Source organism: Thamnophis sirtalis, unplaced genomic scaffold (assembly GCF_051295495.1).
Source record: "Thamnophis sirtalis isolate CommonGarterSnake01/CBP01778 unplaced genomic scaffold, rThaSir2_p1.2 scaffold_12, whole genome shotgun sequence".
NCBI classification, from domain to species: Eukaryota; Metazoa; Chordata; class Lepidosauria; order Squamata; family Natricidae; genus Thamnophis; species Thamnophis sirtalis.
The window spans coordinates 48,892,141-49,180,498 of NW_028261392.1; the positions used below are offsets into that span (position 1 = coordinate 48,892,141).

The following is a 288,358-nucleotide window of genomic DNA, read 5'->3' on the forward strand; positions in this document are numbered from 1 at the left end:
GATGTAATTTGCCATCAATCTAGCAGCTACCTCCAGTGTGAAACTCCCCCATTTGATATGAGTATTGCTTTCCAATTTTGTCTGGCATAAACTAGTTCATATGACTTGGGTCTTGTCATTTTGTGAAATTCTCTACTGAACTTAACAGAATCATTCTACTGTTTCCCAATCAGGGAATTGCAAAGTGTATCCAGCATAATCTAATGCTTCACATGTATTCTAGGTTCCTCCTTAAAGGTGAATTAAGGGGAGGAAGTGTGATTAGATTGACCTCAATCCCTAGTGCCTATGAATTCCCATTAATCCAGCTGTAATTACATCATAGCTACTCTTTCTTATTCATTTCATTTGGAAATGGGATGCTATTTTATTTGGAAATTGTTTATACACTAGGATAGGCTCAAGTTCATATACTCTAATTGCTCGGTTATTCCCAATTGGTGGAAACAGAAACCAGTACAAGCTTTTATCAACAGGCAGTGATTTCTTATTTTTACATAACAACTGTTGTCTCTAAAATATTTATTTTAATCTAAGTTTACACATATCTATCTGGTAACCATCAGAAAGCACACAATTATTGAAAGCAAAAATATCAGCGAATACATGCTGAAACAAAAGTCTAGAATTTCCTAAAAGTGAATGTGAAGGTAACATTTTGAATCCTTGATTCTTTAAAAAAAAAAAAAAAAAAGATATGCTCTTTGAAAGGCTACTTCAAAGAAAAAAAAATATTGTAGAAGAAAATGTGATTTGTTCCCTGGTTCTAGTGCCATCAATGGAGATGTTGGACAAGGATTTGGGTGAGTGACTTGTCTGGAAAGCTTGCACCTTAATTTAGTGTAAAATGTTAATAGTTATATTCTCTTAGTGCAGTACATTGCCTTATGGATATTCAGAATGTATTTGCCTTACTTTGATCATAAATTATTAGCAATTTAAAACAATACTGGGATGAACCACAATTACCAAGTGACATTTAATTGACAGGAGCAAAGAAGGCCATGCAGTTTGGCATGTGTGTGTCTATCAAAAAGTATATTTCATTTTTCAATAATGTATTCCCCAAAATGGATGGACTTTGGGGAAATGAAGACAAAAATTCATTTAATTTTTAAAGTATAAACAACATATTTCGTTAAATTATTCATTATTTAATAATATACTCAACCCATTCAACATTCCAGACTTTTTACAGTGTCTGGAAGATGCAGCTATAATGTTCCGTGAATGTTTGTTCTTTGGATTAAATGGACCTTGGATGTTTTATATTATTCTGCATAGCCCATCTTCTGTTCTTTTTTGTTTTTAGAAAAATAATGATTACCATTGTTCAATATTGATTGAATATCCCAGTTCTCACATGCACTGGCTGCACCGTCTTTTTCATATGCATTTTTATTTAAAATTTATTTTGATTTTATTTATATATCAAATTTGTATACTGTCCACTTTATTCACAGAGTGACTCCGGATGGTATTACTGAATAATTACATTTTTTTATTGTACTTTAGTTAATTGACCATAAATTTATTGCCAGACAGATGTAATTTTCCAGATTATAATAAATAATACATATGCTTGTTTTAAAATTCATTATCCAGAGAAAATCTTTGAGATAGTTCTACCTGGATAGAATTTATGATGCCAGATGGCGATAGGCATCAGATTCTGAAATACTCTCATTTCCAGTTGAACAGCCAAGATGTTCAATCATGGTGCATAAGTATCAATGTATAGATACGCATCCAGATGCAGTTCCACACTGACATTTTCTTTTGAAAGTGAGCAGTAGCTTCCCCCCATCAGCCATTCCATTTTTTCATACATTTATTCATGGAGCTTCTTCAGAACCTGGCCGGTTTGGGGATTATAAAGCCCAGAATCTACAACAGCACCTTTAGGGAAGTCATTCCATCACAGATGAGCAGATCAAGGTTCCCAACAAAAGTTACATACAGTCAGTAGCTATGGCAGATTAATTTCATTTATCTATAAGCCACCTTTTCATAGGATAGGTATGTAATAAACTGTTCATTAAATCCTTGCAAAGTGCAAAACATATAACAAAAAATATAAACAAAAATAATATAAAGCAGCTCACCTTTTAAAAGGCCACTTTTCCAGCTACAAGAATTTAATATTCTAGATGATTTTGAATCTTAAAAAAAAATACTCAAGCAAAGCAAAATACCAAGAGAACAAAGTAATAAGATAAGTGATAGTAGTTCATTTTAAAAGTAAATATTCTTCATGTGGTTGCATCCATTTTTTGAGTTTTTAATTATAAAATTGGCAAAAATTTCAACAGACTATGGTAGGTGATAATACTGCTAGTCCACATCTCTGTTTTAAAAGATCAAGTTGTCATTGGGATGTTTTAATATAGGCTGTTGCACTGCATTTATTGCTACATCTTTCTTTAGACTTGAAGTTTTGAGGGTTATATTTTATCCATAAGTGCTTCTTTAATACTACATTTTTTTAAAAAAAAGATTTGCATTAGAATTTTAAATCTCTTGCCCCCTCCAGATTTTATTAACTTAAGAAATTTCATTTGCACCTCTCCAAAGCTAGAAATCAAGTTTCATTCCCCCTATTGTCTTTTCTTACCTTTTCATTGTTTTAAACAAAGAAATTGGATTGTGAAATACTGTATACATTGGGATTCTTTAACAAGTTTATTATGCTGAGGAACACCCCTACTCATTGCTAATTGTTTTGCAACCTTCAATAACATTTATTTTTATTTATTGATATTATGTTTATTTCAATTATTTTTGCCTTACCAATGAAAAACATTATGGTGAATTGTTTATCAGAAATGAAAACAAAACCAAATTGCTAGAAGTCTTCAGGATTATTACAGCTGTAGGGTTTTTTGTTAAATTTCAACATATTTTATTTCAAACTTCTTATAATGCTTTCATTTATACTTATGAATCAGACTTAGTAAAATAGGATAAATATATTTTCTAGAAAACTAATTTCTTTTGGGAGTAGATGAAATATATAATTCAGAGTACTTTTTTAGCAGCAATTCTTGATATTCTCTGCACACAGTGTTCTGTTCCTAGATTTCCTCTCACATATGCTGGTCTGCACTTTACAGCCTGCAGCTATTTTAGTCTCTTTTCTCAGTAAAGCATCCCGTCCCATACTCTTGAATCTAGGAAGAAAATATTTTCTGGCAATGCTCAGAAAATGAGAATCTGTTGTTTGATATTGGCAAAGCAACCCTTGCATCTTTTTTTTAAAACATATTTTTTATTTCCATTTTCATAACATACAATCACATGTATACTATACATAGCCAGTATACACACAGTAATAAATAATGATTACATCAGTTCCTCTTGTCATCAACGCCCCAAAAAATAAAAACCCATTATTAGCTCTTCTGCTCTCCATACACCTCTTTCTTCTACCTCTCTCCTACTTCCTATCTTCCCTCCATCATTCTTTCCTACTCTACTTCCCCTTCCCTTCTCCTCTCTCTACATTCCATTCCTCCTTATCCTCATCCTCCTCATCTTCCCCCCTTACCCTCTCTCCTATCCCTCTCTTCCCATCTTTCTCTCTACATTCCACTCCTCCTTATCCTCCTCATCTTCCCCCCTTACCCTCTCCTCTCCCTCTCTTCCCATCTCCCTTCTGTTTCCCACTCTTCCTCTCATTGGTGTATTTCCGCTTCTGAGCAAACTCCAATCTATGTTGATAGTATTTATACTTCCATAACAATATACTTAACATATCGTAGTTTTAAGGAAAAAATAAGAGAAAACAGTATATATGTGCAATCATATTACATTCAAATCTAACACCCCTCGTCAAACCTCCCTCCCTCCTACCCTTCCCCCCAACCCCCCCCAGCTTTCCCTCCCCCGACTTCCCAGAACCCATACACGGTATAAATCTTTAACAAAAACAGTCTAAAATATATTGGAAATAAGAGTAAAAAAATTGATAACTTATTTACATTGAGCTTAGCTCCTCCTTGCTAAACTAACTTTAAACAATTTATATCAGTCCTGGTGTTAATCATAAGCTATCTGGAATTTCTTAGTCCCGTATTTATTTTGAATATAATCAATCCATTTTTCCCCATCTCGTTTATCCATATTTATTTTGTATATAATCAATCCATTTTGCCCAGTCTCATTTATATCTCTCGTTTAATTGGTGCTTAAGATATGCAGGTATTTTAGCCATCTCGGCTAAATTTGTGACTTTCAGTGTCCTTTCTTGAATTATAGGCAAGTCTTCCTTCTTCCATTATTGCGCCACCGACAATCTAACTAAAGTTATTAAGTGCAAAGTCAAATTAATCTCTACAGCTGTACATTCAGTCCATAGATGTACCCTTATTCATATTAAAAACAAAGTGTTCTGCTAACAATTTTTACATTCATTAGTATATTTCTCATGTCTAAATAAATTTTCATTCAATCTCCCAACCCCTTCTTGATTGCGTCACCCCTCCCAACTCCACCCAAACTGGGTTATGAACTGTTGAAACTCTGGCACATATCTTTATCTTCTTCACCCTAGAAAACAAATCATTGGTAATTAGTTGATTGTTGTTTTTTTTAATTGTTGATCCATTCGTCTGGTAATCACACGGTTTTGACTTTGTTCCTTGGCACCTTGTACTTCTGAGGAAGAGAGATGATCCATCCTTGTTGATAGTTGTGTAGTTTGCTGTCTATCTTGTCCTTCTTGTTCTCTTTCTCTAGGTCCAGGTGGGGCAAGATGTCCGGCCTTCAAGATATTATGGTAAAAGTCTCAAGCTTCCCCTACTTTGCCCCTCAAAGATGAATGATAGTCCAACTGGTGCCTCCCATCTGAACTGTAGCTGACAATTTTTAAGCTCTTCAACTAAAAAAGCATAGTCTTTCCTGGATCTTAGCATTTGAGGTGGTATCCCTTTCAGAACAATCACTTCCTGACCCCCAATTTGAAGCTTAGTTTTATAGGACTCTTGCAATATCATATTCCTCATGTCTCTTGTAGTAAAGTAAATCACAATGTCCCTTGGGAGCTGCTTCTGTTTCGCCAGCCAGAAGTTAGCATGATAAACCTTATCAATTTGCCAATCATAATTTCCCCCTGGCCTTCCCAACAGATTATCAAAGGCTTCTGAGAGAATCTGTTTCAAATTCTCCTGACTGTTTTCACGCAAACCTCTTATTCTTAAAGCAAACTCCATTTGTCTATACTGTAGCATAATAATTTCTTTTTCAGCATTTCCAACTTTTTGTTGCACCATGTCTATTTTCGATACCATATTAGTCTTGGCATCATTAAGATCTTCTAATCTGTCTTCAATTTCCACGACATATTCTGTTAACAACCCCCAGCATATCATCCCTGATCTTCTGAACCCAAGTCTCAAGTTTATCAGACAGATCTCTCCTCCTCAAGTTTTATTTCCATCGTAGCTGCAAAAATTTTAAATGCCTCAGCCAGCTCCTTCTGAAAAAATTCTTTAGTCAGTAGCTCGCCTGTGACTACCTACTGAGGCTAGACTTCCGGAGGCCAAACCCCCACCGTAGGGAGGAGGAACCGACCAGCTGGTTCCGCCCCAAGCGACTGATGGATCCTGTTAGGTTCCAGACGGAGCTTGGGGTTATTCCTGATACCCTCGCCCACAGTTCGGCGGAGACCCTCATCGCTGCCTGGCACTCGGCAGCTTCGGAGTCTCTAGACCGGATTGCGCCGCTACGGCCCCTCCGGGTCAGCGGCCCCCAGAGGCCTCCTTGGTTCACTGAGGAGCTCCGGGAGGTAAAGCGCCGGAGGAGACGCCTAGAGCACTCGTGGAGGTCCGATAGGTCCAAGTCGAAACGGGCACTTTTAACAGCATGCACCAAGGAGTATATTCGGACCTTAAGAACAGCAAAAAGAACATATATTGCCTCCTTGGTAGCGTCCGCCGAGTCCCGCCCAGCCGCCCTGTTTAGGATAACCCGCTCCCTCCTAAATAGGAGGGAGAAGGGGGACTCCCTACAGGGTAAGGCTGAGGAGTATGTCCAGTTCTTGGCGGACAAAGTTGCCCGGTTTCGAGCAGACCTGGACTCCACCCCAGTAGATCCAGCCGAGACACAAGGAGAAGACTTGGCAAACCATCTCTGGGTTGAGTTTCAGGAAGTTGCCTCTGGGGATGTGGACAAGGCTATGCGAGCTGTGAGTGCCTCCACCTGCATACTGGACCCGTGTCCCTCCTGGCTGGTTGCCAACAGCAGTGAGGTGACACGAGGCTGGATCCAGGCGGTTGTTACCGCCTTTCTTCGGGAGGGGTACTTTCCCACCGCGCTCAAGACAGCGGTGGTAAGACCCCTCCTGAAGAAACCGTCCTTGGATCCAGCTGTTCTTAATAACTATCGTCCAGTCTCCAACCTCCCCTTTGTAGGGAAGGTTGTTGAGAAGGTGGTGGCTCTCCAGCTTCAGCGTACCTTGGAGGAAGCTAACTATCTTGACCCCTTCCAGTCTGGCTTCAGACCCGGTTACAGCACAGAAACCGCTTTGGTCGCATTGACCGATGATCTCTGGAGAGCTAGGGATGGAGGCCATGCTTCCATCCTAGTTCTCCTGGACCTCTCAGCGGCTTTCGATACCATTGACCATGGTATCCTTCTGCGACGACTGCGGGAGATAGGGGTGGGCGGCACTGTTTTGCAGTGGTTCTCCTCCTATCTCTCGGACAGGTCGCAGTCGGTGTTGGTGGGGGGGCAGAGATCGTCCCTGAGGCCCCTAACTTATGGGGTGCCGCAGGGGTCGGTCCTATCCCCCCTACTATTTAACATTTACATGAAACCGCTGGGCGAGATCATCCGAAGGCACGGGATAAAATACCACCAATATGCGGACGATACACAGTTGTATCTGTCTGCCCCGTGCCAACTCAATGAAGCGGTGGACGTGATGAACCGGGGTCTAGAAGCCGTTAAAGACTGGATGAGAGCAAACAAGCTGATACTCAACCCAGACAAGACCGAGTGGCTGTTGTGTTTCCCTCCCAAAAATTTGACCAACATACCATCACTCAGGCTGGGGGGACAAAACTTACACCCCTCAGAAAGGGCCCGCAACTTGGGAGTCCTCCTGGACCCACAGCTGACTTTTGACCACCATCTCTCAGCTGTGACCAGGGGGGCATTTGCCCAGGTTCGCCTGGTGCGCCAGTTGCGGCCCTACCTGAATCGGGAGGCCCTCACAATAGTCACTCGAGCCCTTGTGATCTCCAGGCTGGAATACTGTAATGTGCTCTACATGGGGCTGCCCTTGAAGAGCATCTGGAGACTTCAGCTAGTCCAGAATGCGGCCGCGCGAGTGATCGTGGGTGCACCACGGTTCGCCCACATAACACCGATCCTCCGTGAGCTGCACTGGCTACCTGTCGATCTCCGGGTGCACTTCAAGGTCCTACTCACCACCTATAAAGCGCTCCATGGTAGTGGATCTGGCTATTTGAGAGACCGCCTTCTGCCAATTACCTCCCTGCGTCCCATCAGATCGCACAGAGTTGGCCTCCTCCGTATTCCATCCGCCAGTCAGTGCCGACTGGCGACTACTCGGAGGAGAGCCTTCTCTGTTGCGGCTCCGACACTATGGAACAATCTCTCCGTGGAGATTCGTACCCTCACCACCGTCCAGGCCTTCCGCACAGCCCTCAAGAACTGGCTAGCCCGTCAGGCCTGGGGATAAGTTTACTTTTGCCCCTCCCGAATGCTGAGTGAATGTTGAGTTTTACTGTTTAATTTACTTTTGTGCACATTTCTTTTTGTATTGTCCTACACTCCCTTTCCTTTTTGATTGTAAGCCGCCCTGAGTCCCCTCAGGGAAAAGGGCGGCCTATAAATGTCTAATAAATACCTAAAAAATACCTGTGGGGGGAGGAAGTGAAGACTGTTGTTTCGTACCAGGGACAAACAAACTTTTGAAGCCAGGGGGGGGGGGGTTGCTTAAAAGCCATTCCAAGTCTTAATCTTCTTCAACCAATTAATAAGTCTGTGCTAGTCAGTTGTGCAGCTGTTACTGATTAATTTAGTATTAAATCCTTCCCTTTGAGGTTTTAAACTCTGTAGAAATTCAAAACTCGAGCAGTGTTATGAAGCTGCTCGGCGCCATTTTGAGTATCTCTTTAGAAAGCAAGATATCAGAAGGAATTCTTGTAAAAACAAAAACTGAAGCTAAGAATTGATACAAACAATTAAAAATTCACATGTACGGGGTCCGCTCGTCTTGGAATCAATAAATCAAGTTTTGTTCTGAGGATTTGAGTGTTGCTTTGTGCTGCTAATGCAGCAGGAATTCCTGGCATGGAGGCAATTCTGCTGTTGGCTGGCCTTCTCCCCCCCCCCCCAAAACAATCTGCGAGAATTAGTTGGCACGATGCCCGGCAGAAAGCTCACCTTATCTTCTGGCCCGAAGAAAAAGGTAAACAAGCTGTCAGATGGCTGATGGATGGCTCATCTGACAGTTAAATGTGTCCAAGATTCTGGAGCCGAAACGATCAGCTCCCGTCAGCAAGCAATCTCAAACCGGAAGCCCGCAACCCTTGCATCTTGAAGAAACAACCAGGAGTATTTCTCCCATGCCTTGCATTGTGTATCCTATTAGAAATGGTCATTTTGCTTCAAACATAGGTGGAGCCTGGGTCTCAAGGAATTTACAATTTGTAACAGTTATGGTATTTACATAGGATTAAGAAGCCATAGTTGTGCAGTGATTAGAAGGCAGTATTGCAGGCTACTTCTGCCTACTGCCAGCAGTTCATTCTTGACTCAGCCTTCCATCCTTCCAAGGTTGGTAAAATGAGGACCTGGATTGTTGGAACTGCTTAGAGAGTGCTGTAAAGCACTATGAAGCAGTATATGTCTAAGTGCTATTGCTATTTTTCTATAACAAAATCAGATGGGTTCGTTTATTCTGTTCAGCTTTTTTAATGGTTTGGAAGCTTTTTTTATTTTAATGGAAGCACTACAAATGATAGCATAATAGTTGCAAAAAATCACACTATTGTATAAAATATGTTAGAAAAATAAATAATGGGAAAATTTTGAATCGGTGATTAAGGATTCATTGTTCCAGTCACAAAACATGGGGTGGGGAGCTTGGCAGCCAAATTAAATACAAATAGTCCTTTACTTATGACCACAATTGAGCCCATGTTTTCTGTTGCTAAACAAGACAGGTGAGTTTTGCTCCATTTTACAACTTTTCTTGCTACAGTTGTTAAATAATCTCTACAGTTATTAAGTGAATTTGGTTTCCCTGTTAACTTTGTTTGTCTGAAGGTCACAAAAGGTGATCACATGATCTGAGGTCTTTGCAACCGTCATAAATACATGCCAGTTGCCAAGCGTCCTAATTTTGATCAAATGACCATGGGGATGCTGCAACAGTTCTTAATGTGAAACAGTCATTACTCACTCATTTTTTCAGTGCCATTGTAACTTTAAATAGTCATTAAACAAATGATTGTAAATTGAGGATTATCTGTATCTGTAAATTTATTCAATAACTATCGGAATAAAACTATTTGGTTGCAAAAAATCTGTTTTGTATAAAATACTAAGTTTAGGAAAGTAAATAATGGAACATTTTTGAATTGGTGATTAAGGTTACATTGTTGCAATCACAAAACTTGGGGGGGAGGGGGTGGTCTTGGCAGCCAAATTAAGTATCTGAAAATTTAATCAATAACTACCAGAAACATTAATTAAAACTTTTTCTGATTACATTTATAGCTAAAAATAGATTTTTCAAAAATTATTTCCTGAGCTGGCGAAATCTCTTTGGCTGGAAATTGCAGTCTATTTAAATACCTGTGAAGTGTCATAAAAGTTGGATTTGAATATGATTAAATGATCACATGTTCATTTAAACTTGGCCCCTTTTGATGAGGTTGTCTTGCGATATGGCAGAATCATACAAATGGTAGCAACAGTTTTTTATGTGAGGTTGTGGATATTCTGTAACATGAACCATTCATTTGTAATATAGAATTCTTGTTCTAACATACCAAGCTGACACATAGTTCCATGGAATTTCAGTTGCTGGGATTGGTGGGGAGTACCTCAGAAAACACTGCATTCCAAACAAACTTAATGAGAGACCCATTAATTTCCAAATACTTATTGAATTTCAGGTTTCCACTGATGTTCACTATGCAAGATATCCAGGCTGCTGGAAATCTGTGAAGGATGTCAATGCTGAACGTTGTCATCTCTGGGTACAGCAAAAGATTTAACACTTAAGTATCAAGCATTGCAAGAATAAACCAAAAGCCAGATTTGGATTTCCTGATAGATCTTTGGATGATTCACATAACATCAGAACAAATTTCCAAAACTACAATAAACTGTACAATAAAAGTAGCACTGGTATAATTTATCTGCCACCTTAAAACTATGGTTCTGAATTATTTTCTTAAAACTGTTACCACGGTGACTATGGGATCCAATAAATGTTGGCATGGGTGGTGCTCCAAATCCTACCCCTTGCCTTCTTATTCACTGCCTAATTGCTCCAACTAAATTCCTACCCTTCTTTATTTTTTAATCTACAAATCTCAATCTGGGAAAGGTATTTTGGTTGGAAAGAGAGGGTGAGAAAAGTACTACTGAGGCAGGTGAGCAAAAATTAATGGGAAAACCAGATAAATATGGAGAGGATGGCCACAGTTTTGATCTCAATCTCTGTCCTATGCTCCTTCCCCAAAATCATGTCAATTTCCTAATGACAGGCTTAACCTAAATAATAATATTTTATTTTAAAAAATAATTCAAGTAATTTCAGTGGGATTTTTTTCTTGTGGTTATAAGAGAAATGCTTCCACTGTGCTGCTGCTGCTATGACTGGCAGCTATGACATTACTGTCACACAAGGAACTACATAATAATAAGTACCCTTAATTATGGGTAGTCCTCAACTTACAACTATTCGTTTAGCAATGTTTGAAGCTGTAATGCACTGATGTTTATGAATGGAATTCCCTTCCTGACTCGCACTTCTTGCACACTCTTGCTTTATAACTGTATCACTTAGCAACAGAAATTCTGGTCTCAATTGCCATTGTAAATGTAGGATTGCCTATATTTTAGAAAGTTGGTTGGAAGAGCCGAGGTGGCACAGTGGTTAAATGCAGCACTGCAGGCTAATTCAGCTGACTACAGTTCTGCAGTTTGGCTGTTCAAATCTCACCGGCTCAGGGTTGACTCAGCCTTCCATCCTTCCGAGGTGGGTAAAATGAGGACCCGGATTGTTGTTGGGGGCAATATGCTGACTCTGTAAACCGCTTAGAGAGGGCTGAAAGCCCTATGAAGCGGTATATAAGCCTAACTGCTATTGCTAGTGAAACCCTACTGAACCATAAACCATCTGCAGTAAGAAATCTCTTCTGTTAAGATAATTAAAAACTGCTAAGATTTGCATTCGGTCACAGTGAATGGCCAGGGTGGTCCTCATTGTAACTTTCTATGTTATCAATATGGATATGGAACTCAGCTGACCAACAAAGGCACAAACACCTCTAGGTTCAAAATGAGAATAAATTCAGTGAACTGGTCTATTAAAAAAATCCTAACCTAATTATGGTGTTAATAATGGAGACATGTTTGTTGATTTAAAGCATAGCTATTTGAAAAGGTAATAAAAACTGTAGAGAAAAGAATTAGAATTACTTTTATTTAAATCTAAATTGCTTTCATAGTGAATTAAAAAAAATTCACTGTAAATTCATGATTAATTCAACATGAAAAAGAAGATCTGGTCAGTAAAATTAACTTTGTCTTTATTAAATTGAATGATCTTACATCTAAAAGTTCAATAATTATGACTAATAATTATTAATAATCATTTAAATACCTCTGTGCATCTATGTAACATTTATTTCACCAAACTCCTGTAGGATAATTATTCTATATGCTTACAATGTCACTCACTGAATTTGCTACATAAACACAAATCTAGATGCATAACTTTAGATTTGTAAATTGGAATGTCTAAAAAATAAAATTAAAAGAAAACCATAATATTATTGACATTAGCTAAATAACATGGTGTTTCATATGATACTCACATAATATCTAATTCATTAGCAGCCAGAATATTCATTTACTACTAGAATAATACCATACTTCTATCAATATTTTATGAAATCTAGGACGTTCTAGTCATACTTAAAGTAATAGAAATCTGAAAGGAAGTATAACAGTATAAAGATTAAAATACCACTAATAAATTATAAGTAATGTTTTCCTATAATCTTATTGAACTTAAATGAATATGCAATACAGAATTGCATAAAGCCTAGGTCCATATTCTATAGCATTCCTTTCACGGTGGGAAGATACACAGAAGGGAATTCCCTTTGTGTGTATGTGTGTGTGGGTGCGTACATGTATGTATATTTATAGGCTTTTCTCTTAAAATTAAAATTGGTTACAACAGATTGTTTTGATAAGAAAAATGTTCAGAGAAGGAAAATGCAACCTTTAGGGAAGGGTTAACACATGTGAAGGTCTTCACTTGGTTGGTTTATCCAATCATAGAAATAAGACTCTCCAAACAGTATGATTTTTTACTGTGGGGACTTCTGGGAAGCATTGCTCCTTGGGCAACAAGTTGCCATATAAAGTGAAAATATTGGAAGCTGAAAAATATACACATTCCCAGGTTAAGAAAAACCACAGGTAGTCCTCATATAGTGACTACCTCATTTACCACCCATTCACAGTTGGAAAAATGATTAAAAAGTAAATTCATGACCAATCCTCATATTTACAACCTTTGCAGGTCTGTAAAGTAAAGGAAAGCTGAAGCAAAATCATAAGAGCAGTTTTGGTTTCACTTAATTACTGTTTTGAATAATGATTGAGTTGCCAGTCCCAGTTGTGATTGCTAAATCAGGACTACTGGCAGTGTAGCATGGCAATGAAATGCTAACACAGTTCCTCATGTAAGAATGGAATGATCTACATTGGTCAGTCTTGTTTTGTTCCTCTATTTTTGGGAAATGGTAACGTAATGGGGAATATCTTCAGAGAATGCACACTAAAGCTCTGAAGAACATATGTTGTATAATGTCTGCCAGAACCTACAAAAGCATTGCAGTCATCTTTGGTTAATGTCTAAGAAATCTATATTTCTTTTGTATGCACTATCTCTTATGGCTTTCCTTTTACTGAGGTGTAAGGTTCCAATTTATTCCATCTTGATTTATTTTATTACTATACAGAATTTTATTAACTTCCTGAAGCTGCAGAGAATATAAGTCACAGGAGGTATTGGATAAGGTGTATAATTTTAATAGACACCGAACTCATAGTCAGTGAATTTATTTGTTGTATTAATTATACTGTTATATCTTTCTTTTTAAAAACCTGTTTCTTCCCAGATGACTGAAGTTTAAACACATTTATTCATGCACTCCAGCAGCTCCATCCTGATAGCAATTCTCACATGCCAGCCAAGGGGTATCAACCTTAGGTAACGAGAAACAATGGGTGGGCGCAAAAGGTTCTGCACAGATGATGATCTGTCTGAATTTCCATAGAAAATCTAGAGAAAATAAAGTAGGAGAGCAAGGGGAAAAAGAGAGCTTAAGACTTAACATTCTTCTAATTTTGCACCCAAAAATTTGAAAACAATTATACTGCCTTAAATGACTGTGTGGTTGACTTGCCCAGTAAGGTTGCTGATAGTTTGTGCCTAGAACAGTGGTGGGATTCAAATAATTCCAACAACCAGTTCATCAAACTGCTCAGAAAGTTAACCACCGGTTCTACCAAAGTGGTGCAAACTGGTTGAATCCCACCACTGCCCTAGAAGCAATTAACTTAGAACTAATTACTAAATTCTGCTTGGGGAGAAGAACCCTACTCTCCTTGACTAAAATATGTTTATACACTGTATTAGTAATATACTTAGCATCTTCCCTCATCCCTTATATGGCTTGTTAAAGATTTTTAAAAATTATAATATAAAGGTCATAAGTGACTGACATTGTGCTTGGCTTAAAATATTTCACAAATGAAGGCAAATATACATGTCCCAAATGTACGTGTCCCAGGATAATGTTGCAGGATCCAATCTGAGTCAGTCACTGCGACCAGAGAAACCTCTTCTGAGGTTTCAGACTTGTGCTGGAGCCAATCTTCAGGGAACTTCTCTCTAGCAGTGTGTGCGCTTTGGGCTATTCTCTGTGTGGTATTTATATGGTGCCCGATTGTTGTGACTTGTGTTGATGGCTGGCGATTAAGTGGTTGGTTGTTGTTTTCTTGTGCTGACAAGCTTTCGCTTCCTAAGTACTTGATAAGCTGGTGGTAAATCAGCACTCCTGTTGATTGATGAGGGGCCTGTTTCCCCTCTGCCTGTTTTGTATTTGCTCGTCCAACAATCTCAGTAGCTGCAAAATTGAATGTATGTCCTTGTTCATTGCAGTATGAGGCTACCAATGAGTTCAGGTCTCCTAGTCTGACCACTCGCTTGTGTTCTTGCAATCTGGTCATTAGCTTTCCCCCTCCCCCATGTCTTTGTAAACCATATAAATACCACACACAGAACAGCCCAAAGTACACACTACTAGAGAGAAATTCCCCGAAGAGTCCAAAAGCCAGGAAGACAAAACCTCTGGTCCTGGTGACTGACACAGATTGGATCATTAAATATTTCATTTGATTCCATATGGTCTCATCCCTAGCACCTGTCAATCTTTATTGAGCTATTTTCAAATACAGGTTAAGTGCTCTTCTAGAAGTGCACTAAACCTGTCTTCAGGCTCCTTTTGAATACCTGCTAGCTTTTGTTAGATTATTTTAAACACAATTTAATAATCTTCTGAAAGAGTACTAAATTTGTATTCAAAAGGAGCCCATGTTGCATAGTATAGTGGGAATTTCCTCGTTCTCCAATATGCACCCACCCACCCCACTCTGTGCCTGCCACCTTTTAGTCAAGCTGATCCCTTTTTCCAAACCAGTTCTCAATAGGTACAAGATGGGCATTTTCTTGGAGGCCTGGCAAGTGTGGGGCAGGAGGAAGTCAAATTTGAATGGCCTGAAAGGTCAATGACCAAGATTGGAGAGGATAATGCATATCTGCATCAACTTATAGTGGCCAACAGTTGTTGGTTGAATATTGATTAAATGGTTGATGAAGTATGCCAGATTGTACCCATAATAAAACTTACATAGTTTCTTGCCTGTTTAAGTGGCAAACTATCTTTAAATACTTAACTACTTTAAGGCTGACTCAAGGCTGACAAGTATTGGTTGGGGGTGAGATGAAGACAACAACATAAAGACACAGCAGAAAAAAGAGACTGCAAGACCATGTTCTTACCACAGTTAAATATACACTGGGAAAAGGCCCTAAGTGATTTGGTTAATGGAAATGCATGAGACATTGATAAACTTAAGAGATAGAAAGGAGTGAATATAGGCCTAATATTCGGCTGATAATCTAGGGTGTTCAGAAGAGATCTGCTTTTATACATGTATATCCCAGATTTGGCCAGTTGCCAAAAATGGTATAGTAATTGTAGTCTCAAATTTAAGTCAATGGAATTGATTTAATGGCATTCTTTATTCATCTTGAAGCTGAAATATATGCTATTGGAATAGATACAAATAATGGGACTTCTCAGAAATGGGGAAGGGATCTTATACTGACCCGATTGTTTCCTGTTTGGTCCTTGTAATAAACCCAGTTCAGATTCTCATCAGTCCTGTATTGCACACTATATTTTGTCATCCATTCATCAGCATCACATCTTCCCTGTGTAATTATTCCTGAAATGACTTTAATTTCCTTCAAGTCAATCTGCAGCCACTGGTTTGTATCTTGGTATTTGGAGAGCCAGGCACACCTAGAAGAGTTATGGAAGGAAGGCATTGATTGGCAAACACATGTCTTTATAAGGCATACATTTTGGCTCAGCATCCATAAACAACTCATCTTTAGAGGATGAGTCAAGAGATGAATCTGAAGCCAGCAAATGGCCAGAACCTGGATCAAAATAAGCAGGAAAAAATTCAGGTGCAATGATTCAGATAATGATCCTGATGAAGACACCTCCAAACCACTCACTGTAGGGCGGAGCTCTTGGAGTCAGCCATTGCATTTTGTTTGATCTCTGGATGCTTGGAAGCCTCATGCTAGCTCTTCTGAATCTTGGAAACAATTATTTCATGTAAACAATTACTTTCCTTCATTCTCTGACCACTTGTTGTCCTGTTGAAGCTAGAAGTTTCAACTGCCTTCCATACTCAGATGCCTTTTTGTGAAATAGGACATATTTAACAGTAAATGATGAAAACTGAGCTACTTCTGGAACATATATCCTTTGAGGATAGTTTTGAGAGAGCAATATGATGTATTTTGCTCCCTATCTTTGTGTTATGCAGTTTTTTTGAATGATTAATTTATTTCTAGCAAAATTTGGGAACATCCTTGCCCTGTATGATTAGACTTGTTTTCCTGTTCTGTAAACTACATAACTTGGTCATGATTTTTAAAATTAACTTATTTGATAGGTTCACAAATCAGCAAAGCCAAGCTTATGACTTATAAATCTCAGTGACTAGGTTCAAATAAAATGCCATATAAGAAAATCACATTAAGCTTTATCACATTTTATGAAATAGTCTCAATTTAAGAGTACTGTATTTATTGGGTGCAAATGTCAGTGACCCTGTTAATCTTTTATGAAGAGTTCTTGAGAACTCTTGCATGTTGCTTCATAAACCTTCATCTAGCCTAATAAAGTTATCATTTCAATATAGATTTTGATTTTAGTTCCCTCTCTTCCTGCTTCATAAACAGCAAAGCTGCTGTTATTTTTTCATTATTCATGTAATAGAATAATGTCAGGAAAAGGAGGAATATCTCAAGGATAAAGAAAGAGCTTGAAAAACAGCCATCACAACATGATTCAGCACAACACAAAATCTTATTTAATGCACCATTTTGTTCTGACAGTAGCTGTCTAAATACTTCTCAGAAGCTCACAATGACAGAAACAGTAACCTCCCCACATTTTTCCCAGCAACTGTTAATGGAAGTAAATATTTATTGTTCTGGGATTATAAATATATATTTTAAAAGTCATTGTTAGGCTCCATATATTATGTAACAGGTTTAGAGGTTAAAACGTCTTTTGTATAGTTTATTGCTAGAAAACATGTCTTGTAACGCAGTTTACCCAAATCCTTGTCCGTTAAGTCGGGCCTTGTTTGCCATCCATGAAGCATACCACCCAGTGTATTGCTCTGGATTGGAACAGCTTATCTGATCTGGAGTGACAGCTGCTGATTCAAAACCAAGAGGCTTATGATAGGGGCACTCTGTAAAAGAAGACATGAAGAGGAATCAGTGCAGATTGGAGTGAAAAAGTTTAATTTTTGCTACATCCATCTTCAGAAAGTGCTACACTTAATTTTATTAACAGGATGAGACAATGAAGAATGATTGAAGTTTTATTTTTTATTTTCTTTTGGATTTGGAGAAGTTTGGGGGTTTAATTTTGCACACTTTCAAGCAGGGAAGTAGAAGTTGTATCATTAGAAAATCACCAATACTATACTATACTATAAACCAGTATTTCAAGTAGGACACTTACAGCTGCACATCAGTACAATTTGCTATTTTGTCTTGAAAAAATATAGACTGGCAAAGTCTATAAAACCTAGAACTTTCTATAAGAAGATATTTTAGTTAAATCATTTGACAACTCGGAAAAATAGCCTGGAGTTGTACATTCTAAATCCAAAGTCTTTACAAATGAACCATCATCAATTTACTCTTCTTGTTTAATTCACAGAATTAATATCAATAGAATTTAAATGAATGTTTCCTCTCATTTCACAAGAGCTCCTATATGGGATGTAACATGCTGGTTTTCTGTTTTTTTTTTTTTTAAAATGCAGCCCCTGTTTGAATATTGTACCTACAATTGTGGTGGTTTCTGTAGTGAAGGCATTTTGTGAATGCTATCTGGATAATAGAGGTTACACAGAATTTGTATAGAAGTATTAAAACAACAAAAACTAAAATGAGTTAAAACATCTCCAGTGGGGGCAGGCTACAGTATTTGCAAACAAAGGAAATTTAATTTTAGTAACTAATTTTTAGATAACTCAGCTGTAATATACTTAAGAGGTATACTTCCGGTGTAGAAAATTGCAGTAGACTATAAGAATTATCAAACAGATGTCTGGGGACTTTCAAATCAAGTACATTAATTATTTAATGCTGCTATTTACATTAAAGTCAATTCACCTTGAGAAGGATTTTCTCCTCTTATTAAGCTTCCCCCCCCCAATACTACAGCTTCTTTTTGTTTTGAGTTATTCTTATATATAATGGACACTTTAAGAAGCCCTACTGCATTTAATGGAGAAAATATTTTGCAAATAGTGAACTAAAAGAACTGTAATTAGTTTAAGGATATATTTTCGTTTGCTACATGTCTTTGAGAATGTGCAGCTTAACCCAATCTAACCAATAATACAAGTCACATAAAATTTTCAAGAAGTTCCTGATTGATAATTGTGGGTATGTAGCCCAATATGAACAACATTAAACTGAATAGGCTGATTTTGAGTTGTAATAATAAAAAGATGGTACTTACCTGGCATGCAATCTAGACTGTTTGTTTCAGTGGGCCACACTGAGTTTGGATTTTTTTGACAATCACATTTACAGGCTTTGCTATGCCAGTGCTCTAGATTGTCATCCTAAAATAGTGCAGAATAACGTATCAACTTTCCATATACAGAGAATAAGCAGATTATTTGTTATCTCCCAAATTCCCATTGGACTATATCAACTCTGCTCAAATGGCGCTTTTCAGATGTATAATCAAAAACATTTGGGGAGTACAAGTTTGCATAGGGTAGCGTTGCACTCTTCATATTGATCAATGCCATTTATTGCTATATGCACACACAGAAAGAATTGTGCTTGAGCACAACAGAAAGAATATGAGGCATTCTAAGTCCTGGTCAAGCCAAAAGTAGGGCCAATTCAACTTAGAGTATATTTTGTTCTTGTTTCACATCTCATTTGAGCCAAGAACTCATTAAACTGCTTTTGGGGTTTTTTTTGGTCTTTTTATAAAATAAAAAAATATTTTTGAATAAACACAAACAAACAAGACACAACAAACACCCTAAAAACATATTCCATTACAAATTATAAAAAGTGTGTCAATTGGTTATAAAGAACTTCCGTGCATCCCTTCCACAGTCATCACCTAAAATCCATATCAAATTATATATTTTACATCAAATATATTTATATATATTACTATCATCATACCTCATCCTTCATATGACTATAGTTGTTTTAATATCCCTTTATAACACATATTCCAAAATTCAAAGCAAAACCACATAATGGCATTCCATTGTCTATTTTCAATATCATCCAATAACATTCTATCTTTGTGAAATGTTCTAAATAAAAATTAATTATGTTTGATAATGAAGTTTCTAAACCTCCTTTCTTTATTTTTTTAAATAATTTTTTATTTTAAATTTTCAAAACAAACATAACACATAAAATCTTCTTTCTTTACATACTGTAGAAAGTGTTTCAGTTGGTTACAAAAAGCTTTTGTGCATCTCTTCCACCATCATCAAGTATAGTTCATATAAACTCAAGTATTTTAACGCCAAAGTTTATATATGTTACCATCATCATACTTCCACTTTCATTTGACTATCATTGTTTAGACATCCTTCACCTTAAAATATACCAAAATTTAATACATAACCACATACTGGCACTTCATTTACTATTTCTAAAATCCTCCAATAGTACTGAGTCCTTATATCCTATCCTAGCTAAACATCCATAATATTTAGTAACAAAATTTTCCAATCCTCCTTTTCAAAATTTTGCAAAATTGCAAAATTGTTTGCAATTTACATCCAGTTTCCTTATGATGTACCCATACCTATATATAAATTATTTATCATTATCCCTTCTTTATTTAACTATATCCTATATCATAATATTTTCCCCTAATAGTCAAAACTTGACTCTATCTAATTTAATTCTTTTTTTCATTTACCTTTATATATAATCCAAAAGGTTTTCTGATCTTCCCTTCATGGGTATCATTCAATATTCATATCCAATTATTGCTTATCATAACACTACACATTGTATACATTATTATCATTATCAATTTTTTATTTAACTATACCTATTATCACTAAATTTCATTAAGTTTAACTAGTTTTAAATTATACTCTTCCATCTATCAACCTGTATCTTTCCATTGACAAAACAGTCTCATGTCTTCTGCCATTTGTGGTATTAATCTTCTAAACATCTTCTTAATCAGCTTTGTATGGACTTCTCTTAGCAACTCCTTGCTTGTAAGATCTCTCATATAATTTTGATGCCCTCTTTCTGTTTCTTTATTCCGCTTATATTTGATTGTCAGCAGTGTTATCAATATTTTTGCTGATAAGGTTTTATAGTCCATAAATTCTTTAATTTTTTTCTTTTTCTTCTATATATTGCCCTTTGAGATAAATTTCCTTTCCATTTATTTCCTTTTTCAATATTCCATTCTTTGCATTTTCAAAAACAAACCAGTTGCCATAAATATCAGCAGGTTTAATCTCTTTATATTCATTTTCCACTTCAGTTTTTTGGATTTCAATTCCCTCATTTTGCATTTGATAAACATTTTCATTTTTTTCATATTTTGCTGTTTGCTGTTCCAAGTATTCCAATTTTTGTTCTATTCTCTCATATGTATTTGATAATTTTAGTAATTCTGAAAATATTGTCTGTACATTTACAATCTGTATATTTTCTTGACATTGTGCCATCTTAAGAAGCGCATCTGCCCTTGCTTGGAAGGTTGTTAATGTTAAAACATGGATTCTCAAAAGCCATCTTTTCCCCTCTTCTCTGGTTGAAAACACACTTCAAAGGGACATCTGGCTTACCCCTATCACTCTGTAACGAGCCATCAAAACAAACCGTGGAGAGAGGAGAAAGTTCCGCTTGAATACACAAAGCTCCAATCAACAAAACCTCCCCGCATTCAGGCAGCATACCACTGTTAAAATGTTCTTTTTATGTCTATTTTATATTTCAAATTAGAAAAAGAGGTCCAATCTTTAAATGAATTTTTAAAAAAATACCCGCAGCAATGAAAGAGGAGAACTTTGATCTTTAAATCACAAAGAGTCACAGAGAAAAAGAAAACTTAGTCCATCCATTTTAAAAGGCTTGTAAAGATTCCATCCATAAAGATAGTATTTTAAAAAGTGAGATAACCACTGTCCAAAACTATTAAGGGTTTAATTTTGCCGCTTGATTCTTCTATTATTCAATTTAAATCAATTTTTAAATTTTTATAGGCAGTCTCTCTTTTAAAACAATAAATATTTCTCACCAGCTGGAAACACTTTCACTTTCCATTCCTTTCATTTTGGGGCCGCCCCGACCTCATCAGCCATGGCTGGAATTTTTGTCACCAGCTTGAAGAAATTATCTTGCTTCTTTCGAGAATTTTGCAATGTCCCCAAGAGCAGCAAGATGTATTCTTCCTGTTCACTGTCTCTTCGGGACAGTTTAGATCCATTTGGACCCCCCCAGTGGCAAAACTGTTGACTGCGATCTCAGAGCATTGAGATCATACGTCATCTCATCACGACTTCGGCCCCACCCCTCTAAACCTCCTTTCTTAAATACTGTTTACAATTTACGTATATCCAATTTCAATATTATAGGCTTTCATACATAACTAAGTTTCAAGATTTCCTTTCATGGTCACCATTTAAAATTTATACCAAATTTCCTCTTGTCGAACCAATATATATCTATACATTATATCATTATCAATTATTTATCTAACTATATCCATGATCAATTTCAATTTCTAAACTTCCTTTCATGGTCACCATTTAAAAATTTATACCAATTTTTTTCTTGTCAAACCAATACATATGTATACATCATCATCATCATCATCATCATCATCATCATCATCATCAATTATCTATCTAGCTATATCCATTAACACTTCATTTTTAACATAATGCTCTAATTTTAACTATTTAGCTAGTATTTTGTTAATAGTTTTCATATCTCAACCTGTGTCTTTCCAGTAGTAGTACTGTCTTATTTCTTTTGCCTTATGTGGGATTAATATTCTGGTTATTTCCTTAATCAACTTTGTGTGGACTTCTCTTCGCACCTTGTTGCTTGTTGCATGTCTTATAAATTCTCGAAACCCTCCATCAGCTTCTTTAATCAGCTTATCTTTGGTTATCAGTAGTGCTTTTGTTAAAGTTCCTCTCCTTAAATCCATAAATTCTTCTCTTTTTTCTCCTTCAATATCTTGAAATTTGGGGTAGAAATCCTTTTTACCTCTCTTCCCTTTCCATGTTCCATTCTTTCCATTTCCAACCACGCTTAGATCACTGTCAATATCCACAGTTATGTTGCCTCTTTGTTCATTTTTCCCTTGGGTTTTTGAGACTCTAACCTCCACTTTTTCCATTAGCTGGCTATCTTCAATTTCATCAAATTTTGCTATATTATCATCTATATTTTCCTATTTCTTCTCAATTATCTCTGATGTTTCTAATAATTTTTGAATTTCAAACATAATCTGTTGTAATGTTATGATTTCTTCTTGGTATTGTGTCATTGTCCAATTTATAAACACTGCCACTCTAGTTGGAAAACAAAGCTTTGTTTTTCACTTCTCTCTCGCTGCCAAAGAGACATCCAAAGGGCACCTGCATAAACAACCCATTTTATCTCTTTGCAAGCTAAAACCTTTGAAGTGCAAGGTCAAAATGATCAAAGAAAAGAGAGAGAAAAATAGTTCTAGAACTCAGCCTCCAACCTCCAAGTGGCAGTGTAACTTCTTTTCCCTCTGATGTTACTGCTCTCTTTATATTCCTTTTATATCCTCTTTATATTCCAAGCTTAAAAGAAACAAAATGGAACAAAAGAAAAGAAAATAACCCATCCAAGCCAGTATTGTGAAAATAAAAAAAAGATTTAATCCATAGGTTAAAAAAAATAGTAGAAGAAAAGCCAATACTTTCATTTTAAAAAGTAGTAAGTGTTTGCAAAACCTCCATCCATAGAAGACAATTAAAAAAAAGGATAACACACTGTCCAAAATAGCTAAAATTCACCGCTTATTTTCTTTTCTTTTCTTTACAAGTTTAATTTGATTTTAATCTTTTTTGAGCAGTCACTTTTGTAAAAATAAAATTTCCTCACCAGATAGACACACTTTCTCTTTCTGCTTTCCTCCGGTTGCAGAGCTGTCCTGACTTCAGCAGCTTGGGGCTGTGCTTCTATCGCTGGCTAGAAGAGATTCTCTTGGATCAATCAGGGACTTTGCGATGTCCCTGAGATCAGCAAGACGTACTCTTCCCTGTCAACATCTCTTTGGGAAAGTTTAGGTCCAGATGGACCACCCAGTGGTAAAAATATCAGCTGTGATCTCGGAGCTCTTTGCTTGTTTCCAGGGGGAAGGGAAATTGTCAGTCAACACTAGTGGGGACAGTCCCTCTGAAAAGAAATGCATTTTAAGCCAATAAATGACCATCATCTTCCAGGCTCTTACTTGAATTTGAGGCATGCCTGTCTCAATTCTTAACTGGGCATTTGGCGTTCCATTGGGAGCAGCTAAGATGGCTCGCAGGAATTTTGTTTGTATGGTTTCTAACAAGTCTCTCTTTGCAAGGATTCCTGTTTGTGCCCCGTAAAGAATTTGTGCCAATGTTTTGGCCACCATATCAGGCTGCTGTCAGCTCAGTGACCACAATAAATCAAATAATCTCCATGTCAGGATTTCAGCTTCACAGGCTTAGTTAGGAAGGTTACCAGCACCCTGCTCATTACTGAACCATCTAGTTGGGGAAATGCTTCTTTAGCTTCCTTAGCTTCTCTACTAATTGGGAGCTGACAAGTCATCTGGTGCATCCTAAGTCCAACAGGGCCATAAGGACCTCCTTTACACCCAAGAGGGATTCCAAGATCTCCACCCTAGCAGTTATGGGGTGAATGGGACTACTTACCATTGGGTCGTCTTCTCCTTCACTGTTGCTCTTGTAGAAGACTGGCCCCATCTCAGCAGGGGTCAGGGTTCCCTCTCCCTTGTTGGATGGAAGGGAGACCTCTATGACTTGTTGCCCTGCACAAGTTTTCTCCCTTGATTTCAGTTGAGTTTTTTTCTTCTTCAGTTGGCTCAGAGGCAAGGGAGCAATCATCGGTTGCAGTGCGAGGTACTCAACAGCTCAGTGCCCCTCCATCCCACAACAAAAGCACCCACCAAGATTTTGGTGGGGTCCCCCTCCTCTGGCTTTAGATGCACCTTCTCTTCCCCTTCTAGGGGCTGGTCACTTTTCTGTGGGGTGATGAGACTTCCAGTGTGCTCAAGGAACTCCTACAGGTCAATCTCTACCTTTGTGGCCATACGGTACTACCCTCACAGGTTGCACAGCACTCTCCTGGAGTAGGTAATTCTGGTACAGTTCCTTATTCAGTCCTTCTCAGAAATAGTAGATCAGCAAACATTCAAGCCAGTCTCCCAAGTGGTTGGCCAGGTGGTGGAAATCATTACTATTATTATATACTTTATTCATTAAACATGAAACTCAGTCAACTGAACATTCAAAAATGCATCACAAATACCATTGATTGGTACTAATGGTTGATACAGTTTGCCACCAGCATTCTAGAAATACCTTCTTAAAATATATGATGTTCCAAGAAGCGCAGCTTTTTGCAGTTCTGCTAGTGTTATTGCAGGAGACTGCAATTTGTTGATGTATCTTATAAAATTCTTGGATATGGTACCAAGTGCCCCGATGACAATGGGTATCACTTTTACATGTTTCATTCATAATCAGGTAGTTTCGATGGCCAGGTTGTGGTATTTTGTGATTTTTTCCAGTTCTTTTTCTTCGACTCTGGCATCTCCAGGTACCGCAATGTCAATAAATTGTATAGACCTCTACAACCCTGATATCTGGTGTGTTGTGTTCCAAATGACAGTCTGTCTGTATTCCAAAGTTCCACAAGATCTTCACCTTCTCATTTTCTATAACTTTTTCAACTTTCTGCTCCCATGACTTTTTGGATACAGGTAAGTCGTATTTTTTACATAATGACCAGTGGATTAATTTAACAACCCCCGTAATGTCTAGCTTTGTAGTCAGCTGTGCAATTTTTCTGTATTCACATATTAAATGTGAAACAGTTTCAACTTTGTTGTTGCAAAGTTGGCAGTTTGGATTGTCAGTGGATTTTTGTATCTTCACTTTATGACATTAGTTTGTAGTGCTTGTTCTTGAGCAGCCAGTATTAAACCTTCCATTTCTTTCTTGATGGTTCCCATCTTAAGCTCTGTCAAGTTGTCATCACATTTTCCTTCAATGTTTTTCAAGTGCTGTCCATGCAAAGCTTTGTTTTTCCTTATATTCTGCATTTGTTTCTGTTGTTTTTATACTGTTCTCTGTTTTCATAGCCTATAGCAATTTTTCTGTATTTTGGTTCACATAATCATTCAAACTTCATTTTTCTTCTTCTACAGTTTGATGGATTTGCAATAGTGCCCTGCCCCCTATTTTTCATGGCAGGTACAACTGTTGACATCACTTCCTGGATGTAAAGCATGATACATATTCAAAAGTTTGCATGTTTTCTGATCCAAGTTTTCCAGTTCAGCCAAAGTCCAGTTGATGGTTCCAGCTGAGAAGCGTATCACTGGAACTGCCCATGTATTAATGGCTTTAATTATGTTTCAGGCATTCAGCTTTGATTTTAATATTTTGCAGACCCTCCTGATGTATTCCTTTTGCGTTGACTCTTTGACTTTTCCAAGATGTTATCTGCTCCCAATATGCCTAGGTATTTGTAACCATCATACTTTGCTAATGCTTTCACTATACCTCCATTTCCCAGTTTTATACCTTCTATTTTTTCCATTTTTCCTCACTGCATAGATAATATAGCACATTTTTCAAGTCCAAAGTTCACTTTGATGTCATTGCTGAACAGTTGAACTGTGTTGCGTATTGATTTAAGTTCAGTAGGGCTTTTTGCATACATTTTTAAGTCATCCATGTATAGAAGATGGTTTATCTTGCCATGTTGACTTGAGATCTGGTATCCCAGATTTGTGTTTCATAGGATTATTGTCAGTGGAATTAATGTGATGTTGAACAGTAGTGGTGGAAGATTCCTCGTCTGATGTTGACTTCACCAATGTTCTCCCCATTTGCTATTAGAACTGTTTTCCATTTTTGCATATTTGCTTTAAAAAATGTACAGATATTTTTGCTGATTCCAAATTCAGCTGTGGGGTAATGAGTCAAATGCCTTCTTGTAATCAATCCACACCATATTTAAATTTGTTTTTCTTTGTTTTGCATTTTTTAGTACCATTTTGTCTATGAGCAGCTGTTCCTCTTGATTTTTTATAATTTCCTTTTTGTTCTACTGGATACAAACTGTTTTCCATCAGATGATTAAATACTGAATTTGCCAGTATTATTGTAAAAAGTTTGAACGTTATTGGCAGACAAGTAATTGGGTGATAGTTGCTTGGTTCTGTGCCCTTTTTGGATCTTTCATTATCAAGTATATTCAAGCAGCTGTTAACCGTTCTTCACTTGTTGCATTTTAAAGCATTTGATCAAATTGAGTGGCCAAGTGATGATGGCGGCTGGTTAGGTGTTTTAGCCAGTATCCATGCAGTTCATCCAGGCCAGGAGCACTCCAGCTCTTGACCTTCTTTGCTTGTTTTGCCACCATGTCAGTTGTTATTGCTGTTGTTGTTGTTGTTGTTATACTTTATTCATTAAACATGAAACACAGTCAACTGAACATTCAAATTATTGTTGTTGTTGTTGTTGTTGTTGTTCTTGTTATATTTTTAAATATTCATCAACATCAATACATGAACAGTGTGGCATCATTAATAGTGCGGCAAAATTAATAATATTTATTGCATTAGCCAAACTTTTGTAATCTTAGTGTTAATACATATATTTGTATTAAAATATAATTCTTCTGTCAGGCCTGCAGCGGTTCCTTTAAGAATCTTTGGCCTGCCACACTCTTATTAAGGGGGGGATTTAACAAAGGGTAGAATGTGTTGTTTTCAAAATAAGAAATTCTTTCCTAGAAGCTCAAGGTCATCTTTTGTCTCCCAAACCTTTGCACCTGATCAGAAGCAGTTGGGCGTAGACTCCAGCATGGAAGAAGAAGATTGGACCATGTGATGGACTGTGGGTGTGGGGGCAAGATCATGAACTTTTAACTGGGTGGGATTCTGATGTAACTTCCAGAGTCGGAATCCCATAGCACTATGCCAACATGCCTGCTTTATTAAATTGGAACTTTAAGCATAGTTTTGGCATCGACTCTGATTTAATTTTACATGGTATTTGGAAAGCTAACATCATTCCGACTCTCTAATAAGATAGGTTATCAGCATCCCAAGCTGGGAAGCTGTCAGGGGGTCCTGAATCCCAGTTCTGACCAAACCCTGGGTAGTATGAAAATTCAGTGAAGATGGAGGAAGAAAAACATGCTGCAGAGGAAGCTAATTTTGATGACTCAATTAATTTGGTCGAGACTCAAGAGATGCCTGTTAAGGAATTATTAGAAGCTGCAGAGATTAGGGAATTGGGGGCCCGGCGAAAGGAATTCCGTGAGGAGGCATCAAGATTTATGACTTCTAAGGAATGCCTGCTAGAAGAAGAGGGGGTTGCCAGGGAACCTTCGACAAATGACTGGATGATTACTAGAAGATCTGATGAATTGAGAACTCAGCTGCCCTCACGCAGCCCTTCTCTAATGGGCCTCCCAGACCATTTCCTATGGCTAAACGTGAGTGAAATAAAAAACCTCCCCTCTTCAGAGACCCCTCAGTGGAACCTGGCACCCACCACATTCTCCTTTTCTTGTAGGGAAATTTCTGCCAAGTGGAGTTGAGACGTGGGCTCCTTCCATACAGTAGCTAATGAATCAACCCACACCCTTGTGGCTGTATTGATGCCTAGAGCAGTCAAATCAGCACCCCTCCCTCCTACTGGAGTGCAACCAGACCCCCCTCCAATTAGGGGAGGTCAATCCAGCCGGCAGAAAGAGGACTGGAACACATGTACCTCCCCACAACTGCAAAGGGGTGATTCCGAACCCATGAATCAAGCAAACCAAGGGTGGACATTCATCCTGGGTCATGGATGGGCTCAATGTCAATGGATGCCTACCCTCTTCCAGAAGATGGCACCTTCCCAAATAACTGCTCCTGGGCAAACCCAGAGAATGGGACCACCACCATGTCCAGCCCTCCCAGCAATGCCTCCCCATGCTTTTGCCCAACCAATGGGTGTGGATCAACAGAGGGGCTTACCACCCCCAGCAGCAAACCAACAAGCTGCCCCTGTTCAACCACCAGCGGCCCCTCCTCCCACACCCCCACGGTTCCGTGCAACATTCGATGGGTCCCCAGATAAGCTGGCTTATTTCCTGAATCGAGTATGGGTGTACGTTGATCAAGTGGGGCCTCAATACCCATCTGATCTAGAGTTGATCCAAGAGATAGCAGAGGGGATGAATGGAAAGGAGACTGAGCAGTGGATAGCAGAGCTCCACGAGGAAGCGGCTCCTGAGCTAGATGATATAAATGGGTTCATCCAACTGATACGCGCCAGGTTTAGCGATGTGGCCCAAAATGTGGATGCTGAAGACCAGATCCACAAATTGCAACAGGCTGGTCATCCCGTGAAGGAATTAGTTTGGGAGTTCCGGAGAATAGCTGGGAGATTACGCTATTGGCCAGAAAGACTCTTGGTCTACACATTCAAAAAAGCCTTAGATCCAAAACTGAAAGAAGCTTGTGCCATAAGGGGGATCCCAAAACGTCTCCAAGATTGGTATACCACTGCAATCATACTAGACCACGAGATTAACACCTATCGAAAGCCTGGTACCGGAACCCCTGCCAAAAAGCCTTTGGGCCAACATACGCAGAGGCAGCGAGCTGAGATGCCTCTACCAACCCCCTGTGGGGCCTTCATAAAGTGCTACAGATGCGGTCAGATGGGGCACAGAGCAACAGAATGCCTGGCTCCAGCTCCTCTTCCACAACAGCGCCAACCACCTGCCAGCGCAATGAAGAAAAAAACAAAAAAGCCACCCGAAAACAGCCGTTTACTACAGCAGCCAACGGAGGCGGAGAACCCTGCTATTGAAGAAGCCCCTGGGGCCTCGGAGGAGGAGGATGAAAATGCCAAAGATGACCCAATGGTGAGTGCACCTATTCCCTCCTTTACCATAAAATCCCAACTCCAAGTGCCCAGAACAGGGGTAGAATGGGAAGTTGGGGCGATCATAGACACTGGCTGCACCAGATGCTTAATCAGCATGTCAATAGTGGAGCAACAAGACCCCTAACCCACCCTATTTGGTTTGAGCAAGTAGATGGAACCCTAATTGGGGGCGCCCTGGCCACAAAAATCACTGAATTAGTAAAGTTGAAGATAGGTTGACACTATGAGTTCATCAGATTCATTGTAGCCCCCAAAATGCAGCAGTCAATTATCTTGGGACTTGCATGGTTGGACAAGTGGGCACCTACTGTTAGAAAATTGATCATTGATTTTGGCCCGTTAAAGGCCACCCAGGAACAATTAGAACCAACAGCCCAAACCATCCAGATTACTACTTCCATTCTCTGTCCTTCGGCTCGTCACAAGAGACCATCCAGACAGAAACCCAATATTTTTACTGTTGCCTTTGTTACATTTGTGTATTTGTGCTGATAAATAAATAAAGGGAGACTAGTATAGATCTATTTCAAGCTATTTAGCTCTCATCAGCTAGCCATACCCTTACTGGGAATCGAACCTGTGCTGTCTTGCATCTTAGGCAGATGTGTTAGGATTTAGGATTTTATTGGGAATTTATATGCCGCCCTTTTCCCTGAGGGGACTCAGGGCGGCTCACAGCAGTGAAGGGAAGGGAGTGCAAGACGAGACTTAAAAAGAAAAGAATCGTGATTAAAAGAAAATTAACCATAAAATCACAACATTCACTCAACATTCGGGCGGGGTGAGAGTAATCCTTAATGGTGTTAACCATTAAGCCACAGAGTTCGAATCCTTATCAGCTGTGCCGGGGTGAAAGGTATCTATTTAGAGTTACAACCCCCGGTATGCTCAAATATGGGAGGGAGATTACTACTTCCAAAATATTGGGTTTCTGTCTGGATGGTCTCTTGTGACGAGCCGAAGGACAGAGAATGGAAGTAGTAATCTTCCTCCCATATTTGGGCATACCGGGGGTTGTAACTATATATATATATATATATATATATATATATATATATATATATATATATATATATATATATATATATATATATATATATATATATATATATATATATATATATATATATATGTGTATGTATGTATGTATGTATGTATGTATGTATGTATGTATGTATGTATGTATGTATGTATATAGTTACAACCCCCGGTATGCCCAAATATGGGAGGAAGATTACTACTTCCATTCTCTGTCCTTCGGCAGAGACAGAGAATGGAAGTAGTGATCTTCCTCCCATATTTGGGCATACCGGGGGTTGTAAAAATCTTATATATATATATATATATATATATATATATATATATATATATATATATATATATATATATATATATATATATATATATATATATATATATATATATATATATATATATATATATATATATATATATATATATATATATATATATAAAGTCACAACCCCTGGTATGCCCAAATATGGGAGGAAGGTCACACTTCCACTCTCTGTCTTCGGCTCGTCACAAGAGACCATCCAGACAGAAACCCAATATTTTTTACTGTTGCCTTTTTGTTATATTTGTTATATTTATGCTGATAAATAAATAAAGGGAGACTAGTATAGATCTATTTCAAGCTATTTAGCTCTCATCAGCTAGCCACACCCTTACTGAGGCAATAGAGCACAGGTTCGATTCCCAGTAAGGGTGTGGCTAGCTGATGAGAGCTAAATAGCTTGAAATAGATCTATACTAGTCTCCCTTTATTTATTTATCAGCATAAATATAACATACATATATATATATATATATATATATATATATATATATATATATATATATATATATATATATATATATATATATATATATATATATATATATATATATATATATATATATATATATATATACACTTAAAGTCGATTCCCAAACTTGGGTATGGCTAGCTGATGAGAGCTAAATAGCTTGAAATAGATCTATACTAGTCTCCCTTTATTTATTTATCAGCATAAATATAACATATATATATATATATATATATATATATATATATATATATATATATATATATATATATATATATATATATATATATATATATATATATACACACACATACACATCATAATACCATCTTTCAAACTCTAATCTTTCCGTCTAACTATTGCTTTTATTCTATTATATAAAACGTGGATTCTTATTTCTACCTCTTTTCTAGCTTTTAGTCAAGCCACCCTTATATTAAAAGTCATTTCTTTTCTATCCATCATCTCTTGCCCATTTTAATACTTCAATTCTTATTCATTTTTAGCTTGCCTCCCATATTCTTCTCTTGAATCTTTGTCTCTATCTACATCTACCTCTTTACTATTTAGCCTAAATATTTCTCCCATCTCTACCATCTTATGCTGTCAAGCCTCCAGAGTGTCTGCCCAAGCCCCTATCTTCCTTTCAAAAGTATGTTCCTGCTTTTCCAATTCCATTTTTAAATTTTAAATGGAAATTTTTTTAAATACTTTTTCCTTGATTTGTTTCATCAGTCATTATTATCTTTATTGTTTTGTTTGTTTGTTTGTTTATTGGATTTATATGGTGCCCTTCTCCGAAGGACTCAGGGCGGCGTACAACATTTAAAAAACACGCATATTATACAAGTTAAAAAAATTAGATAGAGTATCCAAAAAACAAACCCAATTAAGATTAACAATAACATTTAAAATTTGATTAAAATTAACAATAATCAATCATTTATTTTATTTTGTTCAGGCCAGGCCGGCTTGCTCAAAAAGCCAACTTTTTAGGGTGCGTCGGAAGGACCGGAGGTCGGGGATTATACGAAGCTCCGGGGGCAGCTCATTCCAGAGGGAAGACGCTCCCACAGAGAAGGCTCTCCCCCTGGGGGTTGCTAGCCGACACTGTCTGGCTGCTGGCACCCTCAGGAGGCCAACTCTGTGGGATCGCACTGGACGGTGGGAGGCTACCGGTGACAGTAGGTGGTCTTGCAGGTATCCTGGGCCTAAGCCATGGAGCGCTTTAAAGGTCATAATTAGTACCTTGAATCACACCCGGAAGACAACCGGCAACCAGTGCAGGCCGCCTAAAAGGGGCGCAACATGGGAGCACCTAGGTACCTCCATGATAACCTGTGCAGCTGCATTCTAGACCAGTTGAAGCCTCTGGGTGCTCTTCAAGGGCAGCCCAATGTAGAGAGCATTACAGTAGTCAAGGCGAGAAAGCACGAGGGCATGAGTGACTGTGCACAGAGCATCCCGATCCAGGAAGGGGCGCAACTGACGTACCAGGCGAACCTGGTAAAAGGCCCCCGTGGTCACGGCCATCAGGTGTTCTTCTAAACTAAGCCGCGTATCCAGGAGGACTCCCAGATTGCGGGCCCTCTCTGAGGGGGCTAAAATTTCTCCCCCTATCATCAAAGATGGAATAAGATGCACAAATCAGGATGACGGAAACCACAGCCACTCAGTCTTGGAGGGATTGAGCTTGAGCTATTGTCTTCTCCTTCTTGTCTTCTTGCTCTATTTGCTAATTTGTCTGTTCTATCTTTTCCTTCATTTTTTCTGTTGTCTCCTCCCTTTCCTGGGACATTTTGATCTTTATTTATTGTCCCTTGTAGAATATTTTCCCATCTATGCTATGCATTAGGTTCTTTATCTTCATGTAGTTTTTTGTCATAGTGTCACTGATACTTTAGAACATCAATGCCATTTTTTTTAAAACTCCATTCATTTTACTCTGGTATAGCATTTAATCTTATTTTAGTAAGTCTCACTCTTGCTCAATAGTCCAAAAACCATATATTCAGGTTTAACATTGCTCCTCATACAATAACCATAGTTCTTTATATCCCAGGATTATTCAATTATTTCCATTTAGGTAGTCCAGGAAACTGTCCAAATATCTCCTTATATCTACTCTATAGGTTTAGTCATATCTTAACTTTCAAAAGTCACTTTACTTAGGTATCTTCCTTGTTCTCACAGTTGAACCTCCAGTAGAAATGAAGTAGATAAATATAGAACAATAGGTATCACTACAGTCCTCCAGATAAATGTTGTTTATTTCTCTTATCAGGAATTTCCCCAGACTTGTAGGCGTAAGGTATATTTTTCATTCATCAGTAGGTGGCATCCTCAGTTTAGGTTTCAGTGTAGTCTCAGATCTCACAAGTATTTAATCCAATTTTAATTCAATTTATGGAAGCAAAATCAGTTATTAAGTAAATAGTTCCAGCACTTTAAAATGCCTTTCCAAAAACAATGCCCACCCAATTTTCTATGTTTTAAAAGTTTTCTTACTTTTCTCCCCCTAATTCCTTTCTTTCAGGTCTGGGATTTTTCTCTAAGTAGTTATTCACCCCTTTAACAAATATTTCTAAGAGTCTCTTTTCCTGAATTTCTTTTCCTTTTAAGGTTAGGTTCTAGGTAAAAAGGGAATCATCTCACCCAGTTCCCATCACTGTTCATCTACACTGCTCCTGCACTTTCTTTGTTGCCTCAGCTGTCCCAGATTCACAGAAGCCATGATGGCTGTCTCTTCTCATTGTGGATGAGAGGGAAAAGAGCCCTGGGTCAAGCAGGAGAGATGCGACTCTCCACGACCTACAGGGCACCCTCTTTTTTCACCACCCCTCCAGGGGGCTTTAGCTCCTTTTGGAGCCCTCCAATGGGGAGAACTTGGCGTGAGAACACAGAGACCCATTCATTGTGTTCAATCTCACCGCTACATCAGCTAGAAGTCCAGGTGGCAGAAATCTTGAATGTACTCCATTACCAGTCTTCCCCTGCTTCAGAGCACGGATGTCAGCCTGTTTTGCTGCTGCTTTTCGGCTGCCATTGAAACGGGGAGGGGGGGCATGGTATTTGGGAGGGGAATCATTATGTACTGGAGGATTGTTATTAGGAGCTGTCCTGACCATCTATCTGTGCATGTGGAAGAAGGGAGTTTCCCGCCAAGGCTAACTGTCCAGCATTCCAGCCTAATGATGCTTTTTGAAGACATCTCCCACCTGATGGTTGGGTGAATTATTATTGGACTATGAAATGGGGTGCCAAGGGGAGGGGATTGAATTATACATGATATCTATCGCTTTCGCGCCTTTTTACTCAGACTCAGCTTTGCTTTGCTACTCATCGTTTATAATTAGTAAAAGTACACTTAATTCTAAAGCATGGAGTTGAGTGGTTTCTTTCTTGATTATTAAACAAAGGAGCACCTGACATTAAGCTGAGTCTCACCTCGCACCCAACCCGGAGTGAACACCTTCCGAAGGGGGTGCTTTCAAAGAAAAGAAAAAATGTCTTTACACAGCAGTGACCAGGAGGAAGATGTGGGAGCAACGGCAGCCCCATCATTAACAGAAATGCTGGCAGAGCTGAAAGTGGAGGAACCTACTGTTTGATCCAGGTGGACTTGGGGAGTGGGACGGAAAGAGGAACCTGAGGAGCAACTAACTGTGGTCACGAGGAGGAGGCCCAGGAAACCAGCTGCTGACTGGCGTGGATCTAAGGAGGAAGACTACAAGATGTCCCAAGCCATAAAACTCCTCGAAGAGGCGTGGGGCGAATGCCGGGCTCAAGAGAGTGGTGTGGAAAGAGGACCAGCGGAGGAACTAGAGAGAAGGTACCCGTTGCATAGCTTAAGGGAGCCTGGGGGGGGGGGCGAAGGGGAATGTCACAAGAAGACCCAGCACCAACCTCTCCCCCTGCAGCTAGAGACATTCTGAGAGCAGGGGGGGGGCAGGTGGCATTGGATGGCTAAGGTCCCACCCTTAAGCGTAAAATATGATGGAGAACCCAGTGGTTTGGGGTTGTTTATAATTCAGGTCTGGAATTACATGCAAATAAATGGGCCTGACCTGGATTCGAATGAAGCTAAAGTAAGAATAGTGTTAATGGCTCTAGAGAAGAAAGCAGCTGAATGGATGGTCGGATTACATAATAGTGATTCCCCTCTCCTAAGAGACTTTGATGATTTTATGGCCGCAATGAGAAGACACTTTGACGATCTTCTCACCGAGCGCTGGGCTAGAATTAAATTTACGACCCTCAGACAGGGGGAAAAGACTGTGCCTGAATATGTACAGGAATTTCAAGAATTGTCAGCTTATATGAGAGGATGGTCTGAAGAGGCCTTATTAGATTGTTTCGCAGATGACTTGAACAAAGACGTTTACCAGCAATGTGTAAACAGAAGACTCCCCCGCCGCTTAGAACCTTGGTACGAGCATGCTGCAGACGTTGAGTGTGACTTGGCTAGGCTCCATTACAAGGAGGAGAAAGAAGCTGAGGATTCCCCTCCCACCACCAAATCCCTCCCAAAGGTGATAAAGGGAGGGAGAGGAGGAGCTGCAGGCAAGCCCAGGCCTTCCGTCTGTTTCCGCTGTGGGAAGGAGGGCCACCATGCTGCAAATTGCCGAGTCAAGATGGCCCACACCGCCACACCGCCCCCGGAGAGAGAAAAAACCAGAGAAGCCTCCCAACAAGAAAAGGGAACCTGCTCTGACGTGGGAGGAATTGTCTCGTCGCTTCAAAGCTGAGGAAGGAGGGAGCGGAAGCCCCAGTTCGTCTGATGACAGTGACTCTACCGCTGGGTAAGTTCCCGTTCAGGGCCCATGCTTGTCCCAGTTGAACTTAAGAGTGCCTTCTGGTGGCACACAAGAAAAACTTTTGGCTCTTTTAGATTCTGGTTGCTCACGTTGCATCATAAGCCCAGATATAGTTGAAAACATGGGGTTAAGACTGCAAGCTTTAAAAATCCCAATTGCATTTTGCCAGTTAGATGGCTCTATTGCAGAGGGCAGCCCTGCACATTTTGCAACAGAGCCCATAGAAATGTGGTTGGGAACCCATTAAGAGATGATAACATTTATTGTAGCACCAGGAATGGACCGCCACCTTATTTTAGGCCTCCACTGGCTCCGAAAATGGAACCCACGCATTAACTGGAGAGAGGGGTGGTTAAGAATTCGGTCGGCCACACCCCCTGAGGGGGGGATGGAGCATCCGGAATCTGATAACACTGGGCCCAAACTGGCAGCCAGAGGGCAAGAAAGGATTGAGGGGGAGGAAAAAATCCTGAAGGAATATTGGGACCTGAGAGATGTTTTCAGTGAAAAATCTTCTGATAGATTGGCCCCCTCACAGGGCCACTGATTGCACCATTGATATTCTACCTGGGGTGAAGCTCCCAAGACGCTGGGCTATTTGGGAAAAAGAAGCTTTTGCTGTTCGTTGGACTTTGTTGACCTCATTTTCTAGAAGGCGCTAAACACCCTTTTGAGGTGTGGACTGACCACAAAAACTTGGAAGCGTTGAAAACCCCCAGGAAACTGTCTCCCAAACAGATACGCTGGGCACAACATTTCAATAGGTTCAATTTTATTTTGAAATACATTCCGGGAGGGAAGAATTTTATGGCTGATGCTTTGCCCAGGCTTCCGCAGTACAACAGTTCAAAGCTCAGTGTTGTCCAACCTGTCATTCCCAGAGGGAGTCTGGCTGCCCCCGTAGTCACCAGGGGTCAGACAATCTCTAAATTAGAGGTCACACCAGACTTTATCTCTGAACTAAAGGGAGCTCTTTCAAAGCATGACTGGTTCCAGCAACATGTGAATGAATGCACCATGAAAGATGGATTTGCTTGGATTGGTGCAAAATTATACGTCCCTGCAACCATTAGAACCAGCATCCTCTAGTGGGCTCATGACTCTCGCGTGGCCAGACACTTTGGGTTCGTCAAAACCTTGCATTCTCGTTAAGAGACAATTTTGGTGGCCTTCAATGAAAAAAGACATTGAGTCTTACGTGGCTAGTTGCCCCACTTGTGCCGCTGCAAAACGACCTCTGGGAAAACCCCAAGGGTTGCTCCAGGCAGTAGCTCACCCGGAAGCCCCGTGGAAGGAGATCTCTATGGATTTCATTGTTGAACTTCCAGAGAGTCAAGGAAATACAGTAATCTGGGTTGTTACTGACTTATTCTCCAAGCAAGTTCATTTCATTCCTTGCTCCAAGATCCCATCCGCCAAATCTCTGGCTAAGATGTTCATCTCACATATATATCGCTTACATGGGGTGCCGGACCGCATCATTCCAGATAGGGGTGTTCAGTTCACCTCCCAATTTTGGAAAGAATTCCTGAAACTGATTGGCTCTGCCCAGGGCTTAAGCTCCTCCCACCATCCTCAGACTAATGGGGCCTGCGAGAGGACTAATTCTGTGCTGGAGCAATATCTTCATTGTTTCATCAACTATCAGCAGGATGATTGGGTGGAATTGTTGCCTCATGCTGAAGTGGCATAGAACAATTCCGTGCACAGTACCACGGGCTTTATCCCTTTCCGTGTTGTTTACGGGCAAGATTTTGTGCCCATCCCGGAGATTCCTCGCGAGAAACCACAAGTGTCCTCACTCTCTGAGTGGAGTAATTGCCTTCGGGAGATGTGGCCTTTGACGCACCGGGCGCTGGATGCTGCACACCGCGCACATAAGAAACAGGCAGATAAGAAGAGGTCTAAACCTCAGGACTATAAAGTTGGTGATCAGGTTTATTTGTCCACTAAATTTCTTCAAACAACTCAAAAGTCGAAGAAATTGGGCCCAAAATATGTTGGCCCATTTCCCATTGTCAAGCTCATCAACCCTGTTTCTGTCCGTCTCCAATTGCCTAAACATCTCAACCGGGTTTATCCTGTTTTTCATGTTAACCTCCTAAAACCGGAACATACTTCTCCGTTGAGGACTCCTCTTCCTTCCCTGCCTGCCCTGCTTTTGGTTGAGGGGGAGCAGCATTTTGAAGTCCAAGAAATTTTGGACTCTTATAAACGGAGGAACCATATTCAGTACCTTGTAGCTTGGAAAAATTTTCCCCCATCGCACACTGAATGGGTTGACAAGTCCCATGTTCGATCTCCTCGTCTGCTCAGCAAGTTCTATTCTACTTACCCTGACAAGCCTTGATTTCTATCTGCTAACTTCTCCCCTTCCCCTTTCTCTCTTCTGTGTCATGTTGTTTGTTTGTCTGTCTGTGTTTTTTCATTTCTGCAGGTGTGACATCTCCCACCTGATGGTTGGGTGAATTATTATTGGACTATGAAACGGGGTGCCAAGGGGAGGGGATTGAATTATACATGATATCTATCGCTTTCGCGCCTTTTTACTCAGACTCAGCTTTGTTTTGCTACTCATCGTTTGTAATTAGTAAAAGTATACTTAATTCTAAAGCATGGAGTTGAGTGGTTTCTTTCTTGATTATTAAACGAAGGAGCGCCATTGGGTCTTCTAATCACTCTTGCAACACTTGCATGAAGGTGTCAAGGTCGTTCAGCTCTGGAGCATTTTTATCATGCAGCGACACCAATCACTCCAAAGTGCTCTCTTCCAGGCATACCGTAATGGACATGGGACACATCATCAAGGTACATTGCTCCATAATGCTCCATGTAGTTGTGCCAGGTGTGGGACAGGAAATTGGCTAGGCAGTTTGGATGTCCATTGAAACAGACCACTATGGGGGCTGTTCATCCTCTTCCACACTAGGATGAACCCCTGGAGCAGAATAGTGGTCGCTGTTACCACCAGTGCCATTGCTGATATTCCAGCCATAGCTGTTTGTGCTGGGATTCTGACTGTGGCTGGGGTCCCTGGCACTGCTGGATGAAACAGAGGAGGGAGAGTGGTGAAGCCTGCTGCTGCCGTTGCCTATGCTCAGGGCCTAGGTACAGCTGTGGCTGCTGGAGCCACTGGCTGAAGAATAGGAGAAGGAGCAGCCAGGGCTGCCGGGATTCTCATAACTCCCAGTCAGCTAGTGGTGGTTGTGGCTTCCGGCACTGTTGCAACACAAATCTCCATCCCTCTGAATTTCTTCCTTAACTGTTTCATGGATGGACTGCAGCTGGTGATCAAGAGCTTCCATTCATTATCCCATTAAGCTAGCCATTTCAATTGCCACTTGCTGCCTTGGACCACATTGACCTAAGAAGAGAGAAGAGGGTCTTTGGCCTCTGCTGCCTTTCTCACACTTATTGCCCAACAGGTTTTTGGCCCCTGATATGGGGTGTCCCTCGCTCGCTCCTTTGTGGCTGCAGCCAGTTGCTCAGATTTCTCACTTTGGTATCAGATACGTGCCAGCTGGCTGTGCGCCTGCTCCAGCCTAGGGTGGGGCTGGCTCTTTCTGAGCCGGGCCTCTCCCAGCTTCTTCTTCTCTTCTGACTCTTTGCTCATAGCTGACATCTCAGGGTTGACCTCTTGGTGGGATCCAGGTAGGCTATTTCTATGAGAACTGGCTTAATGTCAACTGTGGTTAGACAATAAAAGGAACTGCTGGGACATTTTTTAAAATCAAGAATATACTAAGGATTCCACGTGGTTACAAAAATAAAAAGGCTAGAAGATATTAGGCACATCCATAAAAAAACAGGCTGGGGCTTATTTTCGCGGTAGGTGATATTTTTGGGAAAATATGGTAAAAATGCCATGAGGTTACAGAAGTGGAAAAGCCAATTCTAATGATTTTGCACAAAAACAGTATAGGAAAACTTTCCCCATGGATCTTCCATTGTCTGTTGTCTACCAATCATTTGCACTCTGTTCATTTTGGGAATGATTTGTCTGCCTCAGACTTCCCCAACTGGTATTGGGTCTGTCTCAGGCTTCCAGTCAGCACACTTGCATTGCAAATTTACCTCCCAAACCTCCCTTACATTCCAATGCTTTCCCTTCCCACTTCTGTTACAGTTGTCTTGTTGCAAATGGGTAAAGTCAACCATGACATGCTGTCTACTTAACTTCTAACTTTGTGCTGCTTTCATTTTGTTCAGACAGGGTTAAGCACAAAGAAACTTGAGATAGTAAAGTTCAAAGTAGTGCAAAAATAGTAGACCTTGCTTAATTTTTTCACTTATTTGTTACCCTACTATTCATCTAATGTGGCCAGTCAGAGTACTGAGAAGCTTATACAAGTAGCCCCTGTTTAGCAACAGTTTAGTGACTGTTGGCAGTTATGATGGCAATAAAGAACTTTATTGTTACTTTACTTTACTAACTTTACTACCAATTCCTGCATTTACAACCTCCACAGATCTGTAAAGCAAAGGATAAGCACGCAGGGTCACTTAGCAACTGTTATTTTTAAAAACAGAATTGCTGGTCCCAACTGTGGTTGCTAAATGAGAAATACCCAAATTTGAAACAAAAAGATTATGAATTAGTAAAGCAGTCAGAGGTTGCTAAAATTAGAGATCTCCAAACACTTTTCCTTTACTCTTGATGTACCTACAGCAGTCTATTTTGCCTATTTAATTTTGGAACTAAATTAAGATGTCTTTCCTACAAAATCCAAAGTAAAAAGGGAGCTGACAGGAAGTTTCCAGCTGGACAGACATGGGGGATGTGAGCTCTGAAGAGTCTCACATGAACCCTGTCTGATGAACCAACTCCAGCAATCCTTTTTTGGATCAGACCGCCCCCCCCCCCTGAGGGTGGATGAAGAAGGGGCAATCAGACCCAGAGGGAGGCAACAGTTCCCCCACAGGTCGAAAATTTGCCCTCTGAATCGGAGTGGGGGCAGCAGCAATATGACTGCACAAGAAGCTGGTTTCCCGCCAAAGCACTGAACAGGAGGGTGAGGTCGAGATGAAAGACCGGTAAGAAAATTCATTTAACCCACAGTCATAAATCAAAACTTTGAAAAGGCAAAGAATCATGAGAGTACAAATAATATTAATAGACAGATCTGGATTTTGGCAAAAGGAAAGAAAGAAAGGAAAATGGAGGATTGAAAAACACTAGCCCCCAAAAAGACATTTGTTTGGAACTATTCAGACAGAAAGAATGAAAACAGAGAAGTGACAAACCCATTCAAATACAAACTCTAAGCTTGGTTTTGGATTTGAAATAGAAACCAAACATTCTGAAGGAATTACTTCATCTGAATGTCTGCCAACTAATATATCTTAAGCAACTCCAATTAATAAGAAGTGGAATGTAACAACAGAGAAAGATCAAGGAAAAAGCACTGTTTTCTCACTGACAACTGATAACCTAATCTTGTCTCTGCAGCAAGTTTTAATTAACCAACTGCCATAAATTAGAACTTGGAAAAGCTGGAGGCGAAAGAAACATACCCGGGTTTGGCTGTATGCAATTGCGTTCCAATTTATATATTTTGAGCAACTGTGGCCAATGAGACGTGGAGAGTGGCAAGAGGGAAAATAATAACAATGTCAAGAGCTGGGAAAATACGAAGTTTTTTCTTTTCTTTTTTTCTGCAAAAGATCAAGATAGTTCCAGCTTCTCTTCCGGTTTCATATTAGTTGAATTAGCTAAATTTAAGATGGATCAGAACTTTGAAATAAGATCTGTATAACTAACTGTAATTTTGAAACTGGATATTAAGGAAGAACAAAAGACCAAGATGGCTCCCATCGTTCATCTCCACAGCAGCTGAATTAGATAAATTTAAGATGGACCAGAACTCTGAAATAAGAACTTTATAATTAACTGTAACTTTGGAACTAGACATTATGGAAAGGTGGGAATTTGAAGAACAATGTGAAATTATAAAAAATATGCATAAATCATTAAAATCAAGCCTAAATAGAATTCTGAATCTAGAAGGGAAGGAAGAAGGGGGGGAGAGAGATAATTAAGGGGTAGAAATGGTTGGAAATAAAAAGCAGACAAAAAACTCCATTGGGTTTGGCAGTGATATAGGGAAAATTAGTATAGGGAAAATTGAAAAGGAGGGATGTGTCCCAACAAAAGGAAATAAAAAGCAGACAAAAGAGATTTCAGAGGTTGACAGTGGCATAAGGAAAATTGAAGGAGGAGGTTATGCCCCAACAAAGGGAAATATAAAATATTTCTTTGATGGTGGTTTGGGGAGAATTGAAGAAGGTGGACATGTCAAAACAAAGAAAAGGGAGAAGGCAGGAATAGAGAAGTGGGACAAAAGACTTACTAGGAAAAAATCAGAGAATTAGAAATTGTTATATGAGAAAATACAAAGCTGAGATAAGGGGTTTATTCCTAAATATGACAATAAAATTAAATTGCTAACTGATTGATTATGATAATGGAAAGATAATTAAATAAAGATTAAATATATGGAATATATGGGGAGATTGTAAAGCAGTTTGTGATTCACTTTTATACATGATAATTAAACTGAGTTGCTAATTGATTGAATATGACGATAGAAGGACAATTAAACATGGACCAAAATATACAAAACATGGACATATATAGAATTTCTAAGATGATGAACAAAGTGAGATGTGTATCGCTTGCTATATAGTAGATTAAGGGAATTGTAATGAACATTGAACAGTAAGGATTGCCATTTATAGAGAATTAAGGGTAACCTAAACCAAGATATGGAAAAATGGAGAGGGAACATGAGATATACTTATATTGAGAAACTATTGAGATTTAAAGACAGAATCACAAGGTGGAGGCGTGTAAGGATGCATAATTATATGAATATAATGATTTCATTTCATTTATTTCATTTATTTGGTTTGTATGCCGCCCTATTCCCAAGAGACTCAGGGCGGCTAACAATAAAAAGGGGAGGGGATACAAAAAATAAAAATAAAAAAACAGCAATTTAAAATTGAACAACAGTCGTAACCTCGTGTGGGGCTGGATAATTCAACAGCCCCAGGCCTGCAGGAACAGCCAGGTCTTAGTTGCTTTGCAAAAGGCCGGAAGGGTAGTAAGGATCCGGATCTCCACGGGGAGATTGTTCCATAGGGCCGGAGCAGCCACAGAGAAGGCCCTCCCCCGGGGGGTCGCCAGCCGACATTGGCCAGCAGATGGAATTCAGAGGAGGCCGAGTCTGTGGGATCTAATAGGACTTTGGGAGGTGACTGGCAGGAAGCGGTCTCTCAAGTAACCAGGTCTGATACCATGTAGGGCTTTAAAAGTAAATGATGAAAATAGCTGGGAATTGTAACCAGGTCTACATCTCGGCCAAAATGAGGCTGGGGGTGGGTGGGTTTAAAAGAATGTGACTATATACTTTGTTTTCCCTCTTAAAAAAAAAGAAGGAAGAAGATATATGTTAAAATTAAATATATATATTGAAAAGGAATTATAAATACCATCAACATAAAATGGAGCTTGCTCAGAAGCTGAAATACACCAAGTAAATGAGATGAAGAGTGTGAAATAGAGGGGAGAGGTAAGGGAAGAAGAGAGGGGTAGGAGAGAGAGCAGGGGGAGAAGAGGAGGAGAGAAAGAAGGAGTGGAAAGAGGAGTAGGAGACAGGAAGGGGAAGTAGAGAAGAAAAGGGCGACAGAGGAAAGAAAGGAGATAGGGAGGAGGAGAGAGGGAAAAGAAAGTGATGGATAGGGTATAAATATGTTGTATGGAGAGAAGAGCCAGTGATAGTTTTGGGGGGTTGATGGTAAGATGAATTGACATAATATTGAATAATACAAAATAGTGTTGGTTATTTAATGGTATACACATGGTTGTATGTTATGAAAATGGAAAAATAAAAAACTTTATTAAAAAAATCCAAAGTAAAAAGGAATCAAAATGTATTGAATGTTGCCCTATTTCAATTCAGTTTCATATTGCCAACAACTCAATTAAGGTAGAAAGAATACAGACTATCAGGCAAAAAAAATGAAATCCTAAGAAAGGACCCCAGAATGACTCAGCCTGATAAAACTAATCTGGAACCTAAGTTCACCATTTTGTTCAGACTGTTTAGATCAGTGTTTTTCAAACTTGGCAACTTTAAGATGGGTAGAATTCCTAGCATAGCTGGAGAATTCTGGAAATTGAAGTTCATCCATCTTAAAGTTGTCAAGTTTAAAAAGCACTGATTTAGGTATAAAGATTTCCTATAGAGAAGGGCCAACCAAATCACTACTTCCTGGAAAAATATACATTAGAAAATTAAGATAATGTTAGTTGTCCAGACCAATCAATAATGAAAAGAAAATACTGACAAAATTGTGGAGCTAATTTCATGACTCAGGGTAATTCCTTACATTAGTTTCTTAACCTGGGTTGACCTCTGCATTTGTTTCAGTGGTGGGTTGCAGATGGTACGCCCCAATACAGGCGTATTGGTGCCTGCTGGGAGCACCAGATACCCTTTCGGTACGGTCCTCCGGAGGCCTACCCATCCATCCGTTCTCCTTACCGGTATTTGAGCTGTTTGGGGTTTCCGAGCATGTGCACAGAATGTACAGCGCCTGCGCGATGCTTCACCAAGCAGCTGGAGCATCGCAGAGTGTGCTGGTGGTAAGTATGCATGTGCATGCTGTGCGCATGCGCGCGCATGCTGCGTGCATTCATGTGGTGGATGCCCGGCCCCATTGCACTGTGCAACGGGATCCGGAACCCAACACTGATTTGTTTGTAATTATCTTTCTGAAACATTCTTGGATATGCTATTCAAATGGATTGATGATTGTTGTTTAACATTTTTTATTAGCTGTGTGGATAGGAAGTGGTGAAGTTCCCTCAAAGCCTCTCATTTCTGCTTGTTAAGTAGAAAACCACTGGAAAGCAACAGAGTACACAGCAGTTAGTGTGAGTAGGCGAGCAGATTCTAAACACAAGGAAAAGCACAAAACATGAAAGCCAAGCATGCCATTTTATAAAAATTAGTCTTGTGGAGTTAAGTGCCTGCACCCTGATGGAATCATAACAAAGAACAGGAAAAGGCAGAAAGTCACATGACTCACCTCTGTAGCAAAGAACCAGTCCCTAAATTGTGGCAGGAATGGAAGGGAATGTGAAGAAATGGCAGCTTGTTATGCTTTTTTGGGGGGGAGGAGAGCCCCCTGCAAATCACTTTTGTAAATATAGCCTTTCCAAAAAATAAACTCTTTTTTTTAAAGATATGCTGCTGAAGGCTGAATTAAGCTGAATCAAAATTATAAATCAGAATACAGGGGAATTTTGGTGTAAGACTGATTGAGCGAAGGATGTGTTATATCATGTTTGCAATTTGCATGATGACATCATTAGATTGATCACTCGGACTATGATGTCACTGCATAAATCATATCATCACCCAAAGGATATTGTTTCATTTCCATCATTTCCTTAGAAATAAAATTATGCAAATAACCTCAATCACACTGCAATTTGATCCATCCCATATGAAATTCATTGTATTAAAATCCAGACTACAACATATTTTTCAGTGGGGTGGAAAAATCCACACAGAATAAAATTTTAAAGGTGCTTATATAGCAGGCAAAAAATGCAAAAGACTTACCTCTGCAAGTGACAATGACAGCATGACTAATAGGTGTGATTTTGCCGCAGAAGTGAAAAAATAGCAAAACAAAAAACACAGTCAAAACACAGTCAAAGCACTGGATAGGGAGGGATGGAAATTGGGAGCAAGTACAAGGATAAATCATATGGTCACTCATTTGGCACTAAGTATTATACCAAATATTTTCTCAAAAGGCTGTTTCCAAAAGGGAACATGAAGCAGGCCAACATTGTTTGTTGACAATGCAACCCACAAGGCACTTAAAAGATACTTGCCATAACAATAAAATATAATTAACCCAAACAGCAGCATAAGCCATTTAAAATAATGGCTAGAGCAGGGTCTCTGTTATATAACATTAAAAGGCTGAGCTGCAATCTAAACTTTGAAATGTTCTATAAAGAGTACATTTTTCCTGCCCTGCCTTGCGTTCTGGCTTGCTCCCCTTCCCTTTCTCCACACTAAGGACAGCAATTCTTAAGAACAATTATAGCTCTAATAAAACACATATAACTTTCCTGGTAACAAAGAAAGACCTCTGTATTTAGGTCAATACCTACAAACAAGGCATTTGCAAGAGGGGAAGGTGTCAAAAAGTCAAGATGATTATCATCAATGCTCTATTGAAAGCCCCACCTTTGTATTGAAAGCTCTTTTTATTGAAAGTCCCACCTTTTTATAAGAAGTATTACTGGTAATATCACTTTATAAAGGCTTAGTAAGACCACATCTAGAATACTGCATCCAGTTATGGTCACCACACTATAAAAAAGATTTTGAGACTTTGGAACAAGTGCAAAGAAGAGCAATAGGATGATTAAGGGCTTCAAGACAAAATACTACCTTGATGGTTGCAGGAATTGGGTATGCCCAGTCTAGAAAAAAGGAGGACTAGAGGAGACATGATATCATCATTCCAGTATTTGAGGGGCTGCCACAAAGAAGAGGAGGCCAATTTTCACCAGAAGGTAAGACAAGAAACAATAGATGGAAACTAATCAAGAAATTAAGCAACCTCCTAACAGTGAGGACAATTAACCAGTAGAATAGCTTGCCTTCAAACATTGTAGGTACTTCATTACTGGAGGTTTTTAAGAGACTGGACAGCCACTTGTCTGAAATGGCATAGGATATCCTGCTTGTGCAAGGGGCTGGACTAAAAGACCTCCAAAGTCCCTTCCATCTCTATTCTCTTCCATGTACGTTGTATGTGCAGCACATATAAAACTAGAACATTGTGTGGTCATAGTCACCATCATAAAATTTTGACACTGCCCGCCTGCAAATGCCCTTACTTGTTGAAGTTCCATCTATTCCAGACAAAGAACATGTGTTTTTGTTCTGTGAAGTAAGCAGAAAATGCTGCTACACAGGAACAAGCATGGCAAATACACAGAATTTTAGATCGTGCATTCTTAGAATGTGTAAGATCAAGAAATACATTTTTGATAGCACTTTATATGCATATTTCAGCCAGATGCATTAATGCTGCTGGAATGTACATAAACAAACACACCACATTAAATAAAGCAAGATGGAGATTTAACTCATATAGGCCCAACTTTGTATCTGAAATTAGACCATGGGTTAAACTGTGGTTAAAGCAAATCACCACAACCTTTCTAAGGGTTGCATGGGAATTTATCTTTCCATGACAATTTTCTCTTCCAACCTGGTATTTTACATGCACAGTATTTCCCTTCTATTTCCATGCTCCCTTCCAGATACATTATTGTTCTCTGATTTATGAAGAATCTTTATAATTAGTTGCTTAAGTCCACGTAATATTGGTTAATAAATTAACATTATACATTTTCTATTCAGATACTATCATTTCTGAATTTTAACAGCCAAGAAGTGGTATACCTAGTTAAACAGCCAAAGAAAACATTTGTCGTGGCATTTACCCCCAACCAGAATTGCAAGAATGTCCAAGAATAAATCAGAAAAGTGTTGGAAATGTCATCAGATACCGGGCTCATATTACCACATGTGGTGGACTTGCATTGAAGCTAAAAGATACTGGACTAAAATCCACATGTGGTTGGAGAAAATGACACACAAGTAGACTTTAAACCAGAGGTCTTTTTATTGGGGGTCATACAAGAAATTTATAACAAATACTTAAAATATCTGATTGTAAATGTGTTAACAGCAGCCAGAATCGTATTTGCAAAAAACTGGAAAAATGAAACAATATCAAAACAGGAAGAAGTTTTTCGAAAAATAATGGACTGTGTTGAAATGAGTAAATTGACACTTGAAATTAGAGAACAAGAGGATGAGCAATTTTATAAGATATGGGACTTGTTTTATCAGTGGCTGGGGAAAAAAACTTGGAAATGAAAAATGTTTTACTCATGCTTTAACTGAAGGAGTTAAATGATAACACAATCATGCTGTGAAATAAATTAACAATGATCATTTATCATTTTTTTAAATCATTTTATTAAGATTTATAGGCCGCCCTTCTCCCTGAGGGGACTCAGGGCGGCTTACAATCACAGGGAAGGGGGTACAATGAAAAACTGATATATCTATGAATTGAATACTTTAGAATGTTTTGCTTTAAAAAGGATAAGGATAATAATGATTTTATGTATACTTGATAGAGGATTGGTGATATAATGTATAACGTTAAGAATATATTAGAATGATATTTTGTTGTTGATAAATAATTTTAATAAGGGAATAATTGAAAATTGGTATATATATGTAGCGACTATCTAGAATATTTTGTTAAAAAATGAAGGAATAAGATTTCTGTTTGAATGTATGATGTACAAGGATAATAATGAATATAAGCATACCTGATAGTTGATTGGTGGAATTATGCATAATTGAAAATAGTGATATACAAATATAAATGGTTGGTAAAAAAAAAATTTTTTCTATCACATGGGGATTATATAAAGGTATACTGTTATCAAATAGACAATCAAGAATGTAAGGGAATCATGATTTACTGGAAAAAAAATAATACTAATTGTAACTGAACATATACTGTACAATGAAAGTGAGGTATTTAGTTATACTAGATGAAAAATTTGAGATGGTAAATGTTATTCGAGAATATGGATGTTAAAACACCTGTAACCAAACGACATGCTTTATGTGATGATGTTTTTTTTGTTTTCTTTGTTTTTTTTATTGCTGTGTGTATGTGTTGTCTATGTAATATATATATATATATATATATATATATATATATATATATATATATATATATATATATATATATATATATATATATATATATATATATATATATATATATATATATATATATATATAAAAGAAAACATTTGTCTTTCTCCTAAACAGTAGTGCCAAATAACAGATGGAAAGAGGAAACCCAATAGGAAAAAAACAGTCTTGAAATAAATCACATTGTATTGATGATGCAGTCTCCAATGAGCAGATGTGGCAGTTGCAGAGAAAATAAAAGAATTTGTGACCCACAGTTACAGTGTAAATATTAATTGAAAGGGAGAACTTCTGCTCCAAATTTAACCTCTGTAAACTATCAAACCTGGATACATAGGGGCAAGAATCATACTATGTACTATATTAGAAATTACTGATCTATTTGTAAACCATGGGTAAACTACACTAACTAGAGAATTGTGCAACCAGAATATTAATATCAATATATCATAGTTATTATATGTTGGCTTGTGGGCCTTTGTCTTGGTCTTTCTTTTATGACAGACTAGATAAGTTATGACTCTTGCGTCATTATTTCAGATATGTTTCCTTATTAGATTCCTGAATGCCTTCACCAATAGCAGCATTTCCAATGTACTTGAAAAGTTCTTAAAGATTCAAGGAGATATTCAGATTAAGATTGAAAGTAATTCATGTTGAACTGTATAGTACAGACAAACATCAGAAGATAACCAAAATGTATTATAACATTTTGTATTATGTCATAAAATGTTTTATAAAACTTAAATTCCATGGGAGTTATGGGTCTTGGATTTTGGTTGTATTCTGTAAGTGAGCCCAATAGCCAATGCCACCTGGCTATTACCCAGGGGAGGGCCTTCTCTGTGGCAGCTCCGGCCCTCTGGAATGAACTCCCCGCAGGGATTCGGACCCTCACCTCTCTCCAGGCCTTCCGAAAAGCCGTCAAAACCTGGCTTTGTCGGCAGGCCTGGGGGTGATGAGTTCCCTCCCCTCTCGACATGTATGGTTGTGCGACTGTTGCCTACTTTTATTATTTGTATTTTGTCTTTTATGTTCCCCCTTTTTTCCCCCTTTGAATTGTTCACCGCCCTGAGTCCTCCCGGAGAAGGGCGGCATACAAATAATAAAATACCAATACCAATACCAATTTGAGGTATCTTACTTCAAAAGATTTTGCCCTATGATGCAGTTTCATCCAGTTAAAGGTTACAAACACAAGCATTTTACTATTATATACATAAACTTCCCTGGAAACATTCCATCAGACTAAGGAATGGCCATAATTATCCAAGTAGCTCCTGAACAGATCAAGTTTTAGTTCTACATCACCTGATAGAGATATTGATAGGTGTACATCTTTCCTGTATGAGATATTTGTGGATTTTAGAAGTTTGACTTAATTTTGAGGCCTTTTTAATGAGAAAATATTGAGCAGTGCATGTTTTCCTTATTTAAAACTATACAAAGATTCCAGAATCAGATCAAATCACTATATATAGGAGAGTCTGTATTTTAGCTTCATTCCCGTGCTACTTAAATATGAACCCCTTGGCAAAAAGATCCTCAAATTTAAATCTCCAGCCTCTCAAAACAGCAAATGCCAAAATTTGCTATATGCAAATGATAGTTATTGTTTTAAAACTCCAGTTGACTTTAGATAAGCCTTCAGAATCATAGTGCAATATTGCAGAGAAAACTAGCTGCTAATTATTTTTAAAAGTTGAAAGTGAATATTTTTGCCATCCCCAGATATACAAAGCTGACTTAGATAAAATAGGGGCAAGTGATAGAGAAAGTGAGAAATTTTAAATACTTGGAGTGCTTCAAGATTTGGGCTTGTGGAAAGCACACGTGAACTTTAGCAAGTCTAAAATTACTGATAGAAGACAATATCGGTAGCTCATGTTTGACCTCACAATTCCAAAGTTCTTTAACATTGATAGGATATATATTTCTGCAACTATTCAGTGCTAGACCAAATAGTGGTAGACTGGTGAAAATTTTCAACATCTGGTCTCTGTAGATTTTCAACATCTTTTTTGATTCATCAAGGCCAAGAAAATAAACGACTTTTAGCAGAATTCTACGAGACATGTTAGAGACAAAGTGAATCATCCTAGATGGCCACTAGTTAGTTATATTATATCACTTACTTTGCTATTTCAACCTATTTTTAGGGCCATGTTTAATAACTTTCCTTTTATTTGAGAGAATAGCAATAGCAATAGCAGTTAGACTTATATACCGTTTCATAGGGCTTTCAGCCCTCTCTAAGCGGTTTACAGAGTCAGCATATCGCCCCCACAGTCTGGGTCCTCATTTCACCCACTTTGGAAGGATGGAAGGCTGAGTCAACCTTGAGCCGGTGAGATTAGAACCGCTGAACTGCAGATAACAGTCAGCTGAAGTGGCCTGCAGTACTGTACCCTAACCACTGCGCCACCTCGGCTCTGAGAATGAATGAATGAAATATCTATAGTTTGCTGATGTTCATAGCTTCATCCTTCAGGTGTTCCTACATTGTTCTCATAAAATGTTGAGATTTATTGATTGCTTATAAAGGTAAAGGTTCCCATCGCACATATGTCCATTTCAAAGCCAAAGAGCCAGTGCTGTCCGAAGATGTCTCCGTGGTCATTTGGCCGGCATGACTAAACGCCAAAGGCACACGGAATGCTGTTATCTTCCCACCAAAGGTGGGTCCTATTTTTCTACTTGCATTTTTACATGCTTTTGAACTGCTAGGTTGGCAGAAGCTGGGACATGTAATGGTAGTTCACTCCATTACGCCGTGCTAGGGTTTCAAACTGCCGAACTGCCGACCTTTTAGCTGGCCACTGAACTACCGCATCCCTTTGTTAATCATAAAGAGGTCTAAAAAATACATTTCTTGAAACTATACAGTAATAGAAGGATGAACTGAATTTTTCTTATGAGAAATGAAAGGAAAGATACATTCAATCCACTTTGTCCTTACCTCTCGATATTTATTTAATAGCATTATTCTTCAAAGAAGAATGTTCCATTTTACAAAGCAATCTTAAATTATGGGACTGTATTTCAAAATTGGCTCTATTCCCCAATCTAGCATTCAGGTTTTAACCATAAAAGAAAAAAAATTAATATTAATTTTATATTAGTGATAGCACAAATTGAAGTGCACTTAGAAACATTTGCAATATGTTTTATTCTCAATATTCTGGAAACGAAGGAGAAACATATAAATGGAGATACATCTAGTCAAAACTAAAGCAACAAAAAATTGACCACTTTACAAATACCATAATTGTTTGTCTAATATTGTTGTTTTATAAAATGCTATATGTACAATTTGATTTGCTCAAATAGGCATTTTTAATGCATAGAATTGAAAAGCAGAGTTTAGTTTCCTTGAAAACAAAGTTACAAGCTACCGAATTCTAGTAAATGGAGTATAAAGGTTTCCTGTTTAGGAGAAATAATCGATTCAAAAAAGTTGTTTAAAATAGAAGAAATTCTCAATATTGTACAAAATACAAAATACATTATTCATTCTGGATTTTTATTTCAACTATATCAAAAAGATTCCAAAATTACTAGTTTTCAGGAGAAAAACCTAGAAAAGGGGAAGAAAAAAATAGGCTCCAAATATATTTTGCCACATAAAATATTTTTGTTATAATAATTTATATGCCACCTACTCATAGACTCTTAGTAGCTGAAAGCATTACCATGCTGAAAGCATTAAAACCATGTGTCATATAAGATAAACACCTGAAAATCTATTTAACTGCATTCTATTTTACACACCTTCTTCTCCAAAAGCCCTGAAAAAGGACTGTCTTCTAAAGAACATAAGTGAGGGCTAATAACAGAAGCAAACTATTCCATATTGAGGGAATCAGTATTGAAAAGGCCACCCGCTGGGCCCCAACACCATGATTCTCTATAAAGTGAAACTTCTCCCTGGTTGAATCATGTAAATTCCATCTGGAATAGACCACGTCAAAGACAATGAATGCTTGAAAGATGTAAGGTTTCACAGGAAATGATCATGTCTTTTGATCATGAGTGGATACCTTGAAAAGCAAGAGACGTTGCAGAAATCCATGTGTCTCACCGATGCATAGAGTGGATTGATTGAATACAATGAACCACTATCTAAATCACGGGTGTCAAACTCAATTTCACTGAGGGCCGCATCACCATTATAGTTGCACTGGGTGGGCATAGCTGGCCGAATGTGGCCGGCTTGATATCGTTCACTGTGGGGGACCAGGCAAGGCTGGAGAAGGATCTGGAGATCTCCAGCAGAGGAAGGCGAGACCAGGGTGAGCTCAAAGCCTCATCCACCAGAGGACCCTCACTGTCCCCAGGACAAGAGGCTGAAAGGGGGGGGGCATTGGGAAGAAGAAGGGACCTGGCCCATGGGATGAAGTACGCAAGTGCAGTGCACGTGGGGCAGGGCTGAGTGTGACTTATTGGACATTCTGGCTCATATCCAGCTGGCCATTGCTATCAGTCAATGAGCAGCCAAGGAGGCAATGAGCTGCAGCTCCTACCAGTCATCGCCAGTCCCTGCGTGCTCACTGTTTCCTGTGTGTGCACCCAGGGGGCACACCCAGCTGGGGTGGATGGGCCAGGGCCAAGGTGGCAGGGCTGCCCCCTTGCTGTTTTTAGGGCAGCCCTACAGGCCAGATCTAAACCCATCGCAGGCTGGAACAACCACTGGTGGAGGAAAAGAAAGAAACAAAATTTGTGGAAAAGATAACGACTGGACACAAGACATCCCAGGGGTATGCGCCTGAGATCCAGCCCTAAGTAAAAGGCAAACAAAAGCAAAGACTGGACAGGAGACGTCCCAGGGGATTTGTATTTGTATTTATTATACTTGTATGCCACCCTGTTCCCAGGGGGACTCAGGGCGGCGAACAAACACATGGGGAAGGGGGCAATACAAAAACAAACGAGACAAACAGGATACAAAGACAAATTAAAAACTACACAACAATCAACAATTCGAGTGGGGCTGGGAACTCATTAGCCCCAGGCTTGCCGGAACAGCCAGGTCTTGACGGCTTTGCAGAAAGCCTGAAGGGTGGTGAGGGTCCGAATGTCCATGGGGAGATCGTTCCAGAGGGCCGGAGCAGCCACAAAAAAGGCCCTCCCCTGGGGGGTTGACAGTCGACACTGGTAGCTGATGGTATCCGGAAGAGGCCTAATCTGTGGGATCTGATTGGTCGAAGGGAGGTAATTGGCAGGAGGTGGTCTCTCAAGTACCCAGGTCTGATACCATGTAGTGCTTTAAAAGTAACGACTAGCACCTTGAAACGCGTCCGGAGTCCAATAGGCAGCCAGTGCAGCTCGCGGAGGATAGGTGTAACGTGGGTGTACCAAGGTGTACCCACAATCGCTCGCGCGGCTGCATTCTGGACAAGCTGTAGTCTCTGAATGCTCTTCAAGGGCTGCCCCATGTAGAGCGCATTACAGTAGTCCAGTCTTGAGGTCACAAGGGCGTGAGTGACTGTTCTGACGGCCTCCCGGTTCAGGTAGGGACGCAATTGGTGCACCAGGCGAACCTGGGCAAATGCCCCCCTGGTCACAGCTGACAAATGATGTTCTAAAGTCAGCTGTGGGTCCAGGAGGACTCCCAAATTGCGAACACTGTCTGAGGGGTGTATAATTTCACCCCCCAGCCTGAGAGATGGAATACAAGGCCAATCTTTGGGAGGGAAAAACACAAGCCACTCGGTCTTGTCGGGATTGAGTGCAAGCTTGTTCACACCCATCCAGACCCTAACAGCCTTCAGGCACACATCACGTCAGCCGCTTCACTGAGTTGGCACAGGGCGGACAGATACAGCTGTATCTGCATATTGGTGGTATTTTATCCCGTGCCACCGAATGATCTCACCCAGTGGCTTCATGTAGATGTTAAACAGGAGGGGGGACAGGACCGAACCCTGCGGCACCCCATACTTAAGGGGCCTAGGGGTCGACCTCTGCCTTCCAACCAACACCGACTGCGACCTGTCCGAGAGGTAGGAGGAGAACCACCGAAAAACAGTGCCTCCCACCTCCCGCAACCGCTGCAGAAGGATACCATGGTCGATGGTATCGAAGGCCACTGAGAGGTCAAGGAGCACTAGGACGGAAGCATGACCCCCATCCCTGACTCTCCAGAGATCATCGATCAGTGCGACCAAAGCAGTTTCCGTGCTGTAGCCAGGCCTGAAACCAGACTGGAAGGAATCCAGATAATCGGTTTCATCCAAGGACCGTCGGAGCTGAGAGGCCAGGGGTAAGGGGTATCTGCCTGAGATCCAGCTTTGAAATGGGAAACTGGCAGCAAAAAGACATTCATCATCGATCAGTGCGACCAAAGCAGTTTCCATGCTGTAGCCAGGCCTGAAACCAGACTGGAAGGAATCCAGATAATCGGTTTCATTCAAGGACCGCTGGAGCTGAGAGGCCAGGGATAAGGGGTATCTGCCTGAGATCCAGCTTTGAAATGGGAAACTGACAGCAAAAAGGCATTCAGTCAAGAGCAACACAGTTGCCAAAAAGAACCTGCCCAAAGACACACCAATAGGTAGTATTTTAGCTAATTTTGAGATATTAGTGGGGATTAGATATAGGGATCAAAGACAGTCTTTTTTCATTATTGTATGTTTGTCTGGCATCTCCAGAGACACTGCCCTGAGAGGAGAAACAGAGGAGCAGCAAAGACAAAGGCATAGGGCTACTCAACACACGAGGAGTGGTTCTTCATCATCATTTTTTTCCCCTAGCAACAACAGCATCTGAAAACTAGAAACACCTGGTTGTATGAACAGTGGGGTAAGTCAGCATATTGCAAATGGCCCACAAATGTTTTCTGGCTTGAGGCCAGCCAAGCAAACATTTGTTAGTTTGGATAATGGACAACAATCTGCTGTTAAAGGGGAAGGTAAAGTCTATGTACCTGAGATAGGGGAAACATTAGACAATGTATTGTATTAGATCATAATTTGTTGAGGACTTCCAGTTTAGATAGCCAAGGGTATGAAATAGTGTTTGCTGGAGGAAAAGGAAAGGTGGAAGAATTCATGCATGAGAGGTTAAGCAGGATGGTCTGTACATACTAGTAAGGCAAGAGAATAGTTGTGCATGAACACTTACAAACATTCCCACATGTGACAATTGTGTACATTTGTTGCACAGGAGATTGGGGCATGCAAGTTTTAGAATACTGCAGAAGATGCCAGTCCTAGCTGAGGGACTTAAACTAAAGCAACGCAAGATGTACTTAGATTGCGCTGTTTGTAAAGAGTCAAAGTCTAGGGTGTATCCTGTGAGTAAGAAAAGCCCTAGGCAAACAAACACAGACTTACAGTTGATTGATTGGCCCTATGGCACCCTCTTTAGGAGGAGCTAGATATACCCTAGTTGTAATGGATGACTACACAAGATATGGGTTTTGTTATCTGCTAAAAAGCAAGACAGAAATATTGCAACAATTCAAGCAAGGATAAGACTTGTAGAGAAAAGGTATGGTTGTAAAGTATGCCAGTTGCAAACAGAGAGGGGAACAGAGTTCATGTCTGATAATTTCCAAAGATGGTTAAGGAGTTTAGGCATAAGGCATAGACCTATGAATGTGTACTTGCTATCTGAAAACAGAGTGGCTGAAAGATGGAATGGCATATTGCAAACCATGAAAGACTCACTGCTAGCAGATGCAGGAATGAGTAGAGTATACTGGGGGGAAGCCATGAACACAGTGAATTATACAATAAACAGGATATGGAGTGTTGCTATAAATGAAACTCCATATTTCCTATTATACAGTAGAAAACCTTCGATGGCTCACCTAAGAACATTTGATAGTTATGCCTGAGTACATAGTCCCAAAGGCACCAGGAGAAAAGGACAGAAAAAGGCCAGGAAGCTTAAATTTGTTGGTTATGAGCCAGGTTCAAAGGGATATAGGTTCACAGATGGAACCAGAAAAGTGTGTCAGGGTTCCAAAGAAACACTGCTAATGAAATAAAACTCTAAGGTCTGAAGTTCCTCAAAGTTGCAATTTGTTAGAGATGTCATGTTGGCACATCTGAGAAAACCCGAATCTGAAAGCTTCCAGGTTTTCCGCACCCAGTTGAAAATTCACAACCCTTGCCCCACACCCACAAGTTCATCACATGGTCCAATACAATACTCCAATGCAACTGAAGATAATCCTCAACCATTCCCATCCAGGTGCAAGCAAGTGTCCTTGATTCCCAGAAGAAAGAATGTTGTTAGGCTAAAATTCTACCACTGCAAGTAAACCCCCTCCCAAATTCCCAGGCTAACATATGTGGCAGTCAGGAATCTGCAAAAAGGAAAAAAAATGGCTTCCAAAACTGACAAAGTAGTGATTTCACGGTCTGCTAGTTTTGCAGAACAATATAATTGGAATAGGTTGCATGCTAATTCTGAGGTGTTTATGCCAACACATAGCATGAGTTGCATAGGAGAAGCTATGCAAAGTCTGATGAAGGAGAGATAGGAAAGCAGGTCAGAAGTAGACTTAGAAGAGGATAAACATGAGATAAAAAGTGGAGAAACAGAAATGCAGGAACAGATGATACCAAGAAGATCTGAAAGAAGTAATAAAGATATGCCTCCTGATCAGTTCACTGCAAGTGGGGTTAGAATATGTAGTGTTCATTATGAACCCCTTAATTACCAAGAAATGGTGAACAAGATTGCAATGGAAAATAATGGGACAGAGTGTACTGAGTTATTAGAAAATGAAATTAGGAGCAGTTCCAGCAGCAGTAGTAGTAATGGTACTAGTAGTGTTTGTAGCAGTCAGAGTAGAAGCCGAAGCAGGAGGCGAGGATATAATAGAGATAGAAAGCATCATGAATATCGCAAAGTGTTTACAGCTTTTCAGCTTTAAATGGGAGGAGTGTCAGGGTAATGATTTAAGCACTGGCCAGCTACTACGATGATATGATGCTAGAAATGGGTCAGCTTTTGGGGCTGATATCACTTTAAGAGCTTGTAATAAGAAGAGGAACATATTTCTCTCTCCATGTATGCTTCGGTGGTGTAATTGCTTATTTCTGTTTGTTTGAGGTCTGACTAAAGGAAGTGTATGTATATATTTGTTGTAGATAAAACCATTATTTAAAGACAAGCCTCTTTTTACTGTATTTGCTCCTGGGTTGTCTCACATAACCACACTGTGCACACACTGACATGGATACATCACTCCAGAGTAAAAATAAAATACTCATGATCTGCCACTCCTGACTTTTGAACTGTGTACCTGTCATTTCTTCTGAAGATGATTTGGGACTTAAGTTATTGTTCTGGAAACAAAAGCCTCTGGAATCATAGTTGCATGGGACAAATACCACCTCCCATAGTTGTTCTCTCAATTAGAAATTTCCCCCGAAAGGTATTATGGTAGTAGCTACACACACTAGAATTAGGAGAGTTGCCCAATTATTACCACTAGCAGATTCTGAGGTGGAGGCTAAGATATTAAGAGAAATAGATTTTGCAACTATCAGGATAAGACCATATAATTTGTTATGTACCGTAGGTGTGTTCCTCCCGCCCACCTATATTACACCCACTTTATCTGAAGGGAAGATTAGAAACCATAGGGACCTTGAACAATCCAGAAAGTACCTGATGGACTACTAACCCTTAACTGGCTCAATGGGCTCTGGTCCCTCAATAATGCCATGTATTGTATACAGGCAGTGGTGGAAATCCTAGCTAATGAGACTGGGGAGCTTTTTTATTGCTGCAGCAAAAGAACAAGAAGTCATACGACAAATGAATAGAATGGCTCTAGATAAGGTATTGGCTTCCAAAGAAGGGGTTTGTGTGTGTGTTAATTGAACATATTCCAGACAAATCAGAGGAATTCTAAAACTAAGCTGAACATATAGCAAATATAGCTGCAACCCCCTCCCCCATGAAGGAATGGAGAGGCTACTGGCATTGGCTGACAGGATGGTTTGCCTGATTTCAGCTGGTTAAGAACCTTAATAATGACCCTGGTAGGTATAATCATTGTTCTCATAATCACTTCTTGTGGATTATACTGCCTTCTGCTTTGCCTTTCTGCCTGTAAGCAAACCACAGTACACGGATATTGATGTTGGGTGAATTTTGGAAAATCAAATCATTTTCAGATTCAAGTTGTGTGTGGGGTGGGTGGGTGGGGGTGGCAGGATGATGGTCTGTCTGCTAAAACAAGGCAAAGGTATGGCATACACTTGAAAGGAGACCAGGGAACCTGTAATTGTGGAGTCTGTCCGGCAAGAACGAAGAATGCTTATTCACAGGGAATATGTATGTGTAAGTTTGTAACAATTTTGGGTAGTTAAAAAGCTGATAAAAGAAACAAAGAGTTAGGCATCTTGCAGACCTAGCAGAAGTTAGGAATAGAGATGGCCTAGAGGAACTAGAATGTGTATTAGATCAGTGGTCCCCAACCCCCGGTCCGCGGACCGGTGCCGGGCCGTGGAGTACCTGGCACCGGGCCGCACAGTGGCCGGGGGCCATGATCGCTGCAGCGGCCGGGGGCCATGATTGCTGCAGCGCAAAGGCTCCTGGGCCGTGCGCAAAAGCTCCTGGGCCGTGCGCAAAGGCTCCAGGGAAGAGAGCCCCGCGCAGGTATGCAATCAATGTGTCGTCGCGAACAACGCCCCCCCACCCCTCCGCGCGCTCAGCGGGCCACGGTAAAATTATCAAAGGCTGACTGGTCCGCGGCGATAAAAAGGTTGGGGACCACTGTATTAGATAACTCCTGAAGCATTCTTTAGCCAAGCCTTAGGAATAGGGATAGCTAGAGATCAATAGAATAATTGTTAGATCACTACTAAAATGTTTATTAGATTATATTTCTTATATATCCTGCCTTATCCCACCTGCTGCTTTAGTGAAAATGTATAAAGCTTTCTTAATTCTATTGTTCGAGGTTCCTTGGCATTTTGGCCAGAATCCTTTTTCTTGGAGTTTTTCCAATAAAAGGAAACAAAACCTGCACCTCATGTCTGGTGTTCTTCATCAGCCTCGACACCAGGCTCAGATCCGAACTGGGAACAACAGTACATTGACTTGAGCCTGTGTGTGCACATGAAGGCTTTTTGAGGATGGGATCAGAAATATCTCTTCCTCTCCGAAGAAAGCATTCACTGCCTTCTGTAGCCATGATATCTCTGTCCACACATACAACCAGGAGGCACACAGATTCACTAAACATCAGCCATCCCTAATGTTTGCAGCTTGGCAGCCCAGCTGGGGAGAGAAACGGGAACCAGGCCATGTGAACAGCAGGCTGGTGCACACACGCACAGCTCAATTTGTATGAGCGACAGGCCAGTGTGCATGCGTGTGCCGGCCCACTGCTCACATGAGTGGAGCTGTGTGCATGTGTACACACCAGCCCACCTCTCACACAACCTGGTCCCCAGGGGTTGGGGACCCCTGGTTTACATCATCATCATCATCATACAGAGGACTCTGATTGTGTCACAGACTTGAAAGAAACCAACGTCATCTCATAAAACATCATCCATGCCATTGCATTATGTCCTGCCCATCAAGCATCCAATTCGGAGTAAATTTCAATGACTTTGTTCTCCAAGGACCTGGAAAATTGCCCAAGCTGGCAAGGAAAATCTTCCAGATCTATAAAAATGGGTCATTTTAAGCGTTCAAACATAGCCTTAAAATACTATTAGAGTTCTTTATTTTTTATTACACTATTTACAAGTACCTCTGAAAACTGCATATTCATATTTCTCTTCCTTTTACATATCAATTTATTTATTGTTTTGATGAGGGAAGAAGTCCACCTTTTTATTTTTTTTTACTGCCTGAGAGGTCCTATGCAAAATATATAGATGTCACAGAAATGTAAATTTTGGATGATGTTTTTTAAAATACAATTTAAAAAAATCACATAAGGCTACAACCAGTATCCACCTTATTTTCCAACTCTGATTAATAAGAAATTTGCAGTTAAAAATTATCTGGATGATTATTACATTGATCAATGGTGAATCCTCAGAAAGTGGTTGTCAGCCCTCTCAAGTAAACCAGACACGAAATGCAACATGAAGCACTAATTCTACTTTATTTAAGGCCACATTAACAGAATCTTACAAGTCTGAAAGTACAAATTTTCCACTACCACATTTAACTTTTGACTGCTTGGTCCATGTAAAAAACTGATGGAGATAGGGTTGTCTTTGCAAAGAAAGCAATTTTTGAGAGATTTGTGTTTAAAAGTTCAGTAGGATATTGGGACATTAAAGGTAAAAAGGTTATAACTGGAAAACAGGAAGTGTCTGTAATTCTGCTATTAATTTCAGAGAAAAGGTTTTGTAATAAAGTACCCAAAGGAAAAAAAAGTTTAGGCATCAAATCATTTAAGGGACAGAATGTTTAGAGACTGAAATTAAGATTTTGGATCTGTATCTGTGTCTGTATTTATATGTAATGCATCAGTAATGATCAGTATGAATTTCAACTATATGACATCTATTTTTAGAGTCCCTATATTAGTGCTGCTCAGCAAAAGTAGCCTTGGGATAAGATATATAAAATAGTTGCACAAAAGTGTGACTTAAGGTCAGGAAGTGCTTCCAAAATTGAAATTTAACATCTTTCATGAGGATTTTTTTTAAAAAAAATCTACTTTCTATATATACATGGTTCTTTTAAAAAAATGTCCTGAAGCCTTAAAAATATAAAACAGAATGCTATTAGTTTAGGGATCCCAGCCAGCCCTCTATGAATGATAAATGTATAATTTAGTCTGATAGCTGAAAATGCAAATGATCTGAAAGCTATCAGAGTAAATTATACATTTATCATTCACAGAGGGCTGGCTGGGAACCCTAAACTAATAGCATTCTGTTTTATATTTTTAAGTCTTATTTCAGCCATAATCAAAATCAATCAGCACATTAAAATGGGACTAAGATTAAATATAAAGTAGAAAGAGCAAAGTAACGTCAGCAGCTACAACAACCAACTTTTGAACTGACAATAAAAATACTTAAGTATAGATAGCTTCAGCGTTTTAGGATTATCAAAAATAAAGAATCCAGCACATAAGAAATACACCACAAATAAACACTTAGTAGGATATCAAAGAAGGGCTTGGGAAAAAATATTCAGGCACTGTGACATGTCTATAGCTAGAAAGATCAGAACTATGATGGCATTTTTTCTTTTCCTGTGAGACTCCATGGAAACAAAAGTTGAGCTTTGAAGAATAGAATAGAAAATACTTTGACATTTTTGAGCACTGATGTTTGGGAAGACTCCTGAGAATACCATTGACAGCCATGAATATGAATAAATGGATCATTGAACAAAACAATCCAGAATTCTCATTTGGACACAGACAACCAGCTCATATCATGGTATTTTAGACACATGATGCATAAACCTAGATCTCCTGGGAAATCTATAATGCTGAAAATGTAGAAAATATGATAATCAGCAGTAAGGTGGATGGGCTTAATTTCAATAATGGATGCATTAGTTAAAGACCTAAAGGGTCAGATTGAGAACCAATTATCCTGCAAAAGGTGGTGGTAACTAACAATCAACACTGACTTGATTACACATAATCTGTCACTAGCCTTTTGTGGTGTAGATTCTATATGTAATCTTAAATCGGTCATATTCTTCAAGAGGTTACACATCGCTTTCAAAGCTAAGCAGTTCTGACAAGATGAAAAATATTACTATAAAGATACACCCTGAAAATATAAGATTTTTATTCAATCTCAGCAATTCTTTGAATCATGTATTTTGCCAATATCCTCATCTTTCCATCATTCCCATTAAAAAAAAAAACATCTGGTCATATATGGTTACTTTACAAAACACACTTAAAAATGAGAACTCCAAGGTCTAAGAAAAAGTCTTCTGGTTCAGCAATGAAAAACGTAAAACTTTGTGTCTAACATAGGAACTGAAAAGGATTATGGATTAGAAGCAGTACAAGTTACAATCAATGGCAAATAAAAATATCACTATATAATAGAATACATTCTGTACTGCTTACCTTCAAAGCAAAAAAGAAACAGAGCCACATTTCTTAGCTGGAAATACATCTTTGCTTGATTTCACCTTCCAGCAGTACCTGCTCAGTGAATGGTATAGCTTTCTGAACAGGAGGAAGATTAACTTAAACATAGCCCCATTAAGCACCTTATCCATGTTATCTCTTAGAGATTTAATTGACTATGGTAAGCCAAGTCTATTTTTGAAGGAATTTCCAAGGGCAATACTCTTTAAAATGATCTAAACATAGACATGCATTTATTGTATTCATCTATTGCAAAAAGAAAAAAAATACCCACCAATAATACCCAGACTTATTATCTTTCTTTAGCTTTATTTTAATCTTTCTTGATGTCTTTTCCTAAATGAACACTGCTATGTATATGATAAAAAGAAACATCTGAAATGACCATGGTGGAGAAATCCAATCATATAAAAATACATGAAAGACTGATATCATCTGGAACAGGTTAGCAGTTAATATACTTTAAGAAAAGATGTGTCTTCAAATGGCAACAGCATCCATTTGATATCACAACAGCTACACCAAAACAAAGCAGCTAGTACTTGAATGGGAAATTATTAGGAAACCTGAGATTAGAATCTAGAATGGAGGCTAGAGTGGAAGTTGTAAAAAAATCCAGAAGAAAGCAATACTTTGATAGTGTTACCAAGTGACTATATGGACACTTAAGCTTAATTAAGGGCATTCTTGCCCTAACCTTTTATTCAGACACTATGTATCAGCTCTCCATCAGGCTAGAAAAAAGTACATATATACATACAACTGCTACTGTATATAGCTAATATTTTCCTACCAATAATTTGTTTAATTAAACTATGATCTGTGTTATGCCCAAAGAGCCTGGTGTTATTCTGCCTATCACGCCAATCCTTCAGTCAATTATCCTGTACTGAACACCTTTTCCATGTTAAGGCTGTCAGTGATTCCTACAATCCTCTGGCATTGAACCAGAAATCAAAGAGACAATGGTTTTAGGAATCTTCCATTACAAAACGTTAACACCTCTGGTTTGAACAGAATGGAGCTCCATGTCATTTCTACTGAACATGAGTCAACCACCTAATAGGTTTGCCCTTGCTTGAAACAAATTTATCCCCCCCCCCTCAAAAAAACCACCCTTAGAATGGTGAGAGTCAAGTTGCACGTATGGCACTCAAATATTTATTTCTCATAAAAAATAGAATTACAGCATTATTTAATACTGTTTTTATTATAAATTGCAGTTGACACATAGTAAGACATGATTTACAAGTCACAGAGGCTATGTACATCTTATAATCAAGCCAAAAACAAATATTGATATCTGAATATCAATTTATCAGGGTATCCAATTTTATCATTATTTACAAACAAAAAATTCTGATGTAAATATTTCAGGGAGCAAAATGTGATTGAAATTAAAGTGAAATCATGCTAACCGAGCAATCAGATCTGCTGATTCAAAAGCTATTTTATCACAGAATGCATGCTTACTCAAGGAACAGCTTCAGGATGCCAAGAAGAATGAGTCAGTCAATTCCCAGGTCCATGATAGTTAATTGCTCCCTTGCAATTACCTACAAGGAGAAACTGTTTCAGGCACAGGAGGCAAAGAAGAGATGGATTAGGATAGTGATGGCGAACCTTTTTGACAAAACCGGAACGCACGTGCTTGCACATGCATGTTCGCGCGCCGGAGCGCTGGAAATTAAACAGCAGCTGACCTGCACATGCATGTCTGTTTTTTGCTATTTTTCAGGCCATTTAGGCTTTTTGCAAACTGTTTTTTGGGCTGTTTTCATGTGAAAATGCCCCAGAAAATGCCCTGAAAAAGCCTCAAAAGCATCCTAAAAATGCCCTGAAATGCCCCCAAAGCCCTGAAAACGCCCCCCCCCCCCAAACCAGCCTGAAAACAGCCCAGAAAAAGGTCCAAAAACGGACTGTTTTTTTGCCGTTTTCTGGTGCTCCAGCACCTGCAAAGAGCAGCTGGCCGGCCTGCATGTGCACACTGGAAATCAGAAGAGCAGCTGCGATGGTGCGCGTGCCCACAGAGAGGGCTCTGTGTGCCACCCCTGGCATACGTTCCATAGGTTCGCCATCACGGGATTAGGAGAAAAAAAATTATAATCCCTGTTTGGCAAATCTGAGAGATGAATAGGAACACAAGGGATCAGGTGAACGGAAAGGATCAGAATATCCATTAAGGAATTGCGAGCTATTGCCAGAGATCAGGAAACCTAGCAACGCTGCCCATTTGGTCAGCATTCGACTGGATGACCCCCAAATTTCTCTACAACAGCGGGTATCTTTCCAATAGAAGAGAACATCTGTAGCTGTGGAGTCCTTGAACTGTGGAGTCCTTGGTATTCTCTGAGCCTGGTTTCTTGCTTGCAAACATTTCGTTACCCAACCAGTTAACATCATCAATGCACTGCTACACATGAGTAAACCTAAAGCAAACAACCAGACTCAGAGAGCACCAAGGCTTCCACTGGGAGGTGTCTATTCTCCTGTAAAGCATAGAACTATAGCTTCTTTCGGCGTCAAGCTCATTTAGCGACTTGCAGAAATCGGTTCCCCATCTCCACCCCCGTATTTGAAATATTGCATTCCTTGAGGAAAGGCTTATTTTCGTCCCTGCTCAGCGCGCACAGGATCGCCTTCTTTCCTCGGGGGGGGGGGGGAGTTGAGAAACCGCGAAAGCTACGCAGCGCGCAGCTCCCTCATCCCGCCCAGCACTCCCCCCTCCTTGCACTTTCTGGAGCACGCGCGTGGGCGGCTGCGCTTGTGGGTGGGCGAACGAGGAAGCCATTGCAGCGAGGCAAACTGCAGCTTCTCTCGCGCGGGGGTGGGTGGGTGGGAGGCCTGTTTGTGCCGCACCCAACTGTCAGCACGTTCTGTCTGATTCTGCCATGGTTCGTACAAGCTTTAAGGCCCAGTGATCTCCAACCTTGGCAACTTTAAGACCTGTGGACTTCAACTCCCAGAGTTCCTCAGCCAGCTTTGCTGGCTGAGGAACTCTGGGAGTTGAAGTCCACAGGTCTTAAAGTTGCCAAGGTTGGAGACCATTGCTTTAAGCCACCCTCGCTACCTCCTTCCAATCTGCGAGAAGCACAGAACAATGAACTGGTAGATTACAAATCCGCACGTTACGATTGCGATACGTTTGCACATATCCGCAGAGGCAAACCCTGAAAGGAAGGCGGGAAGACGACAGCCATTCAATGCAGGGCTTGTTCGCCATCAGGCCTTCTCAACCCTTATATTTTCCCCGGCAATCTTTGTCAACATCTGCTGCAACGCGAGTTGTGGTGCAAAGATCTCAGATGTTTTATTACCTCGGCTCTTCCTGGGAGCAGAGCGCTTTGGCCATAAATCAGCAGCTCTCGAACTTCGATGCAATGAGTCCTCTGGAATAAAAAGGCAATAGTACTAGTTAAATGTGTTGGTGAGCACGTGCAGAACTCCCACAACTGCTTTAGGGCTCTGATTGGTTTGTGCATAAATTTCGACATCGATTATTCGCCGTTTCGATCGCAAAGAAAGGAGGTGCTGGATTACAAGATTTCTAGAGCGTTGATCTGTTGCCGTAAACAGTTTTACTAGTAAGATTTCAGGATTCAAGACAATTGTTGACGATGCTGAACATCCTGGAGATTGATAAATATTAGATACCGATAGGTGGCGCCGTGAGCAGACCGTAATCGCTTATGCAGAAAATGTGAGATGTGTTTTGCATTACTAGCTTATTTAGAAATGGAATTTGTGTAAATTGTGAACTGCAATATTACCTTAGAAGTTAGAAGTAAAGTGTACTTGTAACTGAAAAAAATTAGGTGGTTCCACTGGGGCTCGAACCCAGGACCTTCTGCGTGTAAAGCAGACGTGATAACCACTACACTATGGAACCTGTACGGAGAACAGCCTTAATGTAAGTATCCCTATTCTATGTTTTAAAGGCTTTTTAATTTGACATGCAGTGTTAATTCTTCCCAACTGTATTCTGCACAGGGGTTGCTGAATTTATCGGAGGCCATATTATTCTTAAATAGTAGTCAAAATTACATCAGCAGCCCGTGTATTTTGAGGCTTTCAGAGCTGGGTGTACATAGCACAGGTTGTGCAGACCCTGCATTGGTTGCCAATAAGTTTATTGGTCCGATTTAAGTTGCTCTTAATTAGAAATCTTTTATTGGCCAAGTATGATTAGACACACAAGGAATTTGTCTTCAATGCATAAGTTCCCAGTGTAAATATAAGCAACAAGTGATAAATAATATGATATTATGATATCACAATCATAATAATAAAATACAATCATATTTTTTGACTGATAAAGCATTTTATGACTTGGCAACCACATACCTACATGACTGCTATTCCAATCAGTAGGGCCTGACTGGTAAGTATTATCAAGGAAAAACTACTACAAATCCCACATTTTGGGTAGATTCTCGGGGAAATCTTGATATAGGATCACTCTTTTTCTACAGCAATGTCAACACTATGGAAAAGACTCCCAGTGTTGAAAAGGCCAGCTCTATTGATTTTCAAAAACTTTGAAAAATGAGCTACTGTGGAGAGTGTTCCTTAATTTGATGTCATTGTATTTTTTATTGTTGTTGTTTGCACTGTTGAATTTTTATTATTTTATAACAAATGTTTTAAATTGTATTTTCAATAAAAAGCTGGTGAGAATCTTTGATTGTGGCAGCACAGAAATATGTTTAATAAAGTACCCTGTTTCCCCCCAAATAAGACCACCCCAGATAAGCCCAATCGGGCTTTTGAGCACATGTGCTAAAATAAGCCTTCCCGGAAAATAAGCCCTTCCTGAAAATATTGCAGCACAGTAGCAGCCATGAGGTGACCACGCTCGCCGCCTCCTGCACCTCAAAAATAATAAGACCTCCCCAAAAATAAGGCCAAGTACTTATTTCGGGGGTCAACAGAAAATAACTCTATCTTATTTTCAGGGAAACACTGCAAAATACTGTATGTAAAGAATAAAAATCAAAATATTCTAGGTTTAGGTTTATTTATTTTACTTTAGATCTGTATTTTGTTAATGTTATACAAGCTGCAGCTTTTCTTTTCTATCCTAATTAGTTGTCTGACTAAAGAGGTTTATACATTCATAAATATAACAGTTAATTTCTCAATTGTAGAGCAGTTGATTCAAAAAGTAATTTGTTCATTCTAACTTCCTTTGAAGTAAACATTCGGTAGAAGGGAGGGTAGAAGAGTACATCTATACACCTTAGCTGAATTCCATTTACAGCTACCTGATTGAAATAAACAAGCTTTCAGCGCAACTAATACCCTTCTTATCCTCACAGGAACAAATTGGAATGATTACTTTAGAGCAGTGATGGCGAACCTTTTTGGCACCGAGTGCTGCTTCTTTCAATTATATTGGAAGCAATATAAATTTGGTCTATTGCAATATGTTGCACAGGAGGTAGTCCATGAAGATCATTTTAGAAGCTATGGTTGTCCAGAATGCAATGGTCTGAATAGTAACAGGTAAATTTCATCTTAAGATTTAGATTTTTTAAAACCCACTTTTGTTATTATATATAACTGTTAGATAGGGTGAATGGATGAGGCAGACTCAGGCTTCAGCAACAAACAGCTCTTTATTTAGTGACAACTATGTACAATCCAGCAAAGACTCTGTCTGGCAGCAGCCCTTTTATAGGGAGCTGTCAGACCTTTCAACCAATCAGATTTGAATACTATTCCTGCCAGAACAGAGGACCTGGTGGAAACTACCATCCTGTTTGTCAGTATGTAACAATAACAAGATGGCAAACATACATAATATGCTTTCCTCCTCCTGTTTTCCCCATAACAACAATCCTGTGAGATGAGTTGGGCTTAGAGACAGTGACTGACCCAAAGTCAGCCATTTTGCCCAGTTAACACCTTTACTTTTGGAGTTGAATTAATGAGCAATTGGATCCTGTTTATAATTTATGGTGCTGATTGGCACGATTACAACCTATATAGTTCAGGATCTGGATATCTTTGGGGTTTTCAACATTCCTTCCATCCATCTAATTAGAGTGTTCTCTTTGTGTCCCTATTCTAAAATAGTTCTAAAAGGGTTATCAAAAGGCACAAACATAGCTTTTTCCTATTGCTTCCCCTTCCCAGGAACATCATCTCCCTTAAAATCAGATGATTGCCAAGGCTGTTTGGGATAGGATTGGGATTTTTCTCTGCTGTAAGCAAAGTAGCAAATTATTGACTCAAAAATACTTAAATCCAAGCTAGTTACTATTTAGAATCAAACCAATATCATGGCAAAGATGCAGCAAAATGGGGTATTTCGTAGCTCTTTCATTACTATACCAAATTGGAGCAATCCTAATTATTTTCATTCTAGAACTAAAGCTTTACAAAGCTATGGTTCCAAATGTACTTCCTGCTTATTTTCTCTCTATTAAAGGGCTTTGAGATACTTGGCTATTCTTACTTGCATCAAGCAAAGATAGCATGTTATCTCTCTTCTAGAAAATACACTTTCTCTGTCCTTTACTTTGCTAATGTGTTTCTTTCTGTAATTAAGCCTCATCTCATATTTCAGTCTGCTAGGAAGTAGACATTTCTCTCTGAGCTTCAGGAAGCTTGGTAACAACAGAGGTACATTAGTGTGCCTGGCTGTCTGAGCTGTTTTACCTATCTGTAGTACAGAACCCTTTTTTTCCTAGACTGGATGAGGGAGAGGAGTTGTTTACCTTTTCATTTCTACTATGCGGAATCTGGATGTGAGATCTATCTATCTATATATAAATGCAAAAGAGGTAAAGTATACCCCTGAGGAGGCAATTGAAGGGTCTATTGATTTCATGCCGTATTCCATGCAGTCGGCATGGAAACAAGATTTGCTTACAAAATTTCTTGATGCATTGAAAGAAAGCAGGTAATTTCTGGGTGATTTGTCGGGGAGGGCAACTATATCTGTTAATGCTTGCTTTTGCCTGGAGGTGGATGGGTTTTATGTGCAAAACAAATCAGCCTATGTTGAGAAAAGAAATACACAGTCCAACAGTCCTAATTCTCTTGGTGCAGCTGGAATTTGTCTAAATAAATGTTTCTGGGATATGATTTGGATCAAGACTAATTGTGATAGAAGATGATATTGGTGGTGTGAAAGGTAATTATTCTTGCTTTTAATAGGATCTTAAAATGCACTTCTTAATCATACCAAATTTGAGATTAATTTGTATTTCTGGGTGCTATTAGCTTATATATTCAGCTGCATATGCAGGGATTTACCGGCCCACTTGGGCCCACAAAATGCTGTGCTTTGCAGGAGAAGGAATGGTAACAGATGCTGCAACTAATAGCACAGAGCAGAAGTTGTGAAAAGAATGCCCTCGTTTGCCACCATACACCTTTTTCTATGTTGCATCTGATAGTTTACTCAGAGGAGATCTGGCTTGCAATACAGTACTGCCTCTTTCATTATCTTTGTTTGAAATCTGACAATTTTGATTCTCATGCCACACCCTAGGATTCTAGAACTACTATTGAATGGATTTTTGAATCCTGCAAATAATTCTATCAAGGCAAATGGTTGGTTTTTCATGACGTACACATCAAGCTGTTCTTAAAAAAACCAATCACTGAATTTTAATTCTAGATTTTCTGTGGAAAAGGATGACACTCATTAAAACGATAATCGTTAAGTCATTTCTTCCCAAAATCAGTGGCATATTTTTCCTTGCTTCAAGATAAAATTCAATTTGAATTATTAGTGCTAATATTTTAAAATATTATCAGAATAATGTACCTCCAGATTTGCATTAAATTTGCTTTTATTTCAAATTTAATTATGTTTACTCTCAGAAGCCCCTGCGGGCATAATCAAAAAAATTCAAGATGGCGCCTAGAGGATAGGATTAAATCTTGCTGTTTTACATGTATCTCATATTTTTAAAAAAACAGGGTTTCACCTGTGACATTCAGCCTCATTCTAAGTTTTGTCCCCTTAGAATGTTAACTTTAATCAACTTCATGATGAATATTTTTACACATTTCTAAACTCATGGTATTTGAATAGTTGCAGATGAGGGGGATCCAGTATGGAATACCCAGGAGGAAGAATGGAACTTATATACATAGTAGTCTTACTTTATTTGTAAAGTAAATTATATAATTTTAAGCCAATTCCACAATTTCCGGGATCTCCCATGAACCTCCATTTTAAAAGAAATTCTGTTTGTTAAAGACACAAAATATATGAGTATTCAGAGGTGAATGCTTGACTATTCTTTGAAAGCCCATACTAGGCTAAGTCAACCCTGAGCTACTGCATCAGATTTATAAGCTATACCAAAAGTGGGTTGCTGCCAGATCCAGGGCGAACCAGTAGTGGCAGTGGTGGGAGGCTCTTCCCACCCTCCCGCATGCTTATGTGCATGTGCAAAAGTATTGTGCAATCGCTTGCATGCACACTAATGAGTGAACCGGTAGTAAAATAAATTGCAACCCACCACTATGTAAAATATCCATCCACTATGGTTGACAACAACCTGATGGCACATAATACGTAATAAATTGGTACAGTACAGTGGCAAGATGAAATTGACTTTCTTCTGTCTGAAACATACCAAAAACATGTCCTAAACATGCAATTTGTTGGAAGTAAAATCACTTGATAAGATTTATTCTATAAATTGTGTCTTAGCATTCAGCCTCAATATTTTTTCTTGCCTTGGATAATTGTTGTGACTCAGCAGTTCTGCTGAGAGTTTTTTCGGGATACAAAATTCAGTATGCAGCTGGGGCTTGTGGGAGGAAGTTTGGGAGATAAAAGGAAGGATGCTGCCACGCCCCAGTCACTGGAGTCAACGTTCCTTTGTGTGTTCCATGTTTGGTAAAACATTGTGTGATTACTAATCGTGATTTATGCCTGTTACACTTGGAAAAGTGCTTTGGTGTTTTGTGTAAACCTGATCTGTGAAGACAGTGGAAGAACTGCTGCGTTTGTAAGAGCTTTTGTTTTGAACTCTTATCAGAGTGTTATGTTTATGTTATTTCTGGGCCCGAAGCCAGTTTGAACTGTAAACTGATAAAGAGAAAAGTCCTTTTTTAGTTTGCCTGCCTGTGTTTGTTAACGAGCCATCAAGGGGGGGTCAGAACAGATAATAATTCATTTCCTTTGTTACCTTTCTTTCTAGATAGCTTAAAATCATTGTCTTCCTTTCCTGCAAAAATCTTTTTCCACTCAATAAATAAATAAAATCATAACATTGTTAATCATGGAATTTGTCCTCTCCCTTTGTTTTAATTCATGATACCTAATCCTGCATCATGTCAGTTTTTTCTCACCATTGAAAACAGTGTATTTTCTACCCTCTATCAATCAAGCAACTTCCTCTGCTATTGACATATTTCACTACAGTCTATGTGTATCAGTGGTGGGTTCCGGATCCCTTTCCAACCAGCACATGGACGTGCGCAGTGCGTGTGCATGCATTATAGCAACCAACCACTGATGTGTATGAAGTTCTCAAGTACTAGAAAAAAAATATTTCAAAATATACAGAAACTTCTAGTCACAAAACATTAAATACCCTTGTTGATTAAAATTGCACATATGTATATGTATTACAATTTATGTAATTTAGTATTGTTTTTTCTGTTTTGTCTTTAAGAAGGACATCTGTTTGCAATGGAGTCTCTGTTTTAGGGGAGTTTTAGGGGAGCTGCTGGAACTGGCAGCGACCCATGCCTGTCAGGCCCAGAACCAGTTCCGGGGCAGCGGCACCATCTTGTTTTTTGGGTTCTGTGCATGTGCAGAACAATTTTAATTGTGCTGCACATTCGTGTGAAGCATGCATCAGGCACATGTGCATGTGCAAAGCATACAGACACGCAAAGCACACACCACACGCAAAGTGCACACATGAGCAAACTGGCAGTAATGCCTGCCGGAACCCACCCCTGACACACACACACACACACACACACACACACACACACACACACACACACCACACCTATAACTAGAAATTATTTTTGTTAAAAATTAATTAGAAAATAATTGTTTAGCTAAAAATAGGTAGCTAAAACCAACTGGTTATTTTAAAACATTGCATAATAATGTAATATCCAGAGAGAGAATGAGACAGAGAGAATTTTAAATTATTAATTGCATTTAAATTTTAAAGTTGCCATTTCATAAGCATAACATTGTAGTGATTGACCTAGAAATCCTTAGTTGCTGAGCAACCTAATTGTTCATTGAGACTGAAAGTGCAACTAGGCATTATTTTTAGCCTAATATAAACCACATTTCTTTTTTGTACATTTAAATTCAATAGTCAATAAACAATTGATTTTAGACATGCTTGCTTATCCCAATGATTTTAGTTAGTAGAAATGTTGCACAATCAGCAGAAATCATGATGATGTCATGTCTACCATAATGTAATTACAGCTCATGGCATCATTGTACAAATGCTATGAAACATGTTATTTGTATTAATCATGACATGTTTGAATAATTTACTTCCTTTATAAATTACATTGTGATGCACATATCACCTGTTCCTTGCTACCATGTAAGTTCATTTGTTGGTACATTTAGAACTGTTAATAAGACTTCTATAAAAATCATGATCATTTTTTAAAGACTTGTAGATGCTAGTTGTCAGGTTACTCTAATTTCTGTCAAGTAAATTGATATAATAATCAGAAAAAATGTAATTAAATGTTGATTATCTTAATGTCAGTTTTAGAATTTTTTTTTAGTATAATATAAATATGTGTATATTTAGTTGGAAGTCATTCAAATTTGACTTCTATCCTCCTAATATTTTCAAAGCCAGACATAAACTTCAATTTATCCAAAATGTAGTTGCTCTGTTACTAACAGAACCAGCCAAAATGTCAAGAGTGATTCACTCTTTCACCTAGTTACTTCTTCACTCTCACCTTGACAACAATTGAGAGTGGGGTGGTTGGAATGTCTGGGATGGGAATGGAATGCCAAGACTCTGTCTGCAGATTGAGAGAACCTGCTGCCTCCCCCAAGGTTACTCAGTGTAGGTGTTTGAACAATACAGGCAGTTCCCATAACAAAAAGAACATATTCAATTGGACAATGCAATGAACTGAGGCTTTTCAATGGGAAACTCAGAGCTGGTTTCGCTTCTTCTGTGCCAATGAAGTGTATCCAATAAAGTTTTACTTTTTAGGAGAAACAATATCCCAGGGGTTCCTTTTTTGGATTCGCTAGCAGGACATCTGACATTAAACCTCCATCTACTGCAACCTACCTGGACCCCTCCAGGAGAGTTGCGATATCAAGAGGTTGGCAGTCGACAAGAAATCAGATGGCAGGGCGAAGGAGGGAAAAGCCCCCCTCTGGGAAGCACCGACAACAGCCCATGTGAGGCCTTGGGACCAGTTGATTGACACCCTAAGCAGGGGGCTGGAAGCTGGAACAGCCACCCTACTCCAGCCAAAGGGGCAATGAGCAAGTGGTATGAGAAAGATAGTGGAGGCAGAGAACTCACTGGTTCCTCCCGGAGTTATGGTGGTCCAGGGAAACAATGTAAAGCCAGGAGGGCAGCCAAGTGGGAAGAACTGGTGAAGTGGAGGTTCCTAATCATGATCCGCAGCTCAATGGAACAGCTCAAAAGTTTGGTGGATTAGAGGTTTGGGAGGCCATTTCACTGAGGTCTGGGATGACAGGAGCTGGAATGGGGACTGCCAAGCCTCTGACTGCCTCATTTCCCCGCTCTGCTGCAACCAACAGTGTCAAGCCTGACTGGAGTGATGGGATCCATGCAGCAGGAGGCAGCAACATCCTCCCGCTGGCAGGTCTGGGGCAAGCTCTTCTTTCCCCCATGTTGATAGGAGCCCCCACACAGGTGGTCCCACAGGAAGTGGGGCTGCCACCAGGCTACATGCTGGTGAAACAGGACCCCAAACCTCCCCCCCCCCGGGCAACATTCAATGCCCAACCTGAAAAGCTGGCCTAATTCCTGACTCAGGTGTGGAATTATTTGGAATGGTATGGAACAATGAACCCTGACAAGCACTCCCATGTCACATCGAACCTGGAAGGGGCTGCTGTGAAGTGTTGGTGTCGCCCTATGATGAGCGAGCCCCAGAGTTGATGAATATGGACACCCTCATGCAAGAGATGTGACACAGATTTGAGGACTACAGAGACTGACCAAGCAGAGGCCAGAATCTGCTCCATTCTGCAAGGGAAGTGGCCATTTGCGGAGTACATTTGGGAGTTCTGTAGCCTGGTAGCCCACCTGAGAGGATAGCCTGAGCCCCTGTTGGTCTACCAATTCTGGGACAGTCTGAACTGGGAGCCTACCCCGAGGGGTGTCTAACTACCTCTGGGAAAGGGTACCAACTGGTCACTAATGTGGAGCTAGACCTGATGGAGTACTGTCAGCATGCTGCTCATGAAAGTCACCCCTGCTGAGTAGCCGAAATATGCCCCATAGCCGATGGAGGGAAGGAAGGTGTTCCTCTGATCCGCAAGGAGAAGCCCTGATAAATCCCAGGAGTTGGCTTCTGATGAGGGCAGGAAGGCCACTAGGAAACCACAGGGTAGACTGTCCTTATCCACATCCACTATCTGCACTGCAGACTCCGACTTGGCCAAAGGCAAAGAAACCACTGGCAAAGCCAAAAGAGAAGACGCAGGTGGCACAGCAAGTCATGGGGCTCTCTCCCCAATCCAGTGAAGGGGAGAGAACTCCAACCTCTGATAGTGGCACTATCCTACTTGAGTGGCGATCCTAGTGCCCTACTCAGGAGTAAAGAGCACCCCCATGGCTCTATTAGACTTGGGATGCACCCAGTTCCTGGTCAGCTTGCTGATAATGGAAAAGTTGGAGCTAAAACTCAGGAAAGTAGGACGACCCATGGGATTTGAACAGCTAGATGCTTTCCTTATGGGAGGGGAGTGCCAGTGGCATTAACGGAGTCAGGGATTTTAATGGAACCAGTGAGCTTAAGGCTGGGGAATCACATAGAGACAACTGTATTGTAGCCCCCAGCCTAGCCTGGCTGAACAATTGGAACCCAGCGGTATATTGGGGCAACAAGAAGTGGTGCATGAGAAAGAGAGGAGCTAAGAAGCAGGAACTGGGAAAAACATCAGGCGCCAGCCATGACCCTGCAATTAGCAGAGTGAAAGTGGAGTCAGCAAATATGCTGACAGAGAGGAAGGGGTTAGAGCCACTTATCCCAAAGGAATACTGTGATCTTGTTGAGGCATTTAGTGAGAGTCGAATGTGCTGCTGACCCACCGTCCCATGAACTTTGCCATTGAAATTATGCCAGGGGCTAAATTGACATCCAGGGAGATGGAAGAACTCAGAGGCTCAATAGATAAGAACTTGGCTTCATCCAGCCAACCAATTTGAGGGTGACAGCAAATCATCTCAGACTGGGGAGTACAGTTTACTGCAAAATTGTGGTGGGAGTTGTTGAACTTGATAGATTCATCTCAAGGCCTTAGCTCTGTCTCCTCCCAGCACTAATGGAATAGCAAAGCAAGCTAATTCAATGGTGGAGCAATATTTAAGATGCTATATAAACTATCAGCAGACCAATTGGACTCAACTGCTGCGTTTGCCAAAGTGGCTTACAATAAGTTGGTACATAGCATGGGTTTTACCCCTTTTAATGTCACTACAAGGGTTGAATTTATAGCCATGCTGGAGCTTCCCAGGGAACCCCATCCCCCACAACACTGATTGAGTGGATGGACTCTCTGAGAGGTACATGGTTTACGATGTGCAAAGCACTAGAAAAAGCAAGGAAGGCCCAGAAAAAGCAAGCAGATTGAAAGAGAGTCCCACAAAGAGAGTTTAAGGTGGGTGATAAAGTGTACCTGTCCACAAAATAGACCTAAGGCAGCCCTGTAAGAAGCTGGGCCCCAAGTATATCAGTCCTTTCCTCATTGTATGGATTATTAATCTGATGACAGTGGATCTTCAAATGCCAAAGAGTCTTAGGTGGGTCCATCCAGTGTTTCATTGCAGCCTGCTAAAGCCATTCCAAGACTCTAAACTGAGGCCACTCAGGGGACCCCCTCTGCCTCCAGTCCTCATAAAAGGGGAGAAGCACTACAAAATTAAGGAAATCCTAGTTTCTAGACACCACAGGGAAAAATTGCAGTACCTTGTATGGTGGAAAGGCTATCCCGTGGCAGATGCAGAGTGGATGGCAGCAAGGGATGTTAAAGCATCTAAGCTAGTAAAGACATTTTATTCCAGATACCTGAAATGACCAAAGTAGTATATTTTGTAAAAGGAGGAGTTGTTCACACTTATATATGTTTGTATTTATTCCAGATGTATCCTTCTTTCAGGGGGTCAGCATATCAAGAGCGATTCACTCTTTCACCTAGTTATTTCTTTGCTCTGACAACAATCAGGACTGGGGTGGTTAGGATGTCTGGGATGGGAATGGAATGCCAAAACTCCATCTGTAGATCGTGAGACCCTGCTGCCTCTCCCAAGATCATGCCGTGCAGGTGTTTGAATGGTGCATGCAGTTTCTCTTAACAAAAGAAGCATATTCAATTGGGGGGGGGGGCGGTTGGCCAACAGGGGAAAATTAAGTTTAACTATGTGAGTTTTTGCGCAGGAAATTCAGAGCTGGTTTCGCTTTTTCTGTGCCAGTGAAGTATATTCAATAAAGTTTTACTTTTTAGGAGAAACAATGTCCCAGGACTTCCTTTTTTTGGATTCACTGTCTGGACAGCTGACACAAAAGTAACATCATGGTAGTTTTAAAACAGTTGTGCTGGATGAGTTCTGTTCCAATTCAGAATCCTAAAGGCTTGGAGACTGCTTTTCTCCTACATACACCCATCCAAGCATTTTTAAAGGATCTTCTTCAGATGCTTCTCTTGAATGTGGATAAGGAGGTAGTCTTTTGAGGTGGTCTTTAGAACATTCTACCAAGTAAATTTGCATTAATTGACTGATGTTATGGGCAGAGACCAAAACAAACATACTGAAAGTCAGTAACAACAAACATTGTAGAAAATGAATGTTTCTGCTTACATAAGATGGTTATCAAAGTAACCAAAATCACTAAAACAATTGAGGACAATGGGAATTGTAAGAAATTTAGACTTTTCTGGAGATATATTTTGTTCTGAACTAGTGTGAGAATGAGTTGAAAAAGGTGTTACTAGATCAACTCACCACAAAGAGGTATAATAATGCAGAAACATACTTTTTCATCTGGCAAGGAGGGGCAAAGTCTCGATTGTTTCAGGTGAAAGTCCATATTTTAACTCTCTGATGATGCTAGTCTTTCACGGGACATAAAACTGCCCTATAACCATAGAGTAGCTACAAATAATTTAATATTTCTAGTGGTAAAGCTCTGTGGGACTCTGGAAGCTAGAACAGGTTCTGGTTCTGGTTTCAAAAGGAATTCAGTAGGCAACAGGGCACTGGTAACAAAGCTTCCCAAATTAGTTTGGATCACCACTACAGAGCATATTGTATGTTGGGATGATAATAAATTTGCTCATAGGGTTTTTAAGGTACTAGACAAAGATTGTCGTAACATATAATTTGAATTGGTGTTCTTGCTGAGGCTTATTTACTTTTGTTTTGGAGGAGATAGGATTTTTTTGTCAATACATTTTCAGTCACTTTAGCATTTGAGAACTCATGAGCATTGGTCCTTATTTCTGGTATTTCAATATGTTTAATTATGTGTTTTATAATTGTAAATATGTGTTTTATATAACTTACATAATTATTTAAAATCAATTTAAAGGTACTTTGTATTACACATGTTGGATTGGCATTGCATTACAGGGGGAACCTAAATATTTAAAACAAATAAATAATACATATTTAATTATTATTTACTAGCACTTTGCGGACATAAATATATAACGATGGATAATATCCAGTGGTGGGTTTCAATTTTTTTTAGAACCTATTCTGTAGGTGTGGCCTGTTTTGTGGAAGGGGCTTGGCAATCATATGACTGGGTGTGAGTGGCTTGTTGGCCACATGACTGGGTGGGAGTGGCTTAGTAGTCACGTGACTGGGTGGGAGTGGCCAAGTCAGTGTCACTGAATTCTTTGCCCCAATGAATGACCTACAAAAAGAAGATATAAAAAAAAGGAAATTTATTATTTTGTGCACTAACCTACTTAAATAAGAATAAAATAAGTACACAAAACAATAAAAGAGCTACTTACAGAAGGAAGATGATTGTTCTTGCTGGTCTTCAATATCACTGACCATCTTGCTCCAATGACCTGCACAAATAGGAGACACAGAAATGAACTCTTCAATTGCATGCACTGAATTAGGATGAAACAAGCACACAAAATAATAGAGAAGGAAAATGATTGTCCTTTTATGTGTCTTCAACATCACCGACTGACCACCTTGCTCCAATGAATGGCCTGCACAAAGAGGACACACAGAAATAACTCTTCAATTTGCATGCACTGCATTACGATGAAACCAGCACGCAAAACAATAAAACAGCTTACAGAAGGAAGATGACTGTCCTTGCCGGTCTTCAACACCACTTACCACTATGCTCCAATGAATGGCCTACACAAAGAAGAGACACAGAAATGAACTCTTCAATTGCATCCACTGCATTAAGGATGAAATCAGCACACAAAACAATAAAACAGCTACTTACAGAGGAAAGATAACTGTCCCTGCCAGTCTTCCACACCACCACCTCACCACCTTGCTCCAATGGTCTGCACAAAGAAGAGACACAGAAAAGAAGACTTTAATTGCATGCACTTACACCTTACATAAGAATAACACAATGAAAGAGATACCCTCAAGTACTTACTTATGTTATTGGTTTTGTGGTTGAAGATGTTTCCAGATTGTTCTTAGGCTCCCAGACTCCTCAGTTGCATTTTTCTTGGTCTTCACTCGTGGATCATCAGCCTTGTGATGGTGTGCTTTGAGCCACTTTTTGACTGTAGGAATTGGGTCCCATCTCTTATCAGGCATGCCAACAACGCTCATCGTCACCAGCTTACTAATGTTGGAACAATTAGGGGGCTTCTTTGCTCTGAACATATGAGGTTCATTTTTGAGCACCCCCTTTCCGCCTCTGCTGAACTAACAGCAATTGCCCTGACAATATCTCTAGCTTTTTTGATACTGTCAGGAATTTTGTAGGTCTTTAGCTCTTTAATCACATTTTCCAAAAAATCACATTCAAATCAATTTCATGATTAAACATTTCACCAAATTCAATCAATCCTGCCTCTGCTTCTGCCCATGGAACAACTACATCTTCAATGTTCCAGTAACCCAGCTCCAAATATCTGAGAAATTCTAATTTGTTTGTGTCTGGCAATTGGCTACCTGTTTTTAGATGGTTGCAATCCATCAGCCTTTTCTTCAAATTGGTGATGATGCTTGCCAAAAGATTTTCACGGGGAAGGGCAACAAAATGTTGGTTTGGAACTAATTTTATGTTTTTGAAGGCTTCTGAAGCTAGCATTCCATCAACCTTTTTTTTCATATGGGCTCTTTCCCCATCTAAGCATTTCAAATGCTTTAATTAATTGCAATACCAATTTTTTGGCCTTGATGATATCTGTGTTTCTCCACTGCAGGGCATTTGACAGAAGAGAAATCTCATTTAGAATATCAATCATGAGGGCCAAATCATTCAAAAAATTTAAAATTTCAAAATGGGAAGCTATGCCTGGGAATCTTTCATCACCCAGAAAAAAATGATGTAGCATTGGATAAGCACGCTACATAACTATGGTTGACCTTCAACTACAGGCAGCCCATCATGGTCCCAAAACTCTGCCAATCTTCATGATTTCAATGCCCAGTCAGTGTGTATCTTATCAAGGAATATCTTGAAGTGGTTCACTTGTTTGATTTCTTTTATCACATTATCCAGCACAAGTTGGAGGCGGTGGTTCAAGCAGTGCCAGATTAGAATGTTTGGGAAGCCTTGAGCTATTCTGGTGCTGACTCCAGATTTTCTACCAAGCATAACGCTGACACCATCGAAGCAGAATGCTATTAAATTCTTCTGCAGATATTCGGTGGTAAACCCAACTTTACGTAAGCTTCCCATCGCTGCAGAATATATGGTCTCCGCATCTTGTTTCTCCAATTCCAACAGCTCAATGAAAATGGTTGCTGGGCATTCTGAATCCTCAACTTTAACAAAAACTATCAACTGCTTTCATTGGTAGCGTTGAGGCTTCATCGATTATTAAACACACCTTTAGATTCTTTGCAATAATGCTGGCAAACACGGTGGTTTTAATTTCGTTTGCAATGAATTCAACTATTTTCACTGCGGATCTCCGTGAATGCAAGCCTACTCTCACGTCTACTCCAATTGCAGTTAGCAAATCTACCTGCCCTTCGATGTCTGAGAATGGCTTGTATCTTTGTGTCAGATTGCAAACAGTAAAAAATATTTTGCAAGTACTGGATAAATGTTTGTCAGTTCCTTCAATTTTTTTCTGAGAGATGATTGCTGATTCTCCTTAGTTGTCCCTGTTTCCACAACCTGGAAATTTTTCTACTCTCTAGAAACATGAATACCTTTCTCTAATGAGAACATGGGTTTCATATAGTACTCACAACCTAACTTTTTGTTGGATACTGCCAGTCCATCATAATTCTCCTTGAAGTTTCTGTATTGCTGCAAACTCCAGCAGCCAGGAAGTTTGGGAAGTTCAGTGGAGGAGATGGACTTGCTGCTTTCTTCAGCTTCAAGTGGTGCTGGTGCTGGTGGTGCTGATAACTTGTGGATCAGCTGATTGCTCTTCTCTTGGTTTTTTGGAAAAGAAAGTGGTCATACTCTGTTGCCTCTTCTTCATCCTGTTAAATAATACTAACTGCAAAAGAAATAAAACAATATTGGACTAAATCGTGATTGTAAACTGAGGACTACAGGTAACAGAATGGACCTCTGTTTTCACCCAACAATGTATAGTCTTTTCAGGAAGGATGTCCCCCAACAAACAGGAAAGATATAGTTTTTCATTTAAGAAGTTAGATCAAGAAAAATGAATGTCATAGGTAGATTAACAGAGGAATACAGATTTCTTTTTCTGGAATTTATTCCTCAATTCAAAAAACAGGAATATATAAATTAGGTTCAGTACTTAGGTCAGTCCAAGTAGCTATTCAAGAGTTAGTGGTGTCATGGTTAGAAGCAATGGTAAAGCAAGATATGGATTACAACCAGAAATATTTTGTTGAGTATTTCAAAGGGAATACAATACATATTTAATTTTACACATTAACAGGTGCTGGAATTGTGTTTGCACATCAGTGGAAAAACAAAGATATGAAAATGAATAAATATTAGAATGTGCAGGAATGAATAAATTGACAATTAAAATCAAGAAGGCTTCGAATATTTTTACGTGGGATTTGTTTTATCAATGGCTAACTAACAGAAACATAAGTTAGAAATTTAAAAGTATGAAAGAAAACACCAATTATGTAAGGAAAGATCACTAAAATGTATAATCAAATATTATTAGTACTTGATCATTATTAATATGTAGATAATTGTGGGACATCACACACACAGACGCACACACACACACACACACACACACAAACACAATGACAGTGCCAGGAAAACACCAAAAGAATAACAGTTTTCCCCCAAAAGACCGCAGATGAAACCAGTTTTCCCCCTAACCCTAAGGACAGGAAAGACAAAGCCACTGGAATAAAAACCATCAGGCATTGTGGGAAGTTATAAAGGACAGCTCAGAAAGCTCAGAGAACCAGAAACCACAGAAAACAGTGCTTTCCTCCTTTAAGAAAACACCAGACAAAAACATCAGCTGAAAGGTAAATTTTAACTATATCCATTAAGACAAAGGCTAAAAATAGCTTGCCTGGAACTCCCCTTTTTCTGTTTCTTGGCAGAACTAACCCTTAGGATAGGAAAGACAAAAGACATGGGACCAAGATTAACCCAGGAAAACAAAAGCAGGGCAATCAGAAACTATCAAAAACCATCAAGCTGCAGGAGCTCACAAAGCAGCACACAACTCAATATATGAAAACAGCCATGGAGTCACGTAAAAGTAATTGCTGCAAGAAGCAACCACCTCACAATTAGCTCAAAAACCAGGTATCACACAGAAACACACAAAATCTCACAATGCTGCCTTGCACCAACCTGGCCTGCCCATATAAAAGCAGCCACTTTGAGGCACATACATTTTATTTGCCTCAAAGTGGCTGCTTTTACATCCTGCATGGTTTGCGAGATTTTGTGTGTTTCTGTAGTGAATTCATTACAGAAACACACAAAATCTCACAAACCATGCACTAACTTGCAGACTTAAAAGCAACATATTGCATAACAAATAAAACATTTCCAAAAAGTAATAACATTTCTTGTAATAAGCATTTTCTGAAAACAAATAAAAAAATCATTCCCTAAAAACAATTTAAAAAGATGTTCTATAAACCATAAACAAAAAATCATTCTTTAAAAACAATGAAAACACATATTCTATCAATAATAAATAAAAAAATCATTTCCTAAAAACAATTAAAAACATATTCTCTAAACAATAAATAAAAAATCATTCCCTAAAAATGATTTAAAAAAATATTCCATAAACAATAAATAAAAAAATCGTTCCCTAAAAACAATTAAAAAACATATTCTCCAAACAATAACTAAAAAAATCATTTCCTAAAAACAATAAAATACATATTCTATAAACAATAAATTAAAAAATCATTTCCAAAAAACAATTAAAAACATATTCAACAAACAATACATAAAAAAACATTCCCTAAATTAAAAAAATATCCTGTCCTTAATCTTCACATCCATCACCTGGATGCGAAGATGTTTTGTTTGTGAATAGGCACATCAAGAAAAACTGGGGCTACTTTCTGCCTCTAAGAACATGTTCCTCCATTTCTCCTTTAGGAAAATATAATATTCTGTCTCTTTTAATATTCCCCAAAATATTTCATTCTTCGGGGGAGGGGGATTCCCACAGGCAAGTTGCTCACCTCTAGCTATGCAGCCTGATTCCTAACAGGCCCCATACTGATACCAATCTGTGGTCTAGATCATGGATGTCAAACTCAAGGCCCGGGGGGCTGGATCCAGCCTCTGAGGTGCTTAAATCTGGCCCACTAGGAAATCACAAAGGTACCTCTGCTGGCCAAAACAGGCCATGTGTGAGTGTGTGTGTGTGTGTGTGCACACGCACAGGAATCATTTTTGACCCCCATGGCCTCCTACAGCAGTCAAAGCCAAAAATGGTCTGGGGGGTGTTTCTGGCCTGTTTTTGGCCCCGACAGCAGTCTGCCGTCCAAAAACAGGCTGCAGGGGGAACATTTTTGGTCCTCACAGCTTCCTATAGCAATCACAGCCAAAAATGGACTAGGGGATGTTTTTGGCCTGTTTTTGGCTCCCACAGCCTCCTATAGCAGTCTGGCATCGAAAAATGGACTGCAGGGAGAACGTTTTTGGTCCTCACAGCCTCCTACAGCAGTCTGGCGGCCAAAAACAGGGTGCTTAAATCTGGCCTGTGAAGCCTGCCTGGAAAAACAGGCAGTGGTGTGTGTGTGTGCTGGGACCATTTTTGGCCCCCACAGCCTCCTACAGCAGTCACAGCCAAAAATGGGCTGTGGGGGGCTCTTTGGCCTGTTTTCAGCCCCAAGGGCTGCACAGCAATATGGCAGCCAAAAATGGGGTGTTTAATTCTGGCCCACGGGATCCTCCTGGCCAAAATACCACTACTGGTTCGGCTGAACTGGGCCAGACCGGGAGCAGTCCACCTGTGCAAGAACATGTCCTTTAATATTCTATTGGCTATTGTCAGATTCCTATGGGGGTCATGTAAGGTTGATGTAGGGGTCATAGCTGTCTCTATAGACAAAAGAGGAAATGCAAATCCTAGGTGTTTGTCTGAGCTAATTTTGTCAACCTTTTGTTTGTTGCTTATTTGAGTTTCTGTCTTGATCCAGTCTTTCTGAATGGATTATTAAATCTGCATTTCTAAAAGCTGGCCTCCTCAATTTCTGCTTGGGGCAGGGAAACTGGGACTGGTTTCTGAATAGGCTGGCCCAATCTTTCTTAATGGGCACAAAATATCTTCTGGGGGCTATTAAGAAAGTTTGAGTCTGCTTTCTGTCTTTAAGAGCATGTTTTCTCCATTTCTCCTTTAGGGAAGTATAATATTCTGCTTTTTTAATATTTCCCAAAATGTCATTATTCTGGGGGAAGGTGGGAGGTGTTGACTTTCTACACAATGTAAGGGAAAGTGAGGAACTCAACGAAAAATATTATTTTTTAAAAATGTTTTGATTCTACCTCAAAGCAGCAACTTACTATTTTCAGAACTAGTGTGAAAGCCAATGTCCTATGGCAAAGTTAGCATTAAAAATATTAGAGACTGATAAGCATTGATTTAATTGAAGGTGAATCCTTACCTTTGCAAAGTAACCAACTGACTGCTAATTGCAGCACTCTTAAATAGACAGGAACTCTCAAGGCAACATTATACAGGAAACTGAATTTCAGAAGTAGACCAAAAATGAGCTTTGAAATTGCTTCCATGGTCAATGAGTAATTACTAAATTATGGTGTTCCTGGTCTGATCTGGCAATAGGGTAGCCAGGCCTAAATTCAGAGGTGGGTTTCAGCCAGTTTGCACCAGTTTGGGTGAACTGGTTGTTAACTTTTTGCCCAGTTCAGAGAACCAGCCAATCCCACCTCTGGCTGGCCTCGCCCAACCTGCTCCGCCCCTCCCAGAAGTCCTCCCATAGCCCATTTTGAAGTTCCAGGTTGATGCAAGATGCCTTCCAGGCCCAAAATGGGGCACAGAGGGGGTGTGTCCCACGGCCACCCCGCATCCTGATTTGCCTTCCAAGGTAGTGCAGGAAGCATCCCAGGCCCCAAACCTCTGCTCTAGAGTGAGTTGGGAATGGGGAGTTTGGATTATGATTGTTCGTAGGAACCAGTGAAGTAGGAATGGAAAAATCCTTATGTGTAGATCAACGTTTTTCAGCCTTGGCAAGTTTAGGTTGGGCGAACTTCATGCTGCCTGGGGAATTCTGGGTATTGAAGTCCATGCACCTTGAAGTTGCCAAAGTTGAGAAGCATGGGTTTCCACTAGAGTTTAGGCTTTTCCATTCCTATTTTATTTAAAGTTTGGTACAATTAAATAAATCAGCTGTGGTTTCATTAACAAATAGTGATTAAAGTGAGAGGGAGGAGCCATGTTGCGACGACACATCGCACAAACCCGACAGTCCGGGTCTGTCGATGAAACTTTTGTCTTTGGACGGTCCGGTAGGACTTAAACCGTCCCGAAGAGACGGCGACAGGGAAGCCAAAGCCTTGCTGGTCACAGGAACATCGCAAAGTCCCTGCTTGACCCAAGGGTAGCGCTTCCAACTGAGGACAAACAGGCAGCCCCCAGGCTGGCATAGTCGGAGACCGCTTCTAAAGGAAGAGATGAAGTGAAAGCGTTCCATCTGGTGAGGTTTTTTTTTTCTTTTTTTTTCTTTCAGAAGATCCGTGTTAAGAAACATTTTTTTAAAAAAAAATAATAACATCCAGTCCCCAAAGTAAGAATAAAGCGGCGATTTTGACACTTATTGGACTGTTATTAGAATATTTCCTGCTCTTTTAGTAACGATGTTTTGTGGATTGAAGTAATTGCAACATTTCCTGTCTCCCTGCTTGTAGTCTATGGACTGATTTCTTTTTTTCTATTTTTTTCCTTTTTACTATCCTAATTTTCTTGTTGGCTAAATTAAACTTATTTTCTTACTTCAACAATTTTTTTCTTCTATTGGTTAAAACCACTAATTATTGAATCTGCCACCTGGAAGCCAAAGTCTGAACTTTGTTTCTGTTTTGGTTACAATGTATCTTTTGTTCTGCTTCACTTGGCTTCACTGACCTTGCAATGGAAGGGTTTGGAAAAACCTGAAAAGCACGAAACTTGTTTTTGTTAGTGCTTCTGGTAAATATTTTGGCAAGAGAAGGAAAAAGATAAACAAGAATAAAAACCCTCCTATTTTAAAAAACCTTGAAAGAACTGGTGCTCAAGATTCAAAATAAATACAGACACATTTCCTAAAATTTTGACAGCCTAGAGTGGCAGATTCCTCTTCCTATTTTTTTCCTTTATATTTCTTTGCATTTTGAAAAATGGATCAATATTCAGAGGCAGAAAATTTAATAATCCAAAACATCCTGGCTAGACTTCAAAATATTGCAGAAGGACTTAAGAGATTTGGCAAGAAATGGGACAGTTTATGGGGTGCTACAGTTAAAGAGGAGGGGGTTGGAGCCCCAGAGATTAAAGAAGAGAATGGAAATATAGAAAATAAAGACAAGATGTCAGATGAATCTAAATGGACTAAATATGAGCGAAAGTGAAAAGAAGGGAAGCTGGAAAAGGGTTTTTGACAACTTGGAGCCTTTCTTTCAACTTCAAGATGCAGGAGGGAAAAAAAGAGTGGAAAAAATGGAACTAAGAAGACAAATATATCCAGAAACAAGTTTGATAACCAATGTTAAGCCTACGTTAATAACAATTATAGAGCGACGAAATTACATGAGAGATCCTTCAAGCTACAGAGTGCGGCAAGAAATGATAAATTCTGAAAAGTTTTAATAAGAGAGATGACACAGCTGCTGGTGAGAGAGAAAGATTTATTTTGCTACTGGAAAGACACTGGTTGATAATGCCAATTGATGATAAAAATTAGTTAATTTTTGATGGTTAATAAGTAGGGATGCTAGTATTTTGTAGACTCTTATAGATTATTATTGAATGTTTAGTCGCTAATATGTAATATATCATGATATTAACAATGAAAGGATAACCTTAATTAGGATAAATAACCAGGCCACAAATTGCAACTGAGACCTGGTGGAATGATAAAACCTATAAATTTGTGCTTTAGACCTTCTTATGAAGCTATAAATAATTTGGATTAGAATAAGAGGTGATGTGACGTAAATAGCAAACAATTATTTTCTTTCTTTCTTTTTTCTTCTCTGTCTTTCTCTAATTATAATAATAAAAGGGAATGTTAATGCACATCTTGGAGATTTTCAATTAGAAATTTTAAATTGCAGTAGAAATGGCAAACAATTGTTTTTTTTTCTCCCTGTCTTTCAACTATAAAAACAAAAGGGAAGGTGATACTTTGGTGATTATTAATTAGAAATGTCAATATTTTTTTCTTTTTTCTTTAGATTGTCTTAGATTTTAAATGGTCATTTCGTTAACACATATTAATAGATTGTTGTTCAGAGATTGTTGCTTTTTGCGTTTGTGGAGAGAAGAGAGAAAAATGTAAATAACCCTTAATTAACTATAATAATAACAAAGATATGTTAGAGAGAGGAAATATAAGATGTCCTACTAATTGACTTTATCTTTCTTTCTTTCTTTCTTTCTTTCTTTCTTTCTTTCTTTCTTCTTTATTTATTTATTTATTTATTTATTTATTTATTTATTTATTTATTTATTTATTTATATCATGTTATAAGGATATAGAGATATGGCATATTGACTGGAACTGAGGGAAGGGGGAAAATGCCAACAGGTGGCTGTGTTTTTGAAATCTTAACTAAATGAAAACTGTGATATGTTGATAGTAAAATATATAAAATTTTAACATGTATAATTTAGATTGATTGGAATATATGTGATTGTGGACAGAATGCACGAAATGTACTTGTGACCAATTGATACGCTTTCTACAAGATGTAATGACAGATGATGTTTTTTTTTGTGTGTGTGTTTTTGTTTGCAATAAAACTAATAAAATGTTTATAAAAACAAAAAACAAATAGTGATTAAAGTGATATGAACCGTTACTGGACTAGCAATAGCAGTTAGACTTATATACCGCTTCATAGGGCTTTCAGCCCTCTCTAAGCGGTTTACAGAGTCAGCATATCGCCCCCAACAACAATCCGGGTCCTCATTTTACCCACCTCTGAAGGATGGAAGGCTGAGTCAACCCTGAGCCGGTGAGATTTGAACAGCCGAACTGCAGAACTGCAGTCAGCTGAAGTAGCCTGCAGTGCTGCATTTAACCACTGCGCCACCTTGGCTCTTCCGACTTTTTGTGAGAAACTGAAATGAAAAGTTGATCTGGGCTTTGATAATTAAATAAGGGATTATGGAAATAATATAGACAAATGTTAATCTTACAGTAAGAGTTTGATATATATATTTAATATATATATTATTATTTTGTACCAAAGAAAGTTGGAAGTTATTCTTTTTCCGTTTTCCTTCTTTTCCTCTTTCTTTCTTACACTTTCACTATTTTTCTTTCCTGAGCATATTCTTTTTTCAAATCTGTTTTTTATTTGTTTATTTCATTTCATTTTTCATTTTCCCTTTATTTGTATGCCGCCCTTTTCCCTGGGGGGACTCAGGGCGGCTCACAGGTCAAAAAGGGGGGGGGGAGGACAAACAATTTCTAACATAAAGACAATACATCATTATTAAAAACACAACAGTCACACAATTCGAGTGGGGTTAGAATCTTAACCCCAGGCCAGCCGGGACAGCCAGATCTTTAGGGCGGCGCGGAAGGACTGGAGGGTGGTGAGGGTCCGAATCTCCACGGGGAGTTCGTTCCAGAGGGTCGGAGCAGCCGCCGAGAAGGCTCTCCTCTGGGTAGTTGCCAGTCTACACTGGCTGGATGATGGAATTCGGAGGAGGCCTAATCTATGCGATCATATCGGTCTAGTGGAGGTAATTGGCAGTAGGCGGTCTCTCAAGTACCCAGGTCCAGTACCATGAAGGGCTTTGTAGGTGATAAGTAGCACCTTGAATCGCACCCGGAGATCAACAGGCAGCCAGTGCAGCTCGCGGAGGATGGGTGTTACGTGGGTGAAACGAGGTGCACCCACGATCGCTCGCGCGGCCGCATTCTGGACCAGCTGAAGTCGCCGAATGCTCTTCAAGGGCAGCCCCATGTAGAGCACATTGCAGTATTCCAGCCTAGAGGTCACAAGGGCACGAGTGACTGTTGTGAGGGCCTCCTGGTTCAGGTAGGGACGCAACTGGTGCACCAGGCGAACCTGGGCAAATGCCCCCCTGGTCACAGCTGACAAATGATGTTCGAAAGTCAGCTGTGGGTCCAGGAGGACTCCCAAGTTGCGAACCCTGTCTGAGGGGCGTACAATTTGACCCCCCAGCCTGAGAGATGGAACACTTGGCCAATTCGCGGGAGGGAAACACAGCAGCCACTCGGTCTTTTCTGGATTGAGCACAAGCTTGTTAACCCCCATCCAGTCTTTAACAGCCTCCCTTAGCTTATCCCTTAGCTTTGTATTTTTTTGATGTATGAAGGATCAAATACTCAGCCATTATAATTCTATATTCCTTATTTATAGAAATCATATCAAAATTTAGAATGAAATGCACTGGGAGCCACCTCATATAACGTAGGCTCTGAGTCCCTCTAATTAAAAGGTGTTTATCAATTGAAGAGAATATTTGTTGCTTAGGGTTGAACTGTGAGTTCCTTGGTACTCTTGATGGTTTTCTTGCAGATGTTTCATTACCAAACCAGGTAACATCATCAGTATTAGAAGGGAGTGGAGTTTGCTCTTATTTTCATATACTAGTGACTTACCCTGTCAGTGTTGCTTCACAAAAAGGTGCTTCACAAAAAGTGTTTTGATTGGTGCAGGGTTTCTACAGCCTCAGGCAGAGAAGGGCTATTCTGCACCCCTCCCTTAAATGTTCTTTAAAATACAGAGTTTCCCAGCATTCTTTTAGGAACTTCCAACATGCAAACCGTGGTTACGGTGCTCGCTGGATCTGGATGTCACAAAACAAAGCCCACATTTAATAATTAACCCCCGTGTCCCGTTTTGAGTAGCAGAGTGCTGCAGGAGGCTGAGTGCTGTCCTGCCCCCTGGCCATACCCACCTGGCCCCGTCCACCCAGCCAGTCATTAGGGCAGAGAACCGGTTGTTAAATTATTTGAATCCCATCACTGCCTAAATCTGATATTGGTGAGGGATTTCTTTCCAGCTGTGAGTAAAGCTTAATATTGGTGGGTGGGTGGGTGGGGAGATATGAGGCTTATAAAACAGATCGCAAATAGTATCAGCAAATAGTATGGGCATATCTGACATTCATTTCTGGAGCTTTGAAAAAAAAAACTGTGAAATGCCTGCATTACAAAATGGTAGGAAACTGCTATCAAATTTCAGCAGTTATATAGTCAAGGATCTCTGAGGGCAGGAAAAATAAGACTCAGAGGCCCATGTGACTCTGGGTCCACAGGTTGCTCATTCCTGCTTTTATGTGCCTTGGTTACATTTATTCATTAATCATCCTACTGAAATGCCTCATTTTGGGGATAGATGAAAAAATAATTAAGAAAGCAATCCATTGCCCATATGTATATAATTGTATTGAACTTTTCCCCTCAATAATTGGATGACAATTCTCTGCCTGACTGATCCTGGGATGTAAAGAGAGTCATCGGTGTTAAGCTGACAGGACAATAGCTACAGACCAGTGAACCCTCCTACTTTCACTGATGTACAGATGACTCAGGCAATTATGTTGTATTGTGCCTTAAGCTGACAATAGAAAATCAATGTTCATTGCATTCTTTTTTATTAAGGAAAATGAAGAACTGATTCATTACAGCATATTGTGATTAATATAAAGAGGTGCAGTTGGATCGCTATCAGCTAAATAATTCATCCAGAATAAGGACAATTTAAACCAGCAATCCAGCCTTTACTTTACTGAGTCATGGGATGTGGCACTTCTGGTACAAAAATCCAAACAAGTAAATCAAAAAAAGGTAAAACATGCTTGTGTAATGCAATCATTCTATGGCAACAAGAAATCCTATTGCACTGTTTCTTAATCTGTAAAATTGTGGTTGTACAATTTGCATGTGCTTTGTCATTTATTTTATATGCTGTTTGTGCATGTCCGTGTGTAAATATATAACTATTAGATAGACCCATCTCTCTGTTTTCATACCTTATTTTGAATGTGATCCAGCATTTGTACAAAGAAATTGGTGAGATGTGAGATATAAAAAGTTGAGAATCATTGACATGGAAGGCACATTAAGATCAAGAATCAGGAGATTTTACTTGATGTCCTGAACTTCGTTTAAAGATTCAATTCTGTTAATCAATCTTCCTCATCATGGTTCCTTTGTACCTGGGAGTAAGTTTTGCCAAACCTTTGAATAGGTTCAAGTAGAATTGGATTGCACTCATTTACCATCTTCTTCCATTTGCCTTTTTGGTAATTTATACTACTGTTAGGTATCTAACAAGGAGGGTGAGATAAAAATAGTATAATAAAATTAGAAGCAGTTACAAAAAAAAAACACCCCTGGAAAAATTGTAACTGTAAGAACAGCAGTGAAAATCCATTAACTTCCTGAAACACTTCCTGAAACACTCATATCCTGCATCTTCCAATAAGCACACAGCAAGCACTACAAAAGTATATGACAGGAAAAAAAACTTTTAAAATAATAGTATAATAAAAATAGAAAATAAGATGTACAAAGGAAAAAGAAGAGCAAGCTTGTAAACAGTAACCTGCTGGATTTTGTTGAATTTTTATTCAGTTTCATATTCTGTAATACTTTATATTGAAATTGCATTTATTTTATTCATATAACAAAATAAATGTATTATAATAATATAGCTTCACTATTACAAAAGAAAATGTTTTGCAAATGTACTCACCAGTACAATGAAAAAGGGTCCCATATTTACAACTGCTGACTCTAAAGCTATTGGAAAGGGAGAGGAAAAAAGCAAAGAAGATTTCAATGGAATCTCTTCTCATTCTAAAGGTATACATGAGGATTTTGTTGCCTGATCTAGCCATTCCAAGGATGTCTGTTGCCTTTATGAAGGAAAAGCATGCATGAAGAGATACTCTATAAGGATTTTGTAGGAAGTTACTGTATATACATATGTTTGCTTATATGGACACCAAATGTTGTAGGAGGGAGGAAGATTAATGTTCTTTTTGATATCCTTTATGTCCATTATCCCTCTAACATTAATTTGAATGCTTTCATTGATTGGATATCAATTTTAGCACTTTCATATAGCTCTGAAGAAATATTGTTTTAAAGAAATCTTATTATTTAATTTTTATTTCTTTTATATTGTGTTTTTATTTCCAGTAAGCCGCCTTGAGTCGCCATGTGCGAATAGGCGGCAATATAAATTCCAAATAAATAAATAAAAATTCAAGGTGAACAATAAAACAGGAAAGTCCTCCCAATGAAATTACAGATTGTGTGATAACTTGTTAATGGTTTCCATCCCAGGTGGCATCTGCATATTGTAGAGTGAGGCTTGTAGTGTGTATTAGAAGGGAAATGATTGTAACAACTCAACTGAGAAATGAAATATCTGAGTTGAGCACAGATAAGACAGGAAAGCTTTAATAGCCAAAGAAAACAACAAAATCAAAGGTTGGAAAAGTAAAAGGATCATGAAACTAATATATTTTAGAAAGAGGAAGGTATACTAGTCGCTGAGTACTGGAAGAGGTGAATGCAAGGTCCTAGTCACATTCAAATAGTTTAGAATTTCATTCTCTAACATATATATTTCAGATCATATCATATGTGATTACAATATTTCCCTTCACCACCAGATATTTATATGAATTTTCAGTGCCTTAAGTACCTGCTGTCTTCTGAATCTTTCAGTTTGCTCCTTCAGACATATTGAATATGGGCAATTCCTCTTGGGAAGTGCTTTGGTGGGTATCATTGAAAAGATCCCTTGAGTCTTGATTTATCATCTTAATAACAAAGCAGTATTTCTATTTGAATGAGAATTGGAATAATGAAATTATGAGCAATGGTAAGAGTAATGCTCCAAGGGCAACACATCCTTCTGCCAAGTCTGTCGTAGTATAGGGCAGGTTACAACTTGTTTAATATGATAACATCTGTATGCCTCTTAAATTTTGTTCTACACAGTAGCAACATTTAGTTTTGGTAGGGCTGAATTTAATGATGCTTACAGTGTATTTAGCTAGGTATTTCTATAATTGTTAGCACCTATTAAAACATATAGTACACATTGTTTGGGTTACTAATGTCTTCAGGTTTGAAAAATTAGAAATATTCATTTACAAAAAGTCAGGTAATGAAAGCCTTAAGACTCTGTGTTAATCATATATCTATTCAGTACTATTTGCCAATCTGTGTATCTATTTTTTACACTGATACAAAAAGTCACGGGATCTCAAACACCACCTACAAATTACAACAAAATTACCATTGTGTTTGAAATGCAGTGATATTTATAACCTTAATGATCACCCTTCTGTATTTTACAAGAAATACAAGAAATACATGTAAGAGAAACAAATATGAAATACAGGGCTCCATTAATTTCATTCATTTTAAAATTTGAGTCAAAAATCTGCATAATTAATTAGTTGTGGCCAATTAATCTTATTTTGGGGCACATCCTGTTTTGACAGCTATTAAAGCAGCTATCCTTATTCAAAGATGGTATCGGTCTTACATGGCCCGGCTAGAAATGAGGCGTCGATATTCCCTGACTATTTTCCAATCAATTGAATATGCAGATGAACAAGCACAAATGCAGGTTTGTATTCTACAACATTTCTTTGCCACAAACAGTTAAATCAAGTATACCATGTTTTCAGAGGAAGTTCTCCATAGTTCCTATGTGTTTTAGTTTTGTGTGTACAGGTAATCCTTGAGTTACAATAGTTCACTTAGTAACCATTTGAAGTTGCACGATAACACCCCTCAAGTGTTTACGACAAAGGCCTGAAATTACAAATGTTGCAGCACCACAGCAGTCATTCATCCTTGTGAATGTCCACAGAGACACTGCAACATTCATCCTATTCTCCAGTGCGCTGCTTAGGGAGTCAAAGCATGGGTTAACACAGTCTATCTGCCCTTGGACTGAGTGAGTTTTTCTTTGACCACGCCTCCCTTTGCCTCCTTATTTTCAGTTTAAAAACTCAGTCGGCTCGTGAGGACTAATTTAGGGAGCTCTCCAGTCCAAGTACAGATAGACTGGTCTCCCCAAGTTTAATTTGACCACTTTGCATTACATATTACCGGATAAGAACTAAATTATACCAACTGAGATATGTGATTGCTGAGAGGCTTCCCGGGCTGTTTCTTCCCTGCTGGTCGCAAGTGGGGGTCGGAACGCGTGAGTCGCTTGGCCAGCGGCTGCTAGCGAGTGAGGGGGGGCGGGAGGCCTCCCGACTCCGAGAACCCCCCAGCCGCTGAGTTTTGGTGCCGCGCCGGCAATCAGTGCCTCAGTGACATCGGCGGCGCTCTCTTTCTGCCCGGCAACAGCGGTGGCCATTTTTGGTGAATTCGCGCACTTTCTCCTTGTTGACTGGCAGTTTTGGTGGGTGGAGGCTGCGCGTGCAGCAGCCGCCATTTTCTTCATTCTGACTTGCGAAGGAGCCGCGTGGAGAGTGTTTGGAGCCAGGAAGAGAGAAGGTCGTGTACGTTGCCTCTCAGCTACAGATTACCGCCGTGAGGTGAGGGGCCTAGTCCGGGGCGCCGGCTAGTCATGCCCTCCAGCTTATCACCACTTGGGGACCTGAGGGAAGTCGGGAAGAACTGGAGCCCTTCCAGGGCATGCTCCCTGTGGACAAAGGGTCCGCCTCAGGCAGGCACAAAGGCCATCTGCCTTCCAGCAGACATTGCCCAAAGGAGAATAAGGGTCCCGCCTTGTCCGCAGAAATGAGGGAGGTGATTTCCTTAGCCATCTCCCAAGGCATAGCGGAGGGCATTAGGCAGAAGGAATCCCACAAGCCAGATTCCTCTAAGGCCAAGCAGTCTCCTGCGGCCACTGCTACCCAGGCACCGGCCTCCCCGGACACTTTGATAGCCACGGAGGATTCCGCCTGGGAGAACGAGGAGGCTGATGAATTCGACCTATCGGAGGATGAGGATCTTCCTCCAGATAAGCCGGCCTTTACAGGCCTGTTCAAGCCTTCCTTGTTTAAATCCATACTCCACAAGGCCAAGGCTGTAACCGAGCTAGGCTCTACCCCCAAAGCTGATGCTGTACCGGCCTCTTCTTCCAAAGACCCCAAGGAAGGGCTTTTCAAGGAGATGGCTCCCACTCAGGAACTTATCCCTGTTCCAGATCTCTTCATGGACATAGTCCAAAGACAGTGGGTTCAGCCCGGTACTTTAACCAACCCCAGCGGAGGGGATAAATCCCTTTATTCTGTGGAGGGGAGGATGGAAGTTGTCTTAAAATTGCCTGAGGTGAATGCCTCGGTGGTATCTTTGACCTCAAATTCAAACCTACCAGCCGACCTTCTGGATGGCCTAAAAGCCAAAGACAAAAGGTCAGAGAAGGCATGTCATAAGACACATTAGGCGGCCGCCTGGGCCATCAGGGCATCCACCTCGGCATCCTTTTTCACCAGAGCCTCCCTGTTCTGGCTGAGGCAGCTTAGATCCAAGCCCCCCTCCCGGGGCTCTTGGTGGCGCCACAATCTCAGCAAGATCATTATGGCCGTTGAGTACTCAGCTGATGCTTTGCTGAATGCAGCGAAGTTTGCCTCCAGGACATTGGCGTCCAACATAACATCTCGCCGCCTCCTATGGCTTCGCCACTGGCAGGCGGATATGAAGGCGAAGTGGAAGCTGGCTTCCGCTCCCTTCAAGGGTGGTCAATTGTTCGGGGAGGCTTTGGATAAATTTGTCATTGACCCAAAGGATAAGCATAAGATTCTCCCAGCCACCCTGAAGAAGAATGAGCGTAAGAGCTCTGGTTCCTTTCGTAAGCAATCCTTTTGAAACCAGGACGCTGCTCAAGCGTCCACCTCCTCCTCATACCAGAGGTCCTACAACCAAGGGGGCAATAGAACTCAGGATAGGAACTCCTTCGTGTCACGTAACAGACAGCAGCAGCATTCCTTTTGGAAGCCATTTTGTGGGGGCAATAACAACAGCTCCCATCAGTTCCCTAGGGGGAAGTGACCATCACAGGATCCCTCCCATAGGAGGTCGGCTCCAACTATACGCCGACAGGTGGGAGGGGATCACCTTGGACTCATCAGTCCTCAATACAATCAGGAAGGGCTTGGTCCTAGAGTTTCTGTCCTTTCCCCAGAGGAAGTTCATTCGTTGTCCGACCACGAAGAATTCCGTAAAGAGGGGGCTCATGCAGGTGGAGATCCTCCATCTTCTCCAAATAGAGGCCATAGAACCCGTCCCAAGGGAACAGGAGAGGCAGGGATTCTATTCGATTCTGTTCCTGGTCCCGAAGAATTCGGTGGTGGTGGTGGTGGAGGGCCATCTTGGACCTGAAAAGCCTGAATCAGCATCTGGCTTACAAAAGGTTCAAGATGCAATCCCTCCACTCCATCCTGGATTGCGTGAGACAGGGAGATCTGCTGACATCCATAGATCTAAAAGAAGCCTACCTGCATGTCCCCATCCATGCTGCCCACAGGAGGTTCATCAGGTTCTAGTATGACAGGAGGCACTACCAATACAGGGCTCTCACCTTCGGCCTCTCGTTTGCACCCAGGACCTTCATGAAGATCCTGGCAGTGGTGGCAGCTCACCTCTGGAACCGTCCCATTTGTCTAGAATGCTATCTAGACGACATAATTATCCACTCTACAATTCCAGACCAGGCATGACGAGATGTCCAGATGACCATCAACATGGTACAACAACATGGCTTCTTGGTCAATATGGAGAAGAGTCGTCTCCTTCCGACCACGTGCATTGAACACCTGGGCACCATCATCGACTCGGTCTCCTGTCAGGTGTTCCTGTCTCTGGATCGACTGGCAAATCTCAAGAGCAGAGTGCCAATGCTGTCAGTCCAGGCCGGTGCCGATCGTCAAACTGTCCCAACTCCTGGGCATCATGATTTCCTGTCTGAAGGTGGTTCCCTGGGCTCATCTTCATGCCAGGGAACTGCAGTGGTTCCTTCTCCCGATGCAAAGAGCAAAGACCAGCAACTCCTCCAGACGAGTACAGCTTCCACAGAAGGTAATTCGATCTGTAGCCTGGTGAAGGACCGCGGCAGTCAAAGAAGGGTGCCTGTTCAAGGAACCTGAAAGGGTCATGATGACCACAGACGCCAGCCTTCTGGAATGGGGCACCCACTGCCAAGGCCAGCTTGCCCAGGGCCAGTGGACTCTGAGGGAAGCCGCTCACAGCATAAACTGGCTGGAGCTGAGGGCAGCACGCCTAGCTCTGCAACAATTCTTGACACTGATTGTGGGCCAGCATGTGCTTTTGTTGACGGACAATGTGGCAACAAAAGCACACATAAACAGACAGGGCGGTACACATTCCAGGGGACTTAGGATCGAGGCAGAAGCCCTGGGCAAGTGGGCAGAATGATATCTAGCCTCTCTCAGAGCGGACCACATTTCCGGAACCAGCAATCGGGAAGCAGACTGGCTGAGTCGGCAACAGATCAACCACCCAGAATGGAGTCAGACCTATTTCAGCAGATCGTGCGGAGGTTTGGCAAACCACAAGTAGACCTATTTGCTACACACACCAACACATAACTGCCATGATTCTTCTCCCATTATCATTCTCCGTGGGCAGAGGGGACAAATGAGCTGAGGTGCAGGTGGCCCCCAGGACTGTTGTACGCATTTCCCCCTCTGCCTCTGATTCCGCAAGTGGTGTCCAAACTACTGTCAGAGGGAGCAGAGATCCTCCTAGTGGTGCCATTCTGGCCCAGGAAGTCCTGCAGGGACGTGCAGTCAGGGGAGGCAGGGCCTCACCCAGTAACGTGCGGTAAAGCTTATGGCTGGTGAGGCAAAAAGAAAGAAAGTGGCTTTTGCCTGCCCCGCAGCAGCTATGTCTGAAATAGAGGTGTCCCACACCCCGCAGCTATGTCTGCGGGGCGTGGGACGCTTCTATGTCAGACAGAAGCGGCGGGGCACTTTCTTTCGGCTTTTGCCCACACCGCAGGGCAAACACTTCCACCTTGCAGGCGCCAGAGCCACAGGCCATTAGGAGTACATCCCGCCCGCAGCAGAAGAGTGCCAGTTCCTGCCCAGGCTGGAGCAAGAGCCGCGGAGGCAAAAGGCGAAGAGGGGTGGTGTTCCAAGAGGTCCCCTCCCCTTTTTGTGCTCCACAATCCAGGCCCGCAGCGGCAAGAGGCTCAGCTCTACTTCTATCGCTCCCCCCTCTGCTCCAGAGAAGCCGGCCACGGGCAAGTGTCCGCAGCCCCGGTTCCATCTCCAAGCAGCCCCAGGAGGAAACAGGCCAGCCCGGCTTCCCTCCCCAGACTTTCTGGGAGTGGAGGACCCGCATTCCGCTCCCCCTTCCAAGCCCCGAGTGGCTAGCCTCGGCTCCCACTGCTTTCTCCCAGAGCTCCAGCAGGCCTGGAGGAGCCCAAATGAGGCGGGAGCGAAAGCCGCGGCGGCAAAAGGCAAAGAGGGGTGGGATGGGGGTGTTCTAAGAGGCCCCCTCCCCTTTTTGCGCTCCGCAAGCCAGGCCTGCAGTGGCAAGAGGCTCAGCTCTGCTTCTATCGCCCTCCCCCCACTCCAGAGAAGTGGGCCTGGCTTGCGGAGTGCAAAAAGTCTCTTGGAACACCTCCCCACCCCTCTTTGCCTTTCGCCTCCGCGGCTCTTGCTCCAGTGTGGGCAGGAACCGGCGCTCTTCTGCTGTGGGTGGGACGTACTCCTGATGGCCTGTGGCTCCGGTGCCTGCAAGGTGGAAGTGTTTGCCCTGCGGGGCAGGCAAAAGCCGAAAGAAAGCGCCCTGCCGCTTCTGTCTGTCATAGAGGTGTCCCACACCCCACAGCTGGGTTGGACATAGCTGCGGGGCGCGGGACACCTCTATTTCGAACATAGCTGTTGTGGGGCGGGCAAAAGCTGCTTTCTTTCTTTTTGCCTCACCAGCCATAAGCTTCACCGCACCTCACTGAGGTCCTGGTACACAGACCTTGTCAGTCTCCCCATTCAGAAACCGTGGAGGATTCCTCAGGACCAAATCTCCCTCAGCCAAGGGGCCGTCAGCCATCCGGATCCCCAGTGGCTGCAGTTAGCCATCTGGCACTTGAGGGGGAGCTCCTGAGGAAGCAGAACATCTCTGACAAGGTCATACACACCATCCAGGAGACCTTCCACCACTAAGATATACGACATGACCTGGGTCACCTTTTCCACCTGGTGTAGGACTAAGGGCATTAAAGACATTTCTGCTACAGTCTCTCAACTTCTGGACTTTCTGCAGGAGGGTCTGGACAAAGGCCTGGCACTTAGCACAGTCGTCAAGTTTCTGCCTTGTCCACCATTCTTGCCAGGGGCTCCTCTCGCCCGCTGAGTCAGCATCCACAGTTCAAGAGCTTCCTGAAGGGCACAGTGAATATCAGCCCTCCGGTGGTTCACCGTTACACATCCTGGAACCTACCATTCGTCCTACGAGCCTTAACGGGTCCTCCGAGCCTATTCGAACGATGTGTCTTCATCATCTGACTCTCAAGACGGCCTTCCTAGTGGCCATTATGTCAGCTCGATGAGTGTCTGAACTGGCGGCTCTTTCCGTCAGGGAGGACATGTGCATTGTACACACTGACAGGGTCATATTGAGACTTGAGCCCACATTTATTCCTAAGGTCAACACTCATTTTCATAGAACTCAGGAAGTAATTCGGTTCCACCACAAAACCGCGGTAGACTAAAGCGCGCTCGACGAAAGCGCGTACGTGACGTCATCACAGCACAACAAAAACATCGCGCTGTGAGCGGTAAATTTAAAATTAACGCGAAAACCTTACCCTAACCCCCCCAAACCTAACCCTAAACCTAACCCTAAACCTAACCCTTAACCTAACGATAAACCTAACGCTAACCCTTAACCTAACCCTAAACCTAACCCTAACACTTAACGTAACCCTAAACCTAACCCTAACCCTTAACCTAACCCTAACCCTAACCCTAAACCTAACCCTTACCTTTATGTGAATCGGCTTGCTTTAATTTTATTTTTATTTTAATTTAATTTATTTTTAATTTTATTTGTCGCACTGCTGATGACGTCACGTACGCACTTTAATCGGGCGCGCTTTAGTGGACCGCGGTTTTGTCGTGCCACGAGTAATTCTACCTAATTTTTGTCCCAAGCCTTCTCACCCTAGGGAATGCAATTGGCATAAACTGGATGTGAGATATGCTGTACGCATTTATATAAGGAGGACTAAGGAGTTCCGATGCTCCGAATCCTTCTTTGTGTCTTTCCATCCTGGGTTGCTAGGCCGCAAAGCGTCTTCTCATACCATTGGCCGTTGGTTGTGCACCTGTATTAAGCTGGCTTACGAGCACCAGGGCAAGACCGCTCCAGGCCGTGTGACCGCGCATTCAACCAGAAGTGCAGCTACTTCAGCAGCATGGGCGACCCAGGCATCCATTATCGACATTTGCAGAGCAACCACATGGGCTTCCCCCACTGCATTTATCAAGAACTACAAAATCGACACCTTTGCCTCAGCTGAAGCCTCCTTCGGAAGAAAAATTCTGCAGAAGGTTACTGAAATTCAGGAGACTTCGGTCTCTGGGACACAATAGCTTGGGTATGTCCCATGCTTGGACTCTCCAAGCAGCATATTGAAGAAAGACCATTGGCTTACCTGAACGATCGTTCTCTGGGCACTGTGAGGAGAGTCTAAACCTGCCCAGGATTTTCTCAAGGGTACAGGACTTTGTCTGTTGTTGACTGTGAATGGGACTCCTGTACGGTTGCTTCTTCGTTTTTAAACTGAAAATAAGGAGGCGAAGGGAGGCGTAGTCAAAGAAAAACTCACTTAGTCCAAGGGCAGATAGACTGTGTTAACCCATGCTTGGACTCTCCTCGCAGCGCCCAGAGAACCACTGTTCAGGTAAGCCAACGGTCTTTCCTCCCCGCTCCCCACAACTGCTTCCTGCTTCCCATTCTGTGGTCCATTTTGCTCCTAGAGTCTAGTCGACTTGCAAATGCTTTTCATGCCGGAAATGAAATGTTTTTGGGGCCATGATCTCACGTGACTTCAGGCACCCATCTGCTTTTGTCATCCGAGATCACAGGCCCCAGAACTTTTCACTCTCAGCATGAAAAACATTTACAAGCCAAACGCATGTTTGAAGGGAAATTGTCCTGCTCTCCTTCCCCTCAAAGGCAAAGAAACCACAGCAGAGAGGAGACAGATCATTGCAAGATAAGTGAGTCCAGAGCGGCAGGATGGGAGGGGGGAAGCATGATGTATCTCAATAGGTCAAGGAGGCCTTGGGTGGCTTGTTCCATCACTAGGACCTTCATGTCCTTCACCACACTGAGATAATTCATGCACTTAACGACCCCTCATTCAATTAGTGAATGAGTGGGTAAAAGCAGAGAGTGGTTGCATTCAAGTTACCCGATTCACTCTTTTTTTTTGGTATATGTTTTATTTGCAGTTTTCCTTTAACAACCAACATATTTTGTGGACAGTGTAATGACTGGGTCAATACATTTTTACACAGTGCTAACAATAATAATGCAATTACATATACACAGTTTTTATCCAACTTCTAACCTTAACATGCTCATTATAATTATAATCTTTTGTGTATCAGTATGTATAATACTTTTTTCCCAATTTGTGCTTATTTTCCCCCCACCTGTTGGGGTTCTTCCAAATTCATCTCTTTATCTTTATAGAGTATTATTCTCTCTTTATAATTCTTTATTGCTTTCTCCAAAAATATATTTCAACATCCAATACATTTCTTCATACAATGTGTTTGTTGAGGCACCAATATTTTAATATTTTAAGTATTATTCAAATTCCATTATATTTCCAATATCTCAGTTTTCTATAAACATTTATTAATAAAATTTAATTAGTCCTAGGATTATATCTCTGAGTCCCCTGAATTTGTAGTCTTTAAAAGCTGTAAATTCCAATATATTTTTGCATACTGTTAATCATAATAATACATTTAAATATGTCTAATCACAATATTCCTAACCTTACTATATTTATGGTTATAGTAAATTATATTATATATCTATATATCAGTGGTGAGTTCCTACCAGTTTGGACCGGTTTGACCAAACCGATAGTAGTTTGGCAGCCTGCGTTGCTGGAACCAACAGTGACCCAGACCTGCCACACCCCCGAACCGGTTCCATGAGCAATGGCAGCGCCATCTTGTTTTTCAATTCTGTGCATATGGAGAACAATTTTAATTGCACTGGCGCATGCGCGTGCAATGCACATCAAGTGCTCACGCAAAGCGCACATATGAATGAATTGGCAGTAGTACCTGCCGGAACCCACCCCTGCTATATATGTGTGTGTTACTATTTCCCAAATGTATACTTTCTATTTGTTTCTATTAGTTTTTAATACAATCACAGTATTACAAGATATTATGTCTCTATCCGTCATCACTCAGCCTTTCTAAAATGTCATCATTTATTGACTTTTTGGTGATTCTTTTATATTTCTCTTGGGATCCTATATTTCTTTCTAATATTTTTACATAGACTGAATAAATAAATAGCCTTACCCCTTATCTCCTTCTGGTGCATCATTTGGACACCCATCCGCAACCCTTTCATTATTTTGGAGAAGTCTTTTTTCCCCTCTGTCCTATTATAAGCTCTTAAGGAATTATCTATTTGATTCTTAATATTTATTATTGTCTTTTCATTGTTTTTGTTTTCTTGTAGCTTATTTTGATTTGTCTCCACCACCACTTCTGATTTCTTATCTATCTTCTGAATATTTTGTTCATCTTTTTCCACCATTTGTTGATGATCTTCTACACTCACTTCTTTATCTTTGTACAATCCCATGATCTCCTTATGATTCTTTGTCATACTTTAATAAAAACCTTTAGCCATCATTAATATTTCTTCATAGAACTTTATTGTCTCCTGCTGAGTCATTTTGTACCAAATTAATATATTAAAAATTACTCAATATATCTCTAATAGTCCAGTGTCCCCATATCTAAAAAAAAACTCCAAAAAAGGTCAATTATTGATAAAATTTATCAATCCCAGAATTATTCCTCCAAATCCCCTAGTTTTCTAGTCCTTAAAAGCTATAAATATATACTTTAAAGTCTTTATAGTTTCCAACTTACACCTTCCCAATTGTCCAAATTTTAGAGTCTTATTTGTCTTTGCTTCTTTTTCTCTCTTCCCCCTTTTCCCCTACCATTCTATTGCTTTTCTTCTTTTGCCTCATAGGATGATCTATTAAATGACGTTAGTCACTCAAATTCAGCTTGGCCCAGCAGGTTTCCTCCAATCCTTCAAACCTACCCTTCAATGAACGGTTAAATAAAGTTTTGGTATTTATAGTTCAGTTGCTTTAAAAATCTTCAAACACCTCAGTCGATATTTCCAAGCCTTCAAATTGCCTACTACGATAACATCAAAGTCAAATAGCCTTCCAGGTGTTGTTTGCTTTCTCACCTTTCATCACTTTCAGTCGAATTTCCCATGTTGCAGTAATCTTCTTCCTCCAGTAGATGGTTACCCTGCTCCCAATTCCAGCATTCAACAGTGTAAAAGTCAAAACAGCTGACTGTCAGCCATTTAAGGGGGTTGAAGATAGAGTTTAGAAAAGCAATTTCTCCCACTGATCACTTTTCACAATGTTGTTTGACTTTTTACATGCTTTCTTGTTTTAAAATATCCTTTAAATATTTCTTTTGCATCTGAGTCTTTAATCTTTAGTCTTTCTCTTTAATTTTTAATCTTTAATCCTTCTCCATAAATCCAATTGCCACTTTCTTACTATTTGGAGATTGTTTTTTAAATTTTTAACTTGGTTAAATCTTTGGGGTAAAAGTTGGAAGTTATTTCACTGCTCTGTCCACGCACCGCTCCAGCACAAGATCTTAGTGTCCCTGTTGTCCCAGCTTGTGAAAGACCAAGATGGCCGCCGTCCCTGCCATCATTCGGGACAGCTTTCTTTGGATCAACGAGGAAATTGCGGTTTCCTCGTGATCGACAAAGCGCCTCTCCTAACTTCATCACCCTTCCAGGGCGGTTTGACCACGTAGAGTTTTTCGGCAAGCATGCCAGCTGCATTTCATGGAGCCCGGCAGAGCTCTGCTATTTTCCAGTCATTCCTGCTGCGACGTCAACCCCTATAATATGATGATTCACTCTTCAGCTCCATTACATTTGTAACTTGAGGATTACCTGTATTTACACATTAGAAATTGGAGAGAATATTCATAGCTCAGGTTGTAGATTTAGGTAGATGTTGCTAGTTTGGTAATGGTCCCCATGATCACTTGATCAAAATTCAGGCACTTGAGAACGGACTTGTATTTATGACACTTGCAGTGTCCTGGGATCACGTGATCACCTTTTGCAACTTCCCGACAAATAAAGTTAATGGGGAAGCCAGATTCACTTAACAACCATGTTATTAACTTAACAATTGCAGTTATTCACTTCACTGTGAGGAAAGGTTGAAAAATGGAGTAAAATTCACTTAACAACTATCTCACTTAGCAACATAAATTGTGTTGTGGTCATAAGTTTAGGACTGTACAGTGTATCCTTGCCATACATCTGAGATGACTGCCTGGGGAAGCTTTTGAAATGGGGCCACGGGCTACAGGAAATTAGGTGGTGGGAGTGCTGTAGTGCAAGGACCAAGAGTTGCTTTCTCCTGATCTAACATCTGTGCAGGAATCAGAAACGGGGAGGAGTGATAGAGAAGTAGAGTAGTTTTTATGCACATAGTAGGAGTTGCCTATATTTACGTCTTTTGAGCTGGAAAAGGTTTTATGCATGCAAGTGATAGCATTAAAACATAGTATGAGGCTTGGGATTTTATGAAGCATTCTAGTGCAGAGATGGGGAACTATGTCCCTTTTATAACTTGTGGACTTCAACTGACCACAGCATGGCTGGCTCAGGAATTCTTGGAGTTGAAGTCCACAAGTCATAAAAGAGACATAGTTCCCCACCTCTGTTTTAGTAAGTGGATAAATGTGCAATAAATGAGATTTTGATTGACAACTAACAGATGTTTTCTTACTCAGCTCTCCAAATTCTTCACGTTTATGCTGGACCATTTTACTCAGACCAATAAGACAGACCCAGGTGAGGATTTTAGAAAAATAAATAATTTTTAATAAAGTGCACTGGCATATATTTTTTTTGAAAATGACAAGTCAACCATGGACAAATCTATAGGTATCATTACTAATTTTTGTCACTATCTTCAGAGCCACTTCAGGATCCACACATGTAAATAAAAACCTTTTTATGTCTTCCAAGAGTAAAAAACTAAGAATTGGATAAAGTGCAGGCGTTCTCCCTATTAAATGGTTAATTGAAGTAGGAATTTATTGTTCATAACCACAGTGGTATAGGAGAAGAGCTAGCATCTTTGCTTTCCTGCTCAATATAGTTTTAATATTACATCAAGAACTCTAGCTCTTATAAAGGGCTCCATTAATCTTGGAATCAATAACAAAAAGAAAATAACAAATATTTTATTTTTTGATTCTTGCTAAAATATTTTCATGATTACCTAATTTTGAATATTGCAAAGTGTGTTCCTAAGAAAATGTTCTTGTGAAAAGTTATATTTGGCAATGTTTGTAATTATGGTTTTACATTTTTTTTCTCTTTAATTATTAATGGATTTTTCTGTGTAAACTGGTTATTATATTTTCATGCAGAAGAGAACAGACTCACTAAAATTTGAACTGCAGCTCCCACCAGTCACAGCTAACAAGGCTAGTAGAGGGATGCTAGAAATTGTGGCTCACTAATATTTATAGTTTTAGGAAGTTTAGTTTGTGAGATTTGTGCAATGTAGCAAAAATAGGTATTCTCTAGTGGAAGAAAAAATACTGATCATAGGAATATTCCTTTTTGTAGTTTCCACAATTGAGGGCTCCCAGGAAAAAAATAGAGGGGGAGCAAAGAAAAATCTGGCTGTGCAATTGTGAGTCTTTGCAAGGTTTCTCAACCTTTGTAACTGTAGTGTATAAGTGGACTTCAACAACCAGAATTCCCAAGCCATTCATGCTTAGAGTTGTAGCCCACATATGTATCTTAAAGTTGCAAAGGTTGAAAAACACTGATATAGAGCTCTAAACATGTTATAAACAAATATTTTTTGGTAATTCTATCTATGAAAAAATATACATAGTTTATAGTTTATTTAATCTATGTTATCATACTACAATTGAAAAAAGTTGTGTTTTACAAGCTAGCATGGAGAGCACTTGCCTATAAAGTCACCAGGAGTCGGACACGATGAAGTGGTTAAAAACAACAAACATAGTTTATTGAAAGCTGCATTAATTATATCTAGCAACTGCTCTTGCAAAACAATAAACTTTTAAAAGACTGAAAAAGAGAACTTTGCAGTTCCATTCTTAAGTGTAGTTTAGCCAGGGGTGGGCTTCAAAAATTTCAGCAACTGACTCTCTGCTGGGTTCCTGGGTGGGTGTGGCCATGGTGGGCATGACCTAGTTGCACTACAAGGGGGTGGGGCTTTTCATCTTCCCCAGGCTCCGGAGGCTTTCCTCGAGCCTCTGGGCCCCGGAGGCTTTCTGAGAAGCCTGTTTCCCCACCTCACCAAGCCTCCGTGTGGGCCCTGCACTTACCTCACATCCAAAATGGGCCGTGTGAAGACTCCTGGGAGGAGAGGGGAGAGGTGGGCGGGACCAGGGATGGCATTTGGAGGTTCTCTGAACCGGCCATAATGTTAGCTATGGGTTTTTCCAAACCCAGGCAAACTTGTAGCAGCCCACCCCTGACTTTAGCCCAACATGCAAAGCAGTACGATACTACAGCTGCAAAAATTCTTAGTTATGATGGCGCCCTTCTTCCTCCCACTCCCATTGTCTGGCTTAGCCTAGAGTCTGCTCAAAGTAGGAGTAAATGCTACATTCAGGCCATTGTCTGTGGACATGATTATTAACCAGATACTTATTAACTGCATTTTCTGCTTTCTTTTAGAAATCAGCTCCCATTTTTTCTCTACTGGTAGTGATTATGCCATATCAATCTCAGATCATGCCATGGCAGAGTATAAAAGAATAATAGAAGTGCCAATTTCTTATCAAGGCCCTCATCTTTGTTTTCCTCTCACTGTCGCTGATACCGAAGTACTTCTTCAGGCTTTCAAACATCAACAGGCAAGTTAAGACCAGTGATTTAATACAGGTAGTCCTAGACTTACAACCACAATGGAGGCCAAGATTTCTGTTGTTGTGCGATATTTGTTAAATGAATTTTGCCCCATTTTATGACTTTTCTTGCCTCAGTTGCTAAGTGAATCCCTGCAGTTGTTAAGTTAATCACCCGGTTGTTAAGTGAATTTGTCTTCCCTATTGACTTTACTAGGCCGAATGTTGCAAAAGGGGATCACATGACTCTGGAACACAGTAGCAGTAATAAATATGAAGCAGTTGCCAAGCATCCAAATTTTGATTCTATGATCATGGGGATGCTGCAAAGGTCATAACTGTGAAAAACGGTCATAAGTAATTTTCTCAGTGGTGGTGTAACTTTGAATGGTCACTACATGAACTGTTGTAAGTTGAGGACTACCTGTAATTTAATGCTTCATTTTGAAATGTATCATGATAATAACAATGAGGAAATGAGGTATCCCTTATGATAGTCTTCAAAGAAATACATCTAGATAGGGTCAAATCAAAGAAGGCTCTAGTACAGAAGCGGAAAACTATGGCCTCTTTATGACTTGTGGACTTCAACTCCCAGAATTCCTGAACCAGCTGGCTCAGGAATTCTAGGAGTTGAAGTCCAGAAGTCATAAAGGAGCCATAGGCCCCACCTATAATGTAGTACATCATAATTTCTGGATATTTTTTTTTGTTCATTTCCTTGGCTCTAAATCCAAATCATGGGCTTTGGATACCTTGACAAATGCACTGAGACTATTTAGCACCATGATGGCGAACCTATGGCACATGTGCCACAGGTGGCACGCAGAGCCATTTGTCAGGGCACAGACAGGCGTTGCCCTGTCAGCTCCACTGTGCATGTGCGTGCTGGCCAGCTGACTTTGCTTTTCTTTTGAGGCCATTTTTCACCCTCCAGAGGCTTCAGGAGGCTTCCCTGAAGGCTCCAGAAGGCAAAAAATGGCTCTACAAGCAAAGAGGAAGTGACTTCCAGTTTGGCCGTAGGGCTGTTTTTTGCCCTCCGGAACTTTCAGGGAAGCCTCCTGAAGACTCTGGAGGGTGAAAAACAGCCCTATGAGCAAACTGAAAGTCCATTCTGAACTTCCAGTTTGTCTGTAGGGCTGGTTTTTCATGCTCCGAAAGCTCCTGAAGCCTCCAGAAGGCCTCGGGGAGGGGCAGGGAGGATGTTTTCGCCCTCTCCAGTCTCCTAGAAAGGCTCTGGAGCCTGGGGAGGGCGAAAAAAGATTCGCCATCACTGATTTAGCACTTCATTTTTTTAAAGGAATGGTGCAATACACTGGTTGTAATCAGTATTGCCCAAGTACAGTTCAGAGATCTTTATTAGAATAGCATTAAAGGTCTTGGCTACTTGTTCTTTGAGCAAGCAAGGCCTCTAAATGTCCTATAAATGTTAAATTTTCTCTCAGACACACAACATTGTTCTCACTCAGCTTTAGTGAATGGATGCTATAACATGCTGTTTTTGTCTTCATATATGATCCTTTGCAGCAGCTACATGCTCGATATGTGCTTCAGCTGTTTCATGAGACCAGGAAAGTCCTTCAACAAATGCCAAACATCACTCATGTCTCAACTTCTTATGCCAAAGAAGTAACCATCTGTGGTAAGCTAGCAAAAAAATTTTAAGTTAAGGATAATATCAGGGTGAGACAGAATCAAAAATATCTCTTGAATTGGGAGGACTGAGCAACATTTTTAGCTGTCACTGCCTTTGAGATGATTGCTCCTTCCTCCTAGTACAAATCCTTCCCAATTTTTCTTTATCATTCCAAAAAAGGATTGGTGACTCAGACTTCAGAACATAATTTAAGTAAATCAAACATTTCCCCCACCTTTTTTGTTAGATTTGAATTTGAATTTGAATTTAATAAAATTTATATGCCGCTCAATCCCGTAGGACTCCGGGCGGCTTACAAATACAAAAAATAAAATCAAAAACTTAAATATAGAGAAAAGAAAAGATAGATTTAAAAACAACACACCATACACTCAGTTCTAGATGGGGCTGGACCGTATCTTGGGGTCAACAGCCCCAGGCCTGCCAGAACAGCCAGGTTTTAGTGGCTTTTCGGAAGGCCAAGAGAGTGGGAAGGGTCCGGATCTCTGCGGGCAGATCATTCCACAGGGCCGGAGCAGCTACAGAGAAAGCCCTCCCCTGAGTGGTCGTCAACCGGCATTGCCCGGTCGACAGCACCCGGAGGAGGCCCAGTCAGTCTGTGAGATCTTATAGGTCGTTGGGAGGTATGTGGCAGGAGGCGGTCCCAAAGATATCTAGGTCCCAAGCCATGTAGGGCTTTAAAGATAATAACTAGCACCTTGAAGCGCGTTCGGAGACCAATGGGAAGCCAGTGCAGCTTGCAGCGGATAGGTGTAACATGGGTGTATCTAGGTACACCTGATATTACTCGCGCGGCCACATTCTGGACCAACTGTAGTCTCCGAACACTCTTCAGGGGCAGCCCCATGTAAAGCGCAATGCAGTAATCAAGCCTAGAGGTGACAAGAGCATGAGTGACCATTTGAAGTGCCTCCTGGTCCAGGTAGGGCCGCAACTGGTGCACCAGGCGAACCTGGGCCCTGAGAGAAACACAAGGTTGAGTGTGTGTCCCGCTGTATGAGTCGGACCCTGAATTACCTGAGTCAAGTCCATGGCTGTCATGGAAGCCATGAATGCCTGTGCCTCATTGGACCGTTCGCCGAGGGATGGCAGGTTGAAGTCCCCCAGTACTATCAGTCTGGGTAATTCAACCGCCAGTCCGGCTACTGACTCCAGGAGTGCAGGCAGGGCTGTTGTAATGCAGCTGGGAGGTAGGTACGTTAGGAACAAGCCCACTTGACCCCCTAGGTCCAGCTCACCAGAAGGGACTCACACCCGACAGTCTCTGGGGCAGGGATCCCACGAGGTACTAATGATTCCCGGATGACAACTGCCACTCCCCCACCCCTTCCTTAGTGTCATGGTTGGTGGAGCACCTGAAACCCTTCTGGGCACATTTCTGAGAGGGGGACTCCTCCCTCATGGCCCAGCCAGGTTTCAGTAATACATGCCAGATCTGCCCCCTCATCTAATATTAAGTCCCGGACGAGGGGAGCTTTATGAATCACAGACCTGGCATTTAGCAGCAGCAACCTGAGACCGGGGCCCTGACATCTCTTGCCACCTGGTCCTTGAGTTGAGTTATCAGGGCCGGAACGAGGGATCGCTGTGACATAGCGAGCCCTCCTTCCCCGGTAATGGCCAGCCCTGAAACTCCCATCATACCTGCTTCTCCCAAACGTAACCGGGATGCTCCAGCCCATCCCAACTTCCGTAGACCCTTCCTCCCCTCCCACGGCCCCCACTCTCCTCGGCAAGCCATTCACCCCATGCACTCTGGGATGAGAGGCGGGTCCGGGCCCCCATCCACTTCTGCTTCTGCACTCAGTGGAGGGGGCTCCAGGCCGCACTCTCGGTCCCCTCATATATACCAAACAGGCATTCCCAACAGGCATACCCCACTATAACACTAAAAACATAAGTATAGTAAAACAGAGCATAAAGTTAAAAATTAATTAAAAGAGTGGGATCATTCACTAACATTCATACAGCAAGCATTCCACATACAAGAACAGTTCGCACAGATCTTAATAGTTGTGCAAATGACTCTAAGAGTTCGAAATGGTTGAAAACCAGCAGTGGTCCACAGGTGGCATACAGGAGAATGTCTCGTCTTCCCCCTCTCCTGTAGGCCTGGAAAGGCCCAAAGTCTGGGGTGGCTGAGGGATGGTCGCTGTGAATACCCCACTCGTCCAAAGTCCAAGGTGCCGTAACAAGATGAATTAAACAGGCGCTATCCAAGATGGTATTCCAGGGGCAGTGGCGGGTGGCAATGATCAAAGCAGCTGGGGCTGAAGCGGCAAGTCCAGGGGCCCTGACATTGCGGTTGGAGGAGGCTAGATATTCAGAAGCCAAGATAGAGGAGAGCCAGATGTCAGGCAGGCGGAGCAGGGGGGGGGGCTCCACAATAGCGATGGTAGGCTGAAGAAGAGACTCACCAGGGAGAAAAGTAGATGTTACTGAATGAGTCAGTGATCCAACCAGGCACATTTTCATGAAAAGAGCTGCTTTTCCATCTGTAAAATTTTCTTTTGTGTGGTAAATAATTAATGTCAACTCTAACCTTCTCCAAGAAATGGTTCTTATTACCAATTTGAGGGTACCAAATCTGACCTGCAAAATTCCAGACAAACACTAGATGGCACCAAAGAATTAGTTATCTGCCCCCTAAAGATTCTTCAGATTTTTGCCACCCAGATCTGATTATCCTGTTATAACAGAAGGAATGCCTATTGAGAAATGTTTTTTCTGGAGCTGTTAAAATGATGAAAATATACAAAATAGTAGGAATTCTAATTTATAAACTATATTGGGTCTAAATAGCATTCTTTAGTGGCCGCAGGCCATGGTATCTTCCCATTATTGTACATATTATTATATCAGTAAATATATAAACATAATTCAAGAGTTTCCTAATCATAACTCCTTGCTTACATTGATATAACCACATGACACAATGTGATTACAGTGGTATAAGTACATAGCATTACTGTAGCACACAAATCAATCAAAGCCCTCCAAAATAACTTAAGTAAACCATAAGAGCAAAAGTCTCAAATAGAAAAAACAGGGCTGATCTACAATATACAGTGCAACATACAGTGTAAGCACTGTAACAGCCATTATGTAGGACAGACAGGCACAAGACTAGCAGAGTACACCAGTAGTGGGATTAAAACGTTTTTACTACTGGTACTGTGGGCATGGCTTGGTGGGTGTGGTGTGGCTTGGTGGACGTGGCTTGGTGGGCGTGGCAGGGGAAGGATACTGTAAAATCTCCATTCCCTCCCCATTCCAGGGGAAGGTTACTGCAAAATCCTCATTTCCTCCTGATCAGCTGGAACTCCAGAGGCAGAGAATAGATGGGGGCGGGGCCAGTCAGAGGTGGTATTTACCAGTTCTCCGAATTACTCAAAATTTCTCCGTCCAATGCTCCAGAACTGGTCAGAACCTGCTGAGAACCACCTCTGGAGTACACCTTTAAACAACTAGCAGTCAAAAGACACAATTAAAATTTCTTAATCTCACAACCCACAAACAGACTCAACCACAATTAAATGGTAAATTGTGATCATCCTAGACTAGCTAAACCCAAAAATGCTAGGGAATTCATAGCTTTTAGACAAATCAGCTATCAATAGACACATAGAAATAAATCAAATTTACACAGCATTTAAATGAGACAATTAAAAAACTAAGAAGGAAACAAAAATACTAAACACATCATCTCCAGGAGCTAACAACCAGATAAGCAGGGAATAATACCAGGCAAACAATCTAGCAGAAAACAATACTCTAAACTCTACACTACATGAATATTTCAATGCCAACTCAGAGAGCTAAAAAGGTTTTGTTGGAAGTAGGATATATCATGTTTATTTCTAATCAGAAATTTGGCTTGACTTTCAATAGAAATGATGTTCATCTGTCGTTATTCAGATTTTTGCCATGGAAACTATTATTTGCCTGAAGAGCAGGTCATAATCGCTTTCAGATATTCTTATAGTTGTGCAAATGAGGACACCGGTTAGAGGAAGTACATATGAATTAGCAAGGACAGGCTTGCTTGCAAGGACAATTGTAATTTCATCCTATTTAAGAGGCTCAAATTTTGAGGAAATATAACAGTATTTCCTTATGCACAGCAATAACTGACTGTAACTCATTGAATTATATAAAATATAAATACAGTAGAAGCTTCCTTATTTGGCTTTATATTGAGCGGATTAAAAACTGATTTAAAACAATCATATTGCATGAGTACAATGAATTCAATCTGCTAGCTGCTCCTGTGATTGGGAGATACAGTGCTGAGTCTGAGAATTATAACAAAATAATTATTATTCTTTGCAGCTGCTGAACCTCCTCAAGCAGACCCAGGGAGTACTATCACTCTCTTATTGAAGCTCAAGCCAAATTTCTGATTAGAAATAAAAGAGATATATCCTACTTCCAGCAAATCCTTTTTAGCTCTCTGAGTTGGCATTGAAATATTCATGTAGTGTAGAGTTTCTTTATGTTGGTTCTTTCCCTTTTGGTTTCCAATGCAAAACCTATTAAAGTACACTTGAGTGCCTACATTTTCTCTTTCACATATTTCTTAAATATTGGAGACTTTTAATTTCTAATTCTGGCTGCTGATAAGTTTCATTTGAAAGCTTTATACATATATGCAGCACTAAAACTATTTTCTTTCTAGGTGATTTACATGGAAAATTAGATGATCTTTTGCTGATATTCTACAAAGTAAGTAATTAAAATGTGAGTTTTTAAGATAGTGCTTAGCTCAAATCACCTATATCCAGATGATCAGCACTTTATGCTATCAGTTATTAAGATTTGAGCATCTTTCCACTGGTACTCTGTTAACTATAATTGGAGGCTGATTGACAGTACTACTAAAGGATATTGGAAGATATGAAAGCTAAAAATAAGGACTCTGGGATTCTTTACAAAGTGTAAACGGAAGTTGAAATAGCTTAGATGAGTTTTCTCCTTGAAAAGAAAAGCAGTTTGAAGCTTGGATGTTATGAAGCATTTTCTTCAATTAAGTAAATATTTGAACATGCTTTTTTTTTGAGAGAGACATACCATAGTATAAATGCACTCCCCCCCCACAAAGTGAGTGGAAAATGTCTGTGCATCTTATAGAATGAATGTTGCCCACCCGCTGGCTCCCACTCTTCGACCTCTGCCTTCCAGCAATTTGCCTCTGGCAGCAAACAGCCTGGTCATCCTCAGCACAGCCTGATTTAGCACAAGCAGCTGATTGGTGGTTGGATCAGCCTCCCGGAATACTGTCAGTCAGCTGTTCCAGTGGGGATCGCCACCACCGCCATGCATCACCACTTCCACCTATCGCCACCTCCAGGCTCCCCACTTTTGGCCTTCGCACATCCCATTCCAGGCAGTGGGGATAGGTGGTGGCAGCAATGGAATGAGCCAAAAACAGTATGTGCGGAGGCCAGAAATGGGGCGCATGGAGGCGGCAGTGGCAATGGGTGGCAGTGGCAATGGGCAGCGGCGATCCCTGTAACCTGGAACAGCTGGTTGGTGGTATTCTGGGAGGCCGATCCAACCGCCAATCAGGTGCTCATTCTAAATCAGGCTGTGCTGAAGCTGACCAGGCTGTTTGCTGCAAGGAGGCAAATTGCTGGGCGGCAGAGGCAAAAGCAGATTTTTTTTCTTGTTTTCCTCCCCAAAATCTAGGTACGTCTTATAGTCTGGAGTGTCATTGTCCGAAAAATACGGTAAATATATAAAGTTATTTATATATTTATTGTTGGATGGATTCGTAGAAACTGTGTCCAGGGCCTTTTGCTTAGCTTTGGGTAATGTGCTAGTTGAAGCCCTACCTGGACCTCAAAAATCTTTGTGCAATGGTCTGTAAGAATGTCCTTGAGAAAAAGGAGGAAAAGCCACAGATTAGACACCAGTCAGATAAGAGGCGCCTTAGCTTGCAGAAGCGACATCAACAAAGGCATCATCCCTACTTTACAAATTAACAGAGTTGGAAGGGACCTTGTAGGTCAAACAAGAGACCATACACCATTTCTGACAAATGTGTTGTGGTCCACCACCAGCTTGTGGAGTTGGTAGCAGAGTCGGACAGTGAGGAGGTGGGGGAGGAACATGGGACAGTCCTGGAGTTTGGGGAAGGCTCGTATGAGGGTTCTGCCAGAGGCAGAGTGGGGGGCCAGGGCCATCTGGTAGTTATGTGCTGCCTCCGTAGCCTTGTTTATCAATACATGTTTGCCAATCACCTGGGCCCATTCTAGATAGGGCTTCTTTAGCAGATTGTACCATTCTTTCTGCTTCACCATTGCTGGCCAGGTGGGAAGGGGTGACCAGGGCATGTCTGATAAATTGTAAATTGAGGCCCATTGTCAGAAACCAGGGCATCGGGCAGGCCATGCATGGAGAAAAGTCTCTGTAGCCCCTTGATGACCGCCTCTGCCATGGTGGTAGTCATGAGGACTATCTCTAACCATTTCGAGTAGGCATCCACAACTATGAGGAAAGTTTGCCCATGCACGGGGCCTGTAAAATCAATGTGCATTCTGGACCAGGGTGCCTTAGGCCTTTCCCATTCGTGCACAGGCGCCTCTGGCAGAAGCAGCAGAAGAGTACAAGAAACAAGCTGATAAGCACCACTTGCTCCAACCCCACTTCCATGTGGGGGATAAAGTTTTCTTGTCTACCAAATACATAAAGTTAAGAATGCTTAGCAATAAATTAAGGCCCAAATTTTTAGGTCCCAATGGTGAAAATAATTAACTCAGTTACAGTTCAGCTCAGTCTACCAAGAATTCTAGGGAAAATTCATCCCATATTTCATTGTAGCTTGCTGAAACCTATGATTGGATTCAACCTAAGACTGTTGACCCAGCTGCCCCCCCCTCCAGTAGTGATACAAGGAGAAACACACTATAAAGTGAAGAAAATTTTAGATTCTAGATTATATAGAGGTCAATTACAGTATTTAATGCATTGGAAAGGGTACCCTTTGTCTGAAGTTACATGGGTGGAAAGTTGGAATGTAAAAGCCGATAAGTTAGTGAAACAATTCCATGATAAATTTCCCGATAAGCCAAAGGGCCCCCCTGATGGGGGGAAAGGTGGTTAGTTATTCTAACCTCCACATTATTCTCTTTTCAGGATACACTTTTCTTCTGAGGAGAGGCCGTCTGCCAGGCCTGCAGCCATCTTTTCTTTTGGGTCTTTGGCGTGCCACAATTTCTATTATTCTGCTATGCATTTTCTATTGTGGGAAATGGGAGGGGGGATTGTAAGGAGTCACATACTATGAAGCCACAACAAAATTCTTTATAGAAAGCCAAGGTGATCTTTTGTTTCTGCACCTCTGCACTTGACCGGAATTGGATGGGTGGAACTGCTAGCATGGCAGTGGGAGATTGGATCATGTGATGGACTTGTGCGTGTGGGGGCAAGATTTCAACTGGGTGGGGAAAACCGGGAAGCTTTCAGATTCGGGATTTCCCAGATGTGCCAACATGGCTCTCTTAATAAATTGGAACTTTGAGCAATACTTTGCTTTGGATTCTGATTTATTTTTGGATGCTATCTGGAACCCTGATACTTGGACTTTGGTGTTTTAGACGCCACTTCATCCTTCTCCCTCCATGGAATTTCCCAAATGCCAATTAGCAAACTAATTTCAGCTCCGGGACACCTTTTAATGTCCAAATTCAAATGTTTCTTTTACCTGTGAGTTGGCCAATCACTCACCCGGTTCCAACACTCCGTTCCAACACCGCTCCTGCACAAAAACGTAGTCCGGTTGCCCCAGCTTCAGAGCGGTGATTCTTTGCCAGCAGCCTCCACTGTAGGTTTATGTCCCTCACTCTGCAGATTATTCCATCAAGCAGCAACTCGTCCAAGTCTCTGAACTCGCAGTACGCTGCGGCCTTACGATGGTCTCCCCTTCTTTTTGGTTGTGCAAATTGAATTTGTGCCGGCACACAAATTCAGACTGTTTTGGTGCGTAGTGTATCCTGAGAGTGTTCTGTAGTATGGACCAGGTGACCCTCTGGACCAGGGTTGGCTTGGACAGTGCCTTTGCAGTGTCAAAAACCTCAGGCCCACAGTAACTCAGGAAGAGAGCCCTTTTCCTGTTGTCTGATAGGCCAAGAAGGTCATTGGCGTCCATGAAGCACTCGAACCTGATCAAGTAGGAATCCCAATGCTCCGTGGCTGGATCGTAGAGAGCTGGTGGGGCGTGTGTAGTCATTTTGACGAGCCGAGGCAAACTTTGAATTTGTCACTCAAAATGGCCACTTGGCACTTGACGTTAATCACTCTGACTGGGAATATGCTGGATCCTGTTGTCAGCTCTTTTTGCCTAGTTGTCTTCTGATCTCATCCTCATCGCCAGTGTTAGATAGGGTGAAAGGATGAGACAGGACTCAGACTTCAGTCACAACAACAGCTCTTTATTTGGAAAACTATGTACAGATCCAGTGCTGGCCCTTTTATAGCGAGCTGTCAGATGGCTCAGCCAATCAGCTTCCCATTTTCCCATTGGAATGGAGAACCTTGGTGGAGCCTATTGCTCCAATCTTAATATCTAATAACTGTACTTTTATGTTTTTATTTTTTTAAAACAATAATAAACAAACAAAACACATAACATAAAAATATCTTCAATTCCGTACAGTGTGTCAATTGGTTACAAGGTTTTTGTGCATCCTTTCCGTAGTCATCCCTTAAATTTTATATAAAGTCACATATTGTCAATCAAGTATATTTGTATACATTATTATTATAATACTTCATTTGTTTGACTGTCACTATTATTTCTTCATTTTAAACAAGGTATTCTAAATATGGGTTCATTTATATTATAATAATTTGTTACATCATCTTCAACATATCCAATAATAAGTATTTTTTTTAATATCCTATTTTAAATCATTCTCTTATTTTGGTGCTGGTAACATTCTCTAATAAATTTTCATTTCCATATTATTATTTTAATCTAACCACTAATTAAACAGATCCCATGTCCTATAAAATTGTTTATCTTCTTGTTGTCTAATTTCATATGTCAACTTACTCATTTTCGCACATTCCATTGCTCATATCATCAATCTAATATATATGCATACAATTATTATGATTATTAAACATTCATTGAATATAGCTATTATTACATCCTTTTTGTGTGAAGCATACTAAATGTAAAGTAAATTTATATTATGACATTTCATTACATCATCTTGGACTCATCCAATGGTATTACATCTTTATATTCTATTCTATATAGAATTGTTTATCTTTTATATTAAAAAAAGGCTTTTCCACATCACCTCCGTGGTCCTCATTTACAGCTTATATAAAATTCCATATATCAATCTAGTATACATAAATGCATTATTATCATTATTAATCATTTATTTGATTATAACTATTATTATTTGTGTTATACATAATACTCAAACTAAGTTTAGCTTAATTTTATTGTGACGTTTCATTTCATCATCCTGTATCCTTCCACTAGTAGTGCAATCCAATATCTCTTGCCATTTGTAGAATCTGTATTCTAAATGTTTTCTTGATAAGTCTTATGTGAACTTCTCTTGGCAACTTGTTGTTCATTGTATATTTTGTAGAGACTCAAGACCCTCCATCTGTTCCTTTCATCAGCTGGGCTTTGGTTATCACTGGTGCTTCTGCCAAAAATACTCTCATTGTTTCTGCCAAGTTTTCTCCCCTTTCTTCATCTATGTTTTGAAGCATGAGATAGAGTTCCAGTTTGTCTATCTCTCCTTTTAGTGTTCCACATGGGAGAAGGCGGAGCTGACATTGCTACAACACAACATGCAATCTTGGAGTTCCAGGATTGCTGTTGATATATCTGTTGCTGGATAGTCCTTTTGAACCTAAACAGTCTCGAAGAGACGGTGATAGAGTTGAGTTGAGTTGAGTTGAGTTTATTATATTTCTATGCCGCCCTATTCCCTGGAGGGACTCAGGGCAGCTCACAACCAAGTCAAGGGGGGGGGGGTACAAATAAGAAAAAAGAACACAAACAAAAACAATACCACAATTTAAAACACTCAACAACCATATCATTCGAGGGGGGGCAAAAACTCATTAGCCCCAGGCCTGTCGGAACAGCCAGGTTTTAAGGGCTTTGCGGAAGGCCTGGAGGATGGTGAGGGTCCGAATCTCCACGGGGAGCTCGTGTAAAAAAAAAAATTGAATGATCCATTATTATTGACATAGAATCTCAAATGTTAGATAAGGTTATAATGCCTTCATGATTAATGGCCTCATATAGCACTTCCTGCTAATATGACCTGTGGCAAAATTGGAAAAGTGTTGCTATGAAAGAATATTATACAGTATTCCTTTAATGTTGCACAGATAATCTTATAATATTACATTACAATGTTAACTACTCTGCTGTTTTCTTTTCTTTTGCAGAATGGCCTTCCTTCAGAAGAAAACCCTTATGTTTTTAATGGTGATTTTGTTGACAGAGGGAAGAATTCCATGGAAATACTTATAATCCTGTTTGCATTTCTCCTTGTTTATCCTAACCATTTACATCTAAACAGAGGAAATCATGAGGACCACCTGATGAATCTTAGGTATGGCCATTTTTATTCTTTTTTAATTAAAGTTTTTATTTTTTAAACAAATATAAACAAACACATAACATAAACACATCTTCCATTCCATACAGTGTGTCAATTGGTTACAAGGTTTTTGTTCATCCTTTCCATAGTCATCCCTTAAATTTTATATAAAGTCACATATTGTCAATCAAGTATATTTGTATACATTATTATATTGTTAGGTAAGCTCCCCATTGGGAGAGCGAGTACGTTCAGAGAAGCGTTGTGAGAGTTGTGTTGGAGAACACACAAACCAGCATACAGAGACAGTGCAGTTTAAATAGGCTTTTACTTTCATGGAAATAGAGGTATCAGAGTCCATCAAACAGTCCAAGTCATACACGGATAAGACAGTCAGTCATCAATGTCTTTCAGTTAATGAATAATCCAAATAACAAAGTCCAGTATCATACAAAGAGTCCGGTACTCAAAGTTTGCTAGCAGTTGCAAAACTTACAATAGCTCATGGCACTTTCTAACAGCCAGCTTCCAAAACACTCAGATCAGATCAGCCCAGCATCTAACAAACAGAGAGCTAACAGTCATTCTGGCTCCCTCTTATGGCCGATTGAGGAAAAACAGCAACCAATCACATTTTACAGCATGATTTAAAGAAACAGGTACAGCATTGCTATATGATTTACATATTGCCAACCCAACCGTTAGATTATATTCCTAACATATATTATAATAGTTTCTCTAATATCATATGTCAGCTTACGCATTTCAGCACATTCCATTGCTCATATCATCAATCTAATATATATGTATACAATTGTGATTATTAAACATTCATTGAATATAGCTATTATTACATACTAAATTTAAAGTAAATTTATATTATGGCATTTCATTACATCATCCTGGACTCATCCAATGATATTACATCTTTATATTCTATTCTATATAAAATTGTTTATCTTTTATTAGAAAAAAGCTTTTCCACATTATATCAATGGTCTTCACTTATAGCTTATATAAAATTCCATATTGTCAATCTAGTATATATAAATGCATTATTATCATTATTAATCATTTATTTGATTATAACTTTATTATTTGTCTTATACATAATACTCAAAGTTTAACTGTTTAGCTTAATTTTATTGTGACGTTTCTTTTAATCATCCTGTATCCTTCCAGTAGTAGTGCAATCCAATATCTCTTGCCATTTGTAGAATCTGTATTCTAAATGTTTTCTTGATAAGTCTTATGTGAACTTTTCTTGGCAATTTGTTGTTCTTTGTATATTTTGTAGAGACTCGAGACTTTCCATCTGTTCCTTTCATCAGCTGGGCTTTGGTTATCACTGGTGCTTCTGCCAAAAATACTCTCATTGTTTTTGCCAAGTTTTCTCCCCTTTCTTCATCTATGTTTTGAAGCATGAGATAGAGTTCCAGTTCTTCTACCTCTCCTTTAGTGTTCCACATGTATCATTTACTCTTCTCTCGATTTACTGTCAGCATCAACAATTTTCTTGTCACTTTCTTCATGTTTTTCTGCAATTTTTTGAACTCTGTCTTCAAGTTTCATCATTGTTTCATCAATATTCTCAGCTCTTCCCTCCATTCCTTGTTCTTTGTTCTATAAACTCCAGATTCTTTTCTATTCTTTCTGTGCTTATTAGGATTTTTAAAATTTCTAATCTGATTCTTTGTAATGTTAATTCCTCTTTTTCTTCATGTTGCGCCATCTTTCCAAGTTGTAAACACTGCTACTAGGACATCCAAGACTTTTTGCTAGGTTTCAAATAAATTCAGTGTAATCTTTCAAGTCAGGGCTTTCTCTTTACTCCAACAGAATACCTGTATAAACAAGACGTGTTTTCTTTCTGTCCCTTTCAGTAAGCAAAGCCAATGGCCTTGAGATAACAGATGTAACCAAGCCTCCAGCCTCTAGATGGCAGTGTTACTTCTTTTTTCTCTACTTTTAGCTCCCTCTTTAAGGTCCGAGTTTAAGAATAGAAAAAAAAAACGTTTAAAAGTTCCGATTCAGCTGAGCATTTAGAGGAAAGAGATTCTTAGTCCACAAATACAAATAATGGAAAAAAAATAGAAGAAGAAGGAGAAAAAGGACCAATCCAATTTAAAAGTAAGAGGCATTTGTAAAAATTCCATCCATAGAAAAGAAACGAAATTAAAGAAAAAAAAGATAACACAATAGTTTTTATTCAAGCTAATCCGCCGCTTGCTCTCTTCTATCTTCAATTTTAGTTTTACTCTAATTCTTTTTGGGTGTTCTCTAATTATAAAATTTATCTCACCAATTTCGACATACTCTCTCTCCTGGTCTGCTTCCATTACAGGGGGGCTGTCTCAACCTTATGCAGCTTTGGCTGCTTCTCTTGAAGCCAAAAAAAAAAAAAAAAAAGCTTCTCCTGGATCGATCAGGGGCTTTGCGATGCCCTGAGATCAGCAGGACGTACTATTCTCTATCACCATCTCTACGGGAAGATTTAGGTCCAAAAAGGACCATCCAGCAACAGAGATTTCAACAGCAATCCTGAAGCTCCAAGATTGCATGTTGTGTTGTAGCGACATCAGCTCTGGAAATCCGACCATTTTTATTCTTTCTCCAGCCTGAGCCCTTAAGTATATTTTCTTTCTGAAAGGTTAACATTGTTTTTGACCTAACCCTGATTTTCTTATTCTGTTGGTATTTGAAACTGTATTTTCTTATACTTTCCTCATGCATTATTTTAGACTGGGGTGGGGATACATATGCAACTCTCAGAATTCCTGAGTAAGCAAGGGCCATCATTCCCCATATGGTCTATTTAAATCATAGACCACACATAGACCATGCCTATACATCAGTCAGGGGTGGGTTCCATATTCTTTTACTGTCAGTTCGCTCAGGGATGCGCTTTGGGTGTGTATGCACTTTGGGCGCATGCATACTTTATGCGCATTATGTGCGCATGCACAGTAGTGAAAAATTGCTTCTGTGCATGCGCAGAAGCAAAAAACAAGATGGTGGTGCCTACAGCGCCACTGATAGAACTGGTTTGGGGGCAAGGGTGGCTGAGTTACTACCTACTTGGCTGAACCAGACCTTACCAGTAGGAATCCACCTCTGGCATCAGTGCATGCAAGGGGGTAACAAAATGTTCCTGTTGATGTGAAGTCCACACCTTACCACAATGCAGATGCTGTGTGCAATGCAGTTAACAAAGGGTGGAGCTTCCATATGTAGGTAATTGGATTCCAACTATTTGCTCAGTGAGTGTTAAAAGTTATGATGACACTGAACAAGGGGAACTTACAACTCATCCATGAAATTGTAACCAATGTGGCATCCCTGCTTCAGATGCTTAGCATCAGCTTGCAATTAGGATGGTTGCAATGTTTCACTGTCATGTGTTCACCACTTACAGCCTTCCCTGCAGGCAGGTTTCTCACAAACAAGGTCATTGTAGAAGCTGGCAAGAAGTCTTAAGTCACTTCCATTCTCACTGCTTTTTCACTTGCCAGCCATGCTCTCTAGTGTCCACCCACTCCCCACATTCCATTGTACCTACCCACTGATAGTGAATGCCATTCACCAGCAGCCACACCTGTCAAGACTCTGTAGTGCCCACAGCACTCTCACCTTCCTGCATTCTGTAGTGCCCACCCTCAACACCCACTCACTTCATAGTACCTGCTCATGCTCCATACTACCCATACTCTATACTCACCCCCTGCCCATGCTCCATACTTCCCACCTATGGTACCCACATTCTAGAGGTGGGTTCCGGCAGGCACTACTGACAGTTTGCTTATGTGCACGCTGTTCTTTGCGCTTGGTGCATGCTGTGCACACATGCGCAGCACAATTAAAATTGTTCTGCCCATGCACAAAACTAAAAAACAAGATGGTGGCGCCTATGGTGCCGTCAAGGGAACCAGTTCAGGGGTGTGGCAGGCCTGTGTTGCTATTGGTTCCAGTGACCCAGGCCACCAAACTACTATCTGTTCGGCTGAACCGGTCCAAACTGGTAGGAACCCACCACTACCACATTCCCTACCCATAGCTATCATCCATCAGACAGTTTGCCTAAGGCTCCTGCCTCTTTCCACAACATAATCATATGAGGTTCTTGCTTAACAACCTTTATGGTCCTGGACTTATAGCAGCAACCAGGACTGCTGCAATTGCCATTGCTTTGTGATGTGGTCACATGACATCATACTTATGTCCACATTGCTTAGCAATACACATTCCAGTTCCAATTGCTGTTATAACCCCAGACTATCTGTAATGTCACAATATTTTATCTTTTTGTTCTCTTTGTAGAATCAGATATGTTTATACATTTCTAATGAAGCACCCCACTATCAGAATAAATATGTTCTCACTTTGTTATCATGTGTTTTAATTAAAAAGAAGCAGGAATAAAATTTGAACTTTGAGCACTTTTAAAAGTACTTGACCTTAATGTCAGATTATTACATAATTTCTAATTTAAATCAGAAAAAGTGTGTTAATATATTGTTTAACTCTTTAAGATATATCTACACTGGTCAATATTCCTAAGTATATAAAAATAAAATTATATATCCATAGCAGAGAAGATATAAATTACATGCTCCTTTTCAATGAAAGGACAGCGAAGTACTCTGTATTTTGAATGCCAGAGTAAATATGGCAGGAAACAGTTTCAGAAAAAATATTGGGGTTATAACTGCATTGTCATATACCTGTGATGGTGAACCTATGGCACGCGTGCCACAGGTGGCACGTAGAGCCCTTTGTTTGGGCACACTAGACATTGCCCTGTCAGTTCCAGTGCATATGTGCGCACTGGCCAGCTGACTTTGGCCTTCTTTTGAAGCCATTTTTCGCCCTCCAGAGGCTTCCCTGGGGAGGGGAAAAAAAGAATGCCAAAAGTGGGGGGGAACGCTGCATATGTGGCATGCCTGTGCATGGCCCGCCCGGCGCTCCCCCCCCGCCTTTGGCACTCAAACAAAAAAGGTTTGCCATCGCTGTCATATACTGATAATATTAACAGATCAGCTTTTTCATTTCCAAACACAGACATATGATATAGAATTAAAAATATTTCTTATAGGCAATGTGCTTTACAGTTACTAATTGTATAAAAATACTCATTAATTTTATTCTACAGAAATTGTTGCAGAGTATTATTATAGAGCCATACAGGTTAGTAGTAATGGATGGTAATGTAACAAAAAATGTTAAAAAGTTATGATATTTATGTAATTACTTACCAAGCACATCTAAATTATATTAAAGTAACCAAAATATCTTTATAATCCCCAAGGCATGTCACAACTTTTGAGCACCCCTAATGTTTGGAAATTGAAAGTTGAAGAATTTGACATGCCCTAATGGTTACAGCTCAAATAAAATGTACAGTCACCATGAGCCTTGCTGCTTAATGGTTTCAATTATCACAGGAAACGCTCCTTGGAACATAAAGAACCATAGATTATAACCATAGATGCAAACTAAATGCTGCCATCTACTAACTGAATAATTCTGTAGTTGTTGCAATACAAAATACATTCTAACATCTATTCCAACACTCCCACTCAGTAACTACTCCTTATAATAATCCCATTTCTGCTGTCAGATCTATAAATCTTCTTCTTATTAGCAGTTTTATCAAAACAACTGCAATTATGCTTTACAATACGTAAATACAATTTCATTTTGTTCAATCAGATCATGAATGTAATGATGTCTGACATCAATATACTTTGTTCTTGCATTTATCTTGTCATTGATGGCAAGTTTAATACACCCTTAATACAGTTGTCAACTTGCAAGACGATTTCAGCTGAAGTCGTGCTTATATCTGCTTTGTTTCTTGGTTGCCATTTGGTGAGGGGTGAGAGTATGGGAGGGGGGGCTCAGAAACGTGTTGCCTGAGCCAGCTAGTCACAACATCTCCCAGCCAGTGTGTGAACCAAGGTCATTTCAATGGACATTTGTCAAAGTTGAGCGGGAACCTACACCTTGATTGATTGGCCCATGTTGACCTGAGAGACAAAGGGTGTGGGGAGATCTTATTCTTTTAACCATTCATGCATGCTGGAATACTTTACAGCTAGCTTCACCTTTCTCAGGGCAGATATGATGCACTCAATAAAGGATCTCTTGAACCTGCAAAAAGCGTCAGAGTCCTGACTCCTTGATTTCATTACTTGGAACAATGACATCAGTCATATAAGACTGTAGGCTGGGCGATCTCTCCAAGATCTTCAAGCAATTGATGTAACCACAGAGCTTCTTGTCTGGCATAAGCAGCAGCAATGTATTCTGTCTCTGCAGAAGACAAAGCTACTGACGTTTGCTTCTTGCTGAACCAAGATATAGCACTATTTCCTAATTTGAACCAGTAACCATTTGTGGATTTATGAATACTTAGGTCTCCTGCCTAATCAGAGTCCACGTATCCTTCGAGGTTCAAATGCTTCTCTGTACTGTTCATTAGTAGGAAGAAGATCCTCATTCTGTTCAGTTTTTAGATAAGCTGTGTTCATAGGAATACTTGCTTCTTTGGCTTCAGTCAGGCCAAACTGCTGAAGCAATTTTAGATTTCTGATTTAATAGGAAGCTGCTATTTCTTTAGGCTGTATACATTAATTCCTAGGTAATATGTCACATCTCTAAGATGTTTAGTCTAAAACGTTAGTAAGCATTGCAGTCAACTTTGCAATTTTCTCATCTCTTTTGTAAACAACAATCAAGTCATCCACATAGAGTAAAATATACATATATTCAGAATCTACACATTTTGGGTATAGACATGGGTAATCTCTGCTTCATATGAATCCTTTGTCTAGCAAGACTTCATTTATTTTTTTTAAATTTCATGCTCGAGCTGATTGCTTGAGTCCAATAAAGAGATTTCTGCAACTTGCACACAAGATGTTCTCCACTTTTCATATATCCTTTTGGCTGTGTCATAGATAGTTCCTCTTCAATATCACCATTAAGGAAGGCTGTTGTGATATCATGGTGCTTCTCATTCAGTATCTCCTGAATGAAACCTCTTGTGGCCTGGTTTCTTCTTTTATTCTACTTGGATAGTCTTTTTCAGTTAATTTCTTTATTATATCAGGATTTCTGTGTCCAACTTATCTGGGTACTGGGTTTACTTCTGGTTTACCTATGGGTTGAAGCTGGACCCATAATCTGTTAGAAAATTCTGTTTTATTCTATAGAAATTGTAGCAGAGGATTATTTTACAGCCAGACAGATTGGTAGCAGAGGATGGTTACATAGCCATATACATCAAATAAAGTGTACAATGTACGGTCACCATGAGCCTTGATGCTTAACAGTTTCAACTATCACAGGAAACTCTCCTCAGAACATAAAGAACCATAATTATAACCATAGATGCAAACTAATCACTGCCATACACTGGCTGAATGCTTCTGTAGTTGTTGAAATACAAAATACATTCTAACATGTATTCCAACAATTATTTTCATTTCAGATATGGTTTCACAAAAGAAATTATGAAGAAGTATAAGGTTAGTATTTTATCTCATTTTGATAAAGGCCATCCGATTAGCAAAGCAACAGAACAGATTGTGCTGTTTTACCTAAATTACCAGGCCATTAGCAATTACTGGTCTAGAGGTCTCCTAAAAATACTTGCCTTCATTTGTTCCTGTTTTATGTAAAGCCAAAATGAAGCTGCCCATAGGTCTTAAAGAATAGTTCAAGAGTGTCTAATGCAGCATTTCATTTGACAGAACTATGCGAAACCAATTTTGCATCTTCTAGAAGATGTCTACAGCTGGCTTCCTCTTGCTACTGTTATTGACAATCAAGTTCTTATTTTACATGGTGGAATATCAGATATGACAGATTTGAATTTCCTGAATTCATTCCACAGGAACAAGGTAGGAATTATACACATAAAAGTATTGTTATCTTACTGGTTTTAGCTCCAGTCTTGCTCACAAGAAGTAAAATTCTACTAACTTCTACTAAATGTACATATATACCTAATCTATATACAACATATATGTACATACTCCATACATATCTATATATGTACTGTATATATACTGTACATATACATATCAAGTATTATCTTAACTAAGTTCTTCAGAAAGGAAAAGACTTCTTTTTAGATAGTAGGTTCCAACTGTTTAGATTTAACTTATGACTAACAACTTTGAAAGAAATGTTACTGAAAACAAACAACTGCAGGAGTATAATTCTTTGACATTCCCTTGTCAAACAATAAGAGATACATTCCAAAGGTTTGCCCTCATAGTCACATACATACATACCTGAAAATATGTTTCCCTGAAAATATGACATGTCCTGATAATAAGGCCATGCCACATTTTTCTGGTGGGCAAAAATATAAGCCCTCCCCCGCAAATAAGCCCCCTGGACCTCCGGCAAGGCAGAGTGTCGCTCACCAACCTAGCGGTATCCTGAAGGTGCCAACCCACGGGAACTGGGGGGAGGCAAAGGTGATCGCATTGCTTGGTGCCTTCGGGATACCGCTAGGTTGGTGAGCAGCACTGTGCCCAGCTAAAGAGGGGGGTTGCCGGGCAGCTGCTCTCTTGCGAGCTGGCTCCCAAAGAGCTGGGCACAGCCTCAGGGTTGAATGGCTGTGTTGTGCTGTCGCAGCAGCGCAACACAACTGCCATGAAGTGACCATGCTCACGAGCAGCCACTCAGCAAACCCACTTTCCAGCCGGGCACAGCGCCATTCACTGATGGGTATCGCCAAGCCGTGTAAGCGCCTGTTCTTCACTGTCCAGCTCCTGTGGCTTGGCGCCTTCGAAATGCCAGTGAAAGGCGCTCTGCATGCCTGGAGAGGGGGGCTGCTCGAGCGGCTGTTCCGCTCTCGCTCGCGCACCTCCCAGCCTCATGATGCCCTGGCCCAGCTCTCCCTGCAGAGCCAGGGCACTTCCACTGCCGCCACCTCCATATGGCTTTTTTGGTGGCTTCCAAACCAAGTCTTCCTGCAGTGGCTGATGGAGTATGGTCTATGGTTGTGGACCAGCTGCCGGCAGAGCATACAACCATAGAGTGTACGCCCAGAATGGCCACTGCCGGAAGACTCGGAGACTTGGGAGCTGGGTGGTGACGAGCAGACACTCACATGGCTTGGCGATACCCCTAGGTCAGTGAATGGTGCTGTGGCCAGCTGGAAAGGGGGGTTGCCGGGTGGCTGCTCGTGAGCATGGTCGCTTCATGGCTGTTGTGTTGCGCTGCTGCGACAGCACAACACAGCCGTTCAATCCTGAGGCTGTGCCTGGCTCTTTGGGAGCCCGCTCGGAAGAGAGCAGGCACCCAGCAACCCCAAAACAATAAACCCTCCCCTCATAATAAGGCCCAAGCCATATTTTGTGGGTAAAAAGAAAATAAGACCCTGTCTTATTTTCGGGAAAACACGATACCCTTTAAGTATGTTTTTTTTCCTTTGTGTTTCCACTTACATTCGGAGTGGGTGCCCAGCATACACTGAAGGACAGACTAATCTGTTATTGACCAGACAGCATTTGCATATCCATATTTATCAATGTTTTTGCTCTGAGAGTGCTGATCATGAATTTTATCTTCATAGTTGAAGTCTTTGCTGAGACCAGTAAAGTCAAATATGGAAGCAATCTATGAGCCACAGAGAACAAATCTTGTGAAAACCAGTATCAATGTCACAGAAAGCAAAAAAGACAATTCTGGGCAAGACATCTCCAAGAAAAATGTAAGAAAGTCTACATCAGCATCCTGTGAGAGAAGACAATATGCCAAGGAAATGGGTGATATCAAAAGCAATCTTAATAGCACCCTTGACATAACCAGTTCTAGCTCATTTCAGAATGCACAGTGTCTTAAGCCTTACAACGTGACTACCACAAATGCATCTCCAGAATTAACAGCAAAGGAAAGGCAACAAGTATGTTGAAGCTTTATACATAGTCTCTTTTTCCAAAATATGGGTTATAAGGATGTTCCAACTGTAAACAACTTTTGTAAAGATAGAAAATAAAACTTTAATTGTGTAATCAACTACAAGCTGAATAAATTAATTTCTATTAGAAATTTGCTACCCAAATATGTCTTGTTTATTTATATCTAATTCTTGCAAGCTAATAGAAAATGTGGGGTAATCATTGCAGCCCCTGTCTTCTAGAGGTTCTATTTTTGTGATGATAAAAAGACCCAATATTCTTATCAATTTCGGTGTCCATAATTGTCTCCCATTTGGAGAAGTTCCCTCTAAGCACTTTATTTAAACTTTATTTAACACCAGATGGTAGAATCAACTACTAGAAGATGGACAGAGTATGTCAAAATGGGTCAATTTCACTGAAGCTAGATAGATAGTTGTCTCAAACCTGGACTGCAATTATCAAAATCTGATTACAGTTATATTAATTTCTGCATTATGATTTAAGTTTCTTACCATTCTAATTTAGTTCATCAGTATCATAGGTTTCACTGTCATACATATTGCTTGTTGGAATCAGTAAAGACATGAGCATTTATTTCACATTCTGGAAGATAACAGGATTATCTTATGTTCATTCATTTACATGGAAAGGTGATGGATATTCTCTGGAGTGATCCTAAGCATCAAAATGGTTGTTCACCAAATAAAATTCGAGGAGGAGGTTGTTACTTTGGTCCTGATATTACTGCCAGATTGCTGCAGCGTTATAATTTGAAATTGCTCATCAGGTCTCACCAGTGCAAACAGGAAGGTTATGAGATCAGTCATAATGGAAAGGTAATTGGTACTTTAAAATTCAAATTTCACAAAACATTCACCAGCTAAAAAAAATGTACCAGATTGTACTAGAAAGATAGCTCCAACTCAGTAGTGATATGGCAATCAGTATCCTTAATCGTACCACAACATGATTTCTTGAATTTTAATCATGATTTCATTTTTTCCACAATGCAAAATAGAATAAGAAGGAATCAGTACTCTTCTTCTTTTTCTTTCTTTTTTCGTTTCTGTTATAATTTTGCACCAGTGAGGTTAAAACCAATTTCATTGTATTTAAGTACAATGACAATAAAGATTATACTTATACTTATACATATTTAGATGGAAAGACTAGCTGAAAAGAGAAAAATATTCTATTGGCAAATAGTTATGTCAGTTTTCTGCTTCTGTAGAAAAATACTATATTTGTCATTCTTTTTTCTATCCTCTTCCATGCATTGGGAAACATCATGGCTGGTAGAAGTTTGAATAACTTAATTTTCTGGTATATTCTTGGTTTTTTTGTCCTTCCTTCAAAACACACAAAATCCCTTCCATATCTGAGAATGTAAGATGGTTTGTTGAGGGAGCTTTATATACAAGGAAATGGATATTTATGTTATCCCATTTTTGATCTGTAGGAGTGAGCTATCATGGCTCATTAAGTGTGCATCAAAACACATTAAATGTGTGTTAGATGTGCTCAGAAACCCCCCTCCCCCACTTTTTAGATACACAGAGTCACAGCTATGTAAGTTTCTTTTTCGTTCTTTTTCCAATAATGGAAAAAGCTACTTATATACTGCTCACAGTAAAATTATAATATAATGCTTGGCAGGGACATACAGTCAGGGGAGGCAGAGGAGGCAGGGCCTCACCCAGTAATGTGCGATGAAGCTGTCATCCTGAAAAGAAAAAATAAATAAAAGGAAAAAGGCTGAGGTAGTTGCTGCCAGAGTCACAGTGGATGACTCTGCTTAGTGCTTAACTGCAGGAGGAGGCGAGAGACCCATGTGCCTCCTTTACTTTATCTTTATGATCACTTGAACAGAGTTAAGCAAGGGTTAAAAGGCGAAAAATTCCATATGCAAAGGAGGCATGTGGTTATCTCGACTCCTCCTGCAGAGGGCACTTTTTTTAGAGGCTTTTTTAAAACAGTTAAGCAGAGTCATCCATTGGGGACTCTGGCAGCAGCAGCAGCTCTTGCCTTTTTCTTTTTACATTTTTTTACATCTTCATCATGGCAGAGAAGAGTTGAAATCCTCTGTGACACGTAAGTAATTAATTTTATTGTAAGTAATTTGTGTGTGTGTGTGTGTGTGTTTGTTTCTTTACTTCACTCAAACAAACTCTCAATTTGAGAGAGAGTTTGTTTGAGAAGAGAGGAAAGGGGGAGTGGCAGGGAGGGCAGCTTGTTTGAGAAGAGAGGGACAGCCCGCCAGCAGAGGAAGGTCTTTTACCCGCCTCTGCTGGCGGGCTGGCGCTTTCTTTCTTTTGCCAGGCCCAGCCCGCTGGAGCTCACCGCGCCAGGGGAGGAATGGGCTGGGTGGGCTGGCTGGCTGGGGAGGGGGGAGCTGAAGAAAGGGAGTCTTGGGGCCCGCTCCACTGCTTTCTGCCCGGCGGGTGCCTCTTTCTCTGCAGCCGAAGCGCTGGCCGAGGGGGGTCCGGCTGCTCCTGCCCCCGCCCAGCCCCCAGAAGGCAAGGAAGAGGCCGGGCGGGCCTGGGAGGAGGTGGCGGAGCAGGCAGGAGGAGGCTTTTGCTCCCGCCTCATCCGGGCTCCTCCTCGGCGGGCCTGCCGGAGTTCTGGGAGAAAGCGGCGGGAGCCGAGGCTGGCCATTCGAGGCTTGGAAGGGGGAGTGGAATGCGGGTCCTCCGCTCCCAGAATGTCCGGGGAGGGAAGCGGGGCTGGCCCGTTTCCTCCCAGGGCTGCTTGGAGACGGAACCGGAGCTGTGGAGACTTGCCCGCGGCCGGCTTCTCTGGAGCGGAGGGGCGGAGATAGAAGCAGAGCTGAGCCTCTTGCCGCTATGGGCCTGGCTTGCGGAGCGCAAAAATGGGAGGGGGCCTCTTGGAACACACACCCCCACCCCTCTTCACCTTTCGCCTCCGTGGCTCTCGCTCCAGCCTGGGCAGGAACCGGCGCTCTTCTGCTGCGGGTGGGATGTACTCCTGGTGGCCTGCGGCTCCGGTGCCTGCAAGGTGGAAGTGTTTGCCCTGTGGGGTGGGCAAAAGCTGAAAGAAAGCGCCCCGCCACTTCTGTCTGACATAGAGGTGTCTCGCACCCTGCAGCTGGGTCAGACATAGCTGTAGGGCACGGGGCACCTCTATTTCAGACATAGCTGCTGCGGGGCGGGCAAAAGCCGCTTTCTTTTTGCCTCACCACCCATAAGCTTCACCCCACGTCACTGATGCTTGGTTAATTCTGACATTAGTTCACCTGTGACTAGTCTGGTTCTAAGCATACTGTATTTTAAGTGATAGCTGTTTTCTTTTTTAAATAGGTCATCACTATTTTTTCCGCCTCAAACTACTATGAAGAAGGAAGCAATCGTGGTGCCTATATCAAGCTAAATCCAGATTTGATTCCTCATTTTGTTCAGTATCAAGTCAGCAAATCTACACGTAAGCAGACGCTTCATCAAAGGTAAAACTAAAAAAGCATGCCTATTGCTTAAAAACATGCATATTGGGATGCTAAACTTATCATTGTTATATATTATAGTGTAACTACTGGTGGGCCTGCCTTTACTAAAAACATTTCTTAGTATTAAAAATGATCAGCTGATTTTTTATGAGTGCAGTGAAATCTATGCCTTTCCTATTGGAAGATGATTTCTTTTGGACAGTACAATAGTTCTCAAGTTACAATGGCAATTCGGACTGGAATTCCTGTTGCTAAGCAATGTGGCCATAAGTTATGTGATTGAATCTCTTAGTGACAGTAATCCTGGCTGTCCCAACAGTAATTAGATGAGAACCCATCCCTATCCAAGCCGTTCTCAGCTTGGTCCTTCCTAACCCCTAAGCCTTGGTAAGATAAAGGATTGCATCTAGTTTACATCCAGCACTACCACTGATGAGGATGTTGCTTCAGTCTCACACTGTTGTGGCCCACCAGCTGCCAGCAGAATTGGCGGCAGAATCAGACGATGAGAAGGTTGTGGAGGAACTTGGGCCAGTTCTGGAGTCTGGGGAAGGCGCTGATGGATGCTCTGCGTCAGATGCAGAGATAGAGCCAGGGCCATCTGACATTTCCCAGCCACCGGAGATGCAGCTGCCTTTGAAGGCTGATATGAGTGAGGAAGAAGAACAGTGGGGCCTGTTCCAGATGCACATATGTGCAGAGCAGTTAGGAGAGGTGAACAAAGGAGAACAAGGAGTTGACTCGGGAAGCAAAGCACATGTGGACGCTGAATGGCTCCTCCAAGGCTGAGGAACAAATATAAGGAAAGAGGAGTGAATGTCATAGGAGACAACAGTTCGTATTTCTGAAGATTTTGCTCATTGTGTTTGTGCCACAAAGATTGCTTGCCAGAACTTAATTATATAAGGTCTGTTACTGCAGTTAACTACTATAAATCTTCAACCTCTCCTGCCACCCTCGTCCCTGCAACCTAGGCTGTGCCATCTTCCTCCCACTGTTAGTGAGGCCAGCATGCCCAACCTACTTCACAACACATGTGAAGTAGCTGCTGTCTGTACCAGGCATTCATCCCAAAGTCACTAACATCATGCATGCCATTGTTGCAGTGCTTTGAAAAGCCTTTGGAATAGGGATGTTATATACTTACCTTCCCTACCAGTTTGCAAATGTGAGTGCACATAGTTCCTGTAACTGTTCTTCATATGCCTTAGCCTCTAATCTCCTAATCATCTTTGTTGCTCTGCTCTACACATTTTCTAGAGTCTCAACATCTTTTTTATAGTGTCGTGATCAAAACTGGATGCAGTATTCTAGGTGTGGTCTTACTAAGGCTTTATAGAATGGTAATAGTACTTCATGTGATCTTGATTGAATTCCTTTGTTAATGCAATTTTGGATTGCATTGTCTTTTTTTGGCTGCTGCTGCAGACTGCTAATTAATATTTAGTTGGTTGTCCACTAAAACTCCAAGATCCGTCTCTCAGTTACTGCTATTAAGCCTGGTTGATTTTTTTTGCTTATGTGCAAGATTTTACTTTTCTCTACATTTAATTTCATTTTATTAGTTAGGGCCCAGTGTTTAAGTCTGTCAAGGTCCATCTGGATCTTGAGCCTATAGAATGTTGGCTATTCTTGCCAGCCTAGTATCATCTGCAAATTTGATATATTCCCCTTCTATTTCCTCATTTAAGACATTTAAGAAGATGTTGAAGAGTACTGGGCATAAGACAAAATGTTGTGGTGCCCCACTGCTTACCTACTTCCATGTAAATATATGAGAGAATATGGTTGAAACCCCAAATTATTTGGGTAAAACCAATTCCATTTTGAATACATCACAGGCACAACTCAGCTCACTTGCTTGCTTGGAAATTCACAGCTTGGAGCAAAATCAGAGAGTTACAGTGACCTGAACAAAAATAGCCTGATCTCCCCCGCCCCTTTGTAACAGGAAGTTACAGGACATGTTTTGCAAGAAGCCGGTAATGATTTATTGTTCAGTTCTGGGAAAGCGAGTGCTTTTGGAGCTGTCTGAAAAGTCAAATGATGTTGACTGGATTTTACCTGGGGGTTTTGGAACATTTGGGGAATTTCCATTTTTGTATGTAGCCACATCATTAATGCCAACTAAGGTCACTGGCCACCAAGCAGTGTTACCATACACGTAACTGTATTTTTGTATCTGAGTTATGATGGATTTTGATACGTCATTTTGTTTATTTATAGCGTGCCTATCAGTGACGTGTGGTGAGGTTCACGGCCGGTGAGGCAAGCAGGCAAAAGCCGCCCTATGTCTGCCAGCACCAGCCGCCCCCGAAGCCCTGACACATCCCGCTGTATGGGCGGCGCAGTGGCATGCAGTTTAAAGTGCCAGCGCGCCTGTCCGCCCTCGAAGCCCCGACATGTCCCGCTGTATGGTCCGCGCGGCGGCACTTTAAAGTGCATGCTGCCGTGCCAGCCATACAGTGGGACACGTCCTGCTTTATGGCCGGAAGGCGCGTCGGCACTTTAAAGTGCATGCCGCCGCACCGGCCATGCAGCGGGACTCGTCCTGCTTATGTCCAGAGGGTACGCCGGCACTTTAAAGTGCATGCCGCCGCACCGGCCATACAGCAGGACACATCCTGCTTTATGTCCAGAAGGCATGCCAGCACTTTAAAGTGCATGCCACTGTGCCGGCCATACAGTGGGACGTGTCCTGCTTTATGGCCGGAAGGCGCGTCGGCACTTTAAAGTGCATGCCGCCGCACCGGCCATACAGTGGGACACGTCCTGCTTTATGTCCAGAAGGCATGCCGGCACTTTAAAGTGCATGCCGCCGCGCTGGCCATACCGCACCTTCTGGCCATGGACGTGTCCTGCTGTATGGCCGGTGTGACGGCATGCACTTTAAAGTGCCACTGCGCCTTCCAGCCATATAGCGGGACGTGTCCCACTGTATGGCCGGCACGGTGGCATGCACTTTAAAGTGCCGGCGCACCTTCCGGCCATAAAGCAGGATGTGTCCCGCTCTATGGCAGACAGGCGTGCCGGCACTTTAAAGTGCATGCCGCCACGCCAGCCATACAGTGGGACCACATCCCGCTCTATGGCGACTCACGGCATGGTTTAAAAAAATAAAAAATAAAGTGCCAGCCCGCGCGGCAGCAGAGGCAGATAAAACACACACACACACACACACACACACAAATTACTTATAATAATAAAAAATTACAATTACTTACAAATTACAATAATTTTGATTTCCTCCCCCCTCCCTCCGACCCAGGACCCACATACTTTTCCAGCTGTGTCACAGAGGATTTCAACTCTCCTCTTGTCTGCCATGATGAAAATGTAAAAAATGTAAAAAGAAAAAGGCAAGGTCAGGCTGGGTTAGCTGCTGCCAGAGTCCCCAATGGAGGACTGTTTTAAAAAAGCCTCTAAAAAAAGTGCTCTCTGCAGGAGGAGGTGAGATAACCACGTGCCTCCTTTGCATAAGGAATTTTTCGCCTTTTAACCCTTGCTTAACTCTGTTCAAATGATCATAAAGATAGACTAAAGGAGGCACGTGGTTCTCTCGCCTCCTCCTGCAGTTAAGCCCTACACAGAGTCATCCACTGTGACTCTGGCAGCAACTACCTCAGCCTTTTTCCTTTTAAATTTGTTTTTCTTTTTCATGATGACAGTGGTGAGGACCTGCCTCCCCTGCTTCCCCTGACTGCATGTCACTGGTGCCTCTGTACCTTATAGTTATTCTCATTTGTTTGGGAATCCACTTGTGCAAGTATAATAAAATAGATGCTTTTTGTTGATCATAGTCTCCTTGACCCTTTTTTTTGATATGTAGAGAATATATCGGGGATATTTTTCTAACAACATAGTACCATTAAGGCAGGGATGGGCTTCAAAAATTTAACAATGGGTTTTCTGCCCGGTTGCTGGTTGGGCATGGCCATGATGGGCATGGCCTAAACATCCTGCACTATGGCAGGGGGGTGCATTTTCACCCTCCCTGGGCTCTGGAGGCTGTCCTTGAGCCTCTGGGAGGGCAAAAATTGCTTCCTCGTTCTCCGGAGGCCCTCTGGAGGCTGGAAACAAGCCTGAACAAGCCAATTTCCAGAAATTCCAGAAGGCCCGTTTTTCACCCTCCCCAGGCGCCGGAGGCTTTCCTTGAGGCTCTGGGAGGACAAAAACAGCCTCCCCCGGTCTCCCCGGTAGGTTGTTGAATGCCTTGCTAAAGTCTAAGTGTACTATGGCCACAGCATTTCACTAGTCTACTAATTTAATCATTATGTCAAAGAATGAAATAAGATTCGTTTGGCATGATCTGTTTTTAACAAACCTATACTGACTTCTAATTATTACTTTGTTTCTAGATGTTCGCAGATCTGTTTTTTGAGTATCTTTTCCAGTATCTTCCTGGGTATTGATGTTAGACTGATTGGTCTGTAGTTTCCTGGGTCTCTTCCCCCCTGCCCACCACCCTGCTCGCTCACCCCGCCTGCCCACCACACATTTGCCACACCTGCCCACTTGATGCTCGCTCTGCCCATCCCAGCCCTATATATGTTGCTTTTGCTTTGCCATGTGGCCAAGCTATGCACATCCCCAGTCACCTCTGCGCCTTGCCCACTCTGATCAGCTCACCAAAAGTAAGTAAACATGCTGCCAGCTTGCCCTTCGCCTTGGGTCAGGGATACACCATTCCCCAAGGCCCCAGACCCGCTGCCTGCCTTGGCTGGGTCAGGGAATGCGCCTTTCCCCAGTTTCAGCTTTGCCCTAGAACAGCTGCCTGCTCACCCTCTGCCTTGCTCACCTACCTTCTGTTTTGGTTGCCTTGGTGGAGGGGAGGGACATGGCGAGGCTCAGACACCTTTCATGGGAAGCCTCCAGCCTCTGGTGCAGCAGTCGTTTTTCTGGCTGGGTCCGGCAGCCGGCCGTGAGGAGCACTGGCAGCAGGGGTGGGTTTCTCGCCCCGTTCCAACCGGATCGGTTGGAACGAGGCCTGCGGCATCCTCGCGCACGCACGCAGCGCGCGCATGTGTACTAGCACGCACGCAGTGTGCGCATGCGTACTAGCACGCAGCGTGCGCATGCGTACTAGCGTCTGCGCGATGCTCCAGCTGCTCCTGGAGGATCGCGCAGGCATTCTGCGCATGCGTGGAAAGCGCAGAATTCATAAAAACCGGGTAAGGAGTGGGCGCGGGTGTGCAGGCGCGCGCGGGTGCGGGGGGGGGGCTTCGCCGTTCCCGGAAGTTACTTACTTCCAGGTTCGGCGACCAACCGGATCGCAGGGACCGGTGCGAACCGGTCGAAACCCACCCCTGACTGGCAGGCAATGGGGTGCTCGTGTGCAGCCGGTGCAAAGAACAGGACAGTGGTGATGGTCAAGGGCCACCCTGTTTGCACCAGCCCGCGTGCGCAACCCATTGCCTGCCGGTGCTGCTTGCGGACAGCCACCAAACCCAGCCAGGAGAACGGCCTGCTGCGCTGGAGTGATGGTATCGCAAAGGAACTGCTCGGAAGGCAGCCGCCAGCCTCAGTCTTTAAAGTACTTCCACACGGGGAGGGGAACCATAAAGGGACAGGAGCAGCTCCGCTGCGAAGGGAGGGAGAAAAGTTCAGTTTCTCTCTGCACAGCATTCAACGTGGCTGTCAGACTCCCAGGGCAGTTTTATTGACTCTCAGGGGAGAAGAGTTAAGGAAGCACCTTCACACTTGTGTATTGGTCAGAATCTGCATTCGGACAAAGGGTAGGGGTCATTATCAGCTTAATCCCATTTGCATGGCTTAAAAGTTTTCAGATGCTGCTTTGCCTCTAATAGTTTCCATGCTGCCTGATTAAAGGTTCCTTTTGAAATAATCAGTTTCAAGAGTCTTTACTTTCTCAAGTTAGGAGAGGAGTCATCACAGTGGCTGCTTCTCTCCTCCTTCTCAGGCTCATACACACAGAGCAAATGTGAGAAGGAGGCAAAAAGAAGCCAGGTTGAATGCTAGAACACTTGATCAAACTTTTCTGTGGGTTCTGTGGGTGTGGTTTGGGTGGGTGTGGCTTGGTGGGGTGGTGCTGCCCCACCTTGCCGTGACTGATGTCGAGTTGGCCGTGCCCACTCAGTCACATGACACCCCCCCACCAAGCCCCCCCCCCCAGCCAAACCATGCCCATTGGACTGATAGGGAAAAAATTTGAAACCCACCTCTGATCTGCTTCCATTCCACAAAACTAGCTGTTGATCAGCTCTAGCAGTACAAAGGTAAAATACTGTTTGTAGGACTACCGGTAAAGCTTAAATCGATAGTAACGCTAATAACTATCAAACTCAATTTGTACTTAATCGAGTATGGCCACTTATTTATGCTTTTTCATCCTTATCATGATTGTACTGCATGTATGTAAATGTGTTAACCATCTCTCTGTTGGATGTACATACTTTCTACATACTACACTTTGCTTACATTTCCTCACTTTTTTTACATTTATTTTAGTTTATAACTAAAGAAAAAAAATCTAAATTGATGATATAAAGCTCTGACTACAAGAACCATTAAGATTATATTGTTGCTCATGCAGTTGTTTTCCTAAATACAACTTTATTTTTTTTCAATTTTTCTAACTAGATATGCAGCATTACTCAAGTTCACCATTATGTTTAAGTATTTTCTTTGTTCTCCATATGGGAATTTCAGAACTCCTAAAATTCTGTACTCTGACATGGACCCGTAAAGAGATTTTGTTGTTCTAATTGACTAGTTTAATGATTTTCTTTGTAGAGTGACTGCTATTGAGCTTTCTGCTTTAAAGGGTTTGCGAGAGAAACTTTATACCCACAAATCAGACCTCATTGCAGCTTTTACCCAGTATGATCCAGTTTGCACAGGTAATGTGATTTGAAAAAGTGTTTCATTTTGTTTGTCAATATTGTGTTTTTATGTACAAGTAATTTTGTATGTTGCATGTTATAGGAAGAAAATGTGACAAGGAACTGTAATAGTAGCAAATTGTATAACAGAAGAACAGAAGCAATAGAGTCTAGATTTGTATGGGACAGATGCTTCTATGAATCATTCATAAATGAGCTGGACTGAGTAAAGATGCAATTTGTGGGAGATATCAAATTATATAGAATAATGGACACTGCTGTCCCAAAAATAGTAGGGGGCAACACATATCCAGTCCCAAACAGCCATTGAAATAATCCTCCAGAGTGCTCTCTTCCACCCAAGCAAGATCTTTCTGGGGCTTCAAAGTACTGCTGCAAATGCCTATTATTTTAGAGTCCAGTCTTTGGTTTAGAGCCTGCCTGTCTTTTTATAAAGGAGTCAGGAAGCCTAGTAAGTACCAAACATAGAGACTCAGAGTGAACATGAAATAATAGCTTCCCCTAGAAAATTATGAGAAATCAATAAATTACAGGTATCTCCTCTCATCTTCTGTCCGATTTTGTAGATTGACTTATATCATAAAGAAATAGTGGCTTGAAATATTAGGTAATTTTGGTAGGTTGAAGATCCTCAAAACTCAGAAGTATGGGGCACAATTGAATTAATGATGCTTGTCCCACTAAGGAGAAAGATCTTGCTGTACAAATGTGATACTAGTTTACCTTCCTTCATTTTCACATTCATGGTGAGGGATATCATTGGAAGGAAGTACAAAGAATCAAGATGTTGCCCATGACTGCAAGATTCATGCTGTGCCCCATTTTTAACATATAATGATGCATGTAAAAAAGGAAAAGGAAAAAAGGATGGAGCTGACACCTTGACCTTTTAAATCTTGTTCTTGGCTGCTCCTGGCATGGTACTACCAAAGGAAAGTTGCTTCATCCTACTTTGTGACTGCTGAGGGGGGTGGGGGGAAAGATCAAAGATAAATTCATTATCTCCATATGAACACAAAAAGAAAAAGCATATGCTGCAGCCCTCTTGAGACTGCCAATTACTACTTAAGAAAAAAACCCCTCTGATAATTAACAGCTGCAGTTGAAGTCTAATTCTTCTATAAAGAAGGAATGTTGATCATGTGAAAGAGGCATTCTGGTATTGCCAAATGTATTTGCAGGAGGAGCTACCATATTTCTATTGAACATATAGGTTCTTCTTCTATACTCCAATTCTGGCGCCATACTACCTTCAGATAAGTTTTTGTTCAAACATGTGCTTGCCCCTGGTTTTAAATGAAGATTGCGGTTATTGTATTAGTATCTCAAAGAATCCACATGTGTCAGTATTGGATAATTAGGAAAGCATGCAGATACCATCATAAATATAGATTGCCCACTAAATGGGTAATTATTTGCAAAGCCCAATTATGTGAGCATACTAATAAACTTAGTAAACTTACTAATGAACTCATAGATGTTCAGAACACCAATTGGTATCCAAGAAAAATGGCAATATTTGCAGGAAGCAGGGCTCTCTGCTGGTTCACAGTCCAAAGCAATAGAGAAGACAATGGCATATGAAATAATACAGTTTTTTCAATGCTTCAGTTTATGGCATTATATATCCATGTTTATTTATTTTTAAGTGCTGTTTTCCTGCCATGGTTGCATTTGTTACACTCAATATATAGAATCCCATCAATTATTAATTATTTACATCTAGAATATATAGGATGGAATTGATTCTGTTATTATTCCAAGGCTCACATTTCAAAAGCAGAAGAGGTTAAGGCTTTTCCTATGGCAAGGTTTGTTTCCTCACTTTCTTCTGTAGGCTCCAAAGCTTTCTAATTAGAGGTTAGGGGATATGACCAATAGAGGATGGAGAAAAGCAGACAGGCAATAAGCTAAAGATGAGCTGTTTCTAAGATGAGTAATTGTGAGCTCATAATTATCAAAATGTCTATTTTTTCTTCTCATTCCTCATACAATACCAGGAACAGATAACATTTGAGAAGTCAATTTTTGCCACCCTCCCCACAGGAATGGTTAAGCACAGGGGGCGGGGAGGGAGGAATGGGACTAGGAAGACTGAAATCTTAACGTTAAAATCCAATTAACATTCCCAACTTAAATTTTACACCCAAGTTAGAAACCAGCCACTTTTTTTCAAGGAGGGATTACTTTTAAGGAAAGATATTTATTGATTGATTAGTCTTATCAGCATATCAAAAAGACTCTTAAGGATAACTTTGTCTTAAGGGATGCAGTGGCTCAGTGGCTAAGTCACTCAGCTTGTCGATCAGAAAGGTCGGCAGTTTGATAGTTTGAATCCCTAGTGCCGGGTAATGGAGTGAGCTCCCGTTACTTGTCCCAGCTTCTGCCAACCTAGCAATTCGAAAGTATGTAAAAACGCAAATAGAAAAATAGGAACCACCTTTGGTGGGAAGGTAACAGTGCTCCGTGCGCCTTCGGCGTTTAGTCATGCCGGCCACATGACCACGGAGGCCTCTTCGGACAGTGCTGGCTCTTTGGCTTTGAAACAGAGATAAACACTGCCCCCTAGAGTCGGGAATGTCTATTACATATGTGTGAGGGAAACCTTTCCCTTTATTTTAACCTTGTCTTTGACAGACTTTAATTTTCCATTTTCTCCTTTAAATCCTCCCCCCCCCCAATTATACAGATACACATAAGCTGAAATCTGCACACCTTTCATTCATTTGAGAAATTTCTGATGTTTCATGTTGAAAAGGAAAAAAAAAGCAAAAGCAAATTAAAACTCAGTGCTGAAATGTAACTGGTTCCCACCAAATTTCAATGATGTGATGCGATGTGGTGCAAATAGGATACCTACAATCTGTAGGTTGGTCACCCTCCTCTATTCCCTATTCTACATAGTGTACTTCATAAGCTCTAGTGAAGCTGGTGAAATGTCTGTGTGTGTGTGTGTGTGTGTGTGTGTGTGGTGGACCAGTCTTTAGAACAGTAATTCTCGACCTCAGCCAGTTGAATATATGTGGACTTCAACTCCCGGAATTCCCCAGTGAGCATGTCTGGCTGGGGAATTCTGGGAGTTAGTCCACATTTAAAAGCTAGCCACTATGCTTGGCAAGTTTTTTTAAATTAAAAAGTAACCCTGTAATTGAGTTTATTGAAATCTCAATGCCACAATACCTCCTGCAATGATGTTTTCATTGACATTGGAGGGGGTTGTGGCTTGATACGTAAACACATATCACATCTTCTTATAGGGAGTTTACTTTGAAACATAAAATACTTTTCATTTTTTAACAGGAAGGATTTCTCTTAGCCAATGGGCTTCTGCCATGGAATCAGTTCTGCATCTTGACATACCCTGGAGAACTCTCCGTTCTCGACTAGTTTGCCTGGCTCCGGATGGAAGTGTGGAATATCTTTCATGTTTTAACAATTTAGAAATCATACTACCCATCAAAAAGGTGAGGTGATTAAAGATGCTCAGTTTTTTTTCAGAGGGTCTGAACTTTATTTTGAATAATAGCTTGGACATTCCATAGAGAGGCAGGGCAGGACAAAATAAGGTGCAGAGACAGAAGGAAAAAATGTTATTATTTCATTTAATTCAATTTAATTATATTTACGTAAATATATGTATAAAATATAGTTACTGTGTTTATGCATACACAATACAAAAGGAAACATATATGCTTCTCACATTGATAAAAACTGGTCTTGTTTTGTATGTAGATAAATGTCTGGAGTAGATAGTACATTAAAAGTTAAACCTGGAAGCTTTCTTAGGATAATGCATATCTTCATTTTAATTAAATTTTTAATGAAAATCCTTTAGAATTTAGAATTTGGATTCTGGATGTTGGATTTCCATGGAATAAATTGCATTTTAAAATATAATTTTTACAAGATATAAAATAGTTTGCAGTACAGGTAATCCCCGGGTTATGCGCATTCCCTTAGTAAATGTTTAAAGTTACATGATCAGCAGCCCCTTCCATTTCTGAACAAGCCCTGAAACTACGAATCTTGCAGCACTATGGCAGTTGAACAACTCTAGAGGCTCTTCAACATTCATCCTGCATGTTGCTTCTGAGGGAATGAATCTGCCCCTCAGAAGCCCCATTTGGCAATCCAGAGGCCTTGCCTGGAACCTTGCCGGCCATAATGGAGTTTCTGGGGGGTGGATCCACCCCTCAGAAGCCCCATTCGGCCATCCAGAGGCCTTATTCTGCACCTTGTTAGCTGAAGTGGAGCTTCTGAGGGGCGCATCCGGCCAGCAAGGTGCTGGGTGAGGCCTCTTGATTGCCCTCAGAAGCTCCATTTCAGCCCACAAAGGGTGCACAAGGCTAAAGTGGAGACTGCTTGCTAGATCGTCACAAGGTAAGTGACCCATCATGGCAGGTTGGGTGGGAAAAGAAATTTGGGGAGCTTGAGGTATTTCAGTGGTTGGGGATGCCTTGGGTGGTCTTAGGCAGATAGCCTATGTAGCCCCCCCCCCCCATCGCCTTCCCCAGCCTGAAATACCTCATGTGCACTTAATAAGCTTCACATTCAATTAACGAATGTGAGGGCAAAAGGAGGGAGTGATTTCATTCAAGGGACAAGATTCACTCCCATGAATCCTTGGTTATGAATGGAATGGGCAGGCTCCATTACATTCGTAACTCAAGGACTAACTGTATTGTGATTTCAACCATAGATTGGGTATTGTATAATTTCTAATCTGTCTCATTCTCTTGCTCTCTCTTAATCTCTATTATATTTTAGGTTCAACCATATTTGGTGGAAACTCTGTATAGATACAAAGCTGATTTGGAGATTATCTTTAATATGATTGACCAAGACCATTCTGGTATGTTAAAACTTTAGTTTCCCAAAAGTAATGCCATAGGATCAGAATCAGAATCAGAATAAAGCTGGAAGGAACCTTGGAGGTCTTCCAGTCCAGCCCACTTCTCAAGCATATCCTTTCAGACAAGGGACTGTTCAGTCCTTTGTCCTTGCTGTTAGGAAGTTTCTCCTTATTCCAGGTTGCTTTTCTCCTTGATTAGTTTCCATAAATTGTTTCTTGTCCTGCCCTCTGGTGCTTTGGAAAATAAATTGGACCCCTCCTCTTTCTGGCAGCCCCTCAAATACTGGAATACTGTTATCTGCCTCATACTGCTATGAGCCTCAGTGGCACAGTGGTTAGAGTGCAGTACTGCAGGCTATTTCTGCTGACTGCCAGTTACCTGCAATTTGGCAGTTCAAATCCCACCAGGTTCAAGGTGGACTCAGCCTTCCAGCCTTCCAAGGTGGGTAAAATGAGAACCCAAATTGTTGGGGCCAATATGCTGACTCTGTAAAGCACTATAAAGTGGTATATAAATCTAAGTACTATTGTTATTAGGTCCCCTCTAGTCTAGCCAAACCCAAATCCTGCAATTGTTCTTCGTATGTTTTAGTCTGAGGCCTTTAATCATCTTAGTTCCTCTTCTTTGCATTTTTTCCCAAGTCTCAACCTCTTTTTTTTATGTGGTGACCAAAACTGGATGCAGTATTCCAGGTGTGGTCTTATAAAATGGTACTAATGCATGATTTTGATTCTATACTTCTATTTATACAACCAAGGATTGTATTAGCTTCTTTGGCTGTTGCTGCACACTACTGAGTCATCTTTAAGTGATCATCCACTAGGACTCCAAGGTCCCTCTCAGTACACTTTGAATTGTACTCGTCTGTCAGAACATTGGCCTTTAAATACCTTTTTATGTGATGCAAATGAGTATGGGTGTTGTTTGTTTGGCTACTTCTGAGTCATAGTCTGATTTCAAACCGTTTGATTGGCTGGCTGTTGTTACTGAGACATAGTCTTTGGTTTTAAGTACTGTCTGTGTGATGCAAATTAGCATTAGTGTGTCAAATACATTTCAACCACCTTTGGGTGTCCAATGCTCAATGCCGCTTATCATTGGGAGACATTTGCCTGCAGAGAAGTATCCACATGTGAGTAACTCTTCTACCTACTATGAAACATACTTCCTCGAAGCGTTAACTACAAAACACTAATCAATCATCCAGCAGCATGGACAACAGCAAGATAGAATGGTAAACACATGATTCAACTGATAACAGATGCTCACAATTTTCTCAATAAATACAAAAAGTGCCTCACTGAGCAAAAGCTCTTATACAATAATACATTGGACCACAATTTATGCAAAGTTTGAAGACAGCAACCAAGCACAGAACAACAAATGCAAGAGAAAAGAAGCACACTGCCCTACAAAGCAAGTAATCCAGACCAATAGCTAACAACTCTCACAACAAGTTAAGCTATTAGAATTAATATGAATTATATTAGATGACGGTGGAAGAAATGCCCGAAATCCTTTTGTAACCAACTGATATGCTTACTACAGTAGGTAAAGAAGGAGGATTTGTATGTTTGTTTTGAAAATAAAAATATATTTAAAAGAAAAAGAAAAATACTTAGATGATTGAACTTGGATTTACAGTTATATACCAAAAGGAAACAAGGGGGAAGTGACCTCAAAACACTAATTAAATGAAAAGTTTATTATATAAAATTAAGTTTGAAGATATATGTTATTAATAGTAAAATAGAACAATAGATGGAAATGATATGTTAAATTTGATTAATTTGGAGAAGCAAATAATGATATTGTTTATATATTAAGAAGAAATTAAAATTAAGCAGGAAAATATGGAATGAAAATAAGATGACTGAAATGTAAATGAAAATATGATGTAAATGAACTATGCATAATAGAAGATGTAAAGTGGGAAAACCCGGACAACACTTTGTTTATAGAAGAAGTTAAAATATGTAACAAAAAAAACCTTCATTTAAAAAAAAAGTTGCAAGAATTAAATCAAATCACCAAAGAAGAATGTTGGAAAATGAAAGCAACTGATTCAAACATAGCACAGTTCTATGGATTTCCAAAGGCGCAATAAAAAACACCCCACTCGGACTGATTGTCTCAGTCCCTGGCACACCACTTACAAACTTGCAAAAGAAATGTGGACATGTCTAAAGTACCTAACTGATTATTCACAATATTCCATAAACAACACCACGCAATTCCTGGACAAGCTCAAACATCTCTATATTGATGAAGACAAAACAATAATATCATTTGATGTTACCGTATTAGTCACATCTGTAGATCTGAAACTAGCAACCGACCTAATCAAATAATTACTGGACAATGCACAGCCACAAATAGAACCACTCACAACAGAAAGCATATGTGAACTCCTCCTTAACTATGCATAATCACCTACTTCAGATTTGACAGAGAGATCTATGAACAACTGAAGGGATTGCCAATGGGATCTCCTATATCTGGCCTAGTCACAGAAGTTATCATGCAAAAGATTGTACTTCCAGAAATAAATCCCAAGCCATGGGTATGTTACATTGACAACACCTTTGTGATAATCAAGCGCAATCAGGTTAATCAAACCTACTAGGTGATCAACAACATCTTCACTGATATCTCATTTACAATAGAAAATGAGAATGATAATAAACTGCCATTCCTTGACATCCTTGTAACCAGAACCATGAATGGTCAACTAATAACATCTATATACAGAAAGGCAACACATACAGATCAAATCCTCAACTTCCACAGCAACCATCCAAAATGCCATAAATAAAGCTGCATCAGAACACTGTTTGGGAGAGCGGAATCTCATTGTAACACCACAGAAATCAGCTCAGTAGAATAGAAGCACCTATACAAAGCTTTTGAGAGAAACGGAAACCACAAAACTTCATCCAGAGATGTCTACATACAAACAATATAAACAACTACAACAAGATGAATCACAATCCCCTACGTATAGAATATTTCAGAAATGACAGCAAGATTACAGCATCAACATGATCTCGTAATAGCCTAAAAACCAACCTCAATTCTCAGACGGATCCCGTCAAAATCGAACTTTAGTTAGAAACTTTGGTTAGAAACCAGACTGCATGAACACTTCCTAGCTATCAAAAGACATGACCCACGATCCGTCATGTCCATCCACTAAGATTCAGAAGGACACAAATCTGAACCGGGACCACAATTGTAACCCAGGCGAAATCAAGGAGAGAAAGAGAATTCCTTGAAGCCTGGTTTTCCACCAATAATTTAATAAACAGACACATTGACATTGATCCAGTCTACCAATCACTGAGAATGAAAGAACTGCATCAACCACAATCCCAAAAATAGCATTTAACACAAACAAACAGGCATCCCACTGGGCAGCAACAAAATTATAATCCATCAGCTCCCAAGAAATCAGACTACATCTCAATAACAGCCAACCAATCAAACAGTCCGAAACCAGATGATTACTCAGAAGTATCCAAAAAGACAACACTAATGCTAATTTGAATCACACAGATGGTACTTAAAACCAAAGATTATGTCTCAGTAACAACAGCCAGCCAATCAAACAGTCCAAAATCAGACCATGACTCAGAAATAGCCGAACAAGCAACACCTATACTAATTTGCATCAGATAAAAAGTTATTTAAAGGCCAGAGTTCTGACAGATAATCACCATTCAAAGAGCACTGATGATGTTTCCTTGAATAGTGATGAAACGTTTGCAACCAAACTGCAAAGCTTGGAGGGTCAAATCAACAGCCCACCTACCAACCTGAGCCACTAACATTCAAATACATTTCAAACTTTGATTTTTCATGCTGAAGTGTAAAACCTTGCTTTTCTCCACATTAAATTTCTTTTTGTTGGATAGGGGCCATTGTTCAAGTCTGTCAAGATCTTTTTGGATCCTGAGTTTGTCTTCTGGGGTTTTGGCTATTCCTGCCAGCTTAGTGTCATCTGCAAATTTGATGAGTTCCCCTTCTATCCCCTCATCTAAGTCATTTATTAAGATCTTGAAGACTACTAGGTCTAAGATAGAACCTTGTGGTACCCACTGCTTACTCCTCCCCTCCATGTAGATGTAGTACAACTAAGGACTACTCATTTAATATGGTTTGTCAGCCAGTTACAAATCCATCTGGTGGTGATGCTGTCTATCCCACATTTTTATAGTTTGCCAAAATGTAAGTTGTGGTCTACTTTGTTGAATGCCTTGCTGAAATCAAAGTATACTATGTCCACAGCATTTCGCTAGTCTACTAATTTAGTCACTTTGTCAAAGAATGAAATAAGATTGGTTTGGCATGATTGTTTTTAACAAACCCATGCTGATTTCTAGTTATTACTTTACTTGTGTCTAGATGTTTGCAGATCTGTTTTTGATTATTTTTCCCCAGTATCTTCCCAGGTATTGATGTTAGGCTGGTTGGTCTGTAGTTTCCTGCATCTGTTTTTCTTCCCTTTTTTGAAGATGGGAACCACATCAGCTCTTTTCCAATCCTCTGGTAGTTCCCCTGTGCTCCAAGATTTTTTAAAGATATGATACAATGGTTCTAAGATAACATCTACCAGCTGCTTCAGAACTCTGGGATGTAATAAGGCCCCGGTGATTTATATTCATCAAGGTCAGATAGGTGTTTTCTTACCATTTTCTTGCTTATTTTAATTTTTATTTCTAGTCTGTCTTTTACAGTTATGTTTTTGGTAGGTTGGGCTATAATTTCTTCAATGTGAAGATTGATGCAAAGAATTAGTTAAGCAACTCTGCTTTCTCTCTACTGCCTTTTACTTCCTTGCCATCTTCTCTCTTTAGTGGGCTGACTGTTTCCTTGACTGTTTTCTTGTTATTTATATGTTGAAAGAAACTTTTAGAAATTATCTTTTACTTTTGTTGCAAGTATTTGTTCATTCTGAGCCTTTGCTTTCCTGACTTCACCTTTGCAGATTCCGGCTATCTGCTGATATTCTGCCTTAGTTATATATTCCTCTTTCCATTTTTTGTACTTATACTTTTTGTCTTTCAGTTTACCAGAGAGATCTTTGTGCAACCATGCTGATTTCTTCTTGGATTTCTTGTTTTTCTTTTCAATGGTATTATATTGGGTTGGGCTTTTAGGGTCATATTTTTCAGTGTTTTCCATGCTTCTTGAATTTAGAAATTTAAAAATTTAGGATTTTTATCCATGAAATTTTGCTTAGGCTCTCTCTAAGTTTGTTAAAACTAACACTTTTAAAGATTAAGACTCTGGTTAGATTATATTCTATTGCTTGCATTTGCATTATATTGAATTCCAGTATGATGTGGTCACTCTTGCCCAAGGTTCTGGCAATTTCAACTCCCTCTATCACTTCTTCTGTGTTAGTAGGAATTATGTCCTACTAGGTCTTTTCCCCATAGTTCCCTCCTTTACCTTTTGGGTGACAAAATTGTCAGCTAAGTTGATTAGGAAACTGTTCTTGCTTGTTGCAGAATCTGATCTCCCATTTGTTGCAGAATTTGTCTCCCAGTTGATATCAGGGTAGTTAAAGTCTCCCATTACTACTGTGGTATGTTTCCTACATACATGTGTTAACTGATTAGCAAAGTTTTCATCTATTTCTTCTGCTTGGTTGAGTGGCCTGTAGTATATGCCTATAGCAAAGTCAACACCTCCCTCCATTTTATATTGACCCATATGGATTCTAGGTGGTTTTCATCCTTGGTTTTGTGTATTTCTGTAGAGATGTGGTGATCTTTGATACAGCTGTGTTAAAAAGTCCTGCACGCTTTCAGTTTTAAGCTGTATTTATATGTTCTCCCCAGTTGGTGGAGACAGCAGCCTGGATGGGTTGTCTTTGTCCATTGACCAATCAGACTGAGTCTACAGCTGTGACATCACTGGTACCACTGTTGATTCCTCCCAGCTTTAGACTCAGTTTGATCAGGACTGGATGCATAAATTAGTTCTCCTCCAAATTAGTTAGTCAATTAGATCTTTTTTCCAAATTTAATTCTTAAAATTGCTAATTCGATTGTCTAAAGTATTTCTACTGCTTGTCCTTCATTGCAAACTGCATACTGCCTTTTCTGTGGCTTTGACTTCATCGCGGGTGCCATGAGGTAACTCAGGAGCACCCTGCGACTTCTACTCATCGGGCAAGCCTGCAGGTGGCAACTCAATGGCCTCTGCCCATTACGAGGCAAACTCCAGCCTAAATTCGTTGCTGCAGCCACCAAACTTCAACTGCAGCTGCAGAAAAGCCTCCGGTGGCACTTTATTCTTCTTTCAGAGCTCCGGTGGCCATTTTAGTTTGTGCCAAAGCTCCACCGGCCATTTTGAAGCCTCACACCAATTTATTTTGGTGCCAAGCCTCCGATCAGCCTCCAGCCTCTGCAGAGCACAACAAAAGGTTCCTGTGGGGTGAGTCCCTGAACCACCAATTACCATGGCATCTCCCAGGGGTGATCGAAGCCAGGCTAGCCCAGATATCTGTCCCCCTGATAGTCCAGTGGCAGGCCCTTCTGGGGTAACATCCACCAGGAAAAGGCCAGCTCCAGAGCCTCGCACAAAGGGCAGATCTCCCAAAATCTCCAAGGCTGCCCAAAAAGCAGAGGACCATCGCCAGCACCAACTGGACAAGGAATTTGCAAACGCACAGTGCTTGGTTGCCAAGCTCCAGGCTCAAGCCGCTGGGTATGGCCTCTATTATATCTGAGGCCATCAAGCAGAGGATTGCAGCTGGCCTCCAACAACAGCAACACCGGCCCTTCTTCCTGTCCCCATTGTGCCATCACCTAGATCTTCTCACACCAGCAAAAGTCCTTCCATCCAATCAATTCCTTCTCATTCCGATCAGGCCTCAGTCGGGGTGGAAGGGGAACAGGCAGTTAGGGACTCTGATTTGTCTGAAGATGAGGATTTAACCCCTGACCAACCTACCTTCATAGGATTATTCAAACTAGCTGTCTTTAAATCCCTTCTTCTTAAGGCCAAAAAAATTGCCAAGGTTGGGTTAAATCGCCTCAAGTGTCATACTCAGGAATGGGAGAACCGGTGAATCCCCTCTTTCTGGAGCACACCATGGAAAAGGAGGTCATCCCTTCTATCAAATTATTTTTGGATTTGGTCCAAAGACAATGGGGCTCCCTGGGCTCGGGTCCCCTTCCAAATTCACTGGATAAAAGGCTCTACAATGTGGGACCAGAGCTGGCTAAGCTTCTGGAAACCCCATCTGTAGACCCACTTGTGGTGGCCCTGTCCTCCCCCTTGGCTCTGATAGGGCCCCAAAGGAAGTTTCGAAGTCCGAAAACAAGCGTTTCGAGCAAACGTTGGTCAAAGGGCACCAGGCTTCGGCCTGGGCAGTTAGGTAATCTACCCCTGCCTCCTTTTTCAACAGAGTTGCCATTCTCTGGATCAAACAGATCCAGGAACGGCTTCCACCATCTGATTCTAGGACACATAAGGGACCCTAACAAAATTAAAGCTGCCATGGAATTTGCAGCAGATGCCTCCCTTAATTCGGTCAGATTTTCATCCAAAGCTTCATCTGTTTCTACCAGATGCTTGCTCTGGTTGAAACAATGGCAAGCCGATGCCAGGGCCAAATGGAAGCTAGCTTCAGCTCTATTTGGGGGAGAAAAACTTTTTGTGGCTCCGTTGGAACTCCTCCTGGTGGAATCTCATGACAAGCACAAGGTTCTGCCTTCCCTTTTTCGGAAGCTAGAGAATAAGAGCACTTCATTCTACCGTAGGTCTCCCTTTCGGGGAGGGGATGGGGGGGGTTCTATGCCTCTCGTCCCCAATGCCAATCAAACTTCAGGCAGTCGTACCAACCTCAGGACAGATTTGGGAAGGGAAACCAACATTTCCCTCCCCAAAAGCCCTTCAAGGGCTCTTCCAACTAACAGGTCAGATGTCAGAAGTGACTGTCTGGATGGTCTCCCAATAGGGGTTGTCTCTTGGCCTTCACTGATCGATGGGCAGCCACGACCTTGGACCAGTGGGTCCTGAATACAATAAAATTTGGCCTGTCTTTGGAATTTCTCTCCCCACCTGATGGTTTTTCTCTCTTGTCCGGCACCTCGGGACCCATCTCGCAGGTTCCTGATGGAACAAGCCATCCAACACCTGAAGGAGATCCAGATGATTCAACTGGTCCCTCTGAATCAGGTAGGTCAAAGGTTTTACTCACAACTGTTTGTCGTGAAAAGCATCAGGGGGGTGGAAAGCGATCCTTGACCTAAAGACTCTGAACCTGTATATCGAATACCGCAGGTTCAAAACGCATTCACTCGAAACAATTCTGGAAGGAATAAGGGAGGGCGACCACCTAACATCAGTGGACTTAAAGGAGGCATACCTCCATATCCCATCCTGCCTGCCCACAGATTCTAAGGTTCTTCTATGCATCAAAACACTACCAGTACAAGGCACTGCTGTTCGGCCTATCATCCGCTCTAAGGGTGTTCACGAAAATAATGGCAGCAATGGCAGCCCATCGTTGCGCCCAACCCATCAGACTACAGTGCTACCTTGACGATGTGTTGATTCAGTCCAGGTCAGCACATCAGGCGCTCAGAGATCTCCAGGTCACTCCATTGATACTCAGGGAACACGGATTCTCCATAAATTTGGAGAAAAGCTACCTTGTCCCCACGACAAGGCTATTACACCTAGGAGCAGTAACCGACATGGTGCAGGGCACAGTCTTTCTCTCCCCAGATCGTCTCTCCAGTCTCCAACAGATGGCCTGACAGGTGAAAAGAAGCCGCAGAACATCTCTACTCTGTCTCTCCCAATTGCTGGGGAAGATTGTCTCCTGCTTTGGCATCATCCCCTGGTCCAGGCTACACAGCCGGAAACTGCAGTGGTTCCTGCTGCCGTATCAAAGAGCCAACACGAGCTGTTCACCAAGACTTATCACAGTACCAACAGAGGTAACCAGGTCTCTGGGGTGGTGGATCTCTCCAAAGGTAGCCCAAGGATCTTCTTTCCGGGACCCAGCCCTAATCGCGATCACCATGGATGCCAGCCTCGGGGGTTGGGGACCCCATCTCCACTCTCAAATGACACAGGGCACCTTGTCTCCTCATGAGACAAAACACAATATCATCAACTGGCTTGAACTGCAGGTTGTTCACCTAGCGCTCAAGCAGTTCCGAGACCTTGTGACAAACTCACATGTGCTAGTCCTCACGGACAATATATCAGTGAAAGCACACATAAACCAGCAAGGGGGCACATGGTCCCATACTCTGATGGATGAGGCGCACTATCTGGGCACCTCTGCATGCCATATCTCTGAAATTGCAGCACTGTCCACCAGACAAGACCTTTGTATTTTTCATGAGGACAAGATGGTGCTCCGCCTTGACCTGGCTTTTATCCCAAAGGTCAATAGTAGATTTTACAGAGCCCAGAAGATAGTCCTCCCTAATTTTTGTTCTTCCCCTGCACATAGACTTGAGCACAAATGGCACAAGCTGGACGTGTGCCGCACATTCTGCATCTACATCTTGAGATCTGCTTCCTTCCGGTGCTCGGAGGTCTTGTTTGTTTGTTTTCATCAAACTAACATGGGTGCCAAAGTCTCTTCCAGGTCTGTCAGACTTTGGATCAGGTCCTGCATCTTGAAAGCATATGGAGCTCCCGGACTGCCTCTCCCTCCACACATGACAGGGCACTAAACACGCAGTGCCGCTACCTCGGCAGCGTGGTCTATCCAAGCTTCCATCAAGGAAATCTGCAAGGTGGCTATGTGGTCTTCACAATCTCTGTTTGTAAACCATTATAGACTAGACAGATTTGCACCAGCAGATGCCACTTTTGGTAGGAGGGTACTCCAACAAGTCAGGTCTAGACAATCGGCCTCAGGCCAGTCATCTACCCACCCTTAACATTATGGACGAGCTTTGGTATGTCCCATCCTGGCTGCTGTCTCCACCAACTGGGGAGAATGGGTGTTAGTTTTTACCTGATACGTCCATTCTCCGGATGGAGGAGACAGCAGCCAGCCCCACCCCTTAGCTGACTTCTTTTGGGACTCTTTTTTCTGATCTGGACTTAGAAATAGCTCAGGGCATTCTGGAGGAGAGTGTGAATGTGTTATCGATTCTTGTGATTAACACCATGCGTCGGTCTACAGATCTACCTTTGTTAAAGCTGGGCGGAGTCACCAGTGATATCAGTGATGTTGCAGCTGTAGACTCAGTCCAATTGGTCAATGCACAGAGACAACCCATCCTGGCTGCTAATCTCCACTGTCCAGAGAATAACAGGTAAGAACATCCATTTAATCAACTTTTAACTCATAGAAACCATACAAAATTAGTACTTTGATGAAAATTTCTGTAGTCGGATTGAGATGCATATTTTTTATTAATATAATCAAAGTCTTTTTAAGATTTTGAGTGAGCTTATGTGCTAAAACAAACACAACTTGAATTTTTGAGAATGTTAGGATCGAAAGTAGCCAATCAGTAGCGAGCTTTGGCTGACCAATCAAAATGCAGAGAGGCTAAATCTATGAGCCAATCAATGTTGTCATACTCTCTGACTATAAATAGTCATGAAAAGCATAGAGAAATTTAATTTAGCTCTGGCTGTGGGCAAGGATGAAGGTCTTTGCTTTCACCAGTACTGAGCAGCAGCATCGCATCATTGTGCTTCATGAAGAGGGTTACTCCTGTACAGAAATATCCAAGAGAGTAAAATGCCATCACTCCCCAGTGAGCAGAGTATACCAAATAAAATACCAAATAACTGGTTCAGTTGATGACAGGCTCTGCTCTGGAAGACCAAGAAAGTCAACAAAACAGCAAGATTGGGCTCTGCAACACATTTTGATGGCTGACAGGAAGCTTACCTCACCTCAGATTACAAGAATTTGGGGTGAAACATGTGATGTAAAAGTGTGCACAAGCACAGTGTGTCATAGACTGCTTGCCAGAGGGCTCAAAGGCTGCAGGGCTTGAAGTAAACTTGGCTTACAGACGCTCACCTCTCTTATGGATATCCGTGGGCCAAGACATATGCCAAGTGGACCAACGAACAGTGGGCCAAGGTCATCTTCAGTGATGAGAGCAATTTCTACTTGACTTGGAATCAGTGCAATAAGTATATCAAGAGATTTCCAGCTGAAGAATTTAGGCCATACTGCCTGAATCTATCTGTGAAGCATCCATTGCACATGATGATCTGGGGCTGTATCGCTGCTTCTGGTATTGGTCGGATACAAATCATGCAGGGAATCATGAATTCCAAGTAGTATGTTGAAGTCCTGGAAAAGACCATGCTTCCTTCAGCTCAGCAACTTGTGGGGAAGGACTTTTACTTCCAGGATGACAATGCTTCTTGTCATCGAGCCAAGTCCGTCCAGCAGTGGATGAAGAAGCATGGTGTTCAACTCCTGGATTGGCCAGCTCAGAGCCCGGATTTGAACCCATTGAGAACTTGTGGGCCAAGATTGGTTACGAAATAAGCAAGAAGCATTCAAAGACCAAGCAGGAGCTGATTGAATCCATTATTGCAGCCTGGCACCACATTGTCCTAAAGATCATGTGTAAAGGCTTATACAGTCCATGCCGAAGCGATGCCACCTGGTGATAAGCAATAAAGGCTGGCCAATTTCATATTAGTAACCATGTTTGGTTACAAAAACAGTCCTTTTCAGGGCCACAAACAATAAAAATGTTAATAAAACACTAGCATCGGCCTTAGTAATTGCAACACATATGCCACTGGGTATGCATCAGTTAATCTGTTTTCATATTCATTGTAAGCATGCATTGTAAGCATGCAAGAAAATTCACAATCCCCATCCAAACAGCACCAAATTGCAAAAAGCTTATGCTTTTCACTTAAAAAACTCCTGTATAACAATATTTGCATAGCAGTTAGCATAAAATATTATAAAATCAATGGCCTATACAAAAAAATGTCATAAACCGTAAAGCATGCAGGACTTTTGCACACAGCGGTATATAATGCAACTCCACCTCCTCTTTTTGACTAGTTTGTATCCTTCCATCAGTACATTCCAGTCATGGGTTTCATCCCAGCAAGTTTCAGTAATGGCAACTACATCATATCTGCCTTCATGTATTAATGAAGTGTGTAGTGTGTCTAAACCTAGAATAGAGAGTTACAGATACCATGGTAGGATGAATTAGGGAAAGAGGGTCTTGTATTTATTAAGTTATCTTAAAATACTTTAAGTTGGCTTTTCTTAATTAAAAGCACTGAAATATTGAACTGAGTGATATGTGAAGCAGTTGTTTATTTCCACCTAATTGGTGAACTTAAACATAACTAAAAATAGAGACAAGATGATAAATAAAAATTTAGTTGATTTTTCTAGTCACTTAATTATCCTAAAAAGAGTAGTATCTTTTGACCATGTGATGCTACACTCTAGAGAAAAGCTTGTTAACATCTTCCTGCCAAATGCCTCATTTTTGTTGCCCTCTTTGCAAATTGGATTCCCAAAGTGATTTGATTGCGAGAGTATGAACCATGATGCTCAAACAAGCAAAAAAAAGTGTTTAGTCTTGATGCAAAACAAAACCCCTGTGTTTTATGTCCCTATCCTGTACTCTTAGCAATTTCCTTGATTGATGACTATTTTGTTTATTGTACTACTGATTAGCACAGCATTCAGAAAATAATTTATTGGGTGTTCAAAAACCCCACTAAATTTTTAAAAATAGAGTAATAAGCAAAGAGTACCAATAGAGGGAATATTAGTATGTTGTGGAGTCTGTTCTGCACAGATGTTTCATAACTGGCTCTTTACAGCCAGGATCTTCTCTGAACAGCAGCTATGGAAACTTTGCCTTGAGAGTCACATCAATTTTCTGTACTCATCCTGTCTTGGAGGCTACTGCCCAAAGCTGTAAGAATTCTTAGTAAAACAATAATCTCTTACAATCCAATAAAATTAACAGAAAAAAACTTTTCAATACTTTGCAAAAACCAAACCAAACCGTGTTTTTTAAGGTGAAGAACTCCATGTTATAATTACATATACAACCCTCCACTTCAGCCTCAGCTTTTCTGTTATGACGTATTTTATTTCTGAAAGAAGAGATTATTAGTCATTCACATGAATTCTACAGATTCATATGAAGCTAACCTGCATTTATGTAGGAAAGTAGGAATTTCCATGGTGGTGCAGTGATTAGCACCCATTTTTGTAGGCTACTTGTGCTGACTGCTGGTTGCCAGCAGTTTGGCAGTTCGAGTCTCACTGGCTCAAGGTTGACTCAGTCTTCCATCCTTCCGAGGTCAGTAAAATGAGGATCCAGATTGTTAGGGGCAGTATCTGACACTGTAAACCACTTAGGGAGGGCTGTAAAGCACTGTGAAATGGTATATAAGTCTAAGTGCTATTGCTATATTGCTAAGGTCCTATGCTTTTTATAGTTTTAAAGTCTATAACCAGCTTTTGAAATCACACCAGGCATAGACCAGTAACATCTGCAACTGATGTAGCTTCAAGTTCTACATTATTTTCTTCAGACACCTGCATTCTCGTATAGAACTAACATACAATATATAGATCCCTTATACAAATTTGCAGTGCTTTTGTAACCCTGGTTGTCCCTTTGTTTAGGCCTTATTTCTGCTGATGAATTCCGCCAAACATGGAAACTCTTTAATGCACATGTGAAGAATGATGTGAGTGATGAATCCATTGACAGTTTAGCTCGCACCATGGATTTTAATAAAGATGGTAGCATTGACTTCAATGAATTTCTGGAGGCTTTCCATATGGTACATAAATTTAGTTAAAATTATCAGCTTTCTTGAAGAACCAACAAGTTGGAGAAATCCCTTCTTTATATATTTATGTTTTATAAAACATGGTAAATTTGTTAATGAGAAATAAAAATATAGACTGGTCAAGATGACAAGGAATAATTTAAGTGATTTAAATAATATCATATTTTAATTTTATTATTTTGAATCTTCTTTATAAACAGATTTTATACAAGTTACAGATATTTATTGTTTTTCCTAAGTTGGTGTCTTCAAGATTTATTGATTTTCATCTTCCATAATTCTTAGCACAAGCATTACTCATACTGTTGAGATAATGCTTAGCAAGAGATATGAACCATGGACATCTTACCTTTGTTCTTCTCTGATGAGTCATAAACTGACATATCATCTTCATACAGTTCTCCCTGTGTATTCTTATGGCATGTAAAATTGAGAAATTACAGTATATATTATAGAATAGCTAGAACTTATTTTAATTACAGAATATTGATGACAGGAGGCATGAAAGATTAGTAGTTCTACAAGTATAAGCATTTTTTTTTTACTATAGCTGTTTAATAATTTGACACGTAAGAAATTACAAACATATAATTTTTGCTGCATCCAAGTATGAACCTATTTAATCATATCTATAGTGCCATCAACAATAGGAAGCCCACAGGCAAAAAGTGATGGAAGATAATAGATGATCCTGTATGACGGTTAATAACCTTTTAAATCCATCAACTGATCATGTTTATACAACAAATTTCATATTTCAATTGTAATTGTATAAAATTTTCCTTTTTCTACATTTCTTTACTGGATATCTCCCTCCCCACTTTTTCTATACTATGTACCATATTTTTCGGACCATAAGATGCACCCCCCCCCAAAAAAAAGTGGGTGGAAATGCATTTTATAGAGCAAATATTGCAGTGGGGGAGGGGGGTTGGGGCAGTGCCAATCAGCTTTCTAGGTGGTGGGGATCGCCACTGCCCGTTCATCGCCGATCACTATGTGATCACCAGTGAACGGGCGGCGGCAATCCCCATTAGAGGTGGTGATGGCGACGAACAGGTGGTGAATGGGCTGTGGTGAACTGGCTACAGTGAACCGGCCACTGAAAGGGTGGTGGCAGGGACAAATGGGTGGGAGTGGTGGCGAATGGGCTGGTGGTGGCGGCGGCAGCTTTTCCCCTCTCTTCTAAAGCTAATGTGCGTGATATAGTCCAAAAAATATGGTACATCTTATCTCTTTAAGTATGTCTTTTTTTCTGAATTAAGAAAACAGATGTAGACATGGCAGCAATTCCTCACTGAAGAGTTTCTTTAGTCCCTGCAAGATACTGAGATGAACTCACTAAAGAGAGAACAACACACCCCAATTATCCTGGCACTTTAACTATACTCAGCAATAGAATCAATGCATTGTTCAATTTGGCTTCCTGGAATTACTTCCCTTAAATATTGTTTTTCCTTGGCTGCTTTTATGTTTTTAAAAATGACTGTGGTTTTCATACAGCACAAGTAAAATATATTTTGCTCTTGAACTGTTACAATTCTTCCTGAAAGAAGTCGCTTCCAAAAATTGGCTAAATAAATGAATAGATGAATGAAGCTGGACCCTGCTATAAAGAAGAGGAGTTGGAATGGAGTGGAAGGAGGAGAGGAGAATAATTTCCGAAGGCATGTGGGTGGGGGAAGGGTCACTTTTAGATCTTCAGGGTACAAATCCTGTGAATACTATAGTTACTAGGAATGTAGGGACTATAAGATTTCTGCTCTAGAAACTTGGATAATTACTCCTCATCTTCATCTCTGAAGATAGCCAAAGAACTCATTTTTAAAAAATGCTAATTTATGTCGCCTGCAATGGTGTAACCCCTTATTTTTTTTTGGCATTTCTCTAACCCCTTTTAAAATAATTTATTTTAAAAACACCATTTGTGGTATGTAGGTGCTGTTGATCCTGGAGCTGAAATGTGTGTTGCCATTTTTAATTGTAGTTATTTTTTATGCATATTCTTTCCTACTTCTTTCAATATGCTGTATGGGAATTAACAGTGCTTCAAGCTTGCCACATCTGGTAGCAAGAAGGGGGGTAGGAAAGATAAGGGGATTATTATGGCTAGGTGGCTTTATTTCCCATGAGAACAGTGAAAGTGCCTGCAGATGGTGGAAGGTGGAGTTTGGCATCATCGGACTGATGGACTATGAACTGATTGGAGAATGTGACTCTGGAGAGGATATTTCTAATATATATATATAGGGTGTAATTCCGGAGGATAGCCAGATCCAGAATTACACCGAGACCTTGCCAATTTGATGTGTTCCTAATAAAAAGACTTTGTTGGAATATGCCTGCCTTGAACTGTTTTTATTGGGGACATGTTACTTGGAAGCTTGACAGGTGCTCTCTAACTGTTACAGCCAGGTAAATGCCTGGATCTACGATAATTCAGACTTAATTCATGAATTAATCCAGTTTGATCTAGGTGATGAATTTTTTTAAAAAAAATGTTTAGTAAATAATATAAATTTCTAACTCCTTGTTGATACTTTATATGAAATCTATTAATTTTTAAAGCAAATTTTAGTAATAGTCATACAATATGAGGAATTTTCAAAACTTCACGAAGCATACTGAAATACTTGCTATTAAGTCTCATATCATGGGGCTTGAATTTATATGATGCAGCTCCTTGATTAAGGTAGCAAATTTGTAATTAATATCTGCAGCGTAGATATCTGAGAACCACTTTCACTTCCAAAATGGAAAAAAGAGAAATATAATTAATAATCTCCATACTTACTCTGTGAAAAAGAAATGCTAGAGGCATTACTGTCATTTTGGATCACACTTGAGTTTTGACTTCAAATGCTGCAGAAGCATTTTATGACATTACTAAACCTGATAGCTATCCAAGCAGTGACAGAAGAAACACTGTCAGTAGTTGATATACTTAATTATTATTATACAGAATTACAGGATAAGAGTAAGGAACTTTGGATATCTTCAGGGGTGTCAAATTCAAGGCTTGTGGGCCAGATGCGGCCCGCAGGGTACTTAGATCGGGCCCACAGGGCTGCCCTGGAAACAGCAAAGGACTGGCCCGCAGTCCTCTGTTAGCAAAAACGGAGATCAGGGGGAGCTTGGGTGATCCCAGGCAGTGCAACATGAATGAGCTGGCCATGCTCATCATGCCCCCAAGGTCAAAGTCAACCCTGAGATGGCCCCTCAATGAAATTGAGTTTAACACCCCTGTTCTAGTCCTGCTTAAGCAGGAGACAATTCAGAAAAACAGCTGTCAAATCTCTTCTTAAAAACCACCAGTAATAGAGCACCCACCAACTTCTGGAGGCAAACCATTAAAATAAGTATGTGCAGAATTATCTTTTCAAAGACAGCATGTTTTCTATGGCAAATTATTACAAGTAATAATGATAAGCCATATATGTTATATATATGTGGATGTGTGTGTATATATGTATGTATGTATGTATGTATGTAATATATGTATGTGTATATCTATATCTATATCTATCTATACATACATACATACATACATACATACATACATACATACATACATACATATTAGTCCACTGGATCTGAGTATGCAAGCTCAAGGCCAGTAAAATAGTGGTAAAACAGACTACAATATTCATCCTAGTTTTTCATTCTGGAATTGCTATGATGAAAAATAAAGTTAATTATAATGTACTCAATATAGGCAAAATAAAGTATATTTTTCTATTTCTATTTAGATGAAGCAAGGTTTACGTGTAAATTAAAGATGTTTTCACAAAATGATAATTAACATTAACATATTTCATCATGTTCCTTTCATTACTTTTATCTTTGATATAAAACCATGCTTGAATGCTTAATGATAATACATTATTAATCATGACAAGTTTTCCTCTTCCATTCAAGTTTTAGAATATTAGAAACTCAAACATGGAAAAATCTGAAAATCTTGAGTTTGGTAGGATGGTTTATTATAAATACAGAAAAAACATATAACCAAAAGAAAAACATCCAACTGTATTTCCACTGTCACTATAATGCTGACCCATTATTTCTATGAATAACCTTTTTCTCAGATATATTTTCTGACTTTAAACAAATATTTTATTAATTTTCAAATTAAATTATTTAATATTTTAGCACAAACATGTTGATATAGTATTCAGTACTGAACACAAGTGCAAAAGCATGCCTGGGCTACTATTATACAAGATACCATTTGCTATGATGCCTTTAGCAGTGTAGCACGCCTTCTAGGTATCATAATGAGAATCCTTGTAAACAATCACTCCTCTCATTTGTCCTCCATCTGAAAAACAGTAGGAGCTTGCGAAAGCGGAGAAGACGAAAGCAGTGGGCGGACAGGAAAAGAAGAAGTCATTAAGCCGAGGATCTTTAGGCAAATGATATGCAATACAGCCCACATGGTCAGTTAAAGCACACTGAAAAGATAAGTTATTCTGAAAATAAAATTGAAAATCAGATTTCGGAATAGGAAGAACAATATTAATCAAATTGGTCCCATTTCTGTGGCAAGCTCGAGTGTGTCCTAAAGTTATTAATTCAGCAACGGCCTGGATAAATGGCAAGACATTTTGAGATGGGGTATGAGGTAAGTAAAGCCATTCAACACAATATACCTTTTTGTCTTCTAATACAGCTAATACCCCCATAGGCAGTTTACTAGTAGGAAACACCAGAAGTGTTAACTGACAATCTCTATGAGGAATACGAACCACAAACTGAGTGCTCAAGATATCATTAATTTTCTCAACTGTGGCAAGTGCTGCAGAGGGAACTGCAATGAGATCTCCACATTGTTTTCCTTTGGTCACTAAATCAAATAAGGGGCTAAGTAAATGTGTAGGCAAGGAAAAATATGGGTAAACCCAAGTAAGGGTACCCAGCAATTGCTGTAAATCAACCAACGAAATAACTTTGGGTAAGTTCAAGCGAGGAAAAGCTGGAGCAGAATAAGATTGCAACATTTTATGCACCAAATAAAGATAGGGAGTATGCAATTTTATTTTTTCCGGGGCAATCTGCAATCCATAGACACCTAAATCATTTTGTATTTCTGAAAGTCAATTAGGTTGTATCTTTGGGGCTCCAATTAAAATATCATCCATATAATGATATACCAAAGCCAATGGATGATGCTTGCGAAAAGGAGCTAATGCTGCAGCAACATAAAGCTGATATAAAGTAGGACTATTTAACATTCCCTGTTGCAAGACATTCCAGTGATAACGTTTATTAGGTTCTGAATGATTCACTGCAGGCACAGTAAATGCAAACTTTTCCTGGTCAGGGGGGCAGAGGGAAATAGAGAAAAAACAATCAAGTCAATTACCATTACCTCATGATCTTGGGGAATCAAATTAGGGGTGGGTGTCCCGTACTGCAAGGGGCCCATAAGTTGAATACAGGCATTGATGGCCTAAGGTCATCAATGCAAGAAACGCCACTTACCACTTTTCTTTTTTATGACAAAAACGGGTATTCCACGGACTAGTGGAAGGCACAACATGACCAGCAACCAGCTGGTCGTTTACCATTTGGTGGAGAGCCACCAATTTTTCATGTGACATGGGCCATTGATCAATCCACACAGGCTCTTTAACCAGCCAAGTTAACAGAAGGGCAGTAGCCTCAGTCTTCCAAAGTAAGGGTGGCACCTAAGTCTTCTAAGTCCTCAGTCTTCCAAAGTAAGGGTGGCACCTGAGCAGGTACGTCCCCAAAGGCTGACATGAATATCTAATATAAAGGGGCGGACCTGAATGACCAAATCTGAATTAGGCAAATGGGCTGAAAGAAATTGTGCACTTTGACACGCAGTTCGATGACCCCCCCACACACACACACTTGGACAATGCTCAGTTGGCCAGGTGACAGGCCACTGCTTCGCAGAGATCACTGAAACATCCGCTCCAGTGTCCAAAATTCCTTCAAAGGGCTTACCCTGCAGTACAATGATCTGATGGGGCCGTTGAAATATGATCGGGGTAGTGACAGTAGCTATGACAGAAGTGGCCAGGTTAGTAGAACCGAAGTCTCCTTCCCCTCTGTCCTTTGGCTCTCCCCTGCCAGGACAAAATAAGGCAAATTCAGGAGTTGAGCAGGACTAGTGTAAATGGGCAAAATGTGGGGCAAATTGGTCCACAATTGAACATAAATAATGCCAGTATAGTCCGAATCTATCACCCCAGGAATAAAAAAATATCCTTTTTACCCATGCTTGATCTCGGAAGGACAAGCCCTACATCATTTTTTGGTAGGGAGCCTGATAATTGAGATGGAACTACTTGAACCTCCCCAGAAAATTTAAATTTCACTTCCTCCTGCAATAGCAAATCAATGCCAGCACTACCTCTGGTAGCTGCAGGAATATTTTCATTATTATTATACAATTGTATCACAGCGGCCAGTTGTTTCGCCGGATTTGGCATTGGTTACTAGTGGCCTAGGACGTCGTAACGTATTTTCGTAATATGCGTGCAGATCCAAGCAGTGCGGCTTTTTGCATTTGACTGATGGTGATTTTGTCAATTTTTAACTGTTTCAAATGTAATTCCAGTGCTTTTGGGATAGCACCCAGTGTGCCAATTACCACTGGAATTACCACTGCTGGTTTGTGCCATAGTCGTTGAATTTCGATTTTTAAGTCCTGGTATTTTGCGATTTTTTCATGTTCCTTCTCGGCGACCCTGCTATCACCTGGTATTGCGATGTCTATGATTGTGACCTTATTTTTCTCAACCAGTGTGATGTCTGGTGTATTATGCGCCAGTATTTTGTCCGTTTGTATACGGAAATCCCACAAGATCTTGACCATCTGATTTTCGGTGACTTTTTCAGGCCGATGTTCCCACCAGTTTGTTGCTGTTTTAATATTATAATTTTTGCACAAATTCCAATGGATCATTTGCGCTACTGAATTGTGCCGCAATTTATCATCAGCCTGCGTGATTTTTTTACAGCAGCTGAGTATGTGATCAACAGTTTCATCAGCTTCTTTGCAAAGTCTGCATTTGGCATCATCAGAGGATTTTTCGATTTTGGCCTTAATGGCATTTGTGCGGATAGCTTGTTCTTGCGCAGCCAGGATTAGTGACTCTGTTTCTTTCTTTAATGTACCTGTTGTTAACCATAACCAAGTTTGTTCACTGTCCACTTTATCTTTTATTTTTTCCAGAAATTGGCCATGCAGTGCTTTGTTCTGCCAACTCTCCATTCTTGATTTTATCACATCTTTTCTGTATTCTTGTTTCGTCTGTTGGGCCTTCAGTAGATTTTTGTTCTTTACTTCTATTAATAGATGTTCTTGACTTTCTTTTAAATAATCAGCCAGTGCATGCTTTTCTTCTTCAACTGTTTGCTTCACTTGTAATAATCCTCTGCCACCTGATTTTCGGGGCAGGTATAGTCTATCAGTATCACCACGTGGGTGTAAACTGTAGTGCATTGTCATTAGTTTCCTGGTTTTTCGGTCCAAAATGTCCAAATCAGCTTGTGTCCAGTTAACTATACCAGCTGTGTATCTTATAACTGGTATTGCCCAGGTATTTATGGCCTTGATTGTATTTCCACCATTCAATTTAGATATTATTATTATTGTTGTTGTTATTATTATTATACAATTGTATCACAGCGACCAGTTGTTTCGCTGGATTTGGCATTGGTTACTAGTCGGGCCCCACCCAGGGGCCTAGGACGTCGTAACGTGCCAATTACCATTGGAATTATCACTGCTGGTTTGTGCCATAGTCGTTGAATTGTGCCAAGGGTTTCTAATCTTCCTTTCATGGGTACCATTCAATATTCATATCCAGTTATTACTTATCATAACACTACACATTGTATACATTATTATCATTATCAGTTATTTATTTAACTATATCTATTATCACTAAATTTCGCTAAGTTTAGCTCGTTTTAAATTATACTCTTCCATCTATCAACCTGTATCTTTCCAGTAACAAAACAGTGTCATATCTTCTGCCATTTATGGCGTCAGTCCTCTAATCATCTCCTTAATCAGCTTTGTATGGACTCCTCTTAGCAACTCTTTGCTTATAAGATCTCTCATGTAATTCCGATGCCCTTCTTCTGTTTCCTTAATCTGCTTATCTTTGATTGTCGGTGGTGTTATCAAAACTATTGGTAATAAGATTTCTCTCTTTAAATCCATAAATTCTTTTATTTTTTCCTCTTCTGTATCTTCCCATCTGGGGTAGGTTTCCCCTCCATTATATTCCTCTTTCAGTATTCCATTCTTTCCATTTTCAGAAACAAACCGATCACCATAAATATCAGCAATTTTAATTTCTTTATATTCATTTTCCTCTTCTATTTTTTTGGATTTTAACCGCCACTTTTTCCATTTGATGAACATCTTCAACTTCTCCATCTTATTTTACTGTTAGATGCACTAAGTAATCCAACTTCTTCTCTATCCTCTCACTTGTATTTGATAATTTCTGTATTTTTGAGAATAACTTTTGCAGATTTAAAACTTCTTTCTGGTGTTGAAATTGTGCCATGATTTCCAGATGACAAACACTGCTACTCTAGCTTATTGCCTGCAGCCCACTTGACTTTCAGACTTGCCTGGATTCGCTCTGGACTATTGTGAACTATCATTTTATGCCCCATTATCCTTGGACTTCGGATATCTGTTTTCGAGAGGCTTGGACACTATTCCCCGGCCTCCTTGGACTATACAATTGGCTGGACTGCGCAGGCTCATAATCATAATCTTAATTTTTATATATTTGTAAAGTTTTTACTCAATTTTTATATTTATAGGTATGGGGAGTGTATGGTATGATTGTGACTGACTGAATGTCCCACTTTTATTATTATATTGCTGTTTTTGTTTTAACTTGTATTGTGGGGATTGACTGGCTGTATGTATGGGTTTGTTTGGTGGGCCGGGAGTTTAGCTGGGACCTCCTGCACTGAGTGCCTTGGCAGAAGTGCTAGGGGGGCCCGGGCCTGGTTCCGGCCCTTGGTTGTGTGTGTCAAAGGGCCTGCCGATGAATCCGGTAGCTGGGGGAGAGGGTGAAGGGACCGCAGATGCGGGAGTGGGCCGGAACATAGGGGTCATAATGGGGAGGGGCAGATATGGCGGGAACTTCAGGGCAAGCCATTACTGGGGAAGGAGGGTTCCCTATATTCGAGGGATCCCCCCTTCCGGCCCTGTGAGTTCCACTCCAAGGCCAGATGGCGTGAGTAATCAGGACCCTGGTCTCAGGTTGCTGTTGCTAAATGCCAGATTTGTGGTTCATAAGGCTCCCCTCGTCCAGGACCTAATTATAGACGAGGGGGCAGATCTGGCATGTATTACTGAAACCTGGCTGGGCCCGGAGGGAGGAGTCCCCCTCACAGAAATGTGCCCAGAGGGTTTTCAGGTGCTTCATCAACCGCGACCCCAGAGAGGGGGGGGAGTGTCTATTGTTATTCGACAGTCTCTAGTTCCTCGTAGGATCCCTGCTCCGGAGCTTGTCGGGTGTGAGTCCTTGCTGGTGAAGATGGACCTTGCCGGTCAAGTGGGCTTGTTGTTGACGTACCTGCCTCCCAACAGCGTGACAACAGCCCTCCCCTTGCTCCTCGAGTCAGTAGCCGAGCTGGCAGTAGAGTTCCCCAGACTTATGATACTGGGGGACTTCAATTTGCCTTCGCTCGGCGAACACTCTGATGGAGCACAGGAGTTCATGGCTTCCATGACAGCCATGGGCTTGACCCAAGTAATCCAGGGTCCGACTCACTCAGCGGGTCACACACTCGACCTCGTATTTCTCTCGGAGCAGTGGAGTTGTGATCTTGGTTTGAGGGGTAGTGAGATCTTGCCCCTGTCATGGTCAGACCACTTCCTACTGAGGCTTGACTTTCGGAGACCAATCCCCCGCTGTAGGGAGGAGGAACCGATTAGGTGGTTCCACTCCAGGTGTCTTATGGATCCTCAGGGTTTCCAGATGGCGCTTGGCGTTATGCCTGATACTCTCGCCCGCAGTCCGGTGGAGACCTTAGTTGCTACTTGGAATTCGGTAGCGTCTGAGGCTCTCCACCGGATTGCGCCTTTACGGCCGATCCGCAGCAGTGGATCCAGGAGGGCCCCTTGGTTCACCGAGGACCTCCGGGAGATGAAGCGCCAAAAGAGACGCCTAGAGTGCCGCTGGAGGGCCAGTAAATCCGAGTCAGACCGAGCACTTTTGAAAACCTGCATCGGAGCATGTCTATCGGCAATACGGACAGCTAAGAACAATCACATTGCCGCTCTGATAGCGTCCGCTGAGTCACACCCTGCCGCCTTGTTTAGGGTGACCCGCTCCCTCTTAAATACGAGGGTTGCGGATAACCCCTTACAAGGTAGAGCAGAGGAATATGTCCAGTTCCTCGCGGACAAAGTTGGTTGGCTTCGGATGGACCTGGACTCCAATTGCGCAGAGCCAGCCGGGGTACCGGGGGAAGGTCTTGAACGACACCTCTGGACTCTTTCAACCTGTTGCCCCTGATGAAGTGGACAAGGCCATGGGAGCGGTGAGTGCTGCCACGTGTGTACTGGACCCGTGCCCCTCCTGGCTGGTCGCGAACAGCAAGGAGGCGATGCGGAGCTGGATCCAGGCGATGGTGAATGCTTCTTTTCGGGAGGGCTTCTTCCCACCGGCACTGAAGATAGCGGTGGTGAGACCCCTCCTGAAGAAGCCATCGTTGGACCCAGCTAGTTTGAACAACTACTGTCCAGTCTCCAACCTTCCCTTCATTGGGAAGGTTGTTGAGAAAGTGGTAGCCTCTCAACTCCGACGGTCCTTGGATGAAGCCGATTATCTGGACGCCTTTCAGTCTGGATTCAGGCCTGGCTACAGCACGGAAACTGCTTTGGTCGCACTGACCGATGATCTCTGGAGAGCCAGGGATGGAGGTCATTCTCCATCCTAGTGCTCCTTGACCTCTCAGCGGCCTTTGATACCATCGACCATGGTATCCTTCTGCGATGGTTACGAGAGGTGGGAGTGGGCCGCACCGTTTTTCGGTGGTTCTCCTCCTACCTCTCGGACAGGTCGCAGTCAGTGTTAGTTGGGGGAGAGAGGTCGACCCCTAGGCCCCTGAAATACGAGGTTCCTCAGGATTCGGTCCTATCCCCCCTTCTGTTCAATATCTACATGAAGCCACTGGGTGAGATCATTCGACGGCACGGGATAAAATACCATCAATATGCGGATGATACTCAGCTGTATCTGTCTGCCCCGTGCCAACTCAGTGAAGCGGTTGACATGATGTGCCAGTGCCTGGAGGCTGTCAGGGTCTGCATGGGGGTTAACAAGCTTGTACTCAATCCAGACAAGAGCGAGTGGCTATTGTGTTTTCCTCCCAAGAATTTGGCCAGTATTCCATCACTCAGGCTGGGGGGTGAAAATTTACGCCCCTCAGACAGGGCGCGCAACTTGGGAGTCCTCCTGGACCCACAGCTGACTTTAGAACATCACCTGTCGGCTGTGACCAGGGGAGCATTTGCCCAGGTTCGCCTGGTGCACCAGTTGCGCCCCTACCTGAATCGGGAGGCACTCGCAGCAGTCACTCATGCCCTCGTGACCTCAAGACTGGATACTGCAATGCGCTCTACATGGGGCAGCCTTTGAAGAGTATTCGGAGACTTCAACTCGTCCAGAATGCAGCCGCGTGAGTGATTGTGGGTGCACCCCGGTACACCCACATTACACCTATCCTCCGCGAGCTGCACTGGCTACCGATCGGTCTCCGGATACGCTTCAAAGTGCTAGTCGTAACTTATAAAGCCCTTCATGGTATTGGACCTGGGTACTTGAGAGACCGCCTGCTGCCAATTACCTCCCAAAGACCCGTTAGATCACACAGGGTCGGCCTCCTCTGGGTTCCGTCTACCAGCCAATGCCACCTGGCTACCACCCAGGGGAGGGCCTTCTCTGTAGCAGCTCCGGCCCTTTGGAATGAACTCCCCGCAGAGATTCGGACCCTCACCTCTCTCCAGGCCTTCTGGAAAGCCGTCAAAACCTGGCTGTGCTGGCAGGCCTGGGGTTGATGAGTTCCCCTCCCCTCTCGACTTGTATGCCTGTGTGATTCTTGTGTATTTTAATTACGTGTATTGTGTTTTATGTCCCCTTTCCCCTTTTGAGTTGTTCGCCGCCCTGAGTCCCTCCCGGAGAAGGGCGGCATACAAATAAACTAATCTGAATCTGAATCTGAATCTAGAAGATTTTAGCAGAATTAAGCATCACAATGACATTTCACCTTTCTCTGGTTAAGAATCTACTTCAAAGGAACATCTGTGTGTTTTTCTTCTTATTACTCTGTATAAACAAGCTGTGAGTCCTTGAAGTGTTAAGCCAGGATAATCAGTGAAAAAAGTATTTCATTTCCAATATACAAACATCTAACTTCTGAGTAGCAGCGTTACAATGTTACCATTTCCAGTTTAAAAAAAATGGTCTGATTCTTAAATTAGTTAGAAAAACACCCACAGTAATGAAAGAGGAGAGTTTTAGTCCAGATTACGGAGAATAGTCAAAGAAAAAATAGAAGAAGGAAACTTAATCTGTTCATTTTAAAAGTTCAAAACCAGTCCAAATTTAATTCCGCTGTTTATTTCTTCTGTTCTCCAATTTAAATTAATTTTAAGTTTTTTTTAATAGGCAGTCACTTTTAAAACAGTAAAAATTCCTCATCAGCTGAAAACACTTTCTCTTTCCATATCCTTCCGTTTTGGAGCCGCCCCGATTTCATCAGCCATTTGGCTGGATTTTTTGTCACCTGCTTGAAGAGCTTCTCTTGGATCAAGTCAGAGACTTTGCGATGTCCCTGTGATCAGCAAGATGTATTCTTCCTGTTCACCGTCTCTACCCCCCCCCCCCCGGATTTCGACATTCCCTTTTAAAATGACCGGGTTTGCTATAGTTGTAACACTTTCCTTGAGGCTTGCTGCCTTGCGATAAAGCAGACGCCAATAAATTGGTTTGATAAGAGGCTGTTCCTATATCTTGACACGCTTTAATCATATCTACCAAATCAGGATTGTTCCCAAGACCAATAATTATCCTTCAGCATTCGGAAGCGGTGTTGTCCTTTGCCAACTTCATCAACAACTCCTGCTGAGCTTCAGGATTGTCTATCTGCCACCGTAAAGCATCCTGTAATCTGTTAATAAAATCAGGATATGGTTCAGTAGCCTTCTGCCTGGTATTAGAGAAGGCTTGATGATGCTTGCCAGACACTTTTCCAAATGCTCAGTAGGCGCATTCAGAAGAAACCTGTAAAGTGGCAGCTGGTAAAACAATCTGAGCATCAACTGGAGCAAAGGGCCCAAACCCGTACAATTGATGAAGAATGAAGACCCCCCCCCCCGAGTGAAGAGCACGCACAGCACATTGGTGTTTAAATTCGCTGTCCCAAACCACATATTGCACTGGAGTAAGCAACATGAAGATTTCCAATCTTCAGGTACCAAAATATGATTTCTCATAGTGGCTTCCAGAATTCCTTGTACTACCCAACCCATATCTTTAATACCTTTTCTAAGTTCTGTTAAAACTGTATATGACATAGGACGATATCCTACTTTTTGAGCTCCATTGTGATCTACTTGTCCCATAGCGTGTACTGGACAAACATATGAACACTTTCTTCTATATCCCCCCCCCCTTTGCTAATTGTTCCTCTAAAATTTGTCTCATGGGGGTATACAATGGCCATGGAGAAGCAGAAGAATTAACCTCTTCATGAGGAGCTGAAGGGGAATAATTTTTATTTGATTTTAATCAGGCGGAGGTTTTGTGGTCAATTGTTGTCCTGACAAAGCATCAGAGCCAAATTTTTCCACTGCATTGAAACCATAGATGTAATATCTGTACTGGAGCCCGGGGTTCAAAATGTAAAGTATGCCCTATCTTTGCCCAATCTCATAAACGGAGCATCCCACGCTCTGGATACCAGGGACAATGTTTCCCTATCTCCCCAACCAGCTTCCTTATGTTCGCCTCGGGTGCCGTAACACCTGACTTTTGTAACAGGAATCGAAGTTCCGGTACATGTTGTTGCTGTTGTTGAGATAGATTGCAACCCATACTTACCACTGAGGGGTCCCAGAGGACGAAGGTGAACCTTGGGGTCTATTCCAGATGAAGGTAAGTATGTTGGCTGTTGCTTCCCCCGGAGGGTGTCCCTGTTTGGGCGCCAGATGATGGATTCAGAAACCAGTCATAGCAGGGTATCCAAAATGTCTCCCTGTCTTCGCAGAGTTTATTACTTTTTATACAGTTTTAACAAGCAGCAAAGAGTATATAGCAATAGCATCGTTATTGGTGTATTCTCCTTGTGACTCTTTAAGAATGTCCTAGCCAGGGTAGAGTCTCGCATATCTTGATGGTTCCTGGTGATGCCTGGTGGTGCTAATTAGGTGACCTCATAGACATTTGAGGTAAACAGGTACTGAGGTGTGGCAGTTTGCTGCACATGGCCTCTATGTAACCTTTATATGACCTCTATCTCTACATTAGACCCAGATGCTTCCCGGCTCTCCTTGTCCTAGAAGCACCAATCTCACATTCCCCTCTGTCCTAGCGGCAACCCCCTTTCCTGCCCCCTTGCTGCCGGGCAATTTCATGTGAAGAAGTCAGCCCATTCCGCTTCTCTCACCTTCACTCTCCGACCCTTCCCGACTCACCCTTTTCAGTCTCTGCTGGACCCAATGCCACTGCTGTGTGGTGCAAATCGGCCTCTGTAACTGGGCCTGGCAGTGGCAGTGAACATGGGATCACCAGGCAGCTACACACATGCTATGAGTGGAAGAGAGACCAGGTGAGCTAGACCCAGCCTCTTCCCTCATCCCAGAAGCATCAATCTCGCACTCTCCCCCCTCTGCCAGAGGCCAGCCCCTTCTTCTGCTCCCTCGCTGCCGGGCAATCCCATGTGAAGAAACCAGCCCTCTCCACTTCTCTCGCCTCCAGGGGTTCAGGTGGATGGTCGGGAGGCTTTAGTGGGGAAAAGTTCAAGCGCATGGAGAACAAGCAGCTTTCAGCCACTTTCTCTGTCTGCCATGTGTTTCAGTGGAAAGTCCCCACTGAGTTTTAGCCTGAACTTGTGGAGGTGAGAGAAGCGGAGAGGGCTGCCTTTTTGCCTAGGTTTGTCCAGCTGTCAAGGAGCCTGGGGCACATGGAAAACAAGCAGCTTCCAGCTACTTTCCTTGCCCAGCTGTAGCTTGTGCCGCTGTGTGTCCCCACTGAGTTTTAGCCAGCAGGTGCTCCAAACTCTTTCCTGAAGAGACTTTGGGATCAGCATGTAGGGTGGGTAGGAAGGCATTTTGCATTGCTATCTGCTGCCCTCCTTGCAGCAAAATCCAAGCTGGAGTGACGGGGAGAGAACTGCAGTTTTGCAGGTCGTGGTGTCTCTTCTCCGCCACTGGCGGGGACCTTCTGCCGCCTCCCGCTGCTTTCTGCATTTAACTTTGGAGCCGCCCGAGGGCAGCCCACTGCATCCAGGCCTGGCTGCATCCCCTGAGTGGCGATCCCAGCCCCGGCCTCCGCTGCCACAACAAGCCAGCAGATTTACAAAGAAAGGGCTGGGAACTTCAAGCCAGGTGTGCTCCACACAGCCCCCACCAGCAGCTCTGGGCAGTGGTTTGGCTTTCCCACAGAGGTGGGTTCCTACCAGTTCACACCTATTTGGTAGAACCGGTTCGTCAAATCTACCGAACCGGTTAGAAGAGGTTCCACCAGTGGACCTGGAAAGCAGGCCACACCTACAGAAGAGGTTCCAAAATTTTTTGAAACCCACCACTGGTCCTTGGATATGATTATTCTATACTACCATGCTCATATTTATAAAACTTAGTGTCTCTGTGAAAGGTAAGGATGACTACTGCGTTTGTGGTGCAATCAGAACATTGCGTTGAAGTTGTTTTAACGCAAACCAAAGATGCCTTTTAAAAAACAAGTTTACATCATATTCTTATGCATGCCAGTGCTGTGTATGAGGTAATTTAAGGTGGTTCTGAAAAGTGTCATCGGCATCTTCATATTCAGTCACATGGGTGGCAAGCCACTCCCATCTGGTCACATGGGTGGCAAGCCACTCCCACAAAGGAGGCCACACCCACAGAGTAGGTTCGAATGATTTTTGAAACCCACCACTGCTTTCCCAGCTAACCACGACCTGCATCTTGTAATCTTGCTGACTCTCCAAAGCTGCTGGGACTCGCTTGACATGGTTTCCAGCAGTGGGGGTGGCCAGGGACCGTAAGGCTGTATCTCCCACATTACCCCTCCGCCAGCTGGCTCTGTCCTGCCCACCCATCCAATCAGGGCAGAGTTTGGGAGTGCCTGGTCTCCCACTCGTGTGGGGAGGCGCTGGGTTCTGGATTCATAGTAACAAACCGCAGAGGGATTGGATACATTAGACAATAGCAATATCAATAGCACTTAGACTTATATACTACTTCATAGTGCTTTACAGTTCTAAGTGGTTTACAGAGTCAGCATATTGCCCCCAAAAATCTGGGTCCTCATTTTATCCACCTTGAAAGGATGGAAGGCTGAGCCAACCTTCAGCCAGTGAGATTTGAACTGCTGAACTGCAACTTGCAGTAAGCTGAAATAGCCTACAGCACTGCCACCTCAGCTCTGGGGTAAGCAGTGAAAACTTTCATGCTGGGCTGGTCGGAGTCATCTTTCATGCACAGTGGCAGGTGGGGTGGCAAAGCGCCTGCTTGGTTTTCTAAGCTTTGACACTTTCTCTTAAGAGAGGCTGCCGGTGGAAGCGTGGAGGAAGATGCTCAGGCTCCATTCATTTGAGTGGAAGGAGCATTGCTGCGAAGAGCCTGGTCGTGACTCTCACCATCCTCAGCCCTAATTAAGGCTGAGAGGGAAGAGCCCAAATAGTCACAGTGCCTCTTGTGTTTATTTCGAAGATCAGGTGAGCCACCCTATAAGGAGAGGCCAGGCAAGGAGTGGCTTGGAGGGGAGGGGTCAGGCAAGGCAAGGCACCCTTCAACGTGAGTGACATCAAGTTGGCCATGCCCACCCAGTCAGTAATTAGGGCAGAGAACAGGCTGTTAAATTATTTGAATCCCACCACTGGTCCCAGGGAACCAAAGACATTTTAAGATTTCTTTATTGTGGTTGATCTTTTTACTTTCTCCACATGCTTTGTATATTTTTTAATAGTGCTTTTCATTTTTAATATTTATTTTTATGTTTTTATATTTGTTACTTTATTGATGTACATCATGCAGAGTTGCTTCTTGTGAAATGGGCAGCCATATAAATATGATGAATAAATAAATATGAATATTGACTATACTCAAGATATTTGAAAGCACAAATTTCATCTTTTTATTACATAATCCATTAACAAAATAACTTAATATACAGTTAAATCACATATATCAGAAAAAAGACAAATGGTCCTTTCATAAGCACTATTATGACCTATTAACTGGCTTTTGTTATTGAAGTAGCTTCAGTTTTTTAAGCAGAAATACAGAAATTCTTCCAGTTTAGACATACTGTATATCTTCTGGAGATAATTGTTGATTTTTGTTTATTGTTTTTGTCTGGAGTTGCAATATTTGAGTTTGGTTGGTTAATAACTGTTGTTTATGATCATATTACAAGAAAGAGACCATTGCTCCAAATAGCTAAGTCTGGCTTGCTGAGGTATCTTCCTCTTCCCCTGCAGTTTCACGTATCTTTTGAATGAATATTTGGGAGACCAAAGAGCTTACATGGACAGGAAGATAAGCACCACAAACAGGCCACGCAGGGGAAAGTGATCATTATCTCCTCTAATGAGAAACCCCACTAGTTTCCTATGACTTCTATGCTCAGAAACAAAATAGTGTACTGTGCTTGTGAAGGGCCAGTTAAGTTCTTGATCTTCTAGCACACTTTATCAGCAGTACATTCTGTCCAGTTGTCTGTCCTTCAGATAGTAAAATCCATTTCTGAGTGTTATTGATATTAAGAAATGACATCAATTGTTCTTACCTCTTTTCCAATACATTTTGAAGTAGAGATTGTTTCACTTGAGAACTTCTAGCATTTGTGGGTACATACTTATGTTGAAACATCAATGAGTACCGGTAATAAATCTATTTTGTGAATATCTAAGATATACAAATAATATCCTTTCTAATGAAAAATATCATATTAATTTCTCTTATCCTCCTATGGCAGGAGTTACAATAATTCTTTTCCTCTTAATTCTTAAATAGCTTTTTTTTCAATTTCTCTGAGTCATTTTATTTTTGAATTATCACACAATTAAATTACATGGATATAATTCTACAGCAAATTACAATTGTATATACACAATGATGCATTTGCAAACTCCCTATATTCTTCCTCTGGATCAAACATCCTTTAGGAAGGTACTGGAAAAATAATCAAAGTGATCTGTGAACATCTAGAAACAAATACAATTATAACTAGTAGCCAGAGGTTTGTTAAAAACAGATCATGCCAAATCAATCTTATTTCATTCTTTGACAAAGTGACTAAATTAGTAGACCAGCGAAATACTGTGGACATAATATACTTAGATTTCAGCAACGCATTTGACAATGTGCACCAGAACCTACTTCTTGATAAACTAGAAAAATTTGGGATAGACAGCATCACCACCAGATGTTGACCCTGAAGATGGCATATGTGTAAGCCATATTTTATTTTAGCTTTGTATGTTTTTTTAATTAGCTTTTAGGTTTGTAAGTAAATGAATTTAATAAAACTTCAGACTCTCCACTTTCTAACTGTTGGAAGAGGGATCATAAAGATAAAGGAGAATGTTATGTTTAGGTGGCTTTCCTTTCCCGCAGAGTCAGAATTACACCAAGCCCTTGCCAATTTAATGTGTATCTAGTAAATAAACTTTGAAAAGAAGATGGACTTTATTTTTGGGGACATGTTACTTGGAGTTTTGACACTAGATGGATTTGTAACTGGCTGACAAAGTGCACTCAATGAGTAATCCTTAGTGGTACTACATCTATATGGAGGGAAGTAGTGGGATACCACAAGGTTCTGTCTTAGGCCCAGTACTCTTCAATATCTTCATAAATGACTTAGATGAGGGGATAGAAGGGGAACTCATCAAATTTTCAGAGGACACTAAGCTGGCAGAAATAGCCAACACCCCAGAAGACAAGCTCAGAATCCAAAAAGATCTTGACGGACTTGAACAATGGGCCCTATCCAACAAAATGAAATTTAATGTGGAGAAAAGCAAGGTTTTACACCTGGGCAGGAAAACCCAAAGGTAGAAGTACAAATTAGGTGAAACCTGGCTCAAAAAACAATAACTGAGAGAGGGACCATGGAATCCTAGTGGATGATCACTTAAATATGAGCCAGCAGTATGTGGCAGCAGCCAAAAAGCTAATACAATCCTTGGTTGTTTAAACAGAGGCATAGAATCAAAATCACGTGAAGAATTAGTACCACTTTAGTAAGCTTAGTAAGACCACACCTGGAATCCTGCATCCAGTTTTGGTCACCATACTACAAAAAAGATGTTGAGACTTTGGAAAAAGTACAAAGAAGAGCGACTAAGCAACTAAGATGATTAAGGGCCTGGAAAAAAAAACATATGGAGAATGGTTACAGGACTTGGGTATGGCCAATCTAGAAAAGGAAGGACTAGAGTTGACATGATAACAGTATTCCAGTATTTGAGGGGCTGTCACAAAGAAAAGGGGGTCAACTTATTTTCCAAAACACCAGAAGGCAAGACAAGAAAGAATGGATGAACACTAATAAAGCAGAGAAGCAACCTGGAATGAGAAACTTCCTAACAATGAGGACAATTAACCAGTGGAACAATTTGCCTTCAGAATTTGTAGGTGTTTCATCCCTGGATGTCTTTAAGAAAAGACTGGCCAACCATTTATCTGAAATAGTATAACGGGGTTGGACTAGAAGACCTCCAAGGTCCCTTCCAGCTGTATTCTGATTGAACAACTGAACTTCAAAACAATGCCAGTGGGTTCCATTCAGTTGGCTTCAGTTTGTTTACAATTTCAACATAAATAAAAAAGCAAAACATTTCATTCTGAATTATGAATAGCACTCTAAATGTTGCTTATGCCAGCTTGCTTTAAAGTATAACTTTATTACATGAGCCACTATTTAAAAATACACAACTAACAGTGCAGTTATTTTAACGTGTTCCTAATATTTTAGCTAATAGTGGTAGTCTTACAAGTAATTTCTTATTACTAACAATGAATTGGTATGTTCAACAGCTGTAACTTAGTTCATTTGATATTTTTCTTTGCTATTATTATATACAGAATTTTAAAAGCCCCACAATGGTGGGAAATGTACAATGATCCTGAAAAAAATGACTGATCCAAATATTGTTTTGGATAGCATGAACAGGCAAACATATTTGGCAACACTTAATAGTTAAATAAACATTATATATAGCAGTAATTTAGTTGCTGGACTTTATTTTCTGTATAAAAGACCTGTCCACTCTAGTAACAATTTCCTGCTGTGACTTTTACATCATATACTATCTGCCCAGTGGCAAGGACTTTTCTGATGTTTATTCTGAAATCTTCCTACAGATACATGGAAACTAACTGAAGAACAACTTAAACCATCTTTAAGATCTCCCTCCATACAGAAAATTGAAAACATAGCATTTCAATCCCCAGTTGTCGTACGAGATTACAATATGTGAACAAACAATCAGTAGAATTAGCCAAGCATTCCCAGAAAGCTTCTCCTTCTCTCTCTTCAAGATTTTCAGAAGTACCGTATTTTCACCCATATAACCCGCGGGTTATATGCGGTTTTTACATGCACAGCGCCCCCCTGCGGGTTATATGCGTGGGCGGGGTATATGGAAGATATTTTACACGATCGGAGGCTTGCACAGGCTTGTTTCTCCGTTTCTTCCCCCACCCCGATCTCAGCTGTTTCCTTCTCCTCCGTTCCTTTCCTCTTCCCCAGCTTGCGCAGGCTTGTTTCTCCGTTTCTTCCCCCACCCCGATCTCAGCTGTTTCCTTCTCCTCCGTTCCTTTCCTCTTCCCCAGCTTGCGCAGGCTTCTTTCTCCGTTTCTTCCCCCACCCCGATCTCAGCTGTTTCCTTCTCCTCCGTTCCTTTCCTCTTCCCCAGCTTGCGCAGGCTTCTTTCTCCGTTTCTTCCCCCACCCCGATCTCAGCTGTTTCCTTCTCCGTTCCTTTCCTCTTCCCCAGCTTGCGCAGGCTTGTTTCTCCGTTTCTTCCCCCACCCCGATCTCAGCTGTTTCCTTCTCCTCCGTTCCTTTCCTCTTCCCCAGCTTGCGCAGGCTTGTTTCTCCGTTTCTTCCCCCACCCCGATCTCAGCTGTTTCCTTCTCCTCCGTTCCTTTCCTCTTCCCCAGCTTGCGCAGGCTTGTTTCTCCGTTTCTTCCCCCACCCCGATCTCAGCTGTTTCCTTCTCCTCCGTTCCTTTCCTCTTCCCCAGCTTGCGCAGGCTTGTTTCTCCGTTTCTTCCCCCCCATCTCAGCTGTTTCCCTTCTCTCTTACTCGTCGCGGGTTATATGCGTGGGCGGGTTATATGCGTGGGCGGGGTATACGGAAGATATTTTTACACGATCCGGAAAACCCGCGGGTTATATGCGTGGGCGGGTTATTTGCGTGGGCGGGTTATATGGGTGAAAATACGGTAGTTTGCCGTGGCCTCCTTTCTAGGGCTGAGAATGAGTGAACAGCCAAAGGTTACCCAGTTAGGTTTGTGCCTAAGCCAGGGCTAGAACTCATGGCCTGCCAGTAAACTTTAGTAACCAATACACCTTAAAGCATGGATTAGCTGTTCACACAGTGATCAGATAGGGGCAGATATTCTACCCATTGGTTTGCTGGCTAGAAATGTTTCCTTTTTCACGGCATTATTTTTTAGACTTCACTGCTTTAGCACTCTCAAACTGCTAAATACCCATTTCTGTCTTTATACTACTCCTCTCCATGAAATATTTCTCATTAATTTCAGCTTAGATTCATGCTAGATTTAATAGTGATCCTCCTCTTCATAAATGCAGAATAGGACTCATTTTATTATGACAAATGAAGTGCTGATCACAATAATAATCTAACATTGTTATGCTTAAATTTAACCAACAAAACAAAATTCAAAACCCGAAGCAGGTTTGTATATGTCTGTCTGTGCACATGTGCAGGCTAAAAGCTACTTTCCTCCCTTGAAATTAAACTTAGCTTCCCCCCTCTCCCACTTGCACCAATAAGACAATTATTAATTGCAGGTACCTGAGTCCAAGATGATTCAGACAATGCTCGGCAGGAGATCTGTACAGAATTATGCCTTGACCTTGCTCCCTGGCCTTATGTTAATGGTAAAATTATGCAGTTAATGTTGAGGTAGCTTGAGGAGCTATAGGGCAGCCTTTCCCAGCAGTCTCCAGATGTAGTGGGACTTAACTTCCAGAGGTCCTAGCCACTGAGGCCTCAAAAAATTATGATTATAGGAAAAATCCTTTAAGAATGGATGCTTGTATTTTGGACAGTTTACTGCATCAGGCAGCCTGTGCTTGGAAGAAATTCATGGAGATAACTAGCAACTGCTTTTGTTAGATAAGTCATGGTTCCATAAGCACCACTTGGAGCACTGTCATAGAAAAAGTAGTAGATACCTGTGCCTACATCTTGTTCCAAGAAACCATCAACTGCTCCAAGGGATTTCTGGAGAAAAAAGTAAAGAGAAAGAGGTATATAAATACAAAACAATCCTCACTTAAAAATGGTCAAATAACTTAAAGCATTATTTTTCAGAATAGGAGTTCATCAGCTTTAATTTCCAAAAGGGGCTGCTCCTCAATCTTGAATGAGCTACTAAGACCTGTATGTATGTAGATTTACTGTATGAGGGTCAGTCATACTTTCCCTCCAATTCTACAATATGTTGTCAATTGGGAGTGGTGTCAATCAAAGTCAATATGAGTTTGCTCAAGTACTGGAAGCCACTGCAAGGCAAAAGGTGAGTCATGCACTTTAAAATAGCAAGGAAGAATGCTGCAGCAGGGAATTACTCATCAAACCAAAGATATAAGTAGTCCTCTTAACCTCCATGCAAATGTTATCAACCAGCTGTACCCACAAGCTGTGTTAATTGCGGGTAGGCAGGTGAAAATAAAAAGGATTATGTGACCCGTTTCTCCATTGCCACTAGCAACACTAGTCCTAAACCCTATACGAGTCTCTCTGCATTTCAGTCATTAAAATATATCCTTTCCACTCATTCCCTGTGATTCAGCCACTAGTGCAGGGGTCAGCAACCTTTAACACTCAAAGAGCCATTTGGGAGGAGGAGCCACATTGCGGCGGAACATCGTGTGGACTTGACAGTTCGAGTCCGCCGATGACACTTTTGCCCTTGGATGGTCCGGCAGGACCTAAACTGTCCCGAAGAGATGGTGACTGGGAAGACAAAACCTTGCTGGTCGCAGGGACACCGCAAAGTCCCTGATCGACCCAAGGGTAGCGCTTCTAACCAGCGGCAAACAGGCAGCCCCCAGGCTGACATAGTCAGAGACGGCTCCCGAAGGAAGAGAAGAAGTGAAAGTGTTCCATCTGGTGAGGTTTTTTTTTTTCTTTCTCAAGATTGCCCTCAGAAACTCTTTTAAAAAAAACAATTAGTCCTCTAAGCAAGAATAAAGCGGCGAATTCAATCTCTATTGGACTACCTTAGAAGGTTTTTTGTTCCTGCTTGTTACAATGTTTTGTGGATTGAAGTGATTGCAACATTTCCTGTTTCTCTGCTTGAAGTCTATGGACTGATCTTTTTTCCTCTACTACCTTAACTTTTGCTTTTGGCTTAAACTAAAACTTTTTCTTACTTTAACAAATTTCTCCTTCTATTTGTTATAAAATCATACTAAAGATACTTAAGGAAAAAGCAATAATAATAATAATAATAATCAAATCTGCCATTTGGAAGCCTAAGCCTGAAGCTTTTTTTTTCCTTCTTGAAACAATGTATCCTTTGTTCTTTTCTATTTAGCTACACTGACTTTGCAACGGAAGGGTTTGGACTCGTTTATAAAACCTGATAAAGACTCAAGGGCATGAACAGTGTTTTGCAGCTGCTTTTGGAAAATATTTTGGCAAGAGAAGGGAAAGAAAAGAAAGAGACAAGAACCCTTCTACTTTGCAAATCACAAAAGAACTTGTGCTTAAGACTTAAAATAAATATTGTTCACAGGCTAGAGTGGCAGATTCCTCTTTCTTTTTCTCTTTTTCTTTATATTCCTTTACATTTCGAAAAATGGATCAATATTCAGATGAAGAAAACTTAATCCAAAACATCCTGGCTGGACTCCAAAACATTTCAGAAGGACTTGAGAGATTTGATAAGAAGTGGGACAGACTATGGGGGTATCACAGTAAAAGAGGAGGGGTTGGAGCCCCAGAGATTAAAGAAGAGAATGAAAATATAGAAAACAAAGACAAGATGCTAGATGTACCCATTAATAAAGTAAATGTGAGTGAAAGCGAAAAGAAGGGAAGCTGGAAAAGTGACTTTGACAACTTGGAGCTTTCTCCCAAATCCCAAGATGCAGGAGAAAAAAAGAGAGCGAAAAGATGGAGTTAAGAAGACAAATCCATTCAGAAATAAGTTTGACAACCAAAGTTAAGCCTACGTTAATAACAACTCAAGGGCAACAAAACTACATGAGAGATCCCTCAAGTTACAAAGTGCGGAGAGAAGTTTTAAACTCTGAAAAGGTGCTAAAAAAAGAATTGACACAACTGCTGGAGAAAGAGAAAGGACCATTTTGCTACTGGAAAGACACTGGTTGATAATGCTAGTTGATGATAAAAATCAGCTAACTGTTGATGATTAATAAGCAGGGATTTTAGTATTTTGTATTTTCTAGACTGTTTTAGATTAGCATTGAATATTTATTCGTTAACATATAATTTACTATGATATTAATAATGAAATGATAACCTTAATTAGGATAAATAACTGGGCCACAAATTGTAAATTGAGATTTGACGAAAAGACTTATAAACCTTATAAATTTTTGTTTAGATCTTGTTATGAAGGTATATATAATTTGGATCAGAAGAGAGGAGACGTGATATAGATAGCAAACAATTGGTTTTTTCTTTTTTCTTTTAACTATAATAAGAAGAAGGAAATGTTAATGCATACTTTTTATGATTACTAACTAGAAATGTCAATATCTTTTAGATTGTTTTAGATTTTAAATGGTTATTTTGTTAACACTTATTAATAAATTTCTGTTTAGAGATGGTTATAAAGGGAAATCTCTTTCGGGCCTGTAGAGAGGAGAGGTGAGAAAAATAAATAATCTTTAGCTAACTACAATAATAACAAAGAAATGTTAATGGATATTATTTAATGATACAAGCAGGTGCGATGTACTAGTAAAAGTAAAATGGACAGAAGCGTCAATTTGTGAGTTTGGGTGGAGGGAAAGGGAGAGGGAATGTTAGATATCTTTTTAACTGACTTTTTTCTAGAACAAGTTATAAAGATGTAAAGTTATGGCAGATTCATTGAGACTGGGGGGCAAAAATGCCAGTAGGTGGCTGTGTCCTTAAAACCTTATTAAATGAAAATGGTGGTATAGTGATAGTAAAATATATAAATTCTAAAATGTACAATTTAAACTGAATGAAATATATGTGATTGTGGAAGAAACACACGAAATGTACCTGTAACCAATGGATACGCTTTCTACAAGATTTAATGAAAGATGATTTTTTTTCTGTTTTCTTTTAATAAAAACAATAAAACTTTTTTAAAAAGAGCCATTTGGATCCATTGTCCACAAAAAGCAAAACACTGGGAGGCACAAAACCTGGGTGGGTGTGGCCAACTTGATGTCACATACTCCCACCCAGTCACATGATCCCCCTTCACATCCTTAATCTTTCCTTCCATCCCCCTCCTCCAATTTTACCTTCCTTCCTTCCTTTCCCCCTCTTGATTTTACCTTCCTCCCTTCCCCTCTCCTGATTTCATCTTCCTTCCCCCTTCCTTCCTTCCTTTCCCTTCCTTCCTTCCTTCCTTCCTTCCTTCCTTCCTTCCTTCTTTCCTCCTGATTTCACCTTCCTTCCTACCTCCCTCCTCTTATTTCACCTTCCTTCCCTTCCTTTTCCCCTCATGATTTCACTTTCCTTCCTTCCCCCCTCCTTTGATTTTTCCTTCCTTCCTTCCCTGAAAAATTATCCTGTCTTCTCTGTTGAGGCCACTCCATCACAAAAACATACGCCCTTCCCGTCTCTTTCCTTGAAAGCTGCTGTTATTATTTCAACCCAAAGTAAGGTTAAAAAAAGATTTGGGACTCTGAAAAGAAACTAAACGGGTCTGGAGCTGGTGAGTTTTATGCCCGTTGCCTCCAACCAAGGCCCTTTGCTCCGAAGCGGGTGGGGAGGCAAAAAGCTGGTAATGTCACAGAAGGTGTTCTCTATCTGCTCTCCCCTTGCAGCCTTTTACCAACTATTGTTCTACCTCCCCTTAAATTCAGGCTAAGGAAGAAAGCTGGGAGTGGGGCGGAATCTAAGGGGGAGGAAAAGAAGAGACCCAGGCAGATCCCTTGTCCTCCTGCTGTGGCTTCCTGTAGGCTGGTTGTCCTCCCCCTCCCTCCTTGCCTGCCCTGAGAAGAGAAAGGTGACAGCAGAAGATGGAGACTCGCTCCAGAGTCACCTAGTAAGAGCCGAAATGGCGCAGTGGTTAGGGTGCAGTACTGCAGGCCACTTCAGCTGACTTATCTGCAGTTCAGTGGTTCTAATCTCACCGGCTCAAGGTTGACTCAGCCTTCCATCCTTCTGAGGTGGATGAAATGAGGACCCAGACTGTGGGGGCGATATGCTGACTCTGTAAACCGCTTAGGGAGGGCTGAAAGCCCTATGAAGCGGTATATAAGTCTAACTGCTATTGCTATAGTGGTGGGATCATCTGACAGGGAGTTGCAGGAGAGGGCCCAAAGAGACACATTCAGCTCAAGAGCTGCAGGTTGCTGACCCCCGCATTAGTGTAAACACTCTCCCAGTGACCAGATCTCTTGAACGCATTAGCAAGGAATAAATAACAAGAGGATTTTATACTTGCCCTACCCAAGATAGCTGGCCTCTTACCTTAATTATATTTATCCCACTGGTCAGCACGAGGCAGGTACAAGGTTTTTGACTGAAGTGGCACCCCTGCTTTGCCTTTTTTTTGCAACTAGCTAATCATGAGTTTGCATGGTAAAGTGCCAATTCCACTACCTAATATTTAAAGCAGTGGTTTTTAATTTTTAAATTAAACTGATAATCTAATGTGGCCAAGTGGTGAAGATGATTGCCCCCCACTTGGAAGGTTGAGAGTTCAATTCTAGGCAGCTGCATGTATTTCTCTTTTAGGGCACACACACACACAAAAAAAAGCTGCATACTCCACACATGCGTCAGGAAGAGCATCCGGGCACTAAATGCTCAAGCAGCATTCAGTTTGCCTGACTATCCCAAATTAAAGGATTACAAGGTCATAAAAAGAAAACAAATCTAGTGTAGAGCAGATGGACAGAGAGAATAGAATATGATTGATAAGAAATTCATGTATTACTTGATTATTTTATTATAATAAAAGTCAGTGAAACTCAGGCTGAAGAATAATGAATAGAATAAAGGAATCAATCTGAATACAGAGGTTTTGTTATTTTTTTTCAGAAATCACATCCATAGAAGGAAAAATCCAAGAAATTAAGCCACAATCTATAAATTACTACAGAAAGGATTTACAGATCACAAAAACAAATTTATTTTGTGAAAGTTTAAACAGAAATTATAATAATGATCTGTTTAGTAGAGGGATGTATTTTTTTCAATAGTCAATGGTAAATGGACTATAAATATGGTCACAGAACCAGAATGCAAGAATAACAACTTTTTTCTGAATATGAGAAACGGGGAACCTGTGATACTGGGAGCATAAACAGCCCCGAGACGTAATTGTGCAGCCTAAAAGGCTTATTCAAGATTGAATTTGCCAACAGTTGATGGTAGTTTCCTGTCATTTTGAAGTAGGAAACCCGAAAACAAACGAACAAATAAATGGAAGCTCTAAAATAAGCCAGTCACAAATAAACAAGTCACAGAAGTCAGTGAGGTTTGCTCTATTATCTCTAAAGAATCAAGAAAAAAATTAAAAATACCAATCAAACATACATGTCTGATTTGCCTATGATATTTTGTGCCATCACCTCTACTTAGGTGATTTCACAAAACCCATTATATAATATAGATAAGCAAGAGCAAATGAACTGTTAAAGCTACAGAGATTTTTGATGTAATGCAGAGCCCAAATGTAGCTCTAAAGAAAGGGCTGATATTAAAGATTGCCACAATCAAGTCCTTTCTAAAATATACAACCTATTAAAGACATTTGGCAATTGTTCTTTTAACTGTTTCAATAAATGCCTTGCTTGACAGAATGCAAGCAAGAAAAGTAGTTGTCAGTAAGTCACCTCTCTATAGATTGCCCTCAGGATTGGGCAAACAATTTGGTATTAACAGTGAACAAATAGGGTATATAAAAATGGGGACTCTCCTATGGACCACCTACCCAAGAATTCTCCCAAATTTTACAGCCCACACATTTAGAAGTCTCTTTAGGTAAGAGGAAATCCTCCATTACACCTACCTGTTCCTGAAGGAAGAGGTCATTTGCTATGTGCACAATTCGATCCACATGAATTATACCTCCAATGCTGTTCACATCTATTTCTGACAATAAGGTCAGCACAAGGATGGCCTCCACTAATAACTGTCTGTATTCAGGCTGGGGTACATGGTTCAGCACTGATTCCACATGGACAGCAAACTTAATTTCACAAGCAGTCATCTATAAGAAAATACGATAATGGTAGGAAAAAGGGAGAAAGAGGATAAGACTGACGAGAATGACATCACTGAAACTTCTAAAATAATGTTTGAACGATGCGAGTGATACTAGAATTGCACTTGTAAGATTGAATTGCAATCTAAGTACCTTAGATTCAAGGAAGCAGACAAGGGATAGATCATCTCCATCCCATATACTCTAAGCCAGTGAAGGCTAACTCTTTCTGGACTGAATGCCCAAAGTGCCCGCACCGTCAAACCCCCAAAATGCAATGCATGTGCCCTGCCCCTGTGCATGCGCTCCATCCCCAGTAAGTGCATGCATGGTCCCCTGCAAGCCAGAGGTGGATTGCTCCCAGTTCGGACTGGTTCAGACGAATCGGTAGTGGAAATTGGACCTGGGTCGCCGAACCTGTAATGATGGTTGGGTGGCCACGCCCCCAAACCAGCCCACTCGGACATTCGCCCTATCTCGCCTTTGCCATGTGGATTCACAGAACTGCTTCCTCCTGCCTACACAAAGGTAAGCAGCATTTGTGCTAGCCTAGCCCCCCCCCCCATCCCTCCAGCTGCAACTCAGGCCCCGCCTGGTTGGGAAAGTGGTGAGCGGGCGGGCAGGACCGGCAGGGGCGATAGTGGTGAGCGGTAAGGGAAGCGAGCCCTGGGCCAACATCCCTGTCTCTTTCCTCCGAGAGCCGGCTTGGGGATGGCCAGCCTCCCACGCCGCTCTGCCCTTCCCTCTCCACCCCTGCTGGACAGAACATTGGAGGAAAGGCAGGTCCTGGCCACCTGGCCGCTTTCCCATCCATTACCGCCCAGAAGGACCTGGATTGCAGCGTAGTGGATTGCAGCGTAGTGAGAGGGTGCATGCAGGGCGAAATGGAAGAGGTAGGGATGCCGGTCCGGGGCTCGCTTCCCTTAGTGCTCACTGCTGCCGCCCATGCTGGACAGAGCATTGGAAGCCAGGCCGGTCCCGGCCACCCGCCTGCCCGCTGCCATGCCCTTCCCTCACCGTCCACGGAGATGGAGTGTTGGAGGCCAGGCTGGTCCTGGCCACCCACCCGCCACATTTCCAACTGGCTGCTCAGCTGACCAGGCAGAGCCTGGGTTGCAGCCGTGGGGAGGGGACATGTGCAGGGCAAAATGGGAGGTGGGAGACTGGGATTGGCCTGGCCTCCAACGCTCCGTCCAGCATGGGCAGCAACGGCGAGTGGTAAGGGAAGTGAGCCCGGACCGGCATCCCTGCCTCCTTCCTCTGAGAGCTGGCTTGGGAGATGGCCAGCCTCCCCCACCCATGCCCTTCCCTTGTCATCCAAAGGAGCCTCTGCTGGCGGGGCCCCTCCCATTTTGCCCCATGCGTGCCCCCACCCCGCTGGCTGCAACCCGGGCCCTGCCTGGTTAGCTGGGCAGCCAGCTGGGAAAGCAGAGAGTGAGTGGGCGGGCAGCCAGGAATGGGTGATAAGCGGTAAGGGAAGCGAGTCCCGGGCCAGCATCCTGCCTCTTTCCTCTGACAGCCACTGTGGCAGGGAAAGCGAGGCTTCTTTGCCAGCCTCCCAGCTGGCAAAACATAATTTTTCGCCGGTTGTGTGGGCGTGGCTAGGAGGAGTGGGTGGGCATATGGCGGAGTGACATCAGGTTGGCTACGCACACTCAGTCATATGCTCCGCACCTAGCAATGCCTACATAACCTGTACTAAAAGATGTTGAAATCCACTCCTGCTGCATGCACCCCGCTCCTGCGCAGCAGAGACCTGAAGACCAGCTGGCCGCACTCCACAGTTATTCTTGTTAGGTATAATTACAGACTGTACAGTTATAGAGACTAACTTGGTTTTTAACTTAACAACGGCAGCAAGATTGTTGGTGACGCAGTACTGGAAGAAGGAAGAATTGCCCACTACTCAAGAATGGACGTTAAAAGTAATAAACTTAGCAGAGATGGCCAAAATATCAGTATACTTGAAGGACCATTCAGATGAGAAATACAAGTTGTAATGGAGAAGATGGACTGATTATATTCAAAATAAATATCGGACTAAGAAATTTCAGTTAGCTTATGAATGAACAAGGAATGTTACAATTTACTTAAAGTTAGCTTAATAAAAGGGGAGTTAAAGTAGAAGTGAAGGTACGATGCTAAAGTTAGTTTATGTTAGTGTATGATTGCTAAATGTTTATACCCTGTATTTTGCTCTGGGAGGTTGGGGGGGAGGGTTGGAGGGAGTGCGGGGTTGGGGTGGAGGGAGGGAAGGGGAAATACTTGTAAAATCTATTAAAACTCTTTAATAAAAAAAAAACCAGCTGGCCACTGGGAGGTGTGTATGCATGCACAGAGCTGGGGTGATGGTTCACATGCCCACAGAGAGGGTGCTGCATGCCACCCCTGGCATGCGTGCCATAGGTTCACCATCACGGCCCTAAGCACATATTCCACTGATAGCAAAGTCTAAGGATATATAGTATAAGGTGCTTTTCATGTTAAATAGGACTGCACATGAACAGAAAGAGATACAAACACTATCTTTTTTTAGAAGAAACCTGGGAAATTTTGGCATTCATAAAGCACAGATTTGTATACAGTTGCAACTTTCATTCTAGCAGCTTTCACTTAGTTTAGGTGGTGTGAGTGCTATATATAGGTTTCCTGCAACCAAACCCAAGCAATCTAATTTGCGTCAGAAAAATGTCAAAATGTCACATGGAATCATTTAGGCTTATTAGATTTGATTTCTATTATAGAACAAAATTGAATTCTGCCAAGTTCTGTTAAATTGATTCCAGAATTTTCAAATCTTCCCTAATTTATCAACATACAATTATATTGCCAAGATAAGAGAGATGCCAAAGCACATTACTATTTTTAGTAATTTTTCTGCAAGTGTACAAATAAACTAGCACCCTGGTAGATAATGGTTGGAAAATACTTTTGCTGCTTGATGGATTCCTGCTCCATTTAAAAGTGTGATTGGTTGGGGAAAAAAGAAGCATGGAGTGTATCTTGTGTACATTGCTACTCTGTTTGGGAAACAGGCAACAGACATCTGTGGGTGAAGGATAGACACATATAACCCTAGCAAGGAGCCGCTCACTCCTTTAAAAAAAAAGTTAAAATGAAGTTGCAGAAGAAAAAAATAGAAACCATTAAAAATGTAAACAGTGACATTGCACTTGGACATTTCTTCAGCAGAGTCCTGTCTATTGCTCACAAGGTAGAAGTGATATGCCCAGATATAATATTAATCTAGAAATTCTTGGCACTTCAAAAATATTTTTTAAAAGAAGTGGACCAGATTTCTTTTTTTCTTCTTCTTTTGTGCTAGCATTGTGAGAAATTTGAGAGTTTTTTCTCTCATATGAATTGGTCTTTTCCAGCCATAAATTAGTTTTGGTTTCAAATCATAGAACATATTAAATTCATTTTGGAAATAATTATAATATTTAAAGATATAAGATAGTAAACTATATTCCTAACATTCAGAATTTGTATTTTATGTAGAACTTTGGCTCTACTGAGCCTAGGACTTGGCAAAGTAGATAATCTCATATAAATGGAAGGATCCTTATTTTTCTGACACTAAGGAAAGTGATTCAGGATAACAGAGTGTTGTATTTTTTTTTAAAAAAAGACTTTATCTTCTAAAAATGATTAGAGGAAGAATGTTCCCACATAAGCTTAAGGATTGTTAATTCTGAATTGATTCTAAATGAATACTACTGGTTCTTCCTCACTGCTATATTTTTTCCTTACCCTTGGTGTTATAATGGTTTGTATTTTACTAGTATTAAAACTCCTTCTATGACCCTAAACAGCAACCAGCTTTCCATTTTTGTTGCTAAACTCTGGACAAATAAATTTCATCGCTAAAATTAACATTTGTGTTGAAGCCATAATTAAGAACCCTTGGCAAGAACTGAGCTACTCAAAGCATACAGCTAACAATGGATTCTCCCCCTGCCTCTTTTTTTCTTCTCCTCAGGAAGTAGCAGGCAAAGGAAGGAAACCCATTTTTTTTCAAAAGCAGAAAACACAGCAGTAGTAAAAATAGGAAATGCCAAATTATTATGGATGAAATACACTGCAAGTTTTTTATATCTTACTAAATAAAATAAAATGTTAATAGATTTTAGTTTTATAGCATAACCTTAAGAAAAAGAAATTTGTTTCATAACTATGCGTAACAATTGCTGCAACCGTCAGGCCTGCCTCTATTCAAAACCCAAGAAAGAAAACCCCCAACTCCATTGAGATAAAGAGGTACTTTTAGTGAGTTTGAAATGATAGCAGTGAAAGCAAGGCAAGATCTGATTCAAAATGTGGAAAGGTTACAGAAAGTTCCCCCAAAACCCTCTCCCCAGAGTCTAGCGCTGAGGGTCCAATCAACGTCCAGTATGATTTTGTGTGAAGTTCATCTTCAGTATTTCACCCATCTGGAGTCCTAGGACAGCCTTGACAGGGTGTAAGCAACTGCACTCAGCAGCGCAATAATTCTTGAGAGCAAACGTCCCTTTCAGTTCACATGGGATTTTACCTCACCAGCTCACTTCCCCAATCCAAATGTCATGCCTCTCCTCCTTGTTACTATGGCAGCTGATAGCAAGCATGAAACAAAGTTGAACCCCATGCTGGAGATCCAGCTGATAGCAACTGTGTGGGAATAAGTCTATCTAAATTAATATGCCTAGGGTTGGATTCTAAGTTTTAATTTATTTATTCACAAATTAGTTTCTCCTCAATGATCAGCTGAATACAGTAATTCAAAAAAAGAAATGTGGTTCTTTAGGTATATTGAGTGTTAATCTTAAAAAATTACCAGGCTATTATATCAAGAGACAGTTGTTAGCATTCAATGTGCTTGGAACCAATTATTTTTTTTACTTGCCGTCCTAATCCAAAATAGGTAAATAATGGACTGAGTAGGATTCAGAGATACACACTTTTCAATATTAGAAAACCACTGCTATTAACTGCAAGCACCAATACTATTTGGTATTATCTCATTTTACCTCATGCTATACTAGATGTCCTTATACCACATTGTCTCAATGATAAAATGAAACAGTTTATCTTACCTCCCTTGTGGTTGAAGATGGAAGGACATACCCATCAATAGACAGTCCATGACACTAGAAAAACAACATTGTTTTACTATAAAAACAATAAAACAAACTAGTATATAAATTAATATACTAGGAATTTAAGATGGAGGTTGGTTTAAGTTCTTTCTAGTATTATTTAATGTGACCAATAAATTTAACACTGATTTAGTATAACTTTCAAAGAAAACATTTTCATACCAAACTAGAAGGTAATTACATGGGCATCTCAATTCAGGTTTTTTTAGAAAAGAGGTTTGCCATGAATTCTTCTGGAATCTTGGATTTCTTAGCTTAGCCTTCAGCCTTTGGGGCTTTTAGTGATCTGTAATCCAAGTGCTAGTGAGATTGGATTCTTTTGGGAAGGGGAAGAGAGTCAATGAAATTTAGCTAAGTGCTACTATGATGTAACTAATGCAGTGATTCTGGAATTCTTAATGAAAAGCATCATTTATGGAACAGAAACCCGACTCTCTCTCTCCCCTCCCCCCTCTCTCTTTCTCTCATATTTTGTCTATAAAACAAATTTTATGTGTTCTTTATGGCACTAAGAGTATTAAGAAGTGGATATTTTTGCATGAATAATAACATAATGATTATCTTAGTAGAATTATTGTTTATAAAAGATTAGCAAGCACCAAATATTTTAGAATAGAAAGGATAATCAGAATTAAAAAGGTGTATTTTCAGTTAATTCTGCTAAATATGCAATTTTACTCTGAGAAGTTTGAATGTCAAACAAATGAATACATACCATTTCATTTGTTTCACTAAGTTTTCATTAAGACATCTGCCATTTGCAAACAGGCTGACAATAGTGAAAAAACATAAAGCCTGTGTCAACCCTTCACAATTTCATATGTCAAGTGGTTCTCCATTATGCTGAGGTATATTTCACCACTCCTCCATTTATTGGGAAAAAAAATAACTCTTAACTTTTTACATTTAACATTAATTTACATTTTTGAATAATCAAGAGTGCTAGGGACCAAAGTAATTCTGGTGTTTAAAATTGTTATTTAATATACCTACAAATGCTTGGCTTGAATGAGTTCTATCTAGTTCACAGGAGGATGTATCATATTTTTTTAAAAAGACCCAAAAGCAGAAAAATATTCTGAAAATATTTTCAGAAAGTATATAATATTGAAAGTTTAATTTTAAAATAAAGGGTCAAGTGTCCTTATTTTATTCATAATTATTTGAAAAACACAATTCAAAATATTTCAGTAAGCTTAGCCAAAGATGTGAATTCACTGACAGCTTAAAGGTTTAAAGTAGCTAGATTCCAAATGTAACAATGCACATTAAACCCACATGGAAATATTATCAAGCATTGGTATTTCCAATTACCTTCTGAAGGATCTTCCACACTTTCTGATAGAAACCCACAGGGACTCTATTAATGGCACCATCAAGCCGTCTCCTGCGAAGCCACTGCCCTTGCCGATCACCCCAGCTAATAGAGTGTCCAACTGACCCTGTTAGGGACGATGTACTAGTAGGAGAAGATGGGCTACTGCATCTCTGTAGAAAAAACAAAATTAATCCCATAAGGCAACATAAACACCAATTTCTCAGAAACACCACTCTGATGCCCCAAAGAAGAATGCATGCTTGTAAAAATCATTCCTGTCTTCGTGTCTTCAGTGCATGCCCAACCTATTTTCTCATTAATGCAATCTTTCTTTTCATATGCCTTTCTTTTTTAAAATCTGTCAAAAATTTCTTGCACATTTTGTCAGCAACGTTGAATGAGGAGCTAAGTCCATAGTGTAGATGTAACATCAAGTTATTTAATGAGTCCACTGGTTAGATGAAAAGGCATGGACATTTCATTAAAACCACCATAACCACTCCCCCCCCCCCGTCTCACTCAGAAACCTGAAAACCAATGTGGCTGATGTTTTGCTCATGTAAGGAAAAAGTTCCTCTGAAACATTTCATAGCTAACACAGCTTTATTAACTACATATAAATTAGCAAAATTAAACTATGTTTTATTTAAAGTATTTAAACAGCTCATGTACTTTAAATTAATTATTTATGGGGATGTGACATTTAAGAACAAAACATCTATTTTGTTGTATTTCAAAGGGCCATCCATTACCCCATTTAATACCAAAGGTCCATCTGTTACCCCATATAATATCATGCATTTATCAAATTGGACAGCCAGCACAAAAATGAAGAATCAACTAATTATTTAAATGCTTTTTTCCATAAACCATTTTTATTATTGTCCTATTCAGCCATCTATTGCTTTGTATGGGTAGGATAAACTGTCTGCCCTCACCAAGGATAATAAAAGGCTGAGGCTTATTTATGTATTTATTGGATTTATATCCTGCTTTTACTTTGTTCAATTCAAGACAGCATATATCATGCTCCCTTCAACTATTTTCCCCACAGCAATGTGAGGTAGGTTGGGCAAAAAGTCACCTAGTCAGTTTCTGTGCCTAAGAAAAGACCCATAAAGTCTGTAAGTTCAACACCTTAACTGTTAGGTCAGGGGTGGGCAATTAATTTCCCCAAAGAATCATAAGAGGAACTGGGACTGTTGTGAAAGGCCAAACCAATATGTCCTAATTGTGGTCCCCCAACTTGCCCAAGGCCACACTTCAACCGAGGTGGCTGTGGGTGGCCGAGCCTGAGTCCCCTCAATTAATGAACAATACTGCCTCCACAGGCTTCTCCAGGATAGAGATGAGCACTTTGCAGGCGCAGAAAAGCACTTTCTCTCCTCACCCTCCTGAGACCGCCAGCTGACTGAAGGAGTGCACAGCTACTGCACAGAGTCTTGGCTTCTTCTCTCACCCCCTGTAGCATGCTTATTTATGTCTGGTTTCTGATTTCCAATTGACCTCCCACTGGACAGGAATAGTCAAAGGGCTGGATGTGGCCCAAGGGCCATAAAATGCCCAGAGCTGTTCTAGGCCCATACTGGATAAAAAATCAAATATAGTTTCTATAATCTCCCCTTTTCTCTATCCTTTTACTGAATCAGGGGATGTATTCTTCTGTGAAGTAATTTAGACCTCAGCAGTCATTCCTAAGTTAAGTTTGATGAGCTTCCAATAATGAAACAATTGTATCATGATAAACGTATGTCATCATATTATTTACAAAATATTACATTCATTCACTTAAATAAAACATTGATTATAAATTTATATTTTTTGTATTATGCATGCTAAACTAAATCTCTTCAGGCATTTTATGCAGAACTCTGGCCTGCTGTAGACTTTTAAACTACAATTTCTAAGGATGTCAGTTAGCCTTGCTTAATTAGGACATGTCAACATTTTTCAATTTTCCATTTCCAAACATTAGGGATGCTCAAAAGTTTGACATGTTTGGGGATTCTAAAGATATTTTGGTTATTTTGATATAATTTAATGTACTTGTAAGCCATGACTGTTTTGCCCTGAAAATACAACCTACTCAGAAAGTAAGTGCTAGCTTGATTTTTACACCTGCACGCAATATAAGCCCTACCCCCAAAATAAGTGACCCCGCCCACTCCAGGATGCACAGGTAAAAATTAAGCTAGGGTGGGGATGGGGATGGAGCTGCTCTACTACCGTATTTTCACCCATATAACCCGCCCACGCAAATAACCCGCCCACGCAAATAACCCGCGGGTTTTCCGGATCGTGTAAAATATTTTCCGTATACCCCGCCCACGCATATAACCCGCGACGAGTAAGAGAGAAGGGAAACAGCTGAGATGGGGGGGGAAGAAACGGAGAAACAAGCCTGCGCAAGCTGGGGAAGAGGAAAGGAACGGAGGAGAAGGAAACAGCTGAGATCGGGGTGGGGGAAGAAACGGAGAAACAAGCCTGCGCAAGCTGGGGAAGAGGAAAGGAACGGAGGAGAAGGAAACAGCTGAGATCGGGGTGGGGGAAGAAACGGAGAAACAAGCCTGCGCAAGCTGGGGAAGAGGAAAGGAACGGAGGAGAAGGAAACAGCTGAGATCGGGGTGGGGGAAGAAACAGAGAAACAAGCCTGTGCAAGCCTCCGATCGTGTAAAATATCTTCCGTATACCCCGCCCACGCATATAACCCGCAGGGGGCGCTGTGCATGTAAAAACCGCATATAACCCGCGGGTTATATGGGTGAAAATACGGTACTTACCTTTGGATAGTTGCAGCCAGGTCTTGCACACCTCAGCCCATTTGATTTGCTGCAGCTGGCAAGGCTTTCCTGAAGGCCCCTGTAGTCGATAACAGAGCTCCAGATCGATTTTGAACTCTGTTATTGACTACAGAGCCCTTCAGGAAAGCCTTGCTGGATGAAGAAGTTCCTGAAGGCCTCTGATAGTGAAAAAGAGGCCGGGGGCAACATGCACAAGTGAGGTGAGTCAGTGGAAGATGTCCCTCCTGAAAATAAGGCCAATGTCTTTTTTGGTGGAAAAAAAATATAAGACAGGGTCTTGTTTTCAAGGAAACACAGTACATGAATATCATACTTTTTAAATAACTTGTCTCATTTGTGTTTCCCAGCCTTAGCAATTTTAAGAAGTGTGAACTTCAATTCCCAGAATTCCCCAGCCAGTTCACTGAGGAACAGCAGCAATATAAATCAATAATATTTTTCAAAATGTTTCACAGAATTTGTAATGGCAGAAAAGAAAAAAGAAGTCTGGTTTACATTGTTAGAATGTGCATTATATCTCAAATTTCAGCTAAGAACCTTTTAGTGCAGCCCCATTTGAAAGCATATTTTTCTAGATTTTCTTCAAGATGCCATCCATGCTTCAGGAAGAAACAAAAGAAGCATTTTTGGTAGTTGTGTCAAACTAATTATAAATTATCATTAACACTCCTCCTGGAGGTGATAGAAGAGTAGTTTGCTTTACTTAAAAATTCTTCACTTCAGTGCCCTCTAAATGTTTTGGACTGCAATCTTCATTATTAGCAGAGATTATAGTCATTGGCTGTGCTGGGATAGAGGATGATGGGAGTGGTAATCCAATACATCTTGATGGCACTGGGTTGGAGAAGATTAGAGTAAAATTAGGATTAAAATAGGTTGATCAGTTTCAGTTATGTTTCTATAATATATAATGATAATTTGTTAAATATTTAAAATACAACTGAAATAAGTACAAAAGAATAATTTCAATTGATGAAACACTATTCTAGATACAGTAAAATCCTTAATTCAATCTTGTTAAATAATCTTAAACATTGCCAGTGAAAATAAATATTATGATGAGACAGAATTCCTGAATATTTAGAGGTTGTAGGAAAAGGCACTTTGGAAAAAGTTCATATACTAAAATGTTCTTATACAACTATTAAATATATGGATGTTCATATATAAAAATCATAGTTTTAAGAACCTAAAACTATTAAATTTACTTCCAGGCAGAATAACCACTTAGCCAACTTTTATCATATTCTGAAAAGGAAAATAAAATCTTTATTTTGTTTAACATCCAGTCCACTTTTCCTCCAGGAATTTAAGATGACGTACAGTAAATCATTAACATTCTCACAGATGTTAACCTTAAAGGTTTGAGGGTACAGTGAGTTGAGAAAATCCAATGGCTCAAGATCAAAGTCTAATGACCAATTTTATACTATCCCATACTGTGACTGTTATCATAGTACCTGGGTACATGGATCATACCATCTGGTGTTAAATTGCCAACCATAAAGTAAACTTCTTGATAGGTTTACTACAATATACAAAATGTCAGAACATGTATGTTAACCATATCGTTTAGGAGGAATTAAAAGGATTATGAAAGCAAGTACTGTATAATCTGGCAACTGTAGTAGTTGAAAACTCTTGCCTCGGATCCTGGAGAAATGCTGCCAATCAATGCATTACACTGGACTAGATGGACCAATGAATAATCTGAAGATGTCATATTGCAACTATCTCATCTCCGTGTATTTTCTCAAAAATATAAAGACATCCTATAAAAGACCTCATACTTTGCTGATTTATTCTCATGTATAGCGTTATGCCTTGAGAACTGAATTACTGATCTATGTTAATTCTATTTAAAGCTAGATCAGAGGAGAAAGAAACAAATCCATCTCCAACTCACTAAAGTCATTTGAATGACATATGCTGTCATATACAAATAGTCCTTGACATACAACCATTCGCTTAACAGTGTTTGGAAATAATAGCATCTCAGAAAAAATGCTTTACAACCTTTGGAAAACATCACACTAATCCTCTCGCCACTCACATAATAGTGCTCTAGGTGCTAGGCAATCTGTTCATACGACTGATTGCCAAGTGCCCCATGGTCACACGATCGCCATTTGCATCTTCTCTGCTGTCTTCCCCAGAAAGTCAATAGGGAAATCAGCAGAGAATGTGACAAGTTGCTGCCACCTGATGAAAAGACTCCTTCCTGTGTCTGGGAACTAGCTCAAAGAGCTGCTTGTCCAAGGATTTCAGCTCCCCAGGGATCTGCTCCCCAGGCAGGGCGGGATAAGGACTAGGTCCAGGACTGTGGCAGGTTTCCATATGTTGGTGGGCCTGTAGCCTGCATCAAGTCTCCCAGGGCCTCTTCCATCCCATGAGGCACCCTTGCACTCTGCTCAACATCTTGTGCAACTGCTTAATGACCAAAACTGGTAGTCCTGGGATTGTAGTCGTTGAGCAAAGCAAGTTTGTTGAAGACTATGTACATTGAAAAAGCTATTCAGCTGTCAGCTGCTCATCTTTGCTTTCTTTGAAGTTCACTAGCAACTGCCATAACCAGGGAGGAGGGGGCATCAGGGAGGGGAAGTGTGCTGGAGGTGTCAAAGAATGCTGAAGGAAATTGGGGACACTAACAGGAACCAGAAGTACCAAACAGAGCCATCTGTCGAGCTTCAACGATGCCCATCTTGGGAAAGGAAAGATGGAAAAATGAAATACTGGTGCCTGAGGCATTGAGTTCCCAAAACATCAGAACGAGACCTGATTGGACTGCTCTCCCAGGGGGATTGCTTCAATGTACGATTTTCGTACAGTTTTCCCTCAAAACTTGTCTCATCAATGCTGCACTCAGCATCTCTAGTAAAAGTACCTTTTCTTGAAAACATATGGAATCAATGGTTGCACTTTCCCAGGGAGTAGTTAGGGCCAGTCTGAAAGTAGACAAGCTCTGCTGTAGCAGTCAATCCGGAGACCAGTAGGGACTAAGCAAAGAAATGACAATCCATAAAAGTGGCCTAGAGGAGGATGGAAGTCACGGAGCCAAGGGATGAAGACATCTTTTGCCCTGGGATTGATATGCGCAGGAGACCCAAAACAATTGAGGTTTTTCCTTGCGGAGGTGTAAAATTATATGCAGGAGTACCAGTCGACCTAGTCACTGAAGCACCCTGGGTCTGGTGCGTGACATGTCCCTGGAAGGCTTCAGAGTGGATAGTCTCCCTCCACAATGACAATGCACCAGAGCTCCAAAGCTTTGACCAATTCATTATGGGTCTTGCACAATTGATTCGAAGACCCAGTTGCCCAACACAAGGCCTGAACTGCTGCAAGAAAACCCCCAAGTAACCCTTTAGCCCTATGCCTGCACCTCCAAAAAAATTAACAGACACAGAATGGAAGTGGACAGCCTGGGAAATCAACAATTCTGGTGACTGTCTCTCAAAAAAGACACTGAAAACTATGTGCATAAGCCAAAAGACAACCAGGGAAAGCCATGGGACTACTGCAACCAGTGGCAAATCCCCATGTCCCTTGGGAAGAGACCTCTAAGAAGTTTACAGTGGAACTGCTGAGAGTTCCACTATTATGAAGCTGGTAACTTCATAATTTCAATGGTTACTGATTTTTGAAACTCATGGGGACTGCCCAAGGCTTAAGTTCCTCCCACCACCCCAAATGAATAGCGGGTGCAAACAGGCCGATTCAGTACTGGAACTGTACTTCAGATGCTATATTAATTATCAACAAGATAACTGGACTGATCTTTTACCGTTTGCAGAAGTGGCATATACTAATTCAGTGCATAGCAGCAGCAGGTTTATCTCCTTCAAAGTAGCTTCAGGTCAGGACTTTGCAGCAATTCTAGAACTACCTTTGGACAAACCCGGAACCCCTCATTACAAGAATGGATACAACAACTACAAAATACATGGCCAGTAGCGCACAAAGCACTTGAGGAAGCACGAGAAGCTTACAAATGGCAAACCAAAAGAATTTGGAAGTTGGAGACAAAGTATACCTCTCCACAAAGTACATACAGTGCACCGAACAATCCAAAAAACTGGGCCCTAAGTACAGTGGTCCGTTCCAAATTAACAAAATCATCAACTCAGTCATGATAAAATTGGAATTGCCCAAAAAATCTGAAAAGAATTCACCGCATATTTCATTGTAGCCTGCTAAAACCAGAAGTAACCCCCTCCCTTTAGCCACCTCCTCCCACATCACCCTTTCCTATTTTCATAGAAGGGGAACAACATTTTGAGGTGAAAGAAATTTTGGTCTCTCAAAAACACAAGGGCAGGATCCAATATTTGATTGCATGGAAACATTTTCCTGCTTCCCAGTTTGAATGGGTTGACGGACACTACGTTCGAACTGATAAACTCCTTCGTGCTTTCCACAAGAAATATCCCAAAAAACCTAAAATGTTGGACCTTGTATGAATACTTCAATTTTCTTTTCTTTTCAGGCTAATGCCTTTTCAAAGGGGGGGGGGAATGTTAACTGCTCATCTTCATTTTCTTTGAAGCTTGCTAGTATAACTACCCTAACTAAGAGGGAAGAGGGGAAGTGTGTGTGGGGTGTCCAAGAATGCTGTGAGAAATTGGGGAGTAAGGACACTAATAGGAACCAAAGGTGCCACACCGAGCCATCTGCTGAGTTTCAAGGATGCCAGTCCTGGGAAAGGCATTTACATTGGCATCTGAGGCACCAGATTCCCAAAACATTGGAATGAGACCTGGTTGGACAGCTCTCCCAAGGGGGAGGGTTTGGGGCACTTGCAATTGCTTTCAATGTATGATTTTCACACTGCTTTTCCTCAGAGCTTGTCTTATCCATGCTGCACTCAGCATCTCTAGTAAACGAACCTTTTCTCTAAAACATATGGAGTCAAAGGTCGTTCTTTTCTACGGGCCCAGTCTGACACTGAGTCACTTTATGGTTCAGTGGAAGTGTCAGCATTGAAGCAATTATAGCCCTAAGTTTTATTTTTATTTGTACCTATATTGCTAAAATTATTCTACTAATAAATAATTGGAAATCAATATTTCTACCTATGTGAAAGCCTGTTCCAATAAAACATATTTTCTGATGGAAAGGAAGAAATTGGGAAAGAAAAATAAAGTGTCTTCTTCCATATCAGTAGAATTTTAGATTGACCCAGATTGACCATTCACGCTGAATTTACCATTATGCAATTTGGCATTATGAAATGTAATGATGGTTGAATTAAATCATATCTAAAACGGGATGATTATATGCATATTTTGGCTTAAGACCTGTGACCTCTCGTGCTCATGGTGTTGGGTATTATAATAGTTTCTAATTATTTGATTTTAGTATTTAAATAATTGCATCTTTGTATGTGGACAGAGATTATGTCAATTTATCTTTGCTCATCATTTGAAAATATTTTTTAAATTAATGGAAATTTATTTTCTAGTGTTTAATTTTATAAGCATAGTTCATGTGGCAAATTATGAGTTCACAATCATTTTAATAAAATAAATCTAGATTATTTATTTTAAGATTGTAATGATAGCAATACAACCAATATTACTAATTAAAGAAAACTTGCAAATTAATAGGGAGTTTAAACAGTTACTTTATATAATTTTGTCCCTTTTCTAGTTTTTGTTTGTGGAAAATGTACATGTGTTTTGAACATATAATTCCAATCACATGATGTATATAATACATCATAAAAGTTTAATTTTTAATTAATAATTTGTCATGATTTTTACTGTAAAGTAAATTAAGGCCAGTTGATCTTAACTATATGCCTATCCACAGTAAGGGAAAAGAGAGATTTTAAATTTCTGAATGATGAATTACCATGGACCTGGATGAGTGCATGCTGCTGGATGTGGAATGGCCCCCATAGAAGAACTATAAAACAGAAATACAAAACATATAAAAATAGTCAGTAAGTAAAATCAACAAAACATGGATAAAATATGTATGTATTAAAAAGGGTAAATCTCAAAACATTCCTTTTTCCCTTTGCTAATGTCTGCTAGGTGGTTACATTATTGTACTTTCAGTAGTATTAGAGAAAACTGAATATTTTCATTGTGCCTGAATGAAAATATATTATATTCTGTTTGACACTTCTGGATTTTGTGTCCAATACTGTTACTGAGAATATTGATATACCAAATAATAAATAAAATCCACAAGCTTTAAAATCTGGAGCAAATATGCAATGAAGATCAAAATCTTGGCCTATACTATATACCACAAAGATGCATGCAAATGCAACGTCAAAGACCAGGTTATTGCAAAAATTGAAGTTAATGACTTTGCTAAAAATGCAAGGGTTAAATAAAATTATTCATATATGCATGTGTTTTATCCATGTCATAAATCCTATGAATCTTCCAGGAGTGCAATGGTATAAAAGAGTAAATCATTTCTGCTTTCTCTCTTTCTCTGCAAATACCCATTTGGTGCATCTTTTTCATGGAATTTGAATTCACAGAACCACAGAGAGGAATTCATTTCCCCCATATTTTAACTCTAGTTTTGCATGTTCCCCTTTCTGAGCTACTCATTGCTAAATGCAGAATGGAAAGACTAGATTCCTTGAGAGGGATTTGAGAAGGTCTATGAAACCAAACCGTAATACTGGGAAGTTATTAAGTTTTATCGAACTACCATACAAGTTGACTGCAAATCTAAAATGCTATTTCTAAATTTTTGGAAAAAGGCCAGGGCACAAATATATTACAAACCACCAATTTGCCACAAAGCAATGTGTGAAATGTAAGGGTCAAACAGATGAAAGCAGGATCACAATGCAAGTGTTGCACCTTTTCTATATCATTCTGGCAAAGGCAGCAATTGTCTCATACAGTCTGTTTTGGCCTTAGAAGGGCTGTGAATAGGTAAGTATGCATTCCATCCTCAAAAATCTAGTTTTGGGATTTTGGAGCATTCCATGGTGAAGGATGAAAGCAGCACTCTATTTATTCTTTAAAAACTAAAGTTTGCAGAAATTTATAGCAAAAGATATATTCACTATATAGGTTTTCACATCTTTCCCCAAAGCCAGGAAAAACAGAGGAGGAAAAGTAGCAGATCACCCAGCGGAAAGGAAAGCCAGACGTTTTCCTGTTTTCCATGACCCACAGCCCTATTGTGGGATGAAACGTTTTCTTGAAATCTGCTTCTCATTTTCCATGGGAATTGACGTTCTCTACCTCCCCCTCCCCAACTCTCTCTGCCATTTTATTTAACCCTTGGATCTATTGAACCACCAACTCCAAGCCCCCAAGCCCTTTTCTTAAAAGCAAGTCCGTCAGGGCTCAGTATCTTCTCTGTTGCATTTCTCTTTTTCTCTTTCTCCCTCTCCCTCTCTTTCTCCTCTATTTCTCCCCCCACTTTCGTATCTCCTCCTTTTCCTCTGTAAGGTTCCTCCCAGTTCACGCTGAGCCATTTGGGGGGGCAGAGAGAGGGAGGGAGGGAGGGAGAGAGAGAGAGAGAGAGGGAGAGAGGGAGAGAGGGAGAGAGGGAGGGAGGGAGGGAGGGAGGGAGGGAGGGAGGGAGGGAGAGAGAGAGAGAGAGAGAGAGAGAGAGAGAGAGAGAGAGAGAGAGAGAGAGAGAGAGAGAGAGAGAGATGGAGAGGGATTGGGGAACCTCGGCCAAGCGTGCCAGGGAGCAGAGAGACAGGAACGTCCTGTTTCGCAGCCACAGCAGCTGCAGATGTTTCGGCGTTTCTCACTCTTGGAGAGTTCCCCCTCCTCTTTTCTTCTCCTTTCCTGCCTGGCTTTGCAGGGATCCCCAGCTGTGGGCTGTGAAGGAGCACCAAGCCTTATATTGATGGGGGAGGAGAGGAGGCGGTGGGGGGGGGGGAGAGACAGAGAGCGGGAGGAAGTCTTTTATGCCTCTTTCCTTTCGTTGGATTTATATTAACTGTCCTTTCTAGTCCTAGACCCAGTCCTGAAGCCTCTGGAGAAAAAAATGACCCAATGTGCAAATCGGAAGTCCGTTCCCGAACTTCCGGTTTGCGTGTTGGGTTGTTTTTCGCCCTCCGGAGGAAAGAGGGAAAATAGCCAAAAATGAAGGCCAAAAGTCAGTTGGCCAGCGCGCGCATGCACACTAGAGCTGACAGAGCAACACCTTGCGTGCCGTAGGGAATGGTTCTGCGTGCCACCTGCGGCACACGTGCCATAGGTTCGCCATCATGGCTCTAATCAGTTTATACTGTAATGCAATTATACCTGTAATGGAAGACTTGTAATGGAAAATTATTCGCAGGGAAGTGGAATATAACCTGGGCACATATATTTTGAGAATTTGTTTTAAAAAGAGCATTACTTAAGCGTCTAGTAATAGTGTTATAGGAAAAATAATTCTAAGTAGCACTGCTTCCTAATCAATTCTAAAAATCACGATTAGACTGGGATAAATCATATCTAAACAATTGGACTTGGATGAAGGAAAACATGTCCTCTACTTATAACTATTTGTTTAGTGGCCGTTTAAAGGTATAACTTCACTGAAAAAGTTACTTATGACTGTTTTTCACGCTTATGATTGTAGCAGCATCCCCATGGTCATGTAATCAAAATCTGATTGCTTGGCATATTTTCATACTTATGATGGTTGCAGAGTCATGGGGTCATGAGATCACCTTTTGCAACTTTCTGGCATGTGATCACTTTTGCAATTTTTGACAAGAAAAAATGGGGAAGCCAGATTCAACCATGTTACTAGCGTAACAGCTGCAATAATTCACTTGACTACTGTGACAGGAAAGGTTGTAAAACGGGGCAAAACTCACTTAACTATTATGTTACTTATAAAGAGAAATTTTGGCTAACTTGTGATTGTAAGTCGAGGACTACCTTTACTTCAAAGGCAGAATATGCCAAGAAATGTCAAATTCAATTCTTGAAGTTCTCTGGGTAAGATTGGGTAGACCTTGTTCGAAATCTGCCAGTCAGTGTAGATAATACTATTGGGCAAGATAACCCCAAAGACAATTTTCTTTATTCCCTTGAGGAGGATTGGGGTTATGACTAATAATTGAGATAGTGGGTCCAAACAGTGTAAAAAAGTTGTTAAGTTGTATTTATTTCCCCTATCAATCTGAAGTCAGGAAAGAACTATTAAAAATACGTAGCAAACATAGCCTCCAAGAGCTCCAGGTGGCTGAATCCCTACTTCTCAAAGAGTGAAAAGACAACAGGAATTCTTGATAATCCTGGCTTGTTAATTGGCCCTAAATTTACCCATCTTTCTAGTCATCTTTACCCTTTACATGTTTAAATGTAATGAAATGGCACTGAGAAAATTGCTATTATAGCCAGATGATGCTGTTATGCTACAATAACAAATTATAAAAATATTATAGATTCAAGAAAACAGCCTTCAATTAGTGACTCTGAAAACAGCGTGCAGCTCACATAAGCAGAGCAAGCTTCCTATTACACATGTGCCTCATAAACATGAATTAGTAATTTTATTATTAATTTTTATTTTGATATTTTATTGTGTGCATTTGCAAATGCAGCTGAGAGATGCCACAGAAAAGCATGGAATTTAACAGCTTTCTATGCATAGATAGATGATAGTTCATTTTACCTGTTCATTAATACTTAGTCTCTTATGTCTCTATAGAAAGGGGGAAAACATTGTCAATAGTTATATTAATAATGGCATCAGTCTGAATATGGGCAGTACAATGAGTGCAACCCTCAAGTTACTACTATCATTTCAGAGATATATCATAAGCACTCTTCTTTTACAAAGTATTTTCCCTTTTAAAATTACATTTTAAAATTTAATAAATTTTAAATTTCCCTTTTTCAGTCGGTAATGCAATATTAAGCACTACTCCAGAAAGCCCATCAGTTTGAAGAGACTGTGATCAACGGTGGCATTCTAATAGTATCATTGTCACTATTTCAATTTTTTACACACATTTCACAAGTCCTTGGGTAAATAAATTTGGTTTAGTGGTTAAGGTACCAGCCTAAAAACCAGGAAACTGTTGAAAGCTGGCTGGGTGACTCTTGGCCAGTCACTCCCTCTCAGACAAACTCAGTACACACGGTTATTGTGGTGGAGGAAATAGGAAGAGGAAAAAGCATGAGCTATGTTCACCCCTTTGAGTTATTTATAAAAATAATAAAAATGGAATATAATAATAAATAAATAATAGATAAAAACCTATGACAATGTTGGTGGTGGTGGATGCCAAAACTAATATACAATCCTGGAAGCCCAGGAAAGATATATGCAAAAATTAAGCAATTCTTAGGTCAAATTTACTGATGGGTTGTGACCACCATAAAGTACGTTTTCTGTCTTAAGGTGTTTAAAGAAAGCTGTGGTGGTGCAGTGGTTTAGAATGAGTATTGCAAGCTAATGCTGTCCAAAGCCCTGAAGTTTCGATCCGGATTGGCTTAAGGTTAACTCAGTCTTCTATCCTTCCAAAATGGCTAAAATGAGGACAGAGATTGTTGGGGGCAATATATTGACTCTGTAAACTGCTTAGAAAGGGTTGTAAAGCACTGTGAAGTAGTATATAAGGCTAAATGCTATTACTATTGCTTAAAGCTAAGCAAAGAGGAAACATGTGTTTACCTGTTTCATCTCACTCTTCAGTCTTGTAATGCCACTTCTTTCTGTCTTTGTTGCTCCAGTGTGATCGACTTCATGGATAGATATAGCAGGGCTGGATGTAGAAGAATCAAGAGGACGCACTAAGGATGGAGAAGAAAGAAAGGTGCCAAAAAAACTGTTTAAATACACAAGAGGGTTTTTTAAAATAAGAAAACAAGAATTGTGTGTGTTTGTGTGTGTACACGCGCATATGTGCATATATTACTGCTCCTTTCGACTCCAAATTCTTTTCCACTGAGAATATGATGAAGGAGATTTTTCATATCAAAGGGGCTCAGATTCATTAAGCTTTCAGAGGCTTCTTCACCTGTAGAGGAACAAAATAAGACCCTAAATTTCAAGGGCAAGTATAAACTGAATGAAAACATATTGTCAAGATCATTCATTTTGCAGGGATAAAGTTGTTATTGCTCAGCTTAGTAAAGGTATGATGAACATTGTTGTCAGTCCCTTATCATGTAAAAATAAATAGCTAGTGCAATTGTTTTCAGGAAGATAATTATAACATTTTTTTCATGTTATCCTGTCTATAATTCCATCATCAAAAAATATCATGTTATGCCCATGAAGCAAAGTACTAATCTTCCCGCTCCCTTGACTCAAACCCATATCTCAAAAGAGTATTTCACTTTTAACACCTAGAGCTCATTTTTTTATTTAGCTATATAACAAAAATATTTCCTGTACTGAAGCTTTTCTTGGACTGCTTCAGAAGATGGAATTTGGGATACATAGTATCATCCACATATGTCCCAATGAAAACTATTTAACTTGACTGTTTTATTACACAATCTGTTGTAGTCTTTGTCCACCACGAGAAGCTATGAAATACTGGGACAAGTAGCCAACCAATGGATTTTTCTTTTCTTTTTCATGGTAAAAATATGAAACAGACATGATGCATAGAATAGCTTTTCTCAAATTGGTTCTCTCTTATGTATGGATTACAAATTATTTCTAGTTATGCCTTGCTATTTGGGAATTAGAGAAGCTGTAGCTTGTGGAAGGTAATATCTGGTTGCAAAGATTCTGCAAAGGGAAAAAATAATAATAATTGAGCTTGTAATCCTGTGCATGGTAAATCCTCTCTAGGGGATATGAGGTTTTATCTCCTTAGAATTTCAACACAATTCATTAATGCATTTAGCAGCAAACTCATCTGGATATTGAAAAAGAAGCCATATTCTTTGGATGGAAGACCTTACGTTCTGTAGCAGTTATTATATAATCACTGAATTGTTTTTATCTATGCAATAATTACACTAAGACCACTGCCTTTATTATAACGCTAGCCATTATATAACTGTGCTTCAGGTTATAATAGATCATTTATTTATTTGCTCAGAAAAACCACCACTATAAAGCCAAATATAAACCAAGCAATAGAAAGGTCAGATTTTATAACTTGCTTGAAATTATATTCTTTGAAGGAGGAACAGAGAAAATTAACCAGGGAAATTGATTTTGAGTGTAATCACCACTGGATCACATGCTCACAAGGCAAGAACAGACAGTATCAAGCAATCCCCAAAATATCTTGTCAATTAACAGTGTTAGTTGACAAAAATAAAAAAGTATCTATTACCTATGAGTATATTACTCCCTTAACATGCTTACTACTGACCTTTACCCAGTGGTGGGATTCAAATAATTTAACAACCGGTTGTCTGCCTTAATGACCAGCTGGGTGGGTGTGGCTGGGTGGTCATGTGGCTGGGTGGTCATGGCCAACTCGACGTCATTCATGTTGAGGGGGGCCTTGCCTTGTCTCACTTGCCTGGTCTCCTGAGCTCTTCTGCTCTTTGTCTATTAATTTGTCTACTACTACAGTGTCTGGTTGATTATCTAATGCCTGTTTGTCCTTCTGGATCTGGAACTCCCAGAGATTCTTAGCTCTATTATTCTCCATGATCTTCTGTGGAAACTCCTTGATGATGGCTGGCGAATTCTGGGAATTAATGTCCATACATCTTTCAGCTGAGAAACACTGACCTATCCCTTGGGTTCTATCTAATGTGGTAAATCCCTGCTTCTATGGATCTGGTGTTTAGTACCTGTTCTTGTGCTCTTATGATCAGTGATCAGTGCTGCCTTTTACACACACACACACACACACACACACACACACACACACACACACACACACACACACCAGGGCAGGGGTCTGCAACAGTGGTGGGTTTTATTTTACTTCTGGTTTGTTCATGTGCACACTCGCACAATGCGTCTGTGCATGCGCAGAAGGTCGGGGCAGGTGGGCGGAGCCTCTCACCGCCGCCATTACTGGTTCACCCAATCCAGGATGAACAGGCAGAAACCCACCTCTGGTCTGCAACCTTAACACTCAAAGAGCCATTTGAACCAGTTTCCCACAGAAAAAAAAAAAACACCAGGAGCCACAAACTCTTTTGACATCTAAAATGAACATAACACTGCATATATCATTTTTTACCTTTATGCTTATCATCTATTTAACTCAGGACTATTTCTTCTGGGCCTTAGGTGGAAAAAGAACTTTCCTATCACTTGCTGGAAATGTCATGGGTTAATCTGGGAATTTCTGTGAACCAATTCTAATTTACTGGAATTGCGTCTTTGGCTTAATTGTAATGATATATTCAATTAAATTTGAAGCCTTTTATATAATTGTTTCTTCCACTTCAGGAATAATTATAAAAATGATGATTTCTCACTCATTTCTTTACTAGTAGTAGAAACAAAATAAGCAGCCATAAATGTTGGAACCCTATATTTGGAATATGATCGATATTTATTGTTGTGAATGCTTTTGCAAAATAGTGACTGAGAAGACTTGCCTCAGATAAGTTTACAAAACACCTATTTCAAATAACATTTCTTGATTGTGTATTCTTACTTGCCCTCTTGTAATGTACCTCTGCATTTTGGATTCAAAAGTAAAAAAAAAATATTTTGGAGAGCACCAAGAGAAAGGAATGCTGCACTTGTTTGCAATTCTTTAAGACAGCTGTAATTTTTCCTGGGATTATGCAACTTCATATTTTGTTTAAAGAATTGCAGACAAATGCATCCCTGTCCACCATAGCAATGCATAGTCCTATACTTATAAGTTTTCTGCTTTTTCAAGACAGGTGGACGCACTTCTAAACAAAACACTGGCTGCAGATAGCTCTCTTTTTCACATTGCAGGAAAGTTCAGAAATGGCTCGGTGAGTTAACAACTGACTGGCTGATTTTGGGCAAGTCATTCCTTCTCTCAGCCCAGCCTACCTCACAGGACTGTAGTGGGGAAAATAGGAGAGATATTTGGAATGTTTGCTACTCTGAATTACTTATAAAAATAATGATGGAATATAAATAAAGAAATACATGATTTTTCTGGAGGATGGTTTGTTTTGTGGCAAGTCAGCTTCCCAGTTTTAAAAAATTTTAAACATATTTTGAAGAATATATAAATACAGGTGGAGTAGATAAATTGAACAGTTTGTAGGAAAAGTTATCACATGACAAAATACAGTACAAAGTAACTGTGTGGAAACAGGGTCCAATATTTTTATTTTTTAAAAGCATTGTCACCAAAAATAGTTGTTTTCAGTTCTAAGGTACTTCTAATGTACTGCCATTAAATACCCTTTACTTTCAGTCACCAAAAGTGAATACTTCCAAAAGTTTCCAAGAGCTTAATTCCAACACTCTATAGGGTCACTAGGAGTTGACATATAATCCATCCCAATACCACAAATATGAAGGGCTTTCTTCCCAAAAGTCCCTCATATTATTTTCTAATCTATTAAAAAAAATTAATCTTCCGTTCCCCGCTCACCATTCTCCGCCCCCTTTCCCACCTACCCTGGAGCCAAAAACCCCCAAAGTGACCGCCCTACCTGCCAGGATGTTGTAAGACTTGTCCAGGTTGGTAGCCCCTGCAGAGGAGGTGGCATCCTTGGAGTCCTCCTGGGCCAGCAATAGCGCCTTCAGCTCCAGCAACACCCTGTGATACTTGCTGATGGCTTCCTGGCACTTCTCCTTGTAGCACTGAGCTCCTTGGCTTTTGAAATCCAGCACTCTTGGATCAGCTGCTCAGACTTGACAGCCAGAGAAGCAGCACTGGATTTCAAAAGCCAAGGAGTTCATTGGTTTAAGGAGAAGAAGTGCTGGAAACCCATCGGCAAGAGGCCTGGGAGGGGAGGGGGTGAGGCACATTCAGCTAGAATCTGGAGGCAAGAGGGAAACAGCAGGAAACAGCGGGAAATGCCGTGGATGAGCAGCCTGCCTCCCAGGGAGAGAGGCAAGTGGAAATGGCGTGGGTAAGTGGCTTGCCTCCCAGACATCACAGGCAAGAGGCCTCCCTGCCATGGTGTGTTTCAAATTTTTTTAGAACCTCTTCTTTAGGTGTGGCCTGCTTTGTGGGAGTGGCTTTCCAGACATGTGACCAGGTGGGAGTGGCTTGCCGGCCATGTGACCGGGTGGGAGTGGTTTGCCAGCCATGTGACTGGGTGGGCATGGCCAACTTGTAAAATGTGGTGAAACTCACTTAACAACACTCTTGCTTAGCAACCAAAATGTTCGCTCAGAAACTCTGGCATTTGAAGCACGCAAGTCTTAAAGCTGTCAAGATACAAGACCCTTGCACCCCTAACCCTTTAGAAAAAAAAACCCAGGGGTGTCCAAACTTGACAGCTTTAAGACTTGTGGACTTCAACTCCCAGAATTCCTCCTCTCGCTCTTCATCTTGATGATAAGCGAACAGGCAGGGGGAGGGAACTGGAACCAGTTTTAAATGGCGCTGTAGATTTGTGGAACCTCTTCTATAGAAGAGGTTAGAACTGGCAGGAACTCACCCCTGCCTCCCTGGGAGAGAGGCAAGCGGGAAACAGTGGGAAATGGCACAGGAGAAGAAAAGGCCATGTACGGCTGGGCGTGCTTGGCAGGAGACGCACAGCGTGATGAGACTGTTTTGTTCTGCATTTCTTTGCCTACCTGATTTTCAGCTCTGCTGCATTTCTTGCCATTGTGTGCAAGGAAAGAAACATTTGTGGGACTTTAAAAAATATTCACTCAAACAATCCCAACTTCGCAGGATCTTGTTTCCCCCCCAAGAAGTTGGAATTGATTGATTGAACTTTTTTATAGTCCCACAAACATTTGTTTCTCTGCACAGGATGGCTAGAAATGAGATGCAGCTGGAAATCAGGTAGGCAAAGAAATGCGTGGGGAATTTGGGGAAAGAAAGGGCATATGGGCGGTGGTGGGTAGGGAAAAGGTTTCTGCCCACAAAAACCTTGTCTCTGACAACTTACACCATAAGGCAAAGCAAGAGCTTCCTGGAAGAAGCCAGTCGACTCGGAAGACAGGACCATCCTTTCTTCCCCGCCCCACTTGCCACACTCCCAAATTGCATCAAACAAAGGGCAGGTGGCTGTGGGGGACAGAAAGCCCTTAGACAGGAGGCAGCTGGGCAAGAAGAAAAGGAAGGCTCACCAGGCAGAGATCAGCTGGGCCACGTGGTCGAGGCAAACAAGGGAACCAAAGAGCAGCAGCAGCAGCTATGCCATGGGCATGATTCTAGGCATCAGCCAAGGCGGGCAAGGCGAGATAAAGATGAGATAAAGGAAGGGGCAGGTGGGGAGGGGCCAGCCAGTGGTGCGATTAGCCAGTTCTCTGAACTGTGCAAAATCTTAACAACCGGTTTGCCTGAACTGATCCGAACTGGCTGAATCCCACTTCTGCCTTTACCAACAATCTTCTCCTGCCTTGTCTGGAAGTTCTTTATCTATTTCCTTCATTATATTTTACTCCTTTTCACTATACTTATTATATGCAAATTTGCTATTGCCATTTACCTTCTCACCTCTGAAATATACTCAGAATCCCCTCTTTTATTCCAGAGTAATAAGAAAGAGAAAGTAACCTTACCCGAACAATTCAAGCTGCGAGCAAGTTCTGTTGCCATCACTTGAATAATAAGCCCAATGCGGAGTCTGAGCATTTCTGCAAAGAGACTAGGTTGTGACCGGACATGCATGGCCAGGTATACTATAATTTCCTGCCAGGGTTGGGGAAGAGAAGAATTGATTTTGGAGACCTCTATCACACATGATACACAGTGGCAATAATAAAATAATTTATTCAAAAAGATTAGCAAGGTTTTTTTTTTCATATTACCTGTGTAAGGACTGCAATGCTGATATCCTGGCCACTGGCTTCATATATTAGTTTGATCAGCTTGTCAGGAGGCAAAGGCCTACAGAAATTGAATTTAATTAAAAGCATAAGCAAAAATCTATCAGTGACTCTATGTCTATTTTTCAAGAAGTCTTTTCAGTAGCTTAGCCTTATAATTATTGTATTAAACTATAATTTTTATTGGAAGACTAGTGGGGCAGACTTTGTTTCTTGGTTTCAATATTTTTTGTCCTCTAAATGACTTGTAAAAGAAAGTCTGCCTTTATGAAACCTAAAATTGGAGAAAAGTAAACTTGCAGAATGAGAATCTTTCCCTATCTCCACCAAATGACTTACTTGTTTTGAATTCATAATTGTTCCTGATTACCAGGACAGTTTAATAAATTTTAAACTGTAGAATATGTTGAAAAAAATCCTCCTTTTCTAGAATTTATTTTGTACTCAGTTACATATAATTGGGAAAAAATGGTTCCATTCATTCAAAGCTTTTCTTTGATCATCAAGCCACAACAGTGGTGTTGCTAATGAAAAGGACCATTTTTGCCATTATATATATTATATATTTTAACAAACTAGCTAAGATCCTGTATGATCTCAGACGTGACTCATGTTTCCCAATTCAGTAGTAGCAGTTAGTAGCAGTTAGACTTATATACCGCTTCATAGGGCTTTCAGCCCTCTCTAAGCGGTTTACAGAGTCCGCATATTGCCCCCACAGTCTGGGTCCTCATTTCACCCACCTCAGAAGGATGGAAGGCTGAGTGAACCTTGAGCTGGTAAGATTTGAACTGGTGAACTGCAGATAGCAGTCAGCTGAAGTGGCCTGCAGTACTGCACTCTAACCACTGCGCCACCTCGGCTCAGTATTCATACTTCTACTACTAAAAATATTTTCTAAAAATCTTATCATAAAGCTATCAAGAAGTATGAAAAATAAGACATTGGTTTAAGATAGAGTGGTTCACATACGCTGTAATTGTTTTTTCACGAGGCTCAGGTGGGAGGCCAACTGTAAGTTGCTTCTGGTGGGATAAAAGATCTGTACAGGACTTACACACAAGAAAGGAAAGAAGAAAGTTCAAGGTAGTAAATATATAGCAACTTCATTACACTTAAATTTTGAAAAATTGATTTAGTCATTCCATATCACTAATGTCAATGTGAAGACCAAAGCCATATTCTTCTATATCTGAATCTGATATAGAAAAACACAATAAGATTATATCTCAATATTTTGAAGGGAGGTTCAGCAAAGGCAGCAACCAAATGAAGCATATTTGTTCTTCATAGTTAGACCTACTAGAGAAGAATGCAGAGGAACATGCTTACCTGTTCCCTTGCAAGTGAGAATCAAGCATTATAGAACCTGCTCTACTAATGTGAGCTTCTCAGATGATGTTGCATCTGGAAAATCAGTGTTCAAACATACTTTGGGAGCTTACAACTGGAATGATCTAAAAGGCAGGTCAGTATGTTAGGTCATTATGGAGAAACTACATGGGCACCCATATTTTAAGAAAGTTATTTGAATTCATATGCAGCCAAATAACTGCACAGAGCTTATGTCATACAGCATAAATCTTGTATTAATAGTGCTGATATTATTTCTCTGGCTTAAGGGGTATGGATGTACAGTGGGGCAAAAAAGTATTTAGTCAGCCACCAATTGTGCAAGTTCTCCCACTTAAAAAGATGAGAGAGGCCTGTAATTGACATCATCAACTATGAGAGACAAAATGAGAAAACAAATCCAGACAATCACATTGTCTGATTTGGAAAGAATGTTTTGCAAATTATGGTGGAAAATAAGTATTTGGTCAATATCAAAAGTTCATCTCAATACTTTGTTATATATCCTTTGTTGGCAATGACAGAGGTCAAACATTGTCTGTAAGCCTTCACAAGGGTGGCACACACTGTTGTTTGTATTTTGGCCCATTCCTCCATGCAAATCTCCTCTAGAGCAGTGATGTTTTGGGGCTTTCACTGGGCAACATGGACTTTCAACTCCCTCCAAAGATTTTCTATCGGGTTGAGATCTGGAGACTGGCTAGGCCACTCTAGGACCTTGAAATGCTTCTTACGAAGCAACTCCTTCGTTGCCCGGGCGGTGTGTTTGGGATCATTGTCCTGTTGAAAGACCCAGCCACGTTTCATCTTCAATGCCCTTGCTGATGGAAGGAGGTTTGCACTCAAAATCTCACGATACATGGTCCCATTCATTCTTTCCTGTACACGGATCAGTCCTCCTGGTCCCTTTGCAGAGAAACAGCCCCAAAGCATGATGTTGCCACCCCCATGCTTCACAGTAGGTATGGTGTTCTTTGGATGCAACTCAGCATTCCCTCTCCTCCAAACATGACAAGTTGTGTTTCTACCAAACAGTTCTACTTTAGTTTCATCTGACCATATGACATTCTCCCAATCCTCTTCTGAATCATCCAAATGCTCTCTAGCAAATTTCAGACGGGCCCGGACATGTACTGGCTTAAGCAGAGGGACATGTCTGGCACTGCAGGATCTGAGTCCCTGGCAGTGTAGTGTGTTACTGATGGCAGCCTTTGTTATGTTGGTCCCAGCTCTCTGCAGGTCATTCACTAGGTCCCCCCATGTGGTTCTGGGATTTTTGCTCACCATTCTTGTGATCATTTTGACCCCACGGGATGAGATCTTGCGTGGAGTCCCAGATCAAGGGAGATTATCAGTGGTTTTGTATGTCTTCCAGTTTCTAATTATTGCTCCCACAGTTGATTTCTTCACACCAAGCTGCTTGCCTATTGCAGATTCAGTCTTCCCAACCTGGTGCAGGTCTACAATTTTGTTTCTGGTGTCCTTCGATAGCTCTTTGGTCTTCACCATAGTGGAGTTTGGAGTGTGACTGTTTGAGGTTATGGACAGGTATCTTTCTCAGTTTGTCTCTCATAGTTGAGGTCTACCTATGATGTCAATTACAGGCCTCTCTCATCTTTTTAAGTGGGAGAATTTGCACAATTGGTGGCTGACTAAATACTTTTTTGCCCCACTGTATACTAATATCCAGATGAGTGAAGAAATACATAAATAAATATAATGGTTATGAATCTATAAACCAGTCCAAACTAGTGGTGTACAAAAGAATCACTTGCAGCCAATATAAAATTACAACATCATACAGAAATTCAACATATAATTATGGTAAATGCTATAAAGATTGTAATATTTATGACACTACAAGTTCTATAGTACTTAAATTCCACATGCCTTCTAGAATAACCAGGCTTCATAAGTTTTTGGAAGGCCAGGAGAATAAGAGCTATTTTTATCTCAGAGACAAGTGTTTCAGAGCAAACCAAACCCCAAAGAAAATAACTACTTCTGACCATTTGAACAGGGTTTCTCTATAGCACTTGATTGCATGCTACATGGGTAATCTTTTTTTTTTAAATTGCTTTTCAAGGTTAAGAGAAACTGAAATGGAAACAATTTGTTTGATCCATACCTCAGCCAGGACTTCAACTTTCTTTTTTAATATGCCAGAAATATAGCGGATGAGCCCCCATTCTTGGTTTACACCTGCTTTGCTGTACAGTTCATTGAGGAGGCAATGAACTGTGATTCCAGACTGGCCATAGAGCTGTGTTTCCCAATCAAGACCTCTTTCAAAACAAAAAGTATCATGATGATTATATGTCCTTATTTATTTTTTTTAAAGGAAAGTGGGATATTGTAAGTCATGGAGGTTCAACATTTTGGTTTGGGTGGGCCATATTGAGTGAAAAGGAATTGTCTTGGGTCACATATAAAATATATAATATAGTTAAGGTATATAAATCACGTGATAATGTTAAGTTTATGATCTTGTGAAGCTGCATGTAATCAGTGGGTCACGGGTTGGACATGCCTGTCATGGGCTGTATGTGTATCAGTCCTGATTAAATTGCCAGAAATAAGTAAAAATTCCAGTCTGAAATTCAACTCTCAAAAATATAATTTCAATACAAATATATACATGAAAACTTGTATAAAATTAGAAATTAATCACTATTTTTACATTTAACTTCCCAAAGTGCTTTTAAAAGTCCCCAAAAGCAATTCTTGATTTAAGACCTTAAAAGTTCAATGAAGGTAACAGAATTACAGGTAGTCTTTGTTTACTGACTCAACTAGTTCTGGGAAAATGGATGCTAATCAACATGGCTGCTATGTGAATCCAGAGAGAGGGAGGGAGGGAGGAAGGTCTCTGTGTTATTCAAATAACGTTCTCTTGTACAGGTAGTCCTCAACTTACAACAGTTCATTTAGTGACTGTTTGAAGTTACAATGATACTGAAAATGTAACTTAGAACCATTTACACTTACAATCATTGCAGGTCCTCATGGTCATGTGACCAAAATTCAGACTGTTATTAACTGACTCATATTTATAATGGTTGCAATGTCCTGGGACCATGATCTCCTTTTGTGTCCTTTTGACAAGCAAAGTCAATGGGGAAGCCAGATTCACTTAGCAACTGTGTTACTAACTTCACAACTGCAATGATTCACTTAACAACTGTAGCAAGAATGATTGTAAAATGGGGCAAAATTCACTTAATAACTGTCTCACTTAGCAATAGAAATTGGCTCAATTATGGCTGTTAAAACATGGGTTACCTGTGCCTGATCCATTTCTCTCCCCCCCTTTTTTGGCTCACAGGGTGGAGAAATTACTTAAATAAACTATATCTTCCTAAATTGTGTTGTTGTCCATTTGTCCGCCCCCCCACCCCTTGGTATTGCACCATGTCCCTAAAAAGTGCTAAGAGCAAATTAACAAGCTCATTCTGTAACCTTAATTAGTGCATTAGAATCTTCCCACCAGACCATACAATAGTTTCACACTGAAGGCTTCCGGTACTGTGAATGTACTTACTCATCAAAAAATGATTTTTATTACTATTTATCACCACAGTATCTGTAAACAGTTGCTATCCAAAGCAGTTGTTAAATAAGGACTATCTCTATGGTTTCAAAATTAAACAAGCACTTGTGCATTTTCTTTATTTTTGCTCAAAAGACTTTTGCATGAAGAGTTTTATGCCTTTTAAGGCATGCGTCAGATCCCTATTGTGATACTGCCATTTCTGTGGGAAGCGGGACCTGGGTCCATTTATTTGCTTATTGCCATCTTCCTGTTTCCTACATATCCTGTAACTCCTTAGTTTATAACCCTTGCCTTGGCACCTATTTGCCCTGTGCTTCCCTTTGGGGAATGTGTAAGGGGGGAGGACAATCTGTTTGTCTCCATTCTGAAGCCTCCTGAAAGAAGTGCCTGGGAACAGTTCCTTATGTCCTTCCCAGGACAGCATTTTTCACAACATCTTCGCACCTTTGGATTGGCTCATTCAACATCGAACTGAGGGGAGGGGTTTCTAACTCCTTTATCCTAACGGAATTGCCTAAGGGGAACTTAGACATGCTTTGCTTTTGTCTTGCAATCACTTTCTTTTCAATAAAAGTTTCCTTTTGAAATACTGAAGTTTCAAGAGTTTGTGCTTTCTTGAACAAAGAGGAGAGGCAGACCTTACATAAAGCAGGATCTGGAAAAGCAGTCAACCCAGAGAAATAAATTTGCTCTACCGAGGGGACCCTGCAAGTAATGTCCGAACAAAGCGGTGACCAAGGAGAGGCTGAATGCTGGGGGGAGACCGCTATCACCACCCATCCAGATGCCAGCTCCATCTACCCCATCAAAGACATCGAAGCTGTGTTGGAAGGCTCCACAAAGCCCAGGTGGTTGATCGGAGTGGGGAAGAAAGACAACTGGGATGGCAGAAACAGAGGAGTCACCCTCACCCACGACAGCCAACAATTGGGCTGGAAACGTCAGCTGGAAGCCTTGTCAGACCAAGAAGAACTGACTGAGGAAGCAGATGGGAATGATCGACTCAAGAGACATGATAAAGCGTGCGTGCAGCGAACCGATAGTAACCGGTTCAGGAACCCACCCCTGATGTGATTGCAGGATACTGGAAATTGAGGTAAAGGTGAGCTGGTTGCCAAGCACCCAACAGGTGTTCATGTGATTATGGGTGTGTATGCAGCCATTGTAACTCCGAAAACAGATCATAATAGCTCTGAAGAAGTCCATTGTAACTTTGTGAGGCCATAAGTCAAGGACATTGTTAACTGGACATTGCACTGTTAGATAAACAATATTAACAGGAATTTCAAGATTAGAATTTCAAGCAGGATACAAACAAATGGCAACCTCAAGTAAAAATTAGTACAGCTGAATATTTAGTTTTCTGGAACATCATTTTCAAAAATAAATTAAGAACTGCCAACAGAACATAAAAGAAAACTTACTTTATTAGATATAAGATGTATAATATATCAGCCTGGTCATGTAAAGTAGGGCATTCTGTTAGCTGCCCAATTAATTTCTCACAATCCAAATTACCATGAGCATCTTTGGGCAAATGAAGAGCAGTCTTAGATTCCTATTAATCAAAACAAAGCACACAACATTTTTTTAAAGACTTTTCAGTTTACCTTAATTTTCCAAATAAAATAAAAAATTATTCACACACCCCAAAAGCACACAAAATGACAAAAGTCAAAAGGAAAACATATAAGGATACATGGTAGAACATTAGTCATGAGTACTTTCAAGACAGTGCAATATATAATAATAATAATAATAATAATAATAATAATAATAATAATAATAATAATAATGATACAATTGTATAATAATAATAATAATAATAATAATAATAATAATAATATCAGCTTCTAATTGATAAAATGATATTAGAAAATTGTAAGAACAGAAAAACGAACTTGAATATGGTCTGGATTGATTACAAAAAGGCATTTGACTCACTGCCACATAGTTGGATCATAAAATGCTTAGAAACAACTGGCATTAGCAAAAATATTACATCCTTTACTGAAAAGGCGATGAAACAATGGAGAACTGAGTTGGGAATGAGATCTACGGAATGGTTAATATCAAGCAAGAAATTTTCCAGGGTGATTCACTTTCACCTCTTCTCTTCATCATCGCAATGATCCCACTATCAGTAATCTTAAAAAAAATGAAATTAGGCTACCAAACAGCCAAAGAAGCTGAAAAAATTTCGCATTTACTATATATGGATGATTTGAAACTCTATGGAAAGTCAGAAATAGAAATCCAATCATTGACAAACACAGTCCGAGTATTCAGCACCGATATTTTAATGCAGTTTGGCATGGAAAAATGCGCCACTGTATCCATAAAAAGGGGCAAAATCACTGCATGTGAGGGAATTGAAATGCCCAATGGCCAATTAATTAAATGCAAAGAAAATGAAGCCTACAAATACTTAGGCATTCTGCAGTTGGATAACATCAAGCATGGAGAAGTAAAAACTATTGTCAGGCGAGAGTACACCAACAGAGTTAGGAAAATTTTGAAATCTAAATTGAATGGTGGAAACACAATCAAGGCCATAAATACCTGGGCAATACCAGTTATAAGATACACAGCTGGTATAGTTAACTGGACACAAGCTGATTTGGACCTTTTGGACCGAAAAACCAGGAAACTAATGACAATGCACTACAGTTTACATCCACGTGGTGATACTGATAGACTATATCTGCCCCGAAAATCAGGTGGCAGAGGATTATTACAAGTGAAGCAAACAGTTGAAGAAGAAAAACATGCACTGGCTGATTATTTAAAAGAAAGTCAAGAACATCTATTAATCAAAGTAAAGAACAAAAATCTACTGAAGACCCAACAAACGAAACAAGAATACAGAAAAGATGTGATAAAATCAAGAATGGAGAGTTGGCAGAACAAAGCACTGAATGGCCAATTTCTGGAAAAAATAAAAGATAAAGTGGACAGTGAACAAACTTGGTTATGGTTAACAACAGGCACATTAAAGAAAGAAACAGAGTCACTAATCCTGGCTGCGCAAGAACAAGCTATCCGCACAAATGCCATTAAGGCCAAAATCGAAAAATCCTCTGATGATGCCAAATGCAGACTTTGCAAAGAAGCTGATGAAACTGTTGATCACATACTCAGCTGCTGTAAAAAAATCGCGCAGACTGATTATAAATTGCGGCACAATTCAGTAGCACAAATGAACCATTGGAATTTGTGCAAAAATTATAATATAAAAACAGCAACAAACTGGTGGGAACATCAGCCTGAAAAAGTCACCGAAAATCAGATGGTCAAGATCTTGTGGGATTTCCGTATACAAACTGACAAAATACTGGTGCATAATACACCAGACATCACACTGGTTGAGAAAAATAAGGTCACAATCATAGACATCGCAATACCAGGTGATAGCAGGGTCGCCGAGAAGGAACATGAAAAAATCGCAAGATGCCAGGACTTAAAAATTGAAATTCAACGACTATGGCACAAACCAGTAGTGATAATTCCAGTGGTAATTGGCATACTGGATGCTATTCCAAAAGCACTGGAATTACTTTTAAAACAGTTAAAAATTGACAAAATCACCATCAGTCGAATGCAAAAAGCCGCACTGCTTGGAACTGCACGCATATTACGAAAATACGTTACGACGTCCTAGGCCCCTGGGTGGGGCCCGACTAGTAACCAATGCCAAATCCGGTGAAACAACTAGCTGCTGTGATACAATTGTATAATAATAATAAGTCCTAGGCCCCTGGGTGGGGCCCGACTAATAACCAATGCCAAATCCGGCGAAACAACTGGCCGCTGTGATACAATTGTACAACAACAACAACAACAACAACAACAACAACAACAAGCTATCCGCACAAATGCCATTAAGGCCAAAATCGAAAAATCCTCTGATGATGCCAAATGCAGACTTTGCAAAGAAGCTGATGAAACTGTTGATCACATATTCAGCTGCTGTAAAAAAATCGCACAGACTGATTATAAATTGCGGCACAATTCAGTAGCACAAATGATCCATTGGAATTTGTGCAAAAATTATAATATTAAAACAGCAACAAACTGGTGGGAACATCAGCCTGAAAAAGTCACCGAAAATCAGATGGTCAAGATCTTGTGGGATTTTCGCATACAAACAGACAAAATACTGGCGCATAATACACCAGACATCACATTGGTTGAGAAAAATAAGGTCACAATCATAGACATCGCAATGCCAGGTGATAGCAGGGTCGCTGAGAAGGAACATGACAAAATTGCAAAATACCAGGACTTAAAAATTGAAATTCAACGACTATGGCACAAACCAGCAGTGGTAATTCCAGTGGTAATTGGCACACTGGGTGCTATTCCAAAAGCACTGGAATTACATTTAAAACAGTTAAAAATTGACAAAATCACCATCAGTCAAATGCAAAAAGCCGCACTGCTTGGATCTGCACGCATATTACGAAAATACGTTACGACGTCCTAGGCCCCTGGGTGGGGCCCGACTAGTAACCAATGCCAAATCCGGCGAAACAACTGGCCGCTGTGATACAATTGTACAACAACAACAACAACAACAACAACAACAATAATAATAATAATAATAATAATAATAATAATAATAATAATAATAATAAATCAAGAATGGAGAGTTGGCAGAACAAAGCACTGCATGGTCAATTTATGGAAAAAATAAAAGATAAAGTGGACAGTGAACAAACTTGGTTATGGTTAAAAACAGGTACATTAAAGAAAGAAACAGAGTCACTAATCCTGGCTGCGCAAGAACAAGCTATCCGCACAAATGCCATTAAGGCCAAAATCGAAAAATCCTCTGATGATGCCAAATGCAGACTTTGCAAAGAAGCTGATGAAACTGTTGATCACATACTCAGCTGCTGTAAAAAAATCGCGCAGACTGATTATAAATTGCGGCACAATTCAGTAGCACAAATGATCCATTGGAATTTGTGCAAAAATTATAATATTAAAACAGCAACAAACTGGTGGGAACATCAGCCTGAAAAAGTCACCGAAAATCAGATGGTCAAGATCTTGTGGGATTTCCGTATACAAACCGACAAAATACTGGCGCATAATACACCAGACATCACACTGGTTGAGAAAAATAAGGTCACAATCATAGACATCGCAATACCAGGTGATAGCAGGGTCGCCGAGAAGGAACATGAAAAAATCGCAAGATACCAGGACTTAAAAATCGAAATTCAACGACTATGGCACAAACCAGCAGTGGTAATTCCAGTGGTAATTGGCACACTGGGTGCTATTCCAAAAGCACTGGAATTACATTTAAAACAGTTAAAAATTGACAAAATCACCATCAGTCAAATGCAAAAAGCCGCACTGCTTGGATCTGCATGCATATTACGAAAATACGTTACGACGTCCTAGGCCCCTGGGTGGGGCCCGACTAGTAACCAATGCCAAATCCGGCGAAACAACTGGCCGCTGTGATACAATTGTATAACAATAATAATTAGCAATAACGTTTATTGTCATTGTACATCATGTATACAATGAAATTGGTATAATCAATTATATATAAGCATATATATAATGCCCAGATATCTAATATGTTTCTCTATTATTCTCTATTTTAAAATCCTCAGGTCACACCAACTGTGACCTGGTGCTTTTTTTTTTTTTAAGATAAAATCCCTTGTAAATCATAAATTACACATATATTTTGACTGATTGAAAAAACAACATGTGTTAGCTGATCAGTGTCTGAAAATGTGGTATATACTTGTTGATGCTATGGAACTAAGACTAGAGTCAGATTTTAGAAAATAAACATTGGCAATTGTTTCAGTCAGTTAAGAGATAAAAGCACATAAGTTATGAAATACAAGCTTCAAAATAGAGAGACGTACAATGTAAAGGCTGTATGTCTGTATTTGATTCCTAACAACCTCCAATATTATTGCCAGATTCCAATAGCTAGCATCAAATAACAGTTCTTAACATATTATTTAACTGGCCAGTAATTGGCATAATAATTTTATTTGGTTTCACTTATATTTTATTATAAATAACAATAATCAGTAAGATTTATCACCATTCTGACTATCCGTTACTAATGCATTCACAAAATGGCACTCAAATGCCACATAAAGCTGCCTAGGAAAAGTGGTTCCCATTTGGGGTCAAGAGCTACCTGTCAGCCTCTGCTTCACTGCTGCTTTTCAGCTGCCATTGAAACGGGGGGGGGCATGGTATTTGGGAGGGGAATCATTATATACTGGAGGATTGTTATTAGGAGTTATTCTGACCATCTCTCTGCGCATGTGGAAGAAGGGAGTTTCCTGCCAAGGCCAACTGTCCAGCATTCCAACCTGATGATGCTTTTTGAAGACATCTCCCACCTGACGGTTGGGTGAATTATTATTGGACTATGAACTGGGGTGCCAAGGGGACGGGATTGAATTATACATGATATCTATTGCTTTGGCGCCTTTTTACTCAGATTCAGCTTTGCTTTGCTTCTCATTGTTTGTAATTAGTAAAAGTACACTAAATTCTGAGACATAGAGTTGAGTGGTTTCTTTCTTGATTATTAAATGAAGAGGCACCTGACACTACCTCACTATTTTTGTATGATTAGGTCCCATGTTTGGGTTGGGTTAGAGAAAGAAGATATAATCAAAACATAAAGTAGTTTATCAAACAGAAATTTTTCCCATCCTATCCTTTCTTAAAGCCATTAAATTTAAACTTACAGCTGATTGTGTGAAACTCTATCTTTGTTCTAATTGTACATCTTTGACTCTGATAAAAGAATTATAGTAATTTATATAATGAATAAGTACAATATTTTCCAAAAGGAAATAATAGAACTGCTTACTTGGTCCACTTGTGGATGAGGGGAGTCAACTAGGTTCAGAGATTTCCGGTGAGTGTTTAAAACCTTTGTAGGCAAGGACATTGAAACATCTGGAAAAAAATAATACAAAGCGATTTTACAGATCTGTTACTGTACAAATCTAAATGCTGCTGAAAATCAAAATATAAATGATACTGACGCTCAGTTAGGCAATATAAGCAAATTAGTTTAAATGAACTCCAAATACCATTTAGAAGAAAAGCGGGTTTGTTATGGAGTAGTTTGTAATATTGAAAGGGAAGAATGGGCATTGGTCTTACCTGATATGCCCATTCTCTGGGAGGTGAAGACAGCATCCAGGAATGGGTTTACTCCGTCTGCCATCCAATCGGACTGAGTCTGCAAACTGTGATGACACACCTCCTCTTGTAGCTCCTCCCAGCTTTTGGTGAAGGAGTCGCTGCACACTGACGTGGGATGATGAAGAAAGGTCTCCTCTCAGACCCAGGGTCGGACACAAATCTGGGTGGGACTGGATGCTATCATCACCTCCCAGAGAATGGGCATATCAGATAAGACCATTCATAGTGGTGGAGACAGCATCCAGGAAAGGGACATACCAAAGCTTGTCTTGTCCTTATGGGTGGACCATTGTCCAGTCCAAAGTCCCCTGAATTGTGTGTACTCTTTGTAGAACCAAAGGCAGTCTCCGCCGAGGTGAAGCTGTCCAACATTAATGGCAGATAAACGGGGACGGAGAGGCCCAGGTGGCGGCTTGACAGGCATCTTCAATCGGAGCCTGCATTGCCCATGCCTCAGTCGTGGCCGCACTCCTGGTAGAGTAGGTGATAATAAATCTTGGCATTGGTAATGCCGGTGATTCATAGGCTTTCGCAATGGAGACCGTGATCCAACGGCCCAAAGAAGATGGGGTCACCTTGTTGCCTATCAGGCAGGTTGAAAGGAGATGAATAAGGATTCTGTGTATCTCAGAGAAGAGGTTTTCCTGATGTAAATGTGGAAGGCCCTCCGTATGCCTAGCGTGTGTCACTTCTGCTCTAGACAATGGACTGGTTCAGGGCAGAGGTTTGGCAGCACAAGCTCCTGGGCTCTGTGGAACCATGTATTTACCTTCGGAAAGAAGGATGGGTCCAGCTGCAACACTATCCTGTCCAAATGGAACACACAGTGGTCTTGTTGTCACCGACAGGGCTGCCAGCTCCGACAGCTGCCTGGCCGATGTGATAGGCACCAGGAACGCCATCTTAAAGGTAAGATAGCGTAGGCAGGTTGTCCTAAAGGGTTCAAAGGGAGCCTCAGTGAGGGAGTTCAGCACCTTGGACAAATCCCAAGTAGGATATCTGTGAAGTACCGGGGGTTTGATGTTGGTAGCACCCCTTAAAAACCATCATATCAAAGGATGGAGAGCCAGAGTCCACTCATCCACATGTCAAGACTGAAGACAGGGCTGCTACCTGCCTCCTGAGAGTATTAGAGGACAGGCCAATATCTAGTCCTTCCTGGAGAAAATCCAGGATTCGAGGAATGGAAGCCTCTGTTGGGACGAGCTCCTTACTTGAACACTAGCGGCAAAAGGCTCTCCAGGTGGCATCGTATATGCTGTTGGTCGAACACCATCTTGATGCCTGGATCATCCTGATGACCCTGGTGGACAGATTGTCCTTTCTCAGGACCCTCCGCTCAATCACTAGGCGGTCAACTGGAGCCACTGAGGGTCCAGGTGAACCAGAGACCTCTGGCTGAGCGAGATCCTCCAGACTGGAGTTACGGAAAAGTTTACCAGGTCTGCGAACCAAGGCTTTCTGGGCCAGTGAGGCGCCCAGGAGCAGGAGCTCCTCCTCCTCCAGCATCTTCCTGATGGTCCTCTGGATGAGTGGAAGAGGAGGGAAGGCATATAGTAGCCCTGGAGGCCACAGATAGCAGCGGACGTCCACCACCCCCCATCGGCTTTCTGATGTGTTAGGAGAAACCACTGGAGGCATCTCGTGTGAAGCCGAGCCCACGGGACAATGGAGAAGCAGGACACCATCTTTCCCAGCAATTGGGAGACTTGAAGCAGTGGGACCCACCTCTCTCTTCTCACGCGGTCCGCCACAGCCTGAAGACTGGATTGGCATTCCTGAGGGAGGTATACCATGAACTCTGTGGTGTCAATGACTGCTCCCAAGTGGAGGAGGTGATTCATTGGAATGAGGTGACTCTTGTCCCGGTTTATGGAAAACTCATGGTTCTGGAGAACCTGAAGAGTGATCTCCAGATCGCTCTCTGCCTGATCGGGATTGGAGCAGGATGTCGTCCAGATAGCACTGGATCCTGACTAGCATTGTGCGGAGATGCCATGCTAGCACTGCAAGCAGCTTGGTAAACACCTGGGGGTCGATGAGAGGCCAAAGGGAAGGGCTTTGTAATGATAACGGTTCCCCGCATAGAAGAAGCAGAGGAACTCCCTGTGAGCGGGGAGGATGGGCACATACAGTTATGTCTCTGTGAGGTCCACCGACGTGAGGAAGTTGCCTCTTCTGATGTCCTCCAAGATGGTCTGGAGTGAGTGCATCTTGAACTGCCGGTAGACAATGTGATGGTTCAGATGCTTGCGGTCTAGAATTGTCCATCAGTGCTCCCCCCCCCCCCCAGGTCTTTGGGATGATGAACAGGAAGGTCCCGAAACACGGAACACCTGATGAAAAACCTCAGGGGATAGACAAGAATTTGGTGGTAAACTAGAACTATTTTGACACACAAAAAATTGTACTCCGATGTCTTACTGATTGAGGAATGATGAAATGTTTGTTTTAAAAGAAATAAAACTTTTGAACCTAAAAAAAAAAACCTCAGGGGGATGGAGCGAAACTCCAGGGAGAGGCCAAATTTTACTGTCTCCCTGACCTAGGCATCCGTGGTTATCTCCTCCCATTGGTTGGCAAAGAAAGTCAATTGTCCCCCAATGGGAAAGTTCGCTGGGCAGTCACTTCTGACGCTGAAAGGGGCAACCTCCCCCACCTCTGAAGGATCTCTTGGGTGGGAAGCACTGGCTGCTCCTACCTGCTCTGTCTTGCTGCTGACCCTGCCTGGGGGGGGGGGGATTGTCTCTGTGGAAGCTGAATCCCCCGTCCGACCCTTGAAGAGGTGAGCGTCGAAAATAGGGTGGAGGATGAGCCTCAGTATGCTTATAACGAGATAGCAAAATCTTGAATTTGTCCCTGGATTCAACCAGGAGGGTCTATAGGGAATTCCCAAAGAAGCAATGAAGCTCTGTTGAAGGAGGAGGCTACCGTGGAAGCTTTTACCGCCCAGACGGTGGCCTGGTGGCCTTTGACCAAAGTCTATTCTGTTCTTTTGTCCTCCGGACGGAAGGCCTCCTCAGGGGAAGAAGCAGACAGGGCCGCCACAGGGGCATCGACTATGGGGATCTCTAGGGCCTTAGCTAAATCCAGGCCGATATTATAGAGCCGTTTGTCCTGACTGTTTGGAAAGGGACCTGACTCCAGGGAAGTCCACTGTCGTGCACTACATCCAGGAATAACCTAGGAGATGGAACCACTTCCCTCTCTACAGCAGGCTCTGAGAAGAGAGAATCCATCTGGTCTGCTGACCCAGTTGCGGCCTCCTATCTAGATTAACCGGATCCCATATTGGCAGCCTTTCTTAAACAGGAGGGACTTGAATAGGGAGGGCTAGAAGAGGCCCACAAAGGCAGGTTGGTCGGGGATTAAGCCCTCATCATCCGACAGGTCTGAGTCCCTGCGTGCTTGCTCCTCTCCTGACAGTGAAGCCTGACTGGGAGATACAGAAGGAAGGTGCTCTGGAGGGGCATGAACCTCTGAGATTCCCGGGCCTCCCCATGAACAAGCGACCTGAGCCTCAGAAGTAGCTCTGTGTTGCAATCCAGCAGCAATCTCTTGCCTAATGGCCTCAGAGATGATGGCCGCCATGTTGGCAGGAGGTATAGCATCTGCTATTTCCTGAGGTGGAGACCTGCCACATTAGGAGTGAAGGTGGCCTCTGCATTGAAGATCCTATGTCTGACTGGCTGCTCCCTGTTCGATGGAGATCTATGGTTTGGTGGAGAGTTAGATAAACTCCCGCCTTCTTCCAGGTAATGGGAGACAGAAGGAGAAGGCAGCTCCTCCTCACTGTCCAGTGACATTGCTGCCTGCTGGGGGCTGTTGCAAGTGCAAGGTAGCTCTAATGGCTGCAATGTAAAGGGTGTGGGCTGCCCTGCCCTGTGGGCCACTGATCGACAGCCCTCCTAGCTGCTTCCTTTTGGGCCTTTGCAAATTTGTGGTCCAAGGCCCTTTGACATCAGCCTTCAGCCTGCTCCATGGCCTTAGTGGCCCTTCTGTAGTGCCCCTTAAACTGTGACTCAGGCAACTCTCTTTCTAGCAGGCCTTTCCTGAGGTACCTGCTGTCTCCTCTCCATGAGGGGAGGCAATCTGAGGGGTTTCAGTCATAATGGCTGAGTTCCCCAAAATAACAGCCGCCATGTTTAGTCACCTCATGTAAGCGCGCCCAACGGGATCTCACTCATGCTCCCCTTCTTCTAATTGACCCCCCAAACAAGGTGCTGTGTCTCTGCTCAGGGTCAAGGGCTATAAATGGCTCCATGCAGTGGTGAGTCTCTCACCTTCCTGAGCGCCGCTTCAAAATGGTGCCCACCACTCTGTCACTGCTTTAAAATGAAAGATAGCTATTAATTATCCTAGAATGGAAGAGAGGAGAAAAACATGTCTAGTTCCAAAATAGACTGAGTCTAAAAGCTGGGAGAAACTACCAGAGGAGGCGTGTCATCTCAGCTTTCAGACTCAGTCCGATTGGATGACAGACGGAATAAACCCATTCCTGGATGCTATCTCCACCACTATGGAGAATATATTGTCATTTCTAAAGTAGATTTTTATAAAAAGGAAAGGTTAGAAGAATCAAAGTTTGGTTATACATATCTGTAACTTCTATTTAGATTATCAATATTCTTCTGCCTAGAGAAAAAAATATGCTAACACTTGTGTTCAAATCCAGAAAACATGAGAATATTCCCGTATCACCATATTTAATAATAGCCAACATCTTAATTTCTAAATGTATGAAATCTTACACATGCCCATATTATTTCATGTTCATATGTCATATAAGAATGTACAAGGCAACACATGCAGATTTGGCTAGGACTTTTATGTGCTTAGCTTACTGTCACAGATTCTAACATAACATGTTATTCAGACTAGAAACTCTGATTCATAACAAATTCTAAACTGATATTTGCTTTTTAAATTTTACATGTTATATTACCCAAATTTTATTATAACTCACATTCTCTCCTCAGGGCAAAACAGATTCAAGGAACCTGGAATGAAAGAACTGCTAAAGGGAAAAGGAAAAGCCAAGGAGTGCCAAGTCTAAAGGTTCATTTGGTTTTGGCAGTCTGAATCCTCGTCTTTCCTTGGAATCCTGCAAAAGGATTCTGGGCCTCTTTCCTTGCCAAATAAATTTAGATACCATTTTGTTTAAATTTATGAAATATTATTTCTCCAATCTTATCGGTATATTTTGAAATTAAAAACGTATTTTGGGTAAGATGTTCATTTTGACTGTTGCTATTCTCCCTATGAAGGAGAGCTATAAATTTTTCCACCGTTCTAAATCCACCTTAATTTGGTCAAATAGTTTATCTGCTTTGAGTGTTACGCATCTCATGTTAATTGTATTCCTAAATATCTCACTTTCTTTGCTATTTGAATGTATATTCTTTCAACCAATTCATTTTTCTGCCCATTTGTCATATTTTTCACTAATATCTTAGTTTTTTTCTTTATTTACCCTCAAACCGACTGCTTCCCCATATTCTCCCAGTACTTCCATTAGCCTCATACCAGACCGCTATGGTTTTTCCATAATAAACACCAGGTTGTCTACAAACACTTGGAGCTTAAATACTTCCTTTTTACTTTCTAGACCCTTAATTTGCTCATCTTTTCAAATTATCCTAATCAAGACCTCCAACCAAATGTTGGATTCTTATTTCTGTTTGTACCTAACAGTGATACTCTTTTCTAACAATTTGTGACCACCTGGGCAAATTTCCTGATAGGAATGTATCATGATAGTGTCTGTTCTATTAACTATTTCTACAGATACCTGAAAATAAAGCCTCAGGTTTTTTTGTAAAATGTGCTGTAATCTTACTAAAATATTTCATGTGAGATGACAGATTTTTGCAGTAGCAAGATGTCAGCATTTACTGGCATTCCATCTGTTAAATAGTATAGTTTTAAAGTGTTATAAAAACTTACTTGGAACTTCCAGTCCCTTAGCCTTGGCCATGATTGATAGTATGTCTCTAGTAGAATGAGCAGCACTGAACACGTAGGATGAGCCTGTGTCTTTTCTGAGTGGAGGCAAGTATGATTTCAGAGCAGTACTCTGTAACATGCTGTTTATGTACTGGTCCAGTTCATCCTGGCTTTCTGTCAAGAAACATTCAAAGAAAAGCTGTTTGAAGTAAAGCACTTACGCCTCTGTCCAATTAACCTTATATTTTGTCATAGTCTTTGATTTACAATCAAAATTGAGCCCAAACTTTCTATTGCTAAGCGAGACATTTGTTAAGTGTCACAAATGAATCACGCTAGTTGTTAAGTTAGTAACACAGTTGTTAAATGAATCTGACCCCCATACTTTGCTTGTCAAAAGGTCGCAAAAGGTAATCAACATGATTCATTATGATGGTTGTAGGGACACTAAAATCATCGTAAATTTGAGTTAGTTGCCAAGTGCCCAAATTTTGATCACATGGTCACAGGGATGTTGCAACAGTCATAAGTGTGAAAAATGGTCATAAGTCACTTTTTCAGTGCTGTTGTAACTTGAAGCAGTCACTAAATGAACTGTTGTAACTCGAACTTTTGTTCTATGTAGCATTCTGATTTGAGTCACCTTATCGAGGAGATTGATGGCATATAAATTTAATAAATAAATAAATCTTCAGACTCTATGAATAAGCACATAAGATGTTAAAATTAGTGATTGTGTATACTCTCAATATTTTAAGATTTTTATATTTTTCTAACTCTTCCAGCCTCAGTTTTTCATAGAAAGCTTCTTCAACTATTCTGCTATCCATTAAGTCCTAAATTCCCTTTTCGAATGTCCAGACAACTAGTCCCTCTCAAGTTAAAACAACTTTGAACAAACCACACAAGCATACATGCCGAAATGTATTTTCTGATATACTGTAGTTTTTTTAGTTTTTCCTTTTTTATTAATATTACCTATCAAATTATTTCCAAGTTGCTTTTTGGCTTGGCATGGGCTTAATTTAAATTTTTAACAAAGCTTGAAAGAAATTAAACAGATTTTTTTTTATAATAACAAAGAATTGAGGTAATTATAGCATAATTCATATACACTGTTTTAACTCCTCTTTTAAAATTAAATGAAAGAACCTCTATTATTTCTTCAGAAAGATTTTTCCACTGATATTCTAGAGATAGCTTTTTCCATCTTTCCACTAATAAAACCTTTCTTGATACTTTCAAGTAGATCTTGGTTACAGAATTCATTTGAGAGATTTGGGGGAGAGTGGATTAGGGATATTATCTGTCTCCAAACCATCTGAGGATTTATAAATTAGGAACAACTCTCGAATTATAGTCAGAAATAAATTGAGTTTATTAACACAATATAGTCAACAAACTCATATCAGAAAACAATCCAGTGTATGTATTTTGTACTTACTATAGCTCCTGAACACTCATCCACATAATCTCAATTTCGGGAATGTTACAATATTCACTAAGGCATGATTATTGTGACTACATATCCAAAAAGGGTGTTCATCAAATGTGACCAAAATTACTCTTGGTTACTATTTCAAATTTCTATACATAGATATACTACTCAAATAAAATGAAAATATATGATTACCCTTATCACAGAAGTCTGCATAATCTTCTAGTTCATAGCCACTTTCAGTGCTAGAGTAGCTTTCATTCTCATCATCAAACAGCTTGCTGTCACAATCAGGATCCAAGAAGCTTAGGTTTGTATAGAATGAAGTGGTCAGAAAGTCTGAAAGTTTGCCCAACTTCACTCTGGAAAAGGAATTGAAGAGGAATAATACATGTTTGTTATACACACACACACACACACACAAACACCGCTGCACACAAACACACAGGCACATGCAGGTACATCAGTGGTGGGTTCCAGATTCCACGTGGACTCTCGCAGCACGAGCATTCATCTTAGCGCCTCCGCGATGCTCCAGCTGCTCAGCGGAGCATCACGCAGGCGCTGTACATGCCGTGCGGTTGCGTGGAAGTGCCGAAGACTTAAAAGACAGATAAGGAGCTTGGGCGGGTGGGTGGGCCCTCCGGAACACCATACCGAATGGTATCCGGTGCTTCGGGCAGGCTCCAGTACACCTGTACCGGGGCATACAGCCTGCAACCCACCACTGAGGTACACACACATATTCATATATCCATACTGTTGAAAAGAGATTCCTAAGTACCACACTGTTCAACAACTGATAAATAAATGGGTTTTTCACAAGTACCATAATCACATAATATTATAATAGATAAACAGTCATTAAGATATACTGTTCCATAGCCAGATGCTCAGGAAAATAAAGATGCCCATCATCATCACATCTTCTTTTTGCACTTTATCTAACTTGTGTCCTTGCATTATACTTCCAAACTTCATATCAGACCTGCAGCCTAATTTATTCATTAACCTCTTTTATACTGAATTTCTGAAATTTAAAAAATTATTTTAAAATATACTATATACTGAAGTAGCAAATGTAAATACAAACAATCCAACATTTATAGAAACTGTACAGTAACATCCAATCAGAAAAAAACATTAGGCAGAACAGTTTTACCCAATAATCAAAAATAGGAAAAAGGAACTGTCTCAGCTATTTGTAATGCACATAATGCTCACCTTGCTCCTCCAAAATATCCATCTCCAAGCTTTCTTATAGTGGCAAGAATTGCCGAATCAATATCAGTCCCATCATCAACTAAAATAAATAAACCAACAAACCAACACATACTTACACATATTTGGAGAAATATATTTCACTTATGATTTACTTAAAAAGAAAATCCAATATGAAAAATTTTGGTTTAATCAACATCCAGTCTATATTGTCTGTCATTTTGAGTCTTCCCTTCACAGATAAAGAAAAGCAGATATAACCATATCTAGAGTACCATATATGTTTCTGATATAATTTGGTTGTTCAAAAATGGATAAAAAGTAAATCAACAGATATTATAATGATCATATATATGTATGTATGTATACATACATACATACACACACACATAAATACACAGTATATATATAGAGTATGTATGTATTTATGTATGTATATACATGCATACATACATACACACAAATACACACACACACATACACATACATACATACACACACACTATGCTGGTTATATATACAGTATATACAGTGTGTATGTATGTATATATATGCTGGTCTTGTTGTATTCGGGTCTTTTCCCGTGTAAGATTGAGATCGTCTTGGCAACGTTTTGGCGAGGTCACCATCTTCACCATCTTCAGGCTGGGTTTTGGGCTTAAAGCGTGGTCAGAGCTGCCGTCTTTCTATAAATCTTGGTGGGGGTGTGTGGGGTGCTGGCTTTGTTTCAGTAAGTGGAATGATTGATTGTGTGGTTGTATCATGATTGGTAGATTGGTGCTGATTGGTGCTGGCTGTGTGTCCATTGTTGTTTTGTGTTGTAACAGCCTGGGTGGTAGGGGGAGCTCGTTTGTTGATTAGGGCTGGTTTCCAGATGTCTGGTAGGTGGGAGGTATCGTCATGTTTTTTCATGTTATGGGCATGTTTCTCTATTTCAATAGTTTCCATAATTATTCTCTTGTTGAAGTGTTCAGTTTTGGAGATTAACCTGGTTCCTTCAAAATTAATTTCATGTCCTGTAGCTTTAAGGTGCTGGAAAAAGGAGGAAGTTTTTTCTTCTTTTCTTACTATGTTCTTGTGTTCTGCGGTGCATGCATTTATTCTCCTGTTTGTTTGTCCTATGTATGTTGCAGGGCAGATTTTGCATGGTATTTCGTAGATTCCTTGGTTTTCTAGCTGGATTTAGTCTTTGGGGTTTCTTAAGATGTTGGCTATTTTTTGGTCAGTGTTGAAGGCTGTCATGATATTATGTTTGTGGATAATTTTGCTGATTTTATCTGTGGTGCCTTTGATGTAAGGGAGGAGGGTGATGCCATTGTCCTGTTCTGTGTCTTGTTTTTTGTGGGGGAGTCTCCCTTTGGATTAGGTTGGTAATTGTTTTTCTTTGGAATCCATTTGAAAGTAATACGTTTGTGAGAGTGTGCAATTCAATTTTCAGGTGGTCTTTGTCGGCTAGGCGTTTTGTTCTGGAGATGAGAGTCTTGGCTACAGAGTTGATCTGTGCAGGGTGGTGGTGGGATTGTGCTTTAAGTAGAGGTTGGTGTGTATTTTTTTATGGTAGATCGTGTGTCCTAGGGACCCATTGGGTTTTTTTGTAGATTAGGACGTCCAAAAAGGGAAGTTGGTTGTTTGCTTCTATTTCCATAGTGAATTGTATTTTGGGGTGTAGGCTGTTGAGATGTGTGAAGAAGTTGTCCAGTTTTTCTTTCCCATGTGGCCAAATCACGAAAGTGTCATCAACATATCTAAGCCAGAGTTTGGGTTTGTGTTCAGATTTATCTAAGGCATTAGTTTCAGAATGTTCCATGTATAAGTTTGTGATGACAGATGAGAGGGGTGATCCCATGGGTGCTCCTTCTATCTGTTTGTATCTTTGTCCATTATGGATGAAGTATGTGTTGGTTAAGCAGTGGTTGGTCAGATCCAAGATGTGTTTACGGGGGTTGTGTTTGTTCTGGATAGCTGTCAAGGCTTCTTTTATAGGCACTTGGGTGAAGAGGGATATGACATTTTGAAGCTCACGAGTAGGTCGCTGGTTGTAGGTTTTGTTTCTTTATTGTTTCTATGAAGTGGAGTGAGTTTTGTACGTCTGAGGTGATGGATTCTGTGTAGGGTTGAAGTTGTTTGGCGAGGAATTTGGCAAGGTTCTGTAGAGGTGAGCCTATGGAGCTGACTATGGGTCTGAGTGGTGATCCTTCTTTGTGTATCTTGGGGAGGCCATAGAGAATCAACACTAAGCCAAAGGCACCAGCCTAAAGATGACGAATGTGACCTCGTCGAATCTTACACGGGAAACGACCCAAATATAACAAGACCAGCATACCTACACCCGTTAAAATCTACGAAAACACACACATACACACACACACACACACACACACACACATATATATACACATACACACACACACACCAGGGGTGAGTTCCTGCCAGTTCTAATCTCTTCTATAGAAGAGATTCCACAAATCTTTAAAACTGGTTGCAGCTCCTTCCCCCCGCCCGCACCATACTTGCCCCGCCCACCACTCACTGATTGGCTGGCTCACCAGTCGCCCCACCCGCCTCTAAGAGTCCTATCTAAACCTTAAAGTCTTAAAGCTGTCAAGTTTGAACACCCCTGGGTTTTTTTTTCTAAAGGGCTAGGGGTGCAAGGGTCTTGTAACTTGACAACTTTAAGACTTGCACACTTCAATGCCAGAGTTCCTGAGCAAACATGACTGGAGGAGGAATTCTAGGAGTTGAAGTCCACAAGTCTTAAAGTTGTCAAGTTTGAACACCCCTGGGGTTTTTTTCCCTAAAGGGTTAGGGGTGCAAGGGTCTTGTAACTTGACAACTTTAAGACTTGCATGTTTCAAATGCCAGAGTTTCTGAGCCAACATTTTGGTTGCTAAGCAAGAGCGTTGTTAAGTGAGTTTCACCACACTGTACAAGTTGGATATGCCCACCCAATCACATGACTGCCGACTAACAAATTTTATTAAAAGCCACAGCTTTCATGAGCTATAGAAATGACCTATAGTCACAAAACCTTGTAGCTTTTAATAAAGTGTGTTAATTGGAAATGGTGCCACCAGACATCTGATAGTATGCTTCTGGTTATCAATAAGTTTCTGATTATCAAAAGGAATATTGTGGAATTGGAGAAGGTGCAGAAAGTAATTAAGATAATCAGGGAGCCGATATACAGTATAAGGACAGGATGCAATAGCTGGGACTGCTTAGTTTAGAGAAAAGACACTTATAAGGAGATATTATAAAATTATGCATTATAAGAAAATGGTGACATTTTTCTACATCACTCATAATACTGGAACGAAGCCGCCCAATGAAAATGACTAGTAGATGATTTAAAAGATAAATATTTCTTCACATAGCATGTACTAAATTATCTTGTGAAATATGCTGCCTTTCCCAAATGCCAAAGATGCTGAACAGGGACTGCAAACTAAAGCAATATGATAATTTCCCTTTGCTCTTAGGAATAAGGATATTGTGCTATGAAGGAATATCTTTGTCTTATCTTTGTTAAAACAAAGCACCCTTTAAAGCATTGCAGAAATCTTCTTGGGAAAACCAAAGGAGGTTTTTGCACACGCACATCACCTGCATAGAAGCCTCATCTGGCTTTGATGAGCACTGCTGGAGAACACTAAAGGACATGCTGGGAGATCAGCAACTCTTCCTACATTTTCCTCCAGCACATAACAGAGTTTTAATCTGGCTTCATTCAATGCAGATGAAAAAAACATTCAGCTCTCTCCTCTAGCCTTGTCAAAATCCAAATGCTGTGTTATGTTGTGAAATCAGAAAGTGTAAATGCTTTTTCAAAGTTTTTCAGTACCAAAGAAGAGAATATTTTAAGGCAACAAAGTCTTTCCTGGAGCAAATCATATTGCCTCTTTGTTTTGATGAAAAAAATCCTGTTTTCCTAGTCTTTTGTCAAGAAGACAATAATGCACTTATTGTCTTGCAAGACATATTGCAAGACACAGGATTATGCTAAATTATTTGCAATGAGTATTTTATTTCTGTGAATTCTATTATTTTAAACTGTTTCTTCTTAAGAAAGCTGGGCTAACAGCAACACATAACAAAACTGAATTTATTTTCAATAGTAAATCAACATTTCCAAAGATAATAATTTATTACTTTGTGTCTTCCTTGATTTCAAGTAGGACACTTGAAATCAAAATGCTAATATTACATATGAGTTTAAACTTTTATAAAAATACCAAATAAGTTTTCTTACTGACCAAGCATTGTACTGGTGATTGGGAAAGTAAGAGTTGGTCTTCCAGTCATTCGCCAACAGGAAGTTAGATAAGCCAACTCAGTTCGTAGCATCTCCACAATCATCCGATTGTCTAAAGCCAAGTAGAAGTGATGCTGATCTGTAAACTACAAGGACATTCAAATTAAAAGTATTAGGCATTTAAAGTTGGAATCCCAAATCTGATGTCTTCCAGATGTGTTGGATTACTATTCCAACACTGCTAGACAGAGTATATATTAGCATCAGACTTATATGACTGATTTAGGAAATCCCTTCTCAACAGTAACTTTGATAGCTATAATATGTATGGCCTCTGCCACAGCTTTCATCAATCCAGACTGGAACTGATGCTTTAGTTAAACATCAATGGCCTAATTATAAGCATTCAACGTTTGATAACTTCACAATTGGTCCACTGCATTTTATATGGAATTCTCCCTGAAGATGATTTTGATACTAGTTACCATAACAATAAGATCAATAATTGGACTAGAAAACCTTCAAGGTCCCTTCCAATTCTGTTGTTCTGTAAGATCAACATTTGGATTATAGTCGAATAGTAAATCTACAAGGACTAGAATTTGGGACCAGAATTCCTCAAAATTTCCTATTTCTAGGTAAATCTTAAGCGAAGATGGAGAAACGTTTGAGCAATACATATGCACTACTTCTGGTAGGATACTGGAACCTGGAAGGCATGATTCCAAAATTACCAGTTTAGTTTTGAGGGTCGCTCATGTTAATGAGAGTTTAAGAATTTTGGGAATGGAACTAGAGATTATCACTCATACAAACCATTACCTTCTCAATTTAAAATAATCTCCAAAATGGTGTGAAACATAAATATTTATAAATATAAATAATTTCAGAACAATGATTTTTTCTATACTTAAGAGCCAGAAATAAGGTACAATATTACATGAAGTATGCCAACATTGCCTGAACTTGGTGGGATTATCTGTCTGTTTAGTGTTATTGATGGTTGTATTAGTTTTAAGAAATTTCACTTCATGAAATTTCTAAGATGATCATAAAACTTCAAATAATTGGCAAGATATTACTAGAGCATACTATATAGAAAATCTATAAAGTGTAACATTCATAAATTACAAACAGAACAAAATATTCTTGATACTTCTCCATATTTATTAGCCAAAATATAGGCATAGGATACATTAATGTATATATTATTTAATTCTGTTCCTTTTATTACTCTTTATCTTTACCATAGTTATGCATTAAAAGTTGGCAAAAAAGTTAAATAATTATGGACAGGCATTTTATTCTTTTTGATTAATGGTGATAATAGCCTGATACCTAATGCACAAACCAGAATCACTTGTCAGGCCAGATTATATCATAAGTGCTAATAAATAAAATTGAAGTTATTCATCAAATGAAAGGGGGATTACCTATTTCTAAGCCTTACTCACAAACTTTCCACTAATTTTTAATCTGCAGCACAAGAGCAAACAACAAAACTTATGTAGTATTAATTTATTATTCCCTTTTAGGCTTCTGCCATTGGTAAAACTAGGATTCTATAAGGGGAAGTTAAAGTTTCTCAGTAATTCTACTTTGTCTTCCTCTACACAGCTCTAAACATCTTAAACAAAGATTTTTTATCAGTTCAACCTTTATAATATCAGTTCCAAAAGAAACTAGAGTAGAGCAATAGGATAGAGCCAATGTTCTTGTTGATATTTCCAAAATTACCTGAGGGGTAAAAGTAAATATTTGGTTTCTTATGATATATAATTTGGATGTTCCCAGGACACCAATATGCCGATAAGGCCTCCCACTCAGCTTCATGTTCTTGTTACGCCCTAAATGAAGCAAATAAAAAACATCGCAAAGCTATTATTTAGTGTCTACTTGTATTTATCACATTCACATTTTAGATGCCCATCTCTTATCACAGATGGACTCTGTATATTGTATATTGTTATGCAATTCAAACTAAGTTTCATATCTATATTCTGGTACTTTAAGCAACTTTGGCTGTATCCTTCACAGCTGGGGATATGTTAGACAAAAGATGGATGCTAATCTATAATTTAATTGTGGTTTACTTTACAAGTAATAATAACTTAGTTCACACATAAGCTATAAGCTACAACAGTGTTTCTCAATCTTGGAAACTGTCTGCTCTCAAAATTCTAGCATGTTGGCTAGGGAATTGAAATCCACACATCTTAAAAGTTGCTAAGATTGAGAAACACTGAGTTACAGTTTCCCCAATTTGCTCAAAATTATAAACTGAAATCAACACTGTAACAAAAGATTACTTAGTGTTGAATTGTATAGATAGAATAATTGTGAGATTATATAGCAAAGGCACCTGGAGTTCAACTCGTAAGTTTTCTCGACAGTGTTTGTCCAGCCCAGCATATATCCCTCAAATTTCCCAGTAGTCTCCTCTGCAGATGTTAATCAGTTCAACAGTTCATCATTTTAAATCAAATGGTGGCATAGATGCTGCCATCTGCTGATTGGGACTAGAAATGTGTTTATTTCCTAATTTAAAAGGAACTCTTCCAATATAATTGTAAACTATCACTCAGTGTGTTTATGGAGATTCTCAGTCAGAACTGAAAGTTTCTTGGATGAGAATTGAAACATCTTCCTCAAGAAAAAAACAAAGTCCACTTAATTTTTGAAAAAGCACATATGAAACTTCCAGTCAGTATGAGGCAAAATAGCCAATTTTTTGTAAGAGGTAAGAAATTAAGGCAATCCTGAAAAGAAACCGGTCTGACAATGTTGTCCCCATGCATTCCAAGAGTGCTTTGGGAACCACAAAAGGGTGCTTGATATCTACCCTACAGGAAGATAATTTTTGTGTTAAATCATGGAATGCTTTAATAGTTTGTTAAATATAAAGCAGAAACCATAGTTGCTATTTTTGTGAGAATAATAAAGCAACATCGAGATATTGGATCAGAAGAGACATTACACACATCTAGAAAAGAGATGAGCCTTGCATTGCCCTGCCACATTGTCTCTTGTCATTTTGAAACTTGTTTGACTGCCCCTTCCCTGCCATTGATGCCAATCGAAAATCAGACAAACTATATGATAGCTTAACATGATGGGCAAACCCTGCTTTTTTAACAATACAAAAAAACACATTTATTATCACAGGGAATAGCAATAGCACTTAGACTTATATACTGCTTCATAGTGCTTTATAGCCCTCTCTAAGCGGTTTACAAAGTCAGCATATTGCCCCCAACAGTCTGAATCCTCATTTTACCGACCTCGGGAAGATGAAAGACTGAGTCAACCTTGAGTCAGTGAGAATCAAATTACCGAACTGCAATCAGCAGAAATGGCTTACAGTACTGCATTCTAACCACTGCACCATAATGCAATAATTCCTTTAATATGAGAGTACAATTGGGTTCTAAAAACACGCAACTGTGCTTCTTACATTGAAAACTGCACTTTATAAACCAATACTGCCAGTAAACTAGCTTACTGATAAATACTCATTAAAATTTATTAAAAATGTCTCAGTGGCACAATGCTGAAAAAGTCCAATAAGATTACTCGGCTATTTTTTAAATAGCACCTACCAAGCTTAGCATAAAGATTACTCAGAATCCGAGAGGGCTGCACTCTGGTGGGACTGAGGTCAACAATGCTTTGTACATTAATTCCATGATGTCGTAAGAGTTTCTTAATTTCATTTGTTTCTGCTAGAACGGTTACTATTCAAAAAACAAAATGAAGAACCACAATCAAGGATGACAATTACTTTTATTTTTCTGTGAATAGAGTACAATCAAAGAGGATCTTCAGTGAAAAATAAGACTTTTTCATTGAATTAGTATTGGACAAGTTCAAATAAATGGAGATGATTGCCTACTAGAATGATACTTTACTAGGTTTGTACTAAGCATTCCGAATAGTCTTATTATAAAGCATGCTAGAATAGGCACAGTGCCTCTTCTCTATTTGTTAGCTGCTATAAGGTTGTCTCTGGTTCTTTGTGTACTCTGGTGCATGTGTATATCCCGATAACATTATGTCTAGCACAGCCAGTAATGCAAATAGACACCTGCAGGCACAAACAGTCAGGGATACCTTTTGCCCAAGTTGTTAAGTGTCCAAGAATGCAGCTGCTTTAATGTTTCAAGGAGAGGGGCTTCACAAACCACAATCTTGTACAGCACCTCACCTTTTCCGAAATTTTGGATTACATAGGTAGGTACTAAAAATTATGCAATAGGAACATCTGAGGAAGTGGGCTTAAAAATTCCCCAGAAGGTTCATTATACAACTGAGTGAAGCCCTGCTGCTTTTGTCTTGGGTTGGCACTGCACCCTCATACAAACAGGAAAATCTGTGACTGAGTGGTTGTGACTATATCTTGGTCCTATAACCCTGACTTTGCTATGCGTCAAAATAACCTGATTTCCCTCCTGACTTTTGTACAAGCTTGAAAAAAGTGGCTGCTGTTACTGTAAGGAATTCATTTATTAAAACTATAACAATTTTTAAAGGAGCAATCCTTCTTTCAATCCCATGTCTAAATCTGAGAGAGATCTACTTTAATGAACCGCAGCTTGAACAAGGTCTGAAATGCTTTCTCTGAATCCTTATGAAGCCATTTTATAACCAAACTAGCTAAAACTAGTGGCCATTTTTTACCAGACTGATACCCATTTTTGTCTTTATTCTCTGAAGCTTCAATCCAGAATTGACTTTACAAAGTTAATAAAGCAAAAGCTTTATATAAAGCATGCTATAAAAAGTCTTCTAAAAATTTCCCCCCAATATTTGAAAAAAGATCTAAATAATAGGCATTTCTGAACAACTTGGGTTCAACATGAATTCTAAATATTATTAATGACTATGATTAATTGCTACACATGTGGATTTGCTGTCTCAGAGATTTGGGAAGGTACAATATAACGTGACTGAATTTCATAATTAGTACTAAGAAACAGCTCTGACCTCAGATAAATTTAATAAACAGTAAAATGTTTCAAACTTTATTTCTACTGATGACTTAAACTACCATTTGAGCTACAATGAAGTGATTCTTGGAATGAGGTGACATAAAATTGCTAAAAATATATTTGAAACCATGATCAAAGTAATTTGATCATGACTCTTTAAGAATGTCTTTTTGTATTTGATAAAAATGAATTTCCTTAAAAATATAGTTTTATTCAACGCTATGGTTCAGGGAATATATGTCCCTATGAAAGAATTCCACATTTTTCTTTCTATATTTTTCCCAACAAAGTGACAGAAATTGTGACGGCATCCAAAACTTCTGCAGGTTTCATACTGAAGACCATTGCAGCATCCTGGGGTCATGTGATAACCTTTTACAATCTTCTGATAAGCAAAGTCAATGGGGCAGCCAGATTCACTTAACAATCAGGTTACTAACTTATCAACTGCAGTGATTCACTTAACAACTGTGGCAAGAAATGTCATAAAATGGGATAAAATTCATTTAAACATCTCACTTAACATAAATTTTGGGCTTAATTGTGTCGTAAGTGGAGAACTACCTGTATTCACAATGTTCTGAAATATCTACTAAAAGGAACAGTTAAGAACCCGACATGTGGATGCCATGAGGAATCAATAGATACATGGAATGTGATAATTAGGAAAATATAATTGTCACACATTTCGATAGCTGAACGGCAGCAGCACTTATCTCAGCAACCACCTAAGACTTAGTGACATATTTTGCTAGTAGCCACTACCCTTCTATATATTTGTTAGAACACTTCATGGGTAGAAGTGACAGCCTTCTATTATTTATTTCACTTTCCTCTCCACCTTTCTCTACACAGTTAAAAATTTCAAATGGATAATCACCAACCTTGAACAACCACATCAGGCTTAAAAGTGGTCGAAAACCTTCTGTTTAATGGATCAATTTCACCAGTAGCCAAAAATCCCTAAAATGAAAGAAAGGAAGAAATGAGATTTCAGTGGTGATAATAGTGTTAACAACTAGCATGGGAACTTCAGAAATATAACAAATTCATTAAGAACTAGATCAGGTGACAAGTAAACCATGTACAATTCACAAAAAAAGGACAAAAGGGAAAGAAAGTTTTGGAAAACAGAGCTTTACAAAAAAAACCAGACAAATGATATAAAAGACAACTTACCTCTGCTAGGAGGGCAGAAAGAATATATAATGACTGGCCCCAAAGATGAGGAAGTTTCCCTGCTTGAACACGATCCACCGTGTGAGGATTTTCATATTCTTCACTCACCTGGAAAACCAAACAGTGAATGAGCACTGATTCATGTGAATTTATTCACAACTTGAGATGCTCAGTGATTAAAATCTAGAAAGTCTCTTCTCTTTTAGCAAGAGTTTATTTGGCAATTGCAAGCAGGTTTTAGAATAGACACCTGTAAAAAACTAGATTTACAGCACAATACTCTATTGACAAGTACTTTTAAAATATTCTTTGCTTCAAATAAATGAATAAAGAAACAACATGTAAAAGTTATTTGGTATAAGGTGTAAAATACACTAATCTATCTATGGAAATGTTAATCTATCCACAATTTATTTTTTCCCCAATTTTATAGAGCATATGATATTCAGGCTCATATTCAGTAGGGGAAAAAACAATTATTTGGAGGGTAAAATTATTCGAAGCCACAAACTGCAGTGGGGCTTCATCTCTGTTATATCCACAAAAGTTCACTTGATAAATTTGGATCAGATTTATATAAATCAGGGAAGAACATTTTATATCATACGCCAGCGATAGTGAACCTTTTTTGGCTTGCGTACCATAAGTGGGGGGAGCGCAGGGGGGTCGTGTGTGGGAGTGCCGCACCCATAATGAACAACCCCCCCCCCCAGTACGCATGCATGCACTACAGGCGCTCCCATTTTTTGCATGCTTTTTTTGCCCTCCCCAGGCTCCAGAGGCTTTATATGAGCCTGGGGAGAGCGAAAACAGCCTCCCCCGCCCCCTGGAGGCCCTCCAGAGACTTCAGGGACCTTCAGGAAGCTTCCCTGAAGCCTCCGGAGCAGTCAAAACGACCCTCCGAGCAAACTGGAAGTCACTTACGGTTTGCTCGGAGGGTCGTTTTGAGTGCTTCAAAGGCTTCAGGGACCTTCAGGAGGCTTCCCTGAAGCCTTTGGAACGCTCAAAACGACCCTCCGAGCAAACTGGAAGTCCGTTCCTGAACTGCCAGTTTGCCCTTAGGGCCAGTTTTTTGTCCTCCGGAGGCTTCAGGGAAGCTCATGAAGCATCCAGAGGGCCTTGGGGGTGTGTGTGGGGGAGGCTCTTTTCACCCTCCACAGGCTCCTATAAAACCTCTGGAGCCTGGGGAGGGCGAAAAATGGATTTAAAAAAGGGTCAACTCAGCGCGCGCTGGCCAGCTGACAGGGCAGTGCCTCGCGTGCCCTGACAAATGGCTCTGTGCCATAGGTTCGCCATCCCGGTCATAAGGTGGCACGCGTGCCATAGGTTCGCCATCCCGGTCATAAGCGAATTCTTTCCAGATTAAGATAATTTGGTAGAAAGACCTTATCTGGAGGAACTGCATACAGTTCTGGCATCAGAAGAATTCCATTCTTTTTTCTAATAAGGATCCCTTCCAAGGCTTCTCTGTATTCCTGCACCTAGGAAATACAAAAGACTTTTATAATGCAGGCTCCAATTTCTAGGAGACAAAAGGGAAACGAAGTGAACAAAAGGAAAATAAAATGTTGAGATAGTCAAACATGTAATCCAATAAATAAAGAACTGTGTTCAAATAAAAGGGGGGGGGAATCTAAACAGTGCAGAAACAGTTATTCTCCTGAGCACATTCTAGTAGTGAGAATGTTGACCTGTTGATTGTCAAAGAAGATTGCTTTGACTTTATAAGTCCTCATCAATGTTGAGCCAGATTTAAGAGAGCAAAGGGTCTGGCTTTACAACAAAACCAGAAAAGAAGCATTTCAGTGTAAAATGATGACATTTAGGCTTGCTGCATTTAAAAACTCAGGGCAAGAGTTTCTGCTGCATAATATGTTGATATTTTTTCACTTGCAGAGGATTTCTCTTGATTTTTTTAGACTAGACCACCTAAATCAACTCTTTTCCAGCATATAGAAACCAAACCTGGCCTCACTCAGGTGTGTAGGGTAGAAATGGTGTATGTCTGTGTGTGTAAACGTGCACACGCAAGCACACATATTTAGATACCATCCTTCTACTATCCCTTCATCCAGAAAAATTCTAGCAGCAATACAACAAATGCTAAAGTTGATCCAAAATGTTTTATTTTACCCACCTGAATTCTGTCATCATTGAACACTCCATCAATTAGAAAATATGTCCAGAATACAGGCCATTCACATTCTATGTTCTCAAATAACTTGAGCTCAGCAGGATCATAATGTAATCTGTTTGGATCCTAGAAATATATTAATTGCATAATTTATTGTTACCATTTCACTTTATTACAGAAAATATCCTGCTGCTATTAATATTAACATCATATTGATCTTTAAATTCGATGGAATTTTCACCCCACATTTATATGTAAAGTAATCAAGCCTTTGAAGAACACCAAGAAACTGGGAATTCTGGAGGCCTAGTCATCTATTCCTCTAATTCCAAGAAGTCTAGAAAGAGAAAGAATAATGTGCATAAAATGAGACAAAAATAATCCTGCAAGTGAATTGTGTCAGGAGGACAGATTTGATTTCTAGGAACATGGTTCTTAACAGTCCAATGAATGTCAGCTGACACAGAATAAGATGCATCTTATAATGAGTAATAAATCTTATTTCAATGCAAGGTTATATCCTAGTCCTCAGAGTATAGGAAATAAACAAGATAAACAGGATACATTAAAAATAACAGGAAGAAAAAAGAATTGGTAAACTGGTTGTTCATGAAGAACATTAATGAACAGAAAGTTAGATACTAGGAAAAGAGATTAAAGGAATTTTTAGCTTTGAAATGAAAAGGCTGAAGGGAAGATATGACAGTATTCATCAAATAATGGGTTAGAGCCTGTTCTCAGAAGAGTCATCTCAAGAGATAACATGTCCATTGTGACATCATAATGCAAGTTTTGCAAATGTGCCAGGAATGGGGTTTCCATCACAACATTGTGATATATTTTGTGTCACTTGCTACCATCTCTTGTCTGTTCCCTATTGCTCTGAAGTGCAAGATAGAAAATAATAGTTTTAAGTTAGAGGCAGGCAGGTTCTGAATCAGAAAAAAACAGCTGCTTTATGTTTACCTAGAACAGGGGTCCCCAACCCCTGGCTGCAGCCCACTATTAGGCCATGGCCTATTAGAAATTGGGCCACATGAACGGCTGGCCAGAGGGGACCGCTGACCCTAGAGAGTGGCTTTTCTTCTCCAGATGTGTTCAAGAGACGGCTAGGCAGTCATTCCTAGTGGTTGTGTCAATTTGAATACTTGCACTGAAAAAGGGGAAGGACTCAGTGGCCTCCCCTACTCCACCATTTTGATATTATCCCCATCTTTCTCCCATTCCCTTTCCTAGAGCTGCTCTCAGTTCCTGGAAGCAAGTTTGGATGGCTAAGGGCAAAACTCTGAAGAAGCTAGAAAATCATCTTCTGGAACACTGGAGGAATGGAATAGAAATTGTAATTTTGTGCTGTTGATTATGATTAACAATGTAATTATAAATATTTTAAAAACTAGATATGCTAAAAGTCATGATCCAATTCACATCTTTGTCTAGATGCAATTTGGCATCTTTCATTTGGCATCTCTATCCTAGTATGAATATACATTAATCTTAATTAAATTAGTGAGATTGAGTGGTTCAAATATTTCATGGCTAAATTCTCCATACTTTTCTCATATTAAAGTTCTAAATATATTTATTTCTTTAACATTTTCATGCCAACCATTCACATGTCTCAAGGTGGTATATACAAAGTAAGATAAACAACTCAATTTCATAAAACTGACTAAAATTATTCATTAGAAATATATGATTGCCTCAAAATCATATTTTATTAAAGTTGTAGAATGCCAGAATTGTAGACCCCAAATACTTCTCAGAGGACAACTATAAAACAGGCTGGAAAGATCAACGGCTTAATCAGAAAAATTCAAAGCATCCAGGATTCAATGAAAAATGAAATGAAATCAGAGCACACAAAAATAAAAATCACTGGGATTAAAACAAATTACTTTGCCTGTGCAAATATGGGACTGCTTGACTCCCCAGGTTTTGAACATAGCAGTTCAGAAGAGTGTAAAATAAATTACAATTAGGACCAATCTGATTGTGATCCATTTATAATATTGCTTATCTTCAGTCTACCATACAGTATGTTTTACCATTAATTCACAAGGCAGTTGCCAAGCTGTAACTGCCTCTCCCAGAATGTCATTCCACTATCGTTCTATTATCAATAAGGAATATTTGGAGGTAGGAAAGATTATAAATGAGTGTCCATGTGGGTTCTGGAATAAGCTGAATCTGATATGGGAATGAATCTCAGTTATGCTACAATAATATTTGTTTGTTAAATTTATTTGACTGACATACATACATACATACATACATACATACATACATACATTCCCCCCCCCCCCAAGAGAATTAAAATTTCCTATTTGGGCTTCATCAAACAGAATTAAGAATTTTTTTATTCAATACATTTCAGTGCAGAGCAGCTGAGCTCTGTTTTATTGGAATTTCTGGCACAGAGTGAACACTACAGAAACACATGAACAAATATTGGAGATAAATTGTAATGTACTGATTACAGCAGTGATTGTTTAGCATTATGGCACTCTATACAGTTCTGGAATTTTTATGATTTTACTAAGGAACTGGCAACAGATTTCTTAGTATTTGTCCTTTGTTCATTGAGTAAGAAATCAAACTCCTTGAATGAGAAATGAGGTGTGAGCCACTTCTCCTAGAAACCTAACTTTCATTCAATCCTAATTTCAACAAGACAAATACCAGCAATGGCACTGAAATTTTAAAATGGGATCTCTTGCCCCTGTTTATTTGACCCTGCTTATTTGTTGCTAAATCTGTACTAACATCTTATAACATTCCAATGTTTAATGTTTATTCGAACGCTAGGCACAGTCCATGTAAAACTGACATAACATTGTTATTTATTATTTAAGTTGTAAAGCTTAGAAAGTTTTAGCAAACCTCTCTTGGTGTTTTATAGCCATCTCGGAGGAAACGACAGCAGCCATAACGCCCCTGTAAAGATATAAAGTGTTTATGATGCAAGAATGGTTTTATATAAACTACTATTCTTAATCACACCAAATGAAACTTATCCTTTCATAATAAGTACGATTGAATATATTGCTGAAAAAGAAATTAATCAAAGACTTATTTTAAAATTAAAGACATACTTGCAACTTGGTGATAATTTCATTTTTCGTTGCATTAACAATGTTCATATCTTCTATGGCAAAGGCTGGATAAGAAATAATGGACAAAAGGCCAGCGTCAATCTCTTTTGATGTGGATGCCCTTGGTAACATGGAGTATAGAATAGACTGAGCAGCATTAAAAAACAAGAAAAACAAAGATAAAACAAAAACCATTAGTTTCATTCCAAAGTATATTATCAGATGTAGAAATAGTGCTAGTTTTGATTCTAAATTGTTATGAACAAGACAGTCTCCAAAAAATTATCTTCCAATACATCCATGCTTGATTCCTCAAACAACAGCATAGGACCCTTATCAATTGACTGAAAACCATGATCATCAGGAACTTCATTCAATTACCTATGCAATTTGTAAATGTATATACACAAACAAAATATTAAAAAGTTATGGTATTTATATAGTTACTAAGCAAGCACATCTAAATTATATTAAAGTAACCAAAATATCTTTACAATCCCCAAGCCATGTCATAACTTTTGAACACCCCTATTGTTTGGAAATTGAAAGTTGAAAAACATGCCGTAAACTGTGCATTCCATAGAATAAAATAACGGAGTTGGAAGGGACATTGTATATCATTTAGTCCAACCTCCTGCTCAAGCAGGAGACCCTATACCAGCGATGGCGAACCCTTTTTGGCTCGCGTGCCATAAGCAGGGGAGTGCAAGGAGGTCGTGTGGATGTGCCGCACCCATAATGCAATATGCGACACCCCCCAGCGCGCATGCACGCATGACAGGCGCTCTCCCTCCATTTTTTGGTCCCAGGAAGACCTATGTTTAGAGCCCTGGGACTGATGTTTCATCTCAGAAGCAATCCCTTGAGCTATGGCCCTGGCTAAAACCTCCTGAAAGTTATCAGGGAGCTGTGAGAGGGAGGGACGGAGCTCTGGAGGCTGTGAGAAGTCCCTTGCCTCTGGGGATTGCAGTGCCAGCCTGTGCCTTGCAGGGCTGGGAACCCTGCACCCAAAGGGATCACCCCTAGTCTCAGATGGATGGGCAGGCGAAAGGGGGGTGATAAAGAACTGGGCCCTCTGTCTGAGCTCCTAGGAGAGCCAGGGAGGGGCACCTGGGCCTCTACCAGTGTAGGCAGCCTGCGGGGGGAGCGTGACCTGGAAGGGGAAGGGCTGATGGTAGCCCTAAATCTTCTTGTGGAGGCCCTGCTAACTCTACCCCCTTTAGCATGGGTCTCCTTCCTGGATGCCCTGGGGGTGCTTCTCTTGGCGGGGGACCTCCCTCTGGTGACCTGGGAAGCTCCTCTAGAGGTCCCCTCGCACGGGTCCGAGTCCCCTAGGCCCAGTACCCCCACTCTTATGTTTTTTGAGGTGCAGGAGACAGCGAGTGCAATCACTCCTGGCTGCTCTTGATCATTCATCAAGAGAATAAGTGTTCTGTTACCATTTTCTTGCTTATTTAATTTTTTTTTATTTTTTTTTCAAAACAAACACAACACAAAGAATCTTCCTTCTTTACATACTGTAGAAAGTGTATCAGTTGGTTACAAAACACTTTCGTGCATCTTTTCCACAGTCATCAACCATAATACATATTAACTCAAGTATTTTAACTCAGATATATTTATACATATTACCATCATCATACCTCCATTTTCATTTGACTATAATTGTTCAAAAGTCCTTCATCATAAAATATACCAAGATTTAATACATAATCCCATACTGGCATTTCATTTACTATTTCTAAAAATCCTCCAATAACACTGAATCCTTATGTCCTATTCTAGCTAAACATCCAAAATATTTAGTAACAAAATTTTCTAATCCTTTCTAAATCACTGTTTACAATTTACATCCAGTTTCCTTATGTTGAACCTATATATATATATATATATATATATATATATATATATATATATATATATATATATATATATATATATATATATATATATATATATATATATATATATATATAGGTTCAACAACATATATATATATATTAGTTCTTTTTTATTAACCTTTATATATAATCAAAAAGATTTCTAATCTTCCTTTCATGGGTACCATTCAATATTCATATCCAGTTATTACTTATCATAACACTACACATGTATACATTATTATCATTATCAATTATTTATTTAACTATATCTATTGTCACTAAATTTCACTAAGTTTAACTAGTTTTAAATTATACACTTCTATCTATCAACCTGTATCTTTCCAGTAGCAAAACAGTCTCATGTCTTCTGCCATTTGTGGTATCAGTCCTCTAATCATCTCCTTAATCAAATTTGTATGGACTCCTCTTAGCAACTCATTGCTTATTAAGTCTCTCGTGTAATTTCGATGCCCTTCTTCTGTTTCCTTAATCAGCTGATCTTTAATTGTCAGTGGTGTTATCAATGATGTTGCTAATAAAATTTATCTCTTTAAATCCATAAATTCTTTTGTTTTTTTCTTCTTCTGTATCTTGCCATCTGGGGTAGAGTTCCCCTCCATTTAATTCCTCTTTCAGTGTTCCACTCTTTCCATTTCCAGACACAAACCAATCACCATAGATATCAGCAGATTAAATTTCTTTATGGTCATTTTCCTCTTTGGTTTTTAGGACTCTAACCTCCACTTTTTCCACTTGATAAACATCTCCAACTTCTTCATCATATTTTACTGTTAGATGCTCTAGGTTTTCCAACTTCTCCGTTCTCTCAAATGTATTTGATAATTTCTGAATTTTTAACAATATTTTTTGCAGGCTTAAAATTTATTTCTGCTGTTGAAGTTGTGCCAGTTGTGACAAATACTGCTGCTCTGGCTTAGAAGGTTTTTACAAGATTAAGCATAAATTCACAATAAGGTGTTTTTCACTTTTTCTCTGGTTAAGGCTATACTTCAAAGGAACATCTGTATGCTTTTCTTTTTTTCACTCTCTATAAACAAACGGGGAGACCTTGAAGTGCTAAACCAGAATAATCAGTGAGGAAAGTAAGAGTGTTTTGTTTCCAATATACAAACATCCAGCCTCCGAGCAACAGCATTTTTCTTTCCCTCTGTTGTAACAATTTTCTTTGTTTCCTTTTGTATCTTTTTTATATTCCAAGTTAAACAAAAGTCAAATTCTTGAATGAGTTAGAGAAGAAAAGGGGAAAAACACCCACAGTAGTGAAGAAGTAGGATTTTAGTCCATAGGTTACAAAGAATAATAATAAAAGAGAAAAAATAGAAGAAGAAAACTTAATCCATTCGTTTTAAAAGGCTTGCATAAATTCCATCCATGAACATAGCATTTAAAAAGTAAGATAACTCACTGTCCAAAATCATTCAAAGCTTAATTCCGCCGCTTATTTCTTCTGTTCTCCAATTTAAATTAATTTAAAGTTTTTTATAGGCAGTCCCTTTTAAAACGGTAAAAATTCCTCACCAGCTGGAAACACTTTCTCTTTCCGTATTCTTCTGTTTTGGAGCTGCCCCAACTTCCATCAGCCTTGGCTGGATTTTTTGTCGCCGGCTTGAAGAACTTCTCTTGCATTGATCAGGGACTTTGCGATGTCTCTGAAATCAACAAGACATATTCTTCCTGTTCACCATCTCTGCGGGATGGTTTAGGTCCGACTGGACCACCCAGCGGCAAAAGTATCAGCTGCGGTCTCAGAGCATCGAGACCGCACATCCATATCGTCGCAACGTTGGTTCCTACTCTGCTTATTTTAATTTTTATTTCTAGTCTGTCTTTTACAGTTATGTTTTGGGTAGATTGGGTTATAGTTTCCTTTTGTGTGAAGACTGATGTAAAGAAAGAGCTAAGCACCTCTGCTTACTCTCTACTATCTGTTGTTTCTTTGCCATCTTCTTTCTTTAGTGGATCAACTGTTGCCTTGAATTTTTTTTTGTTATTTATATGTTGAAATAAACTTTTTTGTTATCTTTGACTTTTGTTGCAAATCTTTGTTCATTTTGAGTCTTCTTTGAATATCAGTCTTTGATATTCTGCCTTAGTTATGTGTCTTTCTTTCCATTTTTTGTACTTATTCTTTTTGTCTTTCAATTTATCAGAGAGATCTTTGTGCAACCATGCTGGTTTCTGCTTGGATTTCTTGTTTTTCTTTTTCAGTGGTATTGTGCTGGATTGGGCTTTTATGATAATATTTTTCAGAATTTCCCAAGCTTCTTGAGTTGTTTTCCCCTTTAGGATTTTCATCCAAGTAATTTTTCCCAAGCTCTCTCTCTTGAGTTTGTTAAAATCAGCTCTTTTAAAAGAGAAACTGGCAATAGATCTGGGAGACAGATTATATAAAACTGATTATAATTAATCCTTCAAGTCATGTACCAGATGCTGCTTTCAAGCATGGAAGGTGAATTGGAGAATATAAACTTTTCAGAATTCATGAAAGAAAATTCATCTTTCTCTCCTCCATCCCCCCATCCCCTGACTTCACATAAATTGTTTGGTTAAGAGCTTTAGAAGGACTTCGTTACAGTTTCTTGGATATCCCAATGAAAAAAACTCATATTTACCTGACAATGTTCAACTTCATCTGGGAGCACATGAATAACCGACTTATGTCCTCCTCCAGCTCCAAACAGGTCCAGCTCATCAATTGCTTCCAAAGCAGCCTTCAGAAAAACATTTGTCAACTCTCATTACTAGTAAAAGAAATATAACTCATATGCCTGTATCCCTGAGCCTGCTTGGTGTAGTGGTTAAGGCAATAGGCTAGAAACTGGGAGAGTGTGAGTTCCAGTCCCACCTTAGGTACCAAGCTAGATAGCTTTGGGTCACTCCTTTTCTCTGAGTTTTAGAAAAGAAGCAATGAACATAGAACAGAAAATAATAGAACTGAAAGGGATCTCGGAGGTCTTCTAATCCAACTCCCTCCTCGAGCAGGAGACCCTATATAATTTCAGAGAAATGGTTGTCTAGTCTCTTTTTAAAAACCTTCAGTGATGCAAAACAAAGCATTTCTGAATGGCAAGGCATTTTTGAAGAACCTTATCAAGAAAACTTTAGAGACTGGTCCAGGCAGTTGTCAGGACTCACAACTGACTCAAAGGTACCCCTTCCTCCAAAGAGTATCTCTGTATAAATTTATGTAAAGGTAATTTCAATTTGGATGAATTTCTCCCATGTGAGTGAGCATATGGGTACAACCTGATATGAAATAGTTTATGCTTAAACTATTAAAAATAATTCAGTATTAAGGCAGTGCTTAGCATTCCAAAAGAAATATTTTGCAACAAGCAGGCATGGGTTTAAAGCACTTATTTTCAAATCACTAATGCAATCAGAATAATGACCATCAGAACCAATTTTCAAAACAGTTGCACAAGTCTTCCAATCAACTGAGCTGTATTAACACAAAGGAAAGACTTCATCCACAGTCCTGTGCACTGTGAAACCAATTTTTAATGCTTTATTATATTAAATGTTTTCCAATACTTAATTTTAAGTATATATTCATAAAATTTCATAAAAACAGGTGGATCTAGAAATGATCTTGTCTTCTTCAAGGTGATTCAATTTAGTATCTTTATACTATCCCTGGTTGATATGTACTACCATATAGTGAAAAGAGAGTTTTAATAAAAATAAGCCAGTTTATATTGAGGTATATTAGCACGAAATCATCATTAAATTGTATCTGGTCAAAAATATGAATTACAATCCCTTTGGTCAGTTGCAAAAGGATCCATGGTTAGTAATACATCTATTCATCTTGGGACTTTGATCCTGCAGCTAAAGATGGGCAGAATCCAGTTTGTTGATTTCCCTATCCCCAAAACCTCAGTTGTTCTTATCCACTGGTTTGTTTGCACATATTTTATTTTCACATCCAGAAAATTAATCAAGATCCTTATCAAATCAGTAACAAATCTATCAGTTACTACAGTACTTTTTGATTTCAAGATTAGAAATAACAGGTGAATACTCAAAAATAAGCTTTAAGTTAAATCTATAGGTAGTCTCTAAGTTTCAATCAATTTACAGGTGGTTATAATTATTTCTGATTTGCTTATAAAAAACAAACATTCCTACTTTTGCCATTCCAACAGAGCTTGCATTCAACTCAGGAATGCCCTGGTTTGTCTTGTCACCACGTTCCCACATGCCATAATCCTGAAACAAAAAAAGAAAAAAAGAGCAAGGACATTTTAAAAATACAGATCCAAAAATATGCAGAAACTGTATTAGATTATTGTAAACAACATGGAGCTGCCAACCAAGTCAATCAATTTGAAAATTGTCACTTTATAGGCTCTAGTTCAAAATTATGTACATGAATGTTTGCATGAGGAGATGAAAAATATTTCTCCTCAAAGACGTTGGCTCCCCACATTCCATAAACTTTAGGATAAATGCTCTGAGAAAAGAAGAAAAAGGAAAAAGAAAAAGAAAGGAAAGGACAGATGGAAGCAGAATCAGGGCTTGGTTATGAACATCCTCAGATTATCTCTTTTCAACCAGGCTCTTCACAATGAACATGGGGAGAGTCAAAAGCTTATTTAGGAAGGCTATAAAGATTGGTTTAGCTAGGCCAGGTGTTGGCAACCTGCGGCCCAAGAGCCGCACGAGGCTCTTTGACCCCTTCCTGTGGCTCCCTGCTAACCCCGTCGCACGATCAGCTCTCCGCTCTGAGAAGGCATGAGCCTCTCCGCAGAGCCATGTGTCGCCCCTAGCATTTTGTCCACACTGCCTGCGACCAGCTTCTTTATGCGATTCTGCGTCCTTTGCTGGCAGCTCAGCGCCAGCTGCAGTCACCTGTGTATTGGCTCAGGAAGGAGGGGAACGGGGATCAGCAATTGGGGAATGGGGGGGTGTCATGTGACTGGGTGGGAGTGATGTTGAGTTGGCCACACCCACCCAGGTTTTGTGGCTCCCAGTGTTTGCTGTGGGAAATGGATCCAATAGCTCTTTGAGTGTTTAAGGTTGCAGACCCCTGAGCTAGGCTGACTATATGGATTTTAATTGGAATTTTTTGATTGTTACATTTTGGTTTGAGAAAATATAACATTTAATATGCAAGATTGCATAGTTACATAGTTACACCTTGTATTCCAGAATTGGAACAAGATTTGTGGTATTCTACATTTCTGGAATTCAGACAGCAGGGCCCAAAGAATGTTCCTTTCTATTTTCCTAGAGCTGGGCTAAAGATGTCTTGGGTAAAGTAGCTAAGAACTCTCAAACTTTAGAGATTAAAAAGGATAAGGCAATGACTATCATTATTAAGTGGGGAGATTTCAAATTATACAAAGTTTGGATATGGAATACCCATGAAAATACTTACAGCAACTTTATAGGCAGCCTCAATGTAAAATACAAGATTCTGTATAAAGGCCACTTCATCAAGTGTGAAAATAATACGCAATCCTAATTAAGAAAGAACCATTATTAAGACATTCAACATAAATCACATACAATAAAATGGGCGTACCTGATACGCCCCTTCTCTGGTCGGTGGAGACATCATCCAGACATGGAACTCTGTCAGTATCCAATAGGACTGAGTCTACCAGTTGATAAAACACGCCCTCCGTGGTAGCTCCTCCCATCCTAGACGAAGGTGCAATTGTAGACTGCTGTGTCTTAATACTCAAGCAAAAAAGGTGCAATCCCACCTTGTTAACAAAAAAAATACACATTACTCATGGCAACAGGGTGGGGCTGGATGATGTCTCCACCGATCAGAGAAGGGGCGTATCAGGTATGTAACCAACGCCCATTCTCCTAATAGATGGAGACATCATCCAGACATGGGACATACCAAAGCCAATTCTGTCCCATGGGCGGGCTTAGTATGAGGACTCAGGCATCCTGGGCAGACACAACACATTGTAATACTCGTCGTCCAAATGCAGCCTCCACCGAAGCGTATCTGTCAAGCCTATAGTGGCGAATGAACAGAGATGGAGTAGTCCACGTGGCCGCCCTACATATCTCCTCCAATGGAGCCTGGGAAGACCAGGCTGCTGAGGTGGCTGCGCTGCGAGTGGAGTGTGCCATGATGTGGGGTGGAATTGGAAGAGATAGAGCAATGTAGGCTCTGGAAATTGCTGTCCGAACCCAACACCCAACTTCCATAGAAGAGGCCTTGGATCCCTTCTTACCTCCCGGTTGAAACCAGACAAAGAGAGCCTCCGAGCGTTGGAAGTCGGCAGTTCTCTTGATATACACTCGGAGAGCATGTCGCCCATCGAAATAATGCCACTTACATTCAAGCCTATGTGATGGGTTAGGACAGAAGTCGGGAAGCACTAACTCTTGCGCTCTGTGAAAAACCGAGTTTGCCTTGGGTATAAATGCCAGGTCCAGATGGAGAACAACCCTGTCTGGATGGAAGGTACATAAGTCTTGCCTGATTGACAGGGCTGCCAGCTCAGAGATCCGCTTAGCCGTGGTGACCGCTATAAGAAAAACGACCTTCATCATGAGATAATGCAAGGTGGTCGAGTGCAGAGGCTCAAACAGGGCCTGTGTTAAAGAGTACAGAACCTTGGAGATGTCCCAAGAACGGAATCTATGGACAGTAGGGGGCTTGAAGTTAGTAGCACCCCTTAGAAATCGCAGGATAAGCGGTTGGTGGGATAGTGGTTTTGACATACTGATGGACATAACGGATGACAAGGCCGCCACCTGACGGCGGAGAGTGTTCAGAGATAGTCCCTTGTCAAATCCCTGCTGGAGGAACTGAAGAACGTTAAGGATGAAGCCTGCAAGGGGACAATATTTTGCCGCTGGCACCAGGTGGAGAATTGTATCCAAGTGGCATCATAAATGCAGTTAGGAGGCCTGAATCGTCCAGATGACCTCAACTGAGAGATTGGCAGCCATTAGAGTCTCCCGCTCAATCTCCAGGCGGTGAGACAAAGCCAAGAAAGGTTGGGGTGCCTGAATGACCCCTGCAGGAGCAGAGAGCTGATCTGGGGCAGTTGCCACGGAGGAGTCACAGATAGGTTGAGCATGTCCGCAAACCAGGGTCTGCAAGGCCAGTAAGCTAGGAGAATCAGCTCTGACTGCTCTGTTAACATCTTCCGAATTACATGTTGAATCAGAGGACTCAGAGGGAACGCGTATAGGAGCCCTTGGGGCCACCTTCACCATAAGTGTGTCGATGCCCTCAGCCCGTGTGTCACATAATGCGTGAAATACCTGGGGAGTTGGCTATTGTCCTGTGAAGCAAAGAGGTCCACAATCGGCAGGCCGTACCTGTCTGATAACTGTCTGAAGACTTTTCAATGAAGACTCCACTTCGTCGGGTCGATCTGCATTCAGTTGAGGTTGTCTGCCCGAATGTTGCGAATCCCTGAAATGTGCTCTGCGCAGAGAAATAGGAAATGTCCCTCCGCCCATGACCCCAGCTGGAACAATAAACTCAATAGTTGTTTTAACCGTGTCCCCCACTGCCGGTTGATATGTGCTTTTATGGCAGTGTTGTCCGTAAGGACGAGTACATGCACATTGGTCACTATGTTTTGGAAATGGAGTAGCGCGAGATAAACAGTCTTCAACTCCAACCAATTTATGCTGTTTTTCAGGTCGGAGTGAGACCAAAGTCCCTGTGCTACATGGTTTTGTATGTGAGCGCCCCAACCCAGGAGACTTGCATCTGTGAGAGTGATGCATTGAGGCTCCCGAAAAAGGATGCATTGAGCCAGGATAGGGGACAGCCACCACTGTAGGGATTTGCTTACCTCTGGAGTGAGGCGTACTTGGAACGTTGAACAGCTGCAGTTGGACTTTTGATAGGAAAACAAAAACCACTGCAGATGACAGCTGTGGAATCGAGCCCATGGCACTATGTGGAAGCTCGAGACCATCTTCCCTAACAATTGCGGAAGTTGGAGGAGTGGAACCCTCTGTTGTCATTTGGTGGACGAAACTAGCCTGCGAATGCTCACCCGTCGTTCCGGGGAGAGGAAGACCCTTCCTAGTGTTACCTGGACAGCAACAAAATGTCATCCAGATAACAAAGAATGCGGATTGGCAGGGAGCAGAGGTGAGCAACTACGATCGCAAGAACCTTGGTAAACACCCTCAGGACCGATGACAGGTCAAACGGAAGGGTGCGATAGTGGAAGTGATTCCCTGCATAGGAGAAGCAAAGGAATTGCCTGTGTTCCGCCAGGATGGGGACATGGAGGTATCCTTCCGTGAGGTCCACCAAAGAGTGGAAGTCGTTTGGGCAGACGCTCTCCAGGATGGACTTCAGGGAATGCATTCTGAACCTCCGCTAAACTATAAATTTGTTTAGAATGGCCTGAATTTGGAGGAGATGCCTGATTGCCTTTTCTACCAACCTTCATTTCAGAGTGTTCTTGGAGACCGGACACATGACAAAATGCTGCGGGGTGGTGGTGGAGAGAAACTCCAGAGCTAGGCCGAATCTGATAGTTCGCCAGACCCACTCGTCATTGGTGGTGTCTCCCCAACGATCGGCAAAGGCCGATAGGCAACCCCCAATGGGGAGTGCCATCAAGGAGTCACTTCTGCTTCCGGAAAGGACGATTGGGACTTCCTCTGAAGGGCTTCTTGGAGGAGAAGCATTGGTTGTTCCTTCCAGATGTGTCATAGGAGGAAGGTCCCTGTCTAGGGGGGGTGACGTTGGGGACGGGGGTAGTTGTAGCCCCCGTCCGTCCCTCGAAAGGACGTTCTGCGAAAAAAGGAAGGTTTAGAATCAGACTTGCGAGCAGAAGGAAGAATCTTCCTTTTGTCCTTCGACTCAATCAAGAGAGGCTCAAATGGGGCGGGGAGCAAAGGGAAGCTAAGCAGAAAATGGGGAGGAGGCAAGTCTCCATTTTGCCCTGGCATCCGTCTACCATTGCTTTAGCCATAAGAGACGTCTGCTGGACACAGAGGAGGCAACGGCCTTTGAGGCAAAGAGTAGTGCATCCAGAGACGCATCCACAGAATACTCGATGGCAGCCTTAAGCTTACTGATTTCTTGATGAGACCTAGAGTCTGAGGGCGGGAGCCTGCCTTGCAGTTGCTCAAGCCAGTGTAGGGCAGCTGTGTTGAAAAAGGATGCCGAAGAGGCAGTCCGCACTGCCCACGCTGAGGCTTGATGACCTTTGACCAGCGTTTGTTCGAACCTCTTGTCGTGGGGCAGCCGTAGCTGCATTAGGGGACGAGAGGGTCACCACTGGGGGGGGGGGTGTCTATGGAAGGGACCTCCAATAGCTTTGAAAGTTCGGGACCAATGTTGTAAAGCTGCTTATCCAGGGAGGAGGGAAGAGGCCCCAACCCCAGAGAAGCCCACTGATTCTGGACCACCTCCAGAAAAAGCTTGGGGGAAGGACCACGTCCTTCTCAACCGTAGGATGAGAGAAAAGTGGATCAGCTTTGTCTGGCTCTGAAGCGGAGGTTGGTTTGGAGGTTGGGATGCCAGAGACCTTTTCAGCCTTGAACAGAAGAGAATGAAATAAAACAGGTTTAAAAAGTCCCACCAAGGTAGAAAGGGCAGGTGTCAGGTCCTCATCATCCAAGAGATCAGAGCCTCTGGCAGCCTGCTCCTCAGTCTCTAGGGAAGACGCTTGGGAAACAGAGCCAGAAGGGGCCCTATCCGTGAGAGAGGAATATCCCTTATCCTTCCTGGAGTTTTTGGAAGTCTTGGAAGTTGAAGCCGCAGGAGCACGATGTTGAAGGCCTACTGCAATGCCATGCTCAATGGCAGCTGAAATAATATCAACCATACCAGAGGGGTAATAGTGGACGCCCCTAGGGCTGGGATTAACAACGTCCAGATCGGGAGTTAAGCTCCTTTCCCCTTCAGACCTCTCCTCAACTGGAAGCCAACTCAATCTTCAGGCTGAAGATGGGAAGCAGGAATGGAAATGTCTCCATCTGTATCAGTGGAGAGCTCCCTAGGGGGACTTCGTGCTCTTGGCAGAGGAACCGAAGGTTGGGAAGAGACCTCATAATGCTTAGATTTGGCCTGGGCCTTACGAGGAACAGAAACTGGGGTCCTGCCCTGTTTTTTATCTGGGACCTTATCCTGTGGTAAATTGGGCCTGGAGGCCTTGGCAGACCAGGATGAATCCTCCCGCTCAGAACTGCCCCGCTTCTGAGGGGCAGAAGGGTGGATGGTAGCTGGAGGGGACTCCACAGGAGACCTGGGGACACCGGCATCAGACCCATTGGCGGCCATTATTCACAACCTCTTGAGTTGCAGGAATTCCACAAAATGGCCACTGGTTTTCCTGCCTAAACAAGATGGCCACCAGGAGCGATGAGTTCTATGAGGGAGCGTTAGAGTGAGCTAACAATGCCAGCGAGTTTGCTAATGGCCTCCTGGCCGTTCCTCAGGTTGCTGCGTCGCTGGCACGATGAGGAGAGGCCGCCTGAGCCGGAATGCCAGAAGGCAGCAAGCAGGCTAGCAGAGGTGGCGCGCCAATCAGGCCGTCGGATTGGCGGCAACAAGAGCTGAGGCTGCGATTGAACGATGGCAGCAGCGGCGGCTGTGAATTGGTGGCGGCGGGAGCAGCATAGTTCAAACCGTAGCCTTCGCACAGCCACACAGCCTCACAGAGCAGAGAAAGGCACCAAAGGGGGAGATCGCCAGTCGCAACACAGCAGGGCCTGTTGCTCTGTTGACGAGTCCTAGGGCCTGGAAGAGGCCCCTGGCCTGAAGCCCTCCTGTGAGGCTCAGGGAAGCCACAGATTCGATGAAAGTCATGTAAGAATAAATATGAAATAGATATAGCCAATTAACCGAATTAGGATGAAATTTAAATGAAAAAGCTTGCCAATTAGTCAAATAAAGGCAGGAGAGATCAAAAGACACAGCCAGTCCAAGGATAGGACTGAGTCTAAGCTAAGAGGAGCTACCACGGAGGGTATGTTTTATCAACTGGTAGACTCAGTCTTATTGGATACTGACAGAGTTAACTCATGTCTGGATGATGTCTCCACCTACTAGGAGAATGCAGTATTCATGTTCTTACTCCATTCAGTAGCTTATGATTCTTAAAGGAAATTTCTCACATAAACAAATTTTAAAAGAAGCATGGGCATATAGGTGCTTTTCTTAAAATACAATCCTTTGCCAAACAATGTTTACAATTTATACTTAAACTCTGTTAAAATATTTCAGGAAACAACATTTAATAGATGAACTCCTTAAGGTTGAGGAAGACTAAGAATTTTAGCCAGCTACTAGAGGCATGAATGCCAGCTTATCCACTCCTGCTTATTGAGAATTGCAAAACAATTAACAAATTGAATATTGAAGTTAAAAAATTTTTTTACAGCTAGCTGATATGACAACACTGAACTTTTCTTAGAAATTCCAAAGGTCACTATTATTATGACATAGCTTACCTGATGCTGTCATCTGAGCCAGGAAGAGAAGGTAAAGGGAAGTTGCATCTACTTGCAGATGTCCCCATTTGTCATCTGCAACTACTGTTCCACAAGTGGCTGTGTTATATTTGGCATGCAAGCAATCCTTGGTACTCTGAGTGTGCTTGAACTTTTCAACCTTATCTACCTAAGGAAATCAGGCAACATTCCAAAATCAGTTTTTAAAGCACAAACTTTCATAATTATGATTTTGTCTCAGGACCCAAATTTTGGCAGAGTTTAATTTCAGGAGCTTTCATTAACAAAACTTTAATAAAATATTGTGCATGCATGTGCGCACATCTTTGAATCAGTTCTGACTTTTAGCAAGTGCCTTGCAGGGTTTTTGGCTAAATATCAGAAATGGTTTGCCGCTGCCTTACTTCTAGGGTTGAGAAAAAGTAACTTGCTCAAAGACAGATAAATCTAATAAATAACTAAATAAAGTCACTGACTGGCTTTCTGCTTAAGGCAAGACTAGAACTTATGATCTCCCAATTTCTAGCCTGGTACCTAAGCACAACACCAGACTGACTTTTTCTCATTCTTATTCAAAATATTTATCAAAACCCAAATCTAATTGAGCAGATTACTTTTGAATGGAATATTTAGTCTAGTGTGGCAACATATTACTGCAACAGTAACACCTTGGATTAAAAAAAAACAGATGAAAACTTAACTTCCAGTCACTCTGTAATCAGATATATTTTACATCACATTGGGATAACTAGCAAAAATACAAAATTTGGAATTAGGTAGAATTCTTAATTTTCAGCTGCTAAACAGGGATATAAATTATTCTAAATGTGGCCAATACATCATGCCTAAAATATCATAGAAACAAACCTGAGTTTGATACAATTGCCAAACCAATTCATGATCATGTTCTTATCAATGTAAACAAAATGGAGTTTTACTTAAAGAAAAAAAAAAAGCTCTCTAAATAACTAATTTCAATCTAAAAATAAGCAAGGCTTCATTTACTGTTTTTATTTATCTATTTATCTATCTGTCTATCTATTTTATCTTATAGTCCTTTAATTTGGAGTAGAGTTTACTGTAGCTAAGAAAGCATACTTTGTTATTTACTTATGTGATCTATAAATTGCATATGTGTAGTTGACACATATTGACTGGAACTGAACAATTTTGGTCAGATTTTGGGGCAGGGAGGGGAACCTTGGAACCATTTAAAATAGTACTATAAACAGATATATTACAGAAACTTATTACATTGATTATAACTCTTTCCTGTAAAGAGAAGAGGGGGATCACACAGTCAAAAATCAGTTTTTCCCCACAATCTTAGAAGGACTCCAGGGTTACTAAACAGTGTTCTTTACACCAAAACTCATAGTCACTTTAATTAGATTTTATGACATTGCTTATAAATTAAGTTAATAAAGATCCATGTTGCTTTTTACCTGTCTCATCATACATTGCAAGAGCCCCCGCATTAGTTTCACAACATTCTATGGAAGTAAAAGAATAAGAAAAATCATTACTATCTAATTTAATTTTTAGAAGGTATACTTACAGTATAACTAATGATCAATGCTCATGCAAAAATTGAATATCTAGATCTATGCATTTATATACGGTTTTGTGGAATCCTTCCAATATTTAAGAAAACACTTGTCTTAGATCAGCGGTCCCTAATTTTTGCATCTTGATGGCCCAGCTAGCGGGAGGGGCAGGGGTGGGATTGAAAAATGTTAGCAACCAGTTCTCTGCCCAATTGCTGGGTGGGCGTGGCCATGGCCTGCTCGGCCTCCTGCACCGGGAGGGGGGGTGTTTTGCTCTCCTCCGGCCTTCAGGAGGACGAAAATGGCCTGCCCTGGGCTCCAGAGATCATCCGGAGGCCCTCCAAGGCTGGAAACAGGCCTGTTTCCAAACTTCCAGGAGGTCTGTTTTTTGCCCTCCTCAGGCTCCGGAGGCTTTCCCTGAGCCTTCAGGAGGGCGAAAATGGCCTGCCTCGGGCTCTGGAGACCATCCAGAGGCCCTCTGAAGGCTGGAAATGGGCCCGTTTCCAGACTTCCAGAAGGCCTTGGATAGTAATGATTTTTCGCCCTCCCAGAGCTTCCATGCGGGCCCTGGACTTACCTGGCATGATGAACAGGCCGTGTGGAGACGCCTGAGAGGGCAGGGCGATCCTTGCAACAATCGGTTTGGTGAACCGGATGCAAAATTAACATCTGGCTCATCCGAACCGATGCAAACCAGCTGAATCCCACCCCTGGGGAGAGGCGAGCTAGCATGCACAGCACACACATGCAGCACACTCACAAGTGGCCACCAACCTGCTGATTGTGCAAGTTGAGCTGCGTGTGCATATACAGACACTCTGGCCAGTGACTCATGCAGCCAATTTTGAATGGGTCATGGCCCGGGGGTTGGGAACCTCTGTCTTAGATAACGTTTTGACATATTAAAGATGTGCTGTCAATTTATGATAAATTAATCAAGATATCATAATATTAAAAAAATATGGTGCACCAAAAGCTTTAAAGGAAAATTGTTGTTATTAAAAATCCATGTTTATCTTTTTTAAATTCTGAAGTTTTAACATTACTCCCAAATTAACAGATTTTGTAATGTATTTAAAATGAAGGACATATTTTTAGAAAAGCATTGATACCATTTACATGTCCGTGTGCATGTATATATATGTATGTATGTATGTATGTATGTATGTATGTATGTATGTATTCACATATAAGGAAATAAGTGTAATCGCAATGTGTACCTGTTCTAATTCATATGCTTTGGCTTTATCTTCATCCCGGTCTGCATTCTTCCTGTAGGCCATCCCTAGGCCCCAGACAGCCAAAATGCTGTATATATTATCTCGCACCCAAGCATCTTTTTGCTCTGTGCTGGCAGAAAGTAGTCCTGTAATTGGATTCTAAATTTTAAAAAAATGAATGGAAGAAATAAGAAGCAATTTATTAAATAGGATGTAGAGAATTACTGTTCCATAGTAGTTGAGAAGTAAAGCTGAGAATTAGGAAGAGTTTTTCCCCAAATCTAATCTCTATAATGAAAGCAGATGGCCATGGTGGGCATGCTACTATTTACCGTATTTTTCGGAGTATAAGACGCACCGGAGTATAAAACGCGCCATGATTTTGAAGAGGTAAATTTTTTTAAAAAACAGTTTTTGCCCTCCCCAGCTCCTAGGAACACTCTGCAGGCCTCCCAAACCTTTTTTTGGGGGGGGGGGTGAAAAATGGGGCATGCAGAGAGTTAGGGAGGCCTACAAAGTGCCTCTGGGGGCTGAGGAGGGCAAAAATGTGATGCGTGGGGGCTTTTATTGAGCTCAAATCCGCTTTTCTCTATCCCTCCCATGGCAGGACAGGACTAAACATCTCTGACCACACTTTATTTTTTCCCTTGGGCCGGCAGCGACATAAGTCAACTTGCTTCTTCTCTTCAACGAGGAGCCAAAGACACGCGGGGCTGCTGAACGGCTGCCGCCATTCTCAACCAGGCGGGAATGGGTGGGGATCCCTTCCATTTGTTTTAAAGGTTCTTCGCAGTGGTGCCTGAGTGGTGAAAGGAAAGCCCAAAGAAAATGGCCCAGCAAGGTAGCTGGGCCCAATAGCAGGAATAGCAATAAGCACTGCATGACAGATCCAGGAGGATTGGGATGGTGTGGTGGAGGAAGGGAAGAGGACTGAACTTTTCTGCACGAAGGCTTTTCTTAGGGCAGTAGATTGGGATGTTAAAAACCTGGAATGGGATACAATCAAGCTTGATTCAAAGGCTTTGGCTCCTGAGATTGCTGCACTACCACCCAAAATCTCGTTGCTGTGATCTTTGCCACCTGGAATCGTCCGAGAAGGGACAGGTGAAGCGGACACTGTGTGAGAGGTGTAAAGTAAGGTGGTTGCTGCTTGGCCTCCCCCTTCTCCAGACAACCCAGTGGGAGGGTGGTCGGCTTCTGCTCCTTCCCCGGGAGACATATCTGGCCAGGAGGAACGCATACCCTGTTATTGCAATCAGGGAGGAAAAAGAGCATTTCAGGCAGTGGGCGGTTCCAGGCTGCAGGGATTGCCTGCTGCCTGAAATGCTCTTTTTCCTCCCCAATTGCAAAAAAGGGGTGTGTGTTCCTCTTGGCCAGATCCGTCTCCCGGGCCAGAGCAGGAGCCGACTGCCCTCCAACTGGGTTGTCTGGAGAAGCGGGAGTCCGAGCAGCGAGCCATCTTGTCTTACGCCTACTGTGCAATGCCCGCTTCACCTGCCCCTTCTCCAGATGACGCAGGCAGCTATATTCGGAGTACAAGACACACCCAGATTTTCACCCTCTTTTTTGGGGGGAAAAGGTGAGTCTTATACTCCAAAAAATACAGTAATTAAATAACATAAGTCTATTAGGAAACAATACCCGCTACATTATAGGGTTACATAAAAAAATTAAATGAAAAACACAACACATTGAGACAATGGCCACAAAGTTCCATTTACTTCCCTTTGATGAACAGGAAGCTTTTACATAGAATTAAGACATTCTAAGTTGCCATTTGGTAAGCCTTACCAGGTTGATGAGGCTTACCAAATGGCAATTCAGGAAAATATTCAGAGATGTAACTGTCTTGAAAGTAGCACAGCTCTATAGATGCCACATTGGAATACAGTAGTTCAATTGGAAAGTGATCAAAGCATGATTGATATGCTACATATGGCACTACAGGCACATGAGATGAATTTGGGCAAAAGACATGTTGATCACAGCAGTTCAAGCAGGAGCTATGAGTCAAAAAAGGTCCCCAAATTGACTACTAGTCCTGAAGGGGGAGTGCAATCCCATTCAGGAAGAAAGAAGGAACTACTTCAAACTTAGAGAGTTGAAATATTCATAGCTGCTCAATCCTGTCAGAGTTGACCCTGTTTGTTCTTTCTCACCCAGATTAGATATTGAGGCAAGATCTTTCCAGCATCACCTAGCTGATCATTGGCCAAGGCTGGGTATCATCAACATAGTGATGATATGGGTCCACAATAATGTATGACATCACCTTATGAAGATGCTAAACTGAGGAGCAAGTGCACTGAGCATTGAGGCACCCAAAACAGGAGAAGCCTCTACCTCCCCTGCCTCATTAACTCCAAATGGGTCTGAATATAGAGAAAATAAATAAACCTTTAGTACACCCTGCTTCCCACTCCTAATCCCACTCCAGAAGGATAGATACTATGATCAATGGTATCAAAAGCCACCGAGAGATCAAAAACAGGACAGTTTCACTATCCCTGCCTGAACTCTGCTAAAGGTAATCAACAAACACAATCAATGCCATCTCAATAGTCTCCTCCAGATTAGAAGGTGGCAAACAAATCAAATATAAAATAAATACAAATCTAATAAATAAAATAAATACAAATCTAATAAAATACAAATCTAATAAATAAATACAAATCTAATAAATAAAATAAATACAAATCTAATAAATAAAATAAATACAAATCTAATAAATAAAATAAATACAAATCTAATAAATAAAATAAATACAAATCTAATAAATAAAATAAATACAAATCTAATAAATACAAATCTAATAAATAAATATTGTGCATTAGTTAAAAACCAGACTGAATTAAATAAATATACTTACTGCTTTCTTTGCTATACTGGTTTTTCAAATATTAGTTGTTTTATAGTTTCTTATTATTACTCTCCTAATTACGATTTACTCCATTCCCAAGTACCCCATAGGCGACCAAACGCTTTTCGCCCAAATGGAGAAATGACAGAGACTCAAAGTTTTGTGTGCTTGCAAAGGGGACAATTTGAAAAGGAGTGATTAGCTCCGTCCCCTTTGCAAGCACTTGGACTTGGACTTAATCTTCGTAAATGTCAACGTCCATAAGGCAGTGACCGTTGCATTGTGAAGGCCAGGGGCAGGACGTCACGGATTACAGCACGCCATTGATTCCGATTTAGACAAAGGTTTGTCTCCTTCTGGGTGAAAAGTGTGCAGCAGAGTCAGGTGGAGGCAATGGCGATCCCAATGCACCACCCACTCTACCCTACCATCTCTCAGCTTGCCTGCTGCTGCGCCAAACAAACACCCATGCAGGGCATCGGAATCTGCCTCCCTCATTCCCCATGGCTCTGCCTCCACCTGCTGCTGGTGCCTGTGCCATCGCACAAGCCTCCCATGAGTTAGGCAGCAGAGTAGCACATCTGGATCGCCTGTCTTCTCCCTCCCTGCACCTCTGCCTCCAAGCTTGGACTTTTAGGTATTCATGCTATGCCAACGGGCTGGTGAGCTGTGGCTGCTGCTGGACATCATCAGCCCCCGCACTGCCTCCCGTGCTGGCCACACCCATCCCCCTAGACTTATTTTCAGGGTAGGGCTTATATTAGGCCCACCTCCAAAAATTAGGCTTTGGATGCTATGCAATAGAGCAATAACCTCAAATATCTGACACAGGACATTTATCTATAGAGTCAACAAATCTAGAGAAATGTGCCATATCAAAACCGGTAATGTACTATACTCACCTGATAATTCAAAATTGTCTGTTGAACAAGCCGAGCGTAGCCATCTAGGCGGACGCCAGAATTGCTCCTGCTCCTCATTTCCAATCTCCTCACAATCCCTTACAAAACATGAAAAGTGTGGTTAGGTACTGTGCAGGTTGACAGAGCGCCTTTCTTTCTCTCTAGCATCCGTTAGTACTTGTGGTTCATTTGCTCATTAACACACAGAACTGCAATTCTTGCTGGCAACAGGCAACAGACAAAATGCAGAGACTAGGCCTTCTCCGGATTCCATCTGCCAGCCAATGTCGGCTGGCGACACCCCGGGGGAGGTCCTTCTCTGTTGCAGCTCCAGCCCTCTGGAACGAGCACCCCGTTGAGATCCGGACCCTCACTACCCTTCCGGACTTCCGCAAAGCGACTAAGACCTGGCTGTTCTGGCAGGCCTGGGGGCTGTTGAGTTGTCCAGCCCCACTTCAGATTTGTGACTGTTGTGTAATTTTAAACTGTTGTTTATTTTTTTATATCCCCCCTCCCTTTTATTGTAAGCCGCCCTGAGTCTCTTTTGAGAGTGGGCAGCATACAAAATTTAATAAATAAATAAATAAAATAAAGAGCAGCTATTAACAAGCAGATACGAGTTTCCCATTTAGCCTAGATACCAGATGCAGTCAAAATGATACCTTGCAACTTATATACATCTATATGAAAGCAAACTTACCTTTCCATATGAATAACTACCACTGCTAATTACTATGCCACATTAAAATACTACAGCTAATAGCTGTACTTGTGTGCATAAATATCTGTTAAATAATTTATCAACATAAGGATTTTACTGTTCCATTTTTGTTCTAGGAATCTCAGACAGTTTTCATGGGATTTCTTTTACATTTATCCTTACAAGGATCTTGCTGGGGGGGGGAGGTGGAAATACTGTAGCAGATGTACATCTTGAATAGGCAGTCATATGAATCAGTGCTCCCGATTTGTTTAATATATTACTACCTATAATACAGTTATAAACACAACCATGATTTTGATAAAAAGGACATCACAAACAACAGTAGACAAGCGCAAATCATTTCAGAAAAGTATTTTCTGGCAGGCAAGGTTCTCCTATAAATTTGCTCTGGGAAGTTGTGAACCATCTACAAAGCTCAGCATGACTGCTTCAAAGTTCTATTATCTTGTAAGTATCTTATGGCAAACTGTACCTCCTCACAAGACTTTGGAGACATTCAAAGCACACACGTTTTCCAGCTAAAATGCCTCCTTAGTGGCTTCAACAGATACAAAACAAGTGATCAAATGATTTGCATCAGCCTAATATTAGTGACTGGGTTCACATATTGTATTATTAAAGCAGTAGTGAGCAACACTAAGGAGATATTCAGATCAAGTCAATGTCAACCATCCCAATTTGCTAGCCAGCAAAAGAAGCTCCTGAGACATTTTTATTCTCCAAGAGTATACTTTACTGAAAAGCCATGTGGGTACAGAAGTGGAAAAGCCAGATCTAACATTTTGTGTGTCACCGCATAAGATAAATTCCCCTTTTCCCCCACCTGGTCCTCCCATAGTCCTTTGTCCACCAATCAGTTTGCACCTGGGTTGTTTTAAGAACAATTTGCTCATCTTGGACATTTTCATAGTTGGTATCCTAGTAGTGGAACTGTCTTTGGCTCCAGATGGCACATTTGCATTCCAGAGTTTCCCACCCATACCACCCTTATATTACAATGCCTTCACTCCTCCCTCCCATTATTGTTCTCTGGTTGTAAATAGGCTGCTAGCGAGTTAACCATGACATGCCAACCCTCCAGAAAGAAACATTATTCATACACTAGTCTTTATATACAATCATCCTATCGGGATCAATTTGGATCATTTGCATAGAACTTCTGAGTAAGCCTGGGAGCACGGACATTCCCTGCCACCACCCACTCTGCCTCCGCTAAGAGAAACCCTTTCCACAAAACCAAATACTGCAACCTCCTCTTTTGGTACTGAGAGTTAAGGATTTCCTTGACCTCAAAATGCATCTTTCCACTTACCCTTGGGGGAGGGGGGGAGAGACAGTGGCTTAAAAGCTGGCCTTAAAAGTAGACATATGACAGTGTTTCAACAAACTGCAGTGAAACACTGGGTGAATGTGCCTGAGATTTTTGGGTAATTTGAATTCCACTATCACCAGATTTACAATCTGGATAATGGGGAAATGACCTATGTATTTAGAGCCCAACTTCTTGCAAGGCTGTCCCATCTACAGGAACTTCATGGACAGCTACACCTCCTGCCCTATCCTAAACTCTCTCTGGGGTGCTCTCCTTCTTGTCAGCATGTCACTTTTGCACTTCCCTTTCTCCGTCTTTGCATACTATAGGCCAGATAGCTTTTCGTGTACTCATCCACTGAGCCAAAGAGGTTGATGAAGGAAACTTAAGGAAACTCTGGCATAGGCACAAATTCCATCACAGTAGCCACTCAAACAGGGGTAAACCAGCGGTGGGATCCACTTCCCTACCGGTTCACAAATGTGAGTGCGCGACAGTAGGGAAAAAGCGTGTCTGATTACCTCTCACCAAAAACCTCCACCAGGTCACGATATCCTTTGGGAATCAGCAGTTTTGACCTATTACTCTCTTTTAGTGTATTGGCTGTTTCTATTTTCACTTTCTTAACCATAGGCGTGTGGCAACTTCTTAGCACTTCGCCTAACTCATGCTATTTTGATGTTTTCCTTCACATCCACCATTTGTCTCTGTCTCAATTGACAGATGGGCTCCATTTTTTCAACCATGCTGGGCCCAGGACCATGGCCTCTGTCATCCCCGGGTCACAATAAATCACTATGTGGGTCCCAACTTTTAGCTTCACAGGTTCAATTAGGGAGGTCGCTGGCACTCCAAACTGTCTAGCTGGGAAAATGCTATGGGCTCCCTTAGCTTCATTCCTAGCTTCTCTATCATTTGGGGACTGACCAGGCATCTGGTGCACCTCGAGTCCAACCAGGTCATAATGGTCCACTTTGCTCCTGAGGAGTACACCAAAATTTGCAGCCTAGGAATCAGGGATGATTGTGTCACTTCCCATCAGGTCATCTTCTCTTTCGTTGTTGCTCTTATAGAAGACTGGTCTAGTCTTCACAGGGGGTGGAGTTTCATCCCCCTCACTGAATGGATGGAAGAACTCTACAAGGTTCTGGAGGGGTTTTCCTCCTCTGGATGTAAACACCCTCCTCCCTCCCCTGGGAGCTGCTCATCTCTCTGTTGGCTGGTGGGGTCAAGTCTCGTGCCCGGTGTGTTCATGGAACTCCATCAGGTCAATCTCCACTTCCATGGCCATGCGGTACCATGCTCACGGCACCCCCTGGGCAGGTAATTCTGCTACAGATCCTTGTTTAACCCGTCTCTGAAATGTTGAACTAGCAAGTGCTAAGACTAGTCTCCTAGGTGGCTGGCCAGGAGGCAGAAGTTTTGGATGTACTCAATCACTTGTCATTTCTTTTCCTTTAGGGAATGGATACGGGCTTCTATGTTGAGCTGCCATAGGGTCCTCGAATCGTTCTAGTAGGGTTTGCATAAAAGCATCAAGGTCATCAATCTCTGGGGCTTCTTCGTCATGCAGTGACACCAACCACTCTGAAGCACTCTCCTCCAGGTTGACTGCAATGACATGGACCCAACTCGTGTCATCTGGGTACATCACCCTATAACGTCCCATATGGTGAAAAACGGGAGCCAGAAATGGGCTCAGTGGCTTGGTCCACCAAGGGAGGTGTCTGCCAATCCTCCATATTAGAATATATCCAGGAGGTAGAATGCCAGCTGCCACCACTGGTGCTAGGATCCCGGCTGCAAGCCATTGTGTCAAGGCCCCAATCATTGCTTGTGCATTTGGTGCTGCCAGTTGCAGTGGAGGAAGAGGCATGGAAAAGGTCATTGTTGCTTATGTTGGGACTCCAGTCTCAGCTACAGCAGCTGGTGCCATTGGTTGGAGTGTAGGAGGGGAAATCGCCAGACCATTGCGGTTTTCAGGATCCATAGGCAGGTGGTGGCACCTGTGGTTCCTGGCGTTGTTACCCCATCCCTCCAAACTTCTCTCTCAACTGCTTCATGGATGAGATGCGACCAGCAATTGCGATCTTCCACTCAGTGGGGTCATTCCATTCAGCAAGTCACCTCACTTTCCATTTACTGCCTTGGACTATGTTGACCCTGGCAGGGATAAGGGAAACTTTGGCCTCTGTTGCCTTACCGACATTTGTCGCCCAGTGGGTCTTCAGCCCGATACACGGCTTCCCTCACTTTCTGCTTTATGGTTGCAAATGGATGCTCAGACTTCTCAATTCTTTGCTTTGTGCCAGCTGCTGGCGTACATGTTCTGCCTTGAAGAAGTACTGGTTCCTCCCAAGCCAGAATCTCTCCCGGCTTCTTTTTCTCCTCTGCATCTTTGGCCACAACTGACATCTCAAGGATGACCTCCTGGTGAAGTCCAGATAGGTTATTACTGAGAGAACTGGCTTAATGTCAGCCGTCCCATATGCTAGCCAGCAAAAGAAACTCCTGAGACATTTTTATTCTTCAAGAGTATCTTTACTTTTCTTTAAAGAAAATAGGAAAGAAGATACATCGTTGCAGAATCTCTGGGACACAATGAAGGCTGTTATTAGAGGTTTGACAATAGATTACACAAGGAAGAGAAACTTAAAGAAAAGACAAATGCATAAAGCTTTAGATAACGACTATAAAATACTTGAAAGAGAACTACAGAGAGCACCACAAAAAAAAGATGTTAAAATAAAAATGGACATAATTAAACACAAAATGGACCTATTAGAAAAGGAAGAACTGGCACAAAAAATTAGAGGTGCCAAACAGAATTATTTTGAAAATGTGAATAAGCCAGGCAGGTGGTTGGCATATAAAATGAAAAAAGAGAGAGAAACAAAGAAAATATTTCAACTAAGAGATAAACAAGGAGAAATTCAGTATGGAAATATTGAGAAAAAAAATATTACACAAGACTACTATACTAAACTCTATGAACAAGAGAAGGTGGAGGAGGGACGAGTTAAAAAGTACTTACAAGATGCCAATCTCCCCCAGGTACCAGATGAAACTAGAACAATGTTAGAAAGTAAAATAACAATGGAGCTAACAGAGGCACTTAAAAAACAAAACAACGGGAAAGCTCCAGGACCAGATGGACTACCGGTGGAATTTTACAGAACATTTGAAGAAACACTGACCTTCCCACTCCTACAAGTCATGAATGAAGTGATGTCTGAGAGCCCTAGGTTTTTTTAACCCTAGGTTATTGTGGTGTCTATTAAATATATAACAGAGAGATACGGGGTGTGTGTATGGGGGGAAATGTAGTAGGGATGGATTGCTACAGGCAGGGGAGTAAGAAACGATACGAAATCAAAATCTATTAAATGAAACAACGAATGTATAAGAATGATAAAGGTTAAAACACCTGTAATCAAATGACATACTGTATGGGATGGGCTTTGTTTTCTTTTTTGTGTGTGTGGTCCCTCTGCCTTTCTTTTTCTATTGTTATGTGATTATGTTGTCTATGTAACAAAAATAAAAAAAATTCCTATTAAAAAAAAGAGTATCTTTACTAAAAAGCGATGTGGATAGAGAAGAGGAAAATCCAATTCTAACATTTCATGCGCAAAAGCATAAGATAAATTTCCCTCCCCCCATCCTCCCATAGTCCTTTGTCCACCAATCAATTGTACCTGGATTATTTTGTTAGCTTTGTACCTTCTCAGCATTGGTTACCTTGCAGTGGAATTGTTTCTGGCTCCAGATGGCACACTTGCATTCCAGAGTTTCCCTCCCAAATCACCAATACATTCCAATGCTAGATCCGGGTTACAAAAATCTATCATGACCACCAAATGGGCAGAAAGAGAAACAAAATACTAAACAATTGCTGCTATCTTGGGCCATCTGATCTTTTGAAATACAGGTCACATATATATTTTGTTTATATCAATCACTGAAATATTTCTGTCTGATAAAACATTCTGATAAAACCCCTTAAATTCATATGAAAATTTGAACAAAGAAAGCAACTGAGCGTTTATTTATTTGTCAAACATGTACAAGATAACAAGAATAGGTATGAACATAAACATGATCAAAGGAAGTAAATACAGATAAATGGGTACTGTGTTATGGTCCGCAAGTGCCCCTCAGAGCTGGCAGCAGAGTTGGACAGTGAGGAGGTTGGGGAGGAAGATGGGCCAGTCCTGGAGTCTGGGGAAGGCTCGGACGAGGGCTCTGTGTTGGAGGCAGAAAGGGTGTGAAGGCCATCTGGTAGTTATGTGCTGCCCCCAGAATCTGACATCAGCGAGGCAGAAGAACAGTGGGAGTCTGTGCGCAAATGCACAGAGCTGTCAGAGGCAAGAACAATTAAGAAAACAGGGTTGACTCAAGAGTAAGGCTTGGAGATAATTGGCCCTTCCCATAAGAGGAGCAAATGGGACGTGAGTCTTTGCTGGAAGTAATTAGTTCATGTGGTCAGTTCAAGTTCTGAGAAGTTCTATTTGACTCTGTGCTAAGTTTGGCCTTGCAAAACTAATTGGGACTTTGGCAGTATTTCAAGGGAGATAAGGTGGGTGCTTATCAACATTCTCCTGAAAGACTATGGCAACTTGAGCAGACATCTGTCAGAATCTTCATGGACTGTTTGTGAAGCCTTGTGATCTGTGAATGACCATAATTCACAGCAGTATAAATAAAAGAGGGTTTGGGGGACTAAGCTCGTGATTTGTGCTTTCTCAGGAAGCCTAACTCAGAACATACAGTAAGAGAGGGATAATAGGCACATTGGTGCACATACACTCCCCCATTATGGATCTCTTAAGAATGGAGTGAAGTCCACAGTAGACAATTTGAGATTGATGCTGAGAGGGTTTGAGACTGTAACAACGGAGTCAGGTAGAGCATTCCAGGCATTGACCACTCTGTTGCTGAAGTTGTATTTTCTGCAATCGAGTTTGAAGCAGTTTACCTTGATTTTGTATTGATTGTTTGCCCGTGTATTATTGTGGTTGAAGCTGAAGAAATCGTTGGTAGGCAAGACATTATAGCCGACAATTTTGTGTACTATGCTTAGATCGAACTGCAGGCAGCGTAGTTCGAGATTGATCAAACCCAACATTTCAAGCCTGGTGGCATAGGGAATTCTATTGTGAGTAGAGGAGTGGAGTACTCTTCTTGTGAAATACCTCTGAACCCGCTCAATCATGTTAACGTCCAATAAACAATGTGGATTCCAGGAAGACAAGCTCTATTCAAGAATTGGTCTGGTAAAGGTTTTGTTTGCCCTAGTTAGCAATACAGTGTTACCAGAGAAGAAGCTTTGCAAAATTACCGTATTTTTCGGAGTATAAGATGCACCAGAGTATAAGAGGCACCAAGGTTTTGAAGAGGCAATTTTTTTAAAAAAAGTTTTTGCACTCTGCAAACCTCTTAAAAACGGTCCGTTTTTTGTGAAAACACGCCGGTGGTTTTTTTTTTTTCCAAAAAAAGGGCATGAATAGTCCTTAGGAGGCTTGTAGAATGTTCAGGGGGGGGCAAAAATGAGCAAAAATGGCCCGTTTTTTGTCAAATAAGGGCATTGGGAAGCTTATAGAGTGCTCCTGGGGGTCGGGGGGCACAATTGAGCAAAAAACGGCCCCTTTCTGCTCATTTCTGCCCTCCCCAGCCCCCAGGAGGTCCATGAAAGCCTCCTACAAGCTATGCACTGCCATTTTGGTGAAGGGGCAGGGTTTCAGGAGGCAAAAAAGCTGTATTCAGTATATAAGATGCACCCAGATTTTCAGCCTCTTTTTTGAAGGAAAAAGGTGCATCTTATACTCCGAAAAATAAGTATTTAAGTATTTACTGCAGGTTAAGTAACACTGCAGGTTAACAACTCTTAATGCCTTTTTGGCAATGTGAGCTCTGGGGCTTAGATCATTTGAAATGAGTAATCCTAGGTTCTTGACAGAGTGAGGGTCGTCTACAAAATCATTTCCACCCAACTTGTATGTGGGGTTCTGATTTTTATTGCCAATGTGTAGGACAGAGCATTTATTAGTTGAAATTTGGAGTTGCCAATTGCACGACCATTCTGACACATTGTCAAAGTCGCTTTGTAGGGCAGCAGCATTGGTCAGTGGTGTTAAATAATTTTATGTCATTGGTGAAGAGGACGCAGCTGCTTTTAATATGATCGCATAGGTCCCTGATGGTGAACCTATGGCACATGTGCCACACCTAGCACAGAGCCTTCTCGGTGGACATGCCAGCTGTCATCCCAGCCCAGCTCCACCGCACATGGGCACACGTCTCATGACAGCCAGCTGGTCTTCAGGTCTCTGCCATGCATGCACGGGGGCAGGCTGCATGTGGGAGGTGCGCATGCACGGGAGGTGGAGGTCATGTGTGAGGAGCACTCTCATTGCATTTCGGAGGTTCTGCACCAACCTAGAAGCCAAAACTGGGCACGGGAGGGGGGGGCTGCACAAGGCATCCCATGCCCTGTTTTGGACCTGGAAGGCCTCCGGCACCAACCTGGAAGCCAAAAATGGACGAAGGAGGGTGGAGCACATGCGTGGGGGACATGCACATATGACAGGGGTGGGGTGCATGCACATTCATTCTGGGGTTGTGCGTGCACACATACGCACATTTGTGTGCACACGCTTTGGGCACTTGGCACCAAAAAGATTAGCCATCAGTGGCATAGGTTGTTGATGTAAAGCAGAAAGAGTGTGGGTCCTAAAATGCTGCCTTGGGAGACACCACTGTTAACTAGTACCAGATTTGATAGGGCCCTACCTACTTTGACTATTTGTTGCCTGCTATCGACTTGTGCAGGGATTCAGAGATGCCATAAGAACTTAGTTTCAACAACAGTTTGTTGTGCATCACTGATTCAAAGGCTTTGCAGAAGTCTATATAAATTGCATCTATTGCGTTACTCTGGTCAAGATGTGTGGTCCAAATGTTTCTGCATTTAAAGCAGCTGCAATTTTATATAAACTATATTAAAACTATGGCAGTTTTTCTAGTAAATTTTCTGCTTCTATTAGTCATGACAGATCTCAAACCTATTTCTGCAAAATGTAGTTCCAAAATTAATCAATATACGGAGACAAACTAGCCTAGTTGCTAACATTCAAGATTTATCTTGTTTTCCTATGTGTGAATCTAGACAGCCATTTCTTGTTTTGTGGAGCATGCCTTGGAAGAAAAAAGAAATTTTAGTTTATCACATCAAGCATAAAGGGGGGCATTCGCCCAGGTTTGCCTGGTGCGCCAGTTGCGACCCTACCTGAACCGGGAGGCACTCACAACAGTCACTCGGGCCCTTGTGACCTCTAGGCTGGAATACTGCAATGTGCTCTACATGGGGCTGCCCTTGAAGAGCATCCGGCGACTTCAGCTAGTACAGAATGCGGCCGCGCGAGCGATTGTGGGTGCACCTCGGTTCACCCACATAACACCTATCCTCCGCGAGCTGCGCTGGCTACCTGTCGATCTCCGGATGCGCTTCAAGGTGCTATTAGTCACCCATAAAGCCCTGCATGGTAGTGGATCTGGATACTTGAGAGACCGCCTCCTGCCAATTACCTCCCTGCGACCAATAAGATCACACAGATTGGGCCTCCTCCGTATTCCATCGGCCAGCCAGTGTCGGCTGGCAACTACAAGGAGGAGGGCCTTCTCGGTAGTAGCCCCGACCCTTTGGAACGAACTCCCCGTGGAGATTCGTACCCTCACCACCGTCCAGGCCTTCCGCACAGCCTTGAAGAACTGGCTAGCCCGTCAGGCCTGGGGACAAGGATAGTTGCCCCTCCCGAATGATGAATGTATGTTGCTTATTACTTTTATTATATGTGTCTATGTCATTGTTGTATTTCCACCCCCCTGATTTTATGTGAGCCGCCCTGAGTCCCCTCAGGGAAAAGGGCGGCCTACAAATGTTAATAAAATCTCAAATCTCAAGCACAATAGTGTTTGTTTACTCAAGAAAAAAAACACTAAATTTCTATCTGGAAGCGTTTTAGATAAGGAGCCATATAACTTTCTGAACATTTTCACTTTTTAAATTTAACATGAGTAATTTACAATGTGGTATGTAAGTCTTGCAAGTAATAACATTAAAGCAACCGTAAAGTGAGATTTGGACATGAAGTGTGAAACCTACTGGGTCAAGCTGGACAGCCTCTTAGAGCCCCTATTCTTCTATATTAAAAGCCACATAGACAGAGTTGGAACTTGCAATAGAAGCAGGAACCCTGTGCCTAACCACAAGATGTCAAAATCTATGTTAAGAGTCCTGGGTTCAATTAAAGTTTGTTAATGACACGTACTCCATAAACAAAAAGGAAAAGACCCCATCTCCTTATAAGGCTTTCTCCTCAAGGTAACCACTAAGAAATGTGTTAAGTATTTCCGTGTTGCAACGCTTTTGAGAATGTATAAGAATGCATGCTTCGATAATTAAGGTGGTTCAGAACTTGCAATGCATGGGCTAGCTTTCTGAACCTAGCTGCCAAATAAACTTTTCCTGTATCCTGAGAAGTCTAATGCCTGTCATTTTCTGCAACAGCATGACTTATATAATAAAATGAAAATAAAAGATAAACCACAGGATCCACATTTGAAGACTTAATGTCCTCCTTTTCCATCTTGCAGTCCTTCTGATACATTGGTCTTGGTTGAGAATTTAAGGGGAACATAACATGTCAGAAAGGGATCAAATCATCATAAAATCATGAGGATTACAATTGTGTAGAATTTGATTAGGAGAGCAGAAAAGACTAAAGCCTTTGTGACATAATATGAAAACATTACACATTATAGACCATATGTCCTGGGCTCCTCCAATACCGAAGTGAAAGTGATTCCAAAACATTATGATACATAAATATTTAGATAGAAACAAAAATATACGCAGCAGGACTAGGAAGAGGTCCCAGGGTCATCGAATCTGGCTCTCAGTAGATACTTATTTATTAGATACTTCATCGCAAACTAACCCCTCTTCCTCGTAAGTCCAATGCGTCATAGGCAGAGATGCCGATCTTACCTGCCAAAGGCTGATACGGGCTCACATTTTCCAGCAAGCGGCAATCTGCTTCTCAAAGCTATTCTATCGGAAGGAAATATTCTTCGTCCCGCCGCCCCCCGGCAGTCCAAAACTAAAACCAACCCACCAAATTCTTGCCCAATGCTACAGTCGATGTTGTCCTCTAAGGATCCAATGGCTAGTTTGCAAGGTTGCAGCAAAGGAGTCTTTGTGCCGATCACAGGGTTTCTCGCGCTTTTAGCCGTGTCCTGAAAGTTCAATAGAGAGCCTTAAAGCTTAAAATATTGACATCGTTTTTCAGATACAGGTTAGCGACGGGAAGAGATTTTAATCGATGAAGTATAGGCTCAGGGTTGGGGGAGAGCGTCCTTCGTTTTATTTTTACCATTAGGTTAGAGGTTTCTTTATGAGGCTGTCAGGACTCGAATGGTTGCAGACCGCCTTTATTTTGCGTCACCAGGATCCCCAGGAGCGAGTTGGTGGCTCTTTTGAAGATCGAAGTTGTGTGTTATGCAGGTCGTGATTCGCGCATATAGAGTTACAAGGTTTAAAATTACTGCACTGCTAATGATAGCTCTGTTAATACTTGTGTTGAAAGAAATGTCCTTCTGGGTTCAGCTCCAAGTGGAAGACACTGGAGACATGGAGGCTGCTTGGAAAGATGGTTTATTGTTGGACAGGGCCACATGGCTTGAGCCCTGAACAGAAAAGGTGATCACATGCTTCAATGTTGGTGGAGAAGAAGAGAGAAGGGCTGAAGGAGGGGCTTGCTAGGCTTTTTATAACCTGTTCAGTTCCACCTCTCTGTTTCCTGTTCCTGTATAAGAAATGTATTCTGATTGGTTGTCAGACTCCCATGGGGCCATGCAGGGGCAACTCTCTAGGCTGTGTTTTGAATCCAGGTTTGGTTGAGTTCTTAGATGCCATGTGGTGAGTTGAGGCCAATATTATCATGCTTTAATCCCATTCCCTGGAACTGAAGTGGAGAAGCCTTTATTATGTAAAGTGGACTAGCTTGACCTTCTTAATGGCCCATTGACAAAGTGGGGATGGGCAGGAAGCTACAGGCAGCTATTCTGCCTTTTAAAACATGTTTGAAGGTTTGAAGGTTTATTGGGATTTATATGCCGCCCTTTTCCCCGAGGGGACTCAGGGCGGCTTACAACCACAGGGGAAGGGGGTGCAAGGTCAAAAACAAAACAATATGTGAACAAAGAAAGAAATAGTAAAACACAACTTTCATTCAGCAATCAAACACTCGGGCGGGTAATTGGAAGCCTATCCCCAGGCCTGCTGGGAGAGCCAGTTCTTGAGGGCTGCGCGGAAGGTCTGGATAGTGGTGAGGGTACGGATCTCCATGGGGAGCTCGTTCCACAGGGTCGGAGCAGCAACAGAAAAGGCTCTCCTCCGTGTGGTCGCCAGTCGGCATTGACTGGCAGATGGAATTCGGAGGAGGCCCAGTCTGTGCGATCTAATTGGTCGATTTAGGGAGGTAATCGGCAGAAGGCGGTCTCTCAAGTACCCAGATCCACTACCATGGAGTGCTTTAAAGATGGTCATCAGTATCCGGAAGCGCACCCGGAGACCAACAGGTAGCCAGTGCAGCTCGCGGATGTTTCTTTCTTTTCACATCCAGAGAAATATTCTGCCTTTTCAATATTTCCTAGGATATTTCATTTTTCTGGGAGCGGGCTGGATGATAACGTCCTACAACTTATAGGAAACAACTAAATATAAATATATGGGGCAATATATTTAGTATGATGACAAAATAATCTCTGTGTGTCTGTGTTAAGAAATAGCTCAAAATTAAGTCGTAAGAATATAAAAGTAAATTTAAGTATCAGGCATAGAGATAATTACAGGATGCAGTTAAGACTTCATCTCAGCAGTACTAGTTGCTGAGATGGTGTGGAAAGTTATCACCCAGCCCTCTCCCAGAGAAATGAAATATCCTAGGAAATTTTGAAAAGGCAGGATATTATATTTCCCTGGATGTGAAAGGGAGAAAAGTTTTAAAGAGAAATTTCCTGCAGCTTCCTGCCTCCTGCCCTTTTTGTCAATGGGCCATTAACAAGGCCAAGCTAGTCCTTTTACATAATAAAGAGTTCTCCACTTCAGCTCCAGGGGGATGGAATTAAGGCATGATAATATTGGCCCTTTTACTCAACTGACCACATGGCATTTGAGAACTCAACCAAACGTGGATTCAAAACGCAGCCTAGAGAGTTGTCCCTGCATGGCCCCATGGGAGTCTGACAACCTATCAGAATACAAGCTCAAGATCAAAGGCCAGAGAGGGCATACAACCAGGGATTTTCAGCATCTCAGCCCTTCTTTCTTGCCCTTCTCTTTTCTCCACTAACATTGAAGCATGTGATCACCTTTTCTGTTCAGGACTCAAGCCATGTGGTCCTGTCCACCAATAAACCATCTTTACAAGCAGCCTCCATGTCTCCAGTGTCTTTTTCCTCACTTGGAGCCGAACCCAGAAGGACATTTCTTTCATCAATGGAAAATAGTACTTGATTTTCTATATTTAAAAATATTGATCCAATTTGTAAAGGGACTTTTCTCCTTCAGTCAGCTACACATTTTTAACAGGAAAACAAGAAAAAAATCTGTTTATATTAATAAAGCTGGATACATTTCAAATGGTGGCTTTTCCTAGTATCTTGAGATGTATCCCTGGAGAGTAGAGAACTTTCTGAGATCTTTTTTTTTTAATTATTTTTTTTAATTTTTAATTTAAAACAAATACAACATCTTTCTTTACATGCTATGGAAAGTGTATCAATTGGTTACAAATAGACTTTTATGCATCTCTTCCACAGTCAACAAACATAATTCATGTTAATTCGAGCATTTTAACTCAAATATTCATACATATCACCATCATCATATATCCATTTTCATTTGACTATAATTATTATTTAAAAAAGAGAGGGGAAAAAAAGAAAAATAATAATAATAATCTTAAACAATACATACCCACACCAGTGGGAACAGAAAAAATCAAAAAGAGAAACAAAAAAAACAAAAAAAAAAGGAACACAGGTATATATTATTTAAAAAAAGTATATCAGCTGGTTACAACATGTTTTGGTGCATCTCTTCCATTAATTCATATTAATTCAAATATCTTAACTCAAATGTTTACAATATTGACATCATTATACCTCCACTTTTAGTTGACTACAGTTATTTAAATATCCTTCATCCTTAAATATGCCAAAGATTTAATCCATAACCACATGCTGACATTTCATTTACTTGTTTGTAAAATCCTCTATTAACATCAAATCCTCATATCCTGTTTTAGCCGAACATCCATAATATTTAATACCAAAAATTCCATCTTCCATACAGTATAGTTTATTATCATTCTCCCTTCTTTATGTAATTATATCGTATATCGTAACATTTTCCCCATATTAGTTAACATTTAACTGTGTATATTTTATTCTATTTTTTAATAGTGATAATTATTGTAATTAATAACCTTTATATATGGTCCAAAAATATTTCCAATCTTCCCTTCTCATATCCAATTATTATTTATCATATCAACTCCACATTATATACATTACTATCAATATCAATTATTATTCAGCTATGTCTATTACAAATAAGAGTAATTAGATTTAGCTAATTTTAAATTGTATTCTTCCATCTATCAGCCTATGTCTCTCCAATAACAAAACCTCCTTAGTCCTATTACCATTTGCGGATCAGGTTTACCAAATGTTTTTATAAGCAAGTCCAAACAGGAGTATCTTCGCACCTTTTTGCTCAGGATGCCTCTGATGTAATAATAACATTGTCCTAGGCTTGTTAAACTTTTCAATTTGTCTTTAATTCTCAAGGGTGGTATCGAAAATTCTGCAAATGATGTTTCATAAAGTATAGATTCTTTAATGCTTCTCATTCCTCCTGCGCTCTGTCTTTTGAAATAAATCTTCTGTATGGCTGCCCCCCTTTCAAGCGTTGTATCTCTTTCTCCCTCCGAAGTAAACCAGACGCCCAGCATGTCAGCAAGTTGAAAGACTTCATTTCTGACATTCTTCATTTGTATTTCAGGAACATTCAAACATTCAACGTTCTCACTTTTTTCTTCATATTTTAATGTTAAAAAGTCCAGTTTTTTTTTCAAATCTTTCATATGAGTCAAACAACTTTTGAAATGCAGAGAAAATCATTTGAAAGGAATCATTTGAAGCAAGTATAGACGCCATATTGTGACGGAGCTAGAAGCTTTAAAATATTTGCAAGTAAGAACACGCTGGGAGCTGTGCGATCTTATCTGATCTTAGACCAACACAGCCAAGCAATAACAGTGTCAGGTTGTGAAAAGCCGAATTGTAGTAAATTGGTTTACAACCCACTTAAGAAGAGTCAGAGGGAATGTTGAAGTAATCTTTCCTTTATCCACATAAATATCATCAAAAACATTTAAGAAATAGGGTAATCACCAGCCATAAATCCATTAAAAAAAAAACAATTCGCCGCTAGATTTTTCTGTTCTTTGGTTTCAATTAGCTTAAATTTTAATGCGGACCGTGTCTCTTTGAGTAATAAAATCAGCTTACCAGTTGAAATCACTTCCACCATTCTTAGGGGCAACCTGCAGTTTCGGTTAGCTTACAGCTAATCCAGAAGGAGCTGGCAAAAAGGAGTTAAATTCCAAGCCCCCCCCCCCCCCCGAGACTTGCGAACGTCTCTGAGGTCACTGGATCTCCCCTAACCTTTCACTGTCTCTCCGGGACAGCTAGGATCCGAAATGACCCGTCCATTTCCTTCGGAATAGGGGAATTTCAGGAATAGCCTGAAACTCCGTCTTCTCACTGCTAAGCCCCGCCTTCTTCCCAGAACTTTCTGAGATCTTGAGTAGTCCTAATAACAAGATTGCCTTGCTGTGGATTTCTTAGATTTTCCCCCATGTCTGGGAAAATACCATATTATCTGAACAAGTATTTTTATAGTACTTAAAGCTGGAATATTTATTTCGAATCAATGTCTTACCTAGAGTTGCTTTTGTCCAGTCCAAAGACATGAGCGGTGGATAGGTGGTATGGATATAAGGCATTCCTTTAGCCTGAGCTTGGGAACAGACATAAGTTTTCTCTGAAAATCATGTTTTCTTTTTTCCATACTTTCTTCCCTCCCCACCCCCGAAAAGCTATGGAAAATAAACTAGTGAAGCTTTGTTTGACATTTTTGCAATTAGTTGTCCAATTAAATGTAACTTGTGGCAGCTGCACTCTTTCTGACATTTCTGTCATTTATTTAAGGTTTATCTTACACCTTTATACTAGAATAAGATGACCAGACCTCCTGATTTCGGCGGGACAGTCACCATTTCTAACAATTTGTCCCATGTCCCGGGGCGTTTTTAAAAAGTCCCGATTTTCTGGCTTCATGTTGAAAGCCCAGTGGATTTGCTTAAGAAATCCTAACTGGGGCAAGACAAAAGACACTCTGTCTAACTACCTCTCTCTCTGTCTCAGTATTTTCGTTGAAGATATTAAAACGTTAAAGCAACAAAACGGACCCCCCCCCGCCCCTTTTACCTCATTTATAAGAAAAAATGACCCAGTACCATAAAGCTCCAGGAAATACTTGGATAGAGAAGTCATGAGTATTCCTTCCTGGATTTTCCGGAGGGGAGGGGCACGGAGGTTGGAGGTCGGCTCGTGTGGAAAAAATGGTGGCAAAGTTTCTTTGAAAAATATTTCCCTGACTAATTTCACCATTTTAATTTGCTCAGTTCTTTGTATTAACATCTATATAATTCTGGATTGACTTGGAGTGTCTGCCTGCTGGTAAGTGAGCCAGGTTTTTTCTTTTATTTTTTTTTAATGTATTTTAAAATAATATTTTATTTATTGTGCATAGGATTTTTTTAAATAGTTTTATTCTGTGTGGATTCTTTTTTAAATTGTCTTAGACTATTTAAAAAAAGATTCTATCCAGAATAAATTGAAGTGAAACCATTTTTAAAAATTCTATGCACAATACTTTGAAATATATTGTGCATAGAATTTTTAAAAATAGTTTTACTTAAATTTATTCTTTGTGGAATAGTTTGAAATGTTTTACTTCAATTTATTCTGTGTGGATTCTTTTTTTTTAATTGTCAGACTATTTTTAAAAAAGATTCTATCCAAAATACAAAATACTAGCTGCAGTTATTCACTTAAGAACTGTGGCAAGAAAGGTGGTATAGTGACCAAAGTTACAATGGTATTGAAAAAAGTGACTGATGACCATTTTTCACACTTAGCGACCGTTGCAGCATCCTCATGGTCACGCAATCAAAATTTTGATGTTTGGCAACAGATTCGTATTTATGATAGCTTCAGTGTCCTGGGGTCATTTTAATGCCTTTTGTGACCTTTTGTCAAAGTCAAATGGGGAAACCAGATTCACTTATGTTACTAACTTATCAGCTGCAGTTATTCACTTAAGAACTGTGGCAAGAAAGGTGGTATAGTGACCAAAGTTACAATGGCATTGAAAAAAGTGACTGATGACCATTTTTCATACTTAGCGACCATTTTCACACTTAGCGACCGTTGCAGCATCCTCATGGTCACGTGATCAAAATTTTGATGTTTGGCAACAGTTACAATTTATATTTGTAAATTGTAGTTATGTTGAAATAAAAAAAATATTACAATACTATTTTTGCGTTAAATTTTTGTTGCTCCGTATAAAATTTTTAATCACCCCCCCCCCCCCCCGCGGTCAAAGGTGTCCCTCTTTACCAATCTGAAAATCTGGTCACCTTATACTAGAAATTAAGACCTTTGGAATTGCAGCAAGATTGCAGGTTCTCAGTTATATTTACTAGATTAAGTTTGGTAGTACTAAATTGGATCTCAGCTGTTTTCCAATTTATTTTAAT

General features: G+C 40.7%; 3 protein-coding genes and 1 non-coding gene across 6 annotated transcripts; 1 reads left to right on the forward strand and 3 right to left on the reverse strand.

Moving 5' to 3' along the window:
• Positions 1-11,778: 11,778 nt before the first annotated feature.
• RS1 (retinoschisin 1) lies at positions 11,779-62,971 on the reverse strand. The gene is made up of 6 exons (XM_087726352.1): positions 62,867-62,971; positions 45,622-45,647; positions 18,636-18,741; positions 17,208-17,349; positions 15,677-15,872; positions 11,779-13,564 (listed from the first exon to the last, which is right to left on the reverse strand). The coding sequence occupies exons 1-6, from the start codon at positions 62,913-62,915 to the stop codon at positions 13,412-13,414; spliced, it is 672 nt and encodes a 223-aa protein (XP_087582478.1). The 5' UTR covers positions 62,916-62,971; the 3' UTR covers positions 11,779-13,411.
• Positions 62,972-66,599: 3,628 nt separating this feature from the next.
• Positions 66,600-161,529, forward strand: PPEF1 (protein phosphatase with EF-hand domain 1). The gene is made up of 18 exons (XM_087726354.1): positions 66,600-66,800; positions 68,209-68,395; positions 91,534-91,719; positions 94,398-94,525; positions 105,945-106,005; positions 107,881-108,059; positions 109,578-109,692; positions 114,386-114,432; positions 120,136-120,302; positions 127,783-127,819; positions 128,045-128,194; positions 129,883-130,212; positions 130,861-131,046; positions 133,528-133,670; positions 140,424-140,530; positions 143,834-143,997; positions 145,301-145,385; positions 159,023-161,529. The coding sequence occupies exons 3-18, from the start codon at positions 91,668-91,670 to the stop codon at positions 159,199-159,201; spliced, it is 2,130 nt and encodes a 709-aa protein (XP_087582480.1). The 5' UTR covers positions 66,600-66,800; positions 68,209-68,395; positions 91,534-91,667; the 3' UTR covers positions 159,202-161,529.
• Positions 66,707-66,779, reverse strand: TRNAV-UAC (transfer RNA valine (anticodon UAC)). The gene has a single exon. It is a non-coding gene; the product is annotated as a tRNA-Val (tRNA).
• A 19,364-nt stretch (positions 161,530-180,893) lies between the features above and the next one.
• PHKA2 (phosphorylase kinase regulatory subunit alpha 2) lies at positions 180,894-281,679 on the reverse strand. 3 transcript variants are annotated; one of them, XM_087726370.1, is made up of 34 exons: positions 281,452-281,679; positions 270,367-270,464; positions 266,605-266,763; positions 265,283-265,330; positions 263,838-264,006; positions 257,809-257,891; positions 256,557-256,637; positions 255,038-255,136; positions 250,522-250,668; positions 250,310-250,363; positions 247,433-247,555; positions 246,681-246,776; positions 245,296-245,403; positions 245,001-245,079; positions 242,728-242,862; positions 240,866-240,975; positions 239,130-239,274; positions 234,880-234,958; positions 233,851-234,017; positions 232,218-232,391; positions 225,931-226,019; positions 220,487-220,620; positions 217,638-217,794; positions 215,129-215,208; positions 214,139-214,217; positions 213,890-214,019; positions 208,200-208,301; positions 207,956-208,074; positions 206,951-206,980; positions 203,198-203,251; positions 194,540-194,713; positions 193,163-193,216; positions 187,893-188,093; positions 180,894-181,918 (listed from the first exon to the last, which is right to left on the reverse strand). In XM_087726370.1, the coding sequence occupies exons 2-34, from the start codon at positions 270,442-270,444 to the stop codon at positions 181,745-181,747; spliced, it is 3,711 nt and encodes a 1,236-aa protein (XP_087582496.1). In that variant the 5' UTR covers positions 270,445-270,464; positions 281,452-281,679; the 3' UTR covers positions 180,894-181,744. The 3 variants fall into 3 exon arrangements, with proteins under 3 accessions (XP_087582496.1, XP_087582497.1, XP_087582498.1); XM_087726371.1 differs by lacking the exon at positions 206,951-206,980; XM_087726372.1 differs by lacking the exons at positions 203,198-203,251; positions 206,951-206,980.
• Positions 281,680-288,358: the final 6,679 nt, after the last annotated feature.

What these genes read in the sequence shown, in the direction of transcription:
- PHKA2 (XM_087726370.1), bottom strand. Translation starts at nt 270,444, where the DNA reads ATGAGGAGCAGGAGCAATTCTGGCGTCCGCCTAGATGGCTACGCTCGG. An exon ending in GCTCTGTTGGAATGGCAAAA is followed by an intron (nt 255,137 to 256,556) that starts GTAGGAATGTTT and finishes GTTTTTCTGAAG; the next exon opens with GCTGCTTTGGAAGCAATTGA. An exon ending in AATCACCAGTACAATGCTTG is followed by an intron (nt 234,959 to 239,129) that starts GTCAGTAAGAAA and finishes TATTTATTTTAG; the next exon opens with TTGATGATGGGACTGATATT.
- RS1 (XM_087726352.1), bottom strand. Translation starts at nt 62,915, where the DNA reads ATGTATTTCCAGCTAAGAAATGTGGCTCTGTTTCTTTTTTGCTTTGAA. An exon ending in GTTTCTTTTTTGCTTTGAAG is followed by an intron (nt 45,648 to 62,866) that starts GTAAGCAGTACA and finishes CACACCTATTAG; the next exon opens with TCATGCTGTCATTGTCACTT. An exon ending in CTTAACGGACAAGGATTTGG is followed by an intron (nt 15,873 to 17,207) that starts GTAAACTGCGTT and finishes TAACTCTTCTAG; the next exon opens with GTGTGCCTGGCTCTCCAAAT.
- PPEF1 (XM_087726354.1), top strand. Translation starts at nt 91,668, where the DNA reads ATGGGATGTGGCACTTCTGGTACAAAAATCCAAACAAGTAAATCAAAA. An exon ending in AACAAGTAAATCAAAAAAAG is followed by an intron (nt 91,720 to 94,397) that starts GTAAAACATGCT and finishes CTGTTTTGACAG; the next exon opens with CTATTAAAGCAGCTATCCTT. An exon ending in GTATGATCCAGTTTGCACAG is followed by an intron (nt 140,531 to 143,833) that starts GTAATGTGATTT and finishes ATTTTTTAACAG; the next exon opens with GAAGGATTTCTCTTAGCCAA.